The 208,490-nt window shown below is 43.9% G+C and overlaps 3 protein-coding genes and 1 long non-coding RNA gene across 9 annotated transcripts; 2 read left to right on the top strand and 2 right to left on the bottom strand.

Moving 5' to 3' along the window:
• The first annotated feature begins 10,972 nt into the window (after positions 1 to 10,972).
• On the top strand, positions 10,973 to 66,509 carry NIBAN1 (niban apoptosis regulator 1). 2 transcript variants are annotated; one of them, XM_014886696.2, is made up of 14 exons: positions 10,973 to 11,063; positions 38,050 to 38,180; positions 39,250 to 39,381; positions 40,109 to 40,223; positions 41,588 to 41,752; positions 52,598 to 52,713; positions 54,975 to 55,079; positions 55,178 to 55,340; positions 56,140 to 56,327; positions 56,578 to 56,739; positions 58,746 to 58,856; positions 59,421 to 59,528; positions 61,213 to 61,324; positions 62,252 to 66,509. In XM_014886696.2, the coding sequence occupies exons 1-14, from the start codon at positions 11,009 to 11,011 to the stop codon at positions 63,898 to 63,900; spliced, it is 3,312 nt and encodes a 1,103-aa protein (XP_014742182.2). In that variant the 5' UTR covers positions 10,973 to 11,008; the 3' UTR covers positions 63,901 to 66,509. The 2 variants fall into 2 exon arrangements, with proteins under 2 accessions (XP_014742182.2, XP_088026307.1); XM_088170181.1 differs by lacking the exons at positions 10,973 to 11,063; positions 38,050 to 38,180; positions 39,250 to 39,381; positions 40,109 to 40,223; positions 41,588 to 41,752 and adding an exon at positions 51,074 to 51,188.
• Positions 66,510 to 67,144: 635 nt separating this feature from the next.
• Positions 67,145 to 92,124, top strand: EDEM3 (ER degradation enhancing alpha-mannosidase like protein 3). 3 transcript variants are annotated; one of them, XM_088170177.1, is made up of 21 exons: positions 67,145 to 67,368; positions 69,112 to 69,157; positions 72,240 to 72,340; positions 74,647 to 74,686; positions 75,152 to 75,264; positions 75,883 to 76,036; positions 76,509 to 76,643; positions 77,040 to 77,145; positions 77,666 to 77,763; positions 78,870 to 78,995; positions 79,701 to 79,784; positions 80,803 to 80,886; positions 81,056 to 81,180; positions 81,700 to 81,865; positions 84,086 to 84,240; positions 84,798 to 84,951; positions 85,464 to 85,658; positions 86,396 to 86,561; positions 86,948 to 87,133; positions 87,940 to 87,954; positions 88,604 to 92,124. In XM_088170177.1, the coding sequence occupies exons 1-21, from the start codon at positions 67,208 to 67,210 to the stop codon at positions 89,011 to 89,013; spliced, it is 2,820 nt and encodes a 939-aa protein (XP_088026303.1). In that variant the 5' UTR covers positions 67,145 to 67,207; the 3' UTR covers positions 89,014 to 92,124. The 3 variants fall into 3 exon arrangements, with proteins under 3 accessions (XP_088026303.1, XP_088026302.1, XP_014742216.1); XM_088170176.1 differs by having other exon boundaries at positions 67,146 to 67,368; positions 87,940 to 87,987; XM_014886730.2 differs by lacking the exon at positions 87,940 to 87,954 and having other exon boundaries at positions 67,146 to 67,368.
• LOC148222861 (uncharacterized) lies at positions 82,494 to 86,978 on the bottom strand. Its single transcript, XR_015805508.1, has 2 exons — positions 86,848 to 86,978; positions 82,494 to 86,271 (listed from the first exon to the last, which is right to left on the bottom strand). It is a non-coding gene; the product is annotated as an uncharacterized LOC148222861 (long non-coding RNA).
• Positions 92,125 to 98,502: 6,378 nt separating the features above from the next.
• On the bottom strand, positions 98,503 to 201,703 carry C9H1orf21 (chromosome 9 C1orf21 homolog). 3 transcript variants are annotated; one of them, XM_014886727.2, is made up of 6 exons: positions 201,499 to 201,703; positions 158,775 to 158,975; positions 140,615 to 140,709; positions 109,519 to 109,595; positions 105,908 to 105,968; positions 98,503 to 99,274 (listed from the first exon to the last, which is right to left on the bottom strand). In XM_014886727.2, exons 2-6 carry the CDS (start codon positions 158,866 to 158,868, stop codon positions 99,236 to 99,238), a joined length of 366 nt encoding a protein of 121 aa, XP_014742213.1. In that variant the 5' UTR covers positions 158,869 to 158,975; positions 201,499 to 201,703; the 3' UTR covers positions 98,503 to 99,235. The 3 variants fall into 3 exon arrangements, with proteins under 3 accessions (XP_014742213.1, XP_088026305.1, XP_088026306.1); XM_088170179.1 differs by lacking the exon at positions 201,499 to 201,703 and adding an exon at positions 200,736 to 200,821; XM_088170180.1 differs by lacking the exon at positions 201,499 to 201,703 and adding an exon at positions 185,600 to 185,737.
• Positions 201,704 to 208,490: the final 6,787 nt, after the last annotated feature.

The following is a 208,490-nucleotide window of genomic DNA, read 5'->3' as shown; positions in this document are numbered from 1 at the left end:
AAGATTGCTTGGGAGCTTTCTGGAGTGTAATGAGCGGCCACAAGTTGGGTATCTGAAAAACAGGGAGGTGTGTGGGGTCAGGAGGAACTTTTGTATGGAAGGATTTTACCAGAGGAGGAGGAAGAGGAGGAAGAAGGATTCTCTGTCGCCAGAACAGCTACAGAGGTGAACGTGCAGGAGAGGGCGCCCGACAGCAAGGAGTAACTTCTGGTGTGAAAATATCTCATTAAAACAGGGAGAGAACAGCTGGTTTAAAGTTTTGATTGAGGTTATATTTTGCATAACCTCAGAGAGTTAGAGTGGCCAACTGAACATCCGTGGTTTTGGTAGCTAACGCATTCAACATGAGTGAAAATCTGAATGCTGTCACTCATGTCAGCATTTCCAGCTTTCAGTCATTGAGGAGTACAACCTTTAGCAGTGTCTTTAATTAGATATGTGAGAGCAGACTGGGTAGGAAGTGTACAGCTTCCTTTATTTCTCGTGTCACACCACTACCTCAATCCCAGCCGTGGATACCAGCCTCCACAGTGAGTTAGTTCCTTGTTAAAGTAGAAAATCCCCTTACAAAGCCTCCACATTGCTGCAGTCCGTGTTGGTTGCCTGTGCTCCCAGAATGCTGAATGAGGTTACAGCTTGGGCTGTGTTTATTTTCAGGGCTCTAGCCATGCAAGGCTTTTGCAGACAGCAGAAACATTCTGAAGCCCGGACACTGGAGCACTGTCAGGATCTACTAAGTCTCTTTCCATGGCAAATCCAGCATTTAGGGGAACTGCACTGAGTGGCACTACTTGTCCCCATCCTGTCCTCAAACACAGTGTTCTTCCTAAGCACCTTCCCACTTGATGGGCTGCCCTTCACCTGCTGGTGCAGGTCCTCGCTTGAGGCCAAGCTGCCACTGGGCTCTCTTTAAACTGAAGATTCAAACTCCAATCCTGTTCCATTGCTGTGAGAGCTTACTGGCAAATAGAGCCCTGTGCACCATTAGTGAGAAGGTTCACAACCCCTCTTGGTGCCTTTCCTGCCCTGCTGCCTCACCCGGAGCTGCAGTTACAGCCCTGCCAAGTTGCTTCTCTGCACTCTTCTTTGCAGGCACATCTCACACAGACACAGCTGTGCTCTGGGCAGCTCATTCCAGGGACAGCTGTGTGTCACTAGACACAGAACCAGTGTGACAGTCTAGTGACAGATGAGTGGCAGCGCATCCGTTGTGACCACACTTGGGGCTGGTGCTTCGTGGGCTCCACCTGGAGCACTGCATCCAGCTCTGGGACCACAGAGGAAGCACAGGGAAGATGTGGGACTCTTGGAGCCTGAGGAGGCCATGGAGATGCTCCAAGGGCTGGAGCCCCTCTGCTCTGGAGTCAGGCTGGAGAGCTGGGGGTGTTCACCAGGAGAAGAGGAGGCACCAGGGAGACATTACAGCCCTTTCCAGTGCCTAAAGGGGCTCCAGGGAGAGGGGCTTGGGACAAGGGATGGAGGGACAGGACACAGGGAATGGCTTCAAGCTGCCAGAGGGCAGGGTTAGATGGGATACTGGGCAGAAATTCTCTCCATTCCTGGAAGTGTCCAAGGCAAAGTAGGACAGGGCTTGGAACAACCTGGGCTAGTGGAAGGTGTCCCTGCTCATGGTAGGGGGTGGAACTGGATGGGCTTTAAAGTCCCTCCCTGTCCAAACCATCTCATCATTCTATGATTCCACATGAACTTCTGTTTATTTTCCCTTCTTTTGAGAGGATTTTCGCTCTGCAGAAGGCAGAACTCTGGAAAGGCTCAAGTTACCCCTGAGCTCCCCCAACCTTTGTTGTGGTGTATTGTTCTTGTCCATGGACTAACAATACAGCCAGTGCCTTCAGCTGGGAGCCAGCAGCCAAGTGGAGACCAGCGATAAAGAGAAGGAAGGAGGAGCAAGGGAGACTTTGACCTCACAGCTTTTGTTTAAATTGCTGGTTCTTTTTAGTATTTCCTCTTGTTATTCTTTAGGTATTTGGGGAAAGAGAAGAGAACCATAGCCAGACCATTATGTATGCTTAGTCCATAATTGAAACATTTTTATCATCTCTTTTTTCTTTTTCTTTTTTTTTCCCTTTATTTTATTAGTTGTTTAAATAGCTACAGAAATATACCAGAGAAAGGGAGACTAAAATTTAGCAAGATTTTAATTCTGGGCAGTATGCCAAGTAAAAGGTAATTGTTGGCAAGACTCTGAGGTTTGGTTTGCATACTGCTTTCAGTCCACAGCAGGGATTCTTACAGCTCAATTATGCTACACAGACAAAATGCTCAAAAAGCTTCATTTTAAAACTGAGTGGCTGAGTGGCTGTTAGAGAACATCAACACCCCCAATTTCAACCTCCTGCCCACTTCTGTGTTCCTGGGCTCTCTGGTCCTTGACAGAACACTGAATATTATAGACAGAATACTAGTTCTATCCAGTAGTTACTGCAAGATGTGGCAAAAGCCATCCTTAAGGTAGTTCAACTGCTAAACATCCAGTGTGCCATCAGAAATGAAGCAAGGCCATTGCTGCTTCTTCTGTTGATTATTTAGACAGGCAAGAGCTAATTTGTGCATCTGAACACATCAAGGGAAAGCACATTAAGGTTAATACAAACAACTTGCCTCAAGGAGAAATTCTGTCTGGGTTTAAGTGGAAGAAAATCACTGTGAGAACAATTAAACACTGCACTAGGTTGCCAGGGAAGTGGTAAAATTTCCCTCACTGGAAATATTCAAGGTTTGGCTTGACAGAGCCCTGGACAGCCTAACATAAGGGTCCTGCTTCCAGCAGAAGTTTGAAGCAGATGGACTCCTGAAGTCCCTTCCAAACTGGATTTTTCTGTGATCTATGATAATACTTTTAATCACCATGTTTCAAAGTTGAGATAACAAAAGAATGTTGTTATTTTCTCTCATGTCAGGAAAATGAGGATTCCAGTGTCTATGGAAATACTAACCTTATTATGAAATAGAAAAGGAAGGAAAAGCAATAATTGCAATTCACTTACAAACATTAGTGCAACTGACTGTGGTCAAAACCAGTCTGGTAAAGTTGAACTGTGGAGGTAACCAGGAGAATATAAGTTTCTGCTAAATATCATCAAAAAAGCAATAAAATAATCTCTTTTGATCTGCAGAGAGTGGTTTTAGTGCAGTAAATATGACAATGTGTTCAATACTGCACAGCAAAACAGCTGGGACTGTGATGGTGGATGTGTCTGAAAGCAAGCAAGTTTTTAAATAACTATTATGCTTTCCTATAACAGCCAAATAAATACTGGCATTTAAAAAGCTTTGAAAAAACCACAGAATTGCTAGTGATTTGATAGAGTTTATCAGTTTTAAGTAGATCATTACTACATAATCAAGGCCACTGCTGTTTCTTCTGTTGGTTACTTAGAGAGACAAGAGTGAACCCAAGGCAGGTTTACTTTATCACTGTGATAAAAAAGCAGTATTGTTACCCATGTTAACAACTGGAGAGGCAACACAGTGAGAGTAAGAAAATCAGTGATGCACCAGTTAACTACACCTGCACTCCTAAAGGATACTGAAAGACCTCGTGTCCAGGTTTTATCACACAAATAAGTCATGGTAATAATTAATTGGAAAGATTTGTGCTGGTGCTGCCAAGGAGGTGATGTCCTCCTTCTGTCCAGGCACACTTTGGGTGAGTGCAGATGGGCTGGAGAGGAGCAGGAGGCTGACAGGATCCCAGGGATGAGGGGAGCCTCACCCAGTGATGGCATTAGTGTGGGATTGCTGTGAGGCTGCTCACTGGGTGGCTTTCCCAACCCAGGAGAGAGGATTGGATGGAGGACTTGTGCTCTCAGCATCTACACTAAGTGAACAGAAAAACTTGTAAACACTTTGTGATCCATCTACTCTAAGTTCAAAACTTTGGAGGGATAAGGTTTTTATAAAATTATCTGTAATGAAAATGAAGCAGACGAGACGATCACTTCAGAGAGGGACAGAAAATACATCAAAACCCCAAACTATTCAGTTTTCTTTTGTGTGTCTCCTTTTGAACTCCTGTAGCCCCTTCAGTGTGCAGGATGGTTTAGCAAATCCCACTTTATTTGTTGCATATGCCTCTCTGGATAGGGTCCTGAGGAGAAGCTTCTCCACAGAAAATGGAGGCTTGGAACAGAAAGCTGTGTTTAAATCCCGTGCCTGGTCCTAACGAATATACTTGGAATAAAAAACAACCAAAACCATCTGTGGCCAGCAGAAGCAAATCCAGATGTTGTGGAGATTTAGCCCTCTCCTTCATTAATCATGTCTGCAGGATCATTTAGCTTGTGCAGCCTATGCCTGAGGAGTTGTTAATAATACAGGAACAGCAGCTTACTTGGGAAGAAAGTTTCAGTCACATCTTTGATAATCAATTGGAAGTAGAATTTCTTACTCCTCTAAGCAGAGCCACTATGATTTCCTTAGTTAAGATGGGAAAATGACAGGTTTAATTTCTGGATTTGGCATCTTGCCTCACTAGACTCTGTTCAGAGGCAGTGAGACGCCTCAGCCTTCCCCTCTTACCAGGCTGCCTCCTAAAAATCCCTCCCTATACACTTATTTCTACCAATTAGGAAGGTTTTGGTGTTCCCAGGTAGGTGTGGCTGCCCATTTGAAGCAGTAAAGAACGCACTGGATCTCCAAGGGATGGCTTTTTATCCTGGATTTTCTGCTGAGATCTGCAGATTGGGCTGTGCCTTGTTTGCTGTTCTGTAGCCGTGGGAGCACTGGGCAGTGGGAAGGGCACTCAGCCGTGCTTTATTCACTGGTTTCTGGGCACCACCTCTATTTTCACGTGAGGGAACAAACCCATGAGTCTTGTTTGACAATGAGGAGCTTCAACAATGAATTTATGAAGGCTTGTGCATTAGTTGTTTTGACATGAATGTCCCAGCTAATTAAAATACAGCCTCTAAGGGCAGCTGAGCAGGAATGATCACCTCATTTGTCATTTAACAGATTTCATAAGTAGTGACTAAGCAGAGAAGGAAATGCTGTTTGAATTTACCGAATATGTTTTGTGTATTCAAAAGCAGGAAAGTTCCACACATGTATTTTATTTTAATTTACTTATATACAAAACCATGTAATTTCTTGGCCACTGGGGCAGGCAAATGGAGTGTGCCACAGCTGGAGGGGATTTTTAACTCTAGGATTCCTTACTTTATAGGAAATAAAATCCAGAACCATATCTTCAAGACTCTGAGTTTTGCATCTCTATTCAGAGTTTTTACTCCTGTCCCGTGGCATGTCCTCACAATCCATTTCACTCCTTACCAATTCCCAGGGGTGCTGGGTTTGCTGTACCTCTCTACCTTCCTGTTCTTCTAGATCCAGCATTGCCCCTCAGCCTTCCAGAAGGAGACTCCAACTTCAAAGAGCCACAAGGCTGACATCAAAAGAACAAGCAAACAAGCTTCAAACAGTGCTGCCATCAGGTTCCTGACACGGCAATGACAGGGCCAGCAGCACTCCCACAGGAAAACTGGGGAGGGGAGGAGACAACTCCAGGGCAACTTTTCACCACAGGGCTTGAAGAGAAATTACATCACATTAAGGTAAGGCAGAGTCTCTTGTTCTTGTGGGGTTACTGATTTGAGAGGGTTTTTTCCCTCCAGGTGTGCAGTGCTTTCCCTTCTCCACAGCTGCTGCCTGGAGCTGTACTTGGGACAATCTGTTTATTTGTAATAAATCAGTTTTAGAATCTGTTTTAAAAAGCAGACTTGACATGCAAGTTGGTAATACGCCCTAAGTACTAACAGATTGTATATTTGGTTGTAGAGAGTATCACTTGCTCAAAATAGATTTGCAAGTGTTTGGTTGTAGTCCATAAGAGCTGGGAACCTAAGAGCCACTGAAGGGCCCTCGTGGGAAGAAACCAAGGAACAGAGCTCTCTGAGTGAGTACCATGGGCACTGTGCTGCTCCCCTCCGTGTTGGGAAGGAATTCCAGGGAAGCAGCATTCTTTTGTTATGCTCACCTGGTGTCTTAAAGGCCCAGCAGCTCGAATCCTCTCACTCCAGAATCTCAGGTGTCAGAAGAGAGAGATGCTTCTCATTGTCATTACTGGGAAGTTTTCATCACCCCACCACTCTTGGACAATAAAGAAAAAAGAGTTTTTTAACCTGAAGTTTTCTACCTTTCCACTCAAGAGTATTTGGCGTTTGAGGAACAATATGTGTGTTTTTTGGATATTGAGGATGGAAATTCTCAATTGGGAGCAATGCTGATGTCTAGCTGAGCCCTGCTATGGGCTAGGGCTATGTTTTTATCTATATATATATATATATATATATATATATATATATATATATATATGTTTATATATTTTATGTTTATATATATACATATTTACTAAATGCAAGTAGAGAACTATGGAACTCTGCCATGTCACCATGAATGCTTTATCAGAACATTCTATTGCAGGAGTTCCAAAAACCTCTCAGATTATGTCTCACATTCAATTCTGTGGGCAAAATTGACATATCTAAACAATTTGCAACCAAGCAGGGTAGAATAATGGATGTAATTTATAATTTGTTTTTTTATGAGCACTGTTTTTCAATGAGTATTCCAATTAATATTGTTCACATGTTGAATGTGAGTAACATAATAAAATATAATTGGGGAGAAAATAAGGAGTGAGAAAGGCAACCAGCAAAGCCTCCTCCTGCTTTGAACTGTGCACTCAGCAGCTTGGGTTATATTTTGATCTACATAACCTTTGAAAGGTAGAACTACAGATAAAATTATATAATTTCACCACCATTTGCTAATGAACTATTCCTTTGCCTTGCTTTCCCTCCTTCATGAGTGGTTCAGACTGTCATCCATACTTTTCAGTTACAAAAATAAAGGGTTTTATCCAATTTCTTCATTTGAATAATGACAATAAACACTATTTTTGCCTCTTTCCTGGAACATTCAGTTAATATATGAAGCAGCACATCATATACTGTCTTCACACCGTGCTTTTTCATTTTATCTTGGTATAAGATAGATACTTACTATAGCAAAAACAGCAATTCACTGGCACAACCTCTTCAGGGATGTAGCAGCATCTCTGGTGCTGAAGTTCTCAAGGTTCAATGGCATGGGATGTTAGATAACCTCCTTAGACTCCTTTCCCCAGGAGAAGTTCAAGGATCTTTCAAGGTCCCTTCCAAACATGGGCTGTTCCATGATTCTGGGATTAGGAACCTGTGAAAATCCTCTCTTCTGTGTGTGGCTTTTCAATGCTCCACGCTCGTTGGTCTCTCAGAATTAGGGCAGTAGCTAAAGCACAACTAACTCCTAACCTTTTTTTTAAAGGCTATTTTATCAAAATGTTATTTTTTATTTTCCAGCCAGAACAGCTGTGATTCTCTTAAAGTATCTTCTGCAGCTAGATTTTAAGACCTCCTTCTAACCTTTTGAAAATAATTCATAAGAATAACATTTTTGTTTTACTTACAGGGAAAGGATTCAAAGTATACTTCAACAAACCGTCTGTCCTGAGAAAAGGACTATTTTTATTTTGTTACACATCTCTCACACTGTCTGCAACCTGATTTTGACTTTCAGACAATAATGATTAAGAATTTCCTCTAGCAATAGATAATTATTATTTATTAATTACAGTTTCATTACATTTGAAATTGGCTGTGTCAACAAAGTCAGCGGCCTTAAAACGGCTCCTTTCCCTTGGAGAAATACCAGAAGGGAGATTTGGGTAATGAATCATCTCTCCCAATGGATTCCACACACCTTTCACTTCAGTGCTTCGGTTTGGTAACAAACCAGGTCTCTGAGGCAGCCGAGAGGGCGGTGGGGGAGCACACACAGGGTGAACCTCTGCACCAAAGGGCACAGCCAAGTGCTTGTGTGCAGCTTCTCAAAGGAGCCGGCTCCTTGGCACGTCCCCTTCACCAGCACACAAGGAGAAGCAGCCAGCAAGGTGGCCAAGGTTTTATCAGTCCCTCTGATGATATCTCTGCAGACTGTCAGCCCTGTGGTTGTGTTAAGGACTGTGTGTTTAACAGCCCCTGGAAGTTCATTCTTTGGTGTGCCCATGGCACTGGGAATGGATCTATGGATCTAGTCATGTCTGGGGCACAGCAGTGTTCCACCACAGTGGGAGATCAAACAGATGAGATTGTGGAGAAAGACTCCTTCTCCCTCCCTCTATCCCTCCCTCCTTTCCTTCCCTTCCCTCCCTCCCAAAGCAGAATACAGCAGTGACAGTGCACTGCACTTTTTGGGTACCAGAGCTCCCAGTGCTTCCACTGGCTGCCTCATGGGTCCAGAGCATGAGGAAGCCTGGACAGTGGTGATGTAAGAAACCACCTCTCTCTTCATGTGACTGTGCCACAGGTGAACTCACAGAGGCAGCAGAGGTAGATCTTCATCCCTTTGTTTGGAAAGAAAGGCTTCTCCTGATCCTCTTCACTCAGGAATTCACTTTCATTTTGCTCTTTAGGCTATAGTACAAAACAGGTGTTTAAAGAAGGAATTTTGGGGTGTGTAAAGACAAATATAACCCTAAGACTAAGATTTCATAGGAGAAAAAGTGGGAAAATACTTGTTTTGGCTCTGGTGGTATTTTTGTTTTGATTGTATTACTTTATCATCGATAGCTGCACTGCAGGTGTCACATCAGCTTAAAATTTAATGTGGCAAATTTCTTATCTTGAGGATGGTTTTTGTTTTAAGCAGTACATAAATAGGATCATTTATCTCTGTTCCTGATTTTGCTCACATTTCTCATGGTGTCTTTTTAAGATGATAAAGACACAAGCTTTGCCATTAAAACACAGCATTTCCCTATCTTAAAAAGGAAATCAGTCTTTAATTAGCAAGCATTATGAAATGCCTGGGGATCTTGGGGATCTAGTTTGGTAGTACCAAAGTATAGAATGTTATAACTAAATAAACTCCTCATTTCTCATTTTGTTTTTACCCTAGCTGTAATTAAACAGGGAGGTTTCCCACTCAGTGCATATTTTGACATCTGTTCTGGGGTATGAAACTTCTGGGATTTGGCATATTTTCATCTACTAAATGAAAGGACAGAACTGCAATCCACTTCATGGCTCATGAATTCTCCAAGGTTTATCTCTCCAGACTCCTGGAGCTGACTTGCCCATTTCACTTACATTATAAAAAGCTCCTCAGCTACTTTTGATAAAAGATACACTGCTCTGAGCAGAGCCTGAATTCTCCTCTGAGTTAATGCCTTCAAAATGCACGCCAGTGACCAGCATTTCCTCACTGGTGTCTGCTCACACAGCTCACAGAGATGCAGTGAGCAAACCACAGCAGCCACCTTGCTGAGAGTTCTCAGGCAGAGCCTAACAACCAAATATACTTAAACCAGAGTCTGGTTCACATTTGACCTCTAGAAGTGGTGTTGATGAAATGTTTTAGCTCAGCTGAGGCCTCTATAGACTTGTGAGACGCTGGCTCAGTGATGCTCTGGATGAACCTGCTCTTCTCGAGGTAGTGAAGCAATTGCTCCATCACACTTAGATACAACCAGTGTGTGCCCAGGGAACAGGAATTTTGGAAGGAAGGAGGTTGTTTAGCACAATACTGAACTCAGTGTCACGTATCATCTGCAATATTTCAAATTTGATCAGGTTCAGTGTTGGTTTAAAAAGATTCAACCTCAAAATGTTCCACCATTCTGTGATCAGCTGAGTGACATAGTGATAAATCTACCAACCCCACAGCACACATCAGCAAAACTGAACTATGTGAAAGCAATTTCAGAGTGAGTGGCAGATGTGTACAAGCTGAATGAGAAGTATGTAATGGTAAAATGTGTAACTTCCAGTCACTGTGAACCTCCAGCATGTCAGCAAAATCCATATTCATTGCAACTCATCAGCTCCATACCAAACATCTGAGGCACAATGAGGGATGGCATCCTGCCCATGGCCAGTCAGCTGGGTGAATGTTATAAAAACAGCAAAAAAGAAGGAAATACTTTAGAAAGTCACATCTAGGTATGATGTGAAATTATTATCAGGGGCAGGAGAATTCAGTATCTGTTCCATACTGTCTTACATTGCTGTGCTGAGGATCTGCAGACTGGTGTGCTTGCCTGTTTCAATCACTGGACAGTATTTATTGAAGGGATGTGTATTTTAGTGCCTGTTTGTGTAGGTTTACTGTTCATCCTGGAATCAAACATACAATAGCAGTTTGCAATATTCCTGGGAAGAGTGGAAGAATACGGCCCTGAAGACTATAAATCACAGTCACAGAAGGATGGAATAGGTTGGGTTGGAAAGGATCTTAAAATCATCTTGTTCCACCCCCTGCCATGGGCAGGGACACCTTCCACTGGCCCAGGTTGCTCCAAGCCCCGTCCAGCCTGACCTTGGACACTTCCAGGGATCCAGGGGCAGCAACAGCTTCTCTGGGCGACCTGTGCCAGGACCTTTATCAAAGAATCATAGAATCATCAGCATTGGAATAGACCTCTAAAACCATCGGGTTCGAACGTCACCTCAGCACTGCCACTGTCACCTCTAAACCACCGCACACATCACCCGGCAGCAGACCCAGCTGCCTCCTGGACACCTCCAGGAAAGGCATTTTGGTCCTGTTCGAGTGTGCTCTTCCTCTGGCACGGTCTTTAACTCTGGGGAAACTCTGCAGGTCTAACCGTGTTTCCAAGGGGATGTGGATTTTGCGGTGACGACTGACAGTGGGGCAGAGCACAGTGGACGCACAAAGGGAAGCCAGGGACAAGCGTGCCTGGGGCAGACGTGGGTCCCGCCGGGTCCGTGCCGGGTCCGTGCCGGGTCCGTGCCGGGTCCGTGCCGGGTCCGTGCCGGGTCCGTGCCGGGTGTCCGTGCCGGGTCCGTGCCGGGTCTGTGCCGGCCCCAGGGGCGGTGCCGGGCGGGGCTCGGGGGCGGTGCCTGCGGAGGAAGCGGCGGGAGCGGTCCGGGCTCGGCGGGACCGCGGTGCTCGAGCGGTGCCCGAGCGGTGCCCGCACCGAGCCATGGGCGCCTCCGCCTCCGCAGCGTTGGACGACAGCAAGTGCGCCTACATCCGAGGTACGGGGATGGGGGACGGCCGGCAGCGCTCCGGGAGCCCCGGGAGCTCGGGAAAGCCGCTGGAAACGCTCCGGGTATCCCGGAGCTCGGGAAAGCCGCTGGAAACGCTCCGGGTATCCCGGGGTTCGGGAAAGCCGCTGGAAACGCTCCGGGTATCCCGGGGTACGGGAAAGCCGCTGGAAGCGCTCCGGGTATCCCGGAGCTCGGGAAAGGCGCTGGAAGCGCTCCGGGTGTCCCGGAGCTCGGGAAAGGCGCTGGAAGCGCTCCGGGTGTCCCGGAGCTCGGGAAAGGCGCTGGAAGCGCTCCGGGTGTCCCGGAGCTCGGGAAAGGCGCTGGAAGCGCTCCGGGTATCCCGGGGTACGGGAAAGGCGCTGGAAGCGCTCCGGGTATCCCGGAGGTCGGGAAAGGCGCTGGAAGCGCTCCGGGAGCCCCGCGCATCCCGGGCAGCTCTCGGCAGCCGGCGGGACAGCGCGGGTTGAGCTGATTCTCAGCGTCCGATGAAGTTTGGAGCACTTTCTTAAGGGGGATGCTTTAGAAGTCTGCAGTGAGGGAGTTCTAAGTAGACGGTGAGACTTGAGAGAGTGCGGAGCGCTGCGCTGAGCCTGCCCGTGTGACAGATCCCGGTTCTCCAGAGCCGGCAGCTCCCGAGGCTTTGCCAGTGCGAATCCAGGCAGCGCCACAGGGGCTGACGCTGTGCCAAACCCAGCGGAGGCAGTGGCAACGCTGCTAGGTGTGTACCTCACACAGTCTGACTGTACGGGCAGTTCTTTATCCCATTACAGTGTTAGGAGAGAGAGAGCAAATAAAAAAAAAGATAGGCTTTAAATTAGGCATATTGCTATTAAACTATGAAGGAAAAGAGCGTAATTCTGGGGTTTAGGGAGTCTTTTTCTTTCTTGAGTTCAGTATGAAACACAGCTTACTCTTACCTGTGCTGCTTATCGCTCAGACAGCAGGTAGATTATTTGCAAAGCAAATTTAAGGCTGAAGCTTTACAAGTCTGATAAAAGTTTGCATGAGAAAAGGAAGCCCAGTTCTAGCACTTGATGTATGATGCATGCAGAGCCTGCAAGAGCCCTCTGTCTTGTGGGCTGGGAGATCAAACTCTGTGCTGAGGATTTGGGCCGGAGGGGGACTCCTGGGTGGTGCCCTCAGCCCAGCTTGTCCTTGGATTTCTTTGCTTTGGGATTTTTTTGTGGTGCAGAGGGAGTGCAAACATTGAGCCACTCCTCTGTTAGGACTCCTTTGAAATCACAGTGGGTCTTTCAAGAGATTCCCATATTGGGAAGGATGTCCAGTTACTAAATGGCTTTTACCCAAAAAGCAGTCAGCAGAGCTACTGGCCCCACACGCCAAGATTTTTCAACAGTGTCCTATCAGTACTGTCAGTTTTTCCTGCACCATTGAGGGTGGTTTCAAGTTCCATCAGAGCCATGATGGTGCAGTCCTCATGGATTTCTATTTTTCTTTACATTCATCCCCACGCTGCAGCCAGAATTGCATTTTCACAGTTCAGCATTTCAAGTTTCTGGTCCCTGAGTTGTGAGCACCTGAAAAGGTTGATGTCTGTTTACTGGGAAAAAAAAATTAGGAAATTCAGGGAGTTTATTGGTTTAGGGGAAATCATGCAGGTCTTTGTCCTGGACATTGTCTAGAATTAGAACTGGGAGCTACTGCTGAAAGGCTGGGAAATCCTTGTGTGTGAAGTAGGGCTGGATGTGTGTCTGAGACTTGCCTGCCCCTCACAGGGAGGGTACCTTGGTCATGCTGAGAGCTCTGCAGCTCTCCAGACACAGCTCTTGTTTGCCCATCACATCTTTGCACAGGCAAGAGCCAGAGGGAAGTCATTGTGGAAGAAGGAATTAAAATCCTGTGCTCATTCCCTGGCTCAAGTCTGCTGTTCGTGCTGTGAGGATCCCCCACTTGAAGCTCCTGCTTGGAAAAATAATTAATGAGGCACTTTATACAGAGGCTGCCCTGTGCATTAGCACTTCGAGGAGGAAAAGGAATTGTGAAGAGCACCTTCAATGGAAACAGAGCATGATCGAGCCAGCTCACCAAACCTATTGCTGATGTTAGGCTGGAGTCTGAGACACTCGGGCCTTGCCTGTCTTACACACCTGGCTGTGATTTATTGAGGAGCTCTGTGGTGAGCTCCCCTCATTGCAGGAGGGAGCACGTGGAACACTGAGTGTAGTTTGAATAAGCAGTATGTTTTTTAGCTGCCTTCGTGAAGCTTAGGTGGCTTTTTCTAGTGGGATGGCAACTTTTGGGGTTCTTTCCCTTCACAGGTGATGCAAGGGTGTCCTCAGTAAAAAGGAAAGGGAAACACTTGCTTTTTGTCAGCAGAATTGTCAATCCATAGGTGCTGGAATGGAACAGCACTGGTGAGGGAGGGAGATGGAGAGACAGCAACCCAAAGGAGCCAGCAACACTCTCCAAACTTTGTGCATTTTGGGATGCTCCCTCATATTGGCCCAAATACCAGTAGCCTCAAGACAGGAAATCCTGAGTATTACTTCACCTGAGAGCTTGGTGTAGTTCCTAGTTGTTTTCGTGATGATGTAATTTAATTTCTTGTTGCTGTAATGATAATTTAATTTGTCTGAAATTAAACGGATTGTAAAGCCCTGTAGTTTACTTGGACAATATTTAAGCTAAAGCACAATGTAATGAATGGAAATGAGGGGCTGAGCATTAAAGGTGGTGGATGTCCTGTGCAGGGCAGGAGTTGGATTTGATTATTCTTGTAGGTCTGTTCCAACTCTGGATATTCCACAATTCCATGTTATAGATTCTACATCAGCACAGGTACAGTTCAACAGGTTTTCTGACTTCTGAAAATCTGTCTGCTCACATTGCTTGTGGGATGAGAGGAGAACCAAATGAGGACGAGAATTACGTGAGATGTAAAATTATGTTGAAAATATGCAAACCCAGTCAAAGAGGTGCCTCTATAACCCCTCAAGAGCCTGCCCTCAGCAGGGGCACCATGGTAGAGCCTGGAGCTTTGCTGCCTGTGGTTTCCCATGGGTGAACGGGGGCGAGCCTTGTCAGACCAGCTGGAAGAACAAATCCCAGAGAAAAGCAGGAAGGCATCCCACACAACTTCTTGGTTACTGAAGGCAAAGCCTGGGATTTCCACCTGAAACTGCTTCCAGCTTCTGTGCTCTTAGGGAAAACGTGGTGGGACTGAAGCAGCCAACTCACAAAGCTGTGTATGGTTGTACACGGGGCAATACTTGGGCAAAGGCAGCAAATGTAATTATCGACCTGGTAATGTGCATCCCCTGCTGCAAACAATGCCCATGTGTGATTTTCCAGGTGGTCTTCACCTGGGGGAAATTGAAGCTGTGTTTGAAACTGCAAGGGCAGGGATCTTGTGAAGTTTGAATCAACTGCCTAAACACTTAGTTGGGGATGAAAATGCTTTGCAAAATGATTTTTACACTCAGAAAATCTCTGTATATATTTGTATCTCATGAAGTTACACTTTGCAAGCCATCACAAGATGTTTCATCTTTGTTGAGTAGAAATTAATGAAGATTGGTCATTGTTGGGGGATGAAATCGTCAATAAAATGTCAAGACTTGATATTCCTTACTCCTGCCTGAAGGAAACGAGTGTCATAGTGAAATAATGGAAAAATGAGTCAGCAGGGACTCCTGTGAGCAGTGGGGACAGTTCGTGTCCTCTGGGAGAAGGTGTCTGGGGGATATTTAGGGGGAGGTGGGAGAAAGCCAGGCCACAAGCACTGCAGCATGACAAGTCTGGAAACCTTAGCAGCTTCAAAGGTGTCTTTCTGTGCTGTGCAGCACAAGCCTGTTTTTCCAACCAGACTTATGGAAAAATGCATTTTTCCACGAATTTAAATCCATAAGATATTTTAAATACACACACATTGTAAGGAGTAAAATGATTTAAAGCCCTCCAAAATGAAATGAAAATTTTATAGTAATTCCTCTAGATTTTGGACTGGGACCTTGAAAAAGACTTGTGGCAGAGATAATCCTGCTTTGTGGGGTTTTGGTGGGACTACATGGGGATTATTCAGGATGTGAGTGAAACGGAATTTAAAACATGGTAGTAATAATTAGGAGACTAGGAGTTGGTCATGTGAAAAGAGTTTATTAAAAAAATTTGTGCTCTCAGTTTGATGAGGCATGGGCTAAACTTATGATGGGAGTTGTTGGTTGAGTGAATTGTCTAATGATGCTTAAGGAGTGCTACACCCAAGAGGGAGAGGTCCAGGGTGGTGGTGGGGAGTTACAATCTCGGGGTGCAATCGTGAAATTCAGGAATCAGCTGAAAGTGCCTGCTAAAGCAGCTTAGGGGTATGTCCTGAGAGATTGTGTCAGAAGTATCATCATTGCTGATGGAAAAGTGTTGCTTGGTGTCCCTACCAGCAGACAGGAAACAATCAAGGATGAGGCTCTTAGAGTGGCAAAGATGGAAATGCCCTTGAAGTCTTGATCATTTTCCATTTCTGCAGCCTCAGCAGTGGAATTAGCAGGTGACCATGCTCTGCTCTGTCATGTGTTGTGTGTTGGGACTAATTTTTTTTTAATTCTCAGGAATGGAAAGATTTCAAGAACCTAATACCAGTAATTTCAACAGGTGCATCTCCAAAACAGTTCAGCATATGAAAAATTGAACTTCTCTGGAGGTTGTTTTTTCTTAAAGATACTTGGTATGCTTGACCATGTCCTGGCTACCCATTTCTATAAACAGACATGTCCAGAGGATGAGGCTTTGTAGTCATTTGCTTTGGATTTGTTTGTTTAAATGCAGTTTCATCCCTTCTTTTTCATCTCTTTCCTCCCCAGGCAGGTGGGATCCCCCAGTGCAGGGCACAGTGGCTGTGACCCTGCAGCACCCAGGATGCACCCTGCAGATTTCCTCATTGTTCAGGAAGTTTTTCCAGGCAGAACTTCCAGATGTTGTTCTTTTGAGGTGACAGTGAAAGCTATTACTTAATGTCTGTAAGAAACTTCTTTCTCGATATTTGTTTTACTTAGGAATTTCAGTGTGGTGTTAATTAAATTGGGCTTTTGCACAACGATCACATGCTGTAGCACCTACAAGATGTAGTGTACTTGAAAAAGCAGAGAGACTCCTATTCTGTCCCATTTTGGAGGCTTAAAAGGAGACTGCTTTATCCTCTCCTTGAAAGACAAGATGGGAAATGGGTTGTTAGCTTTCCAGGAAACCAGCTGAATGAATTCCAGTGGTGGTATGGAGATGAGTCCCACTGACTCAGGGACAGAACCCAAGTGCTCTGGAGTGCTCCATACAGCTCTGGAGTGAAGGTCTCAGCCAGTGTGCACAGAGCTGGCAGGAGGAGTGCTGCAGGATGGAAGAATGACTTGGAATTAATTGTGGAAAAGCTGGCCTTTTTTTGGACAGGCACTCAGACTGGATATTGGATTTTCTGCTTTAAACTGTCACTTATCCTTCTGGTTTTAATTTGGTGTGTGACTGCAAGTTCTGTACAAGTCTTGCTGCACTCCCTGCCTTTGCTCCCAGCCTGTTCAGAGCTGGGTTGTTTGATGTTCCAGAAATTCTCTCTTCCATTTTCAGTAGGTGAGCATGGCTGTGGCATCATACAGAGCAGGAGTGCCCCTGGATCCCTGGAAGTGTCCCAGGTGGGGCCTGGAGCAACTTCCTGGGCTAGTGGAAGGTGTCCCTCTCCTGGCAGGGGTGGAATGAGATGGGCTTTAAGGTCATTCCAAGCAAATTCTACAAGTGTGGGGTCTCTCTGGACTTAACAGCATCTAGTTTGTAGCTCCTAGAGGCTGCATTTGGTAAAAGCTGATTGGATTTATCTGCACCTCCCAAAATCTAAGGAAGAGGCAGAATAGTATTTTCATTCAGAAGCATGTATTAAATCCAGAATTCATGATAGTACCATCTAGTCCAATCCAAATAGGGATAAATACCCACGGAAGGAAGAAGTGGAGAGCACAGGAAATTCAGATTTCAATAAGCATGTAAGATTCTATTATATGCACCTTGCAAAGTTTCCAAGTTCTCGGAACACTCTAAGAAATGAGATTTTTAAAGGAAAATCCTTTTGGCTTTACTTGTTTTCTGAGAAGTTTTAGTGCTCAGAGAGATTGTTGCTTTTGGAGTTAGTAGCAGATTTTCATCCCATAGTTTTGATAAATGGTGCCTGCCTGTGCTGGAAAGGAGAGGAAGCTTGTCTTTGGGTTTTATAGCTTTTAATTCAAGGGGCCAAGTGTTTTTTCTTACCTTTTGACTGAATGCAAGCAAAAGGCATCCAGGGATGTGATTGATGGAAAAGGTATTTGCCACCCACGTGAACAGAATTTCCTGTCCTTGGTAACTTTCAGATTCAGCTTTGGGAGACTAAGGCAGGATATACCTTCTCTGTTCCATTTCCATTGCTCAAATGGTCCATTATTAACTTCTCTCAAAAGCTCTGTGAGCAATTTTGGAAGTTTCCAGCCATGTTATCTTGCAGCAGGCATGGTCAAGATTTCCCTAATCAAAGCAGGAGGTGAATTTTTTCATTTTTCCTTAATTAGTTTGTCAGCAGAAGTATTGTCAGTGATCACACCCCATTTGCCTTCTGTATATGGCTTGAAGAAATCCCAGTTACCCAATTAGTCTCTGTGCCTGTTCAGCAGGATCATCTCAAACCCCTACACCAAAACAAGCCATATACAAGAACTACCCTTAAAGATGATGTGCTGCATCACTGGGTCTGAAAAACGAAATGTGGCTTTTCTCTGGTCTTTTTTTGGGTAGTGTGAGGGAAGGGAGACCACAGGGTTGTAGGGGAAGTCATGTGGCATTTTTCATGCTTTTGTTGTCACTGTAGAAGAAACTACGTAGAGTGTTAAATTAGGTGCAGGGATCAGTGGAAAGACTACCTCAATAGAAAAAGTGAGAAAAAAAAAAGTGAAAAAGCTCATCCTTGCCCCAAATCTGTAATTGAGGGACACACTGTAAATGTGCTGTGCCTTTGTACTTGATGTTCTCCAAAATCTTAAATACTGGAAGTTCTTAAATTACTGCAGCTTGGCCACAAATTGTAAGACAATCTTTGCATCTGATAGACATTTTATTGGTATGCAAGGGAGAAAAAGCAAGCTCTGAGATGATGAAAGCAGCTTTGTTGGTGGTGCCTTTCGGCAGTGGCAGCTGCAGAGCCAGTGTCTAGGTGGGGAAGGATGATACTCATTAGGAATGTGCTTTTAAAGTGCAGCTTCTTCCTTTGCACGGAATAACCACGCTGTTCTCCTCACACTTAGAGAACAATTAAAAGTTCTTTCAAGTTTTTGAACATACTTGCAAGCATTTGACTTGCTTTTGCAGTTAAAGGAGAGTGATGAAACAAGGCCAGCTCTTATATCAAAGCAAGATTAAAGCTTTGTGCAAATGGCTCAAACTTCTGTGAAGAAAGGATTCTCCTGCCTGGGTCTCCTAAAATCTTTGTCCTTGTGTCTTTCTTTCTGGTAGTCTTACATATATATAAAAAAAATTTGCTGCTGATTCTACACTGAAGCGTATTTTGGTTGGATGACCTAAGATTTTAGTGGCTTTGTTTCTCTCAGTATTTAATTAAGTGTCATATCTTGAATTCATAAGCCTTTAATTTTCATGTTTCTGTGATATTTGTTAATAGGTCTGACCCAGTAGTTGCTCTTACACTTTGGCTAGTACCGAAGCTTTAAGCCAAAATATTTAGGTCACTGTAGTACTAGCAAAGTTGTTACATAGTTACTGCATCTTTTTTATTGCATGTTTTTTAAAGCTAGGGAGTTGTCTTAGCTGCAGTGCAGGAAGCAGAAAACAAAAGCAAGGCTGGCTCTTGGGCTCTCCTGAATCCATGAGTAAGAAGTTAAAAGCAGTATACTTTTCAAAAGTATGTAGATATTTTTTTGTATGGTTGAAATTCTTCTAGGCAACGAGTGAGATCAGGAGTAGAGTAGCTGTTTTCTAAGTAAATACTTTAAGCCGAAACTGGTGATTCAAGTGACCTTTTGGGTGCTGTTTGTGATGAGATCAGTTCCACACCTGTAGCTGTGCCCTGCCCTGCACCCCGTGGCTCTGAGGAGTGGGCAGGGATGACACCCACGTTGTCGCAGGACACCTCCGTGCTTCTGTGCACTCCCTGATGGGTGCCCGGTGTGCCCCAGGTGGGTTTTGGGGTGGGAACGGGGGAGGAACCCCTGCATCCTACAACCCTACACCTTACACTCCTACAGCTACAGCCCTACAGCCGTGGGAGATGGGTGGGTGCTGCTGCCGGTGCCCGGTGACCCTCGGAGGGCTCCAGGGGACCTGTCTGTGCCACCCCTGGGCCGGAGCAGCAGGCTGTGCTGCTCCAGGGCTGTCACACAGGCAGCCACCGGCTTCAGCCTCTCCACGGCTCTATTGAAAAGAGCAGCAGGTTTTTGGCTTGCTGCCCACTTTCTCTGCCTTCCCAGGAGCAAGTCATGATCGGTCCTCCAGAAAAAAAATTCTGCCTTGGAGCTTTTTGCCAAGTGAATGTGTCAGCTGGTCTCCAGGTCGGGTTTTTTACGTGTCACTGCTCAAAGAGTGGGCGAGGAGCATCCTCCCGTAGCGGTTTGTGCCGAGAGAAGCCGCCCACGGCAGAGCCTGGCAGCCTGTGGGCTCTCCCCGACACCAGCAGCACCAGCGAGGCCTTTTCAAACCACAGAGAGCTTGTGAGGAGATCTCTGGTAATGATGTAAGACAGGCTGTTCATAGCTCCTCAAAACGCTGGTGTTTTCCCAGGTTCATTCTGTCTTGTGCTTCTAGGGTCAGGGCATGTTTTGGGTTTGGCTCTCATCATTGCAGCAGCTAACCTGCAGGAAAGGTCATTTACACCTCAATTCCATGGAGGGTGTGTTGTTCCTCACGAATGTGGCACAGACATCATAAGGTAATACTGTTCCTGGTTCCTTACTGTGTAAGCAGGCCAAAGTAAAGCAGAGGCCCAGGGAGCTGAAGGAAGGGGACCAGGCTGTGGCAGGATCAGGAGAAGCAGCCTGAGCCAGCCCTTGGAGCAGGGACAGCCCCAGCTGCACCCTGCTGATGGATCCCAGCAGGCAGAGTCAGTCACTGACACTCATGCTGGGAACCAGCTGGACCCTTAAGGACCATGGAATCATAGAATCATGGAAGGGTTTGGGTGGGAAGTGAACTTAAAGCCCATCCATGCCACCCCCTGCCATGAGCAGGGACACCTTCCACTAGCCCAGGTGGCTCCAAACCCCATCCAGCCTGGCCTTGGACACTCCCAGGGATCCAGGGGCAGCCACAGCTTCTCTGGGCACCCTGTGCCAGGGCCTCACCATCCTCACAAGGAAGAATTTCTTCCAGATATCCCATCTAACCCTGCCCTTTGGCAGTTTAGAATCACTCCTCCTTGTTCTGTCACTATCTGCCCTGTCCCTCATTTTTTATAAGCCTCCCCTAAAGTTCTGAAAGGCTTCAGCAAGATCTCCCTGAAGCCTTCTCTTCTCCAGGCTGAACAATCCCAGCTCTCTCAGCCTGTCACTAACCTTAGAAAAAGATACCTGCAGCTTCTGGACGTTGTAAAAGCATCTGTGGTTTCCCCCGGAGGTTTATGTTCCGTGTGAAGGGAGCTGCAGGTTCTGCAGGGCTCAGAGCCACCTCTGGCCAGGCACACCAGATCCCTGCTCCTTTCCTGGGACAGCCCATTTACTACTTACTTTTGGTTCGTTGTATTTGGGACCTCAGCTAAAAAAAAATTACCTTCATGAGCTGTATCTGGAAATTTGCTGCCTGCCAAGGAACTTTTCTTTACTTTTTACAGAGGTACACAGGGGTTGCTGCTTCAAATTTGCAGAGGATGCCAGCACTATCCTGCCACTCAGTATCCATCTCACTCAGCCTCTCTCATCTCCAGAGTCAGGAAGAAGTTTTTCTAAAACTTTACGTGGTATTTCCCTTCCTCTGCATGAAACCACATTTGCTGTTTGTGCTGTGATTCTCTGCAGGGCATTGTTGTGATGTTGGTAACTGGAGACACCAGTCCTGGAGCAGGATTTGGGATGTTAAATACCGTGGATGAACGTTGTCTAAAGACCAGCTTGCTTTTACTGAGCATGATACAGAGGATCTTTATGTATTTTCACTTGATATTCCAATATTGCAGTGGTCACACTAGAGGAAAGGCAAGGTTTCATCATCCCCAGGCAAAGATTTAATGGCAGGGTCTGTGCAAAAGAAAGGACAAAAAGGCTTTTTTGCTCTTTAAGGATGTTCTGTAAAGTAATATCACTGCAATTTAGTCTGCCAGACACTTTCCAGTGTTTGCAGTTGCAGATGAGGCTTTGCCAGCCTTCAGCTGTCCAGAATGAAGTTTCCATGCTGAGCGTCTGCCCCAAATTGCCATTTTGAGACAACTGCAGCTAAAATGGATGATGGTTTTTGGTTTGGGGTTTTTTTGTTTGTTTGTTTGTTTGGCTGGTTTGTTTATTGGGTTTTTTGGGGGGAGGGGGGGCTGGTTTTGTTTTTTTTTGTTTGGTTGGGGTTTTTTTTGTGAATTAAGCTAAAGAAAACATGTTTTCCTCTTTTTGGATGTTCTTTTGAGCAGCTCAGGCATGGCCTGCAGGGAAGGGAAGGGTTTGGGGTCCATAGAGGTCGAAAGGGAAGCTGGAGTTGAGTGGGAAAGGAGGTTTCCAGCCACTCCCCATATTCTCCTGCTGGACTAAACCCTGTTGTTTCCATGTTTTGCCCTCTGTGCAAGCTAGAAAAAGCTGCAAAGCCCGTGGCTGCCAGCAGCTCTTCACTGCCATGGGAAAGCAAACACAGCTTTGTACTTTATAGGCTTAAGTGTGAGTGGAGAAGCTCCATGGATCTGAAGCCCTGAACTCATTGCTGACGCTTGAAGGAGACCAGGGTACACAGGCTTATCTTTGGTGTGTTTTTCTACTGCTTCATTCAGTGGGAAGCCCCAGATTCATTGCTTGGGTTTTTTTCTTTCCTTCTGAGATTTCCTGTACACCTGCCAAGTTACAAAGCCCTGTGCAGGCATTGCTTAGCTGATCTCGCTGCTGTTTGATTTCATGCATGAAGAGTTATGGCTGTTCATTTGGGGCTTGACAAACCTGGTGCCTAATTTTTTGGGGAACTGATGATTTTGATGCTCTCCCCAAATTTCCAGCCAGGTTGTTGCTGTGCTCAGGCACTCAGCACTTCTCTAAATCAGGAAAAGAAAGTGGCAGGAGCCATGTGTGAGCTTCTTCTTTAAATGACACGTGTTTCATCCAGCTTTACATTCTGCACTAGATATAGATTTGCTTCTCTGAGGTGGCATTTACCTGCTTTTAAATGCAAATCAAGTTCCTGCTATTTCCAGCTCGCTGTGCCACAAACCTGCAATGAATGGGACAGGTACCATAGGAGGTTGATTAGAAGATGGTATTTTTAGGTGTGATTATAAAGGAAAGTAACTTTAATTCCTGCTGCTTGTGCTCCATCTGTCTTTGCTCTGAGCCCAGGAAGTAGCAGCAGAAGCACTGACATGGGGTGTGATGGTTTGTGAGTGTGGCTGAGGCAGGGATGTCAGGGCTGCATCTGATGTGTCTGCAAGGAGGAGCCCCCAGTGCTCCACGCTGTCAGCTCATCAAAGCTGCTGGTGGCGTTTTTGGTGCTTTGGGAGGAGAACAGGTCAGTCATAGAATGGAAGGAGCTTTAAAGCTCATCTCATTCCACCCACTGCCATGGGCAGGGACACCTTCCACTATTCCTGGTTGCTCCAAGCTCTGTCCAACCTGGCCTTGGACACTTCCTCTGGAACAAAGCTGTCCTGTCTACAGCACAAGAGGAAACAGTCTCAGGCTGTGCCAGGGCAGGTTCAGATTTTACATCACAGAAGAGGTGGTCAGGCCTTGTCAGGGGCTGCTCAGGAAGGTTTGGAATCCCCATCCCTGGAGGTGTCCCAGTAATGGACATGGCACTCAGTGCTCTGGGCTGGGGACACGGTGGGGATTGGGCACAGCTTGGACTCGGTGGTCTGGGAGGGTTTTCCGTCCTGAATGATTCTGGTATTCTGTTTCCATGATGTCCTACCAAAGCCAAGGGAAGCAGTGGGGAGGAAGAGTGCCCAGAACAAAACTGAGGCTGTATTTGGTGTGACACACACCCCAGATCTGCTTCTGGGGAAGGCTTTGGAGACTGGGCTCAGTGTGTTCATGGTGATCCCTTAGGAGCTGTGGAGTAGTGGTGACACCAAAAACTGAGGCAGCACTGGGTTTGTTCGAGGAAGAAGCTGAGTTCCAAGTGAATGAAGGAGGAAGGCCCCATCTGAACTCAGCACCGACTTCCCTTACAAATGGAAAAAACACGAAGCAGCTCAGCACATCCCATACCAGAACGGGGATGACTGAAGCTGATACCTCACTGGGAGACAAAGGAGTTACCAGCACAACAAACGTCCCACACCAATGTGTTGCTAGGAGTGTAAAATCCTACCTAGTAATTTTGAACAAGAGTTTGTGGTTTGTTAGTTACTCAGCTCTTGCTACAAGGCTTTTCCTTTGTGTGCCTTAAATATTCAGGCAGCAGGAAGTGTGGTCAACTGAGAAGTTGCTCTTTTCGTAGCGCTTGGCATTGGCAGGTGTTACTTTTGTGACTATAAACCAAATTCACACTTGCTTTGGGGGGGTGCTCCTAAACCTGGATGTCACAGGGTGTTGGGGCTGGGCAGTGGAGGGAAGCACTGGCTGGGTTTGATTGTTACCATCTGCAGGAGAGCTGCTTTAAAATAAAATCCAGCCTCTCTGACAGCTGAGTGTCTGGAGTTGTGCTGTTGGGTGGGATGAGGGGCTGCCCCAAACCTCAGGCTCAGTTTGAGGATGCTGCAGAGTGTTGAGTTTCTGTGGCTGTTGTGTTTGGTTGCCTTGGCTGAATCTGTGCCAGGGGTGTGAGTGTGCACAGCCTTGGGAGGATGTGAGAGCAGCATTTCAGATGGGGCCCATCTCTCTAAACAGAGATTTAACTCTGTTTGGATGATGAGAATGGAGACATCTGTAAAAAGTAACAGTCCCCCTTCCTTCCAGAATAAGGCTATGAGCTTTCCAGCTGTTGGCTAAGACAGGTTTTCCTGTTGAAATAGCTTTTGTCTGAAGTAAGTCTAAAACAATATGGTTATAGTAACTGAAAATATTTCTTTGTCAATACTAGTTGTAAATCCAAGTGTTTCGATTCATTATTACTTCTTGTAGCAGCTGTTTGTTTCAGAAAACCTCATGGAATCTTCCAGTGAAGTGCCTGCTGCTGGTAAAATGCAGTTTTGCTTATATTCTGTATTTTCTTTACCATATTGTGTGTGACTTACTTTCTTTTATCTTCAGTCTCACAATACCAGAACACACTCTTGCTTTCCTTCAGAAGTCCCATCATCCTGAATAATGCAAAGACAAGCCCATAACATTCCTTCATGTGGTTCTGTTTTGCAACCACAATACAATGGATTGTGCCATATATTTGTCAGCAGATGCCATCTTATATTCATAAAATATGCTTGGGATCTTTTTGTAGTTCTGCAGAGTTTAAAGATGAGCCTATTAGGCATCTCTCTGATGTATAATTATTCTGGGCTGAAGGATGTTAATCAGAATATATGCAATTTATATACAGTAGACAAGCAAAGAAGAGTGTATGTTTAAAAAATGAGTTTGCCAGAGCAGATTTGCAAAAAAAGTGGCTCTAATGCACTTAAGAGATTTCTATTTTCTTTTAAATATCTTTTTTTTAAAAACCAAGCCATGTTTGCTGGCTCAGGAAAGTTTTACTTCTGTATTGTGAGTGTGTCTTAGACTACATTTCTGTGTTTTCTTTCAAGTTAATGGTATTTTACAAATCAGAGGAATCCTCCGAGAATAGGAGTTTAAAAAGCATCTCAGGGTATCTGCTCAGTCAGGAAGCCAGGACTGCATGATCTCCTCTGACTTTGTTGGTGTTGCTCTGCACTAGGCATTCTTGAATGAGATAAGACCTGATGCTCTGTGTTTCTCTCAGCAGGCTCTTCTTAAGCACTCTAAGCAGATATTTTTAATACACCCAAACAAAAACTGTAATTTTTAGAACGTCAGTTGGCTTTTAGAGCTTTGGCTTGGCTTCAGAGGTGCTGAGCACCCACCTGGCAACTGGGGGTTGGTATCAGCTGTTCTGGGAACAGGAGGAGCTGCCTCACGCCAGTGGCAGCAAAAGTAATTTTGAAAAATGCCTTTGGATTTTCAATGCATGTATCTTCTTAGTGTCAGAGGTGCTTCTAAAGGGGAAGTAATTACAACAGAAGGACTTGACATCATTTCTTGTTCAAAAGGGATGGTAAGAAGACTGTCATCTCCTGAGCTGTGGATTTGTGGCTGTTGGCTAAGGCACATGTCCCTCAGAAGGATCTGCCTGCAAGCAGAATTGGAAAGCAGGATGTTAAATCTGAGGCCTGTGTTTTGTTGTCCTGACCTCAACATTTCTGAGACTGGCAAAGAAAAACTCCTGACCCCATTTAAGCCCCAACCTTTGGGGCCAGAAGGTTCAGTCTGACTGACTTGATCATGTAGGTTTGGTGCACTTCTGCTAGTAAAGCTCAGAGTAGAGCAGAGACAATAAGATGCATTTTTTTCAGCACCATCTATGTGTTTTTTCACTGGAAATTATAAAAACCCCATGAGTAGGATCGGTGAGTTTTGTGAATACACTTTTCCAGAATTCCTGGCTTGTTCTTGTTCTATTGGGTTTTTCATTGCTCTTTTTCCTTAACCAAGAGCCTGCCTGTTTGTGTAAAGCTGCTGGGTTTATGCAAAAGCTGTGGTGAAACAGTTGGTGAAACGGTTGGCTCAGAGATGCTTGAAGGGCAAACAGCAGAGAAACTGTCTCAGGGTAGTGAAAAATTCTGCTTTTGTGTTGGTAGCACACAGCCTGAGTAGCATCTCGTTGGAAGGGGTGGTTGATTGTACAGTAAAGGTCTTTAGGAGTAGTAATAAGGGGTAGAAAAGTCTCTGAAAGGTTGCTGTGGATTCAGGAGCTCTTCAGGGTATTTTGAAGCCACACTGGATGCTGTTAAGTTTCATAGAAATTCAGGCTCATCTTTCATCTCATCAGGCTGGTGAAGTCTCATCAACCCAAGTGAAGATAGAAAATGTGTTTGTGTGGTTTTCCCTGTTTCTCAGAAAGCCACAGGCTGCCTTTAACCCACCCTTGAAGAATGCAAACATGGCTTGAAATGCAGCTCTAGTGAGGAAATGGCAGCCAGCCTTTGGAGGAATTCAGGTTTGGATGAGACTCAAAATGAGCATTGTTAGACAGGGGCTGAATATGTTTAAAGTCACATTACTAGTGATTACTTGTGTATTCACAAAGTGAAAATGTGATCTGATACACATAAATTGCCAAATAAAACCCTTATCACACAGCTCTTGCACATTGCATTGTTAGGGCTGCTTTTTTCTTGGTGCCATAAATAAGGCATTTTGCAAAACACAGAAAGAGGAAGAATTTAAGTTTTGTTACAGACAAGTGAAACATACTCTTCTCCAGAAAGAGAGAATGCATCAGCATCCACAGTGGCAGGAGCTCAGATTGGATTGATGGGGACAACTTCATAGAGACCTTTGATGGAAGAGCTGGGACTTACAAAACTGGAGGTCCATAACCAGTCAGACAAAGGCAAGAGAGATGAAAGCAAACTTCCAAATGCACTGACTGAACTTTATATCCAGCATGGATATAACCCCAAGCCTTGAGCATCTCCTGGTTGGTTATGTGTGTCCACAGGCCTGGTGTGCAGGTGTACAGTTTGGTGTGTCTGCACATGGAGGGCCATGAAGGCCTCCAGGGGTGCAGGGTCACTGTGAGCAGCAGGAGAGCTCTCCCAGACCCATTTCCCAGAGCATTCTCAGGAACAAATTTCCTCCTCTTCATAATAACCTGCCCAGCTGCCTTTCTGAGCCCAGGCTTCACGTGGTCCTGCTGTACAAACACAGCACAGGGAGAAGGTGGTTTGGATTTGGTTTTTTCCTTTCAAGTCATGTTGTCACAAGCCCTTTTGAACGTGAAAGATAAATGGAGAGGAAATGAGGCAACTTATCTCCTTTTTTTTTTTTTTTTTTTTTTTTTTTTCAAGAAGGAAGGAACATTGAAACATTGGGGCGGAAGAGCAGAGTAGCCAAGGAGCCTCAAGCACAGGCTTAGTGAGAGGGACAGTAGCTGAGTGGAGCTTCTTCCTGGGAATTCCTCTTAGGAATGGAGAAAACAAACACCAGTGGTAACTGCTGTCCTCCCAGTGATGCTTTCATGTGGAACTGAAAGTGGTCCAGGAGGAAGAAGAGTAATGCACAGCACTTGGCACATCAGGTGGCTGGATGGAGCCCCCCTGAACTGATTTCGGTGAATAAAAGTGGATTTTGGTGAAAGCAGCCCCGTGGAGGAAACGAGGCAAGTGGGAGCTGCAGAGCTGTGTGTCACCACCCTCTGTCACAGCAAGTGACACTGGCTGGGTCTGTCTGGGAGCTGCAGTCAGACACTCCCAGGCTCTGGCCTTTCTCTGAGTTATGGTTAAAAATAGCATCCTGAAAAAGAAAATAAATACTTCTGAACAGTGTGCCAGAACAAAGAGGCCTTAACCCCCCACATTTGCACAGGAGAGACTGTAGGAGGAGTGTTCCTTTGTGGGTGTCCTCTGTGGCATTTACATCAAATTCTTTCTGAACACGGTTCTTTGTTTTCCCTTTTTCCTTAAATTCCCCTAACCGATGCCCTTGTCACCCGGGAGTATTTCTGCCTCTGGTGATGTGGATTGCTGGCACTGGTGGGTTGTAGGAACAGCAAACCTGGGGAATGTAAAGGTAATCCTTCATCTTTGATACTGCTGCAGCTGCAGAAAGTTAGGGGTTGTTTGGATTTTTACTTGACCTCTTTTCAGGATAAAATTTCAGGAATTATTCCCGATTCGGTAGCAGAAGGTGTATTTTTATTAGTAAGGTCCCAGCTTTAATTTAGAAGGAATCACAGGCATGAACTCTGCCAAGTAAGGAATAATTAATGAAGTTTAATGGGTCCTTTCAGCTTAACCGAAGAAAAACTCCAAAATGTTTGTTTTATTCTTTTACAGTGCTTTGGAAATCCTGGAATCTTGATTATATCCTTGTGCAACTTTGAATGGGAGAAAAGAGGGGAAAGGAGGGCACTGGCAGGTCTCCCATGCCAGGGAGCCCCAGGCAGCCAGAGGGCCATCTCCCATCTTCTGTTTGTCTTTTCCCATTTCTTTTGTTTTCATTTGCCTCATTTTCTCTGCTTCTTCCCTTGAATTGTCCCTGGACCAGATTTAGTAGGGGTTTTTGGAGTGATTTAATCAGTTTCACAAGGGAAGAGGCCAATTCTGTTCCTTTTGCACCCGTTTCACAGCTGGAAGAGAGCAAAAGGCTGTGACCTATCCTGAAATGGGATTTTGGGGCAGCAGCAGCTGCTCTGGGAGTCAGAGCAAAGTGTGACTGAGAGAACCAGGCCAACACTGAGGAGTGAGAGGAGATGTGTGCAAGGTCTCCTCTTCAGCAGCATCAGTGCATCTTCCTCCATCCCAACCCTTTCTGGAACCACTTCCCTGTGTTTCTTCATTAATTTGAATTACACAGCTGATCTGTTGTGTCTCAGACCTGCAGATTCCCTTCCCCATCTGTAATAAGCACAGAAAAACCTGTCTTACACAAGGTTGGGTGAGCAGCTTCATGTAATAATTATACACTTGTCTTCTAAATTCCACCTTAATTGATGCTTTTTTAGCAGTCATGTGAAGAAACCTTTCCCACAGGATGAGGCACCAACGCTTCCTCCTGTGTCTCCTGCAGAGTGAATAAATCCAGTGAACAGTGTGGATTTCCTGAGGGACATTACCACCCATGGAAACGTAGAGAAGGGTTTCTTTGTGAAAGGGGAGACCTTCAGTTGTATGAGTGTTGACCCTTTTAATGCTTGGAAGTATTCCTTGCAAAGGAATGAATGCAGTCCTTTTTTAAAATCTATCTATGATTTAGCAAACATTTTTAGAGCTATTATATTATTTTTCTGAACATGAGAACAGACTACCAGCAAGGAGAGGCTGTCTAATTTGTCTTAGCTAAGGCTTTGAAGGATTAACCACAGTGTAGTGCTGTGGAACATTTTTGTCTTGTGGGTTGTGTGAGCCTGGAACAATTCCTGCTGTAGCATCTGCGTGGCCAAAGTCCATGTGACATCAGAAGGTGATCCCCTTGTATCACCCTGCTGTGTAACAACAGAATATAGAACAGATTAAAGAGATTTTATAAGCTTTGTAACAACAAAATACACGACAGATTAAAGAGATTTTATAAGCTTCACTCAAACTTCTGAGTTTTATAAAGTTCTCCCATCCTCTGCCCAATGTTTTGCTCTGACAACAGTTACTTTTTCCTGCAGTTGTGTTCCAGTATTGTAACATGAAACTACTGAGAGCTTGAACAAATGACTAAATATGCACTGCAAAGGAAAAATGTTTCCATTTTTGTTGTTCAAGCTCAATGTAAAGTGGGAAGTCAGGTAAAAAAAATTTAAAATCCTTTGGAATGTGAATTGCATTTTGCATACTCCTCTTCCTGTATTATAAATTTTTATTAGAAGCTTAATATTATCTATATATACACACATATATATGTATAAATTTTTGTCCTTTTTAAAAGAGGGGCAAGAGGAATAAAATATTGATTTTTCACAAAGAGTTGGCTCTTTGTCTCCCTCAAAATTCCCTTTCACACTTGCTGCCCTACAGAGGACCAAGGGGAGGAGGTGTTGGCACAAGCAAAGCAAAACAGGTGAAATTGGAAAATGGTTCCAACTGGCACAACTGTGACATGAGTATGGTCTTGGGCCCTAAAAATCTGAATGGTGCTTGGTTTTGGGTTAAAATCTGTATATTTACCCAGGTGTTGTAGTGGGGTTCAGAATGGCAAGAAGGGGCTTTGAGGCTGAAATTATTTCCCGTGATAAAATCAAGGAGTGGTTGTGTTGGGAGGTCATTAAAATAAATGTCCTTGCTTTGAGACTTCTGAGAGATTAGTCTTGGTTTTACCCTTCTTGCACATAGGCTTAGCTGAAAATCCTTTGCAAATCATGGTATTTACTCATTTTCAGTGTATACAGGAACCAGAAGAGAAGCAAATGCCTTAGAATGGATGAGGAAAATTGTAAGAAAAGAGGCTCCAATGTTACCATTATTCTCATTTTGTTATTCTGTTCTGTGGAGTTTGTGTGTTTGTTGAAGAGAAATGGAATAAAATCCTGCCATGGAATAATGGCTTCTGCTAGAGTGCTTAAAAAGTGATGACTTTGTGGGAAATGCAGTATTCTGAGGAGTGCATTTGGGCCAATGGTGAAAGGAATTGGAATGGTGAGGGAATGAAGGGAATTTATGACTAAGGTAAAGAAACATAAATGAAGCCCCTCATGGAAAGATGTGTGTGTACTCATAGCTTTGGTCCATGTCACATAGTCCCTGGAATAATTTTGTGATAGAGCCATGAAGTGTGGTATAATTTGGCAAAGTAATTAAGAAAAAAGAAATTAGTATAAGTATGCCCCAGATCTATGAGCATATGCCAAGTATTGCATGGAAATAATTTTTTGAAGGTGTGTGTCTGTATAAATATATACATATTCAGAAAAAAGCTTCAGCTAATGCCATGAAGATGGCTGTTTCTGTTATCTGTGTCTCTGTCTCTTTTTGTTTTTTTTTGTTGTGTGGATGGTTGGGCAGTGAGGTAACTGTCACCCAAAAGGGAGGGAAGGGGGAATGCATCACCCTGATTTAAAGGGTGATGTAACATTGGTTTATGTTTATGGAATGCTGTTTAAATATTCCCAAGAAACATTTTTGTGTGACCTCCCATGACATGTAATGTGGTGCTGAGGTCTGGGTTGGAGAAAGCTGCTCAAGACATGCTTGGTGTCTGTGTCCCCATGAGTGGCTCAGGGAGTGGAAAAAAACCCCAGAAGTTGAAAACCATTGACCTTCACCAAATTTATTTACCATGGATCATAGTTTAATTTCATGTGACCCCCCTCCAGGAATTAGACTGGGTTCATTGAGTTATTCAATCTCAAGTCCTCCTGGTGCTGTGAAAGAAGCTTATAAATAAAGTTTTGTCAGACCTTATTCTAGTTGAATGTTGTTGCAGCAGACCTCTCATTAGGGGTAGAAATGAGCCAAGACACAGACTCTCATTCAACAACACGAAAAGGGTCCCAGTTTATTCTTCTTTACAGCTTAGCCATCCTGACTGACCACAGCAAGCTCCTGCTGCAGGGTCCAGCTGCAGACTCTGCCTGCTGGGCTGGGGCTGCAGGTGTTGGTTTGCAGACTCTGAACCCTCTTTCACCCAGCTCAGCTCTGGCTGCAGGCTCCGAATTCGTCAGACCCAGACTGACCTCACAGCACATCTTTTACTACAGCAACTCCCTCCCTTGTTTCATTCTTCTTCCTCCAAGATTCTCCTTCCCAGCCAACCTTTTATCTTAAATTATCTTAATTAGTCACAGCTGTGACCCACTAAGGACAAGGCTATTCCTCTTCTTTGGTAATTAGTACAACTGTGATTTATCAGGGGCAAGGTCACCTGTAATCTCTTCTTCTACAGCCACAGAATCTGTGAGTAATTGTTTCTAGACAGAGCATTGCTGCCTCTAACACCATGACCAAGAAAGGGTAGATTTCAGCAGCCTTTGAGATAAGCTTATCTGACACCGTGTTAATAAAACCCATGGCTTGTTTCAGCCTGATTAACCACAAGCACTGGCCTTTATGTAATTCATTATTATTAGGATTTTTTTAACCTGACAGAAGTGCAAAGGCAACTTGTGAAATCTTCCTTCTCCCATAAATAAGGACTGGGCAGTGGGAGCAGGGGAAGGGAAAGCTGGCTGCAGGAATGAGTCTCTGAGTTTGACCTGAGCCACTCTCTGTGCTGGATCTGTGCTCTGCTGTTCTTCATTTTTAATAATCAGACAACATTCAGAATTAACTTAAACCAGCAAGCTCCATAGTTAGATCAGAGCTATTCAAGCATTTTTTATAGAGTGCATGGGGTCTCACTCAGCTCAATCTGCTCCCTCTGAATGAAAGATGCTCTTGAAGCTGCCTGGGAGCAATACAAGTATGGAAATCTATGGGATAATTGTCCAGCTCAGTATGAAATTCAGCCTCATGTAGCACAGCACTTGAGGAAGAGCAAAGTAGAGGGATAAAATTGTAGAAAGGCCAATCTGCAAGGTTAGAATGGAGCCTGTTATTTTTGGCACCTCTTTTGCCATGGATCATGAATTTACAAACATGTTTGTTTAGCTTGCTGTGAAACAAATATCACACCCATGGTCTCAGCTTCCAAACTTGCGAAAAAAGTCTGATTTTTTCACAAGACAGCATCAGTTTTTTCCTATAGAGAAGATGGACTAAGCACCCGAGGAGTGCTCTATGCTGAGATTCGAGTAGAGGCTGATCCGAGGTGTAATGGGTGTTACCCACTCCTCTGCCCTGAGTGACTAACAGGGATTTTGCCAGCATGACAAACAGGTGATTTGAGGGTGTGTGCACACCTCTGGAGTTACAGGATTGTACGTTTTTATTAAGAGCAGTCTCCATTAATGTAAAGCAAAGCTGGGATAAATAATTGGTTTCAGTATTTTACCAGGTGCAAACCACATGTTCCTGTATGGAAAGAGGTGTGGCTCCACCAGAGCTGCTGGGTTTGGCTGAGTGCAAACAAACCTGAGAGAGGTGATCCAGCCAAATCAGAACCTGGGATTTGTGTCTGCCATCCCTTTTTGTCATAACAGGTATTAAGTCATGACTCAGAATAATTAAAATACTATTTCTACAAATAAAGATCAAAATGAGTTCTGCTTTCAACAGCAAAGAGAGCAGTTTACATTGCCTTCTTAGATAAAGTCTGGGAGCCCTTGAACTGAAACACTTCCCTGGTGGTATTGTAAGTACTGCACAAAGAAGAATACTGTAGGAAAGGGGGAATCACTTGTAAATCCCACTGCACTGTTCTATATCCCAGAGCACTGGAAGGTGGTGGGCACTGTCAGGATATGCCCAACAGAGTCACTTTCACAGGTTTTCAGTTGCCAGATGCATTTAACAACTGCTAATGATATTTGCTGTGAAGGGGTGATCTGAGGAAAAGCAATTTTTATGGTGAGTGGCTGCTTCCTTCTCTTCCTGTTGAGCATCCAGCCCATTTCAGGGCTGACATCCAGCTTTCAGGGCTTATGTAGAGCATCTGCAATTTCAGGTGTTTATCAGAATTATGCTTTTCTTGGACTTGGGATGAAGGCAGCCCAGGAGCTGAACACTGGAATTATTTTTGTTAACTCATTTTGCTGCTACCTTGATGGGCCATGGGAATAAGACTGTTTTTATGCATAGAAAGATGGATGGGTGGACAGTAGTAATTGTGAAGCTCAACTTGCATTAAAGCACACAGTATATATAGATTAATTGGCTTCTAGTTTATAATTTAAAGGCATGTCCCCAGTTGTGGGTTACATCTTGGCTTGTAAATCACTCTGTGGGTATGATCAGGTGATCATTTTAAATTGTTTTCTGAGAGCTTTGCTCATGGCCTGGTGAAGTAAGTAAGACAAAGTGATTTCTTCCTGTTCTGTCTCACTGCTTTACTTGTTTGAAGTACTGGGTGTCCTGACATTCAGCACACACAGTGCCTATTTCTTTTAGGTTTTATTTTGTCCAGGATTTGTTTTAATGCAGCAAATCATCTACTTCCTTTACATTCATGCCCCCTGGGGATTAAATGGTGATACATCAAAATACATCAGTCCCCAGAGCTCCAAAGAGATTCATATCACTGGTCATGGTATATTTGGAAAACCTTTTCCAAAAGGTGCTGAGTGCAGGCAATTGTGCTGTGATGGGGAAGGATTGTGAACATTTTCCTACTCTTGAAAGGTTCATCTTACTGCCAAACACAGATATTTAAGTAAAATAGCTTTTATGGCAAGTCCTTCCCTCTTTTCCACTCTTAACCTCCAAATGGCTGAAGTTCTGGGAGTGTGAGCAATAACTCTCTTGTATGCCAGCCAAAAAGTTATTGTTTTCTGACCTTTTTTCCCGGGTTTTCCTGACCTGCACCTGGACTGGCCACGTGGTAACATGTTGCTGAGAGCAGGGAGATGTGGCAGGGTAGATGGGCTGCACTGGTTGCTGGTGGCTAGACCAGCAGAACATCATTCCTGGGAGAACTTGATGAAGAGTGCCTTGTTTGAAAAAGCTGTATGTCAGTTGTATATTTCAATAAAAGCAGTGAAACCCCCACTATAAAGTTGGGTATTTAAGGCCATTCTATGGGCCTGATGACTTGGAGTTACACACGAGTGTCCAACATGAGTGACACAATTAAGAAGGCCAAAGGCAGGGGAAAAGCAAGGAAAAAAAAAATCCAGGAAGGTAACGGGTATATTGTTTCTTGTTTCTCAGTTTTGCAGTGACATTTGTTTTTAGCCTTAAAAGAACTCATGCTAAAGTTTTGTGCAGTTCTGTGGAGTGGGAGGTTCATCATGAAGTGTTAGTAAAGTTTATTCTGGAGCAGGATCTAAACCCTCAGCAAAGGAGGAACAGACCCTTGCCATGCTAATTTGGTGGAAATCCTTTCACCTCCATCACAGTTGTCTTTTCCTGTTGGTAATTTCAGCTCATGGAATCACAGAATATCCCAAGTTGGAAGGGACCCACAGGGATCAGTCACTGAGTCCAACTCGTGGCCCAGCACAGGAGCAGGAGGTTACATGCAGGCTCCTCCTGGAGCTCCTCATTCAGACTCCTCATTCTCCTAGGATAAACATCCCAGCTGCTGGCATTCAGATCCCATTTCTATGGGCTGGAGCTGTGCTGTTGCCAGAGCAGCCAAATGGGAGCATTGGCCGTGCTCCATATAAACAGCTCTGACTAAGCCAGCCACACTAAATTTGGAAAAGAATTAGGGGAACTCATTTTTCAACTGCCCTGGAGTATTTTATCTCCAGTTGCCCCACGTTATCATTTCATGGGAAGAGTTTCTGTCACTCAGGACTGTTTCCATCATGTTTATTTTCAGATAGCATATTTTTATTTTCTGTAAACCAAAAGAGTTTAAAGATCCATTGAGAAACACAATGGATCAAGGGTCTGTCTGCTTCTCTTCCCACCATGGCAATTCCTGTTCAACTGAGCCCTGCAAGGCCAGGTCCTCATGTGGTGCCACTCACAATCTCTTTAAATAAACTTTCCTTCTAATTTTAAGAGAGAGGGGTATTTTTAATGCAAAGCTCCTTTGTAACATGTAGTGTGAGGATTGGAAGAAACATTTGCCTCTTGATTAATGTTTTGGTTTGTCATAAATATAGTCTGCACATAAAAGTTACATCATCATTGTCCCATTTCTGACTTATATGTTGTGAATTGCAGAGTTTCTTTCCCTTCAGTGATTGTGCTTTAAGCTGATCTAAGCAGAAGTGACAGTGAAGAATGACACTTCTGAGGCCGTTTAGCCTTAATTGAAAGACTTTGGCAAAATTGCAGGTATTTCCTCTGATTGTTGCAAGTTTTTTCCCAACACCAGAATTTTATTCTTTGTCCCACTTCCTCCACAAACTTTTACTGCAGGATGCAGGCAGTAGTCAAGTGAGGTGCAGTGTCCCAGAGCCCTCTCTAACAGATCAAGAGGATGATGTGAGCTGGGAAAGAAAAAGCCACAGTGCAAAATAGGGGCAAACCCTGAGCAGGAAACTCCACTGGGGCTGGGGCCAGCAGCATCCTACTGCTGGCTGGGACCAGGAGGAAAAAAAATGCTGCAAAGAAGGTTTTGGGAAACTTTGTCCTTATTTGGAGAATAAGTCTGTGCCTCTGCCTAAAGCAGGCTAGTTTTTCTAGGGCTGGGATATTCTGCTTTAGCAGCACCATATCCTGCTGTTATAGCCAAGCACATCCTATAATCAGTATGTCTCTAAAGATCTGTCTTAACACTGAAGATTCAGAGTCCAGATTGTCACTGGGTGCTGTCTCAAAAGTAATTCTGTGAGAGAGTTACATAAGTGGTGAAGTGACTCTGCTTCTGACATCCCTCCAGCTGGGGGGGGGTGGCTGTGCCCACGCTGAGCTGGCTTCTCCAGGGCATCCAGAGGGCTCCAGGGCATCAGGCCTGTCTCCCAGTGCTGGTGTGGGATTGGAGTGGGGGAAAAGGGGCTTCCAGTTCAGTGGAAGGCAGCAATCTCACTGGGGCTTACAAAGGAGAAGGCTCCAGCTCACCCCTCGGAGCTGGTCACAGGCCCCTGAACCTGGGGGATGCATCTGATTCTGCATCACACTGGAAATTCACCTGCAGAAGCAGAGCTGGCATGTGGCTTTGTCCTCTCATGCACATCAGTGTTAGGAAATTAAGGAATAATTTATAGAATCCCACAGTGGTTTGGGTTGGGAGGGAATCTTCAAAACCATCCAGTCCCATACCCTGCCATGGGCAATGACACTTTCCACTAAACCAGACTGCTCTTCACCCCTGGCCTTGAACACTCCAGGAATTCCATTTCAGGAATGCTGTGTGCCAGTCCTGGTCTACGAGTCCATATAAATGTTAGTTCAGGAATTACCATTTTTTTCTCATACAGAAAATACGATGTTTTTTCCTCCCCAAGCAGAAAAACAATGAAATTTTGAAAGCATCAAAGTTACTTGAGGTGTGAAATTGCATTTCTCTGTTGTAGGCTCAGAAAAAGCCCTTTGGCATGGAGCTCCCTAATACCAAGAAAAAAGGGATCTCTGCAGTATCCAGGATGTTTGGGATGCTCTCTAGATCATATGCCAGGTTCTAGTTGTTGCATTGCTACAGACTCTTTCAGTCACATATATGTACATGCCTTTAATTTTAGCTTCCCTTCCTTGTCTGCAAAGCACTATTATTTCTTTGGTAGGGTTAATGAGTTAATTGCTTGTAAATTATTTTAAGATTCTCAGAAGTGAGACTTTGAGAAGAAGAATTGTGTTTATTGCTGTTGCTGTTACCCATGAGATCTTGATCACAGCAAGACAATACCAGATTAGTGGTTATTATTGCAGTCCAACTGAGGATATCTTTACATTAAAACAAAGATGAGACTGTAGTGCCCAAGCCTAGAAAAATCTTTTGTAGAGCTCTGAGTCAGCTTTAGAATCTCAGTAAGTGATAAAATTGGCTCCTGAGGCTGAACACTAGCCAGTGCCACTGGTTCTCTTTGAGAACCCTTTCACCCCTTGCCTACCCTTGGCTCTGGGGCAGTGTGTCTCAGGGAGAGGTGGAGAGCATCTTTCCTTAGAGAAATGGATTTGGGGAATTCTTTGCTTGCTATTAGAAGAAAAAAACAAGTCCCAAACCCAGTGTTTTTCTGGACAAATTCCCTCTGAATGCATCTCCAAGAGTCTGCTGGTCTGTGCAGCAAGTGGCCCTTGGTACACTCAGGTGGTCTTCTCATGGAATCATGGAATGGTTTGGGTTAGATGGACCTTAAAGCCCCTCCAGTTCCACCCCCTGCCCTGGGCAGGGACACCTTCCACTGGCCCAGGGTGCTCTAAGCCCCAATGTCCAGCCTGGCCTTGGACACTTCCAGGGATCCAGGGGCAGCCACAGCTTCTCTGGGCACCCTGTGCCAGGGCCTCACCCTCCCAGGGAACAATTCCTACCCAATAGCCAATCTAAACCCACTCTCTGTCAGTGGGAAGCCATTCCCCCTCATCCTGTCACTCCATCCCTTGTCCAGAGTCTCCCTCCCTCTTTCCTGGGGGCTCCCTTCAGGTCCTGGAAGGTCACTGTTCGGTGACCTTGGAGCTGTCTCTTCTCCAGAGTGAAAGAATTCAGGTCGCTGATGAGAAGTGCCTCGTTTCTGTGTTACAGCTTGTGAAGCCATGCACATGAAATACATTTAAATGTCTCTTTCACCTCAGGGAAAACAGAGGCCACCATCAAGAACTTCAGCCCCCACTACCGCCGCCAGTACGCCGTGGCTTTCTGCAGGCACATACAGGAGGAGCTGGAGCAGCACCGCCACTCCCAGTCCTGCTTCCTGAAAACCAGGGTAGGGGGACACCGATTCTCCTGTCTGTGACCCAAGTGCACACAGCAGTTTGCATGTGCAGGTGGTGGATTTGGGTCGTTTTGGTTTGGGATGGGAAATTTGCATCTGGGTGCAGGTTTGGTGTTTTGTTTTTGAAGATTCATGTTTATTTTGGTCTTGTTTAGTTGTTTATCATGGCATGAGGAGAACCATGACATGAGTACAAAGAGTTGGATATTTGAACAAAACTGGTTCCTTCTTGCTGGTTGCAAGGTTCTGCAAAATCTGGGGACAGAGGTCATACTTGCACAGAAGAGGTCATGTAGGAAACTTAATTAATCCTGTCATCCGTGGCTCAGGGTTCCTTAAAAAAGATGGCAATAATTCCCTCTGTAGAGTGAACTATGGATAGCTGGTTTTTATTAGAAGGGAGACAAAAAGAGAGACAAAAGTCTCTTTATTAGAGGAGAATGCAGAGAACCAGCTCCTAGATTAAGAAGAAAAATATTTAAATGTACTGAACATACTGGAAATCATGGATTTCCAATGCTCTTGAAATGAGTAGGTAAAGCAGTGAGGTGGCATAATAGAAGATCTGTGTCTTTCAGAAAGGTGCATATCAATTACTGCAGCACAGATGCAAAAGCGTTACAAAGAAATGGGAAACAATTTACTTTATTATAAAATAATAATATGCTTTTCATATCAATGAAATATTTATATTATGTAGTGGAAAATGGGAGGTGGTGAACTCCAAGTCATCCTGCAGGGGTTGGAACTAGATGATCTATAAGGTCCCTTCCAACCCAAACCACTGTGGGATTCTCTGATCTTGCATGAAAGGCAAATAAATCTGTCTCAGAAATCTGGCAGTGTTCTGGAAGGCAGAGCTCTTCTGCTGCCTCCTCACCTCGGCTACAAGAATTTGCTTGTGTCTGTAGAACCTTCTGAAATCAGAGATATTCATGGCTTCAAATTGCATTTGAAAGCTCAAAAGCTCTCAGAGCAGTGTTATGGAAATGTAGAAATAAAAGCTTCAAGAGGGTCAGTGGTGCAGAGGAGTCTCAAATGTCACCAATTGTCCCTGTAGCCTGCAGGGGAGGCTGGGACAGTTCTGTACGAAGCAGAGCTGCTGCACTTTGCTGAGGACCTGAAGAAGTGGAAGGACAGATACGTCGTGATCAAAAACGACTACACTGTGGAGTGCTTTGAGACCAAAGAGGTGAGTGCTGCATCCTGCATCTGCTTGTACTCTCTCACATAAACCAAGAGCAAGTGGATTTGCTGCTGCTGCCTTGTCTTCAGCAGTAGGAGGTGAAACCTTGTCCTCGTCAGAGTGGCACCAGTGGAAGCCCACAGGGATGGCTGAGGGTGCCCTGCCTTGGACAGATACATCAGCAAGAACTAACAAATCCTTTTAACAGCACTTGAACCTTCCCGTGCCTGTCCCAGAACACTTCTCACCTGCACATCCCTGTAATACAGCCCTGTGCTGCTGCAGTTGGATCTGAAGTAGCAGGGTCTGGGTGGCTCCAGGCTGACTGCAGTGGAGGTTTTTGCCTGGAAGCTGCCATAGTCAAACTAATCCTGGCTGACAAATCCAACAAATTTGGCTCAGGAGAAAATCCCATCCTTCTTCCCTCCCTTCTATCCCTGACTCCTCACCACAGCAGATAAGCACTGAGAGGATATTTTCAAACGTGTTTTTTACATTTAACTGTGTTTTAGATTTGACATACCTAGGGAACATTTCCAAAATGCAGCCTGATAAAATGATTCTCCCTTTGGACAATATCCCCATGCATTAGAGTCATAGAATATCCTGAGATGGAAGGCACCCACAAGGATCATGGAGTCAGCTCCTGGCCTTGTCAGTGAATTGTGTATTTTATGTTTTCTCTCTCCTTAAATCTCTGTTTGACAATACTTCCTCTCTATTGATTTTCCAGGCCTACCAGAAGGGAGCCAGCCCTAAATATCACGTTATTCCTGCAGGAGGCAAAGTCCTGACTTCAGAAGAAGATTACAATTTGCTGTCTGATAAGCATTTTCCAGACCCTCTTGGTAAGTCCTGCTCAAAGCCAGGCTCTGTTCCTTACTCTGTAAGCTGGGAAGACTTTCAGGCTCCAATTTAAAATGGGGTAGCAGAAGATGCCCACAACCCTTTTCCCCAGTTGAAGCACAGCTCCAGAGTGGATGAACAAAGCAGATGCTGTAAGCCAACATTCAGAGAAATGCTGGCTCCCTTTCTTCCCAGCATACCAGCACAAAGCTGCTGGAAGCTGTGCAGAAGCAGGGCAGGAACCACAGCACCATTGTTCCCGGGCTTTGTTAATATTCCTGGTTTATTTGTTTCCATTTTTAGATGCCAGCTGTCTGTGTTGACTCACAGCTGATAATAAGTCCTACAGAGAGGGCAGGAAGGTGGCTGCTTCTGAGTTTGTTGTTTCTGGACCGGGACTTGCTGTGGTCCTGCCTGCCCCCACTCCACCAGGATGGAAAAATTCAGGCTTTACAGAGCGGGTCTCACACTGCAGAGTTAGATTTGGAGGATGGGATGCCACATAATGAAACGGAGAAGGGCAACTTGAAGACAAGGATTTATTTTTTGAGTCTTTGAAATCCTTAGGATTTAAAAGTTAGGTGCCCTCTCACACTCTTCCCCAAGGCACAGAATGGTCAGAGGGGCGGAGAGGTGTCCTGTGTGTGTCACCACAGCTTGAGTGATGAGGAGCATCCCAAGGGTGCTCATGGGCTTCCCATGGCTCTCCTTTCAAAAGGATCAACTTCATGGCCCTACTCCCTGTCTGTGTGGTGCTGAAGACCCTCCGAGGTGAATCTTTTGTGTCTGGGCTCTCAGTGCATATCAGTGACTCCAGTTTGGGTTTGGTCATCCCTGAATGTGTTGTCCAGCATCCCCTGTGTGCAGGGACCCGGGGCAGGTGGGAGCTGGAGGTACTTGGTGTTTTCTTCACATCACCTGCAAGGGCTTGAAGTGACAGTTTTTAAGGGCAGTTGTATGTGGAAATCCTGGAACCAGGGAAAGCACTGCTGTTCCAACAAGGTCTGTTTAATGCAATTTGTTTCTATAAGAAAGTCCATATGCTCTTAAATGGTCTTTATGTGGAACAGACCAGAGCTCCCCACTAATTTATTTATCTGCCATGAAAACCATTTCCCTAGCTGCTGCAATCCAATGAAATAGTTTCTTTGAAATTTTGCCAAAACTAGATTTTTGCCACCTGGAATGCAAAGCAAGAGGCCGTCAAGTTGCTGTGGTGTAACACAGAGAGGTGTTTGATGCCAGCCGAGTGTGCCCATCCCAGCTGTGTCCCCCTGCCCTCTGGGCTGGGAAGGACATTAAGCTGCTGGCAAAGGTGTGGCACAGAGGAAATCTGCAGCTCTCAGACAGAGGTGTTTCTGTGCAGGCTCAAGCGAGGAGGCGGCTGCAGCCTTTGTTCCACTCCCGAAGGAGTTCCCGGTGTACCTGTGGCAGCCCTTCTCCAGGCACAGCTACTACTGCTTCCAGGAGCCAGGGGCACAGAGACACTTCAGCGCCGTGCTGGGGGACTGTGTGAGGCATTCCAACCACGGTGAGTGCGGGATGGGGACATTCCAGCCACGGTGAGTGCAGGAAAGGCTCAGCCTGGGACGGTGTCACCCACACAGGAATGCTGGAACGGCTGCGGGAAAATGCAAGTCACTCACAAAAGGTGCTTGGCTTCAGCACCCCCAGGAATGAATCAACACAGCCCTGCTGTTTGCTGTGCTGGGAACACAGTTAGGTGGGTTTTGGGGTGCAGTGGGTGTGAGCTTGGGGAGAAAACACGGGAATTGCTTTGGAAGTTGTGTAGTGATCCAAAATCCCTAAGAGGTGTTTATTACTAAGGCACAGCAAAACCTCACCTGCTTTTGCAAGCTGGCTAATGCATCACAGCTATAGAGTCAGGAATAATGCAATATCCTGAATTGGAACGTACCCAAAGGTTCAGGGAGTCCAACTCCTGGTCCCAATGCTGTCCAGGTCGTGTACAGTCCCCATTCCCAGTGCTATTCAGGAGGTACACAATCCCCATTCCCAGTGCTATTCAGGAGGTATACAGTCCCCATTCCCAGTGCTATCCAGGTGATGTACAGTGCCCTGACACACTGGACTTGGCTCCTCACTGAGGTTTGGTAGGGAGATGGGGACACAGTCAAGTTTTCCTGGCACTCCATGACTTGAAGCCTGTTCATGATGTTTGGGGATTTTCATTTGTCTTCTGGAACAAGTGTAATGGGTTTCACAAAGCTTTTGGCAGCCTGGTTTTTCCTTAAAGTTCAGCACATCACTCTAGGGGCCAGTCCTGAACTGGCAGAAGCTGGGTTTAGATGACCTTAAGAAGTCTTTTCCATCTCCAAAGCCTGCAAGTCTGCACTTCATTATGTTTCATATGGCTTAGCTATTGCTCATTTTTGCTCATTTATCTGTTCCGGGATTTATCCCTCTCAGCTTTTCCTGTGGTCCAGTTTTTATCTGACAGGCAATGCTTCAAGACTCATCCTTACTGCTGCCCAACAGGGTGAGGAGCAGATAAAGAAAGTCTGGGTTAGGATCTACTAACCAGGAAAAGAGTTTCAACAGCTGCCAGGGAAGCAGGACCCCCTTTTATGTGGATTTCTTGGAGATCTAGGTGCTGCAAGTGGAAAAATGATCACTGACAAACACCTCAATAACCTGAACTCTGCCTTTGGAGAGAATATTTTTCCCCGAGGGCTTTATATTGATTCCTATTCATTTGCACATCACTGAAAAATATTAGTTTATTAATTTTTAAGACTTTTTAAAGTCTTTTTTGCAAACACTTGTGCTGACAAAAACAGGTCTGAGCAATCTAACAAAGTTTCAGCTATGTGCAGCAGAACCATGGGTAGTGAGGATTGGAGTAGAAAATTTGACTGTGCTCTTTTAATAAAATAATAAAATAATAAAAATAATTGAAAAGAGAAAATAACTATGAAAACTCCTTCATGTTTGATTGTGAAATATAATTTAGTGGGATAAGGAGCACGGACCAAGGCCACATTCACTCCACCTTTTCCCAAAGTGCCTAGTTCCCATTTACCAGGGCAGATTTGGCAAGGGCAGGACAAAAACAAGTGTCGTGTCTGATCACAAGCAGCCTTTCTGTCCCTGCTGTGATCTGCCACTCCTGGAAAGGAATGTATTGCACTGGGCATTAGCCAAGGACTTGGAGGATTTTGTGTGTTTTCTTTCTCCCAGGAAGCAGAATTAAACACGGAAAGCTGGAGTGAATCAGTGCTGGGAGCCGCCCTGGCATTCAGCTGCTTCCTGTCCCCAGAGTCCCTCTGGTATAAATACCCAGCCCAGTCTGTGTTTCTGGGATTTCTGGGCAGAGCAAAAGCGTTCAGATTTAGTGAGCACCACTGGGAAATGGCATTCAGATGTTTGGATTGTGTTGTTCCACTCTCAACTTTCCTCTTGTCTTTGCCCTTTGTATTCATTGATGAGGAGACAATGATCTCCTTCACCAGCAATGGAACATGAAGATCAAATGCTTTTTTGGGTTTTAATTTGTGAGGTGGTGTGATTAGGGCTGATTGGTGAGAAGACAAGTACCCAGGGAGCAGCAGAGGAAGCCCAAGAGCCTGGCAGGTGCCTGGAGGGGAATGCTGACTGTTCCCTGCTGCTTCTGGGGAGCCTCTTCTTCCCAAGTGTCTCTGCTGGTCAGACCTCCAGCAGTGCAGGATTTTTAAAACTCCTCACCTTTTTAAAGAAGCTGTGCTTGAGTTTAGGTGGAGGATGGAGGAAGCAGTTTAGTATTTTCCTCCAATTTTCTAAGCTGCTCCTGCCAGGTTAGATGGAGGTGGCAGCATGGGATTCTTTGGTTTGCCTTATCTCCATGATCTACTTTGATCCACAACCTGGACTTTCCTGGTTCCATCTGGCTCCCTGTTTCCTTAGTGAAATGCTGAGAAGTGCACACCTCAAATTTGGGGGAAATCTTCTGCTGAAGTGGCCACCTAGCCCCCAGTGGGGATGTTCTATCAGTCCCACAATGGCAACAGTGAGGGAAAGGCTCAAAATATTCACAGGGCTCTAATATTAGCTATTCCCCAGGTTTTTTGGGGAATTGCTTGCATGCCTTGAAAATCAGACTGAAAAACTTCTTGAATTACTTGGTTTTTTAGGAGGTCTTCTTGCTTCCTATATGAGTTTCACTCAGTATTTGCTGTTGGAAGTGGAGAACCCTGATCACTGGTGCTGGGGATAGAGGGAAGTCTGCATGATGGGAAGGAAGTGACAACTAGCTCATTCTGTCAGACACAGAGTTTCACTTCATGATTTTATTTTTTTTTCGTCTGGTTTGATTTCATGTCTGCATCTTGACAATCACCCTCCTGACACAGGAAGCTGAGGGACTTTCAAAACCATATCCTGCCATCTCCAGTTTCAACAGAAACAACAACAAAAATTATTTTGAGCAATAAATATATGAAAGAAGTATCATAAAGAAATACATTCAGGCAAGAGAGAAAGACAAAAGCCTGTGCAGGGCAGATTTTTTTCTCTCCATCTCTGACTTTCAGGGTGGCCATTATTGGTGTCTCCATTTCCCTTTTCAGCTCTGAATTTATCTGACAGTCGTTTTTCTCATAGTTATTTCTAAACTTCCTATGTTACATGTCTATAATGCCAGTATTGGACTTAGCAACTCTTGGACTAGAATTCAGAATAATTCCAGAAGCACTGATAAAGGCTGAGAAGCTGACATGAAATCCTTGAGCTGAGGGATGAATGTGTCTGTGTATCTCTATATACAGAGCAGAGCAGCTGTCAGGAGGGCAGATACCACTTTGGAAGGGTTTTTCTTCATGCCACAAACAGGGTGGCCTTTCTTTCCCAGAGAGGAAGATGAAGGGAAGGATTTTTCTTGTTGCCTGTTTCCAGTGGATGTGGAGGGAGCAATTAAAGGACAACTGAGGAGGAAATTGCTTTTTATGACATTAAAGAAAAATGTCCTTGTGTACTGGGATGAAAGTGAGGCCTTCTGGAAACTTTGTGTGGTAATTTGGGATGGGAAAATGTACAAATGGAAATAATATTTACCCCTTCATCTAGCAAGGCTTGTGTCTTGGCTTGTCTCAAGCAGCTGCTGTACTTGGGTTAATTAAATCCCTTTTTGGTTAATGAGATAAGACCACCTGTGATCCACATGAGTGGCTGAGACCATGGCTGTTCTTTCACCAGTCACGAGTTCCAAACAGACTTTTCAGACTGATGTGTAAACATCCATAGGAATATGAATGTTGTCATAAAAGACAAAGCCATTTCACTAGAAATACCTTTGATGAGGCTTGTGGGGTGTTAAAAAAAACTTACTACAACTTTTAGGACATGATATAGAAAATTTTTATATAATTTAGAATATTTTGCTTGAAATAAGACTATTTCTCCTCTTTCTAGGATGTTTTTGCTCTACAGCTTTGAGTTCATTCAGTCAGCGTGGCTTTTGCCTTTCCTGCCAGTCTGGTTTCCTACACTGTGGTGAGGATTTTCAGTCTGTAGGAGTGATATTCATTCTGAAACACCAAGATGATGAATGTGCTAAAATCATAATTGCCATTCCATCCTTCCTATCCCTCTCACCTTGGGCTGATTATCTTCTTACATACCACCAAGCATGGGGTGGTGGGTTCAGGGCAGTGGCTCCCCTGCCTAGCCTGTTTTAGGAGCTGTGAAGACTCATTTGTGCAGAGCAAGGTGGTGTTCAGGCTCCAGCTTCGAAGTTCTGCAGCAGAGGAATCACAGAATCAGAGAATCATGGAATGGGTTGGGTGGGAAGGAGCCTCCCACCATGGGCAGGGACACCTCCCACCATCCCAGGTTGCTCCAAGCCCTGTCCAGCCTGGCCTTGGACTCTTCCAGGGGCAGCCACAGCTTCTCTGGGCACCCTGTGCCAGAGCTCCCCACCCTCCCAGGGAAGAATTTCTTCCCAGTATCCCATCTAACCCTGCCCTCTGGCAGTGGGAGCCATTCCCCTTGTCCTGGCACTCCACCCCTTGTGCAGAGTCCCTCTCCAGCTCTCCTGGAGCCCCTGTAGGTACTGAAAGGCCACAATAAAGTCACCCTAGAGCCTTTTCTTTTCTAAATTCCCACCTGCTCCAGGAATATAGGAATATAGCTGGTTTGGAAAGCACTTAGAAAATGTCAGAAATAAGTGATACTGTGATCCTTTGTGTGTTTATGCAGTGTTCATTAATTTTTTAGGCAATGAAACTCACAGCTCCTGGTCTCCCCATTAGAGGTTCATTGTGCCCTGTCTGGTGCTGCTTTGAACAGCTTTAATTTGGCTGCTGTGTGCTGATAACCAAACAGTTAACCCTGCTCAGTGTTGGTTTGGTGGCACGGAAGGAACTTGTGCTGCAAAGCTTTATTAGCTATAAATACAGCATATTCTTACAGGGCTGTGTCATGTTTGGAAGTGACCTCATCTAGCTTCTGTTGGTGGTTAGCAGCTTCACACCACATGCTCTGTGGATAATGTGACAGCACACTGCTCTCAGGAAATCCCCAGAACTGGGAGGATGATGCCTCTGGGGCCCAGAGCACCATATATATTTCACTTTGTTCTCAGTTTGGATGCTCACAACACAGGACAGCATTTTGTGAGGGTAAAATGCGTGTCCTTTTATTTAGAAGGCCATTTTTCAGCTGTGCTTGAGCCATGTCCCAAGCCCCAGGTAACCTCCCTTTTTCTGAGGTGCAGTTCCTGAGCTTTTGTCATTCAAAGCATGTTCCTTTTCTTACCTGCCATCCCACTGGGCTGGGACCATTGCTTATTTTTTGGTGACAGAATTTTCACAGTTTAATTTTGTTGGAGTTGATGGCTATAGGCTTTTTACCAGCTGTCTGTGGTATCTAAAAAGCAGCAGCTCTTAAAACCTGTTGGAGCTCACGTGAGTTCTTAGAAAGGGAAATAATTTTTTTATCATTCTCATTTATTTTTATTTTAAGGGCATCTCCTAATTGTGGTGCTGGAAGGTTGGCAGAGTGATTCCTTCTCTGCAGGAATGTCTCTTGTTCCCTGATGGTCTCCAGATGCCTCCACCCCAAATCCTTGGGGGCTGGCAGAGTGGGAGCACTATATTTGAAGTACCAGTACCACTATCCTGTCTCTTTAGTTGGTTTGGGGCTGTGCTTCTTCCTTTTTTTTTTTTACCAGCTTCTATTTTAAAAGAACTAAATTAAAAAAAAAAAAACAGTTAGAAATCAATTATTTTTTTAAATTACAGAGTGTGTATAGCAGAGGAAAAGTAAGTCTAAATATATACAAAAGAAACAGATGCCAAGGTGAGAGGGGAATGACTTGGAAGGATGAGAAAATTGGACAAATGTAATTTGCATTTCTTAGTATGAAATCTATTGCCTTGAGGGCAGCAGTGTCTAGTGGAAATAAGAAGGGATGGAATCACCAGCTTTTGAGACTTCACTTCAAATTCCATCTATTTCTTTATCTGCCTCCTACTATCCATTTGTAACATCACGAGAAGGAAGGCCCTGCACCAATACCTGCACTGAGATTTATGAAGTGACCAACAAGAAGGAGTTACAAGAGATGCTTTGGCATTGCCTTCACCAGAGCCAGCTCTCCATCAAATAGATGAGGAAGCAAGAAATAATATTGTGAGATCACCTAAAATCAAATGCAGTTTTTATTCATTTATCATATTTAAAGAACTAATAGTAAGTGACATTCTCCTCCTCAGTGAAAGGTCACCAGGTTGGAGACTCCTTTGTCATCTTCATCTCCTTCCAGTGATTGTTCTCCTGCCTTCTCCACTCTTTGTCCAAAGCTTTTCACTTTGAATGACATTCATGGGCCCTGCTGTTTTGTAGGAGGGAACTAAAAAATCCTGAGTTTTTTGTATCAGTTGTGAATGTCTTATGTTGGGAAGAGACTTTGGAGAGAGCTGCAGTTCCTGGGGCTGGTGGGTCTGAGCCCTGCGAGGTCTGTGGGCCCTGCCATGATCACCTCCTACAGAAACAGCCCTCACTGGGTGCCACATTGCTTTAAAATCAATTAGTTACCTACAGGAGGAATCCCAGGATCCTATAAATTATATTCCTTGTGTGCAGAATCTGGCTGGGACGCTGCAGGAAGCAGATGAAGCCAGGGTGGATTGCTCCTGAGTTTTGGTGGTCAGATGAAGGGCGTTATGTGAGAGTCAGCATTTCTTTAATGAAAACCTGTGCTCTGTGAGCTCAGACTTCTGGATTCTGGTTTAACACTTGTTCAGCTGTGTCTTTGGGCCTCAGCCTTGTGTGAAATGTCAGCCAAAAGGCTGAGGTTATTCCTTGTGGTGGAGCTCACTTCGGTAAAGCACTTTATCCACAGTCAATAGAGCCCTTCTGTTACTGGATTGCAGCTGAGTTCAACCATTAACCCAGCCATGTTCACCACTAAACCATGTCCCCAAGTGCCATTAGGGACAGTTATTGTTCAGAGGGACAGTTTAAACAGAATGTTGAAATAATCACTTTTTAACAGCTATGCCAATGTTATAAAAGCATCTTCCTTTGCTTGTAATTAAGAAAAATCATCATCTGAGTGATTAAACCTCCTCACCAGCAGCCCCAGGGCAGCAGTGTGCAGTACAGATGCACAGTTTGAACTGGAATGTTCAAATGCAGATTTCATATTACCTGGATTTGCTGGAAATCCAGTTTGAGCCAGAGGCAGCTGGAACGTTCAGCCTCTCTGGGAATGAGGTCCATCTGTAGAAGTTCTTGCACAAAGCTCTCCAGTGTTCTGACTGGTGTAGGACCAGCTGATCTGTGGCTGTGGATGAGACCACATCCACGAGGCTCTTAATTCCTGCTGCTGTCACTGGACACACAGAAGTGCTGGTGAGTCACAAATGGACAGCCTGTCCTCAGGGGCTTTAGTCATCCCCATCTCCAGGGGTGCAGCTGTCCTGCCTTGGACAGGGCTGCCAGAGCCCATAGGACCTTGGGAATGAGGGTTTGCTCATCACTCCCCAAACATTCACCTGCCAAGGCACAGGAGGAGGGGCTCATAGCCTGGGGTACCCTGTTATGAGACTGCCAGTCCCAGGGCAGCCCGGGCATGGCAGACAGCTGAGGCTGGGAACAGGACCCTCTAAGTTAACTCTCCTGCACCAGGTGCAGGTGCTCTCAGAGGGTGCCCAGTAGCCTGGTCCTCTGGGTATCGTTTGGATGAGTCAAGGTTTGACATAATTATGCTTTTTAAAAGAGAAATTATTCACTGCAGGGAAGCTCCTTCCTTCCCAGAGAAAGCTTTCTGCAGTCCTGAACAAACTGACCCGTACCTTTGAGACATGCAAGTTTGGGGAGATTATAAAGTCATGGTGCTTCCAGTTGTCCTTCCATTTCCCAAAGTCAAAGGGAGCTTTATAGCAGTTGCTCTTGCATTTATGAAAGGAATCTGTGGTTAGCAATACCTGTTATTGAAATTGGGCTCTATGCTTGGATATCTAGAATCTAGGTAGGTTTTCTTTTTTTAAAAATTAAACAGAACAAACAGAATTTTATTTTAATCTCCACACATAAGGGATGTTATGTTCATTAGCAGCTGGAGAAGATGCTTGAGTGATTTTCCAAGTGCAAGGCATCCTGGATTAAGCACACAATATCAGTCTGAGTACCTGTAAAGCCTCGCTGGCCTTTTGCTGGAGAACACTCAGTAACCTTCCCGGCTTTGTGTGGGATTTGGCTAAGGAATACTGCAGCCAGCACTGCACCAAGCTGCCCTAAGCTGCTCCCCTCCATCCAGCCAGCACACATGGATCACTCAGGACAGGTGCCAGGATGGCTGTGGGGAAGCCCCTGCGAGGGTTAGAGGAGAGGGGAGCTCCCCTCGTGCCTTCCCCTGCTGAGCTGTCCCCCCTGGCCCCGCTGGCCTTTGCCACCTGCCCCGTTTGCAGCTGCAGCTCTGCCATGGCCACGGCCCAGCCGCTCCCTCGCACGCCAGCGGGGCTGCCCCAACAGCCCAGCCCTTGTTCCCCTGGCCTGCCTGTGGCTGCCGGGTCACTGCCCTCCTCCAGCCTTTCCACGGACTGCTGGATGGGATGGGCACAGCCCTGGCTCTGCCCCGCTGAGGCCGTGCAGGATGTGCCTGGCAGCTCCTTTCAGCTGGGCACAATTCCCTTTTCTTGAGCCCTGCCCATGAATGTGGTTCTGTGTCGTGTGCCTCGCCAGCAGCTTCTGCACAGCCCCACACGGGATGGATCCACTTGTTCAAAGCCTTATCGCTGAGGCCATCTTTTCCTCCTATGGAAAGTGAGAATGAAATTGCCTAAATTAAGCAATTGTAGCAGCCTTGAAGGATAAAGCTTTCTTTCTGCTTGGAGTTGTTTGTGTAGCAAGACTGCCATGATTGTGTTTGTGTCCTGTGTTTACTGGCATAGGAAAGAATGTGGGATTGGGATTTTATGGCACTTACAGCTTCATGTTTTTCCCATGACCTATTCAAATGAATCACTCTTGGATTTTTAGCACCCACTGCAGTATGGGCTTGGGGACATTCAGAACATACTCTCTTGAGCATGGATTTAAAACTTGATGATCTTAGAGGGCAGACTCCTGTCAGCACTGGTGCATCACCATCTCAGCAGGTCCAAGATCCAGCCTCTTGGATGGTCTCTTGTCCCTTTGGGTTAGGAGAGAGCACAGCTGTGAAGGAGGAAAACATGTGAGTCATGATTGGAGGGCTGTGGCAGCTGCAGTTTTCCCTCCCTGCAGCCAAACCAAGCCCTCTTCTCATCAAAATATTCTGAGTTTTATTTTGGGAGGACAAAAGTTTTTGAATGCAATGCTCCATCTCAGTTTCTCAGGTGGAACGTTCTATTCTTTCATTAAAACTGTGGTCAGAGGATGTTCTCTCAGCACTCAGCAGCCTGATTTAAAACTAATACTGATATTTTAGCACCCTGGTTTGTGACTTGCCATGAGAAATGCTATAAATCCTGGAGGCAGCAGTGAAGGTAGGGTTGGGATTTTACCTGGCTGATTTTTTGTTTGTTTGTTTGATCATTGTATGAGCGTGGAGAATTTGTGTGATGTCTTTGGATCTCCAAATATCTGCAGATGAAGAATAGTATCAAGAGAGTGGCACTGAGAGAGTGTTTAGTGCCCCTCTGTGTTTAACAAACCTTCCTGCAGTCATTCCAGCCAGGTGAAACTCTGAAAGGGCAAATTTTGACATTTGGGCTCTGAGCAGATGTGAAACCATGCAATTTTCAAGCAGTTTTCAAGCTTCAAGGATAAAGCCCTGATGAAGTTAATTGTAGGTTTCTGTAGCTTTTGTTTTTGTTAAAGTGCATGGAAGATATATTTCAGGCATTACTGTGGTGTTAATCCTTCACGTTTCCCATAAGTTCTCTAATCCCTGCATTGCCCTTGGCATTTATTCAAGGCTCCTGTAAAGCTTCTCTCTTAAGCAGTTTCATGAACAAGCCCAGAGGTGTTGCTTGACAAGCAAGGCTTGAGGACTTACTCCTGACTCTTCTCATCACAATGGTTTGTATGTATCAGTACCTTCTAAAGCAGCATCATTCTCTTTGAGAGACTCAACATTCCTGTTCTTCCCTCCTTTGTTCTCAGAGTGCACAACAGGACTTCAGCTGCTCAAGGCTGCAGCAGATAATCTTGGAGAGGGGACAATAAGCCTTTGTGGCTTTGTTTTCCCACAAGATAATAATCCTGACGCTCTGATAGTGAAGACACTTCAATCCCTGAAGTGTTTGGGGGTGGTTTTTTCACTCAGGTTTGCCAAGCAGCCACTCTGCCTCAAGTTTTGAGGCCAAGGTGTCCCCAGGCCACCACACTGTTCTTAGGAAGAGCTCCCATCTAGCAGAAGTGGCCTTGCACAATAACCAGATATTCCAGAGCTCTGGTTCAACATTCCTGAAATATTTAGGGAAATCATCACGATCTTGTCAGGAGTTTTTGTTCTTAACTGGTACAAGGATGGTGCTTTCTTTGTTGAGGTCTGTTTTGTGGTATATCCATGAAAAACCATTTTGGATCATCAGTTTCTTAACAAAACAAAGGAACTAAAACATCATTGGGGAGGGTTAACTCGGGACTTAGCAATTTATCCAAACTAAAGAGGAAGAATTCCCAACTGTTGGCCCTGCCACAGGCTGTCAGAGTCTTACTATGTGCCAGCTTACATTGCTCACAGGTGTAAAGGCAAGGGATGAGCTTTCCTGTGTTAATGCCCTTATAAATCTTAGTGAATCCCCAAGGTCTCCAGGCATTCGGGCTTAGTAAATTATTTAAAAATACTACTGCTGTGTGCATGCAGAGTGGGAAATGGATCAGAAAAGGATGGTTAATTTTAAAGATTATTTCTGGGTCAATCCTTTATGTTACTGTTTGTTTTCTCCAGACTTTCTCAAACAGACCACGTATGAAGTGGAGGCGTTCTTAGAGGCCATTCAGTTCTTCCGGCAGGAGAAAGGCCACTATGGCACGTGGGAAATGACAACTGGCAATGAAAAAGAGGTAAAAGAATATATTCCTGATGGGCTTTTTGGCTTTGGGTTTGGCAGCTCTGAGGATAGGGAAGATTATAAATTCTCTTGGCAAAAAAGGGCAGCTTAAAAAAGAAAATTTAGTAGATAGAAATACCTGAGATTTTAAGACATATCTTACTCATATGTAAGTGATAACTCATTTTAAATAAAAACTTCTGAAACAGAGTCTTGCATAGTAACAGTTACATTTAAACACCAAAAATCTGTGTACTTCATTTCTGTAGAAATTAAATGCTATGCCCAGGGTCTGGGTCCATACTTGGTCACCTGGCTTTGGGGCACTTATGGTAGCTGAGATTACTCCACAACCCCACTGGCATCACTCCTCATGACTTTTAGGGCATTATTTACACCCTGATTTATATTATTTTCCCAAATACTGAGCACTCAGCTGCAATGTTTACTTGTTTACTTTAGTGCCAATTGATGGCTGTTTTCCTTGATAAAATCTGGCTTCCTTTTGGGAAAATGAAAAAAAACCTTAAGGAGAGTGGTTTGTTTTAAGGAACTAGATAATTATTTTAGAAGAAGCTTACCTTTGAAATGCTGAAAAATGTGGAATCTGGAGAAAAATCTATAAACAGTGTCTTTCCCACTGCCATCATGTCAGTGATTGAATTTCCCTGCTAACATCTGATAAAAAATTGTTTAAGGAGTTACATGAGAGTTTTTCTCTTCTCCCCTCCTCCCTCATGTTATGGAGCTATTAGAGTGCTAGTTTCATTTTATGTTTTATTTTTCCTATTGCTTGCCAAAAACTTACTCATAGCCCATATGCCTCAAGAGAGCTGTAATCAGAAGACATCCAGCCTAGTTCCACTATTATCTTCTTAGCAATAATTCATTCTGTAAGTATAGTGTGTTCTCATGGCCTGCTTGGACCAAACATAATAATTATTTTAGGCAAATATCCAAGCTAAGTGAGTGGTTTGGGGCAAGCAGGCTGACATTTGTTGCTGTAAAAGTCCCTGCAGAATGCATGGAAGTGTATTTGCTGCCACTCACTTGTGGTGGCCGAGTGTCAGCATACCCTGGGGCTGCAGCATGGCTGGAGTGGGAGCATGAGCCCAGGCACCTGAGGGAACATCCACCAGTGCCTTAAAAATGTTCCCAGAGAGCTCAAGATTCTTCACAATATAAAATCTTGGAATCACAGAATATCCTGAGCTGGAATGGACTCCAGCTCCTGGCCATGCACAGACACCCCAACAATCCCACCCTGTGCATCCCTGGGAGCGTTGTCCAAACACTCCTGGAGCTCTGGCAGCCTCGGGGCTGTGCCCATTCCCTGGGGAGCCTGGGCAGTGCCCTCCACTCTTTGGGGGAAGAACCTTTCCCTGACAGCCGACCTAACCCTCCCCTGACACAGCTTCATGCCTTTCCCTTGGCTCTTAAATCTATCTGATCTGTTGTCACATTTATTATTTGTGATAGTTTGGGTTATTCACAAGATCTTTTTTAAGGGAGCCATTAGTTTAAGACCTGAATTAGAGAATGCTTTTGACTGACATTTGAGTTAGCAGAGCTGAATCTGAAGTGCTGCTGTGGCATTTTCTATAAGTACTTAACTTAAATGAAACTACAATAAAAGTGTATTGCATATTCGAGGTATATTACAGCTGGGTGTTGTGTGTAGTATTTATGTAGGGGCTGTTTATGCCCTGTTTTACACTGGGCTGCAGTCAGAGTCCTTCTTTACTTGTGCTGCTCTAGTTCCTGCCATTTCCCTCTGCTGGTGTTGGTGCATACCTCAGATCCCTCTGGCAGCTGTAATACATGAGGTGCAGAGTGTGGAAACACTGACATGAATGAAAAAGCCCTGGCATGATGAAAATGGAAAGTTGAGGGGTGTTTTTGCACTCTGTATTGGCTCAGCCAGCAGCCTGGGGACAGCAGGGATGTCATCCTGACTGTGGGCTGTGCTGGGCTGCTGGTGCAGCTTTCTCAGGCCAGAGACAGTGTTTATAAATAAAAACGTGCAGAGAGAGGCCTAGACTCCCCAAATCAGATGTATATTAAGTCTTGCATATTTATTTGGTGCATTTGAGTGGGACAGGTAAGGAAGGAGTTGCAGTTCAAATCTAGGCAGAGTGCAAAGCCTCTGTGGGTAATTCCTGGCAGCTGGAATAGCTGAGCCACTGCCTGCACACATCACTCTGTGCTGCAGTGCTCAGCCTTCAGGGAAAGAGCAGGCTGTGAACTTGGCATTTTCATCTCCTGACTGCACAGATCCTGAGCAACCTGGTGATGGAGGAGCTGCTGCCTAACCTCCAGACAATGATCCTGCCTAAAATGAAGGGAAAGAGGAATGACAGGAAACGGGCCTGGTTTGGGGTAAGAAAGAACTGACACTTGCAGAGTAGCTGTTGCTCATAGCAGCTCTCTGTGGGTGCTGGTTCTGATTTCTGCTTCTCAATTTGATTTGGGTCCAGATCGTAGAGGAAACCTATGGCTTAGTCCAGCAGCAGGTGGCAGAAGGATTGAGTACCTTGAAAGAAGAATGTAGAGAATTTGCAAAAACTCTCGAAGGCACCATCCGTTCAGACATGGATCAGATTCTGAACTCCAAGAACTTCTTAGCTGGAAAAATCAAAGGTTAGTGGAGGAACAGCTGTGCTTTGGAGCAATTCTCCAGTGTTTCTCACTGTGCTGCTCAGATTATCAGATGTGCTTATTTTGAAATCCTTGCGTGTTTTGAGAAATCCAACTGGAGACACCAATTTTCAGAACACAAATAAGCCTCTGCTCCCTTTGGTGGGAACTGATACCTGTGGCCAGTGTGTCTGTGAAAATACCAGATCTTTTTAAATTGGAGCTGACAGCTTTTGAGTATCCTGATCAGAGTTGTTCGTTCTGCTTTCATTTTCACTTGCACCATCTTAGGTAGTGAAGATACAGGTCACATGAGCATAATTAAAAAACCTGATCTCTAGAAATGCACCACAAAACCAGGTTCTGGTTATGTGGCAAATCCCTTGGCTTCCAAAGAATATTTAAGCCAAAGGACTTCTTAGGTGTTTTTTAATTAATGCGAAGGAATCATAATTTTGTTCTGAATATAAAAAGGAATGTAAAGAGCAGGCAAAATGTTGTTGGTGCTGCTTAAGCTGGCAAATAAATAAATTGATGGCTGGTAATCATTCAATACTCAGAGCTGCCCTTTCCTCCGCCCTCACAGTGCCCCCAGTCACCAGTGTTTGCTTAGGTGAGGCTTGGGACAAGAGTTTCCACTGTCACCCATAAAGCTGTGAACTCCTTTCACACCCTCATCACCTCTGTGGAGGTGTGACTCCAGGGAAAAATACAAAACCATTGAATTAACTGTAAAGAGATGTGTTCCAATTACTTCTTTCACTGTCTCTAAATGCAACTATTGTCCTGTGTGACCCTCCAGCCAGTGTTTCTGAGCCTGCCCAGAAGTGCTGCACAGAGAATATCCAGCCATTTCTCACCTCCATCCTGGAGGAGCTCATGGGCCCCATCAGTTCTGGATTCATGGAAGTGCGCTCGCTTTTTGATAAGGAAGTGAATGAAATCATCCAGGACTTCCAGAAGACCAATGACATGACCAGGCTAAAGGAGGTAAGACAAAACAGAGCTGGAGCCTTTATATCAATCAGCACAAGGATTTCTGGCTAGACCTTGGCTGGCAGCAGGATTTGCTTTCCCAGGTGGAAGCACACGAGCACTTGGTTTTGTCATTTAGAAAGTCTTGTGGTATTTGTGCAACTGAAGTGCAAATACCAGAATTTGGGTTAAAGCCAAATTGTTATATTCTCTATTAAAAATTCACCTCTGGTTGCTTTCTCTCAAAACCCGCACGGGATTGCAGAATGTGGATCAGCTCATGACCCTGCCCTTCAACTCAGTGAAAATGGAGCCCTGCTATCTGAAAGTGAACCTGCTCCAGGAGTTCCTGCAGGACCTCAAGAGTCGCTTCAAGGTCTATCACATCGATTTTGTGATTCAGAGGACACAGAACTTCATGCAAGAGGTACTGTAAGATCCAGTTTTTCCTCCTGGAAGAACAGGTTAGGTTTGTCCTGCTAATTTGGTTCAAAGTAATTTTGATAAAAGCTGCGAAAGAGCCCCAGAGTGTCTCTCAGGCAAGGTACAGATAACAAAACCTGAGAAAACCAGGTAGAAGCTGCTTGACACTTTTATTTGTGAGACTCTCTGTGTGAGTCGTTCAGCAAGGCATGAAAATTTTAGATGGATCATCTGTTCCCCTGAACTTTCAGGTTCTGAATTCCCAGTGTCTCAGCACCCAAGAAAGTTGTGTATGTCACTAATGGGGTGGCTAAAATTCACCTGATTCCCTTTCTCAAGGCTCGGTTTTTCAGGAAGGGTCTTAAATGTGTTTTACCAGAATGGAATGTCTTCTCCTTGATAGTTGATTTTCTCACCAATATAAAGTAAAGCAATTAATGTTAGAAACTTTAATGTTAGAAACAGAAATTAATGACAGACAATGTCTCAGGGTGTAGGTGCTTTCTCCAGCCTCACTTTTCAGGAGACTGGTGGAGATGATGATATCATTCCAGATGAAAACTGAACTCCACCTCTTTGTCCTCTCTTGTGTGTGTTGGTATAGGCTATAACTCTGCTTTGCCTAGGTTCCTCCTGGATTCCTGGCCAGAAGTGTCTGAGGAGCTGGCCAGCAGACTCATTTCAGTTGCCAGATCACGAGGCACATTTGGACTTGGAGCTCTAAACTGAACCCTGTGATTTTAATATGTATTTGGGAAACTTACTAATCTGCTCAGCAATCTTGTGAAATGGAGCTGGTCCAGATCTATGGAGTGGAAGTTAGGAATATGGAAAACGAGTGTCTAGGACACTGGGATAGGGTTTTCCTAAAAGCAGCTCTTCTCAGTACAGCCAGGACCAGCAGCCAAGGAATTAGTCAGAAATAAAATTCTGATTTCATGTCTGGGTCTTTCAGGGGGGACCATTCCAAAATGCTGCCAAATAAAGTGTCTTTCACTCAGTGAAGACCATGAGTAAAGAAAAAGAAGTAGACAGAAAATAAATCCCATATAAACCAAGAGGTCATTCTTTTCTGAACAGAATACGAGTCAAAATTGACAAGAAATAAGTTAAATTATAGCATGAGTTGTTCTAAACAGGCTGTTATTGCATCTTCCTCTTTAAAAGGCTGGTATTTTCCTCATAAAAATACTGTGTAGTTTCCCTTTTTGTAAATGGACGTCTGTTTCATAAATGTAAAATCAGACATATCTGTGTTGGTGTAGTATTTGGCTAAAATGTATCTCGAGTGGAGGATGGAGAAGGATTCTTTGCCTTGGGAGCTTGGCATCCTCTAGTGGCCAATTTCAGGAAATCTGGGAGCATGGTGCTCAACTGGCTGAAGGAATGGCCCCTCTGCATATCTCCCTGTACTTCTCCAGTAAGAAAATGTTAAAATTTGAATGGGAACAGCTAAAGAAAAGGCAAAGCCTCATTACATAGACTCAATTACTGCTTGCAGAACTGTCTGTCTGAAATATCTTCAGAGTAGGGGCATAATATTCTTAATGATAAGCTGAAAATATGGTAAATGCCAGCTTAGCATAATTCTGTGAGAAATGATTGCACTCTGCATGATTTTTGCTGATTATTATTTGTAATGAAAGCAACTGAAAATTATGTGCAGTATTATTAAATACTTTTTATTAATGATTAATGACAGAAGTCAATGGGGATCTTCTTATTTGGGATAATGAGTTTTGACTGTGGTCTGTATACACAGATAATCAATTCTACATTTTGGCTCTGTCACCATCAGTTTGGGTGGTGACATGAGATCAAATCTGTACAAGAAAGCTGGGACAGCATGATAATGATACTACAGCTTTAATTTCATTTATTTATTGCAGCATTTCAGTGCTCTTCAGAGCACCTTCTCAGAAACACAATTTAAATTAACAGTTATACTTATCATGTTTGCAGGAATTTGATATTACTGATCTTTAACGTATTTTTAATTACTATTTTTAGCTGATGGAAAATGCAGTTTATACTTTTGAGCAGTTGTTCTCTCCAAGCCGCCAGGCAGACTCGGCCAAAGTTGCAACAACCATTGAAAAAGTCAAGCTGAGAGTGCTGAAGGTAAATGTCATGTAGCACATTTGCAGGCTGCCTTTTTGGAAAAAGAGAATATATTTTATATGAATGTACCTCAGTATTTGAAAGAAGATAAGCTTTTACCATCTAGCTGAAAATATTGATTTGGTGGCACTTAGCAAAGCTGCCCATTTTGGGGATAAAACCTAGTTCTGGGCAGACACTTATAAAAGAATTTGCATGTGCAGTCCCTTTAATTATATGTAAATCAGCTTATTAATTTGCTGTGGATCTGGAGAAATAATTTTTAATTAACTTTACAATTAGCCTGCCACTAGGATTTGTTACTCTCAGAAAAGGCAGTGCTGAAATACCCAGAGAGGGCAATCGGGGGCTGTTTCTAGTCTTAGAGTTAAAGGAAGTGAAAGAGATCCTGGAACAGTCAATTTTAGAACGATTCTGTAGAAGCTGGGCTAAGCTGCGTGGCCATTGAAACCCCTGTGCACCTGTGATGCAGCAGCTACAGGCTGACAGGAACCAGTTGCCTGTGGGAGTGGTGAATAACCCCAGGCATGCATGGGCTTGTTTCTTTCTGGTGTGTTTTGGCAGCAATACGATTACGACAGCAGTACCATCCGCAAGAAGATATTCCAAGAGGCACTGGTGCAGATTACCTTGCCCACAATGCAGAAGACACTGGCTTCGACATTCAAACCAGTAGGTATCTGTGACTAAAAACCTCAACAAATAATAATGAAAGGCAGGGGAGGAACAGTATCTTGGCAGTAATTTCTTAACACTGTCAGGCTGTTTTCTCTTGGAGAACTGCACAGATTTCCTGCCTGCTCAGTGCTTGTATTTGCCGCTTCATGAGTTGGGTAGGTGTGGAGCTCAAGGAAGACTTCAGGACACAGGGACACTGTCTATTCTCAAAGGCAGTTGAAGTCCTCTGCCCATCCCTGGTTCATTCCTTCCCTAGAGATCTGAAGTCCCCAAAATTGAGTTCTTCTGTACAGTTGGGATGCAGAGATGAGCTGGACCTTGTGTTCATTTCTCTGCAGCAGCACCCGGAGGCACATCCAGCCCACCCTGTGCTTAACTCCTTCAGCAAGAGACAGCCCTTGCTGTCAGTGCTGCTCAGTGCAAGGGTTGCACAACAGTCAGGAAATAATCACAGAGACCATCTCTATTCTCCTAACCAGACAGGGCATGTTCAGTCAACAAACATCAGTTTGCTGGAGATGGTATCCCCGTGGCTGCAGCAGGGGCTGGTTGGAATTCTGTTCACCTGGGCTCAGAATGAATAGTCCAAACCCTCCAAAAGCCCTGGGCATCCTCCTGCCTTGTCCTGTGCCTGCTAAAAGGGGACTGCCCCAAGCCATCCTGGCCTCCTGCCCTTCTGTTTCCACAGATGTTCATCTGCTCCCCTTGGCTGTGAGCTCTCACCCCCAATGTGCTGCTCTTGGTTATACCCAGCTTGTTTCAGTTTCAAAAACAAGTTTAAAACCAAGTGTTTTGCCAAATTACCCTTGCAGGTGTTTGAGTGGGGATTATTAAAATTTACAACTTTCAAGAATATATTTAAAATCAGTTTCTTCTGTACATGACTCTCCTTTCCTTAGGATCCCCAAAGTAATAGTCTCTTGTAGAGTATCAGCAGTGCCTTCAAGACAGGGTGTTTGTGCACAGGGACAAGCATTTTATCACCTGGAATATGTGTGGAGACACCTCATGTCTCTGTCACAGAGGAAGCAGTGGTGGAGAAAACTTCCACAAGCCCTTTCTGTTTGGTTTCCCACCAGCTTTTTGTATTTGTGCCTCTGCAGAAATGAGCAGCCAGCTCTAGAAGCCAAAGTGTGTCACAACTGACAGGCCTCACCAAGTCCTGACCTTTCACTTGAAAACCTCCAGGTGATTTATGTAGGTGCCTCTTCTAGAAGTGGGCAGAGGTCACTTAATTTACTTTTTATAGACCACCAGCAGCTGCTTGATGATAATGATTCAGATAGCCTGTTTATACCTGTTGGGTATAAATCAGTGAGCTCAAAGTGTTACACACCTAATAGAAAAACAAAACCAAACCCTACATCTCCCATGCACTGTGGGTTTGCCTCCTTGGACAAACAAGTTGTGAGGCATTTCCTCAGCAGCTGTTTGTTTCAGCAGGCAGTGATCTGCAGTGCTTTTAACTGTGCTTGTACTGCAGGAACACTGTTTGATAAGTACATAATTGATTGTGGACACACATAGCTCATGGAGTCATAGTTCAAACAGTGCACCCCAGGAGCTCTCATGGAGCGTAGCAAGACCTGCTCCATGGCATCTCCAAGCTATTTGGTTGCAGCAGCACTCAGAATCCCTCAGTTTTCTCCATCTGTTCCTTTCTTTCCTACCTGCACAGGAGTTGCAGAGATACGAGCAGTACATTTTTGCTGATTACACAAGTGTGATCCAAGTAGAGAACGTGTATGAAGAGATTTTACATCAGACACTGCTTGAAGAGGCCCTGAAAGGTGAGAACATTCTTGAGGTGACAGGAGTAATATTGCAGCCCATGAGTTGTTCCTTCAGAGCTTCCCAGAGTCCTCACCTGGCTGTTCCTGTCCCACTTTCTCCAACACTAGTGGTTACATCCCTACAGTGTTTATTCATTTGCCTCACTGAAGAATGTGTTGCAAGCCCTAAAGTCTGAGTTATGGGGCAGCTTTGCTAAACCTGTGGAACTCAAGAGTGATGGCTTGGCACAAGCCTTTTTCTAACAAAATGTAATTATGGCAACTTCACTTGATCTCGATTCCCTGGGCCAAGGAGGGAAATTCTGTCCTTACTTAGACAGATTTGGTGATGACTGAATGGCAAGACTGTGCCAATTGCAAGACTAAGAGAATTGCAAAGACTAATGGCAACAGAGATTAATTTCCTCAAATGAAATGAACTGCTAGATGCAGTTTCCAGTATAGTGATGCCATTGCAGTACTCCTTGCAAATCTCTCTGCTATATCTATGTATGTATATACACTTATAAAATACTTGTATCTCTCTATATGTGCCTGTCTGTCTATACCCTGGATAAAAGACAAGCAGATGTACTGCACAGGATGTTTTCACAGACTATAGGCACTCCTGTTCCAAAACAGCAGTATAATAATTGTAACCAGCACGCTTTTATTGGCATATTCAATGTAAATCCTTCTGCACTGAAGCATTACCCTTGTGCATTGTGGATTCTCTGCTTCAGAAATGCTTCAGAAGTGCCATTATTCAAAAAATAAAATCCCCATTCCCAGCAAAGAAATGTGAACCAAAAGGAAGCTGAAAATGAACATTAGTGTTGTCTTGAATATCAAAATGTACAACATAAACTTGGGAAAGCACTGTATGTTCTTCCCTGTGCCTCTGTCATCCTTCCCAAAGCGGTTTGGTGTTTCTGTTTTATTCAGTGATCGAAGAAGCTGCCGTTCTGAGGAAGCACAACCTGTTTGAGGACAGCCTGAAGGTGCCCTGCGAGAGCGTGTCCAGCCTGACGGAGCTGAGGACGCCGGTGGGATCAGCACAGGGCACCCCCACCAAGGCACCCACGGCTGCCCGAGCCGAGGGGTCAGACACCGAGAGCCACGGGGACAAGATGCTCATTGTGACAGGGAAAATCGTGTGGGAGAAGGATGCTGATGAGGGAAAGTCACCAGACAAAGATGCAGGCACCTCTGTTAGTGCAGCTGGTGATCAGGCCAGCGGGAGGGAAGCAGTGGCTGTTATAGACATTGGTGACAAACAGGAGTCCCCTTCGGCTGGCCATAATAAACAAGGAGTTGAAGAGGGAAAAAGCGTGTTGGAGAACGAATCAGAGCGTATAGTGAGCACTGAGAGAGAACTCGAGGCACAACAAAAAGCTGTGGAGGAAAATGCAGCTTCTGAGACCGACACGGCAGTAAAAAATTTTGGAGCCAGCCCTCAAATAGAACTTAAGGCACCTGAAGGAGCAGCAGGGGAAGAGGTGACTTCAGAGAGTCAAACAGTAATGGCTGCTGTGTCTGTCAGTGGTACTGAGAAAGCAAGCACAGCACAGGAAAATGTTTCTGAGATAAAGCTCGCTTTCCCACCTGAGAGTGTAACAGATACAGAGATTTTAGGGAGTTTGGAAAAGAAAAGCAAGGTAGAAAATGAAATTATGGGAAAATTATCTCAGAGTGAAAATGCAGTAGGAGCAGGGTTTGAAAGGGATAGTGAAAAAGAAACTGATGAGAGTACTAAGACAAAGATTGTCTCCCAGGATGAAAAGAGAGGGAAAGCAGGGTTTGGGGATAGTCCTGAAAAAGAAAGCCAGTCGGAAGAAAAGAGTTGTAAATCCCCCGATGATGTGAATGAGATAAGGAGTTTGCTGACGTTGACAGTTGAGATCCCAGCAGATACGCCAGCTGAGAATATCAGGGAGGTCTGTGAGGGCGAGCTGCTGAAGTTGCAGGAGCACCACAATGGGAACTACGAGTTGAGCGAAGTGGCCGTGGCAGGAATTGAGGTGAGGCAGAAGATGAGGAGTGAAGATGCAGGAGAATGTGTGCAGTTGAAGGAAGAGTGCCCGTCCTCAGCCAGCCTGGGGACCGATGGCAGGAGTGTAGAGAGCGTGCCCAGGGGGGCACAAGCACCGTGGCTGGTGGAGAGCTCGGCTCCGCCTCCGGAGGCAGAGGTGGAGAGCGAACCAGGTGTGCCGTCCGCAGGTGCGGGAGGTGAGAGGCTGCAGCCAGAGGAACGCACGGGAAATGCGGTGGAAGACCAAAGGCTGTATGGGGAGGCAGGAACGGGGAACAGCCACGCTGTCCCGGGGGAGGCTGGCACACAGAGCTCCGCTCCGAGCCCTGCTGCAGATGGAGCCCCGAGGGACGTGCCCATCCTGGATAGAGCAAACCCGGGCCTAGGACTGCTGGAGCCGGTGTCCCTGGTGCCGCAGCAGCGCCAGGGGCAGCCCGGGGCACACACAGAGCAGCCGGGAGATCATTCTGCTCCACTCGCAGGAATTGAGTGCACGGGAGGAAAAGCCCTTCTCCCGGAACAGCGGGAAGATGGCTCTACGCAGCAAAACTCGGAGGAGTAAAAAGCAGCTTTCAGCCCAGCCCTGCAGCACCTATTCACTCCAGTAATCCCCGTCCCATTGTGAATACTTATTCAGGTCGGGGCTGGAGGAAATGTGCTTTGTTGTGGGTGTCCCCAGCTCCTGCAGGTTTCCCACGAATCCGAGGGATGGGAAATGGGTTTCTTTTTGGTTAAAACCAGATTACTGCTGAGGAACCTCATCTGTCACTTCAAATCTGCTCCCTTTTAAAGCTAGAGAAAAAGTCTGAAAATGTGACCACTTAAAATTATCATCAACTATCATCAACTTATTTTAACAACTTAGTCCTTAGTGATCCTCTTGATTTTTAAATGCATGGTTTTGACAAGTACTACTCTGATTCTGGTGGTTGGTACATACATACTCGAGGGTGCTTTTAGAATTTGCATGCAGTATACAGGAAATAAAAGCATTTTTAGTAGTAAGCAGAACCAAATAGTTGATTTAGTAGATTGCTGAAAAGCCACACTGTGCAAACTCTGCAGACTGATTACTTAATTATTTTCAAGTTTTAACAGATATCAAAGACAAGCAAATATTCTGATTTTTATTTTTTTTTCTCTTATTGCTGTATTTAAAAAGGGGAAAGTATGGGAGCAGGTTTCTCAGTCCCACTCTGCACTTCGGGGTTATTTAGCCTTCCAGAGCACTTTATGGCTATTTTGTTTTGTTTTGTTTTATGTAAGGGAGAGAAGAGAATGTTTACAATAACTATAACCATTAGGCAGCATTTCTCTGGTTTAAATTCCACCATAAAATAGCTTCCTTTACAGTTATTTCATACAGAATATGGAATCCTGCCATTCCCATTCCCACCGAGTTACTCAGGTCTGTAGACCTTTTGAGCTGTGGAAATCATGTAATAAGTGGCAAAAATTGTGAAACATTGGAATCATTGCATATAATTTCTAATGCAGATGTTAACTGAAGTGACAGGCAGACAGAGGTTGTTTTACATGTGCTGATATTTTGGCAGGCAGAATCACATTACAAAAGGACTTATTAAAATGAGACAGTTGCTTTCATACACACGATCTGTATCAAGCCATGATCTTGGTGCAGAGTTGCTTAAATGTGTTCTTTCCATCTCAGTTTGCACAGAAAAGCTTGGAGATGAAAACCCAGTATTTTAGTAGATTGGCCTTTCAAATGCAAGACCTCACTTTAGAGGTCAGTTTAAGGCCTTGAAATTCTGGCCCAATGTTTTGAGCCTGTTTCTGAATGTCATACAGTACAGGACAGCAAAGATTAATTGTAATTGCAGCAAGGACTGCGGGATTTATGCCCATAAAGACACAGGAAGAAATAACAGTCCCGGGAGCAAAATATGTGTTAGCATTTAACTTCAGCAAACTGTGCAAAGTCTTTTAATGCTATCAAAATATTCTTTAATACTAACAGAAAATTGACACTAGAGGAACAGGCAAATATTACTGTGTGAGGAAGGAACCTTGTTGAGTAACTGGATTAACTGCTCTGTCACTGCAGTAAAATAAATGCAGTTCTTATTTATTCTAGAAGCTGAACTGTAGTATGGAAACGTGAAGGTCACAGATGTATTCCTTGCAGAAGTACTTTGACTAGTTTCCTCCTTATATTTCATGCAAAAATACTAATTTTAAACATACAAACTACTGCCAGATATTTTTTTTTTTTACAAATCATTGGTTATTTCACTGTCAGCTGCTTCACTTTTAGAAATCATTAACTATTTTTAATTGGTACTGAGTGTTAAGTGACTTCAAATTTATAAAGTGCTCTAGAGTTAAGCAGCAGCAAGCAGCCTTTTTAAACTAAAATTAGGGGACATGATGGGTTTTTAATACTTTTTTGTATGAAAGACAATTAGCATGGCAACAAAAAAGACTGCAGCCTCCTGCAAAAGGAAGCAAACTCATTCTAATATGAATTAGATACATCTGTACTGAGACATTTTGCATAAGTATTTCCATAATGGTAATTTTGGACTTATTTCTGTGGCAGCCTAGATCTGGGTAATATTTTCCTGTGATATGAGTTGCTTTGCTGAATGCAGATGCTCAAATGTTTTTCACTAGTGAGATGGGTAAGGATGGGGAAGATTCAGCCTGTACATTGCCCGGTTCTGCAATTTAAATTGCAGTTCCTCATGGCCAGAAGACTTTTTTTCTCCGGTTTTGCGCATTTTCTGCCCGTTTGCAAATGGATAAAGGAGTGCTTTTCTAGTCTTTACCACAGTTGGTTAGAAGCGACAGCTTGGTTTGAAGAGCTCAGCAATCCGCAAGGTTATGTGGGACCACTGATCAAAAATTATAACGCACCCATCCCGTCGTTTTTATTGCTTTCTTTTTTGCAGTTGCCTTCACTAATTGGGAGCCGTAATAAATCGCCTCTGGCGGCTCATGGCCGGAGAGCCGGGTGCCCTGACGGGAGCGGGCTGGGGTGTGCAATTCCATGGGCTTTCCACTGTTAAAGGCCAGGACATGAAACACATTGTATTTGCTTGGAACTTTGTACCAACGCTTGTCGTGGAAATAAAGACGCTCTTCCCTTCCATTGCTGGGAGGCTGCTTTTGTGAGTGTATGATAATAAAAGAAATGTTCCTCAGGCAGCTGGGAGTGATGGAGGTGTTTCCTTCTGCTGCCCGAGGGGAGTCTGCGGGCAACGCGGACGGGGAAGAGTTTATGGGAATGACAGCGTGAAGGGGAATGGCTTCAAACCAAGTGTTAGACTGGGTATTTAGGACGAAGTTCTTCGCCGTGAGGGTGGTGAGGCCCTGTCAAAGGGTGACCAGAGAAGCCGTAGCTGCCTCAGGATCCCTGGGAGTGTGCAAGGCCAGGCTGGACGGGGCTCTAATCACGTCGCTGCCCATGATGAGCTGATCTGTACGTTCCCTTCCGTCCCCAGCCACTCCACGATTTCTCGGCACGCTCCACGCTGGCGGCTCGCTCGGAGCCTCTCCGGGCAGCGCCTGAGGGAGGGGGGGGGGGGAGCAGGGCACGCCGGGAGCTGTATGCGGGCGGGGCGCGGAGCATGCCGGGAGCTGTGGTTCCCCGCCCCTTTGTCCACGTCGACCCTTTCGTTACGCGTTCCTGCTGGCGCACGTGACCCCCGCGCCGCGCTTCCCCATTGGTCCGGGAGCGCGCGCTGTGGGGGGCGGTGCCGGAAGCGGCGGTGGCGCGAGGCTGTTTCCTTGGCTACGCCCCCGCGGGCGCGCGCGGAGGGGCAGGGCCGGGCGCTTCCTGCCCCGGGAGCCGCGGGAGCGGCTATGGGCCCGCAGCGGGACTAGCGGGCACCCGGCCGGCCGCCATGGCCCTCAGCGGAGCTCCAGGCTGCCGCGCCGGGGAGCGGGGGCCCCGCTGGAGGAGGCCCTGGAAGCTCCTGGCCCTTGGCCTGCTCTCCGCCTCCTCCGTGCTGGCGGCCGCCCCGGGCGCCGGGGCCATGAGCAGGGAGGAGAAGCGCCGGCTGGGGTGAGCGCAGGGACGGCAGGAGGGTGGGAGGGAAGGAAGGACGGTGAGCCGAGCCCCGCCGTGCTGGGCAGGGGGTGTGCGCTGCCCCCGGGGTTGGGCTGGGGCTGTTGCGGGCGCAGAGCTTGGGGACCGTCCGTCCCTGTCCCCCCGAACACTCCGGGGGACGCGTGGATCGGTGCCCAGCCGCGTTGGAGCTGCGTGGGCCGGACACTGGCGGGTGGTTTGGGCCGGGTCACCCGGCTCTTGGGGACACGCGGCCCTTTCTCCGCACGAGGTGTGGGTCAGCCTCGTGTGCGGTGGGAACTTGTAACTCGCCTGTGCTTGGGAGCTCGCCTTGGAAGTTTCAGCCAGGGCTTGCATGGAGCTGGGGGTGAAAGCGATCGAAGGTAAGTCTAAATCCCCTCTCAGTTGGTTTAATAATGGCCGTGCCTGTGTGAGAGTGCGGCAGTCATAAAAAAGGTAAATGTTTACGTGTGTTCTGCCTAGTTCCTGTACGTGACCTAAACTGCTTCGGTCCCCTGTGCATGTATATATAAGAGGCTGATTCTTTTATTGTAGTTTTTAGTTGAAGGGTAAATATGACAATGTATGAACAAGTGCGTTTTCCTGCATGGAGTGGAATTTCTTTAAACAAATTTGCAATCAAGCGTGTTTTGTCTTAGTATGTTACTGGGGCAATTTCATCGTCCTCTTCCCATCCAGTGGTCAGTTGTACAGAACAATAATGCAAAAGAGAAACTTCTCTGCTGGACAAACAGTGTGGATACTCTCACAGTTGTTAGTACAGAGTTGTTAAGGTTGGAAAAAGCCTCCAAGATCATCAAGTCCAGCTGTCGGGTAAAAGTTGATATTTAACTCCAGTGTTTACTGTTACTGGGGTGTTCCATCTTGAGTTCTCAAGATAATTTGCATGTGCAGTCTTTTATAAGTATCCTTCATTAGGCTACACAAGGAATTGAAATTTCATTCCCCAATTTGTTTTAAAATTTTTGCATTGCACTTAAAATGTCATCTGATGCCCCAGGAGCGTGCAGGCCATGTCCTGCTGTGGTCTGTGTTTTCCTGTAAATGTAAGTTTTAAGCAGTTTTCTGTGTGCTGCATCGTCCAGCGGCTTTGTGTGTTTATCTGGGATTTTCCCTGCTGCAGCCTGAGATGCACCTGGGAAAGGTGCCATCCTCTGCTCTTTTGATGCCTTAATGTACTTGATGAGTTAAAACTACTTCTTGAATTTCCAAGTCATTTAACTAAATTGGATATTTACAATATAATTGTGGTGTTCTTGGCTCTTTTATGTTCAGTCTTATCAGCAGAGATTGTGATTTATGTTGATGGTAGAAATTAGCATCCTTTTTTCCTTGCAAGGCTCTTTAGTGAAACAGTTAGGAGTGATCAGAAGTAGTGCTGTGTCTTAAAAAAACAATGTGGGTTTTTGGGGAGTTTTTATATATAAGAAGCATTTTTGTCCTTTCAAACATATGAAATAAATTTAAGTGTTTTCTTTAGTATTTGCTTGCCAAGAGTTCCTCAAATAATTTCATGTTAGGTGAAGAAAAGAGTCTTTCCTTTCTGGAGTGGACAAGAGTAGCTGAATCAAGAAAAATTATTATTCTATATTTCACCTACTTATATTAGTAGAGGACCTGTACCTGACATTCAGATATTAAAGTGTGGTACATTTAAGATGATATATTAAAGGCCATTGGGAGACAGAACACTAATGCTTTTTCTTTTTTCTTTTTCAGAAATCAAGTGCTTGAAATGTTTGATCATGCATATAGCAATTATATGGTAAGTCAAATACTTGTTTGATGTTTTTCAGAGGAGTTGTTGCTGACCTGGGGGAGAAAGCAATCTACAGTACATGGAGTTCTATAGAAATATCCGGGAAGGAGGGGTGAAAACAGAGCTAAGATAAATAACAGCACCTGTAAAACCTTTAAAAGCACCATAACAAATAGTACTTTCAGGAGGGCTGTGATAGCTTTTAGAGTGGTAACTAGGAATTGTTTGTGGTAACTCTCCTAATCCGGGCCTGGTCTTTCCCAAATGAGTTTATCTCATGTCAGGCTATCAACAGTGGAGTATTTGGTTTGAAATTCCAGGAAAAGGAAGCTCGAGAAAAGCTGTCTGTAGGCATCAGATTCTGGAGAACACAAATTCATCTTATTTATTTTGTAGGTAAAAAATGACCTTTAGTATTTCTTCAGTGGTAAGCCATGTCAGATGAGGTTGGGGCGTTCTTCTACAAACTGTATAAGAGAAAGGGGACCTGGTGCCATATCCAGGCATTCCAGGCTGTGTGCAGGATGTGACTGTCATATGAGCATAGGCCATGCTGGCTGTGGTTTCTTTTGCTCTGACTTGTGATTCCTGTGCAGGTGTCCTCCCTTTCTGGATCTCTGAGCCATTCCACACACTCTGGTCTGGCTCAGTTTAGAAAAGCTTAAGAATAAATGGTTACTTGGATTGGACTTCCTCGAGTAATAATTACTTTCAAATGTTCTATAAGTAATACACTTCTGAGGAGAAAGGGTAGATGTGGCTAAGATAAATATAAAAGATTAATCTTACTGGCTTCATATGGACATTCTTGCACATTCTTTGTGGCTGTTGCAGAAACCCCTCTCAAGTTGCATCAGTTCCTGCAGCACAAACTGCTGTTTCTCAGCAGCATCTTGCCACATGTCCCAGGTTCTGTATTATGGTTTAAACTTGAATATGCAATTCAAGCTTAAAATAGCAGGAGTTAAAACTTTATACAGCATGGGAGAGTTACAGGACTGTAGGGTGGACAGAAAGCTAAGCAAGAGGATTTTCAAAGGGGTGCAGCTTCTCCTTTTAACTTAAGCTCTGTATTTTGAAACCTTTAGCAGTTAAACGTCAGGCTTTTGGTTGTAATTTTTGTAATCTGGTTCCATGAAAAACACTTGGCTCAATGGAATACTTATGTATTTGGCAAAACTGGATAAAATATTACAAGGATCTGTGCTTCTGCTATTCATGGTGTGATAAATTGGCAACTGGTAGGGGTCTTGCCACATCTGAAGCAAAAAAAAGTTTTGTTTGAAGGAGAGGAAAAGCTTCAGCTATCCTGGAAGCTTTGAAGCCAAAAGGATATTTATTTGCCACGTATGCTGGAGCACTAAACAAACAGAGAAATGTGACTTGCTTGTTTAAAGTTGAAGAAAAGATTAGAGTATCAGACTTGATTCTGACAGCAGGAGAATGAAGTATTTTTGCAGGTGTTTTTGAAAGAGCCAGCTGAAAAGTCTTGATTTTCTGTTTCTATTAATACATATTTTAGACATGCGTATTTAGAAGACTGAAAATTCATGTTTGATTGCAAGGGAAACCCCCTTGCCTTTTTTATTTTTTAAGTTGTTAACAGAAGCTTTGAGAAAAAGCTGCTGGTTTTTTTCAGTCCATATTTGTAATAATGGGCATATTTTTCTTCTTGACTGTTAGAACATGTGAAAATGTCAGTCACTTGAGGCCAGTGACAAGTTGGGAAATAATTCAATCCAATAGCTGCTTATTCTCTGCTGCAGGCAGAGAATAAGTGAACTTTATTTTTTAAAATGCTTCTGGTTCTTTATTTATAAAGCTAAAAGTTTATTTTTCCAGATTTTTTATCACTTCTCTTATCCAAAATTTAAGCCAGAGATCTCAGTTTTGACATTGCTTTTGTACTTCTTTAATCTGTTTTTCTGAATGCTTTGCAGAGATATACAGAAGCATCTGAGCTGTATTAAAATGATCTAGATTCTGCCTTTTGTAGTTAAACTTGAGGAGAACAAAGAGTTGAGCAAAGACCAAAACACTCGGGAGGGTGGTATACAGGGAAACAAACCATCAGTTTCAAAAGAAGTTGTAAGAGCTGTTTATTTATAGAGGAATGTTCCTTTTTTTTATTTTTATCTCATGCTTGAATACAGATTATTTTTGTACCATATATTTGGAAATATTTTGAATGTGTTTACTTGCAATTTCAGTGCGGCAACTGAAGGTTTTTATCCTCCCACTTGTTAGTTCTCCACTAAAAGTCAAATTGGAGACCTCAGTACAGCAGCCAGTTTCCTGCCGAAATCAAGAGAAAAGCTCCATCCCAAACCATTTGTGTTGAGCTTCTAAGGAGACAATTTCATGTTAATTGGAATTAGATATGTTTAAGATTCACTGTAATTGATGTCAGTATTATATTTGTTATATTAGTGTCAGTTATATTTGTAAAAGTCTCAGTCTTTTTAGAGGTTTTTTGGTGAATGTTATTTTTTATGTCTTATGTAGTACTTCACCAATTTTTTGTTTGAACTTCTGAGTTCTCTTACCTGTCACTGACTGTCACCCTCAGCCAGGTGAGTTCATTGTGCACAGTCCAGTGAAGGGCCATCGAGGTGATGGAGATACTGCAGCATGTTTCCTGTAGAGAAAGGCTGAGGGAGCTGGGGCTGTTCAGCCTGGAGAAGGGAAAGCTCCAGGGAATTTAACAAAGGAGGCTGCCGAGAGACAGAGCCAAGCTCATCTCCTCAGTGCTCAGAGGAAATGGGCACAAATTGAACCATGGGGGGGTTCCCTCTGAACATGAGAAAACACTTTTTCCCTGTGGAGTTGGCCAGGTACTGGCACGGTGCCCACAGAGTCTCCCCCGTGGGAGATGCTCAGGAGCTGTCTGGACATAGTACTGGGCACCTGGGTCTGGGTGGCCCTGCTCAAGCAGAGGGCTTGGACAAGATGAACTCCAGAGGTGCCTTGCCACCTGCAAGCCTCTGCCACGCAGTTTTTGTGAAAAGCAGCACGATGAGGATTCCTTTCATGTGCTCTAAAGGGTGGCTGTGAGCACCGTGACCGATTGCTGTTTTGTTCCCAACAGGAGCACGCGTATCCAGCTGATGAACTCATGCCTTTAACTTGCCGTGGACGAGTGCGGGGTCAGGAGCCAAGTCGAGGAGATGTGGACGATGCCTTGGGAAAGTTAGTGTCTGAAATGGTCACTGTAAACATCTAGGAATAGAAATACAATTGGCAGCCCATAAAACTTGTTTGTTCAGTTGATATGGCCAGAAACTTACACTTGTAAGAAGTATTTTTATTATGATGAAGTTAACTGATGTGGAATTGTGCCTTAATTAGAAGAAGAGAATTGACCAGTGATTGAGATGCAAAGATAATTTTTAAATTTTTTTAAACAATTCTCCAAGTATTTTCCAGAGGAAAACTTCCCAAATATGGGCTGACATTTTAGTAGTCTGATATTAGGTTATAAAGATTAATGATCAGCTGAACAGAACAATAAACTCTTATCCATGATGCTGGCCTAATAAGTGATATTTGAAGTGCTTTATTTAGGTACTTTTCTGAAAACAAACAGTCAAATGATTATCATGTGTGTGATAGCCTGAGGCCTTTGCCAGATTATAAAACATCATGTCAGACATGGAAATATTTTTTATTCTTTTAATGGAGCTGATAGTACAAAATACTGATCCTTTAGCTAGCAAAATGTCGATTAGAGGACTGTTTTTTTCCCTGTTAAATGGAATAATCAAAGGCAAAGTTGACCTAGTCTGAATGCGTTTGTAAATAATATCTTTGAATATGTGCAATTTATAGATCAAATTCTTTAATAACAAATAGCTAATATTTTTAAATATCACTGTTTAATGTCTCTAAGCACAATAGTGTTAATCAAAGCTGAAATCCTTGTCTTAAATACTGCTCCTAATTGTCTCTAGGATATTGAGCATGTTATTTTGGCTGTGTTTTGTTATGTACAAATATTCTTTAGTCTCGATATTTCCATTTAATCCTGCTGCCTTGGAGGTATCCAAAGATACAGCAGATAAAAAGTGTCAAGAAAATGTATTTTTAATACTGGTCATTCATTCTTTTTAATGACCTTTTTAAAAAGTAACGTACTGGTATTCGAGTTAAAATACCTTTCAGCCTCTTAGATGCATTAAATTATTGAATGTATTTATTGTTTTTCTGTAAACAGGCTTTATCCTGTACCTTATAATTAGTTACATTATTATGTAGAAGATTTCATATCCTTTTTCTTGCCAGCTGCCTCATCAGTTTTGTTCTGTGCCAGTCTTTGCCAGCACAAAATGACAGGGTGATGCAGCTGAGTCAGTTCTGTTTCCCTGGAGAATTTAGGAGCCTTCCATACAGATGTGAAATGCATCATTTCCCTCCTTTTGTATGGAAAAAGTTGTGGATTTGTTAGACAGTTGTGTATAGTCATTAGTTAATCTCTGTCTCCTGTAAAACAGCACTCACAGAATGTTCTTATGTCTTTACAAATTAAAGAGAATTATAATATAGGAACACTTAATTAGAATTTTGGTTGTCACACGTTGCCTACAAGGTTTCAGACATTGGGCACTTACAGAAATCCTTGGTGCATGCTCCTCAGTGGGCAATGTTAACTGTTCCAAAGTGTTCAGCTCTAACATCATCATGGTGTGTAAATTCTGTTCTGTGTTGTGGGTGTCTTAGCATAAGAGCAGTGGTTGGAATTAGACATATTTAACATACAACTATAGATATAATTTCTGGGATGGGGAAAGGTCTCCTCAGCTTGGGATAGAACAGCCCTGGAGAAAATCTCTGATCCTTGTTAGGATGTTCCTGTTTCAGACAGTGTGGAACTGATTTGATGCTCTCCTTTCATGCAATAATCCCAGAATCCCAACCTGTTTTGGTTTGGAAGGGACCTTAAAACCCCTCCAATGCCATCCCCTGCTGTGGACAGGGACACCTTCCACTAGCCCAGGTTGCTCCAAGCCCTGACCAACCTGGCCTTGGACACTGCTAAAATGATTCTTTTCTTGTTATTTTAGAGCCAATAAAGTTGTTCTTTATTTTAAGCCTACTACTTGCTAGTGTTGTAACAGTTTCACAGGTAGGTGAAATTTAGCTTGGAATGGCTTTTGATCTCAACATTTTTCCTTTTTTTGAAAAAGAAGTGAAACAGAGGCTGGAAAAAGACTTATTATGCAGGGTTTCTTAATAGATTTGATTTGAGATAAGAAATAAAAATTAAATTTGCTTACCAGAAGTTAGAAAGCTTTGCAGTAAATAAATGTATCTGTAATCATAGCTTCTTTGTCAGCTCCTATTCTGGTCACTAGCAAAGGGGAGAAACTAATTAATTTTTTGTAGCTGGTGGTCTATGAGAATTTATTTTCTTCCCTAATATCGATTACTGTTGAAAATCACTTTAATTCCTACACATACAGATCTACAGTAAATATGTTTTAAATTTTCTTTCATAGGTTTTCATTGACCTTAATTGATACCTTGGACACTCTTGTGGTAAGTTTAATCTGTTGATAAGATTTGAAAGAACAAAAAGATTGTGTTGTGATGCTCAGACTGACTTTCAGATTTCTTTTTTTTGACCATTGATTTCTGGCTCTGTTTGAAGTGGCTGTTGCTTGTGGGAACTTTGGAAGTGCTGTGAGGATGGAGTTTGGTGTTGGTTGTAATAAAACTACAGCAGTTCCTTTACATTTCATTGATGCTTTTTTGTTTTGGTTTGGGTTTGTTTTTTTTTTTTGGCTCTAATTTAACACAAGAGTTTACTTTCCCTTATAGTCCAAAGCAAGAGGCTCAGTTAGTGGTGGGCACCTCTTAATAACCACTGATGTATTTCTGATTTTAATTGTATATATATATTTCTTGGGTAACTTCGTGTGCACTGAAATATCCTGTATACAAATACACTGTCACTACATTAGCTATTCTGGAACTGAACACCTGCTCACTGTTGTATTCCAGGTGTTAAATAAAACCAAAGAGTTTGAAGAAGCTGTAAAAAAAGTAATAAAGGATGTTAATTTAGATAATGACATAGTTGTGTCTGTCTTTGAAACCAACATAAGAGTCCTTGGGTGAGTAACTTTTGTTTTCAAAACTCCTAAAAACATGGTTTTTAGTCAGTGTCTTTAAGACACCTTTCTGTGCTGTTCCATCTGTTTGAAATAGTTGTGCCTTAGTCAGTTTTCCTGAGAGTGGTTTTAAAATGCAAGGCAGGACTTGCTGCAGTGGTACTGGATCAAGCTGCCCCCCATGCACTGCTGCAGGCACAGTTTTGCTGATTAAGAACCCCATGTGCATGCTGAGGGGTTTGCTTCAGAGAAACAGCCTTGCAAATATCTCTGTTCAATACTTGATTTACCAGATTTTGATACCTGGGGTCATCGATGATTTCAGCTTGGAAGGGACCTCTGGGGCTCAATGCAGGATCAGAGCATGGAATTTTAATTTATTATATGCCATTTTAGAGGTCTTGGTTGCTATTTCTGTCCAATATTGATAAATCAATGATTCCAGTGATAAACAAGAATCACTTCCAAAACATGATAGCTAACCTTGATTTTAATGGGATTTGCATCAGCAGTCTGAAAACTAGGGCCACAGTTATGTCCATATCATCAAAATTGTAGAGTTGTCCTTGCTGCTCAGATGAACATACCTTTTGAGATGTGGATAATTTCTCTTGTGTTTAGAGGTCTCCTAGGCGGGCACTCAGTGGCAATTATGCTGAAAGAAAAAGGTGAATATATGCAGTGGTACAACGGTGAACTCCTGCACATGGCAAAGGAACTGGGCTACAAGCTTTTACCTGCTTTTAACACCACTAGTGGTCTCCCTTATCCAAGAGTAAGTTCTTTTTCTGTAATGCAGAATTACAGCTATAATGAAGACTTCTGTTGTTTTGATTTTATATCTGTTTCTGAAATTATATTAAGTAGACAGAAAATCGAAAGCTAATAAATTGCAGGTTCTCTCAGGAGTACTGAGATATTTATGAAACTAAATTTCCAGGACTGCTTGTGATGTTCTGAGTTCCTGATTCATTGCTAAAAATATTGCTCGGATTAGGTTTTTACAGTGTATTCTCTTATTCAAATGTCTAGTGAACCAGGCAACAGGTTCTTGTTTTGGAGGGTTGAGATTTTGAGTATTTGTGGGTAGTTCTCTTTGCATGTCTAAGTTGGCAGAGGAAACCCAAAGGGATCTGGTTTTTCATGTCTTTAGAAAGAGCATAGATTATATACTTGCTATACAATCATAGGAGTGTAAATTCTTTCAGCTAGGAAAAATAAAGATGTTAATCTCTATTTTTCTCTAGGTTAACTTAAAATTTGGTGTAAGACATCCAGAAGCACGAACAGGAACAGAAAGTGATACGTGTACAGCTTGTGCTGGTACCTTGATCCTTGAGTTTGCAGCTTTAAGCAGATTTACAGGAACATCTATATTTGAGGTTTGCTTTCCATAATACCTTATTTTTTGCCTTAGGTCTTTAGCATTCTGTTTGCATTTTTGTAATTTTGGAAGAACGATTCTGAGTTCATGAAATGGATGTCTTAGCTGTGCTGCACAAAAACATTTGTATATGTTGAGATTTGTAGTGTCTGTGGGCTTTCTTCTAAGGTTTGATTTTTTTAAAACAAATTTTTAAATCACAGCAAACAATTTTGGTTGAAAGTAGTTAGACTAATACAGAAATAAACAAGATAAATATTTTGAAGATTAGAAGCAGTTCTGAAGTCATTAGACATGAAACATCCTACTCCTTTCCTAGCATCTTATTTGCAACAGCCAAAAGAATCACAGAGTTGTGTGTGTGAGTTTCCCTAATTCCCTGTTGTTGTTGCAGGAGTATGCCCGGAAGGCGCTGGATTTTATCTGGGAGAAGAGGCAGCGCAGCAGCAACTTAGTGGGGGTCACCATCAACATCCACACTGGAGACTGGGTCCGCAAAGGTGGGCTCTGAGCCGTGGTCAGGGATCTCACACACCCACAGCGTGCCTGCCTGGACTGCTGGGAGATAGTAATGGGACAGGCAGTGGAGAAAGCTGCTGCCCCAAAGCCTGGCTCTGCTCTGAGAGAGCAAGGCCCTCTCTGGTAGAGAAACTGGTTTTATTCATGGCAAAGTGTTCCCTGATCCTCTTTAACACCGAGAGGGAAATGCCTTGGGATAAATTTTCAGAGACTTTGCTATAAATACATAGGAAAAAATATAAATAGGACAGGAGAAGTGATGTCCTGTAAAAGAAGTGTCTTCAGTGTATGTCTGTCCATATTATAATGTGCACTGGTAGTGCAAAGCCTTTGGCATAGACACACAGTATTGTGTCTCTGCTTCCATCTGTGCCTTAATTCCAGTGAAAGGAGGCTTTTCCTTTCACTGGAAGAGCCTTTAAAAGCAAAGTGGGAAAATGTGGAAAATACCCATATCACTACTTAAAGTAAACCCACCTTTTTTTTTTTGCCTATTCATAGATAGTGGAGTTGGAGCAGGAATAGATTCATACTATGAATATTTATTAAAAGCCTATGTCTTGCTGGGAGATGACAGTTTCCTGGAAAGATTTAACACGGTAAGTTAGCACCTTGCTCAGGTTTGTGCCTTCTGCAATACAAATTTCAGAGTAATTGTGTTGTCAGCTGTTAGCCTGAGGAGGGATTTTTAGCAGAATTTCTGTGACTTCTGCTGTGCTTAATGCCAGCTCTTTTTACTGAGAGTTTTTGCTAATCTTGGGTGATTAGCTGTCACCTGAGCAGTTATTTTAACCCTATCCAGTAAAAATCAGAACCTTCCAGGCCTTTATCCATGTTCCCCGTATGGGAGAAGCTGTATTTCCAGATCATCTGGGAGAGTGCAATACTGCAAATGTTTCTCTTAAAGAATGTAAGGGCCTCTTCTTCCAAGCCATTGTACAATTTCATTCTGTCCTGAAGCAACAAAAAAATCAAAATGTGAATCTTGCTTTGCACTACAGATCCTCAGGCTCTGGATGCATTTAAGTATTCAAGCTGAAATCACCATACTTAGATTTTTTTTAATTTTGTTTTTTAAATTTCATAAATTGTCGAGCAACTTGGTCAGCATCATAATTCTTTCATCAAAGTATTCTTTCTTTTGAAAATAGCAATAGCCATAAAAAACATCTTAGGTCATAAAATTATTTTATTTCATATAGCATGATTTTTTTCAGGATTGGAAGTCAGCAATGTGGCAAGTGACCTAGTGGGTTTAAAAGTTCTTCAGAGCCATCTGGTCCAGCTGCTTTGTTTGGGTTTTTTAACCTCCTTTTCCTCCTGAGATCCATATGCTTTGGAATTCTGTTGTTCAGAGAAAGCAATTTCAGCTTTCTTTAGAGCTTGCTTTAAAATTCAGCCAAAACAAATGTGCCTTAACTGTGATAGTTCCTGGTTTATCACATGGCTGCTGGATTTACTTTTGTGTATGTGTATTCCTTGGAAATGTGCTAAGTTTTGCAAGTGTAATACTGTGGAGCTTTTCAGTATTTACTACGCTTGGTTTTAGTTTGCAAAACTAGAGATTAGTGGCACTACCAAATGTAGTAATGATTGGGAATGCAGTACTGCTTTTCCATTCAAATACAGTGCCAGTCTGGTGATCCATCTCTCTTTTGGGGAATGAATTGATACACAAACTCCTCCTTTTCCTAATGTTTGACAGCACTATGATGCCATAATGAGATACATCAGCCAGCCCCCTCTTCTTCTTGATGTTCACATTCATAAACCAATGCTAAATGCTCGGACCTGGATGGATTCTCTGCTTGCTTTCTTCCCTGGATTGCAGGTAAGGTGTAAAACCTATGTAGAGATGGTTTTAATAACAAGGAAATTATTAATTAGGTTAAATATATGATTTTCAAGTCAAGCTTAGTAATTTGATTTTCAGAAATACTGAGGCAACATTCCTGAAAGTGTCCAAGGCTAGGCTGATCAGGGTTTGGAGCAGCCTGGGCTTGTGGAAGGTGTCTTATCACGGGGTGGGACTGGATGGGCTTTAAGGTCCCTTCCAACCTAAACCATTCTGGGATTCCATGATTTCTGTACTTAGTCTTCCAGTCACTTCAATGCTGTGAGGCAAGTTAATGTGCTTTTCTGGTTGTGTTGAGTGTCAGGAAAAGTATGTTAATGTAATTTACTTCCTTCACTCCTAGTCATGAAAATACTCCAATTAAGCTGCCTTTTTACTAGTAACTGATTTTCTACTCAGTGTGCCATTGACATCTTTAAGACAAACTAAATCATATTTTCACCCCAGTTCTCTGCAAATGTCAGAGGTCCTTGGTCTATATAGGCAATAATTTTAATGAGTTCACTGATTTTGCTTAAAAAACTCTTAAGGAGCTTCTGTGACTTACAGTGATAGGGATTAGTAATTACAGTATGTAGTGACTGCACTGTAGCTTTACATAAACACAGTGTGAGTGTTTTTAACCTTGAGTATTATTCCTATGCATGGTGAATTAGTGTTACTTTTATTTTTTAATTTTAGGTGTTGAAGGGTGATATTAGACCTGCTATTGAAACACATGAGATGCTGTATCAGGTTATAAAAAAGCATAACTTTCTTCCAGAGGTAAGGTAGTAGTTTTTTGATTTTGTAAATCAGAGATTTGTATTTTTGATTGTGTAAACTGATTCCTACTGCAGTTGAGCAGTCCTAAATGCCCATTTGAAAAACCAGCAGGTATATATGTTATTAAAATCAAAGGCTCATTTCCTCAGCATTCTTACATGATTTGCAGTTCTGCATGTCTGACAGCTGAGAAAATGTTCTGAAATCTTATATAATTTCTTTGAAAGTCAGAACACAAACTTACTGCAAATACTGCAAGTCCTTGAGCAAGTCCACTGTGCACAGAAAAGCTTGTTTACCTGCTGAAGTGAATGTCTTTAATATGTGATGACCCAGGTTATATTTGAAGGTTTCTGACTCCAGGTTTAATTTTGACATTCCTCTTGTGTAAGCTTATTTCTGTTAGAGAACATTTTAATTAACATCACATTCACTTAGTGTGGTTATTGAGTGCAAAGAATGCTAAGCAGTGGAATGATTTTTTTTTTGGAAGGCTTTTAAAATGGTGTAATTTGGCTCTTTATTTTTTATTTGTTTTGTTGTTTTTTTGTTTTTTTGGTTTTTTTTTTTTTTGTTTTTTTGGTTGGTTTTTTGTTGGTTTTTTTTTTTGTTTGTTTTTTGTGTTTTGTACTTATGAAGGAAACTTTAAAAATTCAGGTAGTTGTGTTTAAGCTGACAGACCATCCCCTAAACAAAGACTTGGTTTAAACATTAGTATGAAATAGTAGTGAATATATGACTGAAATGGCTTTTCCTAATGCCCATTAAGAGTGAATAGACAGACTAGGAAATTTTTAGATATCTTCTAGCCTGTGGTATTAATTTAGAAACAGCTGCTTAACCATCTGTCAGTATGCAGTGACACTTGACTGCACTGGAGGTGTCAGGTGTTAGGTGTGTTTGTAAAAATGGTGTTTATCAAAGCCAGGCTGCTTATACAGTTAACACAGAATTCGAATAAACCTGTGTTTGGTTTGCATTCCTGCATTTATTTTTGTCTGTTCTTTTTCATCCTCAGGCATTCACAACAGACTTCAGAGTTCACTGGGCTCAGCATCCTCTGAGGCCTGAATTTGCTGAAAGCACCTACTTCTTGTATAAGGTACAGTCACATTCATTCCTCTGACCTTGGAGCACTTTTTCTTGCACCTAGAATTTTGTTGCTGTTCTATTTCAGTACAGAATTGAGTAGCATATCTCCAGCTTAACTTATCCAGTGGAGCCAGTTTAGGATATAAACAAGGTATAATTTTTTTGGTTTAATTTCATAGGCTACAGGAGACCCTTACTACCTAGAAGTAGGAAAAACCCTCATTGAAAACTTGAATAAGTATGCCAGAGTTCCCTGTGGGTTTGCTGCAATGAAGGATGTTCGTACAGGAAGTCATGAAGACAGGTAAAGTTTGCACAATTATTTTCTAAAATATAAAAATACAGAAAAAATCAAATTGCCCTGTGTAATTGAATTAATTGATATTTGAAGAGCTGTCTGTCTTCAGCCTGATAACCAAGTCTTAAATTACTCATTTGTAATTGTACTGAACTGTAAATGCATTGAAACAATCTGGGAACTGTTTCAGTAGGGTTATAGGGTGCTCTATAAGAATATTTTTAGTTTAATAAACTTTCATGTGTCTGAGAGCAATAGATGAATTAATTTCAAACTAAATATACTTCAGATCTGTAAATTTGTCAGGAGGTTTCTTTCTTTTTTCTGTAATGCTCTTTTGTACTGAATGTGCTGAATCATTTCCCTCCAAACACAGCTTCTTCCAAGTGGAAGGGATGCTAATGGAATTATGTCCAGCAGTAATAGTCATGGAGTCTTCAGAGATGGAGCACTTGGAATATTTATTTTACTGATGTTCTAGAAATGAGGAGATCTCCCTAAAGGACATCCCCTTTTTCTCCACAGGATGGACTCATTCTTCCTGGCCGAGATGTTTAAATACCTGTACCTGCTGTTTGCTGATAAGGAGGACATGATTTTTGATATTGAAGATTATATCTTCACTACAGAAGCTCATCTGTTGCCACTCTGGCTCTCCACTACAAACCAAACCATCTCTAAAAAAAATACAGTATGTAACAGCTGCAGTCTAAATCAGTTTCTGTGGTACACTTCCTTCTGTTGAAGGAAAATGGAAATAAAACCAGGAAGGATCATAGTTTGAGGAAGTGTGCCAGTTTGAACACGTTGTTTAATAGGTACCATTTCATCATATAAATAATGCCAGTCACAAGAGTAGGAATAATGAATGGGTTCTGCAGTGCTGAACCTTGAGATAAAAGATAGGAATTATTACAAGATTGAAAAGGAAAACAATACCCCACTTCTGTATAAGATAACACAGTAGGATATTTTTGTCCCCATCTTTATTTTTTATTATTTTTTCTAAAACCCAAGTTTTTCTTGTTTTAGTACATGAATAAATTTTGAGAGGTGTTTTTGAGACAGCTGTGGAGTTAATTTGACAAGATAGAGCTGCAGACAGATTTGGGATGTTTAATCACTTCAGTCCATGCAGTAGGCACCTATTGCATAAATATGAGAACATTTGTGGGTTTATAAATTACTTAACCTTCCAGAACTACCTGGAGTAATGCAGCTGTGCTATGAAGCATCATAAACTCTCACTTTTTTTTATTTTGTGGCCAGTAAGGTGACAGAATTTGTCTGTAAGGCAATAAGAAAAAGAGAAAATGGTGTCTGAGACATCAAGAACACAAATTCCTTTATTTGTGCCTCTATTTTTAACATTTTCTAAGAGTTTTACAATAATGCCTGGATCAGAGGAAAACGCTTATATTGTGTGTCAAGCCATGTATCCTGGAAAAAAATCACCCTGTTTGATGGACTTTAGCATTAAGCAGTGACAAATTTTTAGCTATTTGATCTTAATGTCGAATACTGGCTATGTTTTAATGGGCCGTGGGTTTGGTGTTAAATGGTCCTTCAGGGTGGAAATCCCACACCCTCTCTGAAATGTTCTTTCCCTGAGAATTTACCTTTCCTCTTTGAGTTTTGGAAACAGGCTGTTTTCTGAACTAAGCAAAAAGTTTCCTGAAGGGTCTGAAGGAGCATTTTATGTAACTTTTGTTGCCAATATAAAAATTTAATACCTTTGAGACAGGTAGGGTTCCCGTGTTAAGTGCTGGCCTAACTTGGTTTGTTCTCTTGAGAACTGCAAACGTTAAGGAAAGGCAATAGGGAGGCTAGAATAAATTGCTCAAATGAATATTTTTAAGCTCTTTGAGTCGAAGCTGCAAATGGGCATATAATCCAAGTAAGAAAAACCCATTGAAAATGGTGTCAGGTGGCTGAAAGCCTGAGACCCCGGGTGTTCCTCTTTGATGGAATTTTATCTGAACAGATGGAATGTGTAAATGATTTTTAACATAAATACAGTGCTATTAAAACAAACTGTGAGAGAGATACTGGGTACTATCAACTCAACATCCTGTTTGTATTTGCTCTCATAAACAAGAAAGGTCATGTCTCAGTAACAGCCCTTTAGGTCTTGGGTTTTAGAGAGCCTTTAAATACTTGATTTTTCATTGGCCTATTTATTGCCGACAGGATCAAAAGGCAGGGTGAGTCTTTTCAGGTAGATAAATAGTACATTGATTTTTATGACTTATAAAATGAGCTTGCCAGTTATCTATAACTAGTTATTTGCTAAGGACATGCTAAATATGGCTCCAAACCACCAGACATGTTCCACATGGTTTCACATGTTACAAACCAGCAATTTGTGCAGATGTTCACTCTGCCTTCTTTCCTGAAAATATAAATTTTTTTAATTATGTAGAGATTCATCCTTGCTCCTCCAGACTTGCAAGTCTGTGTGGCTCTTGAGGAGGAGAATCTTTTGTTCACATGAAAAGATGTGACATTTTTAGTAAGAATGACCTGAAGCCTGCAGCTGGTCACTTGCTGTAAAGCCAGTATCAGGTGAAACCAGAACTACTCCCTTTACTTGTCCAGCACATAAAATACAGGGCACTGGCTTTGTCATGAGCAGGTTTAAGAAGTACTGTCTGCCAGCAGAAGATTAACTGTTTCTGAAAAAAAAAATAAATCTAGAAACTGTATATAAATGTAGCAAATTACAAATGAGAATGGGTGTTGTATTCATCTGTCCAAGGCGTTGCAGTACACTGGCTCCTCCCTCTTGCATTCAGCTGCCACATGTCCCCAGAACACAGATTACTTAAGTTAGGCTTATCTGTTGATATTCTTTATGTAAAAATATAACCTGCATTTTTTTTTTTTTTAAACTCTGTATCTTTCATTTTAGAGCACAGAGTACACAGAGCTGGATGACAGCAACTTTGACTGGACCTGTCCAAACACCCAGATCCTCTTCCCCAATGACCCCATGTTTGCCCAAAGCATCCGGGAGCCTCTGAAGAATGTGGTGGATAAGAGCTGTCCCCGGGGCATTTCCAGAGCGTAAGATGGACATTTCCTCTCTTCTTGTTAGCACGGGACTGAGTGGAACTGGGTCTGCTCTGCAGGGAAGGAGAAGCATGAGGTGCTGGAGCTGGCAGTCCTTTTGGGATGGGCCAAAGGGGTGATTCTTGGTCACAGGAAAAATCACTTTGGATTTCTCTAGCATCCTCAGCAAAACTTAGTTTGTTTCCAACTTGAATTAGCAAGTGTTTCAAAGCAAAATGAGCTGAATGAGCTGCATATCTCGGCTGCAGCTCACACTTGGGAGTATTGCTGGGCAATATGTATGGGGCAGTCTGGGTTTGGTCAGTGTTGCAATAATTCAGACTATTTACAAATGGGAGTGAGTATATGGCAGTTTTGTTATCAGTACTGGGAGGGAGGTTTTGCCCTATAAAATTATTGATAATATAGACAACTTTGAGAAGTTGCATTCCACTGAAGCTTGCACTCAGTGTACCAAGAATTCCAATCTTGTAATGGCAGGGATAACACTAGAGTACTGTTTCAAGGATAATCTGGTTTTTAAAGCTTTGATCTCTGATGTCTTTTGGCAGAGAAGACAGTTTGGGAAGTGGACCAAAACCACCGTTGAGAGCCAGAGATTTCATGGCCAGTAATCCTGAGCACTTGGAGATTCTGAAGAAGATGGGAGTCAGTTTGATCCATCTGAAAGATGGACGAGTACAATTAGTGCAGCATGCAGTGCAGGTAAGACAACCTGGCAGGATTTTATGTTTTAGAGCTCTCAGCAAAGTCCCAGCAAAGTCCTCCTAGCAATGATACTTGACACCTGGAGCTTCAGGAGGGACAGCCACCCTGTGGAAGGAGGCACATGAGCTGGATATTGTAGCTATATTTAGCAGGCTGATGCTTGTTAATATTTTGCCTCAGCAACGCTTTTAACCAGTCTTCCACTAAATTAGGTAGAGGCTGCTCACGTTGAAGTGATGTAACTGACAGCATCTTTGCTGAAAACACTGCTTTCAGTGTGAGATACTTGATCTCTTTATGAGGTCTATATATTTGTATATTTAAAGTCTCCTGTGTGGTGCAGGTGCTAAACCTTTTGTGAAATGATACATGAGTGGAAGTGAGCATCCACCCTTTGTGTTAAAGTCTTTGTAGCAGTGGTCCAAGCAAACACAACTTCAATTTGTTTTCCCCCAAGTTCCTCAAACATTTAAGATAAAATTGTTTATTGATTTTTTTTTTCTCTGCAGGCAGCAAGTTCCTTGGATGCTGAGGATGGCTTACGGTTCATGCAGGAAATGATTGAACTCTCCAGCCAGCAGCAGAAAGAGCAGCAGCTCCCTCCTCGTGCTGTCCAGATTGTTTCCCATCCCTTCTTTGGCAGGGTGGTCTTGACTGCTGGGCCAGCACAGTTTGGGATGGACTTGTCCAAACACAAAGCAGGGGTATGTGAGATGTGGGTGTGTCTGCTCCTTTTCCTGTTGCACAAGCCTCAGCTTTACAGTACTGCTGTTGTTTGAGGGCATCCAGCTGATCCTCCAGGTGATCAGCTAATTATGGTGGTTAAAATGACAGGGCCCAGTGGTGACAATGACAGCAGTGACAGTCGTGAGGTTGAGTCGCTTATCTGTGCTCCTGAGTCATCAGTCATGGTTTAGGATTTAAAACATATGCACAGCCTGAGTTGCAAAGCAAGCTTATCCAGTCTGCAGGGCACAGCTAAGGAGATGGTGATTTAGGGGAAGTTTCCCTCCCATGTCAGCCAGGAGCTGGCAAAAGCTTTTTAGAATTAGAGCAGCAAGTTGTTCTAACAAAAGCTTTTCTAGAAGGCTCTAGGTAGATGGAAGAGGGCAGTACCACAGAGGCAGGGGTCCCTATGGGAACCAGTAAGAAAACCACATTGCAGCCCCAAAGAGGAGTTCCAGAGTAGCAGTTCACAGGAGAAAAATTTCCAGGGACAACATTTCCAGGTGTAGACAAATCACACTGATTATAAGAATTAGGTTTTCATTCAGTCATTCTTTGCTTCTAGAGATCCAGTTTCAGGGCACAGATTGTCTGCATTGACACAAGACAACACTAAATGCATTAGAGTGACTGAAGGAACAAAAATACTTGGGAATCTTTCACAAGCATGACCATAGTGCTCTAACCCTCTTTATTTTTGTTTTTTTCCAAACAGACAAGAGGATTTGTTGCAATCATTAAGCCATATAATGGATGCTCAGAGATCACTAATCCTGAAGCAGTGAAAGATAAAATTGCTTTGATGCAGAGAGGCCAGTGTATGTTTGCTGAAAAGGCACGAAACATTCAGAAAGCTGGAGCAATAGGAGGCATTGTCATTGGTAAATACAATTCCAAGTTCTTAATTTGTGTAAATGTAACCTAATTTAACAGATTTGAAGATACAGAAAAGCTGACAAGCTTTAAGCTGAGAAGCACAGCAATTGTGTTTTCAGAAGATGAAGAGATGTTTGGGGTTCGTCTGGTTCTGTGCCGACACAAATTGGGATGGGGGTTTGTCAGTGTTTTTTCAGATGAAAAGTTGTTACTTTAAGGATTTCAGGATGCTGTCAGTACTAACTGCTGAGGAAGAATGGGGACAGAAATGCAAAGTGGAGGAAAACTCACCAGGTTGGGGTTTGCTGTGAAGTGACTGGGCAGGGGAGGCTGCTCCAAGTTCAGCTGATCTAATGGGAGGTTTGCCCTTCCTGTGGTGTGCTCTGCCTAGATGACAACGAGGGCAGCAGCAGTGACACAGCCCCTCTCTTCCAAATGGCTGGGGATGGCAAGAACACAGATGACATCACCATTCCCATGCTCTTCCTCTTCAACAAGGAAGGGAACATCATCCTGGATGCCATCCGGGAGTATGAGGCCGTGGAGGTGCTCCTTTCTGATAAAGCAAAAGACAGAGGTAAGGTTAGAGGTGATTTATGTACATCCAGCTCCCATCTGTGCCATGGCACAGTGGAAAATGGACAGGAATGATTTGCACTGCAGCCCAGAGGTGCTGTGGTTTTCTGTTTGACACTGAAATTAGTTTTTTATTAAGCAAGCCATTATCTGAAAGATATCACTGATAGCTACTCCCCCCACAGAGTAACATCCAGAAATGCTGTTCCTAAATGTCACTTTGGCTTATGAGAAAATCCAGCCTTTTGGATTCCTTTTGAACCTTTTTTGTCATCAGCTGCTTTGAAGTAGCATCAGGAACAGCGTGTCTCCAATGCCCTACATTGTGAACATCTCTCCCTCACCAAGATCCTCAGTAACATTCCTGGCACCCAAAAGGGGAGAGACAAGTGCTAGAACTATTTTGCCTATCTAAGGAGAAGTGGGTAACATGAGAAATAAGGCTGCTGACCTCAGATGTTTCGTGGGTGTTCTTGTATAATGCAAGAAAATTGCAAGCTAATACATTCCCAATTGAAATGTTTGAATGCAGCAGAAAATTCCAGATTTTCCTCTTGTAAGCTTTCCTTGTAGCACTGCTGTGTCTAAGCAGAGTAGGTAAGAACAAGTCTCTCTAGAAAATCAGCCTGTTTGCAAAGGGGATATGCCAAAATCTTGTCTTGTTTCTTCCTAACTTACAAATCCCTCCAGTTTATAACTTGGCTAAATGCTCTGACAAAATGCTAAATACAAGATAGCTCTGCCTTTGAGAGTTTGTAATCCATATCTGCTTCTTCCCCCTCCTCGTGCTTCCGTTTGGAATCCCAGCAACAATCTTTAAAGGTAAAATGATTCCAAACTACATTTTTGATAGCAGTAAGTATCCCATGTCAACAGTGGCATGTGCAGTTAAATTCCCTAAAAATGCTGAAATATCAGTGTCCTACTTATAGCTGTAAACATCAAACCCAGAGAAATCTGCATGACTAAACTGGGCAGATGTTGGGAGCTAAGCTGGGACGTGGGAGACGTGTGTTACTTGCTTGGAGTGGGGAGGCTCTGGCTTTGGCTCTTTCAAATGCACAGTTCAGGAAACTCTGTCCGACTCCAAGTGCTCAGATGTGGGATCCTGCTGGATCTGGAAGTGCTTTAAAATTCAGCATTAAAGCTCAGTGCACGCAGTGGATATTTGCTTAAGGCTGAAGGAGGGTAACTGGCACTGACCCACAAGTCACTCCTGAAGTTTGAGGAACCAAAATGAGCCTCAATGTATTGTTTGCCCTCATTTAAAATGTGTTTAAAAGGCTTCCCTCCTATCCCTCTGTAAAATATATTCCTCAGTACTATTACATTTCCATATCACTGGAAAGTCTGCTCTTCCTTGAGGAAAATAAGGCCAAGGGAAGTGACCTTGATTTTGGAATACATAATAAAATGTTGCAGTCCTACTGTTGTTTTAACTTTTTTTGTCTTTTCTCCTTCCCTTTCAAAGACTTGGAAATGGACAATATGGACCAGAAATCATCTGAAAATGATTCACACAAACCAAATTCTGAGGAAGCTCCTTCAGAATCTCAGGATGCTGGAGCAGTCAGTGAGGAGCCCGAAGGAGGAGGAGAGAGCTCTGGTGTTGGTGACCCCGATCCTTTGTCTCCTGCCAGCACAGACAGTGCCAGTGTTTCCATGGCAGATGAGGATCCCCACGCCTCTGGACCCACAGAGGCCAGTGCTCTGGAGCCAGCACATACACCAGGGGACAGCCAGCCTCAGGAACAAAGCACCCAGACAGAGGCCAATTCCAAAGCTCACTGGGATAGTAAAGTCCAGCCTATGGAATCCATATTAGCAGACTGGAATGAAGATATAGAAGCATTTGAAATGATGGAAAAGGATGAGCTATGACTTGTAATAATAACTTATTTGTTAATAAACAAATGGAGACCTCTTTGGGTAGAAGTGAGGCCCAGATATCCAAGAAAACATATTCAGTATTGGGATGAGCAACCAGGTGTCACCTGGAAAACAACATAGAATTCCAGCACAGGCTCTTTGTATGTTTTAATTTTTCCTGTTTAAAAATGGGAATGTGCAATCAAAGCATTTGTGTGGCCCCGTGGCTGGTGCTGTGCCCCAGGTAGGGACAAGCCTGACTCGTGCCTTCCAGGCTCCGAGGGGACTCCTGGGGCTCTGGGAAGCAGGAGTTGAGCAGGATGGGGTGACAGACCATGGAATAGTTCTTGATGGAGCACCTACCCTTCCCCAGCTGAAAGCCTTCCTTACAGCAGCAGGGGAATTGTTTCCAGGTGTTTGCACAGCTGGAAGCAGACTGGTTTTGTCTGACCTGTCACAGTGCTGCTCATCACTCCTTGCACCCCGTCCCACAAGGAACCACACACGCACCTGGAGTTCCCTTCCTGCTGCTTCCAGCTGGAGGAATTGTACAAACCAAAGGCAGAGTGTGAGCAGGTCCTGTCAGGGAGGCTGGGCCAGCCGTGAGGCCACCAGGAAAAGGTGTGGGAAGGTCCTGCTGGAGGCTGAGGGGAAGCAGACAAGGCAGGTGTTGAGTCCCAGGTGTTTCCCTTGGCCTCCCAGGTGGAAAAACTCCAATCTGCTCTGAAATCTGGAAGAGTCTCTGAAAGGACACAGCTCCATCAGCTGTAACAAGACCTTTTTCTACAAGTTTGACTTCCAAGAGCTTGACTTTGTTGTTCTTTTTATACACAACCTCGTGTATGTGGTGTTTCAGGCAGGGAGGCTGGGGCCAGTGGGAAAGAGCAACAATTCTGTGTTTGGGTCGATAGTTCAGAGTCCAGGGTGTTATTCCAGGCTCTGGAGTTTGTTACAGGTAAGTGGAAGTCCAAATTTGTTATCCACATTATATTTAATTAAAAATGGGGAAGTTTAAACAACATAGAGGCATTTTGACTGTGTCCAAAGAAACTGCCAAAAAACTAATTAACTTGATTTATATAAACTGCTTTTAGTGAATTGTGGTTAAAAAAATGGTTTTATATTAAAGACTAAATGAACCCTGCCTATATGCTGCACCAGGCTAAAAATGCAGGTTTATGTTCATCATTGCAAAGGAGTAGATAAACAGGAAGCCCCACTCTGGACTGCACCTTTGATTTTAGCTGGTGAAATTACACGTGCTGAATATGCAACTGTTAATTAGCACAGCCATACTCTGTATTTATACTCTGTACAGTGAGCAGAGCAATCCCAGGCAATGCTGGATCCATGTACTCAGCCACACTTGCTTTCAAAAGTCTCAGAATGCACAGGCACCTTTTGAGAGCATGGCAATCCATCTAAATATTATCCAGAATTTTAAATCACCAGGGTAGGAGGGAATTCAAGGATGAGTAGTGTGTAAGTGTCCTTTGAAAGAAATTAGCTCTTAAATAGAGTTGTCACTCCTTTGCACAAGTAACTGTGCAAAGTCTGGAGGTTTAGACTTGAAGCAGCTGGGGTTTTTCAGTTGGGAATGTTTTTATTTATGGGTTTTGTTACATGAGTTCATACAAAAGCATTTGACCATGGGAGCCTTGTAAGTGTCCTCGGTTCCTTGGAGCCCTGGGAGTGCCAGGACATGGCCAAGTGCAGAATCAAACCATGAGGTGCAGATCAAATGTTTTCACTCAGAATTTCGTTGATCTGTCAGTGCTCAGTGCCACAAAAGGAGCATCTTTGTTCCCATGCTTTTTGACATGGACATCATCTTCTTTCTTGATAGCTCTTTTGGTGGAAATAGAGTTATTTTTATATCCTAGAGGCCTCTGGTCACTACTATCTCAATATAGCAACTAAAGGTTTTCTTTTTTTTTACTTGCAGATTTAAGTGTAGATGTCAAATTGTATTAAAAGGTTAACTTTCCTTGCCATCACCAGCTCATGTTTAGTAACTGCTTTCTCCACCTGTTAGTAAGAACAGCAGGCATTACCTTTCAGGGATCCCAAACTCCATATGGATTTAGGGGGCAGCATTTTGGTGGTGGCCTACCTCAGATAACTGTTGCCTCCTGCCTTTTGAAATAGTTTTTGTTTCATTTGGTTCTACTTCACCTTTGAAACCATCACAAGAGCCATAGCTTTGTTTACTGAACTGAATCAGAACTGAATCAGGCAATGTTGACCTTTTGGGAAAGAGGATTAAATTGGGGGGACAGTTTTTATTCAGGTTACTTTCACTTTGTATTACCTTATGAGGACATAGGCTTTAGTTTAACCTGTTCATATCATTCTGGAAAGAATTCAGTTTTCTGTTACTATCATCTTAAAAAGCAAAAAGAATGTATTCATCAAAAAGAAAAACCCTTTTGGAAAAGGGCATAGAGTGTTCTTCCCAAATGTTTGGAAGTCTGCTCCCTGCATATGGAATATTGCTCGTAGATCATTAATCAGGAATCACCTTTTGTGTATAGCATTGTACATTTCTTTGTATGGTATTGAACACTGAAAAATTCAGGAATCACAGCTGCAACTAGCACTTATTCCATGCCATGTAATTCAGATTAGCCAATTAATTTCTCATTTGATCTTACAGGAATCTTCTTAATTGTTTACATTTATTGTTTCTTAATGAAGTTTGAGAATGCGCCCAGCTCTGGTTCTCCTCCTGCCAGTGTCCCTGAGTAGGCACCAATGAGTGTGTGCTGAGAGGTGAAAAACAGGACATCTTATGCAACAAGCATCCATCAGAACATAGAAGACAAACCATTCTGTGAATGAAAATTGTATGTTCAGATTTTATAAGATTTTTGGTTTGTTTTTTTTTAGCCAGACCAATTTACAGCCGTATATTTTCTTATGGAAGATGTCTAATAACAGGTGCTGTAACACTATTGTTGGGTTTTACTCTCTGGTGATAAGTGTACACAATATTCTTAAGGGAAACTATGTACTGTGATGTAAAAGTCTGGGCTAAAATGTACATAATCCGTGTACATAATTGTGTACTTGATTATAACTGCTGATTGTAAAGATTTAATAAAATGTAAATATTCTGGTCAAGCTGTGCTGAACTGATGCTCATTTCTGCATTGCTCCTGGCTGTCATTTTCAGCAAGGCAGGCCCACCAATCCTTCACTGGCAGCCTCAGTGCTAGAGCAAGTTCGTGGTTGCCACCCTGGAGAAGCCTGGAATTTTTCTCTGGGAAGTTGGCTGAACCCAGAGGTAATAACTAAACCACCACCTTTTCAATCTAGAACTGAAACTGGGCAGACTCTCAACAACTAGATCTAATTGGACTATTTAAACCTCTCTCTATGACTTGGGCATTATTGTTTTATTTTTAAGATCTAGAATCCAGACCCTCAAAAGTTCATTTTCACTGCTGTACTTATTTAGAATGAAAAAAACAGGTCTCACTTGGGCCTGATGAGGTGAGTCTTGGAGGGGGCATCCCTCATCCTTCCTGTTATAAACTCTCCTCCAGCACCTCTAATCCTGTAAATTTTTCCTCTCTGCAAATTAGGATTAAGAAAATTAGGATTAGAATGCAGGATCCCTGAATTCAAGTCCTTGTTCAAGTGCTGAGCAGTGTTTATGAGATGAAGTAGAAACCATTGCCAGCCTTGCTAGGGAAGTGCTAAATTCCTTCAACCTACTGTTTCCTGTGTTCTGGGAACATCAGGATTTAGGGACTGGAGTATTTTGGAGCAAAGGCCCTTTCTGCCTCCTTCGAGGAACAAGGGACACTGCAGCTGTCATGCACCCAGTTCAGGGGTCATCAGAGGTGCTGCCCATGCAGGCAGAGGGATGTGATTGCTTCAAAGGCAAAAATAAAACACAGTATTGACAGCCAGGGTGGGCTGTGCCCCTCCCTGTATTTCTTTTATAACAAGAAATTAGGAATATTGAGGTGTTAATTTCTCGGGCTGCTCCTTGCATGGATGGATGCCTGAAGGACAAGGGGGGCATGGTGGCACCAAGTCCTCACCCCTCCTATTAAAACTATATTTATTCATTCATGACAGTGGTTGTGCTGAGGGCCTGTTGCTCAATTGTCACATTTCCATTTTCCATGCAGGCCCCCACGGGTGTGACACCCTTCACCCAAAGGACTCGAGCTGCTCTGACCGAAATTCAGCTGCAGCTGCTGCTCCTCCCATCAGTCACAGCAGCTCAAAGCTGCTCCATTTTCTCCCAAAGTGCTCCATGGAAAGGTAATGTTAATAAAAGTTTCCAGCTGGAATGGAGCCTATAAAACACTGTTGACCTGTGAAAGTTCACCCAGGCTCTTAATGCCCAGCATGGGCAAATTCATCTTTCCTAATGCTTTGGTGGAGAGTACAGAGTGATGGGCTGGGGCCCCTGCAGAGGAATTTTTAGCCAAGATTGTGCCAAAAAGCCTGTGTGGTACTCACTGTTAGCCACAGGTGTTCTTGGGGAGCAGTGGGGCCACCCCGGGATGTCTCAGATGCCCCACTGGCTGCCAGGTGGCAGCAGTGCAGGGCAGAGAATGAGAAGCAATCCAGAAAATCAGATTCGTCCTTAAAAAACCCAAAGCGTTTCTCTGCCCTTTGCCCGGGGCCACCAGCAGTCAGGAACACCGGGCTGGGGAGGAGCCAGCAGATTTTGGGCACAGGCTTGGCCCAGGGGATGCTCGGGGTTCAGGAAGGGACACTGAGCTGCAATGTGTGTGAGAAAAAAGATGAGCTGGTGGTGCTGAACTTGATGCATTTCAAGATTTCCCTACGGATCTCCTGGCAGGCAGGCTGATGGTTTGAGACGTGCTTGAGGCTCCTCTCCACAGCAAAAGCCATTTCCTCAGCATCCTCTGGCCTAGTGCTTCTCATGATTGATGAAAATGAGTAAAGAAGGCTCAGAAAGGCCTAAAGGGAGAAAATCCGGGCAAAAGATGCTCAGGTGAGGACGAGAAAAGGCATCTCTGCCCCGTGCTGGCTCTCCAGTGCTTTTATGTAATGGAGCACGTGGCTCCCCACGTTCCTCGTGGGGCTGGACACGGGTTCTCTTGACTGCCAGGCTCGAGCATCTCCCTCAAATGATGTCAATCTTCACTGCACTGGCATTACAGCATCATAAAAAATTACAGAGCTGCTATTTTGGGTAGCAGCTCTCTCCGAGTCAGTGAATAAATGCAGCTCCATATGACTCACTCTGGGGGATTATTAATAGACACAAAAGCAGAATGCCAAAACCCCAGGAATATGCTCTGTTCCCACATGCAGCTTTCTAGCTTCTTGCAGCAACTGCTCTTGAGAACTCCTTGTCTCAAAATGTAATTTAATATACATATTATATTAAAAGAATTAAATATATAAATTTTTCGTTGAACTCCACCTCAAAGGCTTTAGCAGGAGCCATTCTGCAGGGATGAAGGACGGCTGCTCCAGGCTCCCAGGCTCCAGCCAGGATGACAGAGCAGCAGGGTGGAGAAAGGAAGTCATTTCAAGAGAGAAGAATCACAGGCTTCTCCATTTGCTGCCATGGGTGTCCACGAAGGTTGGTGTTGGCTTTTATGAAGTTCACAGTCCCACATGTGTTGATGATGATGATGATCCTGAGGATGATGATGGTGACTGTCCCATCTTCAAACTCAAGTGTTGCATTTCCCTGGATGTCAAGGGTAGATGTGTGTAGCTAAATTGAAAGAAAATAATATGATTTTTTTATAAAGCAAAGACATGAACATCTTTGAGTTCTGTAAACTTTCCCATCTTGAAGTACCCTGAGCTGGGGCTTCTTTCCCTTTGCCACAACAGCACAGTAACAATAATAGGAATTTTACTCAGTGTTTACTCAACTTTTTGCATGTCTGATCTCCCCAGCAACAAAGCAGATAAGGTGCCCTTCCAAAGCCATCCCTGCATTTCTTGTCTCCTCTTCCCCAAACACCTACAGAATTCAATTAAACAGAGAGAGATTTCAGCCTGAAAAAGAAGAGTTGCCCAACAGTACCAGGACCCAAAGCAGGGTCTTGAGTGTTCAGTTCTTCCAAAAGCATCTTCCATAAAGTCACTTTGGCAGAAGTGCCATAAATCTGTGCTTTCTCAGTCAACACCCTAAGAATTGCTTCTACCATACAGCGACCTTGGCTGAGATCAAAGCTTTTGACTTTCCAGAGTGCAAGTGCCATTACTTCCCCCCTGGGCTGGGGCTGGCCCAGACAGGTACGAGCTCCTTCAGCACAGGGATACTGCTCCCATCACCTGTGTGTGACTCCCCAGCACCCCACAAAGAACCTGAGTCAGGGCACTGGCTTTACAGTCACGGAAGCCCAGAATGGTTGGGATTGAAAGGGACCTTAAAAGTCATCTTGTTCCATGGGCAACGTGGAACAAGGTTCTCTCCTGCCATGGGCAGGGACACCTTCCACTATCCCAGCTTGCTCCAAGCCCCATCCAGCCTGGCCTGGGACACTCCCAGGGATCCAGGGGCAGCCACAGCTTCCCTGGACACCCTGTGCCAGTGTCCCACCACCATGGTGGAACTGGAAACCACCCTTTTTGTGCAAAGCCCATATGACATTTGCTCTTTGACAGACACACACATCACCCAGCCTCTCCTATCCTGAAGGTCTGGTGTGTCAGCCAGGCTGATCTGGAGTTGAGTCACTGCTAACTCCATAATGAAAATGACAGGAAATTACTGTTTTACAGACCTGGTAAAACCAAAATAGCTGAGAACAGAATATTCATCTCCAGACTGATTCTCGTGTGATGACAACGATGTCCTCGGAGCTCAAACACCGGAACTTCATCAACTCCTTCACTCCTGAATCATCGTCCAGAGTTTAAATACCTGTTGTACTCTGAGGCCAGTCATCAGCCTGGGTGTTCTTACACCAAGAAAGAGGCACAGCACAAAAAATCCTGGGATGCTGCTGATCTCTCCCCTAGAGCTGTGGCAGCACCAGGTGCCATCCAGCTGCTGTGCTCAGAGCCCACCCCAATGCACACAGATGAAGATGAAGATTTCACCTCTAGTTAAAGCACTGCTGCTCCTGCTGTCTGCAAGGGCATGGAGAGGTGCACTGAGTCAGCCTGGAGCTGTGCAGCCCAAAGGGCTTGTGGCAGGGATCTCTGTGACACAGAGAGCTCTGTTCTGCTGGATCCTGGCAGGGAGACCTAAATTCAAAAAGAGTCAAACCTCTGACTGAATGCAAGGGAAGAAATTAATGTTATTTGGGGGGTGGAAGGGGAACTCCCAGTAATTAAGCAAGAGATACAACACAGCCCAAGGCTGGGCCTGGGGTGGGCAGCAGCTCCCCAGTTCCCCTCCCAATGCTCGAGGCAGGCTCCAAGGAGGAAAACCAGCACCACTCAAAGGGCTCTGGACAAAGGAGAAAGCACTTCAAGGAAAGAAGGCTGATTGCAAACCCCCTTCACCACAATTTTCTCCAAGATCCCAGAATACAATGTGGAGCTCAGGAAATACAGCATCAGCCTCCTACAGAGAAGTTTGGCCCTCAAACCACTTCCCTGGCACTTCTTTTGAGAGGAACCTTGAAATCCCACTTACAGAATCCAGATAGGAGCAAGTTTTCCTTCTCTTCCCAGCCTCCTCTTTTCCAGGCTGCTGAATGTATTTGAGCACAGCAAAGCAATGGGAGGTAGAGCTCCAAGGAGAGATGCATTCTCAGCCAGAGTAATCTGCTTATATTATTACAGACCTTCAGCTGCCACATATATTTAGACTTATTTCTAACAAAATCTGCCAGGATTTTGCAAAGGTGGAAGAATTCCAGCAGGTTCCAAACTTCCTGCCCACTCTAGTGCCTCCCAGCCAGCAACACAACAGCCTAGCCAGCCTTCACACAGATTGCCATCTACTGGTCCAGCAGCCAGGCTGGAATTCATCCAGAACTCTAAAGCACCTGCAGCTGGTTGGGATATGAGTACAGGTAAGATGGGAATTGCTTTTCCTCTCCCACAAAACCTCCACTGAAGTGCAGGTCTCCAGTGCCAGCAAGCAGCAGCACTGAAAATATGAAATAAAATAATTGTTAAAACTAAGAGGTGGCAGAAAGAAAGACCACGATGTGTCTAACACAGTGTTTGTGTGGGGACATTTACAGACAAGATGTTCAGCACCTGGACAAGGAAACATTTCAAAAGAACAGACCCAACCCCTTCACTCCACTACTGTGAAAGCTTTCCAAACTGCTTTGCAGAGAAGGGTTTGTGGGACCAAGCCCCAGGACTCTTTATTAATTGAAGTGTTTTAAATAATTGAAATGCACAATCTCTCGACTTTCCCAAGCATAGTCACCTGCTCAAGAGCTGGCATAAATTATGGAAAAAAATCATATCCAGGAGGAGAGCACCAGCACGTTGAAGAATTCATCACTGAGAAGTGCCACACCCCAGGAAGGGAGTGAGAGAGGAGGCAGAGAAATTCTGTCTGCAGGGAGGTCAGGACACTTGGGAGGGGCTGCCTGGCCAATGCTGCTCAAACGAGCAAGGATTTAGGGAAATCACCGTTGGCTGGTGGGTTTTGACCATTAATAGGATAAAGCTGAATATGCCATATTCAGGACCCTGACACTGAGCTTTTATAGGGGAAGCTGTTGAAGCTCTCAGGTTGTCTGAATCCTGGAATACAGCAACCACTGGGCTCACACTGAGGCTGCCAGGGGGGCCTGCAGAGCTCAGAAATAGATTCTGCCTCTAGGAAAGAGGTTGATTTGCAAAATCCAGTGCAGGGATGGCAGCAGGAGAGAGCTGCAGATATTCCGGGTACAGCACAGTCCTGATGGGAAATGAAATCTTCTGATGTGGGCTGGCCAGCCCCACCCAGAGCAAACATCCAGGGAAACTCTTCAGTCAGGAAATTCAGCAATAACTTAAGAGATTTGCAGAGGTCACAGGTGATCTTTGAGGGGCTTAGATCCTTTAGAGGGATCTGATTTTTAGAAAGCCCAGTGAAAAAGGGCCAATATTTGGGCTGAGTGCCCCACTCAAATGTCAGCCACATCCTCAGAGATATTGTTAATCCACCCTCACTCTGGTCACACCCATCCCACTGAAATCAACTGAAATCAACACAATGACAGCAAACTACACTGACACAGCTTCTCCACTGGATGCAGTGCAAACCCTGCCCTCAGAAGGGACAAATATCAGCACAGGTAACAATCTTCTTTGAAATAATAAATACAAAAGCTGTATTTTTTTTCCTTTTTTTTTTTTTAACTCATGACAGCATTTGTTAAAAATATTACATCTGCTTTTGAGAAGGTAATATCCTCTCCATTTAATATGGAAAAATAAACTCTACAGGACACACAACACATCCCCCCAGTTGGCACAGAGCTGCTTTAAGAGATCAGATCCACGGGACACATCAAGGCAGAGGAGAGGTTTGGTCTTCCTTGTCCCCAGACTCTTAAAACATCGTGTTGTAGGAATGGTAAAAGACAAGAATACATAAAAACAGTAAAATGTTTATTTTCTTAGAAAAAAAGAGATTCAAAATGATTGTGATCACACTCCCATTCGTGCTCAGCAAAGCCAATACTGCAAGCTTAGTCCTTGATTAAGATACCTTTTAAATGAAACTTTTTTCCTCTTAAAATACAAGTTCCTGCTCCTGTATCACTTCCAGTATTTCAGTGATAACATGCTTTTAAAGGATAATAGTTTCTCAGCTTCTTCTCAGCTGAGAAACAAGGCCTGCCATAGCAAAAACATCCCATCTCCAAAGCTTGGAATCACCAGCACTAAAAAGCACTCTGGCCCCAGCACGGATGGACACACAGCTCAGGGGTGTTTCTTAGATGCTTGGATGTTCACTTATGGAAGTTTGGTATAACACTACCTCATCTGATAGAAAATAGGCCAGAAGCCTCCATAAAATCAACAAGGTCTTTTGGATTAACTTTTAAGGATTTGCTGCGTATCTGGACACAGAAAAAAGTGAGAAATTGCAACAAGTTTTAACTAGCAGCAACAAAAACAGTTCCTTAGGAGTTCTTAGCAATATTCCTCATGTGTTCATTAGGAAACACTGTAACTGAATGGAGCATATAATGTGGAAATGGTCTTCTTCTGTTATGGAGTGCTGTTCACTCGAGCAAACGTCCCAAAGGTTGTATCCAGAGGCTGGGTTGGATCTATTTACACTGGAGGTGCTCCTGGGGCGAGCGCAGAGCTGGCACTATGTGACATCCTCCTCCTCTGAACAGTAGTCACGACCCTGCAGGGACAAAGGCCAGGCAGTTGGTACACAGAGACAACAAACAGGAGTAAATGCAGGGAACACTCGCTGAGAGCAGCTCTCCAAACCTGGGGGGTTTAAGTTCAGAGCTGGGTAGAAACCTTAGACACAGGGAATTTGTGGGAAACCAGGATAGGAGACACTTCCCTTTCTGTCACTATTAATCTCATAAACATCATCCCCCATAAACTGAATTGCAGGGGGGAGGGGGGTCCAACAAACTGATTTACAAACCTGCTTTATGTAAAGATCCACCTTGCTGGTCACAGCCCCGAGATTTGTTGTGAAAGGATAATCTCCGAGGCAAAAGCAACAAAGCATATAATCCTATGAGCAACACAAGGCAGCTGCTGTGAACAAGAATCCCTCATCTGATAACCCCAGCAAAAGTTTAACCCCACAGCAAAAGATGCCATTCATATTGAAATTATGCTTGTACTACAGGGGATTCAGCCTAAGCTTCACAAAATATGGTTTTCTTATCAGACCAGTCACGTTATGCCTTCTATCCCATCCCAAACACAGGTGTGGAGCAGCATTTCTCTGGGTATTCCCCTTGGGATGGTCTGGAGAAGGCACATCCCATCCCTCCCTACCCAGTTCTTGCAGAGCAGCAAGAAAGGATCTGCTGGGAGCCACTTTCCTTGCTGCCCTGCACAAAACCAGCTCTTCAGTACAAGCCACCCAGAGCATCCTGCATCAAACAAGTGCCTCAAATGCAGGATCCAAAATCTCTGGACTATTTCCCGTTGTTCCTGTGTGCTGGAGCACTGAGGCACCTGAGCACCTGGAGAAGGAAAGCCAGAAAGGAGAAAAAAAAAAAAAAAAAAAAAAAAAGATGTTTCTTAACAGAAATCAGTTTATTTGGGACACACAGCTGGTCTGCACACCAGGAACCAAGGCTCTAAAACATCTCTGCAGTCCCTGGGCTGATGGGAGTGGGACTTTTGTAGACAGGACTCTTTAGCAGATATCCACAGAACGCCATGAGTGTTTCTAAAGGAGTGAGTAAATTTAAGGTAAATTAAAAAGGAGCCTGATGTTCTTTTCCTGCTGCCTGCACCCAAACCAAAAGGACTCATCCCCCATCTCTCCCTTGCTGGCTCCCCTCCTGATGCCCCTCCAGAGGATGCATCACAGCTCATGATATCCTTTTAGGGAATAAAAAGAAAAAAGAAAAAAAATGGCAGGAAAAACGCCTTTTTCCCATTGTGTGGGTGACAAGCCAATAAACAACTCTGCCTGGCTCAATGGCCCCTTGTGCTGGAGGACTGGGCCGGGCAGGGGAGGGACAGGAGGATGAGGATGGAGGGAAGCAGGGGAGGAAAAGGAGAGAGAGGGGCAGGAGCTGCAGCCAGCAGCCCTTTCTCCTTGGGGACAGTGGCCCCTTTGAGGACAGCCCTCGCCCCGCTCGGCGCTGGGAACCCTTTTCATCAGCCTGGCTTTGTTTACAGCGCTCTCAGAAAGGACGGGAAGAAAATGCCGGGAGGCGGCACTAAATCATTGTGTACTGTGCTAATTTTTGTCCGTTTCTCATTTTGTTAGGGAAAAAAAATCAATGGAGTCATTAAGAGCAATGCACTGTGCTAATGAGTTTCAGCCTAATCACTGTGCCCTGCACAGGCTGGCTTGGCAGCCCGTTCCCAAGGGCCATCCCTACAAGGAGCTGCTTTGTGTCCGCTCCCACTTCCATGCCCAGCCTCACTAACGAGGGGTGCCGGGCATCCTTCCCAGGGCTGGGCATCCTCCCACCAGGGCACCAGGTGAGCAGACTGCAGGAGAAATCCCTGCACACCCACCCCGACACCAGCGCTGGTGCTCAAGACCAAGCTGACCCACAGTGACATCCCCATGGGGACGGCAACACCATGTCCCAGGCTGGGGGCACCCATCAGAGTCCACAGCAACACTTCTTCACATTCTTTAATCTCGTTTTTGTCCATGAGCATGTTGGCATTGTGATTATTTTTCACAAACCACTGTAGCCATTTAGGAGACAGGTTATGATGATGGGACCAATGATGTTTTCCTCTGGTACAGCTGCCCAGGATGGTTTTCCCATAGTCCCTTTTGAACCACAAACTCAGAGGTGATTCTCTTGTAGGGTTACAATTCCCAAATGAAATCCCAGGAATTGCTCGTCAATTGTTCCATTACCCCTCAGCCTTTTTCCTACAGGGAGACAGTCACCTATACACTCTGCCACAGCCTCATATAATAACATACACTTCAAGGAGATCATCCCTCCAGATCATTGCACTCTGTGTACGATTCAGAGACTGCATTTGTTTTTTCAACCATTTTCCAGGACAGCCATCATCATCAAGAAGTTTTTGCTAGCAAACACTAAATGGGTAAATTTTTCACAGTTAACACTTTATATGTTGTAGCTTTTAATTTTAATTTCTATTTATTTCATGCAAGCCCTGGTGGGACAGGGCCCCTTCAAGGCAATGGATTTGAGCTCTCAGGGCTGTGCCCAGGATCAGCTCTGCTCTGAGCCACCCCGTGCAATTCATGGAATCCCAGAAGGGACCTTAAACCTCATCCAGTCCCACCCCCTGCCCTGGACAGGGACACCTTCCACTATCCCAGCTTGCTCCAAGCCCTGTCCAACCTGACCTTGGACACTGCCAGGGATCCAGGGGCAGCTACAGCTTCTCTGGGCACCCTGTGCCAGGGCCTCACTGCCCTCCTCTCCCAGGGAAGAATTTCTTCCCAGTATCCCATCCAACCCTGCCCTCTGGCAGTGGGAAGCCATTCCCCCTTGTCAAATGGTACTCCAGGCCCTTATCCCAAGTCCCTCTCCAGCAATAGGTGTATAATAGGTCTATGTCCTCCCTGTGTTGCCATTTCTTTCCAGGGAGTAATGTGAAATTTGCATGCAGGCCTGTGGAATCAGAGTCCAAATAAATACGAGATGTAGAAAGAAGAAGAAAACAACCAAAGTCTGGAGAAACAGGTTAATTTTTCATTGTGTGTTTCACAGCAAATCTTTTGGGGTCCAAATGCAACATCTGACTAAATTAGTCCTTGATCTCTTCGATTAGAGAGAACTCAGGTCATTAATTCACTTGCCTGAATACCAACACAAATGGCCTGATACCAGGACATGTTTCTATCTTCTTAAATCAGAGCTGATAGTCCAAAACCAGATTTATCCCACCATAGGAGTGCAGTGATTGTCCCAGTCCCAGCTGCAGCCAGTGGAGCCCATTCCTCCTCTGCTGGGCACAGCAGATCTCAGATTTTTCCAGAAGCAGCGAAGTTTCCTTTAGGAGGAGTTTTCAGTCACTCCCTGCTTCCTTCTCCAGTTTCCAAAGCCTTATTTCTGTGTATTTCTGCCTTCATCTCTCAGGTCAAGCAAATCACTTGTACTCCTGACCCACATCTTTCTAATTTACTCCAGGGAATGCTCTCCTCGAGCTTAATTGCTGCTATTACCTGTTACTCATCCTCTACTGGAATATATTTCTCTGATTTCAGGCTAATTTTCAATAAATGATGATAAGGTTGACAGCAGATGAGCTGCCTCCTTCCCACTGCCTGTCTCTGTTCCATTTTCCCCTGAAGTCTGGAACACATGTGCTTTTTGTCTCCCAAAGCAAAGCCCGTGACTCTACTCACAATAAACTCAGCGAGTGGGGAGCCCCAAGGGGTCTGGCTGCAGCTGCTGACAGATGTTGGGAACATTTCTCCAAACCAACCTGTAACTCTGGCTCTTGGGAGCATTTTTACCTCTAATTCTGGAAGGACTGGGTTGACTCCAGCAGAACCAATATCTAAGTCTACACCTGAGGCTCTCACATTCTCAGTCAGTCCTACCCCAGCCCTCATCCCTGTATTTCTGCCTTCCAGCAAACCCTCTGAATGGCATTCCCACCATCACAGGCAGTTCTGTATCCACCAGTTCAGCTCCAGCTCCTGAAGCAGGGACAGGCTCACTCAGAGACAGAGCAGATGTCCCCCTCTGAACGACTCACTGTGTTTTGATACTGAATTTTGTAGACAGAAGTTCCATGCTTCACGACATTCTGTTTTTTACCTTCAGGTGACATCTGCAGGAGGCAGTGGAGCTTTGTAGGGTCAGCCAGCAATGCACTTCTGGGGGCAGAACTACCAGAGAAACTCTCCAGACTGTTTCAATCAGGCTTTTTTTGATTTCCAGGACTCACAAATACTTCCTGTTTGCAGCTGACAAAACACCAGCCTTTTCCATTCTTTCCATTTCATTCTTGGCCTGCAGGAGTTTTATTTCAGCTGCCCTCCCTGCTCACGGGATGGCTGTGCCAGGTCCAAGCACCCATGTAATGTTCCTGCCTGCTGCTCACACGTCAGAGCTGTTGTTGGTCACTTGGATTTGGTGACCCAGCACCCCTTGGGATCTCAGTGGAGCTGAGGGTGTTTTGCTCCTGACTGGAGTTTCAGCAGCACAGCCCACGGAGCAGCATCTCCATCACAAATCCAACAGGCACGGTAACCATGGGAACACCACAGCTGAGGTTTGGGACCACAGGCAACACCCCCCACACGTCCACAGACTTCTTCAGCTGCCACTGGTGAGCTGCTCACTGATACAATTCTGAATGTTTGACTGCTGTCCTCCATCTCCCTGGAGAAGGGACTGAAAATGCTATTTACAGATCAGACAAAACCCTTTATTATATTTTCCAATCTTTCTGGCATTTGTGACAACGCCTAGAAAAAAAAAAATGTGTTGCCAGCAAAGATGAATTAAAAACCCCAAAACTTCTCTTATGAAGACTATTTCCTCAGGCACAGGAGGGCCCCAGGGAACACAAATCCCATATTCAGCTGTGTGTTAACTCCTGCCAATCCCATCAACTGTCAGCAACTCAGTCTCTTTGACAGATAAACTATGGATTTCCTCTGAACAGACAATCTTCTGATCCCAAAAATAAATTATCCCCAAGATAAATTACCCCTGGAGATCATCTGGGAACATCTCAAGTGGATCTGGAGACAGGGTCAGCTGCCCCTCAGCATGGCAGCTGGGGAATGAGGGTGTTAGTGCCCTGTCACAGACCTCAGGAACAAAAATTAACCAAAATTCATAATTAGATACAGCCTGATGGCATTGTCTGGGCTGCAGATAAGATACATCTTTGGAAAATCCATTTCACTGGAGATTCTGTGCTCAACATTATGGAAGGTGATCATGTCCAGGAAAAGCATCTGAATATTCATAGGGTGAATGTATTTATTCAAAGGAGATAAAGTTATACTATGGATATATAGAACTTCTACTTTTAAATGCATTAGGTTACATAAAATCTGACCCCTGTGAAATACTAGATACAGAAATATTCTTCTCAGGAATCTATGAACTTCTCACTTTTATTCTTCCCCTTTATGTCTTCTTTTTTTTTTCATAATTTTTATTTTTTAAGAGAAAAGTAACAAATGTGTTGCTTGGGACAAATACAAGATGCACCCACTGTAGCACTCTGACTCCTAGGACCAGGAGTGCTGCCAAAAAACAGCAGAAGTTCAGAGCCATGCAAGTAAAAAATTCCCTTCTACTCTGCAACCCAACATGACAACTTAAAAGAATAAAATAGAACAGAAAAGAACAGAAGAACAGACGAGACTAGAAGTATTTCAGTTGGAGGGGACCTACAGCCTGAGCACTTCAGGGCTGACCAGAAATTAGAGTGTGTTGTCAAGGGCATTGTCCAAATGTTTCTTGAACACTGACAGGCCTGGGGCATCCAGCAGCTCTCTGGGAAGCCTGTTCCAATGTCTGACTTCCCTTTCCATAAATAAATACTTCCTCATATCCAGTCTGGATCTGGGAGTACAAATTGGTGTACTGCTACTGAGGAAGCAAATATTTAATGTAAAGCATTAAACAAGATGCACAACTCCCAAACAGGCAGTGTAAAGAGTAAATTGGTGTGTGAACATCAGTCCCCCCATCTCCTTCAGCCACCCTCAGTATGAGCTGTGCTCCAGCTCCTTCATTGCTGTCTCACAAAGAAGACAAGGGTGTCATTTAAAAGGTTTCTGAAACACACAAAAGCTGCTCTCAGGAAAGCTGAGATATGCAAAGAATTATTCATCCTCTTCTTCAAAACATCTCCAGCACCATTATTTCCCTGGCAGAGCCCTGGGGCAGGGTTACCCACATTTACAGCCACACCATCCCTTGGAGCCAGTGGCTATTTCGAGGAGATTCAGCAAGAAATTCCTGGGGTATCCCAGCTACTACCAGCATTAAGATTTCAGCTGTCTCCCACAGAGACAAGATGAAAGATCAAATCAGCAATGATGTAAAATCCCACTTTGCTCTTCACCTTTATCCAGAATGTATACCCTGAACATCTGAGTTAGCCTGCCATTAATCCCAGACTGGTGACATTCCCACAAAACAAAGGATTCTCTCAGTACCCCCTGTGAACTCTTTACCTTCCTGGTCTTTGCACCTGAACCACCTAACCAAGGAGCTGGAAGGGAAATTTTGGGCCAGACCCCTCCAAATCATGGAGACCATGGAGAGCTGCAGCAGGCAGGTCACTGTCCTCCCCACAAAGCTGGGAAAGCTGTGTCCACCCCGAGGGACACTGGATGTTTGCATTACTGTGTCTTTACCTTTTCAATCTTTTCATCAAGCATTCTGAAGAATTCTTGTTGGCTTTCGGAGATGTGCATGCTGGAAGGCAAAGGAACAGCATCAGTACCAACAGGATTTTTTCCATTATAAAACAGCCCAGGGTTGTTAAGGGGCACTGGTGTCAGCTTCCACCACCGTGAAAAATATATCACTTTACACTTTCATCTACAATTTTTAATCTTCTTTCCCCTATTTTTTGTTTGCCCACAAAAAAATTACTGCATTTAGTTCTGTGTACATGTGCAACCCTCTGTATGGTAACTGGGACCCACATGCATCCAGAGGAGACTGCTCCATTTTCCAGGCTGACTGCAGGAAGTCAATAGCCCAGCACCTCTCCCTCTCTGTCAGGACAGGAGGTTTTCCAGGACTGCCAACTTCACCACCACAGAATGAGACACCCACAATGTGAGGTTAAAGATGTGGCCTCTTGTCCTGACACTTGTTATGGGGGAGAAGAGACTGACAACTGCTACAGCCTCCTGCCAGGGAGCTGTGCAGAGCCAGAAGGGCCCCCCTGAGCCTCCTTTTCTCCAGGCTGAGCCCCTCCAGCTCCCTCAGCCTCTCCTGGTGCTCCAGACCTTTCAATAATTTTTCAGCACCAAGAGGCTCAGTAATATGATTTTGTGGCCACACAAGACCACAGGTCCTTCCCCATGGGGAACCTGCAAGCTAAAAACACAGAAAGGATGAGGAGACAAGGGTGAGGATATTTGGGGTGTTTATTTATGTTAAGGGACGGTGAGAGTCTCCCTCCTGCACTAACACCCCTCCAGGAAGGTGAGGCTGGAGCATCCTCTGGACAGCAGCACGGAGGAGCACGGGGGCTCGCAGGCAGCTGGGGAAATGTGCCAGGGACTCCATGTGCAACACAAAAAGATGCAAAAAAGGGAGGATGGGGACTGGAGCCAGTGGCAACAATGATGCCAACCGGTCTGAAGGACACACAGCTCTTGGAGATTTTCCCCAGCACAGAAAGCTGGCTCGGCTTGCTTAATTCCCACCCATCCCCTCTTCCTCCCAGTGATCCTTTCAGCTGTAGTGAGTTAATGCTCACCCTGAGTGCCCAACAACGAGCTGCACTTCCCCACAAAGCTCAGCATTGAGGCCTCCCTGCTATCGGCTGAATGTATACAAAGATCTGCTTATGTGGGACATAAATGAAGCTCAGTCACAAGAGGAGGGCTCAGAAATGGCATTAAAACCTAAAGCTGGCAATTCAGGAGCAGGAACAATTCACCTTTCAGTGGTTGAGGGAGTTCTTGTGCCCAGCTGTCTGCCTGTTCCTCAGGTTCCCACCTCCACCTCAGATGGGGAAGAGATGCTTTTTTGGGACAGCTGACCCCATCACCTGCATATTCAGGTGCCTTGGAGAGGGATTTTAAGGCAGTGCAGCCCTTTCTGAGTAGGCAAGTGCTTGAAAAATAGTCTTGCTTTTACAACATCATAAATCCAGTTTCTAATAAAATGAGATAATACTGCAGTGACTCACCCCAACCATAATTCATAAGAAAACTAAAAGAAGGCAGAGGGGAAAAAAAAAAAAGGAGTATTGTGTAGTCATATTCCTGAAAATTCCCACAGGATAATCTGGTCTAGTGGCAGGAGTCCTTACCCATGGGCAGGGAGGTTGGGTTAGCTGATTTTTTATGTGCCAACCCAAACCATTCTGAGAGTCTGTGATTTCGCAGGGTAAAACTGGTCTGAAATAAACACTTTCATTTTATGCTTCAGGCTGCTGTCACTCCCTGAGTTATGAACTTGTCCCAGGGTACCTGGTGGGTGTGTTTGATCATGCAAGGTGTCAGTGGGGTGAGGTTGGTGATGAACAGATAGAGCAAGTGCCTCTGAGGCTGGGGCAGGGTACCAGGACTGGGTGTAAAGAGGAAGGACCAACCCTTCTCCCTCAGCCAAAGACTCCCATAAAGCCACTGCTGGCTCCCTGCATCCCCTGGTTTTAGAGTCCAGGGCTCTGGATGGAAAAATCTAAATCCTCCTGCAGGGAGAAGAGCCCTCACAATCTTCCTTTTCAGCTGACATCAAAATATTGTAAAAAAAATTGTAATTTGGTATTTAGTCCATGTTCTGTTTAGAAGTAATATCCATTGTACCAGAGCAGTACTATAAGATGCATCTAATGATCTATCTATTAATTTCTGCTCTTCCAGCTGAGTAGACCTTTTCCACCCAATGCCACCCCACCCTGCAGTCAGAATTGTCATTGTTTTTAGATGATAAACCTTAAAAAAAAAAAAAAATACTGGACATTATAACAGCTGTTTGCTGACTTGGCAATTAGCAACTCAAACATGTGGCCATTTCATAAACAGAAATGCAGTGGTAGGTTGGGCAAATAATGGAGGATCTACCCAAAAACCTTATGTTACATTCTCCACCTCTCTGGGAAGTTTCCTTACTTTTGCAGGTCTGTGACAGAAATATTTATCTCTGTCCATGCAATGCAAAAATAGGCTTTTTGGTCAGTTCTGATTTCTGCAGGGACTTTTCAAATTAGAGTTTTATGAAGAGATGGAAGCCCTGGCCCCATGCAATTCCTCTGCTGTGGATGTACCAAAAGATGACCCACCAAAAGAAAAGCCCTTTTTTATCCCAGAGCAATTAGCCTCATATTAGAGCATCTTAAATACATCTCTCACCCTGCAGGGAAGGACTGAGCCACAATAACAAAGTACAGCTTTGCTGAAGAGTGCTTCTACCTCCACCTCCCTACCATTAATTTCTGTGCAATTACATCCAAAGCACTCGGCTTTTCCCTTTGAAAAGAGGCTGAATTACACTGTCAGCTGATTAGGAAATAACTAAAGTTTCCAGACTTGAAATCATGTTCAAGGCACTTGATAGGCAGCAAGTTTAAGTTAGTAAGTGCCCTGAGGGCAGGGCACAAGAAACAGAATTTCTACCGGTGCTCAAAACCCAAATCACAAACCTTTATCACTTGTTTTCCACGAGCCCTATATGTGGCTCTGTGTAATCTGTTATTTCTCAGCCAATTAGTGATTAAAATGTAACACATTTTAGACACATTTTAGCTAGAAAAGAAGTGAGTTACTACTATCAATAACCAGCTCTGCCCCAAGAGACAAATATTTCCTGTAACACTGACTCTGCCAAGCAGAGCATGGGCACAGAACTGCCAACCAAGCAGGGAAGAACTCGCAGCTACAGAAAAACCTTTATTTTAACAACCTGACCATTCCCACACCCAGGCAGAACAGCTGCTAATCTAAACCAGGAGCTAGCAAAAACCTCCCTGGGACTGACCCAGTTGTATTTAGGAACACTGGTGGATATAGAGAAGTTTGTTCTGTGTAAGTTGTATAGAAAGCTGAGAAATAGCACAGGGTCACACAATGGGATGCATCTCACCTTTTTTCAAGTCCTGCATCTTTGCTGTGCAAAGGAGAGGATGTTTTGGGACACAGGTGATCTTACCTCTAGTCCCTAACTCAGCATGACTTTAGGGCTGCTGGAGTCATCATTTGGTCTTTGCCACACAGCAAGTGTGAACCTCACAGACAGTGCTTGTGTTTATTTGTATTACGACTTAAACAACAGAAATTGAACTTACTTTGCTCTGGGTTGATGTACTAATCCTGGGATCTCTTTGTTAGATTTGAGTCTGGCGTTTGAACTGGCACTTTTTTCCTGAAACACACAAAAGGCACACAGCAGAGATAGCATCAGTATTTACTGAGCACACAAAGGGTGACAGGCATTTGTCATCAGGGTGTCACACTCGGCTGGGTCCAGGCTCTTTCTGCCTGCACAACTGAATGAGAAAAGCTCAGCGAAAATGAAATTAAAGGTAACACAAGAGATGAAATTACCTAGGTGGGCAATTTTTAAACGCCCTGGGCTTGGTGGCAGGCGGAATTGCCTCTGGGTCACTGGATGAAATCCAGGGATCAAACTCCACGCTGGCCGGCAATTCTCCAGCGGTCCATGGAAAATGAGGAGTGCTCATATCATACAAATCAACAACAACGCCAGCCTCCACCTTCAGCAGAGCAAGGCAAAGCACTGGGAAGGCAGTCCCAGAGCCACCCAGCACTCCCAGGCTGGCTCAGAACAGAGTGGGGAACCATCAGCACCAAGGACCTGTGTGCAGGAGGAAGCAGGAGCCAAATGTGCCAGAGAAGAGCAGCAATGGCAGACGTGACCTGCTCAGCCACAAAGTTGGGCACAAAGGGCCCAAGGAAGCAAATCAGCTCTGGAGAGCCCAAAAATAAGGATGGGGGGCTGCTGGAGAGAGCCCAGGGAAGGCCACAGAGATGCTCCAAGGGCTGGAGCCCCTCTGCTCTGGAGATGGATGGAGAGCTGGGGGTGCTCACCTGGAGAAGAGAAGGCTCCAGAAAGACCTCAGAGCCCCTTCCAGTGCCTGAAGGGGCTCCAGGAGAGCTGGAGAGGGACTGGGGACAAGGGATGGAGGGGGGAAAAAAGGGAAAATGGCTTCCCACTGCCAGAGGGCAGGGTCAGATGGGACATTGGGAAGGAATTGTTCCTTGTGAGGGTGGGGAGGCCCTGGCACAGGGTGCCCAGAGAAGCTGTGGCTGCCCCTGGATCCCTGGAAGTGTCCAAGGCCAGGTTGGATGGGGCTTGGAGCAACCTGGGCTAGTGGAAGGTGTCCCTGCCCATGGATGGGCTTTAAGGTTCCTTCCAAGACAAACCAGTCTGTGTTTATACATAAGAACACAATCCTGTCCTTTGCAGAGGACCAGAAACATTAAAAACATTTTTTAAAAGGCTTGGGAGGGGAAAAAGAGATTTGAGAGGTAGCACTGCTTGGTAAGACCACCTCATCATGTCATGAGGTTCTGTAACCCAAAATTTAGTGCACACACATATCTATTATCTCCAAAATCCTTCAGAGGGATACAGGCCCTTCCAGATCTTCCCAGTGCCATGTGTTAGGGAAAGCTGCTGGTGCAGATGGGAGAGGTCTGAGTCAAATCTCAGAGCTCATCCACTCCACAAATCTCTGTGTTTCTTAGGCATGTCACACTCATGGCAATTTAAGAAACATAAACCCAAGAATCAGTGTTTTTGTGGGTAATTTTAGTGGTTTTATTTAGCCTTATTCAGTCTTTGAATGTCTGAATCACACAAGATTTTGGAAAGGGCTACTAAATCACTGAATTGAAAAAAAAAGGGAGGCTGTCTAGCAGTTAATATTTTAATGAATAATTCTACAGGGGCTGTAAACATCAACTGCCTCAGCACATTTAACACTGTTTAATACATATCTTCTAATCGTCCTAACCAGGGAACAGTGCCTTGCATGAAAATAGCAGTGAGAGAGCAACAAGCCCTTCCTCCAAGCCTTAACAAGGCTCTGTGTTTGCTACACCCCACCGGCCACTGCCTGCTCAGGATCCCGTGATATCACCCCAGAGCAGCAGAACAAAAGGCAAATTCACTCTTTTCAAAGCATCTTCTAATCTTAACAGTGCTGGGAGGGTGTGACGTGTGATGAACATGTGTGTACACAGACACACAGCCCATGAGCTCAGGTCTGACTCACACGGCTGTCAAAGCAGAACAAAAGGAGAGGGATGGGTCTCATGGAGAGGACAACAAAGCCATAAATCAGCTAAACCCAGCCTCCTGCACCAGGTGAGCCTTTATTCTCAGATCTACTCCATGGCATGGGAAGGGAAGACTGATGTAGAGCTCCTGTGCTAGGAGCTTTGATAAATCAAGGCAGCACAAACTCAGCTTTTCACAGCTCTCCTTGTGGTTTGGTGTCAGTGCAGCTCTATCAGGAGCTGGAATCAGCCCAAATCCCAGCCTAAAGAAACTTCTGGCATTTAGGAACAAATAGAAAGACACAAGAAAAGTGTATGTTGCCTTCTCACTGTGGGCTCCTGAGCAATATTCAGAATATTAACTGACACACATGGGAAAAGAGAAATAAAATTCCTGTGTGGTTGACTTTGAGATTCCAGAGTTTACTCTTTCCCTCCTATTGCTCCTGATAATTACCACACCTCAATTATCTATTACAATTCTCCTGTTCAAGCAAAGAGTATGTTACCTTCTCCATCTGTTGCTCAGCAGGAACAGACAGAAAAGGGAGAGTTAAGAGAAAATAAAACCCAACCAGGTCTCAAATAGGCTCATTGCTTTGTTTATAAATCTTATTTATGGCAGTGATGTTTCACTGCACTGATCGAAATATTGGCTTGGCTAAAAATAGATATTCAAAAATTCTTCTTCCAAATGCAAACAAATAGAATGTTTTTTCCTCATCACGTTGACAAACTGACTTGTCAGAAATTGGCTTGGCTTCTAATACTAAGCTAACAAAACCAGCTTGAAATGCTTAATGAAGTCAGATTGTTCTTCCAGACTGACTTGACTTTGGCTGAAGGGTCAGTTCTTGCAGTCCAACCTCATTTTCTCCCTTATTTAACATTGTAAGTTACCATGCACCAACAGAACCACAACTGGTTTTAGAGACCTAATCTGTTGCAAATTGAAATGAATATGCAGAAGTTTGATTTTAATCTAGCTCTGTTTATAAGGATTATTTAAAATAAATGCAGAAAATACTGCCTCACACCACAGGCTTGAAAGGAAATCCCCCAGGATGCTGCACTTCTGGAGCAGGAGTAGCAAAAAAGGAGAATAGTGGACATTTTATTCCACATTATTTTGCAATTAATCATTATCTAGGTAAGGCTGTCATCCAATCAAGGTGATTTCATGTGATAGGTTTGTTAATTATTGTTAACTCCTCCATAAAGGATGCACCATCTCCAGGATTTCAGGGCACTAACAGATGGCAGTGACTCTGCTGCCAGATGCTATTAACACAGCAACAGCCACTACTGCCATTATAATTAAATATCTGTCAACATTTCCCTTGATGTCTCCCCTCTGATGAACCCATTTCTAGAGACATGTGAACTTCATTTGAAGTATTTTGCTTTTCTTCATAAGGCTGCTACAGATTGACTCAGGTAAACTGCTAACAGTCCTTATAAAATAATATTCCTGATTTCCATCAAGATGACACTTTTCTTCAAAGGAGCCAACAGCACCTTTAAACTGCTTTCTAGACCCAAGCAAATCATCATTAAAGTCACTGAGAGGAAAAATGAAGTTATTTGTTTTCTTTTTATACCACAAAATATTCTTAAAAATAATTGTACTTGAAAAGGAGGAACCAAATGTATTAGTTAGAAATGGACCAAATGATGAGATGTAATATTTCAATATGCCAGCCCATAACCTCAGTCATTTTTAACCTCACTCGGTCACAAGCACCAGCCTCAGGTAGTAATATCTCACATGGGCTGTCTGGATCCATCAGGATGAACAAGGCAGAAGCACTGACCTATGAGATTTTATTCAAGTTTCCTTGCTTTATATGTACATAAGGAGTCATTCTTTGTGCTATCCTTTGGCAGGAAGAGAGCTTCCCTCTTTTTCTCTACCTGGAAGCAAAAGCACCTGAAAATGTTATTCAGGGTAATTTTATAACAAAGGGGCAAATCAAACCTGGGAAAATCTCAGATACTAGTCAAAGAAGATTATTCTTGGATATAATTTCATCAGAGGAATCACATTACCCCTGCCAGAATGTGCACAGGCACCCAGTCCAGAAGGGTGTCCTGGCATGGATCACATACACTGGATGGTGCTGACACAGGAGTCTGTTCTCCTCCTCTCAGTATCCACACAGGGAATAAGGAATTATGGAAACCATGGACCCATCTGCCTGAGGATCACTGAACATCCTGACTTGGAATGAAGCCATAGGGACCAGCTCCTGGTCCTGCACAGGACACCCCCAGAACCACCCCACGAGCCTGAGAGCTCCAGATGCACATCACCCCCAAAACAGACACAAAGCCAGGGCTCAGCAGTGAATTCAACATCACAGCACACGGGCAGGATGGATCCTTGTGCTGAGAAGACACCTCAGAAAAACATTGTCACCACAGTCCCTTGGCTGTCCTGCTGCCTGGAGCACCTTGATCCTCACAGGCAGGACCTGAAAACATGGCTGTTATTTGGGTGAAGCTCGAGGTCACATTTCATAATAAAAACCTTGTCTTAAACAGAATATTTTAATAAATACTCTTGCTGTGTCAGGTCAGTATCTCCTCAGACCAGCATGAAGGAGTTGCCCCACCCCTGTCAGTATGTCCATCCTTGGAGATGTCTAAAATGTGTCTGGAATTGACTCTGGGCAGGAGTCAATAGCCCTGCCTGAGTCACGGGGTGGCCAGGCACCTGGTGTCACCAGGTGACATCCAGAGGCCTCTTCCAACCTCATCCAGCCTTTAGTTCCATGATAAAGTATAATCAGACCTTGGGAAAATAAAAATCACTTTTGAGTAGATTTGTTGAGTTGTATCCCCAAGCAGCAAAGGGAAAGACTGAGGCCATTCAGGCATGCACAGGGAAGGCAGCAGCAGACACAGTGCCTGGCATTCATTTCAGAAAAAAAACGGATTCTGCAAACGCAGCCAGCATCACACACTGAGTCTGCACTGACACAGGCAGTGAAACCCAGGCGTGGCAGGGAAAAATCCTGTGCTTTCATCAGGGATCCAAACCGTGTTCCAGAGGGCAGACCTCCTCCTAAAACCAGCCACTTAATGGAGCTCCTCCTTCCCAGGGAAATTCTGCTGGAGCAACTCCACCTCCTGGAATGCAATATGGAAGAGCAGCATTCATAAAGCTCCCCCCCTCCCCCCATACTCTAAATGGGATAAAAACAGGTAACAAAGGAGAAATGTGTAAATCCTGAGCAGCTTTATGCAGCCCACCAAAAGGCCTCCATTGCTGAGAAGTTAGGGAATGTTGCTTTCAGTGCTTATTTAAGTCACAGGGGCACACACAGTGGTGCAGTAACATATTTATAACTCTTCTTAAATGCTTTTGAGATGTTAAAAACTACGAAGGGATTATTTTCAGAAGAACATCTAACATGCCCTTTACACTCAACTCAAACTGAAAGAGCTCAAAAATCAGAAAAATCCAGCTGAAACTATAAAGTCAGGGGAAAAAAAGAGAAGAAAACATAAAAGAAGAGGAAGGAAAAAGCTCCCTCTGGAGTGACTTGCAGGACTTCTCCTGCAGTACCTAAATATAGCTCACCCTCAGCCCAAGTCAGTGGCCTCTCAGCTTTGATGGAGAACATCACTGAAGAGCAAGGGATAAAAAAAGGAGGGCAATTCCCACCACTGAATGGTTTTCACAGAGTATATATTTACTAAGCCTAATGGCTACAACTTTCTAAACATCCTCATAATCCTTCCTCCCAGTTAATATTAGTTACAGTAATTCCAAATAATTCTGTTGAGCAGCCAAACACCAGGGTTTTGTGTGAAAAGCAGACACGGGAGCAGGCTGGCCTGACGACAGGAAATTAGGGCCAGTAAAGAGATGAAATTACAAACAAGGCACATAAATGATAAATAAATAGTGCCAATAAATCCTGCAGGGAAACTCTTCCCTGCACCTTGCCATCCTGCTCTCTTTCAGAGCTCTGAGCTTTTATCAACCCCCATGTATGTGAATCCTTGTGGTTCTTTATGGCTTGGGACACTAAGGTTCAGAAAAATAAAATCTGGATTTCTATCTCAAAGTTCTTTTCTGCAGATAGACTGATAATCCTCAAGGTGTCCCCTACAGAAAACAAGGGGTGTAATCATTGGTGAAATGCCTCTGTTGTGAAATATGAGGATTATGCTGCCCTGACAATCAGGGTTTTCTGGTTCCTTCAGCCTCTGCAGCACTCTGAAAGGTCAGCCAGGGTAAGAACATGAGCATAGCACAGATAAATAAAGCCAGAAAACACTTGTCTCCAAAAGTGCATGAAATTTCAGGTCACATGGGAAATTACCTTGCTCCTGCAGTGGGAGCCCTGCCCATCCATGTAATAAACCCAGAGAACACAAGCAGGAAGCAGAGGAAGGGACATGTCTGCAGGACTGCCAGCAGGAAGGGATTTGCAAAATGAAGATGGGAACATCCCCTCTACAAACAACTTGGCAGGAGGCTGACAACTCTTCCTCAAAAAAAAAAAAAAAAATCCAGGTGGCAAGGTGCCTTAGAGCATGAAGAACAGTTGCATCAAAAGATATCCAAAATACTGTAAATAAAATGCTACAGGCAGAAAGGCGACCTGCTCTCCAGCTCTCATTAATACACCCCATCTCCAATGGCTTTGGTACATCAGACTAGTTGAAGCTTTTATCTAGCAAATAAAAAATAGATAGAAAAAAGTTTAAAACTCCATTACTAATGACTTGGAAGACTAGGCTGACTCTTGAGGAAACTTCAGAGAGCATTTGGCAACAAAAGGCACTTGGCAACCTTGAACTTCTGCAGGTATGTTGCTCTTCTGGATCTTAGAGCCACCCTAGATAACAAAACCTGGCTCAAAAATTAATTTTCTGCTTTTTAAGCCTGTGTCATCAACTATTCTGCCTCTCTCACTCAACCAGCTTTTACAAAAATACACTTATTTATAGTAAATGTAGATATTACTCATGCTCCCAGTTCCTCATGCGTGTCTCCTGAAGGCAATTTTCCACCAAGTGCAGTAACACAGAAAGAGCTCACAATGAGCATGAAACAACAGCACTGGGTAAAGTCTGTGAAACATTTACAGCCAGGGACACATGGTGTGAGAGGGAGACAGGGTGTCACAGTATTCCTGCTCCATGAAGGCACCTTGCTGGAATGGCAGGAGGGTTATAGCCACCACCATTTTGCCAAACTTTTTACTAGGATGGTTCTGAAGAGTTTTATGCCCTCCAAACATAGATGAGAGAGCACAGCCAGAGAAGGAGGTGTACCCTGCTTAAACAGCTGGGTCTACATTTACAGCAGCTGTAGAGACTTCCTAAGCTGCTTTCCTAGAGCCAAAACTGGTCTTTTTCAGCCTGTTTTTGGAACATGCTCTACTTTAACCCTTTGTAAAATCAGTTTCCTGAGAGATGCCTTCACATGCAAGCAAAGCCTCCTGAGATCTTCCCGTGCTGTCAAGAACAACCAAGACTGACACAGATCCTCCCTCACTGCCTTAATGCAACGTTTGGGGTTACACTGTAGGATGGGCTCATGGAAATGATGGTGACCACCAAACAGCCACTTTGAGGAGCTGTTAAAACCAGCTGTTGGTTCCCCCCACCTGCAAACAAGTGTGGTGATGGTGCTTCCTCCTGCAGAGTCTGGAGTTACACTGGTCACTGGCTTTGATCTGTCCCTGCAGGTTTGGGCAGGCTATGTTTATTACATTTTTCTTCTTACATCCAAGCAGTTCCATAAAGTGCACTGACATCCTCCTAGATGTCAGGATAATGACAGTGTCCCTTTAATCAAATGTTAACAGGGAATTTAGCAGGATACACATAAGATGGAGCAGCTTGGTGATGAGAGAATTGGGATTGTTCAGCCTGGAGAAGAGAAGCTTCAGGGTGACCTCACTGTGGCCTTGCAGTGCCTGAAGGAGCTGACAGGAAAATGGAGAGAGACTGTTTGCAAGGGATAGAGTGACAGGACAAGGGGGATGGGTTCCCACTGCCAGAGGGCAGGGTTAGATGGGATACTGGGAAGGAATCCTTCCCTGGAGGGTGGTGATGGCCCTGGCACAGGGTGCCCTGAGCAGCTGTGGCTGCCCCAGCCCTGGAAGTGTCCAAGGCCAGGTTGGACAGGGTTTGGAGCAAACTGGTCTGGTGGAAAGTGTCCCTGCCCATGGCAGGAGGTGGGATAAGATGAGCTTAAAGGTTCCTTCAACCCAAACCACTGACACTTCATTCTATGAAGGTACTTCTCCCCATCTTTTTCTAACCTGGGATTTACAAAGGATGGAACAAGGGAAAACAATGGAAGACAAAAACCTTCTGGGTTTGTTGTTTACAATGAAGAGAAAAACCCAAACTAATTAAAGATGTGGTGCAAATGAAAAGATACTGTTAAGCCATATGTAAGCAGAGTGAAATGGTAGCAAGAAATTATGAATGAGGTAACCCTAAGAAGTGAGGTAACAGAAAACCAAGAGTGGTGCTACTCAGCAATACAAATACATTCACTTCAGGAAGGGTTTGGGCATTCCAAACCAACAAGAATTCCCTACAAAAAGTTCTCATTCTCCCAGCACCGTCCAAGGCTCTAATTTTGAGATTTTCAGTAATTGCAATTATGTAAATGCCATTGCTGGAACATATTTTCAATGTCTGTATTTTGCTTCTCTCAACGTCTGTTTTATTTGCATTAATTCTCAAATTTGCACCAGGCATGAGATTTAAGACCTGAGAGAATGAAGCAACAGCTCCTGCTACATGGCAAATTCCAGCAAGCCTGGGTAAAATGTGCATTTTAAAGGACATAATAGTTGGAATATTATTAAGTATCACATATGTACTATGACACACACAAGAAATATTAGGATTGCAGGAGAAGTCTTACATCTGATCTGTGTGTTTTGTACCATCTTCTCCTTGTTTTAGTCAGCAGTTACTTTGGAACAGCAGAGAGAATGATTATTGTTTCACAGACTATAGTGGCCTGCTCACTTACTGTGTTTCCAATCCTCAGTTGTATAAGCATGGATTTTGCCTGGATTCTCCTAACACATTTATCTGGGAGTAATACTGAGAAGAGATACCACATACATCAGAATCAAAGACAATCATAAACGGTTTAAAAATTTTATAAGCCATTTAAATCTGTAATGGAGGCTGGGTTTTAAGTGTTTATCTCCTCTAAGTTTCCTTGGGAAAAGAGCAGATAAATAAATGTAACTCCTAAGTGCTGGCAAAATGAGGCACCAATGCATTCCAATGAGGATATAGAAATATAGCTCTGATGCTCAGGGTGGTGCAGATTAGAAGACAGCCAAACTAATACTGGGAGAAGAACTAGCCTGAAATTCAATTACAGGCCTGGAAATACTCAAGTCCAACATTTAGGACATGAAGGTTTAGATTCAATGATCTTAAAGGTCTTTTCCAACCTTGATTCCATGATTCTATCAACCCAAGATGACCAGTATTTCAGAGTCCCAAAGTGACTGTATGCCTGTTACAGCCTTTAATACCCATTCTGCTTTTCCATCCTCTTCCCAAAGCCACTCCTGGTAGGTGGGAGAGGACATGGAAAAGACTCAAAATGAGCTCTGCTCTCCTTTCCCAGAAGACAGCAAATCTTTCCTCCAGGAGAAGGTCAGAGGCAGTCTGGGGTGGCTGTGTGCTTCAGTCCCAGCACAGCACAGCCACGAGCCCAGCCAGGGCTGGGATAGAGCTCAGCTCCCTTGGGAGCCATGGAAAAGGAGATACCACAATGTGCAAGATCAGGCAAGCAGGGATGGATCCATCGTTCACCCACAAAATTTCAATGTCTCCTTGATCAGAACATGAAATAGCTTAGTGAAACCCTGCAAGATCAGTCTCCTCAGATCTTCACCTGGTATCAACCATCACAAAAGAAAGATATTTCAAAATACCACCCAACTGCACCACCTCAGGGCATGTATCCAAACCACTTGAACAGATTTCTGTCTAACCTGTTCTCCAAACTCCTATCCCACAGGTTTTCCCAACTGTCTATCTTTCATTTTACCACTTCCCTGAAAGTTCAAACGTTTATCCTACTACCCAGCTTTAATCCTTGCCTGATGCCTTCCTGCCTCTCTCAGGAGTCATAGAGAAAAAACGACTGTCGTGCCTTTTAAAGCAACCTTTCCTATATTGGATGACTCGTTTCCTTCTGTATTTTTAGGCTAAACAAATCAATTCCTTCCATCTTCCATTACAGTTTACGTTTGCTAAGTGTCCTATTCTTGTCACTACCCTCTGGCTCCTCCCCATCTGCCCACATCTTTCCTACCAAGCACATTTCCAATTTCAGCCACAGTATTTAAAGCCCCTCTGAAGTCAGGATGGATCACATGCATTGCCATATATATTTTTTAATTTCTGTTTTTAATTTATTACCTCAAACAAGCGAGGTTGACCTACAACAGATACACGGTACACCTGTAAACTATGCACTCATACTCAAAAAAAAATATAAGGTAAAAGAAAGTTGAAGGAGAAATTAGCTAAGCTCACCTTCTCTAATGGCTAGAAAACATGTGTGGTAAGCATTCAAGATCTCTCTCAAGTTAAAAAAGTTGGTGGGGATGGTCTGTCTTCCTGCCTCAGTGCTTGAAATATTAAACAAAACAACTTGATGCTAATAGAAACATCAGGAAGCAAAAAATCCACATGTTCTATGACTCACAGTCCATCAGGTCTTCTTAAAATTAACCAAAATCACAGGCAACATGCAAAACAGGTGTTCTTCAATCATTTCAATTTTGCTATCTAATCAAAACGGGCTTCCAAGTCTATAGTTGATTTCCAGCCATTTGCAGACACCAAGTTTTAACACAAGCTTTTCTTTTCAAGTGAGGTGAGTGAAAAGATAAGCACCTCTAAAATTTAAAGGGTTGCCCCATCCCAGGAATGTTGAAAAATGATGGACCAGCATGTCCCAAACACGAAAGCACTCTGCCTGAGTCAGAGGTGCACTCCAATGCGTGGTCACAGGCATAGTACTTACAATGAGAAGAAAATTAGAGTTTAGTATGGATATATGGCCTCATTTTTCACTGCAATGTTGTACTGTTAGCATTCAATTACTTCCCTACACTTAATTAACTCCTTGTTGAATCTTAATGTGATAATGAGAACTTTAATTCAAAGCATATACCACGTCAATGCAAAAAGCAAAAATAAATTTTATTAGATTTTATTTAAGTCACCCGAGCCCCATAATCTCTCTGTCTTTTTATAACACTGTGATTCATATAAAAGCACAGCAGATGCATGAGAACAAGAATCTTCTCTGACTGCCACTAAAAACATTAACAAATAAAATCTATTTTGAAATCAAAACCAGTTGGCTGTGATTAATAGTTCTCACTTGCTCATGTCTCTGCAAACTGAAGAGCAGCAGAGATGGTTGAGGCTCTCTGCAGATCCTGTACCTATGTTCAAGCACCTGGTTGATCATTCATTCTTATAAAACTTTCACCTTTTGAACAACCCACAGCAGAGACTCATGATATGAATCCCTTTCCTGGCATTTCTCTGCCTTACACTTCATAAACTCTTAAAACCAGACTAGAGATCTGCCACACCCAGAACATCAAGACCCAACAAGGAGCACACTTGACTTTCCATCAGGCTCTTCAACTCTGTAAGAAACACCAACAACAAACAGATCATGTAACTTTACAAAGAAAGCTGGAAACACCACACTTGGCACTTAGCAGCCAAATCTAACAATCTGACAAACCCTAAACTTCCCAACCTGAAGGGTTGCAAAAGTAGCTTTGAAACAAACGGAGGCACAAAATGTGTGTGAGGATCACGTGTTTGACCCACCAGTGAAATGCAGAACTGCTCTAATTCCCTGAATCCTCACAAAGAGCACAGCCTTCCACATCACTTTGGGATGTGGTGGTGTATGTCCTTAACAAAACACAGGCCTAAGTTCACTGTTAACAGCTTTCCTGAAGTAAACTTCAACCTGGGCACACTTTGCTCCTGGATCTGCAAAACAAAAACGCCAAGGACTGTTATATGTCATGGAGGTGTTTCAATGTCCATGGTGCACAGGCCCATTTGCTGCTCTCCTGAATCATGGCTTGCACAAGTCTTGCAGTATGTGCTCAAGACTTACCTAGCAGCTACTAAACGTGATGGTCACAGGAATGACTCCATGCTGGGAGGACTGTGCTCAGAACAGCTGGGTAAGGGAAGGAGGGCCAACAACCCACCCCAGGAACAGCATCCTGTTGGCAAAATTGCTGAAATAACCTTCAGTGGAGAAAGAAAGGGCGAACAGCAGATGGGGATCACAAGATGAGGGCACATTTTATGATGTTTAAACTTCACTTAAACAACAGCCATCATCTGAGTGTAATGAGCAGAAGGAAATAAGTTCCTTTCAGCCAAGGCTCCTGTACTCCTTTCTTCTAAATGAAGAGTCACACATGGCCTAAACTTACAGCTATAAATAAGCAGGTAATGTTGCACTGTCCTAATTAAGTTCTCGGGTCATTAAATCCTTTCTGTTACTATGCACAGGGCTTGCTGCTTTGCCTCAGCCACTGCAAGGCCTTGCCATGAGCTGCTCACCTGAGCTCCTGCCCCAAACCTGAGCTCCTGTGCCCATGGACTCTCTTCTCCAGCCCTCACAGGGACCTTCCTGCTGCTTGGCAGCACCAAGTGAGCAATCTGCCATCATGGGAATCCGACTGGGATGGTTCTCAGCTCTCTCCCCCGTCTCCTCACTTCTGAACGGGCACATCAAGCTGCTCACTCTGCAGCTGGGGTGCAGGGAACGCTCAGGATGTTGTCAAGGCTTATCTGGGAAGACAAACGCTTAGATGATTAGGTAGTCTGTTCATAATCCTCAAACTCAGAGTTTAGTTTAAGCCCCAAATTCCTGGGGCTTAAAATCGCTTTCAATTAATTTTAATATTAGGCACGTTGGGCCCCAGGGGAACGGCACAGCCACCACCATGGACACTCAGCACATGCTCTCCTGAACTGACCAGAAACTCTGGCCAGCAGTAAAAACACAATATGTGTTCTGAGAATATTTTTCAGTATCTAAAGGTATTTATTTTCCTCTCAGCAGGTCCCTCTTTCATTAAGAGTGCAACTTCACAGCCAGTTTGGAATCATGGAGTGGTTTGGGTTGGAAGAGACCTTAAAGCTCATTCTTATCCCATCCCCTGCCATGGGCAGGGACACCTTCCACTATCCAAGACTGCTCCAAGCCCTGTCCAACCTGATCCTGGACACTTCCAGAGATCCAGGGGCAGTCACAATTCATGGCCATTTGACTGAGGTCTAACACTAAGTTAAGAATACTGCAGAGGAGAAACCACAGATGTATCAGGCATAAGTCCTTCGTTCCAAACATTCAATAAGCTGGACTTCCCAAATGAATTAGAAAAGTAAATTTCACAACATAATTATCTTGCTGAAAGACAAAAGGATCTCTCAAAGCGTTGTTTAAAATTCTTTTTAAATCGAAATACTGATTTAAACCTTGTAGAGCTACAATTTATCACAAAAAATAGAGTACAGTGAATAATTTTGAGACAAGAAAAATAATAAAATAACTAGTAATATGATTTAATTCTACATGCAGTACTCTGCTTCTTGTTATATTTGGTCTCAGCTATCAGCCTACTGTAAAAGCCAGCCAAGAATTCTTCAAGCCCTGCCAGAGCTACAAATACTGGCCAGAAATACTTGTCATATCACGGCTCAGTTTGCAAAAAGTAAGATGCTGGACTTTTACAGCCAGAAAAATACAAGGCGTAAAGGACAATAAAAAATGAACTTACTTAATATTGTTGGAATGCATCAGATCAAACGAATCCAAGTACTCTTAATCCTGTAGGACTGCAGCATGACAAATACACTTCATTTAGATACCCAGCCCCTGTAAGTCAAACCAGTCTGGAAGATTCAGCCTCACAACTGCTGGATGTTATTCAATTAGAGTGAGGCAATGATTTCCAGCCCTCAGCAACCAAGGCAGCCTCCTCCTCTGGAGAGCCAGACAGCTTTACCCTGGATTAAACTGATCGATTTTTCCACTGTGTGCACAGAACAGCACTGTCAGGCAATTGGAGTTCACTGGCCACGTTATTAATGGACGTTGCTAATTTTTTAGCACTCATAAAATACAAACCACGGTGTCTTATAATGAGGTGTAATTGCAGCAGCAGCAGCTTCAGCAACACGTGTATCTCCAAGGAAAATGTGTTGGCACAGACATGCCCTTAAGAAGCTTGGGCTTTATATTTCCTTACTGTAGGGTGCAGTATCTTCAGCCATAGGCAGTCCTATTCATTTCAGTCATCCCACCTGTTGCAGTAAGCCCTGCTCCCAGGAGAAGGATGCCAGCAGAAATGAATATCTCTGAAGGAACCCTCTTTGCTGTGTAATTCAGAACGCAGACATTTAGTAACACTAGTCCCATGTACTAAACAAACAAATTAGGAAAACATTAGGAACCCTATTTTTTCATCTTGGATCAGGAAAAAATTAGGAGCAAACCCAAATTCTGCATCTTGGCTCAGTCACAGGTGTGCAGATGCCCAGCCTCCAAGCCAGGATACCTGCTTTAAGATCCTGTTTTCACCAACCCTACTGTAAAGCACCAGCAATGCTCAGCTGTCCAACTAGAATATTTACCTATTTAAAGTGAAAAAATGCCCTGAAAACTATCAATGACTGGAATCAGGGAAGTTCTTCAGATGGGGTGACATATAAATATATTGAAGGAAGAAATGTAAAACATTTCTCTGGAAGAAATGTAAAGCAGCATTTGTGTACTCTTTTAAAGAGGATGAGAAAACCCTTCTCCAAGCTCATTTGATATAATATGTCAAATGTTCACTACTTACACGTCTGTGCTAATTGATCAGAGTGGCTGAATTTAAGCTTTGAGTAATACCAAAGTGAAAGCTGGCTGAGAAGGTACTTTACAATGGAACATTGTTTAAATGGAGGAATACATCAACGAGGATTTTGCTGGTATCTGTCCTGGAGCTGGATTCTCACTAGGGACTGGGATGATGAGTAATAATGAAGTGGAGACTACAACTGCCTTCCAAAACCCCAGAGAGCACCAAACCAGGAAAGACTTAGTTTTTGCAGGATTCAAAGTTATCTTGACAATTTGGAAAGATGTCCTGAAAAACTCAGGAGATCATTCCAACAAGGCCCAAGTCCTAGGTAGTACTCTGACAGAAATAACCAACAGGATACAATAATATATTGATATATCAATAATAAAATAACCAACATGGAAGAAGCAGCTTATGCAGTAGCTCTGCTGGACAGGATCTAGAAGCTTGCTGGACACCAGCCATCAGTATCCCACCCTTGCAGCCAAGCCAGGCCTCGTCCTGATGCATGTGGAAGCTGGGATGGCTGCAGAATGTGTGACTTGGCTGCAGAATGTGTGACTTGGCTACAGGCACCAGAAAGGTGTCAAAGATCAAGAATGACAACGGCTCCATGTGAAGTGCAGAGAATGCTCCTCAGCCTCCAAGGTGACAGCAGTGACACACAATGTTCTCCTGCTCTCCATGCCTACAACCAGCCCAAGGACCACGAGGATGTGCACATGGATCAGGAACAAGGGGATCTGGATGGCAATGTGTTTAACTAAGGATCTGATGGCAGCACTCCAGTCCTCGTGCTGCACTCTTCACAATCCCAACATGCCTTCCCTTCTCTATCAATACTATTCCTAGCTATCAATCCTATTCCATGGATTCTCGATCCTTTTCCTAGTCCACTTCCACAGCTTTGTTCCTGACAACTTCTTTATTCATGTAAGGCAATGAGCTTGAAGCAAGAGCAGAATAAATATTTGGTATCTCTCATCCCAGTGTTAAGTTCCTCTAAACTCAATTAATCACGAAGAACTGCTGGCAGCTCCCTATTTGCCAGCAAGATACACCAAGTAATAAGTGATTTCACATTCTGTTTTTGAAGAAAAGCTATTAAATTCACATACTGTATTACTTTAATCAAGAATAGTTAATTAAGCTGTTCCCCTGATATGATTTTTATCATTCTGCACCAGCCGTACATAACTTTTCTAGGACTCAGACAGGGGCCATGATGCATGTTTGTAATCTATCTTTCCAAATTAATCTGTCACCACTTGAAAACTCAAAGTGGATCCAATACATTTTGTCTCAAAGGTAACTGGGCTGAATTTGGGGACACTGGGGGCTGGAGGGTGAGTGATGCTGAAGCACCACTTCACAAAAGGGTTTCAATGAATTACAAGTCACCCATCATGACACAAAACACTTTGTTAATATTTTAGTCTGTTTGCCTTGTTTTATTTCCTTTAGTGAACTCTGCTTCATGCTCTATGCTACCATTCACAAAATCAATTCAATAACTTATATGCTCATAGTAACCATCAGCACCCATAATGCAGGAGTCATTAAGTGCAGGCCATAAAGCAAGGGAGATCTGGAGTGTCAGGTTATTAAAAACATTAACCTATGATATCAATCTAAGGCTGAATTTATTACAAGCAAAAACCCCCCAACAACTTTCTGTTCCTGGAGCTTAAGGACAGGTTAATGCAATGTTTTTCTAGAAAAAAAGACTTCAAACACAGCAGCCGAGGAGCCAGATATGGATCACTTATCTTTTAAAGTACTCACAGAAGAAGGATAGCAAAAAGAAAAAAAATGACATCACTATCTGGCTATGTGACTTAATCATAAGAAAATAGGTTTATAAAGTAAAAAAGTAAACTAAATGAAAACTTGGACAAGTTTTTCAAATATTAAATGGGAATACTCTGTTATTATGCTCTGAGAATCAGCTGGAATTTATCCCCAGGAAAATAAGGAACATAGAGAAAATGTGTCATCCCATCTAGCCTTTTGTGAATCTGTGCCATCAAGTCAAGCCAAGCCTTCCATAAACCCATCCAACCACTTTTATTTAGGTTTTCTAAAAAGCAGACTGATGAGGTTGATGTGAACTGGGTTTTTTTCACACCTCACAATTTTTCATATTTTTTTAAGGCAAAACAACCAAAGGAGGCATGGAACTACTGGACTAACATGGGACTACTGGATCCCCAGCTCCACCAAGAACCCACTGAGCTGGCCCTGGCAAAGCCCCTGTCTATGGAGACTAAAGGGGAAGCACATTAGGGCACTTAGGTCACTTATCTTTTAATGAAGATAGAAAAAACAACTATATTTTGTTCATTTGAGAAATCAAGTACAGCCAAAAGAACAGTTACCAAAACCCAACCAGGCCCACAGGGAATACGCCCACTCCATGAACCCTTGATTTGGCTCTTGGTGCTCGGGCCTTCTATGCCTTTTTCCCATTTAATAGATTTGTTTAGATAAACTCACAAATATGGGTATTTACATAGCATGACAGAATGAGATTTTAAGTAGAGGAACATTCTTTCAGGCCCATCATAAAATGAAAGCACGCCAAACTTTAACTAAAGAAACATGTTCTAACACTGAGAAACTTTTGTAATTAATCCTCGCCTTAAATAATCTCAGAGAGAGTTATGAGTCTAATTACTGTCAGTTGAGAAATTGCTCATGTTACTGAAATGGCTGAAACCAGGCCCTGGGTAACAGACAATCTGAATCCCTCCCATCCCATGACCAATTTACAGCTAAGCCCTGACTCACTGCATTAAATCCGAAAATATTTCTCGGCATTAGCGACAGCTCATTGCGGGAGGAACGACGGACACGGGCGTGGGGGAAAAAATCCCCTCCAAACTCCACTGCTTTACAGAAGGGTTGAAGATAATACATTGCTAAAGTAGACTTTTTTTGATGCTGTTCTTTTGTTTGTTTGTTTGTTTGTTTGTTTTAAGATCACCAGGGCTATTCTTAGAGGAGTTACATGGTGTGCAGGTTGCGGCGAGCGAAGGCTTGGCCGGTGGCCAGCCCTGGCTGGGTTTGCTGCGATGCCTTAGCTCGGGAAGAGATTTCTGCTTGCTTTTCTAATGAAGAAAAGGAAAAGAGGATGCAGAGAACTCCATACACAGCCAGCTAAGAACGAGCTGTACTCAGGAAAGATGTGCCACCGTCTCCTCGCATGTGCTGTCACCCAAGCCCTGCTTCAGTGCTGAATGCTTTCCCCAGGAAGGAAACGAGTGTAAACACTCCAGAGGCAGCGCTCCCATACGGATGTTATTCTTTGGAAAAGCTGGGCAGGACACAGTGACTTAGAGAGCCAGGAGATCTCCAGCAGCAACAAATCCCACAAATATACAAGCTGCTAAACTTGTGAGTGCAGCCAAACCCTTGTGAAAAAAAAAAACTAAGGCACGTTTTGACCTTGACTCACTCTTAGACACTATGGAGCAACTTGAAGCTGGTTATTTCAGAGCCCCAGCAGTCACCTGAAATGGCTGAGATTTCCTCTGCTTAGCTCAGGTGATTGCTTGGCTAAGGGAACATGCTCTCCTCCTAATCTACAAAAAAACTGCTGATGCCAGAGAAGTTGCTGATACCCCGTCCCTGGAGGTGTTCAAGGCCAGGCTGGACAGGGCTTGGAGCAAGCTGGGATAGTGGAAGGTGTCCCTGCCCATGGCAGGGGGTGGAACTATACAATCTTTAAGGTCCCTTCCCACCCAAACCAGTCTGCAATTCCATGATTCCATGAAAAGGAGAGGGTAACCTGGCAAACCCCCAGCATTTCAGCAGAAGAGTCACACTACCAGCATTGCTCCAACCAAATCACCCTCTGTGTTCCAGCAAACCTGAAAGCCAAATCTGTCCCTCCTCTCTCTCACATCAGCTTTGTTTCTTTGAAAGGCTACAGGAAAGGAGAAAACCAAGGGAAAAGGGCAGCCTGATGGCACTCCCTCCCAAACTGAACCTCCACATCATGGAGCCCAACATCCAAATATCCACAGAATCACAGAGTTTGGGATGGAAGGCACCTTAAAATCCATCTCAATCCACTCCCTGCCATGGGCAGGGACACCTTCCACTATCCCAGCTTGCTTCAAGTTCTGTCCAACCTGGCCTTGGACACTTCCAGGGATCCAGGGGCAGCCAAAGCTTTTCTGGGCAACCTGTGCCAGGGAAGAATTTCTTCCTACTATCCAATCCAACACTGCCCTCTGGCAGCTTAAGGCCATTCCCCCTCAGTTTTGTCACTACAGACCCTTGTCCCAGATCTCTCTCTTGTAGGCCCATTCTGGGGAACAGGACAGCACAACACCCCTGTGTCACAGAACTTTCCCCTCATTGGGTTTTATTAAAGCCTTTTATTAAAGCCCCGGGCTTTGGAAAGTCCCCCCAAGGTCACTCTCTTGGAAGTACAAGGATTTTGGAATAAAAGTACTCGTTTGGATGAAATTTTGGGGAGGAACTGGTAATATGTGAGCCCAATCTTGCTGTGTCTGCAGGTAGAGCAGCTGCTTCTGATTCCCTACACTTGCCTTCAGGTGCTGCTGCAATACAGTATACATTTAAATATATACACACACACACAAAATTATAATATGATTACATTATTAAGAAGCACTGGCTTTGTGTTCCCATGCAGAGATTATCTGTTGGCTTAATTTTTTTTTTTAAAGCTGCCTGTCTTTGATGGTATCCCATGGAAAGATTACATATTAGATAGAGCAGCACATGGTCCACACAGACCAAATGTGGGAGATGAAAGCAGAGCACCAAGAGCTCTGTTTGAGCTCCAGCACTGCTTCTTCCAGGACCAAGGAACAAACAATTTAAAGCAAAAAAAAAAAAAAAAGGGGTTTTCTTCTCAGTGAGAACAAACAGGAAGCTGCATATTAACTTAGATCAGTATTACTTTGGTATCTCTATAAACCACTGCTTTCTATTAGAAATTATTCATGAATTATTCAGGAGATTTTCAAACATACCTACATGTAATTCCAAACTCTCTATGCACAAGAGTCTGAATTATCTGCTCAGCTTTTTTAGAATATTGAAGTACTTGCCTTTACTGGCATAAACTTATTTCCATAGAGGTTTTCTTTCTGTCCCTGACTTTTTCCTACTTAAAGAAACCCTGAACTCTTGAATGTTATGCTTTTACATTGTTTCCCCTTCTCCCAGTCCAACTTCTTACTCTTCTTTCCACCAGCTGAAATGCAGAAATCCCTTCCAACACACATTTGAGTCTCCCAGCTGCGTGCAGAGCAGCTGGTCTTGGCTATCCACAAAATCAAAGGGAAAGTGCCAAAGTCCAAAAGCTCAATTATAGTGAAAAACAGATGAGGCTGAGCCCCTTCCAGCCCTGCTGCAGGAATACACAGTGGCTGAAGCACTTCCAGCTCAGCCACAGACAGCCCAGCTCCTTTTTCCTGGGGGGGCTGTACAGGGCACCAGTAACACCCCAAGAACACCAGGAATGTTGTCAGTCTCCCCATCCATGAATGGAGGCCACACCCATCCCACTTTAATCCAGCACCAGGGATAAATCCTCCCTCTTGGCTCACTCACCTGAGGGTCAGTCCATGGCTGCACAGCACCCCAGCAGCACAGAGGCCCCTGCACAGGGTGTAGGTGAGGGTGCTGTGCCCTTCCCAGAGCCCCCAAAATGTGCACACAGCTGAGCAAGTGCACGCCAGGAAACCCGGGTTTGCCAATCCTGTCACCCTGAGCACACAGCAATTAAACCTGGGTTTGCCAGCCCTGTCACCCTGAGCACACAGCCACTAAACCTGGGTTTGCCAGCCCTGTCACCCTGAGCACACAGCCATTAAACCTGGGTTTGCCAGCCCTGTCACCCTGAGCACAGCCATTAAACCTGGGTTTGCCAGCCCTGTCACCCTGAGCACAGCCATTAAACCTGGGTTTGCCAGCCCTGTCACCCTGAGCACACAGCCATTAAACCTGGGTTTGCCAGCCCTGTCACCCTGAGCACACGGCAATTAAGGCTGAAGACCTCAAGGATCTCTTAATGCAGCTGATGAGCTTTCTCAGCAGCTGTCTTCAGCTCTCTCCCTTTCTCTAGAGAAGACACCGTTAAATCAAGATATTTCCTGCTGATGTGTGCCCTCACATCCCAAAAAGCCTAAGCTTGGGTAGCCCAGCCCCTGCATTTCCCTGGAAGAATTAAGAAGAAAAGAAGTCCACTCAAAAATGTTTACCACAGTTTCAAGTGATTTTGAGCAAAAGACCATTTTCTCCATGTGAAACATTTCCCACCTTTGCTCACATCTAGTGGTGAAGCACAACCAAAATATGAAACAAGCAAACATAAAACTCCAGTTTGCAGTGGTGGGAATGTTCCTGCTCAAGGATGACATGAGCATAAACCTACCTAACAGATGGAAACCCAACCAAAGCAGTGACTATTGAAAAGTCAGGAAAGCAATATTTCATTTAGTACAACATTGTCTATTTGAAGCTTAGTTAAATAACCAGTGCTCTCTGCTACAACTTGTGTTCCTGGGAGTACTCCTCACTCTTGGATCTTCTCGTTTATGTTGCCTGTAAAGGTATTTTTAAATATTTCTTACTAAATAACCAGGATGAATGGGGGGGGGGGGAAATCAAGCTAAAAATCATTTAGGTGATGAAAAAAGGCTCACGTGGATTGGATTGTGGAGAAAAATGACATTTTTGGTGTAAAAAAGGAGACAAAACTCAAGTTATTTCAAAACAATGATGGTACAAAGTGGACTGGGAGCTTCTGGTTTTCTAATCTCAGAACAGTGGAGCAAGAGGGCTTTTTAAAAATCGTGCCAAATTCAAAGCTGAAAACGTTCGTTTGAAAAAGTAAGTTAGGAAACTGTCAAATAATGACACCTCTGGATTATGCAACACGCTGCTATCATGTGCTGTTCATGGCAAGAAGAGAATTTCAGGGCTGCAGAGAGCCCTCTGAGTATCTTCTCACCTCTCCTTGTAGTGCTTCTGCTCCTTTTTCCCTTTCTTGCCACATTTCCCCCATCTTCCTTTACTCCTCCAGCCTCTTCTTGGGATGGTCACTTAACTCCCACTAATGCACATTCCTCTTTGGGTTCTGGACTGCTTTAAGGTCCCTTCCAAATCAAATCTTCTGGGATTTTATGGTTAAATCCCCAAAATTGAGTGCTGGAGATCTTCGTATTTTTCATTTGACTGGCTTCAAGTTCACCTCCTTTAACTGCTCCTCAAAGACATCAGTTAGGGAAGTTTGCAAAAGGAAACACTTTATACTGAAAAAAATACCTGCAGTATAAACAAGTTCCAGCCAAAACACATTGACTGTACAAAGGATCTGCCTGAAACCAGCCTCAAAAGTCACATCTCTCCAAGGGCTTCCCCTCAGCTTCAAAACATCAAAATTAATAAATTCCTAGAATCACAAAGGCTGGAAAATCCCTCTAAGATCACTAGTCCAACCATTGACTCAGCACTGCCAAAGCCACCACATTTGTACTGGTTTGGGGTCTATAAAATGGCATGTCCCTCCCCACTTTTCCTGTATTCAGACTAAAACTGAGAGATCACAAAGGCTGTATGGGTAAACATCTAATGAAGTACCTATGGATGAATTTGTTGTTATCTCCATGCTCTACAACAGTCTGAAATTAGCACCTCACTAGATACAGAAATCCCAGACCCCACATTTCCTCCACAACCCCTTTGACTCAAGGAGTCCCTGAAAAGTGAGCAGACCCACACGACATCAATAATTAAATGTGAACAGATGAAAGGCTGAACTGCTTTGCTGCTATCACAAGGAGGTCAGCAGATCACAGCTCACCAGTGGTCAGGAGTACTCCAAACTGGGACTCTCAGGCCACAGCAGCTGGATTTACAGCTTTAGTCTCCATCAGTGGCTTCTGATGATTTCAGGTATTTCTGCATGATCCATTCTGCCTGTATCTTGCCTCATCCTCTGTTCCAAAACAGCAGAGTTAATTATTAAGATCTATTAGGCAATTGCTGAATAACAAGTACCAAAACAGAGGATACAGAGCTTCTCTTGCCGACAGCTTGCAAAACCCTACAGCTCATCTTTCTCAAAGCTTCATTTCTGCAAGTGTGGAAATGCTCATGTTCTTAAAAAAAAAAAAAAAATAGAAAAGAATCTGAAGGTTCCTGGCCCTCCCAATCGTGGAAGAAACTCTTAAAATCAAGAACCTGCCACCTTGCCATGACTGCTGACTCCTCTGTTTCACCAACAGCTCTGTGTCCATCCTCCTCAACAGCATCAGCTTTCCCTGAGAGGGGGGGGAAAATACCAGGCAAAAACTCACCTGTTAAAATGATACAGGCATGGAAACAACACAACCTGTATGGAAAATGACCTGCTTCCACAAGTGACAGTGGGAATGTCTCTGCAGGTTTTGCAAGAATCCTTTCCACCAACAGTGTGGGCTGGTCCTGAACCAGCCTGAGAGCTGCTCATCATTGCATTTTCTCCACCATCAAGCCCACAATTATATGTTGCTCCTGGACACTGTTATTTTAATACACTTTGAAAGAAACAGAATTATATATTTTTAAGCTTTCTACTTTAAAAATCACATTCATCAAGAACTGGAAAAATCGTACCATTCTAGCTCTCCATAGGGCACTGTGCAGATTTATTCAACAAAGGGGGATGAAGGAAACAAGGTCTGGTCTGAAGAAATGCACCTGGAGCACAACAATTTTTGTATGATTTTCTGACTTGCTAAAAATATTTATTAATGGTGTTCATTTACCTTCTAAATTTTCAAAATTAAATACTGGAGGAAATATGAATACTTCTTCACCAGAACCATCTTAATGGAATCCAGAAGAAGAATATTAATACCCAGTGCAATTGTTTACTTTGATGTCTATATAATATGCAGTGACCCCTAAGTGGAATGAGCAAAAACTGTCATAAATTCATTATGAGAAACCATTCTTTGAAGAATATCAATGCAAATTTGAAATGAAATGGGCATTATGGAAATGAGCTAATTGCACAACGTTTAAAATAACTAGCTCCAGTAACAATGTCCTTTCTGTGCACCTCTATTTCTGCTGCAAAAGCACTGGAAAGGCTGGGTTATGAAAATTGAAATGCTGTAATTACTTAGTACTGATAGTGGTAGGGCAGCATTCATTTAGGATCTCAGACTCCGGGGAAAAAAATCCAAAGGATGATTCTATAATTCTCATTTCTCTGAGAAAGGGAACCTTGGATGGCATGCACAGCGAAATGTGACAACCCCGACCCTGTCAACAAAGACTGGAGGAAAATATATATATTCTTAGGGGGTTTTCTAGGTACCATCTTATAAAAGTAGAATGCAAAATTTCTCTTAGTATCCTACAAAGGTTTGGGTTGGAAGGGACCTTAAAGCTCATGCCAGTGCCACCCCCTGCCATGGGCAGGGACACCTTCCACTGTCCCCAGCTGCCCCAAGCCCCATCCAACCCGGCCTTGGACACTTTCAGGAATGGGGCACCAGGCATCCAGAACCATAAAGGTATTTTCTTCCACCGACCTGGAATGTCCCTTCCCCAAGTGGGGCCCAGCCCCTGCTTTGCCCTCTCTGTCCCAGCGCTGCTCAGAGCGGCTCTGCCTGGGGGAACCCCACGTTTGCCCCTGCAGGTGCCCAGGGGTGCCCAGCCCATCCACCTCCTTCATCCCAGCGTGAACCCTGCCACCTCAGGCAGAAGGAGTTTGGTATCACACCTCTCCCTCCCTCATCTACTTACTTTTGAATTTTAATCACTGGCTTCCCTTTACTCCCTGATTTTGGAGCTGCATTTTTGTAGCGCGGCTTTTGTTTGTGGTTTGTTTCTTCAAGTGGAGGGAGGAGAGTCCAGATGTGGAGCAGCTCCACGTTGGGCTGAGAGGAACCTGTGGGACCTGTTCCCACAGAGCTGCCCCGGGCCCTGGGGTTTGGCTGACACAGCATCTGGGCAAGGTGGATGCCTGTCCCTGTGGGAAAACGTGTGGGGGAGCAGCTGGCTCTGGAGCCCTCCGTTCCCTGCTCTCCCTCCCAGCTCTCAGCAGCACAGGAGCTGTGTGGATGAACAGCACAGGAACCTCTGCACATTAGCCCATCTCCATGCACATCTGGTGATGCCCACTTTGTCCTTTTAGCACTCCTATGCCTCAGGAACCAAAGAAAAAGGGCGTCTCAATTTCATTTCTATTTCCCCTCCCACACTGACCCAAGCTTCATTTTGCTGTGGGTTTTATCCTGCCTGGATTCCAAGACAAGAACCAACAACAATTCCAAGTATTTCATTAAGCTGAGGTTATATATGTATACACAAATATGTATATGCTGCATCTATATGTACTGGTATTCCATTCCTAAAGAGGCTCCAAGAGAGGTGGAGATGGGAATTTGGACAAGGGGGAATGGCTTCAAACTCACAGAGGGCAGGGCTGGGTGAGCTACTGAGCTCCTCCCTGTGAGGGTGGTGAGGCCCTGGCACAGGTTGCCCCATCCCTGGAAATGCCCAAGGCTAGCTTGGATGGGGCTTGGAGCAATCTGGGATAGTGGAAGGTGTGCCCACGGCAGGGGGTGGCACTGGATGAGCTTTAATGTCCTTCCAACCTAAACCAACCTGGGATTCTGTGATCTGAAAGCAGAAGGGAAAAGAGGGGGACAAGACACAGAGAAATTAACAGCCTCTCCTTTATATATAGAAAATATATTCCTAGATATCCATCCTTCACAGTGGATAATGACCCAACAGGATGAAGCTTTCCCAACACTTGTACTGCAGCTGACCCTGTGCTGGTAGAACAGGGCTCCTGGAGAATGTCACACACAGCAAGGAAAGCAAACAAGGGGCCAGTGCAAGATTTAACACACCCAAACTCTTCAGGATAGACAAAACCCAGGAAAACCTCTTCTTTCTAAGGGCTTGAAGGCTCTCAGGCATTTTTAGTTTCTTTCCCCTTATAAGCAGAGCATGAGCAAGTTCTATCCTGAAATTGTTTGTTCTGAAACACTGCCCCGGCACAATGGTTTAAAATAAATAATTAGGATATTAGAGAGAGAAATCTTCACACTGGCATATGCATTAATACTTGCTAACTTCAGTTTTTACAAAGCTCTTCACCAATGTACCAGTAGTGAAATAAAAATGCAGTTATGCATTTAAAACACTGCAATTTAAAGCTTACCTAGCAATAATAAGTAGCACTGTCTTTAAGTATTTTTAAAGTACCAAATTAATTGTATTTCCATGCTTAAATTTTCCCTCGTGGCATTTTATATCTGCAGAAAGGAAAACACCACAAGTACCTCTAATAAACTTAGTGGTGGCTACTCTATTTCTTTTAGATGGGTTATTTCTTTTTTATTTCATTTTTTTAGCACCTAGATTGGGCAGGTTGGTAATAGAATTAAAATGTATTTTCCTTAATTGATGTGGAATTTGACATATACCAATCTTCGCACTGCAAATCAAAAATATTTATGATTGATGTATCTATAACATGCATTTTACATCTTGTGTATAATATATATATTTAAATAAGGGTCTTCCCTTTCACATATTACATTTTATATGGCTATTAAGGGGTTTCATTCTGCATTTTCTGCCAGGATTTTAATTTCACACACTTCACCTATCACATATTACTGTCTACTTTAAACACATCACTACAGAAAATGATGACTGGTGCTGAATACAGAGTCACGGAGGCGAGGGTTTGCAATTCCAAGTAATGTGGATCTGGGTGATAAATGGAGAACAGCAGCTGGGCTGAGAAGCTCAAGAGAGACAAAAATCACATTTGCAGGTAAGTGGAGTGGAAATTTGTGGAAATTGGGTAAAACAAAAAGCAAAACATTGTTATTAAAGGTGGAGTGAGAGGTAGCAAGAGCAACAAAGAGGCAATTTTCTCCCAGCTCCAGTAGGAATTCATCTCAAGCTCTAACATGCAATTTCACTGTGGAGCTCCAGGATGAAATGCAGGATTATATCTAATTGTTTTGAGGTTTGAATAACGAAGCATAAAAATCCCAGTAAGTGGCCTTTTGTGCCAGTGCAGCCGAGAAAAGGATGAATAAAAGTTACAAAAATATCCAAAACCTGAACTGCAATAAATATCAAGATAACCACTCAACAGAAAAGAAATGGAACTTTAGGGATTTGGTATTTTCAGGGATAGCTGTACTATGACAGCCCAGTTCAGAGGAAAATTGATCCAGCTCCTGAAGTTTGCCAAAGCAATGCTAAGCTGCAGGAATATCACACACTTTCTCATTTTACCTTTTCTGGCAATAATATTTTACAATGGAAAGCCAGGAGTGCTGTGAGAGTATGGAAATGAGGACAATTAAATCTGCCCTGTTATGAGTATTAATAAGGCTGTTATGTAATTGTATTCTGTATATTTAACACGTGGTGGTAAAGATAAACAGTCCTTTCCAAACAAAAAGTTAATAGGTTTTTATTAATGTATTATTTATTTTGGTCATAGCTGCTTGTAAAGTATTAATACTGCCTGAGTTTTGGCATTTTAGCTTTCAGAGTGACAAATCCATGTGACTAGCCACCATTAGCTTTGGCTACTACTTAGGGCCAAAAAAAACCCATCCAGATCTGCTGAGTGGCAAACTCAATGCTGGCAAAACTGCCTTTGTTTTGGAGAAGGCTTATAATAAAACCTTCCCCCAGGAAGATGGGGAAATGCAGGAGAGGTTTTCTAGAGCCACTGTGGAGTTGTGGGGAGCTGAAGTTTAGTTTTAACACATAATAGAGTTCATGCCCCAAGCTGGGCATGGAGACAAAGCCCAGGATCCCAATAAAACATCCCAGCCAGGCTTTCTGCTTCTGAACTCACAATTAACCATCCTAGCTGCTCATTTAGCTCCAGGAATAACAGCACACACATGACCTTCTATGCACCATCTCACATGAGAATTAGCACAGCTTCCACGTTTTCTTACACGTGTGTAAATTCACATATTTATACAGCACTTGTGATTTAAAAACATATATATGTAGTACATATTGCTTCCTTCTTTCACCTATCTACTAGTTCTTCATTGATCTGACTCCAAACATTCCTGGTTTAGCTGAGCAGCCACCAAAGCACGTGGTACAGTGACAGCATCCAGTGTAGCCCCAGCTCTCCAGCACCTAATCCTGCTACATCCCATTGCCATCCTGCAGGCTGGGGTGTGGATGGGATGTGGGACTGTCAGCTCGAGTGCAATGACTCTGGCTTGTTTTGAGGGTGGAGATGCTCTGGAATGAAACCAGGAGCAGAGAGATCCCAGTGGCAGGTGGAGAACTGGAGAAACCACCTGACTAAAGAAATGAATCAGGCCTATGGATACAAAGGAATGGCAGGAAAATAAGCTTAGTTTATCTTTTCTTATTTTCTTTTTTTTCCCCTTTTCAAAAGCCTACATTTTAATCCAAGGGGGCCTTTGACTCCACCAGAAAATGTCTTCCCATGGAGCATCTTGTGTCTTCCCTGGCAGACAGCCCTAGCACAGCCATTCCCATTGGCAATGTCTTAGGAGCATTTCTGCTTTACTGTGCCAGACCTGCTCAAGTTTTGAGCCCTGCTTAAGACTCAGGATGAAGCTGAGAAGACGGTGATTCACTGACAGAGCCTCACCTCTCCCACAGATACCCACATTTGTACCAGCCCTCCTGTGGCTCCTCCTCAAGCAGAGTCAAAGCCTGGGACTCTGACCTCAGCACCCAGTGTGAAATGAGAGTTTCCCTGATGACTGCCATGTCCTCCCATTCTCTTTATCTATTCATGTGACCTTCTTTCCCCCTGACTCAGAAATACTGCAGCACCAAAGGCAGAGATGGCAGCTCATCAAAGAGCCCAAGTTGCAAGGGAAGCGGGTTTATTCTCACTTGAGCTGAGATCTTTTATTTTTAAGCAAGACTTCAAAATACCTTTAAAAAGTAACAGAGATGATAATGGGATTGAAAAATTCAGTGGCATCCGAATAACATAATTCAGGCACCAGTATCAGGGGATAAGATAACCCACCCAGAGCAGTTTCAGGCACTGAGCTTACACATCTCATCTGGGCTGTGTTTCTGAAGGAGATGTGAATTTGCAGCCCTGTGACAATAAAGAAATGTGAGATTAAGAAACAAGGGAGGAGGAAAAAGGGCCAGGCCATTCTCCCACCACCTTTTCTTGTTCCTAAAATTTCAGTTGCCTGGAAATGGCTGATGAGAAGATGGGATTATGTAAGTGCTTGCCAACTTCTCACACGTTAAGGAAATTAAAGCCTCAATGATGAATAGCTTAACCCATCTTCTAAGCAGTAAGCTCAAACATTTTTACTAAGGAAAACTCGAATAGTGAAACCCCTTTAAAAAAACCAGAAGCAATGAAGACTTGACAATTCCTAGGATTAAAAAGCTGCATATATAACAGACAAGGTAATCTCCTTATAGTAAGATGAGGAAAAGGAAAATAAAGCCTTTTTCGTGGGTAAGACAGTTTTTGTTTTAAAGCATATCCATCCTGTCTGGCTGAAGACTTTCTGGTGTTATTGACTTTTTTTTTCTCGTGATAAACATGACAGAGAAGAGCTACACCAGCCTTCCAAATCCTTATTGTTACATTTTCCAACAAACTGACTGCTCCCATCAAACATGACCCACCAATAATAAAATAAGAAGCACTGTGCTCTTCCTACATTTAATCAGGTGAACACTTGGGTGCTACAAGACAGCTACACCAACCAAAGTGCCAAATAGCTTGGGGTAGTTTTGAATATACCTTCAGCAAATGTGTCAACCCAGCAGACCTGAGCTTTCCTGAACTCTTCCTCACTGTCATTCCAGTGACATGGTACCTTCTGCAAATACTCTCTTTTAACTACAGCTGAAGGCCAGTTGAAAATCTAATGTAGAATGACAGTATCTCCAGAGCTGGAAGGCACTCACAGGGATCACTGACTCCAACTCCTGGCCCTGCACAGGACTCCCCAACAATCTGTTAAAAACCTCTGAAAAAAAACTGAGTGCTGCTCCAAGCTGAAGTTCCACCACCCACTGAAGCATCAGCAATGCAAAACTGCAGGTAGCAAACAGCTGATCTGGAGGTTGAAGAAGAAATCTTATTGACTGCTGCTCAGCCACAGGATAGGGCAGCAAAATAAATTCCATTTGCTACAAGAATGCACCTGTAATTGAGTAAAGTATGTGTGTCTAGGAGAGGAAATATAAAGTAGCCAGGTTGCTGGAGCTCACACCTTTATGAAAAGTAAAAAATCCCAAACAGTGGCTTTTTCTACAGCTGCCTAATAATGGCAAAAGGCAAATCCTCAGCTGCTGATAATTGTTATGGTTCCACTGGAATCTGCTGCTGCTGTTTCCCCTCTGGACCTACAGATGGTGGGAGGAAAACTCAACCATTCTACATGAAGAAAAGCTGCACTGAATGAGTGGAACCAGATGTGAAAACTTGCACCCAACTACAAGAATTGTGGGATGTCTTTGAACACTACAACTGGGCAAAGCCCCAGCCAGCCAATAACAAAACCTATGGTCCTTCAGCTTTAGAAGAGAAGAAACAACTTCTCAGAAACGCCAGAAGTGACTCAACTGTGATTGTTAAGCTGCTTCAACAGCATTTTTGTTATTTCAAGTAGTTTTAAGAGTTTACCTGTGATTGCATTCCCTTAAGTGGAACTATGAGCAGGCAAAGTGCTCAAATCGGGGCGAAAGAAACACACACGATTTTTGTGACAGCTATGTTATGAATATATTGTTTTTTTCTGTTCCAAACTGCTTTCCCTGGGAATTTTAAAATACAGAAAACCAGCAAGTGTAGAGCAAATAATACCTACATAAGTAGGTCATTTTCTTAATGGCAATGAAGTGCTGTTTTACTCCAGCTTGTTTGTAACAAAGACACACACGTTTCCAAATAAAGAGTATTTCTGGATCTGCAAGGGAGGGGAGTGACTTATAATCATGGAGGCACTCATTCCAAGATAAAGTAGAGCCTAATTCAGAAAGACAAGCGGGAAAGAGTCGTGTTTTGCACCTTCCATGAGAGCTTTGCAGGGAGTTGTGACATTTTGGAGAAAATCCTCTTGCCACGCATAAGCTGGAGCTGGAGGGTGCTGCACACTGCATATTCCATTACAAAAGCAGAGCCACGTTAGTTCATTAGAGAAGTGATAAGTTCAATCCTTACCAAGTTTTCTTGGTTCCTGGCTGCTATTTTCTGATCATCTTCTCCCCCATTTTTCATGTATTTGACCTCTTCCACTGGTTTGATCCTATACTCATCTGAGCACCAAGAAAAAAAAAAAGAAAAAAAATTTGAACCAGTGTAGTTCAGCAGCTGGGAGAAAAACCAAACTAAAAACAAAACAGCTGACTAGAATAGACCCTAGTTAAGCAAAGCAAAACTAAAAATTACATGTATATCTTTTCAAAGGCTTACATGTGACTAATACAAAGGAAGTTTCTCCTGCCTGAATCTTCAGTAAGAATTTCAGTAGCTCTCTGGTCTAGTAAAGCCATGGCACCAGGAAATAGGGATGTTTGGTGTGTAATCTCTCCCAGATCTCTAGTTTTCTGTTCAATAGGAACAAGTTCTTTGCTCCTGCATCCTCCCTGGATTTTCATTCTCAGTGGACCAACAAGCCATGTACAATGGTTACTGGAGAGAAGGCTGCTCATGGGTGTTCCTTGCACAGCAAAGCTGATGGAGGCTACTGAAAATGGAGGTTAGAAGCTGGAAAAAAGCCAACCCAAATCATAACCACTTTGCCTTTTTTTAGATTTTGTTTTTCCTAATGACACAAGGCACAGTCCTAAAATGATTTCTGGAGAAAAGGCCCCATGCTGACCATCTTCCTCTTCCCACTTCCCCCACCAACCACTATTTTTCCTGTACACAAATGTTGCCCAGACAGAAATTCAGCCTGAAAATAAGTAAGAAAAGTAAGATTCTTTGTTTGTCCTTAATATTTATCAGCTCTTCAAATACTAGAATTCCCAGCTCTGGCTATGTTACCTAACATACAGGTGCTATACCACAGTAAACCCAAAACTCCAACAAGGGATATTTTTTCCTTGGTAGGATGAGATGGGATTTCAGGAAAAATGATTCTTCCCTGCAGCCTGTGAGTCCAGGTCTTGCAGGGCCCTGCCCTTGCTCAATCACTTTTTGCCCTGGTTATCTCTGTAGCATGTGAATCTATTGGAAAAAAAAACCCAGAGTTGTGCATCCACCCTCCTCCAGCCAGAATAAACAATGCAGAAGAGAAACTTCATCCCACAAAAGTGGAAATTACTAATACAAAGTGAAATGAAACACAGTATACTCAGAATAAGGGGCAAAACCATGGCAAATTAGAAGACACTGCACAAACTTTCCTCTTTTTCTTTGGGTTTTCAAGCAATTTCTCTCACTTACACTAAAGCAAAAACAAAGTACAGACAAATTTTTCTGGGTTACTGTATTGTGAAAAAAGAATCAATATTATTTAGACAAAGTTGTTGTCAGGAAACTGTTAACCACAGAGTCTAGAAGTTAAATGAGCCTTGATTTGAAAAGTAAGGCTTATTTTTATAATAAACTTGTTTCAAAAAACAATCTTATTTTAAAAAATACATCATGGTTTTATATTTGGTCTCGTCCCATCTATAAATTTTTGTTATTATAGAGTTCAAATAAACTGAATCTATCAAATAGAAGCATTTCAGATACAGAGCCTCAAATCAGATGAAAGCATTTAAGACAATATTATCAGACTGGCAAATGTGAACAACTCTGAGGTGTTGTTTTTTCTCTTTTTTTTCCAGTGTAATTCAGCTAGTCTGGAGGTGACAATTCATAAACCCAAAAGGGCTGAACACAATAAAGCCTGGGAATTAGAAGTAGTTGATTGACTGCAATTATCTAACTTACATTTTCCTCCCTGCCTCAGTGCTCTCTGTTGTGATTAGCAATAAAACCCACACACAGAAAAAGCATCAAACTCCCACAGAGGCATGCAAGGATCTGAATGGGGAAACAGATGAGCAAGAGAAAGCAGCACAAAGGACATTTCCCAACCCACAGCCAGGCCATGTGCACTGGAGGAGAGAGGAAGTTCAGCCCAGCCTTGTGGAAAACGAGGAAGGTATGGAGGGGTTGACGTTCCACGGCAAAAATAACCCTGAAATGTGTCTGCTGCCTATTCCAAGAGATTAATTGTGATCAAACACCACATCCAGGCAGCAGCTGATCCTGTGGGCATGGTACAGGAGAGATGCTTCCTTGGACACATCATCTCTGGGAGCAAGTCAACCAGGGCACCAAGGAGTCCCTGACTGATAGCCAGGATAATCTGACTGACATCTGAAATTTTGATACACCTGGATAGAACAGAGTCTTCTTAGAGATCAAAAATTTTAAATTCACAATGGACGTGGGCACAGATCCTTCAAATGCTGCATCATTTGCCAGATGCATCAAGTAGCTCTGAACTGGTGGCAGAGAACTGTGCACAGATTTCTTATGATATTTCCAGAGATATTTCCAACTGTGTTAGTTAACTTCAATACTTTCCTGATGATACAACTATTCAGTTCTCTCCAGCATAGTTGGTGTTACTCTCCCCTCCATCCTACCAACTGCAGAAGTGCAGACACCTGGATCATTTATGCCCAAGATATGCAAGAGGCAAGAAAGTTTCCAAAAATAAACCAATCACTTTTCATAACGTTTTTTGGACAAGTTGAATGCACCACAGCAAACAGCAAGTCTTACTTTGCAGCAATCCAACTTCTCCTTAGGGGAATGGCTTTCCACTGCCAGAGGGCAGGGTTAGATGGAATACTGGGTAGGAACTGTTCCCTGTGAGGATGGTGACACCCTGGCACAGGGTGCTCAGAGAAGCTGTGACTGCCCCTGGATCTCTGGGAGTATCCAAGACCAGGTTGGACAGGGCTTGGAGCAACCTGGGCTAGTGGAAGGTGTCCCTGCCCTTGGCAGGGGGTGGCACTGGATGGGCTTTAAGATCCCTTTCAATCCAAACCATTCTGTGATTCTGTGAATACAGATTAAAAAAAAAAAAATCAGGAAGCCCCTGCAGATGTTGACAGAATCAGCCTAGTAATAGAAAGTGTCTTACAAAATTAATATAAATGTCCTGGCTCTAATAGATGGTATGTGTTTGAGCAGAAGAAATCCCTGCTTGTATCTCAAAAAGCAATAAAGCTTTGACACAATCTAAAGCTGAGGATCTGCTTTAAAGGCCAAGAGATTATCTCCTGGGATGAGACACACTGGGGAGGGAGCTGGGGGCCAGCACTCAGGCTCCAGTGCCTCAGGCAGTGATGAAGAGCCTGGAGTGCCAGGCAGTTCCCAGCCCCAGCAATCCCAGGGGCTCTGGGCAAGCCATGCACACACGAAGACCAGAGCAAAAGGCAAACGCAGCACCAGCCTGTGGAAAGGCAGGGATCAGCTTCACTTTGCTGAATAACTGAGCCATCAACAACTGTTTTATCAGCTACACACACAAATAAATGAAGGGAGCAGATCAGAGACTCATTATGTTTGAAGCAACATCATTACTCATAAGCTGTCCTAGTTCCCTATCACGACCAAAATACTTTCCTTAAAACAAGGAGCACTGATACAACACACTGGTAACATCTGTTAGTATTGAGTACTCTCCTGCTGGAAGGAGGTAAAAATAGACATGATTCCACTTTGCAAGGGAAAAGAGCAGCTAAATAATTATACAGAATTATATAGCTAGGGAGGACACTGCTTGCTGCTGTAACACCTTATTCACAGGTAAGGTAACATCCTTTATTTCAAATATACTAAATATAGCAATTAAAATCATTATTTGCAGAAGATGGACACAATGATGTATACACTTTTTTTGACTAGGTGAAGACAAAATTTGTCTTCTATACATACCTTACACATAAGGTAAGGTGTTCAGAAACTACAGATTCTGAGCTATTTATGAGATTGCTCTTATTCTAAAGTTACTGGCAGGATGAAAGCACTGCAAGTGCAAAAGGGATGTTTATGCAACACACAGACCTTCAAGTAGATCATGAGGTGTATGGTCATTAATAGTTTTGGGTCAATATGAAAATTAGATTAAAGACAGGTTGGATGAATGGGCCCTTCATGCCTTTCCTGTAGGTATGTGCAAATAACTGCTAACCTGGTTTTGCTCAGTAAGGTAAGAGTGACCTAGAATTGAAGAAGTAAAGGATGATAAAAACCATCTTTTAAGTTTTACCTTCTGATTTCTACTGGAGTAAACAGCATTTTGAGGTATTTTGGTGTGAGTGATCAGAAACAATTCCAGAGAAATCCTGAAATGTTGACTGAGATCCAGTAGGACCTCATTAAGTCTGGCAGCCAACAACTCCTTTAAAACTGTAAGAAGTTCAGGACAAAGGAAATCTGTATTCTCTGCATATTTACCTTGGTCTTTCTCCTAAATATAGTTTTATATTAAAAAGAAAAGTGAAACATGTTCATGCTTCTTTCTTTACAAAACTAAAAATCAAGTACTGAATATGATAAAAAAATTAGGACACTATCACTCAAAATGTGAGATATCATATGTAAAGAGAAATGCATCCTTATGCTCCTTTCAGGAGTAAAAACAAAATCAAGTCTCATCTTCTATTGTGTGCTGTATTATATAAAAGAGAAAAATTTCCAATAACTCATATGGGGGAGGAATGGCTTTACAAGACTGTCACAGCAAATCCTGAGTTGAAGAAAAGCAACTCAATTAAATCGAAAGAAAAACAACATAAATGAACCACAAAATACAGAAATATTGCAAGCATAACACCCACGACAAAATCACAGGTTATAAACCAGAAAGCAGGAACACTTCTAGCTCCAAACTGTGGAAAGGCATAGGGAGGAAGAATTTTGAAGTTGAATCTGCTGCAAAAATTCTCAGCAGGCAAATCTTATGAATGAAGATCTCCATCTGGAAACAGATAATTCCACTCAAACATGTCACCCGGTTGCCATGGCAATGTGACAAAGAAAAACAGCACTCATTAATAACAATTTCAGTGATAAATGAGCATATCAACTTAGAATATTGAAACAATTACTGGGTGGGGGGTGCAAAACTGTGGTGGTTCCCATGAGAAAAATGTCTTCAGCACTTCCAGACACGGCTGTAAGTGCCTTTACCACAGGAACATGGGCAGTGACACTAATTCTAGCTCAGTTTAAAGGAAAGAACACACCAGAAAAAAAGCATAACTTCGTTAAATGCATCTAGAGTCGCTGTGACTTTCAGAGAAATATTTGGTTAAAGAGCAAGCCTTTAAATAAGTAAATAAATAGAATGCTGATTCCCATTTCAGACATCTAAGGATGAACAGATTTGGTTGCACTGTCATCAAGAGGGACGATGGGTGAGCCTCTTCTCTATTTTTAGCAAGATATCGAGTATCAGGCAGGAGGTGAGTGCTACTTTAGTCATGCCAGCAAGAGGCAAGTTTCTAAACACACCTTCATTTTCCTGTGCCACATCTTCTCCTGCAGTTTCTCGTGCCTTTCTAACACACGACATGCCAAGATTCATCCTTCATCCATGCTAAACCACACGTCTGTTCTGTAAAACAGGAGCTTTCTGTCTAACAAATTCCTCTGCACTGTACTTAGTTCTGCCAGGTACTCCTACTGCTATGAATGCCATGGATCAAAGCTTCATGTGCTCCCCTCTCCCAAAGGCTTGAAAGCTCAAATCTATATTTAGATAAAGGACTGAATTGCTTTTTCTAAAAATATTTGTTAAGAACCGTAAGAGATTTTGATGCAATTTAACTGAAACACAGAACAGCAGGTGAGCCACTTAGATGCTGAGCACAGAACATGCCAAACATCCCAGAAGGGTTTGGGTGGAAAGGGACCTTAAAAATCATCCAATTCCACCCCCTGCCATGGGCAGGGACATCTTCCACTAGCCCAGGCTGTTCCAAGCCCCATTCAAGCAGGCCCTGGACACTTCCAGGGATCCAGGGGCAGCCCCAGCTTCTCTGGGCACCCTGTGCCAGGGCACTGCCATCCTCACAGGGAAGGATTTCTCCCCAGAATCCCATCTATCCCTGCCCTCTGTCAGTGGGAGCCATTCCCCCTTGTCCTCTCACTCCACCCCTTGTAAACAGCCACTCCATCTTTTTTGTTGGCTCCCTTCAGGCACTGGAAGGCCCCTGGAAGGCCTGGAGCTCTCTTCTCCAGGCTGAACAATCCTAATTCTCCCAGCAAAGCTGCTCCATCCCTCTGATCATCCTGATGGCCTCCTCTGACGTGGCTCCAGCAGCTCCATGTCCTGCCTGTGCTGGGAAGCAGAGCTGGATGCAGCTCCCCTGGAGCTCCAGAGCCTCGGGAACATTCCAGCATCCACAGCTGCACTGGGCCCACACAAGCAGTGCTGGGCTCAGCTCCAGAAAGAGCCAGGCTGCACATCAGGGCAAAAACAAAACCACAGAGCACCAGGATAGTCAAGGAGCAGAATGAGATTGTTTGGGTGGCTGCAGTTTCCAGCTGAGCCACCAGCCTTGAGTGCCCCAGGTCCATGTCCATCTGGTTATTCCATCTCTGTTATGTATGTGGGTATCAACTCCCTGGATACCAGAGAAGTTGCATCAAAAATCCCAAAAAAAGTCAACAGTCACAGAAAGTAGTTGCAAAAATCCTGCAAATTAGTATTTCTTGAACTAAATATTAAGAAATGCAGGGTATCTAAGATCTCTTAATAGGTCCAGCCTCAAGCACTCACAGAAAGCAGCAGCTCTATGGTTCATTTGATTCTACAGGGTTAAAGCATTTGCTCAGCTGTGTGGGTGGGTTTCTCATCCACTTGGATGTGGGCTGGGAGTGAAATTTCATTGGAGGTCAACCAGTATTGGGTGAGCAGCCTGTTGTCTTCCTCTGTTACCAACCCTCAAAGATATCAATTCACAGACATTTCTTGATCCAAGTGATCATGGTTTTACTAACATGAACAGAATAATAAAAATAGCCTAGGAAATAAGCCAACTCATTTTTCTCAAAGGATTATCTGAAAATAATCATTCAGATTTTCCCAAATTAATTTACCTTATCCTAATCCAATCTAAAAATACAGCCACTCCTGGGAGTCAAGGCAGTGGACACCACCAGATACTGAACAGAAAACAAGTGCACGAACAACACACCAATTCTGCCAACAAAATCTAAATCCTCTGACAGAACAGCTCTGTGAAAACCAACACACCACACAGATGGCAGCACATCTGCAAAGACCCTCAAGCATTTCTTCTCCTTCCTACACACCCCTAACATGTACCCAAGAAGCAAGGACTGCTTCTGCACAAGGCAGATGTGACTGCTAGGGCTGGTTTTTTGGAGTGAAAAAAGGGATTGAGACATTCAGAATAACAAAAGGCAGTCCTTAAATGGAGGATTCCTGCAATGGAAGGACATTCAGGGAGACTCTTTTCTAAGCTATCCAGCAGCCCTATGGCATATCCAGTGCTTCATGAAACATTAACTTCCTCAAGGGTGATGCCTACCTGAAAAAATTCAGTAACTTTACTTTATCAAACCTCCCTCCTGCAGGCCCAAACCATGACATCTTTCAGCAGCAATCTCTGAGGCCAGCAGGTCTGACAGAGCACAGCTCCATTAACCATCCTGGACACCACCCTGATCCTGGCTGCAGGAGAAGCACAGCCCTCACGTAGCCATATGAACCCAGCCCTGAGCAATGCTGTCTGCAGTTTCCAAAGTGCTCACAGCTCTCCATCCCCTGGGTCACTCCATCCTCTCCCAGCCACGTGTGCCCATGGCAGAAGGCACAGTCCCAGCCCCACTCCTCGGGTGCCTCTGTTTGTGTACCCTGCCTTTTCTCCTTCCTTCCCCCCAGACTAAAGCTGGCAGGTGATGATGAAACCATAATTTAGCTCCCTTGTTTCTACAGGTTTCATTTTCAAATTTGGCACATGACTTGCAGAAACAAACTACTGTACATCAGCTGGCACAGCCGAATCAAGGATGGGTTACTTGCTTCCTATCTCCAATTGGTTTCTTCTTAGCTCCCTCTACTTGTTTTTTCTTCTTGGTTCCTTCTTGGTCAAAAAGTCCCCAGGGCTACTCTACATTTTGAGCTGTCATATAGTCCAAGCCCTGTAAAAACTGGAGTTGTACATACAATTTTCTATCACATTATGAATCAAAGATTGTTTTAACTAAACTTACACCAGTGGCACCACTGCTCTGTATCTGCCAGGTCTATCTTAGTTGTAGGTAGGTCAGAGGAACCACAGCCTCAGAGACCATTTCATTATCTCAGGAAATATTTTAAAATACAACCTCAACATCCCCAAATCCAGTTAATGCTAAACACACTATTTCTGCCTTGCTCTTACTGTCTTTGTGTTCAAGATCTGAGGAAACACCCTATGTGAGATGCTATTGAAAAAACCTGCCATGTGATCATATAATTAAAGACTTTTGTGCATTCCTCTGTAATTACAAAGCCAAAGAACAGTGCTGGTGGTGTGCACTCATAACTATCTTTCAGCTACCCAAATTTCTGCTTGCTGAAACTATATAATTCATATATACATATATAAATATATATATATACACACAGACACATTTTTTTACCTTTTTGTTTTCATTTAATTAACACAACTTTGAGGCAGACACCAGGTTGTTCAAAGGAAACCATTTCTCAGGTGGGGGAGATTACAGCCACAGTGCTTGGCAGGAAGGATACCCAGTAAATGCAATTATCTAGCCCACTAAAATGATGAAATTGAGAAATGAAAGCAGGAGAGGAAACAAGCAGCAGAGAGATTAATTAAAGGAATGGGCAGGAGGAAAACAAATAGTCTGTGCCTTGAAAATATGCCTGTTCATACAAAGCCCCCAGGTGGGTGTCTGGATCCAGGCTGTCTTGAGCACAGCACAGCCAGCTTGGAAAGGCTCCTTCAACTCCATTTCACTGCTCTGGTTTGAAATTCTCCCTCAGAAAGTTAAAAAAAAACCCACCAAGCACAACATATTTAATTCTTTTCAGGTTTTTCAATGTCTTTAATGAAACTCTCAGTCTCTGCTGACCCTCCCCCTGCCCCATCTGTCTGTGTACTCCATTGAACATTCCTCACTTTGGCACAGAACCTGCCAGGGACTATTCAGTTCCAGGAAAAATACCTAACTGACCCTTTCTGTGAGCATCCCTCGTGCAGCACTGGAGGCCCTGCCTTTTACAGCCTCTCTAAGGTATCCATCCCCCCAAAACCACTCCTGAACAGAATCACCCCAAGTGTTCCCTGGAAAAGAAGTCATTACCACCCCACACCCTCGAAATTACATATATCCTATTATTGCAAACACAGGATGAGGTGCCTTCAGTTTCCTTGTCAATAAAAAAGCCAATTCCTCTTTCCTTAACAAGAAATGCCATTCTCAATCAGTCAACTATTAAATGAGATTGTTGCCCCGCAACATATGACTTGAAATGGATTTTCATACCCTTTTTGGCATAGTAACTTTTTTCTATTAATATTATGCTATCAAATTTTCCCTGCTCGTGGACCTCAAAGAGTGTTTGCAAATCAGCAGTTATTTCAGTTTTAATAATTCCAGTATGGAAGGGACTGAATAAATACTCAGAACCAGTAACATTTCCTCACTGGCAGTATTTCTTTAAACCAAGAGGGGAGATCTAACAAAAATTTGATTTAGAAAATACAGCAGACATTTCCAGATGCAAAAGATACAGAAGCTAATTACATTATTTTACTTAGAGACCATCTAGCAGCTCTAAAAGTAACCTATTAAAAAGATTAATATTTTGTTCTGGTTTTAAACACTTTTTAAAAGAAAGCAAAATACCGATACCTGAAAAAAAAGGAGTCTAGTGATAGCTTAAAAAAAAAGTGTTTAGAGCACTTATATTAGATGGGTACTTTTACCCTAAGAAGATCTCAAGATGCACCCAGCTCCTCCAGTTAGAAATGCAGTATACCATGGAATCAGAGGAGCACAGAATCTGCTGAGATGGAAAGGATCCTGCAGGATCATCCAGTCCAGCCCTGTCCCTGCCCAGACACCCCAACCATCCCATTGTCCAAAGGCTCCTGGAGCTCTGGCAGCCTTGGGGCTGCGACCACACGACAACAAAACACAGGGGATAACATGCATGTAATTGTAGCAAATACAACCCTTACACAACTCAGGAGACTTCAGTGGAAAAAACCCAAACCATCACATCCCTTTTTTTCCCCCTGAATAGCTCAAGATCATTCCTGGAGCCATAACTCCTGGAACAAGGGTGCCTGCACACTCCTTGCCAGTGCCACAGGACATGAAGTGCTCTGCACTGAGCTGCCTGGACAGCCCCTGCAGGTTCCCGAGACAAGAGCAGAAAGGAGAGACAGAATTTAAAAGCACCCTAAACCTGATCCTTTCTGCAAGAGCCCCTGCTCATACAGGTTATGAGAAAAGTGCATGGCAGGCATCATGGCACCCACTCAGCAGAAGCCAGGCTTTGTTCTTCACAAGCACGTGAGGCAGAAGTCTTAACATTTTCTATATTTTCCCATTTTTTTTCTGGTGCTAGCTCCAGACAGAGCACTGTCAGTCTCGAGCCCCTGACCAAGGAGAACATGAGACCACTTGGTTGTAATAATTATTTAAAATACCCACTATGGCACAGTGTTTTGGAGAATTACCTATTGGAAAAACGCCTTCTATGTTCACTTCCTGTAGCCTATAAAGGCACCTTTGGCTGTGTATGCCAAAGATACACAAATACTTATTGGTCAGGTACCTTTTCTTTGTATTTAACAGCTATTTCTACCAGTAGATATTTCCTACTACAAAATTACAGCCTTAAAAATTTCAGCCTTGTGTTGCTGAAATGAATACACACCCATGCAGCTACACAAGGCTTACCTAGGGAATTGGGAATTATTCCCCAGACTGAGTCTTTTCCGGCCAAATTTCAGGCCTTGGTTTCTTATTTCTCCAAATTTGTGGCCCAGTAATAAAACACTTGAAAAATGGCTAAAGGAACACTGCAGTAATTGAAAGTAAGTGGCATTTTTACCATGAGTTTTCATCATTTGCACCTACACTTAGGCAATCAATGCCAGAGATCATCTTTAAAAGATTAAGTGAAAAACTAAGTGTGTCTGTACCATGAAATAAACGGATTTCCTTTAGCACCAAGGCTGCCAGAAAACACATCCTGGCTCCTTTCTAGCCAGAGCCAAAGGCGGATGTATGGCCCTATTTATAGCCCACTAATGCAATTGTGAAATGCAAACCCCTTGCACTTCATTTGTATGGGCTGGGGCTGGACTCTCCGTGGAGTTAAGCAGCTTGGAGGAAAGGTCACTCCCTGGAATAACAGCTTGTTCCCTCCGTGCACATTCCAGAGGCTGCAGAGACTCGGGGTCCCCTGGAGCCCCTCCGGTCGCTCTCTGGGTGCTCTGATGCTGACACAGAGCTTACAAAAGGGGAAAGCTCACATGAAAACAAGCAAGGAAGTGATGACCTGCCTGTGATTCATTTCTGCTCCTAAACCAGGGATATCAGCTGTTTCTCCACCTTGGCTCACCTTCTGTCTCTGCACTGTAAATCCCCACTCAAAGTGCCAAGTCCAACCGTGTGTGTATCATTCCAAACCCAGCACTGCAAAGATCTGGATAAAAACTGCTCCCTTCCAATAAGGAAAATGACTTTGCAGAATAATTCCCTCATCTAATATCATGACAAAGGGTTGTAAAAACAGTCCAAGAAGATTAACCACTATAAAGTGTAAGGGCTGTTTAATTAATTTATCAACACCTGTCCTAAGTCCAACTCTCTTTCAGGTAGGAAAGCCTCAGCAACCTTTCCATGGCAAAGATCTTCTATCCATTCAGGAAAGACATCTCTTTTTGGGTCTTTCTGATTATTTTTTTCAAATAGGCACTAAAAATACCTTCAAACACTTGCTCCACTGCCTAGACCATTTACAACTCAATTTTCCAGCACTCGGGTATCTAAAAAGCTACTCTCCCATCACTTCTGAACTGGTTTTCTTCTCTGCTGGATCAGTGAAAATAGACACTGAAAACCAATCTTGCTAAAAGAGGCAGGATACCTTCTTGGAGCCTGTAGGAACCTCTCCACAGATCTGGATGTCACCCCAAAGGAGCATCAGATCAGTGTTTCTGCACCTCCAAGTGGGAAAAAAATGGGGAAAAGAGTAGGAGAAGGGAGAACTATTTCAATCACCATCTTTACATACAGACCACCATTAATGGACAGCTGCTGTCAGAGTCCAGAGTGCACTAAGAGGCCAGAACCACCCCCTTGAGACCCCACCTGCACCTCCTGCCCATGGATCCAGGAGCTGTTTCTGCTGAGACCTGGGCCTCCAGTCCCTGCCAGAGCACATCTGCCTGTCCCTAGCCCTGCCTCTGGTCCCATCTCCTGGAGGGACCTCAGCCTCACGTTGTAGGGATCCTCTCACCCATTGCTCTCTCCTCCCTGTCTCCTGGTGCTCCTCACTGCATTTCCTGGATCTGGTTCATTGCCATGCCTGGGACTGCTCTGTTTGTATTCCTTATATATCTATATATCTACATTTCCCTGCTGGAGAGGGAGAAAGAGTTTGTTTTGTTACTACTCAGAGCCAACCCATAGTGCAGAGCAGCCTCTTCCCTCTTCTGCAAAAGCAGCACCTTTTCCAAGAGCTATAAAGATGAGCCACTTCTATATATAAAAGGTGAAAATACAGTTTTAATTCATGTGGAAAACACTTTCTTTGCACATATTGATCATGAATACATAAATATACAAAACCTGAGGGCATGGTTTGGTTTTGTTTCAATTTTCTTTCAACTCTGTTGCTTCCTTATGGTAATAAAAATAGTAAATTATTGACTTACCAAGGGTGTTCTCAGAGTTACACAAATACATCATAAACCTAGGTAACACATGCAATTTTATTACATTTCCCACATGAATATAACCAGGGTAGGTAGGGTTTGGTTCTATTCGTTTCTCTCACTTCCTGAAACACTCGTTTAGGACTGCCCCCTGTTTATTTAGATAAGAAGCAGGCTATCAACAAATTGCTAAATAAGGCAAGGAAAGAGAATCACAGAATTTGGGATGGAAGGGACCTTAAAGATTATCCCATCCCACCCCCTGCCATGGGCAGGGACACCTTCCACTAGCCCAGCTTTCTCCAAGCCCCATCCAACCTGGCCTTGGACACTTCCAGGGATCCAGGGGCAGCCACAGCTTCTCTGGGCACCCTGTGCCAGGGCCTCCCCACCCTCACAGGGAACAATTTCTTCACAATCCCTAATCTAAACCTGCCCTCTCACAGTTAAAAAAACACAGAGTCCAGTACAATTCTGGAAGATGCTCGTGCACTTCAACCCTCTGCTGCAATGCACTCACTCACTCACTCACCTGCTTTTCTTAAGCTTTCAAGCACTGGAGCTGCTGAAACCATGAACAACACGAAACTTTCCCTTTCAGGAGCTCAGCCAGAGTCTGAATTTAAGCAATGAAAATCCCCTGCTTTGAAACTCACTGTGGTATTTGGTTTTAGACCACTGAGACTGAGTTTTCAGAGAGTGGGTGCCTACAGGCCACTCACTTCCATGGAGCTTGGATTGAGAACAAGTGCCTGTGATTGTACCAGAAATATTTTTCATGTTTGAAAATGTCTTTTGAAAAAGTTATAGTCCCAAAGCATGGGATTAGGACACAGCATGGGGCTGGTCCCCTTATGCATCTGTTCCTGAATGAGTAAGAGCTGATACTGCAGAACTTGGAGGACAGCCACAGGAGCTGGAGCAGTCCTTCAGCCAACCACCCCAGCCCATCAAATAAAGGCTGCCAGGCAAAGGGAACTGTGTGTCTGTGTGCAGTGAGACCTCCTGATCCCAGCACACATCCACACTTGACAGGATACAGGTTCCACTGCTTCAGCTGCAGCATTCCAAACAGCTTCAGTTCACTGAGGATAGCCACGCTGTCTTCTAGAATAAAGAAAATTCTCTTTTTCAATTTTAGCTTTTTTTTTTTTTTTTCCATTGCAATTGAGGGGAAGGGAGAGGAGTTATAAAGGTATAACAACAGGAAGGTGTTATTCACTGGAAACACTTCTCAGATATTCTTCTGCCTGAAAATATTAACTGAAAACTTCCCCACTTGAAATGGCCAAATGACCTCCAAAATTTTGTACACCAGAACAAGAAGGGTTTAGAAGTTACCTCATCTGAACAGTCTTGCCAGGCCTAGGGATATTTTGTGAGCAACATCCCAAGACTGAAGTTTTCAGTAAGATGGTATTTCTTACTTTCTTTGAAGGAAAGAGCCTTCAAAGCAAACTAATCTCTACAAAGGTTTGGACACACTATTTTTGGAGATGACAATGCATATTTAGGAATGGTAAATCATAGTTCAAATTCCTCCTTGTTATTCTCCTTCTGCATAGAGGGGACACATTTTAAAGGTTTCAATTGTTTTAGCAATTTGGCATTTACTTCAAACTGCGTCAGGGTTCTGCTGTCTTTGACAGAGGCAAGGAAGGAAATACCTGTCACAAAACAGGGAAGAACAGAAGGGAGACAATCCCATAAAGCACACAGGAAGAAAGAAAACATCAGTGTGAGAAAGAAAACTGGCCTAGAGTTTGTGAAGCAATCAGATACTATCACAGAATCCCAGAGTGGTTTGGGTTGGGAGGGACCTTAAAGCCCATCCAGTGCCATCCCCTGCCATGGGCAGGGACACCTTCCACTATCCCAGGCTGCTCCAAGCCCAGCTCAGCCTGCCCTTGTGCACTAATCAGTTTTCCAACCTCGCTACCATACTGCTGAAGATTTCCTTTCCAAGCCTTCTCCCAGCTATTCTGAGATGAACTGGTTTATAAACTACTGTGCTTTGCATTCAGCTTTATTTAGACAGGTTTAGCAATTGGAGCTGCTCTTAATAACAGAAATCCTACCACGATATTCCCATTTTATCAGAAAATTCCTACCTGACATGTTTGCTCCCCCTTTTGCAAAGCACCCAGGAGCTCCATGGAAACGTCTGGATTATGCTTCTCAGATTAATAAACAGATTATAGAATATTTTTTTCCCAAATCACATTACCATTCATTTTCTTACAGAGAATTACTTCAATAACCTCCTCCCCAAATGAACATCCCATAATTTTTTATACAGGCACAAATAGAATTAATCTACAAGAGATGTTATATTATTAAAACATATGCTGAAATCAACAATGCTCAAGGCTCTATCATGGCATTTTGTTCTTCATTGGTATTTACATATTACAGTTCTTATGTATTGCCCTGGAAATCAGCTTTGAAGTGGAATGATGAATAAATGAAGATTTATTATTACTATCCTTATTAGAGGGATTTTAAAGTCATTAGAGACCAACAGACATAATAATCACATTATATTCAATCTTCTCTAGAACATCTCCTTTGATAGGCCTGCTAACTCAATTATCTAAATATATATTCTAGCAAAATGCAGCATGACTTCTACAGTTTGGGATAGGGTGGAAATTTTTATGTTTTGGTTTCATTTACCAGGGTTTGTCCTTACAGAATTCATAGGTTTCATGACGGGTTTCTCAGTTTTAAACACCAAGATTTCAAATTCACAGCGAGGACCTAGCTCAATGTGTCTGCTCAGCTAAAAGAAAAGGTTAAAAGCTGGGGAAGAAATAGGGTACTGGAGATCAATCTTAACCTGCAGTGACTTTTAAAAGTTAAAAAAAAAAAGAATCTCTCAGAAGCCATGATCTCCCAATAATCAATTGACTTGGCTGCAACCAATCCCACCATGAAAGAAGAAAAAAAGATCCAGAGGTTCTGAGGAAGAGCCAAAGCAGAACCACACCACTCCGAGCAGCTCAGAAAATTCTCTCTGGATTCACTGCGAGTCAAGCAAAAACTACTCCTGGGGGGAAAAAATCCAAGCACTGCTTCCCTGGAAAGAACTATCCTTGCTGTTGGCTCTTCCTGCCTGCAGCTTGTGCAGGGAAGGTGCTGGAGGAAGGAAGGTGAACTGTTTCCAGCCGGGTGCAGTCACACAGAGAGGGGCAATTTCCTGTCAGCCACATCCTTCAGAGCCCGCTGCCTGCCCAGGGAAGGCAGCACTCTGCTCTTTTCCTTTCATCCTCTCACTGCTGTACCAATTCCCTCAGGATTTCCTCCCCTTGTGAAACAAGTGAGGCAATGTGGCCGTGGGGCTCATCCCTGCTAGTTCTGCACGGGCACTTGATGTGTCCTTAGTGCCCAGCTGCCAACACTGCCAGTGCTCACTGTCCATGCACACCCTGGTTTCTGCTCACTGATATTCTCGGGGTGTTACTGACACATCAGCCACCTTCCAACCACAACTGACTTCTGTTTCCTTTATTTTGCTGCCTCCTCCCCAAAAAACTAACCTCTAATTTCCTTTCCATCACCTCCTGGCTCCTCATTTCCCTACCACTCGCCTTGGTTTAGCTCTGCCTAATCATAATGCAGGGAATTTTAATCCCTCCAGGCAGCACAGATACTCTGCTCATGGCCACTGGTTGTGTGAGACACTTCTGTCCCTGCCCAGAAATAAGAAAGGAAACATCAGGGTGGGGAGGCCCTGGCACAGGGTCCCCAGAGAAGCTGTGGCTGCCCCTGGATCCCTGGAAGTGTCCAACCCAGGCTGAATGGGGCTTGGAGCACCCTGGGACAGTGGAAGGTGTCCCTGCCCACGGCAGGGAGGGGCACTGCATGATCTGTAAAACTCCAGCTCAACCTCCTCATGCACCCAGTTCCTGACCTAGAAGCTGTCTTTTGCCAGCAAGGGAAAAATGTGACTTCTGTGGTTACCATTCAGTGAGTTAAGTCAGACTCCAACTCTGCTAAGAAAGAATCAGTCATGGACTCAGATCTTTAGGAATGACAAATCCTGCACCTAAACTGAAGCATGGGCCACAAAATGGTTAACAGCAGGTAGGACTCCCAACAGCAAAATATGGAACGATTAGCAGCCCTCAAATGGATCCCAGAATAACTAAATGATACTCCTGACACCAGTCCAGCTCTATAAATGGGAGCCTTTCAAAATCCCTTCAATCCTCTTGATCCTCTGACTCCAGAAGCTACTTTAAGCTTCCTGTGTTAACGTTATGGTCTTTGACCCACAGCATGTGGTTAAACCACCACCAAAAAAAAAAAAAAAAAGATTGAGACTCATATTTTGCCAAAAATTGCTCTCTCACTAAGTATTAGCTAAAATTTAAACTCAAATTGCTTTGAGCAACTGATAGAATTTTCTGTTTATGTCAGCACTTGAAGCCTATTTTAAACAACAGCAATGTACTGAGCTCACAATTCCAAACCCAGCATCTCCCAGGGATGAGAAGGAGCACTGAACAGTCCTGAAGTTTTTTCAACAACTACTTTCTCTTCAGGTAACACCTCTGGGAATTCTTACTCTGGGATCCACTGGGAGAGCAAGCTAGCCCTCAGAAAAGCTGGAAGAAACACCAGGGTGGTTTGGTGTACTCAGAACCAAGGCACCTGCTTTAAGAATAACAGTGCCAAGGCAGCTTATTCACAGCTGACTTAACGTTCAGAAGGTATCTGGGCAGATCTAGACATTTCATTTCTGAGCAGTATTTCACATAATTCCGGAAATGTTAAAATCTGTATTTAAAGATCTACATCTTTTATCTAAAAAACACTTTGTGTATACTAACAGAATCTGGGGGGGAAAAAACCCCATGAACCTGACCGTGATTTTATCTCCTATCACTTTACCTCTCCTGATGCACAAGACCTGGATGACAGAGCAGTCTTCACAGAGGAACAGATGTTTTCATCCCACATTCCCAGCACCACAGTTTCTTTGTATCTTCAAACCCTGTTTGCTACAGGACTTCAGAACTAATGTTTTATTGACAACAGAAGGGAAGATTTACTTTTCTAACCGAATAGATATTTATTTTTAGGAAATGAGTCAACTCTGTTGGTACCCAATGACAAATATAAAAGAGAGACATACATATGAATACATGAGGGGGGTCGTGCAACTCTTTGTCTTTGAACTATTTCAGGATTTGTGGAGGTAAAGACAGTGTATTATTGTACATCACTTAAAATTTTACTTTTTCACTAAGGATTTCACCTGTTTCAAGTGTCACAGTACCCTCCCCTGGATGTGCCAACTTCTCTGTCATTGTGATGTATTTTAACACACATTTTCCTTTACGTTTCGTGAGAGGTTAAGACTTCCTCGTGCACCTTCCAGAACATTCCTGGCGCTGGGAGAAAGACAATCCTGCAACACTCACCCCCAAACACATCTCCGTTCTGGTAGTTCTTGCCCTTCTGAGTTTCCTCTTCGTTTTGAACAGTAGACACATGCTTGGCGGAGGCACAGCCCATAGCTTCATTCAGACAGCTCCAGCTGCACCGCAGATCATCTCTAGCAACGCTCGCTCATCCTGGCAGAAATAATCCACCTTCCTGCTGGGATCTCACGTCCCTTTCACCTAAACACAGCCAAAGAGAGGAAAACATTCACACAAAGTACCCTCTACATGGGGGAGATTCGAGGAGATTAAAAAATGAGTTTGTCAGGAGGAGCACAAGGGCACAGCTCCATGGCCTGAGGCTGCTGAAACCATATTCCATAACATGTGGGACAGGCAGGGCATGGTAAAGGCACCTGCACCCTGCCCTGGGACAGAGCACAGCAGTACAGCTCAAAGCCTCTTCCAGCCTGATTCTTTAAGCCATGGCTTGAAGAAAGCAACGTGCAGATGTGTTTCCCACCCAGCCAGCTATTCTCACAGAACACAGAGGGTTTGGGGAGAGGAGATAAGAAACCGTCAATATCTGCTCCTCCTGCTCCTTTTACCAATCTACCCATCAAGGCAGATTCCTTACAAAGCGTTTTACTGATTAAGAGCTGCTAATTGCAAATGCTCGGACTAAATAACCCCTCTAAATCAATTAAATATCTTATGTTCCCAGATGTGAAAGGCGATAGTCAGCTGTATTATCTTTTCTCTACGTGTTCATTATTCTACTCAATCCATAAAACCTCCACCACTCAAAAAGACAACTACTCCCATTTTAAGATGGAATAACACTCCCCGAACAGCCCAGATGTCACATAAAACAAAAGGTGAATGAAAAATCGAATCAAGAACTGTAATATTTTAGGTTAAAAAGAAATTCAAATTCATGAACTGTTTATTGCTAAATGGTTCTGCACAGGAACAAAAGCTACCTCAAAGTTTGGTGAGATGACCCGGTTTGCCTTTTCACCAGCTAAAGGAAAGTGAGAAATTCCCCCTTTTGCCAAGTTTTTTAGTTCAGCTATAGCCTAAGATCATACACACAATTTCTTAATTCATTACTTCTGAGCATGTGCTTTACACAAGGCTGTGGCTTATTTTGCTCCACGCTGAGCACGAGTTTATGTGTAACATCAGACAAGCACTCTTACCTAGGACAGGGAGAGCTGAAGCAAGATGATCTTCAAGGTCCCTTCCAACCCAAAGCATTCTATGACACAGCAGTACCCATTCCAGCAGAAATGTGTAATCCCAAGGGAAATCCTGAGTTTCCTTTCCCTGAGCACTCAGCACTGGCAGCACACCAGCTGCATGCCAGGGCAGCTCAGTGACACACCAGCACATGGCCTAGGAGGGCTCTGCTTCTGCCTCCACAGGGATTTTCCTGCCCATCCCCAAAGCCACAGACATGAGGATGTGGCAGCTGGGCTCAGGGTGATTCCATTCCTGCTATGGCAGACCAGGGCTTTCACCAAGCAAGGGGAAGGACCCTGCATGCAGGACCACCTCTGACTCCTCACAGCCAGCTTCCCCCTTCTCTGCACAGAGCAGTGCTCCTCTCCACTTGGTGAGGGCTTTCCAGAACATGCAATGTGCATCTGTTAATAATCCCTGTTCCCAGCAGCTCCCTGTCACCCCTGCAGAGTTTTATGTTCAGTACATGCCCCAACATGCTCTACTCCTTTTTTCCTTCTCCTGTATATGCACACCTGAGCCTGAATTTCTCATTGTCCCATCCTTCTCCTTCCCCTTAGACAAAGCTAATTACTCACCCCAAAACACAGGATTTTATAGGATCATAGAAAAGCTTGGCTTGGGAGGGATTTTAAGCTCATCTTGTTGCAACCTCTACCATGGGCATGGACACCATCCAGGCTGCTCCAAGCCCCATCCAGTCTGGCCTTGGACACTCTCAGGGGTGGGGCAGCCACTGTTTTGGGCAACTTACACCAGGCATTGATGCTGTCAGTAGAAGGGAGTGAGCACACCTGTCTGGAGCTATTTTTTTAACCCTATAGGGTTACACAACTTCCCATCCCTCCCCAACCCAAGAAAACCTAGATTTTCCAGGAAAAGTCAGTATAAAGCCACGGATGTTCCCCAGTTTTTGCAGTTCAGGGACGGTCACAGCTGACAGCTCATCCTCTCATGTGTCCAAGTAGCAGCCTGCACTAAGATCTTCATCTCACTGTTGGGGGGAAACAAGGATCCAAAGGGATTTAAAGCATCAGCCATGCTGTGCCTGGAGAGAGGTAAAGACACACAGAGGTGTGGGAGATGGAGGAGAAACAGGAGACTGGGAGAGGGAACTGCTACCTGGACTGGAACTGAAATGGGGACTCATTTCCCCAGAGGACATAAATTTAAAGACAAGAGCTTTTAATGAACCAGCTGAAACAAATGAGGGGGTAAATACGACCAACAGAGTCCTTCAGATTTCAGAAAAAGCAGGAACCTCCAGGTAGACAGAGCCTGAAAACATTGACTTCTGATTTAAAATACAACCAGTAGTATTATTCCTGGGAAAAGGGTGTGGCCAGCTATGGAAAAGGAGCTTGATGTAACCCTGGAAAGGATGTGGAGGTGTTTGGGTGAGACCCAGGTAGGAGGCTGCTGTGGGGGAATTACTGCCTACCACAGCTCAGCACCTCTGAGCAACAGAACTGCAGGCACAGAAGTACCTGTTGAATGAATTATGCTCCTGCCATCTTCAATTATTTTTCCTGTTTCTTTTTCCATCTCTCAGCAGGGACCATTTACAAAAGGGAAAACAGCTGCTTAGTAATAAAAACCAAATGTATTTCACAAAGGAGCAGTGGGTTGGGTTTATGAAGGAGATTTTTTTGTGAAGCTTTATACAGCCAACGTGCAGCATAACAAATTGCAAAATACTCAGTTATTGATTAGTGCCCAGGATGGTGATGGTCCCAGGACCACTGAGCTGCAGGAACATTCAGGAGCAAGGAGATACAGAACAGCAATGCAGAAAGATAAAGCTCCTTGGGGGAGAAAAGGAAAAAAATATCCACAGTCAAATCTCTCCTGCAGCATTTTGGGAGCACACATCAACCTCTAAAAATATGGTCACGTTTGAAGGCATGCTGTGATTAAAGGAAACAGATGGGGCTACAAGAACTGGAAATTTCACCTTTTACATTAAAGAACCACAATCACAGCAGCACCTGAAAAAGCCATACAATTAATAGCTGGGTTATGGAGGCAAACTTCTCCTGGTGCCCATAAACTGGGCTGAGAAAGCTACTGAAAAATGACCTCCAAGGTGAGTGTGACACACTTGCAGGCATGTTCCTTGGACTGCTGTTAACACAGTGCTGTGAGCCACAGAACCCAGGGACAGCACAGGGTAAAGCAGCATTAATTTCACAGGGGATGAAATCTGAGGTACAGGGCAGCATGATGCTCTCCAGCCTGGGAAACCTCCCCTGCCTGAGGACCAGAGCCCACAGAGATGAGGTCTGGAAATCACCCAGAACAGAGGTGCTGGTCCTCACTCAGTGGGATGCCTGGCAAAGCTTTGGGGATGTGAAGCACAGCACTTCACATGGCAGCAGAACAACACATCCGTTCCTCCTCCTCCTCCCCCACTTCTGCACAAATGTAATTTTCCCTTTTGTCTTTCACAGCATTTTGGGGGCACACAGATTTTCAGAAGCCAAAAATAAAAAGCAGAAAGCCTCAAACCATTTGCAGTTCATGTTCACCACCCACCATCACTAATTATCAAGATTTGAGAGGCAATTTGCAGGCTCCAAACTGCAAAACACTAGTGTGAAAAATCTCTCAGGCAGATCAAAAGTGTCTACACCACCCCCAAGTGAAATGCAGCAGGTTGAGGATTAACATCTTGCACGAGGGTCAGAAGAACACTAGAGACACTCTCAGATGCTGTTCTTTGTACCCCAGGTTTCTTCTGAGCTAAAAATGGGGGAGCTCAACTCTTAGAATAAAAAATACCTTTGGAAACTTGAAGCAACTCCTTTCTTCTTTCTTCTCAGCAATGTTTATGATGTGTTTTTTCTTTTACCAACTCTTTCAACACTCTGTTAATCCACTCATTACGGCCTCACCTCTTATTTCTGATGGTCAAAGGCTGCATCCTTGACAAAACACATTTTGCTTCCACAAACACTTCATACAAATGGAGGACTTGCAATGTTTTACAACAAATGCATGCTAATTCTTCTATTACAACAGGTGTATTTGTTTTCATCTTTATTGCATTGAGATAACTGATCTTTCATCATCTTCAGGTTGCAGATACATCTGCAAGTTTCTTTCTGTGTTGACCACACAGGAAATCAGGTTAAAATTTCGCAATGCTCAAGGGATCAAAGCAACGAGTTTCATGAAAAACCCTTAAGCTACAAAGAAAAACCACGCTAGCTTTTCCTATGAAACAACCTGTTCCAGGCAGAACTTGAGGATTTAACTTATTGCTATTAATTACATTTCTTTCCTGTAAGAAATAGGCCTGCTTGAGTCCCAATTAATTTTTCTTTTCCCAAAAAGAAGAAAGCAGGAATTAATTCCAAATTTGTCCTGCACACAGGCTGCTGGTAGTTAGCACCTGGGACTTCTCCACTGTGACACCTCTTTTTCTCAGCTACCCTCCACCAAAATAACTGCTTTTTGGGTTTTATTCAACAGCCAAAAGGCAATTCTGGAGCCAAAGAGGTATCATTTTTGCCTTTGAAGTGCACCAATGGCCTAAGGAGGAAAGGAAAAAAATACTAAAAAAAAAAGTTCATGTGAGGTCTCTTTCTCCTTCTTCAAATTATTCAAATTGGCATGAATAGCGCAGTTAAATTGAAAATTAACCCACTGACTTGCTAAATGAACAGGGCTAAATGAACAGCAGAATGAGAGGTGCAAACATCTGGAGCAACATCTTCCAGTGGTAATATCTTCTGTTGCTTGGGAGCCATGGACAGAACATGCTTCCCTCATCACTGGTACAAACAGCCAGGAAATGAAACATTTTCTGTCCTGCTGTGAATTGTTTGCCCCTGTGATGCACAAGTCCTGTGTTTATTACACATTCCAGCCTCCTCCTGGACACAGGCTGTCCCAGAGAGCCAGGGGAGCACAGCAGTGACTGCCTGAGAGGGGAGGGAATCAGCTCCATGCTGGAAAACCAGGAGCACAGGGAAGGACACCATGGCTTGACACTAAATCAGCACTGACACGTGGAACCAGCCCCACAGCCTCACCTGTGCTCTCTCCTGGGAAGCTGCACTCAGCACAAATCCCTTTCCCAAAAGGACACAGGGATACTGCAACCTGACAGCCAAAAATACCCAGCCTTACAGAGAAGATCATCTACCTGGTTTTTCTCAGCAGGGAGAGCCTGGTTTGAATTAATTCCACAAATTCCTATTATCAGCTTAACACAGGACAGCCTTTGCTCTGCTGAGGCTTAGATCACCTTTTTCATCAGCAAAATTAGCTGATTTTCTTTTCTTTTGCTTGCAATCAGCATTTCTGACGATCCAATACACAGGGTTTTGATATATTAAAGCAACAAGTGACTTCCAAACAGAAAAGCTCTCAACAGCAACATGATACTTCTCAGGAGCATCTTCTCCTTCCTCAGACTCTTAAGGAGACATACCACCAGTAAATCCATGGAAAAAGATTTCAAACACCATAGAGTAAAATACAAATATGGAAGGGAAAGGGAATTGCATTGCAATCATCCTCTTCATTCACACGGGGTGGAGTTAAAGTGAAATCAGTGTGAAAGGCCCAGCAGCACATGAGATGTCAGTCATACAACTTACCCTTTTCACTGTTTCCAAAGAAAATTAATTACATTTCATTCTGAATTTCTCTTACCCTCAAATACTTTAGGAGTAGAGATACAGAGATCGCCACCACCATTACAGAATGTACTTCTAATATTTAATTTCTTTCCTCCCTCTTTCTACAAGAATTAATAGATAAAATTTTGAAGATAGATGAGATTTAACTGGCTGGCAACACTGCAGAATATTTGTTTTAGCTTGCACACAGAGATGTTTCAGGTGAGAACCCAAACTTTTCAAACATATTTCATCTGCACAACCTCCTCCAAACCAGCAGTGGTACCAGAGCTTGTCCAGATTTCCAAAGATTATCCTCAATGCTTTGCAGAGGAAAATAAAAAAAAAAAACAAACTTTCCATAAAAAGTAAGATTATACAACAATATGCAGAGAACACCAAAGTATTTCCTGCTTTTACAGCAGCGATTGCTGTGGTTGTCAGAAGGACATGACAGATGTTCACAGAGCCATGGAATGGTTTGGGCTGGAAGGGACCTTAAAGCCCACACCATCCTATTCCTGCCATGGCAGATGTCCCAGGCTGCCCCAAGCCCCATCCAGCCTGGCCTTGGGCACTGCCAGGGATCCAGGGACAGCCACAGCTTCTCTGGGCACCCTGTGCCAGGGCCTCCCCACCCTCACAGGGAGGAATTTCTTCCCAGTATCCCACCCAACCCTGCCCTCTGGCAGTTTGAAGTCATTACCTTGCCCCCCACTAAAAAAGAGCACAATCAACACCATTTATCTAAAAACCCACCAGCAACCACCATGAGGGATCTGATTAAAGGCAACAAGACCCTTCCACTGACTTTTGGTGGCTTGAGGTCACTTCCTGAACCTCCAGTTTCATGAAACAAAGATTGTTTTGTGATTTATTTCCAAAGAGATTTTGAAAATGCAGTGCTGCTGGTGGTACCTCAGGCTGATGTGATGTGAGACACTAGACAGAAAAGCCAGGTTCAATTTTCAGTGCATGGCTTTCCTGCATATCTAAGAATAATCTCCAGCACTTACCGTAATGGGAAGGTAGCTTAAGCACCTCTAAAGTAGAAAAAAAAAAGCAAGCAATAAGCTTTCCTATTTAATTTTATTTCTGTCTTCATGGTTTAAGAGTAAGATGTGCTTTACTGAGCAGGACACAGTAAAAGGCCCTGAGCTACAGGAACAGAGATTTATACAATATTTAGTAGGCTCTAAGCACAGGTCTGAGCATCATCTCCCTTCTGAAGACCCACTCCCCTTGCTCTGCCTGAATAAAATAATTCAAAGATGCAACCATTACACCTAGGCATTCACAACCATCATGTCAAATCAGACTAAAATAATTCATGTAGAAGCTGCAGCAACTTCATCAACAAGACCCACTGCTTTGGAGGAAAACCTTGAGTGATAATTACCACACTGAAAAAACAGTCTTGTTCCCCTGAATTCCTCTCCTTTTCCCCACCAGGGCTGGGGGATGCATCTCCAAATGTCAACACTGACTCTGGCCTGGAGCTGAGCTCTTTTAAGGACTGCCCCTCTCCCAGAAAAAAGCAGTGGTTTAACAAGTCTCTCCTAAAAATGTGAAGCACATACTTCTTTATTTCAACAGGAAAAGCATCTAATACCACCCACTAGTGTGGTAGTGAAGACCTATAATTTTAAGACTTGAATGCCTAATCTTCATTTCTTGTTCTTTCACACTTTGATTTCCTTCCCAAACTACTTCTTAACCTGAGTGCCACCATGAAGGAAGAAATAACCACACTGAGATGGGTCCTAATGCAATTATCTCTAATTTGCACATTTCCAGGGGTCTCACCTCCCTTTAGACCCACTGATTTTCATAACAGCTCTACAACAAAAAGCCCCACAATCAGCTGACTGGTTATTCCCTAGAAAATCCTTAAAAATACCCACAAATGGGATGACAGACCCTGGCATCTCCAGCTCCATCAGTGAATGATGAATACATACACAGCAGCAATTCAGCTCTCTGCTCAAAAATCCAGCACAGATTTACCCCACCTCACCTAGGGAAGCTGCTTTGACTCTGCTTTGAATATACACTCTCCAGTTATGCTGTGAGCTCCCAGCTTCCACCTGGAGCCCTTTCCTGGCATCCTGGCAAGCTTGGCCAAACAGCATTTTTGGGCCAAACTGCTGCCCACAGAGGAAGAGGAACACAGCTGCAAGCTGGAGAGGGGTGGCTGGATGTCCCTGCATCCACACAGAGCCCACAGCCTGCTCCCCACCTCGCTTCCAAGGCATTTTTCACCCTAAGAGCTACAACAGGAGCTACTTTATGTGCCACTGAGGATAAACTTAACACACAGCAACTGAGCTATGCAGAAGCCAAGGGGCTGAGATGCTGGGGACCTGCTGCTAATGTGTCAGCAAGGAAACATTTGCCATATGCACGTCTGCTGCTGCTGTGCAATTAGGGGATGGAGCAGTTTCAAGGGGCCTCCTCTTCTTGCAGATGAGCTGGAGAAATAAGAAATCTTTCTTCACTAACCTGATAACACTTAAATGACAGAGTAAGTGCAGAGATGCTGCTCAAAACCACAGGAGGTGACTCATCCAGGCTGCTGAGGAGCAATCCCAGCACAGGCACCCATTCCATGGCTGAACCAGCAGCTGAAATTTCGCTAAAAATCAGCAAGTAAAATTCAGGATAAGAGTTAACAAAGCAGCTCACTTCACTCTTAGCTCTTCTGAACAACTGCCTAGGGTTCACTATTTCTACTGGGGATTTTTTTTATTGTTTCCTAACCGTAGTCCCAAGGAAATGGCACAAGCAGGAATGAAAGGGATGTACACTGCAACCTGTATTCCCAAAATGACACTACTGACTGCTCCCTCCTGCTCTGCAGGATAACTCCTCAGCATCAAGGAGCAGAACACAGGATTTTTGGTGCTGAAGGCCACGGTACCTGAATGTTTGTGCTGGTATGGTTTGATCCAAGAGCCCTATGTTATTCAGTCTCACACCCTATCCCACAGGTTATCCCTGAGAATCCCCAGCTGGGAGGGGAGCTGAGAAAGCAGGCTGTGCTCTGAGCAGCACAGCTTCAGAAACCTCCAGCCCACAACAGGGAGCTGGAAAAACAGAGGTGAGAGAGAACAGGGTTCTGCTCCTGTAAAACCTGCTGTGATCCATTCCCTACTTTCATCCCACCTCCCCATGAAGTACTCAGCTTCTGGACATCCCTGATGGAAGCAAAAACATTTCCTTCAACACAGATTTAGGAGTTTACTCCAGTCTCAGCTTTGGGCTTTTTTTATTTAAAAAATAAAGTCTTAGAACATCATTAGTTCCAGTTCCATGGTGAGATGTTGAATGGATGCATCCATAACCAAGCCTAGATATACACAGAGTAACATCTAAACCACGTTTCAGCCTATGATACAAATAAATGAGCAGCAGACTAGCCAAAACCAATTGCAGTGTTTTCAGTTCATGTTAACACAGTTATAACTCACACACACAACCAGCTAGGGCAGAACTGGATCAGTTCTGGATCAGAACAGGAGCAGGGAGGGCTGCAGACCTCTCCTCCCACTGATGACAAGGAGCAGCCAAGTCAGCAACAGACCTCACTAGAATTTAAAACACAGAAACTAGTTCCTATCTTTTTTCAACTACCTACAGCTTATTCCAGCTGGTAGCTGTCTCTGTATTTTGACTTAATGTTACATTTCCCAAAAGCGACCGTGACAATTTTCTGTGTATAGGGAGCTGAGTTCTATTCTGCATTTCATACACCTGTATAGTGCTCTTCAGCTTTGAGCCACAGTTTAAGCACCTGTTTGAACTCAAAAGCCACCATTTAAAACCAATTGTGTATAAAGCACAACTTTCTGTTTCGTGGTGTAAACTTTTCCTGGATATCACTTGAATTTATTTAAACCAAATACCATGCAGAATAGTAATGATAAGGCAATTTTTGGTACATAAAGAGGTTTAAGAACCATCCTGACAGCATTTACACCTCACCCATGAAGCCCAGCTCAGCAAAACCCCTGCAGACCTGAAGAAGAGGGACACAGCATCCTTTTGGACAATACACCTTTTGGAAAGGTCTGTTAGATACTGAGCTCAATATTGGGTTCAGCACCATTCAGCACCAATGCATGCAAACACCAGGCCAGTGATCCCTGCATGCACAGCACGGCTGCAGGGACTGCAGAAGGCATTAAATAATACAAGTCATCCTTGCAGAGTGTGTGTGTGCCTCCACATCCCTGCAGGAACAGTGAAGGGTATGAACTTATCTGTGCTGTTCACCCCCAAAAACTGAAACTGGAGCTGACCTGGAAACCAGGAACCACCCAAAACTATTTTGAGTCCTGCTTCCAACTCCCTTCAGGCAGCACACAGAATGTAACCCATCGAGGAAGGAGCAGGGGAACACCTGTCAGTCCAGCTGTGGGACTGGGCAGCTTCTGGATGCAGGGACATGAACTGCTGCCTTGTGGTCCTGCAGTGGTGAAAGTGCATCACTGAGCAGGGCCAGGCTGGAGGAAATAATCCTGAAAGCCCAGGACAAATGGAGTGTTGTCCCACGCTCCCTCACAGCCGCCTGGCCTGATCACACTGGCATTTTCCTGCCAAATCAACACATGAATGGGGAGGGGAAGCCCAGCTGGAAACAGCCTCACAGCAGTCAAAGCAAGGAGAAAACCCATACAGAGCAGGGAAAAATACACATTCTACTCAGCTGTAGGAGTGGAGAAAAAATGTATTATAAATAATTGAAAAGGCTTCCAAAGACTATTGAATACAATCAGCAGGAATTGAAATGTAATAGGATTTTTTTAACGAATTGTACTGTCAGAACAATACAAATGACTACAGGATCATAATTCATGTGGAAAACCCAGGTCAAAATAGGCCAGAGCAGGCATCCAAACACACTGAAACTCTGCAGATGCTCGTGCAGTTTTGTCATGAAGAAAAACTCATGGGAAGAAAAGTTAATGCAACATTGTTCAACTTGTGAGAGTGGAACAAAATAATACAAGGCCCCTGAAGAAATCAGAAATACGGATTGCAAAAGACTAAGACAACTTTGGAAAGCAAGGACAACACGAGTGCACAGTCTGCTCGGCTGGCCAAAGGAGGGACTGAGCAGGGGCTGGCTCTGCGAGTGTAAATGCATCCCCCAGGATGGACCACACTGGCACCTCACTCACACCTGGAGAGCAGAGGACAACACCTACAGCAAAGTGAAAATCTCACCCATCATACTGTTTTCATCATCTGGAGGACAACACTGTCTCAGAGGTATTTTCCAAGTTCTTCCACTGTACTCCAAGCTCTTTTTCATGAGGATCAACTGAGCTGACCTTCTTTGAGTTGTTTTGAGTCCTTCTTCTTCTGCCCACAAGGATTCTCCTTACAATTACTTTATCATTCAAATGTTCAAATACTGCTCCTTTTCCAATTCAATGTCCACACATCAGGGCCTTAGTTAATATATACTGTCAGTTATTACACAGTGTCACAGGTACCTCTGTGACCTACTCACACAGCCACAAAGAATTGCTAACACCTTCAACAGCCTTTCAACTTTACATTCTTTGACCTGCTGATAATTTGGTCAGAAACTACATTAAAACCATCACATTTCAAAGGTGTTTATATTCAAGTGTCCAGGGCCAGGCTGGATGGGCTTCTGAGCAACCTGGTCTAGTGGAAGGTGTCCCTGCCCATGGCAAGGCATGGAATGAGATGAGCTTTAAGGTCCCTTCCAACACAAACCGTTCTGGGATTCTATGATTCAACAGCACAGCTTCAGTTCAGTATTTCTGAAAGCCTCTCTAAAAAGCTGTCAAGGTTTTATGATCTTCCCCAAGGACTTGTCTCTAGAGTTGTTTTAACCCTGTCACGTTTATTAATTTGGGAAGTGATGCAGTGTTGCTTCAACTCCATTTATATTTTGCTCCTTTTGTTTTGTTGTTATTTCCCTCCTCGTGTCCAGCAAGGACTAACTGCAGTCACTGGAGGTGTCCATGTCCAGCAGGACCATTGCACTGTCCAGGACAGACACTTGGGCACAGCTGCATGCCATGATAAAAGGCAGCCATCCAGCAGCTGGACACTGCCGAGCTCAAAGGCCCCTTTACTCCCACATTTAGCTTTCTGCACATGAAAATAGCAGCTGCTTTCCTGAGAGTCAATTCTGCAACATCTTTATGGGCTTTCTCTCCCCCTTTTAGGGTCAAGGGAGGAGGATTCCTTTTTAAAATTATTAAAAGAGCTAAGTTTATAAAGGCTGAATCAGGCTTGCTCTCTTAGATACAGTTTTATGATGTTAGGAAAGCAATACTGAGACTAAATTCAAAAACACTGAACTGGATATTAAAAAGAAGGAGGAAAAAAAAGGAAAATGGGAGAGTCAACTGTGCAATGTGCCTGCATTACACAAACCCAGCTTTGAAACAGTGCAGCTCCAGGGCCCCAGGTATAAACCAGTGCCTGTGCAAGGTCCTGCAGACTGTGCACCTCCCTCCTAAACCCACGCCTGGGATGGTCATGGCTGTGCAAGGAGCCCATGGCTGGAAGCTGACTCAATGTTTTTTGTAAGAAAAACCATTTAACTAAGTCCTGGAACAGCAGTTAACTCAAAACAACACAATTGTAAGTTCTGGTGTCATTTATAGCACCTGTAAATCATCCACTGCCAGACAACTGATAAACCCAGGCTCAGGAAAATCAGCGTCCAGAGCAATATGCACCAAAACACCATAAATCCTTCAGTCACTGTTACTGTATTTTTCCATCCCCATGTTATATGCAAATTATATGCAACTGAATTATAATACTGTAGCTGAACACTTACCAATTACACTTTAAACAGACTATTTAAAGGTGCCTTTATCCCACTGTAAAAAACATCCTCAGGACAGCAACAGCAGAGAAGCATCCGTCCCAGAAATAATAACCGGATTCTTCTCTCTTGACTTTTGTTTCTCTTCAGTTGCATGTTTTATAATTAAAAATTACATGACAGAGAGCCACTATTTTCTATCTCCAGTGCATCATTTAATACATATGTCAGTGCTCATAAAAAACCTTTACTGCATCCAGGTGAAGTTGACATCCTCAAAACTCCAAAGGCTAAATCCAGAATGTCATTGTGAGAGCTTGAAGCTAAAAAAGAGCAAGGACAGAACCACTGTGTCTGGTTCATCAAGAGCAACCAGTTTCTGTCCAAGGCCAGGCTGGACTGGGCTTGGAGCAACCTGGGCTAGTGGAAGATGTCCTTCCCATGGCAGCACATAGAATGAGATGGGGTCCTTCCCAACCCAAACTATTCTAGGATTCTACAACCGGTTTTAAAAGATGCTGAAATAAAAACTAAAAATTTCATGTTTTCTGTAAATTTTTTCTTCTCACTTCCCCTTGGCTAAAAGAGAAGCAAAGTCTAAGTGCTCAGGTTTACAAAAAACGCTGTTACGTTTAAAACCAAAAATAAAAAAACTCAGGACATTCTTCCCAGAAATCATTTCACTTTGCTTTCTGACAGGCAGCTCTCTGGAATGCAACACTCTCTCATCTTACTTTGCTGTGTGATAACACCTGAGCCCTCCCTATTTATGGCACCATCACCACAACCCCTGCAAGGGCTTTTTCAACACAGCCAGACCCAGTGCTTGTCCGGAATCACAAGGAATCCAAGCAGCACAAGAAGCAGTTTTGATAAGGAATGAGGTGAAATCAGCTTTGTGTTGCACCAATATCATCCTGCCTCCTCACAGAGGCATTATGGGGAGTGACTGTTTACTGAGATGGAAGAGACCCTCTAAAGCCCACCAAAACACCTGGGAAGGAGAGAAATGCCACGGAAAGAAGGGAAGAAGTCGCTTAGCAACTCTCTTATTCTGACTGCCGGTTGGGTGAAAGAAGTTGAAAGGATAAAAGTAAAAGAATTAAACATAGAAACTTTGTCTTCTCCAAGGTCCTCAGCTGATCTAAGTCACATTACTCAGATGGTTTTTGATGGGCTAAGTCAGCCTGTGCCAGCTGCGGATGCAGGGCAAAAAATAACAGGAATCAGCAGCTATCCAATGGAGAAATAAAGCAGCAGAAAGCTGGGGAAGGCAGACTTGATCACCGTCAGGATCTACACAAAGCAGCCACTTGGACTTCCACACCCAAATGCCACTAATCTCCTCCCAAGCAGCCCCAAAAGTGAGTTTCCAAGCAAGCCCCAGAGATGAAACTTTAAATACAGCCAAGATGCCAAATCAGGACCAGCAATTCCTGGGGTATTTGCCAGCCAGCACCAGCTGGAACAGAGGCTGTAACCCCAACAGCTCGGTTAATCCTCTCTTTTTAGGCAATAAAAAGATCTTGTACAGGCCTCTGAATTCAAAGAGCAAATGGTAAGTTAAAATGTGAGAGGAGGAATTATGTGGATGCTCACAGATCCCAGGGCTTAAAGCTGGACTCTCCAGCAGCTTCAGCCTGGGCAACATAGAGATCCCCCAGCTGAGATCCAACAGAACAAGGGAGTTACTTGATGCAAATGAGTGTTTCTGTAGATACAGTGATTTAAAAAGAAAAATAAAAGTATTGATTTTTGCTATTACTCGACACAGAAGATCAATCTGCATGTGACTAGTGCATTTCAGTCTATAAAATAACTGATGAAAGTGTAATGAAACATTAATCTTCACTTAGGGTTGTTTAAGTGCCTTATGGGGGAGGAAGGATCTGATTTTATATAAGCCAAAGTACAGCTTCAGAGAGGGACACTAACAGATTTTTTATCAGTGTATGAAAACCAAGACCAGTATTTCAGAGCACAGCAGACTTATTCATAAGGAGAGAAGTAGGTAATCCAATTTTACATGATAAAATCCCAAACTTTTGTATTTTCTCCATGGCACTTAGCTTCCCTCAATGGTTTGAGAGTGAAAAGCCAGGCCAGGCTGGCAATTTCCCCCAGAGCCTCCAGGACTTCTTTCTCTCCCTGCAAGGCACCATGCACCCTCACAGAATACCAATGACATGGGATGGGTCAACTGGGAACCAAACCAAGGGGCTCCAGAATAGGCCAGCACAGGGAAGCAATTAATTCTGTTTATTTTAGCAAATCAAACTGAAGACATGAGGTACATACATTGCCCTGGCCACTTCTCACCCACTGTACAGTGAGGAGTTAATGGGTGCGTTACAGGCAGAGCTCAAGGTGCATGGTGTGCCCCTGACAATTTCCTGCTCTCCACTTGGCAAGAACATGGTTGATTGACTGATATAAAGCCATAAATCGTTGATTTACTCACCATTTACCTGGGAAAAATATTTCATTATCCATCCAAACCAGCTGGAGTGAGAAACACTCTGGAAAGATCTTGAAAATTACAGATTGATTGGCTTTACAAGTTGTTTGAAATCAGAATTAATTAATGATAGTGTTTGAAAGCAAGTAAAGGAAGACATTCAATCAAGAAATTTTAAGCTTCAGTCAGGGAAGTCAGTGTGCTTGGTTTTTTGGGATAAAGAAAATGTCATGTTACTTGAATGTTCAAAAGCCAGGGGCGGTGACTTGACGGAGCTTTATTGGAGACGTCTGGGAAGTGGCCTGGAAGGAACCTCAGAAGTTCCCTGGCCTGCCAGAGGGAACAGAAGAGGGAAGTCTTCACAAGAGCAAGTTCACCCTCAGAAGGCTCCACTGAATGCCAGCATAAGCCAAGAACTCCTCTGGGAACACTCCAGAGCCAGAGCCCAACCTGGGACTGCTGAGTGGCCCTACAGCCTAAACAGAGCCCTGCCTCTGCTTAGTCCTCATTAACCCCACTCCAATCACACAGAAATCAACTTCAGTGACCAAGAAACACCCCAAAACACACAGCAGCATTCATCCTTGAGTACAGATCTGGGTTAAAACACATTTCCTGCCAGGAGTGGCCAGGAAGAGCTACATATGATGGGTGGTCCTAAACTGCACATTCACCAAGAGAACATGGCAGGATCCTAAGGGGCGAGAGAACAGCCAGACAATTAAGCTGCCTGAACTTGAAATAAACTTATATTGACAAGCACAAGGTAACACAGATTACAAGGAATAATGTACAACTGTGATGTGGGCTGTACTGTAGAGAACTCAATGGCAATGTTTCATTGGGATTCAGAAAACTCGGTGAAAACCTGACAAAAAACGACACATAAAACTAGATGAGCACCGTGATATTTTATTTCTTGCCTTCATTTCATTATTTACCATAGGATATTCTGAATACTGAGTTAAAACACTTAAAACTACAACAAAACATTTGTACTGATTTGCATAGCAAGATGAGCTGTAACAGATACTCACATTTTATTTTGGTGATCAGGATTATATCTCACAATCATCCTCACACACACTTTGTTTATGCACATCGACAGTCAACTGGTCTCACCAGCAGAAGGCTTCACCCTGATAGACTGTAATTCAGTAGATCTCTCACAAATTCTGAAAAGCCCTCTTGAAGGCACAGCACCATTTCACAGCAAGTTCTAGTCTGGGAAACACTCTGGAGAGGTGTCATGATGTGGCATCATAACATGCTAGGCAGTTCTTGCACACTATGCCTGTCTCATACAGTCTCTGGTGACAGCCCCATGAGCCCCTCACTGCTGGGCACTATTAGCAGACTCACGTTCCTCTTCCTTAATTTCCACCAAGCAGGGGATGTTGTTTACCCAGATTAAGTTTTCATGCTCAGCATGAGAGATTCCAAATGCACCCCCCAATGCCTTCCCTAAGAGGGAAGCATTTGTATTCCAGAGCAGCATCACAGTCAGCCTGTGCTCCCAGACAGCTCCTTGCCAACAGCCCTTCATTAAGTCTTCAACTCAACTCTAAGCATCCCATTCCACGAGCTGCCCTGTCACTGGATGTTTTCCCTGTAAAGAAGCATTGTATTTTGTACAAGGAGGCTCAATCAAAACAGCAGAGCGAGGAGAGCTGAAAAACAATCCTGACTGGCACATTTCCTCCACTTCCCCAGACTGAGGGCAATGCACTCTTCCCACTTGGATCATTTCCTGTTGGTCCCACACAGTCCTTACATTTTCACTCATCTCACAGTAAGAGTTACTTGAATTTCCTTTTTTCAAGGAGTATTTTGGACTGCTTTTTTAGCCTAGAAAACCTTTGGAGTAAAACCCTACATGAGGGTTTTTTTTCTCTCCTTAGACATTTTATAAAAGTTCATTAGATGTTTCAAACAAATTACTACTGGCTAGAGGGAAAAGCCCAGCCACCTTCAGCTCCTCTAGATACCCTCTTTGGTTCAGAGAGCAAAATTTGTATCTTCCAACTCCCCAAGGTAAATGAAGCAAATCTAGGACAAGTCATGAATGAGCAAGTGAGCAGAAGCTGTGGGTACCTCTGAATATGAGTTCCTGTTCTCCCCTACATCTTCCCCTCTGCATGAAAAATGTCACAAAAGTGTATCTGCCCCTACAGATATATATAAAAAGTTTATGTACACACACATATATAAATATATGTAAATCCTCTAAAGCCAAACAAAGCATCTAGAAGGCACCAATACACATATCTTTGCATTTCAAAACCAAGATTCCTAAAAATGCCAGTCCTTACCTCCTCCTCCTCCCATGGTGCCAGGCTCTCTCAGCTCAAACAGATTTAAGAGCACTTTGAGCTGGAGCTTCTGCCAACTGGTTTCCAGGAGAGAAAAACATCTTTCATCCCCTTAAACATCAAAATTGCTTTCCAGAGAGGCTGCAAGGCAAGCTTTAAAACTACTTTCCAGTTAATTATCCCAACACTAGTTTTTAAAATATTTTCCAAAACCATTGCTAATACTTCCCATGATTATAAAAGCTGCATTTATTTATTGCCTTTAACCTAAACCTCAAGTGGTCTTGATTAATATTAACCCAAATGAGATCTCTCCCTCTAAATAAAAACACTGTATGGAACTTCTAAATTAAAGCAGCAGACTCTGTGACTGTGCAGCTCTGCTCCAAGCAGCTGGGAAGAGCTGCCTGCAGGAGAGGAAGGATGGGGTGGGGGAGGAAGGGGCCATAACCCTTGTGACACACGTCCAGCTCTCCAAGCCCAGGCACTCACAACGACTCCAGATGAATTTTCACTAATCCTGGGAAACTTCATTTCTGACAGGAACAGCCCCAGCCTTCAGATTTATGTAATTTCCCCTCGATGCCAAGCAACAGCCAGCAGCCTCTGCTGAGTTGTGTTCTGATGGTTCAGGTTAAGAACAAGCTGTGAAATCACAGCACAATACCAGATGCCAAGCAAAGAAATGACTGCATCCTACTGGGGTTCTGCTCTCCATATCTTTCCAAATATGAGATGGCAAATATAAAGGATTGTTAAGACTTTCAGTGTCTGGCTGAGCAGCAGATTCACACGTCAAAGCAAAGTGTCTTAAAACAGAAAAAACATCTTTGGATGCAACAAACAATAATACAGGTTTTAATTAAAACACAGGTCTTTATTTATTTACAAATTATTTTAAAAACTGGGTTTTAACAACCACAGCTGTCAAAGGAACTTGTCTCGTTTCAGCAGGTACAGCACCAGTACGTGTCTGACAAAGGATGCTGATTTGGGGGTGAGCAGTAAAGATAAAAGAGTGACTGTACCATTGAATGAGACCAAATTAAAACTCCTGTGTAACCAAACCTACCTGGCTTATCCCTCACCCAGGAGAAAGGAGGCAGCCTGGCATCACAGCCCTGCCACAACTGACCACATCCACGCTGCTTCTGAAGCTCTTGAAGGACTCATGACAACACCACATTATGTTTTTGATAATCCTTTGAGACAGTTCCCACTCCTTATTTGAGCATTTCTTTAGCCTGATGCTATTTTATTGTTGAGGTTTGAATTTGTGACATTCTGGCCTGAGAGAAAACCACAGTTCACCCAGACAGCTGAACTCTGACTCCACTAAACAGGGTCCCAGCATTGCTCAGGATTGTCACCAGAAGAGATGCTACAAGCACATTACAGTATTTATATTGTAAATACTGATTTTTATACTGTAAATGGATGATACAAATCAGTCCTTCTTTAACATACAGATGTTGCTGGCCTACAGAACATCTATCTGCTTTTAAATATCACGGATAACTCTTATTATTTCACCTCTGAGCTTTCTCCTTGCACCTGAAAATCCCCTTCTGGTGTCTCTGCAACCTTTCTCACTGTGCCTTTCCTCATGATCAGCCTGTTCTAGAAACATCCTCACAGGTGAGACCAACCACACCTACCCCAGCACGAGTTATTAAGTGGTTATTATGTGGTTATTATTGCATGGGCAAGAGAATAATTCCACCAGGACTTAAACATTCGCTGTGTACTCCCTTTTATTACCCAAAAAGACTGTAAATGTTTCACCCAAGATGAAAAAGAACTTTGTTTTTCTCAGAGAGCCTCTGCTCCAAGACTTGACATGAGGCTGGTGTGGCAATGCCACCTGAATGTGTCTGTCATTGACCCCATCAACAGCTGCATCATAAATCCTTGGCATCAACAAAGCACAGGTGCAACGTTCAAACCTTGGAATGTTCAAACCTGCCTGGAACTGCTCTGCCAACCACTGGAAGAGGACTGGGAGCAATATTGATCCTGCTTGATTCATCTCCCTGGCAAACACAGGTCCTCTGGGCATCTCTAACAGCCCAAAAATTTTCCATGCAGAAGCAGAAACCTCCACTAATCCCTGGGATCAAAGAGAAGCTTAAAGCTCCAGGGATTTGGCTACCCTTGGAATGGTGTTCTTACAGAACTGTCTGTATGTCTGACGCCTTCACTTATGGCTCTTCTTTAATGGCATTTGGAAAAACAGAACCCGAGGTTTATCCTTCAAAATGGAGATATGCTGCATTTGAAGTCTGAGGGTTTTACAGAAATCATGTAATTAGTACTTGGACAAAAAGATCAAGAAAAATTTGTCACTTTTTTCACTCTTTAAGCGTAGGTATAATTTTTAAGAAAAAGCTGGCCCTCTGCCAAGAAAACTCCTTTTAGCAGAACTTTTTCAGGGGAAAAGCATCATGTCCTATTCAGTTTGTAAAATCCTGAGTATTCCTGAAGGCAAGGAAAGAGTCAGGGAGCATCAGTTAAAGGTTTTAATGCTACTGCAATGCAAATAGTAAACCATTACAAAAAGAAATTTTAGCAGACTCAGTAAAATACATTTTAACATATCATCTTAAAAAATTTTACCTGCCAGGCATCATGATAGCACAATTCATTTACTGTGCTTCATGAATAATCTTGCATAAACCAAAAGCTAAACGATTATGTAGACAATAACTGCCAAAAGTGCAATGATCAAAAGGGTGGTCACTGCTGACACACAAGGGGCACAGCCTCTTAATGCAATAAAAAATCACTTTTACAGGAAATAACAATGATTTCAGAGCTGAGGTAGTAAGCTGTCATTCTGCAAAGATTACTAACCTGCTCTATAGACAGATACAATTGTACATGAGGTATACAAGCACTTTTCAGTACATCATCCACTTTTAAAAATAATTTGTATTTCAGGAAAAAAGCCAACACAAAATCAAATCCCATCTCCTTTACCAAACAGCCTTAACTTCAATGCAGAGCCAGAGGCGTTCAAGTTGTAAAAAGTAAGCATTTAACAGCTAGACAGACTAGAGAATAAAAGCTCTGTGCAGACAATGATAAATGAAATTGAAAATTTAATATCTCAGATTCCTGAAGTCACCTTCAAATCTGGGGTAGGAGCCCATTCAGGATCTGCCAGGGCAGCATTTGGATTCCAGGCACAAGCCAGAGGTGCTCCTTGCCAGCAGCAATGGGGTTTGGGGAACAAAGCACAGGGGCAAAATGCTAATAACTTTCTAACTTGCTTTAAAAAAAGAAAAGAACATTTTGGTGTTGAGTATTTCCTGTATCCCAAATGCTCAGAGAAGCAAAAGCAAGAAAAGAATACAAAGTTCAATGGAAAAGGTGCTTCCCACTACCTAAAGAGGCTCTACAGGAGAGCTGGAGAGGAGCTTTGGGCCCAACCAAGGATTAACTTCACTTTCTGCCTCATTCAAAACTTTATTGTAAATCCATATCCAAGAAATTCAAATACTTGCACACCCTGTTCAACATCCCCTCTCAACACGACATCCCACAGGGCTTCCCTTCTCATGCAAGTGCTTTAGTTCTTACAAGTCAACCAACACACTCACTGAAGTGGCATTCCCTCAGGAAAACATTCAAATGAGCTCTTCTATTAAATTACAAAATAGATCTGCCTACAGTCGTTGAACATGCACTTGAGTTTCTCTTCCAACAGGGCATCCTTCAGTATTTAGCAGGAGCATGTTCCCCTATTATTCAATTCTTTTCTTGCTGAAGAAACATTAGACATCTGAAAAAAAAGTTTACAATTTCTGACATGCAAACACCTTGTATGAAGGTATTTATAACACCACTCATATCATTAATGACAATATTGCATTTCTATGTCCTCTACCTGCATGAAATTCAATGAAAAAAACTGGCTGCAGGTTGCAAAAGCAGGTTTTAAAATGAATACCATTATCATTCTGCAACATTAAAATCCAAGGGAGGAGAAAACGCCACCAAACTTAACTCTGTGATCTGCCTTTTATGAACTTAAAATCTACACGAGGATTTTACTGCAGGGCACTCCTGCTGATAAATAACAATAATAATCCAGAATCCTGATGATCTGGATTAGAGGAAGGTTTCTGCATCCTCAGCAGGATTTTTTCTCTAGAAACACAAGACAGCTTTGACCAAGACGTTTTCCATAACTGTGAAGATGCCTTCCCTGCAGAGAAGTGAGGAAACATCTTGTTGGATCCCTCACCAACTCCTCACACCACATATATATATATATTTTTTTTTTAAATCAAATGAGTTCAGTTTCATGAGCTGTGATTCCAGGTGAACCTGCAGAGATGCACATCCAGATCATGATGACACATTTATCACTCTGCACTGCAAAGTCTTAATACCAGAATAGCTGGGAACATGGATTCATGCTCCAGGCATCCTCACCCTGGTATAAACAATAGTTACCACAAACTACCTGTACTGCACAGCTGGAAGCAGGACTTTCAAAGGCACCAAGGACCACGAAAAATGCACCCAAGGCTATGACAGCAAAAGAGAAGAGACTGATAATGGGAAGCACAAATTTGATGGGGAATAATTCAAATGTGAACTGTTAATAAAATATGTAAAATATATCCAGAAGCAGCAAGGGATAGGAAAAAAAACAACAAAACAAAACCAAATACTGCATCTACTGTAAACAAGTGTGAACACAGAGAATAAATATATCTACCTTCCAAACTGTGATTTGACTTTCTAATCTCTTGTCTACAGATTGCAGATTTGCTTCTTTTTAAAACACATGTTCCCCGAAGGATGTCTCTACAAGATTAAAACAAGAAGTAAATATTTCAGCGTTTAGAAAAGAAACAGTTAAAACTGTTTGTTGTTCAAGATTTCTTGAATTCCTCATAACACAGGAAACAGCTTCTACTCCTGTTTAACATAAAGGGTTTACCAGTATGCAAGTAAACAGTGTCCCTTGTTACCAAACAGGCAGCAGAGAGCTGTGACAAGCTCAGAACAATTCTAGGCAGAATTCACAGGGATGCAGATAAGAAAGGAGGAGTTGAACAATTTAAAGCAGCTTGTGGAGGAGAGGAAAGAGAGCTGCATGCAATTTCATTATTACTTCAACTTCTGTAGTACATAGGGAGCAGCACAAGAAAGAATCCCACTGTGCTGGACACTGCAAGCATGGAGCAAGAGCAGGCTCCCCCAGAAAGCCTGTGATTAAAGCATAAAACAGAAGATAAGCACTAGCACAAGGTCACACAGAAGAAAATTTGCAATTCCTACTCAAACCAATTTTACTTGTATATACACAAAAAATTCAAACTGGCTTTAACAATAAACACTAACTACTATCATCCAGCCCCTAAAAAATGTTGCTCATTCCAGCCACGAGGCTGAGTTTTCAGAACATGGTGGGTACCACACAGAAGATGGAGGGTACCACAATTCCTGGCTTACATAGGTGCAAAGAGACATCTAAACATAATTGCAGTGGGTTCCAGATTAAAACAGATCAGCCCTCAGCCTGTGAACACAACGAATCACCCTCAGCTTAAAAGATGGTGTCCTGGTTTAGGCTGGGAGAGAGTTAATTTTCTCCCTAGTAGCTGGTACAGTGCTGAGGTTTGGATTCAGCCTGAGAATAATGTTGATGCTTCAGTTGTTGCTGAGCAGAGCTTACCCCAAGTCAAGGACTCTGCAGTGTCCCAGGCTCTGCCAGCGAGGAGCTGCACCAGAAGCTGGGATGGAGCATGGCCAGGACAGCAGATCCCCTGGGCAGAGGGATATTCCACACCATGGCATGCCGTGGCCAGTGTGCCAGCTGGGGCAGGTGGCCAGGAGGGGCTGAAGGCTGCTGGGGCACGGGCTGGGCAGCAGTGGGTGGGTGGTGAAGGACTGCACTGTGATCACTCATCTGTATGGCTTGTACTGCCCTCTTTAATGGTGTCCCTTTTCATTATAACAACAATAATAATACTACCATTATTGCTTAATTCAAGTATTAAACCATTCTTATCCCAGCCTACAGGTTTTACCTTTACCCTCTGATTCTTCTCCCATTCCCCCAACATCTGTTAAACGATGCCAGATGGTTTCCAGAAGCAGCTCCAGTCAGCTGAGGTGTCTGCAGCAAGCCTGTAGCATCAGCTAAAACACTCCATGCTCTTAGATTAAACCAATGCTCAGGACACTGCTGGGCTCCTGACAGGAGCAATTTTATGGGAAAAGGGGAGTAAGCCCTTTGGGGGAAGTTTTATGGGGAAAAGGGAGATGAAGATAGACCAGGATGAATCTTATACACACCAAGTGACAAGGAGTGACATGCAGTGACTGACCATGTACATAATAAACATAACTGGGAAGAGTCTAGACAGGCTTTCAGTGTGTAAATACCAAATTATACAAAACCTGCTGGAGGGACTTGTAGCAACCTCTAATTTTAAGGTTCTACCTGAAATTTAAAAGAAAGGCAGCAATACCCTCCCTGGCTCCCTGCCTAAGCAGGTTCTGCTGATTTGCTTAACCAGACCAAGCACATAAACCCTGTGGTTTATAGACACCTTTACAAGTTTATTCTCAATGAGTAAATTGAGAAAACCTATGGGTCTGGGTTTTTTTCCTTGAAGAAAAAGTGGGTGAGAGAGGAGAGTCCCCTTTCCCTTCATCCTTCTTCATTTTCACAGTGAGCTACAAAACTGCATTGTGCCCAGCACTGTCACTGTCCTCCCCAATGCTCACAGGATGGATTCTATTTTCCCTTTGAGAACAACATGAAAATAGTTTCCCACTGAGTTCTTCCCAAACACTTTGCCTAAATTATTAAAAGGCAATGTTAACCACTCCTGCCACAACCCCTGTGCTCTGTAAACACTGCCCACAAAGCACATCTGAAACACCAATCCTTTATCACCTCTCCAATTTCAGAAATGTATCAGTCCTGCAGTTTAAACTCCTCACTTGCTTTTGTGATGAGTAGTAAAACCAGAAGTCAGTGGTACACTACATAACCTGCTAAGTAAAATTAAATTAAAGATTTGGGAGGCCTGAAAAGGAGATTTGATCTTCCACTCAATAAATAAACAAATAAGTAAGTGACACACAAGATGAATGCAGCTCACCCTGAATACAGGGAGGAAAACTCTAGAGGAATAACCAGGATTGTATCAAAAACCCTCAAGTTCTAAGAGCACCAGATGTTTTCTCTCAAATCATTCCTTTTGGGACCAAAGATAAATCACTGGGTTTCTGCTGGATGCAAAGCCATCAGGTGTAACTCGCCTGTCTCACAGCAGCTACGTGTCAGTGCCTGCACATCTGGGGATCTCTACCACAGAGCATCACATAATGTGGAAGAAATTGGATCCTCCCCACACAGCCTGCTCTTTATGTTGATTCCTTCTTTTTATCTTTTTTTTCTCTATTCTCTTTACTTTTTTTCTTTCTTAAGAGGAAAGCTGGACGAGGAAGGTTTAAGCAGACCCATCTCAAAATGCTGAAATTGCTTCAAAGATTTCCTAATGGAGAAATACCAGCACAATAGTGAGTTTCTAACAGAAAACCTGAATCCCATGAGAAAAGTTAGTATTTTAAGCAATTTAATACTTCCCATCTCCTCATCAGAATAGTACTGATTTTTCACAGTCAAAGCACTTCAAACACACACATATTTCAACCACAATGGGTTTGAGGGCTCAAAGTTACACAAATGCCAAGAGGGTCTGGTGAAAAACAACCAAAACTACCAGCAAAAACTTTTGGTCCAGTAGTGAAGTGACCAGCTTGCCACAAGTGTTTCCATGGCCCACAGTGGGCCAAAAGCAGCACTGTGGGTTTATTTTATTAACAGCAAATTCACTTATCTTAAATATGCCTGACATCACCATTGCTCCACATCAAATGCCATTCTCCAGCTCTGTCTCCTCCTCTCCTCCAGGCTTCCAGTAAAATTAGACCTTTCATTAAACTTCCAGTAAAATAATTACAGTTGGCAGATATTTTTCAACACTGATTCGGAAGCCAAGAAACCAAAGCAAAACAAAACAAAATCAAGTCAAGCATTACCCAACTTTTCTCAGAAATATGTTGTTCTGTAGATCAAATACTGTCACTGGCGGATGGTTTTGCTCTCCACTATTTCACTATTTTGTTTTTGCTTCACAAAAGCACTGGCCTTACAAAATTCTCCTACAATAAAATAGGGGAAAATGTGTCTTCAAAACAACAACAAAAAATGACAGAGAGAAAAAGTACTCCTCAAATGCAGTGGACATTCTTATTGTGGAGAAAACAACGAAAAGAAAAAGGAAAGCAAGAAGGAGCCAGAGTCCTTCACACAATTTCTAAGCAGCATCCATCACCATCATCACTTTCTCCTGCATGCAGATGATATGCTAACAAGCCCTTTAGATAATTTAGTCCATATATATGCTGTGTAGGTGTTTGCTAAAACACTAATGCCAGCATCCAGTCACTACAATTGGTGTGCTTTCTACTTTATTGCATTAAAAATTGTTAGAAGAAGTCACAGAAAAATGTGACAAGAAAGAAAACTCAATTTTCAGAGGTATTTTAAGTCAGTTCACCTCCATTTATTTTTCACCAGCAGCAAGGCCGTTGTTAGAGCTGTTTCCTCCTGGCATTGCTAACTCAGCACTCCCTTGATTCCCACACTTTATCATTCCTCTTTCCTGTTTTTGTACTCACTGCTGCCTTTTGAGGATGCTGAGTTAGGGGCAGGAGGAAAATCGAGATGAGAGCCCTCAGCTTTCTGAACAGCAACCTCAGGAAGCAAAGTATTTAACAAACACACTGGAATGCTGATCTTTAATTTTCAGGTCATTTAGCCAAAAATGCGATGTGCAGAAAGGGAAAAACGATGTTCTAACAATCCCCGAGGTTTCAAAAACAATTCTGTGCATTCAGAGAATCATACCCAGCACTTCTTCCTCTGCCTATACTTACCACTTCTGTCTCATCCCACACTCTTAAATTTAAAAATTCAGGATGTTTAACAAAACGTGAACCAGGTTTGACTGCAAACATCTTTTGCCAGGATAACTCTAAAAATTGCCTAAGGGCTTGAGACACTCAGATGCTTTAACTAATAATTGAACAGGACACTGCATTTTGTATAGCTCTGAGACCTCAGTCAGTGTTTTTCCCCCCCGATATACATAGCAAAGAGGATGGATCATTCTGGAGATGAGTCACTACTGAAACAACAGAATAGACTCCTGTGAAATGCTGTGGGGTTTCTGCTTAACATTCTCTAGCTCCTTTTTGGGAGAATTTGACAAGGTTCTGGCAAATGCTCTTCCCACAGAAATCAAGCAGTAATTTTGTCAGTGAAATTAATCTAGTGCTTAATATTAATTTCAGTCTCCACTTACCTTCTCCTCCTGCTTCAAGTTTGCTTCCTCACAAAGCTGACAAAGGAGAATGGAAAGCCACCAAGAGCAGGGTGACAGCTGACACCAAACCCACAGCCAGGACAGATTTCCACAGCTCCAGACAGAGCTCCAGCACATTTGCTACTGTTGTTGTTTCAGACAAAGTGCCTGGATATGTAGAACGCTACAGCGTGGTTTACATTGGCTTCCACTTGTAACAAGCTTGGCAGCAACATCTTTTGGCTAAAGCCAATTAACACGTGGATAATGGGGGGGAGAGTGAAAGGTAGGGCAAGTGAGGCTTTGGTGCCAAGCAGTCAGCAGAAAACTCAACCTGAACCGAGTATGCACAGCATCCACCCTCCCGAAATCCTGACAGACCTGTACACTCTCCTTCGGCACAGGCACCACTGTAATTACTGCCAGCCAATTCAATTTGCTCACAAATCACTAATTAACTCCGAACATGCAAAAGGTACCCAACCCAGAATCACAGATAATGTCCCTGTCTGTCACCAGCACTAATCTCAGGGCCATCAGGGAACATTGGGTGCTTACCTGGACAGATGTCCTGTGCTGCAATCTGCCCTATTGCCTCTGTATGCATCCTGCTACTTATTTATCCCTATTACCTTCTTATTTGTCCTTATTACCTTCTTATTTACCCTTATTACCTGCTGGGTCTGCACAACTCCCTGACAGGAGGGTGCAGCCAAGTGGGGGCCGGGCTCTGCTCCCAGGGAACAGCGACAGGATGAGAGGGAACAGCCTCAAACTGTGCCAGGGGAGGTTTAGATTGGGAATACTGGACTGAATATTAGGGAAAATTTCTTCATTTAAAGGGCAGTCAAGCACTGGAACAGGCTGCCCAGGGCAAGGATCCCCTGGGGGGAGTCACAAGACATGCAGAGGTGACACTTGGGGACACAGGTTAGTGGTTGGCTTGGCACTGCTGGGGCAACAGCAGGACAATCTTAGACATATTTTTAAATTTTATTGAGTCAATGATTGCACTTAAAAGCTACGATAAAGATTATTATTATTAATGTTACAAATATACCTTCAGAACGGACACTTGCACCTTTGATTAGAGCTCCTTTGGAGGAACAGTGCATTCCTACCATCCCTGCTCCCACATCTGCATAGACTGCAGATGGTAAACCCTTTGTTCTTAGAGTCACTGCCCAACCACTTCAGACATTTTATACTGTCCTCAGCTAAGGCAGGAATCTGATGGAAAATAGAATAAACTGCTTATTTACTATACAAGTTATAGTAGGACTAAAACCATTCTGATCTGCTGTGCATAGTTCAGTAGACAGAAAACATGAGGAAAAATGCTACTTGAGGGTTTTGGAGGCAAAAAAAAATGCAATCTTAAAATAAGTGACCAACTCTAAAAGTAAATTAATTTTTCTACTGTCTTCAAAGAGACTAAAAATAAGGGGGTTTTACCAAAACAAATCATTAAGTCTATAAACACGGAAATGAGTTTTGTCACTAGCAAACATTTGTACATCACAGACACTGAGTAACAGCACACAAGGAACAAGTGCACTCACAGCATGCTCAAAATTCAGCATTTCAATTAGACTGTCAGTCCCTTAACAGATGATAATCCATCATTCCTGCAGGAATCCCAGCACTTCCTTCAGCACTCATAGGAGAGGAAGATGAGAAAACAATGTACAAGGAATGAAAGACAAACCTAACAGAACATTTGCTCCTTTTTATGAATGGGGAAAGCACTTTACACCCGTTCCCCTGTGCTGAGCAGAGATGGTTGGCATTTTTACACGGTTTCACAGACAGTAAAGCAAAGGACAAGCAGCACAGCAGAGGCAAAAGAAAGCTCCACCTTCCCATCCCTCTGCTCTTATATCCATGGAAGAAGAAACAGGCCTTTTTCGTTTTCAAATTTGACGACAAACTTTCATGATATTCCTTTGCTTTCCCAAACTGTTGTTATCCCAAAAGCTCAGCTGGGGATGTACAGAAACAAAGAAAGAAGCAATTCCTTCTTTAGGAAGCCTTCAGTGGAACCCCCCAATCCCCCCAGCCATCCTACACAGACCCCAGACTTTAGAGATAGTTGACAATGCAGTTATCTTTAGATGAGACCCCACCCAAGACTGTAAAGATGAGTTTGACAATGCAGTTATTCCCAACAACCAAGCCTGGTCCATGGAGTCCATTCCATCCTGCACCCAAAGGAAACGGTGCAGGAACACAGGAACCATCATGTAAGTTTATACTCCCAACTCTAGTACAGGGGCAATTCTTTTCAAAGAGTAACTAAAGTTGTAGGAAGTGCAACACAGCAAGTCAACATGGACTGCTGTTGGGCTCTCCTATCCATTCCCTTGTTCCTTCCCTCTTTCCTACCTTGTGAGCTTTGGAACACCAATCTCCTTGCTGAAAGGCATGAGTGCACGTCCCAGAACAATGCCTGATCTCATCTGGGGGTGCCTTGCACCAACATAACACAACTGGTAATGTGGTGAGGGGAAATTTAAGAAGAGGAAATGGGAAATGGTTCCAGTGCTAGTGAGAGGAAGCTCCATAAGAACATCCTTTTGAATTGGAAGCAAAATTAACCAAGGAATTTCTTAAGAGCTTTTTAGAAGCATCTTAAAATTTTAAGCCAATAAAGAAGACCCCCATGGAACAACTTTACCTAAGACTTTGCAGATACCACATGCACGAGCTTCCCTGCCCAAAAGCAGCACTGGAGCTCTTTGTCCTGGACACAAGGCCCTGCTGCACCAGCTCTGTGCCTTCCCTCCATTACCTGTGCTGACAAGCCAGCTCTTGTTCCTTGGTGTCCTGCCAGGACCTCTCCTGTCAAACACCCCGTGTGCCAGCACAAGTGGCAACACGAAACTGCGGGGAAATTCGTGCTGCTCTGGCTTTTGCAGGTCACTGCAACACCACACAGCACGGGTGGGGACACAGAACAGAAATACCAACAGGGCTCCATCTACAGAGCAGAGCCTTTAACCATCCAAAGCTTCTGGGATCACAAATCACTGTATTCCCACAGCCAGCGCTAGTGCTCCCTCTTTCCCAACAGTGTCCATGCCACAATGAGAATGATTTCTTCCATCAAGCCCCATCCCGAGTTTAACAAGTGAAGGCTCATCCATTAAACTTCATCTATAGCCTCACTTCTCTCCCACACACACTCGATTAGCTATAGTTAAGGTGCCACAGTAAAATGGATTTTAATCAAATACAGTTTCTTTTTTGCCTTGTTGCTGTTGCTTTGCCTTTTACTTACTAATCTATTTGTCTGTCTTGCAATCAAATCCCAGAAAACAAATTAGCACCACTGAGAATCAGGGAACTAACACAAGAGGTGATTATTTAGCTGTAACACCAGTTGCCCAAGTGGTTTGTGGTAGAAAGAGAGAAGGTTTAGGGAACAAACAAGGGGTGCAGCCAGAGATCAAAAGAAATACTGCTCCTAAGTGGAATATTAGCATTTCCCCCTGGAAGAGATGACAGGAAGATCAGTAAAGTGCATTAAGCAGAATCACTGCAGTTCACAAATGGAATATTTACAAGCTTTTTGGCTGACTTTTAGTATTTCAGAATTGGAGAAAAACCCTGACTGAATCTTTCCTCTTCTGCCTTGCCCATACCTAGTGGTGCTGTTCAGCATGAGTGACAAATTATCTGTCTGGATCCTGCCCAACTGTATGTCACCCATTACAAGAGGAGGGTGCACAATGAAGAAAAGCAACACAAAGCCACGGCAGCTTACAGAAATCAGCTCTGGACCCGAGCACTCACTCAAAGGTTTTATTCATAACACTCACCACATGAAGAACAGGAGAAAGAAGCACCTGATCATTTCTGCCCCCGACCACACACCTTGAGACAGCAATGCAAAGCACACGTGTGCCCTTACACAACTTCCTTTCCAACAGCAAGTGCCTCTTTCTGGTTTTGCTAGGCCATGCCTCAGTTTCTCCTGCTCACGTTTCCAGCCTCGTGCCATCAGCTGTTTAGCTCTTCACATTCCATCTCAGCTCTCCACCTTGCCACCTCCCTGCTCATTGCGTTTACAAACATTATACTCCCACTCTCCATGCCATTTTTCTGCTTCTTGACACCAGCTCTGGATGGTGACAACCCAGACACAACATGCTCAGGCTCTGCCTTTACCCCAAAATGAAGAGTGAGCCAATGTGAAATACCCAAAGCCAGGCTGGATAAGGCTTGGAGCAACCTGGTCTAGTGGAAGGTGTCCCTGCCATTCCAGGGGTTGGAATGATAGAATCTTGAGGGTGCCTTCCAACCCAGGCCACGCTATGATCATCTGTGAATATCTCCTTTGCTGGACACCATGGTGGCCAATGCAGCCATTACTTCTTCCTAGAAGTTAATTTGTAATGCATGCTAAGCCCAAGGTACCTAAAGATTTCAGTCTGTAGGTGGGTAGGGACAGAAAGGTGGTGGGGAGCTGAAGCTGGGGGACAACCAAACACCAGAGCCTTATAAAGAGGGCAACCACAAAGACATGTGCTAAACTGCATCTGCAATGATATTTACACAAATTTTCCTATTTGTAAACCAATTAACATGGCCTCAATATTTGATTGCACTTCAGTCCTCCGTGACCAATGAGTCAGAACTGTTGTTTACAGTTATTAGCAATACAACCCTGCAGTCCATCAGCAGGGTTTTTGCCTGCGGAGGCAGGTGAAGCTTTGAAAAACATCAGGAAATAGGGATGCACACCCCAGCCCCAGGACTGCACTCTGAGCATTAGTACTTGTCATAGACAGCTAGAGGAAATACTCTGTCATAATTCTGAACTTAAAAATAGTATTTGACAAGCAAATCTGTTATGAGAACAGAATTAAGCTACTGAGGTTCAAGTTGATCAAAGGATTTTGAAAAATAATCCAGATTTCATTCTGGATTTAAAAAAAAAAAAATCAAAGAATAAAAAAACCACACACAGAGGAAAAAAACCCAAAAACAAAACTGAAACCCACTTCAAAAGCGAGAAAAAGAACTAGATTTTATTTTTGTGATAGCAAAGCACAAAACAAGCTTAGTCTTACCATGAAGACACTGCTGTGGTTGCAGAGAGCCTGGATGTGCAACTCCCATCACAGAAGCTCCACAACCCTCTGGGAAAAAGAGCTGTGGTCTCCCAACTCCCATCCCAGGGCACCATTCCCTACCCCACGTCGTTTTTCTCCTATTCCAGCAATATCTGGAAGCACCTGCATTTTCTCCTCCTAATCACAGACCTTGGAGCTGTTTTACCAGGGCGTGCTTGTTCTCTTTTTTCCCCAACAGTCCCTAAAACAAAGCAGCAAACAGGACGGAAACCAGGGGAACTGCCAAAGACAGATGCACACAGCAGTCCTGTGCTTCCAGGTAAGGACAAACAACTGAAGGTCTAAGGTGCTGCCCCTGAGCCCACTGTAATTTCCACCAGTTTTAAACTCAGTCCTAGAGCACCTCAAATCCTTCAGCCTACTCAACCTCATGGCTAATGACCAGGTAGGAACGAGGAACTGGAGACTGGAGACAGCTTCCAACCCCTACCACCAAGAGGCATACTCTGCCTAAAGGGCCAAAGTCACTCCCATCTTCTGCTTTCCATCACTCCTTTAACATTTAAATCAAGGCCCAAAACCAGTCCTGCAGTCTGATGATACAGAAAGGTCCCTGCACTCCTCCAATGCTGGAGTTTTTCTCCCTCAGCATTGGTCAGCATTCCCACAGTCAGCCCCTCAGCTTAGTCTGCACTTGGAAAAAGCCTTATGGATATGGATGCTAGCTCACAGGGTTGGATTGCACTGGCACTGAAGCAGCAGGCTGAAGCTCACATGCTACTTTCATTTTTACACCCAGTCACACTTAGTATTTTGAAAGCAATAAAACCATTTCAACACAAAAATTCAGGCATGTTGATGACATGTCAGGGGAGACGGCAGCAAGTAAAATCATAAACAAGACAAAGAAGAATGGGAAATTGAACACTTAAAAAAGCAGAGGCCATCAGTTTACCCCTTAAAATAATTAATCAGCAAACCAGACAGCACCATTCACTAGGGTAGCAACCATGAAGCAGAAACCCAGAAGTCTTTAGGGCTGCCTTCACTCTTAGTTTCAGTTTTTATTCCTGAGGATATTCAGTCACAACCAAGATCAAAAGCAGAGCTGACCCCACACGCTAGGAGAGCCCATAGATTTTGGGGGATAATTTCCTTATCCTTATGGCATGATTAATTCACCTGAGATGTTCCCTCTCACCTCTGCCTCTGGCCAGGACTGCATCAAAACCTGCCTCCTGCTTGCACCAGCTGATGCTGATTATGGCCAACAGCCTGTTTGTGCCTTTCCAAAGCACAGGATGATGCAAAAAATGACCCAGAAAAGAGATGTTTCTTTTGCATTTGGCTTAGGGCACAAAACATACAGGAACACAACGATTATCCTGGTTATTTACACTCCAATAAAGAGATAAGGGCTGTGACACAAGAGCAAGCAAGTGGGTTCTTCATGTGCTTTCCCAGGACAGCAGCAGCTCTTGGGAGAGCAGGGTGGAAGAGAAGAGAGGGACATTGTCATCAGTCTCCATCATAGCCAGATCATTCCTTTACCTGAAATGAAGCGTTTTATTCCAAAATCAGGTCTTTAGACTGGTGGGGCTTTGCACTTTGGGCTTTCTTTTGGAGGGCATGCAGAAGGGAAAAGGCAGCAGTAAAACAACTACTTGTCTTACTCATCACAACAGGAGCAAAGGAATCTGTCCTCATGCACTGAGGGCATTGCAAATCCCAGAAAAACAGGAGTCCTCGACACGTTACACTTAATGAACATCTTCAGTGAACTCCCTTTGTTTCGTAGTCTCCCTAGTCCTGTGCTGCTGCCCAACCTGTTCTGCCTACAAAGGAAAGCCAGGGCAGGGCCTGCAAGGGTTTGGACCAATTTTTCACTGAGCAGCAACATCACTATGTGCTGATTCTGCCACATTTGCTATTGCTTCAACCTCAGCACCTTCAGAAGCCCAACGCCCCGAGGCTTTGCTCAGCCCATCTTCCCTGACTCGGCAAGAAGCATCCCAATCCCGAGTGTCCCCAGGGACAGCACTCCCAGCCCGGCCATTGCTCGGACGCGGGGCAGGAAGGGCGATGGCCCCGTTCCCAGCCCCGGAGCTGCTGGCTGGGAAGGAGCCGGGAGGGACCGGGCACATCCCGAACTCCCAGCTACGCTTGGGCGGCTGAATCAGCGCGGCTGGACGGCGATGTGCTGCTGACACAGAGCCGCAATAAATCACCACCTCTCCAGCAGGTTGCAGGGGTGACTTAGTCATCCTCCATCCTGACGCCATTCCAGGAGCAGAGCCACATACATCTCCCGGCTTTGGGCTGTGCCCGTGGCCCAAAAATAGCTTTTAAGCCAAATCCTGCAGTCATCATTCAAAGCTGAAACTCTTTTATTTACACTCAGCAAGAACTCATATATGTTTTTGACGATGCTGAGTGTAACCAGTGCTTAAATTATTTGCTTAGCAAAGGAGTCTATTTAACTACAAGAGTTAGACCAATGTTTTCTGACCCACATAGAAGCTAATAATTTGCATTTTATGGAACCACTTTGCATAGACAACCCATCATAATGGCCAACAACTTACTGTACAAGAATTAATAACTGAAAAGCAACTTGTCAGCATTGTTATTTGCTTTACAGGTGACTCACAAACCTCATTACACTGTAGCATTAAATTTCCAATGACCTTCTGGAAAGCTGCTCACTGAGAGTCTTTTTTTAAGGTATGATCTCTCAAAATGCCAAGCAATTGCAGAGAAGGTGTGTGACAGCTACCCAGAGTCTGAGGGAGAGGCCAGGCAAAGCATCCCGTCAGAAATACATCAGCCTCATCCCCCTTTGGCTGAAAAAGTGACTTTGACTTCACCAATCCTACCTCTCTCCAGCCAGTCACTTGACCGAGCTTCTCTCACGAATTTCTGCCTTAATGCCAGATTAATCCTACTTCATCCAGTCCCCAGACATCTAAAAAGCTCCAGGTCTTTCTCTCTCAAATCATTGGCTTTTAAACTATTTCTGTTGCAGCACCCAAGCATTTGCTGTGGATGAAAGAAGGCTCAGAGACTAGCAAAGAAATGTAAAGGCAAACAAAAATTACATGGCAAAGCCTAGCATTTTCATAGTCTTAGGGAAATTAGGTCCCCTGAATCCCATGGCAACTCTGAGAAGAGTCTAGTGCATAATTTTCCATTATGCTTGTAAAAAATCCCCAAATAAATGTACAACTAAATGCAGCTTCACAAGGCTGTGCGTTTATTATTCTCCTAAACATTGTTACTCTTATTCCACGTTTTAAGGTTTGATTTTCCAGAAAACAGTCTTTCTCTTGCCACGATGCCCAAGATGCAGAATGGTGGTTAGAGGAAAATCCATCTCAGAGCCCTGTCCGTGTCGGGGAGGCAGAGCAGAGCATCCCCACGTGTCGAGATGCTCACGCTGCCGTGCCCATGCTGCTGGCAGAGCCTCTCCGTGCTGGCATCACTGTCACTCCTCACTGCGAGGGCTTTGCTCAGGGCTGTGCTCGTACCCAATCTGCTCCACAACACGCTCGCTGACTCTTGCCGTTCCCAAAGCTTCTCTGGCGTATTTCTGAGGACTGAAGCAGGAAGATTTGGGGCAGCCAGGGGCTGATTTATCTCTGCGTGAACGCCTGCGGGTGTAATTCACGCAGCTCTCCCAAACAAAACATTTTTCACTGCCATAGCAAAGGCAAACTTGCCCAAACCCAATTTGTCTGGTACTTAATTAGCATCTCTGCTGCAATGCTGGAGACAAAAGAAAGAAGCACTCCCCTCCTCCCATGAGCATCAGGACTTTTTAATCTCAAAGATACACCTTATCCAACATGACCAAAGCAGGAAGAATACGGCTTCCTCTTACTATTAAAGAGAGATCATCTCAGGAGTTTGTTCATCATGAGGTTTTGATTTTAATTTCAGTAGCCCTGGTTGATAGACTCCCACACCTAAAAACTAGGGAGTAATTTTAAAAAATAACTCGTAAGAAAAAACAATTATATCCATTAGACCTTTGAGTGGTAAAATGAAAAGAGATGGGATTAGAAAATCCTGGCTGGCTTTCCTTTCACCCAGTAACCAAACAATTCCCTGAAGCACTCACAGGAGTTTCTCCTCTCCACATTTCTGTGGCAGACGAAGGGGAGAGCCAGATCTGCTCCTCTGGATTCAGTCTGGCTTATTCAGCAGCTTCAGCTCTGCTATTCCAGATTCCTGCAAAAATAAAGCTGAGCCTCTGGGCATCCACCAGACCACAAGTCCTGCGCACACATAAGAGGCAGGGCTGCGCTGGGAGCAGAGGAGCAGCAGCCTGTCTGTCCTTCAGCATCACATGGCTGGCCATGCTCAGCAGCCCAAAGCACAGCCTGAACAGCCCAGCTCACAGAACGCCCTGGAGCCGGGCACAGCCATGGCTAACAAAAGAGCAGCTCCTGCACACCCTGCCCGTGCATTTTCTGCAGCTCCTGCACACCCTGTCAATGCATTTACTGCAGCTCCTGCACACCCTGTCAATGCATTTACTGCACCTCAGCTGTGCTCCCTTCAACATGCAGCTGGGCTGAGCAGGCTTCGAGATGAAATTAAGCAGCAGGATTCAAAGTGGATATTGCCAGAACAGAGAAACACCTTAGTCATCCCTCAAAAACTGAAGCAGAAATGGGCTTACAGCCCATTACCAGCCCTTAGAAAGACAGCATTTGTTTTGTTTTACCAGCCCGATTCTTCCCTCAGACTGTTTTCCACTGGAGAAGTGCAAATGTCTGCTACTCAGATCTTAACTGAACAGCAATTTAATAGGAATTCTCCAAACACAAAGGTGAACTTCAACAAGCCTGCTTGCCCAGGAACAGCACAGTAAAATCATGAACGTGCACAGGGCATGGAAAATGCTGCTGCCGCTGTAAGAAAGGGAACACGAGCAATGTGTTCCTTCCTCTGTGTCTTCCTGCAAAAACAATCTCCCTACCCAATATCCAGAATTGCACAGGCTCCACAAATCTAATTAGCCATGGCTCCAAAACGCAGAGCTCTGTCTGCCCAAATGCATAAACATTAAAGTTGTTCTGCTTTTATTAATAAAATCTTGGGATGGGATGAGATAAAAATGCTGAGGAAAGTCTAAGAGGTAAGTACCTCCCTGTCCCTGAGTAAAGAACTGTCTTTGTGTGAGTAAACTGGACAACCTAGATAAACTTTTCCTTGTTTATTATAAAAGCACAAGCTCACCAAGGTCCTTTTATGTCCTGATGTATGAAATTATTCCAGCTACATATAATTTCACAGAGGCAAAAGGGTGAGGCTATGGTATTTATAGATACATTCAGGGCTAGAATTTTGGTTAGCAGCAACATTTTTATGGCCTCAACACCTAACATACTGTTGGGAAAATGCCCATCTGTATATATAGATCCTGGGAAATTTTCCCTATTAAATGCATATTTCAAGTGAACTTGCTCTTTATCTTTTTCCAAATTTGACAGATAAAGCCTGTGCTTTTCTCTTAGACATACAGAGACAGAGAAGAAACTGAGGCCACTTTCATAGCAAGAGGAAAGCCTCTGATCCCATCCCGACATTTTCAGACATATTCACTGGTTTGTTTTATTTATTCTCCAAAATGGGGCCTCAGATTACCTAAGCACATGCCACACATTAAGATATGAATCTCTGTAAACAACTCAAAACACAAAGAAACAGACAGGGCTCTGGGAAAAAAAGAAAAAGCAAAAAAGGAAAAAAAATAAAACAAGAGGAAGAATGTTTTTCTCTTATTCAGATAACAAATTAGGAACTCAAAATGGGTTTAAAAACCCATTCCTCCAAACCTCTAATGCAGAGCCCTGCTAAAATCTGATCAAGACTGGACCAATACTCCAGTTAGATCACTGGTACCTCTTCAGCCAGAATTACCTTTCTTTGAAGCAAGTAACACCAGACATGCAGGCAAGGGATGCTGGTGGATTAACACTGTTCCAGAGATCTTATCCATATCCATACTGTTGTTGTGTATAGCATCATTATGTAAGACTCTCTATTTTTAAAACAAAATGTTTGTCTGGTCAGTCTGTACTATTATCCCACCCATAAACCATCAGGTTGAAATTCCACCCACTTTAATCATAAGTTTAAAGGCCTAAGGGTGGAACAGCAGTAGAAATGACAAGATGAAGAATTTCTATTTGCTTTAAAAACATGAAAATTCTACCAATTTTTACCAACAGGATTTCAGAAGCCACCACAATAACGGCACTGCCCAGGCTCCCCAGGGAATGGGCACAGCCCCAAGGCTGCCAGAGCTCCAGGAGCGTTTGGACAATGTTCCCAGGGATGCACAGGGTGGGATTGTTGGGGTGTCTGTGCAGGGACAGGGTTGGACTCCATGATCCTGGTAGGTCCCTTCCAGCTCAGGATATTCTTTGATTGTATGATTCTGATGATCAATTAGCAACCTTTGAAGAGCTTCTTTTAATAAACAGAACACAACTTGACCACCAGTATACAGAAGTCTCTGACCCGGGGGGCTCCTGGAACCCAGACTCCTGAATCACCAGCACAAAAGCAAATACTGCAGGTCAATTCACAGCCAAAGGATCCTGCTTCCGTGTCACACAAAGAAAATGTGGAATTTAAACCACAACTTTGTTACATCCCATCTATTTCTGAAGTGGTCGAGGATGGGGTGGTGGAAGTCAACCTACAGAACAGTTCAGGGAGTGAATTAATGCTTGTTCTGTATCATGTGGCACTTAATGGAATCTGTATTACTTAACTTCAAGTTCTTGAATACAACTTTTAAATTCTGTTCTCGGCATTCTTAGGCATCCCATAAAATGTTGCACCAGATCCCTTGCTAAGATTTACTTTGATAAATCTTCCAACAACGTTGCTGAAGTTGCTCCTTAGCTTGCAGCAATTCTTTTGTCATTTGAATGCTTCTGAATCAAGACTCACCCCAATCTATGTCCAGCATGCACAGCTGCAGAAATCACTTCTTGTATTTGAACTTTTTTTTGCATGCAGACACCTAAATATGACAGCCATAATGGTACTTTACATGTGACAGGTGACTGTAAACAGGGCTGGGATTACACCTCATTGCAAATATAAAGCAGTTATCTTCACATACCTTCTAAGACCACTTAGCATTCCCACACATAGTTCATTTCTGTGTGAAAATCGAGAAAGAAATATATTCTTCTAGAATTCAGATAAAATCACAAGCACTTCAAATGGCAAACTGTAAAATGAAAAGAAAAATCCTTTTCAGATTGGACAATTATACCAGAAGTTCACCAGCACAGGAGGTTGTGGACACTAATGCCATCAAGTTTTTCAAAACCAATTAAGACATTTTTTAGAGAAAACGATCTGTCAGCAGCTATAAATACATAGACGTCCCTGGAACTGCCAGCCCAAAGGTCTCCTAAAGTGGTGACTGCTACAAGGGTTTACCAGGAGAACTTCACTGTTCCAGTTTTTCTATGCACCTGGGAATGATCCCATCAGAAGAGCTACCGAGCCAGACAGACCTCTAGTCTGACACAAAATAACTGCTCAAGATTGAAGATGACAAGAGACCAACCTGTTAATAAATCAGAGCTGAAGAAGCCTTGTACCAGTAAAAGAAATAGTCTTAACATCACTGATTGCACACCACATTCCACACTGCCTCCTCTGAACATCCTACAACAACACAGCCTGAATAACATTACCTATTCCCTGAAGTACCTCTTTAGATTCCAGTGTACCCAAAATGTACTTGTGTATATTTATCACAAATGTTAAACAGCACACAGAGCAGCCAGTAGCACAGTGAGAGACATTTGCAAGTGCCTGTGAAATCCCTTTGCAATTACATATCTGCTTATATAGAATTAAACACAGCCAGCAAGGAAATAAATAACAACAATAATAATAAACTCTATCCAGAGTATTTCTGAACATGTATTCAAAATGTAGTCTTGTTCCATCCCCTGCTAGAGGATGGAAAAGCAGCACCCTCAAGGGTGCCTTACTTTTCCCTGAATGAGAGGAAGTCTGGAAGGCTCAGACTCCACATCAACACGAAGGCCTCTGGAGAACTGACTGCAGGAGCTCCTTTCTCCCCAACAATCGATGCCATCACATCCTGTATTTTCAGAACAAGATGCACTCCTAGAGCCCAGGCGAGCCCATGGCAGTGCAGCTGCAGACGGGGGTCACACCGAGGTGCTGCACACACATATGGAGAGGTCCATGCTGACCAAACCTCCCTCTCCTCCCCACATCCCAGCCTGCCCTTTCCCCTCTCAGCCCCAGCCAGCCTTTGTGGCCGTGCAGCATCACCTCCTCACTGAGCAGGTTCAGATCCCGGAAACCCCTCCTGCAGCAACGCTCCACGACAACGACAACAAACGGCCAACTGATAATGGACCTCTTGAGAGGCTGCCAGCCTCAGCAAACATGGCTGGAAATGTACTTTTTGTTTAATTTAGGAAGCTTCCAGTTGAGCATTGGTCATCTTGCTTGAGCCAACCCCTGGACTGCAGTAGCCCCGAGCCTGCACAGCACCCCAGGCACCAGCAGCTGTGCACAGACCTTTGATAAGGCCTTGGATTGTCAACTGAATGAAGCCAAAAGTAAGTTCGCCCACACGTGCAGGAAGCACCTAAGGTACTGCAGAACTCCTGGAGCACAGACAATCAATAGCAAGTACATCATAATCCCAAAAGAGACCGCTAGAAATTTATTTAGTGCATTACTGTGTCCACTCTTTGTGCTTCCATCCAATATTCGCAACACGCCAAGTGCAGCAGATCTGCCCGATGTAAACAGCTGCCCTAATCCACGCTGCTCTATAGATCGTGTTTACCCAAAGCTGAATGATCATTTCAACCTTTGTTAATCTGATTGCATAACAACGGCAGCCTGAAATAACCAAGCTGCTCTCTCCGGCACACATTAGTTGTCATCAGTCATTTCAGCACCCCGCTTCTTCTAAAAATCGGAACAAACCAGATCACGGAGAAAGAAGAAAATAAACAAAGCGCCTGGCCACTGCTTTGGCGGCCAAGCACCACGCACATCGCCGCATGCGGACGCCACGGAGCACACTGGCACCTGGAGCGCGCTGCGAGCACAAGGCAGAGCAAAACACTCTCAACACTGAGCTCCACTGCGCAACTGAAGCACATCCTGCTGGATCCCACTCACGGCTCGGGCGCACACTCGCAAGCAAACTATACAGCGTGGATTTTCAAAACATGCAATTGCACATATATAAACAAAGGCCGTAATTTACACGGTAGATCCTATGAAAGCTTATCTAGCACATGACATCACGCCCGTAAATTACAGCTTAAAGCACCTGTGCCAAATTGCTCCCACCCTCCCACAAAATGAAGATGATTAATATCAAACCCTGCTCATCCATGCCCGCGCCTCTTGGGAATAAACACACATGATGTACCTCCCAAGACAGAGTAGTATTTAAAGATTCTTCAGACAATGAGAAGATTTATAATTATTATTGCATTGCATCATCACAAAGCCTTAAACAAATCAAGCTGCCTCATCATATGACACCTAAGATAATACAAGGTTAAACAGCATCAAGCAGTATTGGTTAACTTCACTTGAGTGGAAGGGCAAATACCCCCAGCCCCTGGTTACAGAGACCTTCAGTTTCACAGCTACTATTAAACAGCAAGTTAAACAAGCAAAATCAAAACACACAGATTTCTTTCAACAGGCTCAAAACCAGAATTTTCCCATTGAAATCCAACCAGGGCATAGGGAAAGCGAAGGGCAGGCCATGGGGGAACTGAATAAGGTGAGGGACATGTTTCAGCATCTCTCAGCTCTAGTTCACTGGTCCATGATCAGCTCGGGCGAAATCAAGAGGCAGTATCGGGAGCTAACATGACACTGCCTATTGATCACAGTCAGCCTTCCACAGCACACAACAGAATCCCTCCTCTGGACTAATAACTAAGGAGATTGTCTTATGGAAAAACTGGCAGACAAGACGGGCATCAGCCAACTCTCTAACCAAAACACACCTGAATACCTTTGTAAGGCAAAACCAGCCAAGTATCTCTGCTCCAGGCATAAATATCTGCTCCTCCGAGTCTGCAGCTACCCACAAATAATTGCTAATGATCGCAGTGCCCCCACGCTCCGCCCGCGCCGGGCACTGCCCCCGCAGCAGGCCCTGCACCGGGGAACAGAGCGGCTCCGCCGGCTCTCTCCGTGCCAGCTGGGTCTGCGCCGTCTCCATCACGCTCTGCCCGCACCGAATTCCCATTTCTGCGCGTTATTACCAATCTGACATCACCCCAGAGCAAGCACAGTCTGACATCTACAGTTAACTCGGTGATGGTGTAAGTGCCGCCCGGCGCACGAGCGGTCGGTGTTGCAATATACGCTGCTGCTGAACATCGAAAAAGAACACAGATAAACAGACACGGACATGGACGTACAGCTATACGTATCAAACCCGCCGGAGAGCGGCTCGCAGGATTCGAGCGGAGCCGCAGCCGAGCCCCCCGGGCGCGATGGCCCCGGCGCTGCCGGGCCGGGGGGGCTCCGAGCCGCCCACCCGCAGCCATTTCCCCGCCGCTCCCGGCGAGCCCGCTCCGCACAAAGCCCGCCGGGCCATGAATAAAACATCGCCCGGAGGCGGCGGCGGGAGAGGGGGGAGGCGGGATACGAGAAATAAGGGAATGGAAAGGGGAGCGGGGAAGCGGCGGCGGGAGCGGCCCCGCGGAGGATGGGGGCCTCCCCCGGGCCCTGACCCGCGCTGCCCCGGCCCCGGGCGCTCACCTCGGCAGCCGTGCTCGGAGCGGCTCCCCCGGGCCGGAGCAGGCGGCGGGCGCGGGCAGCTGCGGCTCCCGGGCGGTGTGCGGCGGCGGCGGGCGAGGAGCGGAGCCGAGCGGAGCCGAGCGGCCTCTCGGGGAGCGGGCGGGGCGGGGCGGGCGGAGCGGGGCGGGCGCGGGGCCGTCACCGCGGGGGAGGAGCCGCCCGCCCCGCCGGGTCCCCGCGGGGTGCGGAGGGACCGGCGGTACCGGCACCGCTCATCCCGCACACGGGCCCGGCAGTACCGGCACCGCTCATCCCGCACACGGGCCCGGCGGTACCGGCACCGCTCATCCGCACACACGGATGCCGGCGGTACCGGCATCGCTCATCCCGCACACGGATCCCGGCGGTACCGGCACCGCTCATCCCGCACACGGATCCCCGGTGTCGCGGGGATGTCAGGGGCTCTGAGGGGGAGGCACCAGAGCCCGCGGAGGTCACAGATGCACAAATACAGAGTCCTGGAATGGGTGGGGTTAGGAGGCACCTCTGGAGATGATGCAGTCCAAACCCTCACCAAGGCAGGGTCACCCGGAGCAGGTGACACAGGAGGGTTTGGGATATTTCAGAGCTGGAGACTCCACACCTTCCCCGGGCAGCTGTTCCAGGGCTCTGCCACCCTCCATGGAAAGAAGTTCATCCCCATGGATGTGGAAGGGCAGCTCCAATCTCTGCTCTCTGTGCCCGGGGACAGGACCCAGGGAATGGCTGCAGCTGGGACAGGGCAGGGTCAGGCTGGAGATCAGGGAAAGGTTCTTCCCCAGAGGGTGGAGGGCACTGCCCAGGCTCCCCAGGGAATGGGCACAGCCCCGAGGCTGCCAGAGCTCCAGGAGCGTTTGGACAACGCTCCCAGGGATGCACAGGGTGGAATTGTTGGGGTGTCTGTGCAGGGCCAGGGGTTGGACTGGATGATCCCTGTGGGTCCTTCCAACTCTGGATATTCCATGGTTCCATGTTGTTAAAATTCCTGTGTTTTAGTTTTTGTCCATTGCTCCTCATCCTGTCACTGAGCACCACCCAAGAATCTGGCACCATCCTCTTGGCACCTGCCTTTGAGATATTTACGTGGATCTCAAACACAGCCCCCGGTGCCTTTGGTGTCCATGTGCCACTCTGCAGGGGGACAGCATGGAAGTTGTTTTCCCAGGAATGCAATGCCTATCAGCTCTATGGCACCATGCACCCAAATTTTCACTGGAAACAAGTGTTTTTCTGTTTGCAGAGGCAGACTTTTTCATGAAAACAACTGAAAAATTGGAGACGAAGGTGAGATCTCTTTGAAGATTGAGTTATAAAAGCTGTTTCAGATTGTTCCTGCCAGGAAATGCCACCATGAGAACTAGAAAGACTTCAGCAAGCCTACATCCTTTTCATCACTTACAGTTTTAGTATCATCCAATAATCCAGGCAGATACGTTTTCATCTAAGGACATTTTTCCTTCACCACAATGAAAATGTTGAAATAAATAACAGTTTGTTTGCCAAATCCTTGGCAAGATCCCATTTGAAGTCATTTCTACCTTCAACTTTCTAGCAATTAATTATTTTTCGCTGCACTGGAAATCACTACCAGAAAGGTGCACATAAACAACAAGACATTCCATAAGGGGGAATATTTTCAACTCTAGGTTGATAACTATGAAGTTTGGCCAACTTTGTTTTTCTGCAGAGAGCCTGATACTGTTTCCAAAGAAACCCGGTGCTTTTACAGTGAAACATATATGTTTGCTATGCCTGTATAAACTCTGCTTCCAATAAAAATGACTGTAAAAGAACAGCATGAAGCAAACATATTTTGTTTAGCCTCCACAAACAAACCTTCCTGATGTTTTCCTGATGATGTGTGCAGCTAGTTAACATTCATAATAATTATTTACATGAAAATCCATTTCCTTATGCACAAATTTGTTGACGGAATCTTTGTCTGCCTCTCTCATGTAGTCAACAATATGTCTAAACGCAGAAAATAGTTATTTCCCTGATTTCCGGTGTTTGTTTTATTCATTTCTGAGATGAGACTGTGCCTACTGGAGAGTTATTTTTAGAAGCTGAAAAATTATAAACAGTGTAAACAATTTCTGATATCTAGGACAATTTTGGTACTAAGAGTAGTGCCCATCAGCTGTGCCTGGTGCTCTGCCCCTGCCTAGTGATGCTCAAATAAGGTATTGTTTTATTAATTCACGAATAAATTATGGGTTTAATATCAAAACCAAGTGCTGGGGGTTGTTCCTGCAAGAAGAGGACAAAATTCATCCTGACTTTTTTGTACATGAGAACAGAAATTGGCTTTCCTGCTTCAGTTGTCCTGCTGCTGTGGGAATGAATTGACTTGGATCTGGAAGAGTAATGGATTAAAAGTAGCCAGAGACAAGTATTTGAAAAGATAAAGTTATTATTATTTTTGTAATAATAAGCCCCTCAAAACTTTAGAAAGAGGAAAGATGAGGATATAATTGAGTATGGAAAGTCAATGGCTTGTACCTGGCTGTTTTCTTTTGAAAGCAGCTCTACCTCTGTGCCAAAACAACAGAACAAGCCTCTTAAGATAGAAGGTAAAATGGTGTAGAAACACCAATTTGATCTATTTATGAGGGGGAAAAAAATTTGGCTTTCAGCACAGTGCTGCAGTGTAATCAGTGTGTGCACGCCTCGCATGTTGCCTCAGTTATATCAATACAGCAGTGCTAATGAGGATCTGTCTTCCTCTAAAAATGGGAATGCAGTTCACTTGTCTATGCCAAAAGTATACGTATGGTACCTGTGTCCTACTTGTTATGGTAAAAAATAGACCATTATTTGGATCAGGTAGCTGCTATCAACACAACTGTCTGTGTTTCAAGCTGAAAACTCTTTCAAATGCCTAAGTTACCCCGTTTTATTTTCTGAAAGGCACTGATGATTTCCTGATACTTCAGTGAAGTTCTTCACTTCAGAAATGGGAGAAATGAGAGCAGTCATGGCTCACCTTATAGATTAGTAAGTGAAATTGCTGCACATTTTTCCCAATTAACAGGAGTACAGAAGAAAAATTAAAATGCTGCACAAGCTGCTGCCAGGAACAGTTTAAGGATTTTAATTAATTGTTATCACCTCCATCCTGGCTAAAGTAAACCCCACAATGACAAATTCATTTTCCCTTTAGTATCATAGTCCCAAAACTATTTCCTAACTGTGCTGATATTCCAAGATTTTTGTAAACATAATTCCTGGGGTTGGAAAATACGGTCACTGTACATGGACTCTGACTGCCAGGATGATGTAGCTATTCCTCTGTCCCCAAGGACTGCTGGAGAATCAGAGCCAGGCTCCCGTGGACCAGCACATTGCTGTATCCTCCCATGCATTTAGCATGTTCCATAAAATTTGAAGATGTCAGGTGCCAAACTTTTTTACAGGATACCAAAGTTGTTGAGGTGAGTTTGATGCTGCAAACCAACAAGCAGCTCTTTGAGCTGTTCTGCTGCTTGACAAGCGACACGGGAACAGACGTGTGAACTTCCCAGCTCCTTTTAAATGGTGTATTAACATCAAAGACTAGCTTTACATATTTAAAAGACTACAAATTAGCAGATGTTTGTTTTGCACAGCCTGGCCCTGCTTGTTGCATTCACCGTTGTTATTAAAATGGAAATGGATGTTAATCTGCAATATAGAAAAACATGGATTGCAAATTCTGGGCATATAAGAGAATGTATTTTAACCAATAAATAATTATGACTAAATAATGTCCTTGGAAGTAGGAACTGCTGTCATTCACCTCACCCAGCACTACGCCCGTTCAGAGGGCAAAAAGGAGAATGAAATACCTAAAAAGAGTTAAAGATTATTCTGCATCATTTAATGCTGCATAATTCTCCAGAGTTTTCTGTTTCACAATTTCATTATCACAGAACAGGCCTACATTAAAACCCTGGGACACAAAGCAAGCCCAGCTGTAGGAGAAACCTACAGATACACCTGGGAATTTTCAGGCAGTCTTTACTGATCCCAGTTCTATGTGCAGTGCTTGTTTGTTTACTCTGCAGATTCAATTATTCTCTTTATACCTGAGCTTGCAATTAGGAAAGATTAGACAAAATAGGTAGATAAGCCCTCCAATAAACCACCCACATTTTGGAAGCTGTATAAACAAGAAGAAAAGGTCCATGGCAGAGCATGCAATACTGAGGTCCTACTTCCAGATTAACAGTTTAGCAAAGCTGTCTGTTAATTTCAGGCAAGGGCTGAGAGAGGAAAGAATAATCAGGAGCTTTAATTGTCAGCTGTTGAACATTTGGATGCAGCGCAGATACTGCCAGAGTCAGTACACTGGGGTTTTAGCCTGCAATATGCTTCGTGCTGGGACTGGAATCATAGGCCAGGTGCCTGTGCAATAAGATAAATCAGTGAAGATCACAGGATCACAGAATCATGCCATACCCTGAGCTGGAAGGCACCCACAAGGATCATCAAATCTGACTCCCAAGATCAACTTTTATTTATGTGCCTGAAGGTCCAGTTCACCAGAACCCTTCTCCCTTTTATTATGTCACTTCTCTAAGCAGACAATATATGGTCTGAAAACCCAGGGAAGCAGTGGCAAGTGGGGACTGGGTACTGTGGTCCTGCCCAGGTCACCAGGAGAAGGTCCCTCTGGCCTTCAAGGTGCAGAATTGGATCCAAAGCACAGGCTGAGTTATGCTCATTACTGAGCTAGCACCCAAAAAAGCCAAGAACATTTTCTTCTAGGTTGCATATTTGTTTCTCTGTACCAGTTAGACTTGAACGACTTTAACTTCCTATGCTTTAATACAGCTCATTCTGACATTAAATTATACAGAGAACACTTGTGTGAGCTGCTTTACCTCCTCCTTTTGGGAAGGACACTGCTCACTGGTGATTTCTTCTCTGGCACAGCTGTTGGCAAAGCACAGAACCACTCCCACTCCTCACCTTCCTCAGGAATATGTAGAGTTTTAAGTGACAAAAAGAGAGCCTGTCCCACCCAGACACCCTCTGTACCACACTGCTTTGGGCTCTGCATTACCAATCCCTGCAGGCTGCTGGTGACCACAGACCACAGCTGTGTGCATGTGCTCCTGTGGCAAATGCCTCAAGGGAACCTGCTAAGGCCTTGGCTCCAATGGGAAAGGTGACTGGGAAGCCATCCTTCATACAGGGATGTTGCACTTTGCTGTCTGGTTATTTGGGGAAGGATTGGGTTGGGGTGATAGGAGGTAAGAGTGGCCATGTAATGGTCCTTGGCAGGGTGCTAGAGTACAATAACAGCAGTTTGCTTGTTGTGATAAGATCTCAACTGTATCTCCTACATTAGGAGATAAACACTGTTAAATTTTATGTAGATCAGTCTTTCAGGGACCCATAAAAACGCTGCTTGCAAGAACATAAAGCAAAAACTGGTGATTATAACAGTAATGAAGAATTCCATGTATTTTATGCACCAAAAAAAACCCCAACAACAACAACAACAACCAACAAAAAAACCCCAAACAAACAAAAATCAAAAAAAAAGCATTCTAAGTTCATAAGTAGTTGAAGGATGGCTTCGAGCAGTAGAACTGATATGGGTGAAGTCATAATTTGAGCTCTACCCAGGGCATTTATCAGCATCACAGCGAGGGACTGCGTGCCCTGTGCAAACTTAAACCTTTACACAGATTTTATCAGATCAAGTCTCAGGTCACCGTCTCAGGCAGGCAAACAGGGATTCAGTAAGTAGCCTAAAGCAGAGTGGGCTGTGAAGAAAAGGTACAAGCCATGGCTGAGTCCATGTTCTTACTTCTGGCACAACTTCCCCCTTTTCATGCACTGGAAGTGGGCATTAAAAAGAAATATATAATTGGGTTTTCCTGCATCCCTTTTCATGCCAGAATGGAGAACACACTGACTTGAGAATACTGCTGCCTGTATGGAATTGAAGGTCTATTTCCTTGTGCACCAATGTGTGTTACTCCCTTTTAATTTCCAAACTGAGGAAATAAAAAAATATTCTTGTCATTATGCTGCTCTTATGGCAGAGAATTTAATTGCATTCAAATCAAGGCAAAGTTATGATTCCCTTAGAAACAGTAACTTGGTCCAAAACACTGAGCTCTCTCTTCTGGAGCAATTGTTGTTGCACACCTTTACAGAAAACATTAAGCTGACAGGGAATGTGTGTTATGGTTCATAAGGGAACTATTTAATGGAATTTCACAAGTTTTAAGGATATGTGATTAATCACGAATGCATTTTCATCACAGCTTTTACGTATAAGTGGTGATACAGAGCCGTGGGTTAAGATTTGCCTGCCTTCTCCTGACACCTGAGAGTCTCATCCCAGGTCAGATATCTGTGCTGCAGCAAGTCCTCCATGGATCCTTTTAGAGCCAGTGAAGGGAAATAAGGACCTCCAAAGGCTGGCTTGTGTTGAAATGATGTGAATGACCTTCCAGAGGCTTGTGTTTTGCTGGGATACCTGGCACAAGCACAGGCACCTACGTCCTGATATGTGATTCCACCCTTGGGGCAATTTGATGGTGTTTAGGAAGACAATAATTTCCTCATCATTTTTGGGAGCTTCCTCTCAACAAACACATCAAAAGTCTTGCCTTTCTTTCTCTCCTACGTTTTTATTGTCTATCTGCCTTTCTTCCTCCTTGTCATTTTCAACTTGCAGGTCTGTGAAAATGCTCCCACTTCAGCAGTACCTACCGAAAAAAGGATTTTCCGGTTCATTATCAGAACAAACTCCCTGGTTCCCTAGGCTGCTCAAAAGGTTCTCTCCGTGGGGAAGAAGGAAAAAGTTAGCAGAAAGAAAGATGTTCCCTACAAAAAGGCAGGAACAGTATAGCCAGTAGTTTTGTCTTAATCATCTCTGTAGGTTAGACACAGAGAGAGGAATTGGGATGGCAATAGGAGGCATTAAAAGGCAAGTCTTCCACAAAGTCATAACAGAAACTCAAGGCGATTGA

This window comes from Sturnus vulgaris, chromosome 9 (assembly GCF_052056855.1).
Source record: "Sturnus vulgaris isolate bStuVul1 chromosome 9, bStuVul1.hap1, whole genome shotgun sequence".
Classification (NCBI taxonomy): Eukaryota; Metazoa; Chordata; class Aves; order Passeriformes; family Sturnidae; genus Sturnus; species Sturnus vulgaris.
Note: the sequence above shows the minus strand (reverse complement) of the source record. Positions and strands in the feature narration are given on the sequence as shown.

What these genes read in the sequence shown, in the direction of transcription:
- C9H1orf21 (XM_014886727.2), bottom strand. Translation starts at nt 158,868, where the DNA reads ATGGGCTGTGCCTCCGCCAAGCATGTGTCTACTGTTCAAAACGAAGAG. An exon ending in CCAGGAACCAAGAAAACTTG is followed by an intron (nt 109,596 to 140,614) that starts GTAAGGATTGAA and finishes TGTGTGTTTCAG; the next exon opens with GAAAAAAGTGCCAGTTCAAA. An exon ending in GTACATCAACCCAGAGCAAA is followed by an intron (nt 105,969 to 109,518) that starts GTAAGTTCAATT and finishes TTTGCCTTCCAG; the next exon opens with CATGCACATCTCCGAAAGCC.
- NIBAN1 (XM_014886696.2), top strand. Translation starts at nt 11,009, where the DNA reads ATGGGCGCCTCCGCCTCCGCAGCGTTGGACGACAGCAAGTGCGCCTAC. An exon ending in CCTGCTTCCTGAAAACCAGG is followed by an intron (nt 38,181 to 39,249) that starts GTAGGGGGACAC and finishes TTGTCCCTGTAG; the next exon opens with CCTGCAGGGGAGGCTGGGAC. An exon ending in TGGCTTCGACATTCAAACCA is followed by an intron (nt 59,529 to 61,212) that starts GTAGGTATCTGT and finishes CTACCTGCACAG; the next exon opens with GAGTTGCAGAGATACGAGCA.
- EDEM3 (XM_088170176.1), top strand. Translation starts at nt 67,208, where the DNA reads ATGGCCCTCAGCGGAGCTCCAGGCTGCCGCGCCGGGGAGCGGGGGCCC. An exon ending in GCACCTACTTCTTGTATAAG is followed by an intron (nt 80,887 to 81,055) that starts GTACAGTCACAT and finishes TTAATTTCATAG; the next exon opens with GCTACAGGAGACCCTTACTA. An exon ending in AAACTACATTTTTGATAGCA is followed by an intron (nt 87,988 to 88,603) that starts GTAAGTATCCCA and finishes TCCCTTTCAAAG; the next exon opens with ACTTGGAAATGGACAATATG.